General features: G+C 45.1%; 5 protein-coding genes across 34 annotated transcripts; 3 read left to right on the plus strand and 2 right to left on the minus strand.

Annotated features, from left to right (window-relative positions):
• The first annotated feature begins 25096 nt into the window (after positions 1-25096).
• On the plus strand, positions 25097-133277 carry MIB2 (MIB E3 ubiquitin protein ligase 2). 6 transcript variants are annotated; one of them, XM_048825203.2, is made up of 19 exons: positions 25097-25255; positions 59837-60155; positions 64132-64303; positions 91333-91439; positions 100172-100366; positions 101637-101779; positions 103931-104038; positions 107379-107483; positions 108293-108455; positions 109528-109661; positions 113784-113932; positions 114538-114694; positions 115949-116103; positions 118345-118471; positions 119648-119878; positions 123988-124166; positions 127178-127362; positions 128115-128228; positions 130082-133277. In XM_048825203.2, exons 2-19 carry the CDS (start codon positions 59909-59911, stop codon positions 130321-130323), a joined length of 2913 nt encoding a protein of 970 aa, XP_048681160.1. In that variant the 5' UTR covers positions 25097-25255; positions 59837-59908; the 3' UTR covers positions 130324-133277. The 6 variants fall into 6 exon arrangements, with proteins under 6 accessions (XP_048681160.1, XP_048681161.1, XP_074977311.1 ...); XM_048825204.2 differs by having other exon boundaries at positions 128163-128228; XM_075121208.1 differs by lacking the exon at positions 25097-25255 and adding an exon at positions 36175-36192.
• MMP23B (matrix metallopeptidase 23B) lies at positions 128185-170714 on the plus strand. 5 transcript variants are annotated; one of them, XM_048825209.2, is made up of 9 exons: positions 128185-128228; positions 146374-146550; positions 150121-150251; positions 158001-158140; positions 161239-161406; positions 166587-166751; positions 167195-167305; positions 168465-168591; positions 169882-170714. In XM_048825209.2, exons 2-9 carry the CDS (start codon positions 146380-146382, stop codon positions 170054-170056), a joined length of 1188 nt encoding a protein of 395 aa, XP_048681166.2. In that variant the 5' UTR covers positions 128185-128228; positions 146374-146379; the 3' UTR covers positions 170057-170714. The 5 variants fall into 5 exon arrangements, with proteins under 5 accessions (XP_048681166.2, XP_048681167.2, XP_048681165.2 ...); XM_048825210.2 differs by lacking the exon at positions 128185-128228 and adding an exon at positions 134122-134798; XM_048825208.2 differs by lacking the exon at positions 128185-128228 and adding an exon at positions 145567-146203.
• LOC125624484 (cyclin-dependent kinase 11B) lies at positions 161402-205910 on the minus strand. 12 transcript variants are annotated; one of them, XM_075121216.1, is made up of 23 exons: positions 205800-205910; positions 202900-203025; positions 201999-202114; positions 201483-201610; positions 200647-200785; positions 199929-200083; positions 196771-196893; positions 193643-193741; positions 193362-193523; positions 191547-191612; positions 190566-190741; positions 188680-188770; positions 184063-184184; positions 183601-183706; positions 182291-182412; positions 180379-180486; positions 179151-179267; positions 178734-178882; positions 176944-177133; positions 175463-176023; positions 173923-173987; positions 172498-172552; positions 161402-161859 (listed from the first exon to the last, which is right to left on the minus strand). In XM_075121216.1, the coding sequence occupies exons 2-20, from the start codon at positions 203008-203010 to the stop codon at positions 175931-175933; spliced, it is 2373 nt and encodes a 790-aa protein (XP_074977317.1). In that variant the 5' UTR covers positions 203011-203025; positions 205800-205910; the 3' UTR covers positions 161402-161859; positions 172498-172552; positions 173923-173987; positions 175463-175930. The 12 variants fall into 12 exon arrangements, with proteins under 12 accessions (XP_074977317.1, XP_074977318.1, XP_074977314.1 ...); XM_075121217.1 differs by lacking the exon at positions 161402-161859 and adding an exon at positions 167106-168552 and having other exon boundaries at positions 190566-190735; XM_075121213.1 differs by lacking the exon at positions 161402-161859 and adding an exon at positions 167106-168552.
• Positions 205911-210005: 4095 nt separating this feature from the next.
• Positions 210006-244952, minus strand: SLC35E2B (solute carrier family 35 member E2B). 9 transcript variants are annotated; one of them, XM_048824876.2, is made up of 10 exons: positions 235473-235547; positions 233129-233224; positions 228067-228607; positions 227163-227298; positions 226205-226332; positions 222122-222242; positions 219711-219764; positions 218810-218882; positions 216210-216355; positions 210006-215287 (listed from the first exon to the last, which is right to left on the minus strand). In XM_048824876.2, exons 3-10 carry the CDS (start codon positions 228389-228391, stop codon positions 215050-215052), a joined length of 1221 nt encoding a protein of 406 aa, XP_048680833.1. In that variant the 5' UTR covers positions 228392-228607; positions 233129-233224; positions 235473-235547; the 3' UTR covers positions 210006-215049. The 9 variants fall into 9 exon arrangements, with proteins under 9 accessions (XP_048680833.1, XP_074977154.1, XP_074977157.1 ...); XM_075121053.1 differs by lacking the exons at positions 233129-233224; positions 235473-235547 and adding an exon at positions 244740-244952; XM_075121056.1 differs by lacking the exons at positions 233129-233224; positions 235473-235547 and adding an exon at positions 244895-244915.
• Positions 244465-264036, plus strand: LOC125624259 (uncharacterized). 2 transcript variants are annotated; one of them, XM_048824755.2, is made up of 9 exons: positions 244465-244600; positions 245671-245767; positions 247980-248133; positions 252711-252856; positions 254581-254757; positions 255599-255715; positions 258998-259084; positions 262263-262410; positions 263008-264036. In XM_048824755.2, exons 1-9 carry the CDS (start codon positions 244581-244583, stop codon positions 263037-263039), a joined length of 978 nt encoding a protein of 325 aa, XP_048680712.1. In that variant the 5' UTR covers positions 244465-244580; the 3' UTR covers positions 263040-264036. The 2 variants fall into 2 exon arrangements, with proteins under 2 accessions (XP_048680712.1, XP_074977158.1); XM_075121057.1 differs by lacking the exon at positions 255599-255715.
• Positions 264037-266965: the final 2929 nt, after the last annotated feature.

A 266965-nucleotide genomic window follows, 5' to 3' on the forward strand; every position in this document is an offset into this window, starting at 1 on the left:
AGTGGGTGAAATGAGTTTGGCAGGTCTCAGTCAGTTCCTGATTGGCAACTGCCCACATCACATACTCTACCTACATGGCCCAGCCCATCGTAAATCTGAACACCTCGCTAATATGAAGGAATCTAGCCTTGCAGCCGTCCTCAGAAATATTAACACTATCCCCATTTTACTGAGGGGGTGTGGAGTGATGAAGGGGCAAAGGTTCAGAGTTCAGTGCACTGGCCCTAGGCACGCTGCCGGGAACATGTGGCTGAGCTGGGATTGAACGCCGCTCTGCTGAGCCCAGTCCTGTGCATTAACTGCACCCTTCTCGGTCACGATGACAACTGGCACTTTCAGCAGTGAGGGGGTAAGGACTGAATGAGCCACTGAGATTAAACGGGTCTCGCCCTCTTTGAAGTGGCCCCTCCAGATCAGAATCATAGAAGTGAGGTCCTGTCCAGTCCTACAATAGGTCGTCTAGTCCAGGCCCCTGCATGCAAGGCAGGACTCAAGGAGGACACTCCGGGGTAGGGAGAACCTTGCCTTGATACTGTTGATGCAGCTCTAAATACCCCGAGAACCGGAACAGCTGTTAGTGCAGGCAGCAGGCACATGGCACCTGCTTGGAGAAGCGGAGTAGTCCCTAAAGCAGGAAGAGTTGGCCTGGGACAGGAAATGAGCACAGGGCTGAAAGATCAACCAATCATCAGGACCTTCAGTGGCAGCTGGTAGGCAGGTGTTGCGGTTCATTTGCTAGCCAGACTGCTACAGCACTGATGGGATTATCCACAGAAAGAAGGTCACCTGGTATTGTGTCCTCCCCCTGGGGGCCTCTGACCTTCCCAGAAGGTCATTAGATGGGCAAATCAAATACTTGCAATAGTGCCTTGGCTGAAGTCAGCAATGAAAACTCCTCCGAGTGCAAACTGGCTCCCGACGCAGGGAATGACGACTTTGCATCTGTACTGTGCGGAGAGCGACCTACACAGCAAACCACTTCTCTCTTGTTACTAATCCATGCATATGGCACCTTTCATCACACAGGATGCACTTCTCCGACCCAAAGAGTGCCCCGGATGTGCCTGGTCGCAGGAAAGCATTGACATCATAGGCCTGGGTCTCGGGCTCCAGCTCCTGGAGATATTAATGTGTCAGAATCTCAGCTTTTGTTCGAAAGAAAAATTAAGATTCTAGCTCTCATGGTTGTGAAAAAAAATCTGAACATAGGAACTGACTGTGATTTATGCAGTGCTGCCTGCCTGAGTCTGCAGAGAGCCTGAAACGATAGCTCTGAGAGAGAACGGCCCTGTTCACGTCAGCGGTATGTTGATGCCAAAAGCCAGAGCTCTGGGGAGCTTCTCACCACCACCCCAGAAGAGGACTCTGTAGGTATGTCCTGATTAGGAAAAAGAGGTTGAAGCGAACCCCGACCTGACATGGATATTCCCCTGGGGGACATGCACAGGAAAATCTTTCCGCTCGATTTACTTGGTCAAAGTCAAGCCTAGGCTCCATCGACAGTTTATTTTAACTTTTAATTAACAGCCCACAAAGTAGGGCTCTAGCAATCTCAGTGCCCCGGGGACCTCCTACCCTTCCCCCCTCCCCGCCCACCCCCACATCCTGTCCTTTTAATCACCTCACCTCCCAAATCACCCCTCACCTCCCAGCAGGGAAGTTTGGCAAGTTTCAAAGTGGAAGTGGAGCGTGCAGCTGGTGGCTGGTAGGAAAGGGAAGAAAAAAGCAACGTGGGATTTGGGCCACAGCCTGCCTGGCCACGGCATCGCGAGCTGGTGAAGAGCGAACTCCCCTGCAATCAAGGTGCTAAACATCTGGAGCCTCCACTGGAGCTGCTGGGAGTGGAGGGCCCCCAGCGCCTCCCAGGGCATGTTCTGGGGCGGATTCTGCATTGCCCAGCTCCTGGTGTTATTTATCCCAGTGCAAGGTGGGTGTAAAATGCCCCCATTCTGATTGGGCAACTCCTTGCCGTGTGAGCTGGGGAAGCGGCTTCTCTTCCCTGTGCCTTCATCTCGCCACCTTCCCGCTGTCTGTTTAGGATGCAGTCACCTGGGGAAGGTGCTGCACACACAGCTCCTGCCAGATCAGGACCGTGAGCTCTGCTGAGGTCTCCGAGTGCTATAATAATTTGACACCCGCTTTGCATTAGTGTAAGTGTGAGGACACACATGCTGCAGGGGAACAGAATCAGGCCCTCCATGGCTTGCAGGATGGGCCCCCCAGAACCTCAGCCCCTAGCAATACAGAACAAAAAATAACCTGGCATTTATTCCAGTATCCCAAAGCACTCCATTATCCCGCGGTTCTAAGACCCAGTCGTTGCAAACAACTGCACACTTTATTTGTGCATGGTTTCACTGACCAGCATTCCTTGGGCTTAGTTCTGAGCTGGCACCTACCTTCCTGATCTCAGCTTCCAGGTGCATAACTGCAGCCCATTTCCATTCAGAAAGAGACCCACCTACTCTGCGCATGCCACTCTCACTCATAGACATGATTTCTCATGTTATCAATTATTTAGGGCGCAGTCAACTCTTGTGTTTTGCAGCACAACATCACAGCGCTGGCTGCTCAAAGAAAGAAAAAGAGTGGCTGTTAATATTTTCCTGATTAATTAGCTGTTTGCAACACACATGGCAGTGAAGCACTTGTTTAGATGTTACCTGTGCAAACATAATCATTGCTATTAACAAATGTATCTCTGTGTAACAGCAGCTCTGCTTTCCAGCCAGAGCACAAATGAAACAAGGCAACTCTGAACTGGAGGAGAAAAATAAATATCGGATAGTTTGTGTGAGAAACAGCTAGCTAACAAAGGCCATCAATTATTAAAAGCCTGTCACATGTTTTCTCCGTACACAGGGAAGTGAACGAAGGTGACAGGTGGCTGGATTTATGCTGTGGGGATTTAAATGGCACCAAGACAGCTTGGATGAAAGAGTTAGGTAATCCAGCTCTTACAAAGATGGTGGCTGGTGTATTAAATCTATACCAATGGAACTGTTACCCTGAATCAGTCCCTTAGTGGTGAAAGGGCACCAATCATGTACGGTTTCAGAGTAGCAGCCGTGTTAGTTTTTATCAGCAAAAAGAAAAGGAGTACTTGTGGCACCTTAGAGACTAACAAATTTATTTGAGCATAAGCTTTCGGTGTATCATGTATGGGTGACACAAGGAGGCAGTGTGACCTACTGGAAAAAGCTTTTTGACCCAGCTTCAGGAGACCTAGGTTCTATTCCCTGGCCTGCTGGGTGACCTTGGGCAAGACATTTCACCTCTCTGTACCTCAGTTTCCCCATCTGTAAAATGGGGATAATGAGACCACGGTCCTTTGTAAAGTGCTTTGAGATCCGCTGATGAAAAGCGATAGATAAAACTAGGTATTATTATTATTCAAAGCTAAAGGAAAGACGTGTGCCAAGCTGATTCCATGTGTGATCCTTGCTCCTTTGCCCGTAGAGGATGACAGAATTCCCACCAAAGTGAGGGCCAGCGCAGGAGCGTGTGTGTGAAGGGAGAGAGGGAGAAAGAGTTCTGAACATCCAACCCCATTAGTTCAACATAAAACACTGTGACCGTCACCTTCCAACCTAACCTCAGGGAAACTGTTTCACTTTTGTCAACTCGCCAACGTGCAAAAGAGAGAACCACAAACCTTAACCAGTCAGTGCCAGATCTTCCAGTTCTGCTCGAAACCAGGAAATACCCTGTCAGGAGCGGAGGGCGAGCCCAAGAGGAACAGAAACGTGTCCTGACATCTTTATTAAAAGCACTGATTTGGACACTTCAGCTCTGTGCTCAGTGCAAACGTTCCTGCACGGTCTCAGCTTGCTTCAGTGTTCCCAGGACGAGTCAGACCCCACACTGCCCCTCTCAGGAGGCAGGTGCAGAAGTCACAGCTCAGAAGGAGGGATTGAGAGAGGGGCTTTAAGCCCCCTTTCTGCTTCCCAGATGCTGCTGTCCCCAATATGCTGCAGCCCCCCACAGTTGCCCTACCATATGGCAGCCTGCCCAGCGCTGTCTATGAGTTGCACTGCAGCCCAGAGTATCCAGAGAGCAAGCCACTAGGTCTAGTGGGAGCGGGGGCAGCATAGGGCCATGTGTGTCGGCCCTATGCCGTGGGAATTCTCCCCAGGGCTGTTGAAACGACTTTGCTGCCCCAATACGCCAGGGGAGCAGCGTTTAGGGGCCAGTGAAAGGGCTAAAGGGATCACTGCAGGGGGGATGGAGCAGAGGCCGCGAGGAGGGGAGAGCCCCGGGCCGCACCAGCGCCAGAGTTTTCTGGTGTCTGACACAGCAAGTCACTCCCCAGCAGCCCCGGAGGGATGCTCTGTTTTGTCTGAGCAGCACAGCTGGTCCTAGAGCATCCTCGCAGACCAGCTTTGGGGACGGTGCCATCTAAAGGCACAAAGTGATTTCAGACGTGACTCATAGGAGCAGGCGCTGTTTGCCTGTCAACAAGCAGACACGTAAGCCCCGTTGTTGTCTCCCTAGGAAGAGAGAGGCACGTCCCCGCGCTGATGTGCGCAGCGAGGCCGAGAGGCGGGGGTGGGACCCCGAACCTGCCCACAACGCCAACCAGATCTCATCAGGACTGAGACAAACAAGGGTCAAAGCAGCCCAGACGCAGCCTCTACGCGACATTAAACATTCACCTGCTGAGAAGCAGGCTGTGCTGTGGCTCCTCGTGTGCCCGTCTGAAGGGAGCAGACTTCTCGCGAGGGGTCCTGGCTTCCACCACAGCCACCCTCAGTTCTGCTCCTCACATCCATGGAGGCCTGGAGCCTCTTCTGAGCACTTCGGACACCCAGTGACAGACAGGAATTGATGCACTGAACATCTCACGGGCCCACGCGTGGAGGGAACAGGATCTGTGTGCCACAATCATATTGTAGCCAGCCTCTCTGCAACTGTAGGATCGGGCCCACTCCAGTGATATTGTCCCGGATTTAATCACAAAACCCCCAGGATTAGAGCTGTGCTGATGACATCGTCCATGATTTAAGGACCAGGCTTTGTTTCAGTTAGATGCCAAAGCTTGAGAGAAGGTTGGCAGCAGGGTGACAGCAGCGTAGGGTAACACAACCCAGTTTGCATCAGGCCCAGTGGGATGAGCCCATCATCCTTTGCAGGCCAGAGGATCATGGGGGAGAGCAAGTCCTGGCATAATTAGTGGCTGATGCTTCCATAAGCTGTGTGATTATCAAGAGCTGCTGTCCATGAAGCCAGCTAACACATCCTTGCAGCTTTGCTAACACATAGACAAATGAAGCAATTAGAGGAGCATTAGCAGGGAGCTGTAGTAAGGCCATGCTAAGCAGCAGGGCTTTGGTAAGGTCTCACAGAGCGGGCAGCCCCACATCCCCATCAGTATTTCCACTAGCCAAGCTGCCATTCAAACTCTCTGTCTTTCCAAAGAAGGGGAGCCGGCAGCGCTGTTTTACTCCAGGAGGAGCTGAATCGCATAGAGTGGATGTGGTGATTGGCTGTCTGAGCTCGGGTCATGAGCAGAATGTGCTGGGATGCTTGGAAATTCCCACTGACCAGCAAAACGATTCGAGAGGAAAAGGTGCAGCAGATGCTGAATGGCTAGGAGAGTCAGCAAAAATGTCAGCGAAGCGAAGAGGAGATCTTCACTGCACACAGGTGTGTTCTTAGCTCAGGTTACCTAACTCGGGTTAAACTAGAAGTGAAGACATGGCAACTTGGCTTTTAACTCCAGTTAGCAGTTCAAGGGGAGCCTAGGGTTGCACTTGAGCTGCTAGTCAAGGTAACAACACACCCGTTTTTTGCAGTGAAGACATCCCCTAAAAGACAGTGCTAGACCCCAATATCCTAGATCACGTCACAAAGAGATAGTTGCTGCCCTGAAGGGTTTCTACAATAAGAACTGATCAGGTTTCAGTCTCTCACTTCTTGCCATGTCCTAGTTCGCCAGTCCTCCATGGAGTCCTCGAGCAAGAATAGCAGAGAGGAGAGCTCATATTCCTAACGTAAGAACAACCAGGAAAAATCCTTTCAGCCGTTCTTTATCCATCAAAGAGAAGCAAAAAAGGGACATAATCCCAGTTTCTTTTTCTTTTGCAGATCACCTTTAAGGCTGGATTGATTGCAATGGTGTGATCCAGTCAGCGGAGTCTGCTGAAGAGGCGTTCCATACCAACACACACCACGTCCTCTCCTTTGCTGTAGGGCAGAAGCATTATGGCAGCCCACCGATGTTGCAGAATAAACATGTGTGACGGGTTGGACCCCCCTTCTGGGATGCCATCTGATATATTGGGATTTCACTGAGCCCCTCCTGCTCAACCAGCCTGGGTTGAGCCTCTCCCTGCTTTAAAGAATTAGGCTCTCCGGCCTCTTGCAGCACACATACAGGTAGGACCACAGCCGCTGCAGACACAGACTCAAGTCAGCTGTGTGTGAGAGGACTCCCACAGCACTCATGTGCCCACCCCTTTTGGGAGACAAACCCAAAATACTACTGTCTTGCACTGTATAGAAAAATCTGCACAGCGCAAGCTCATAAAAATCCGCCCACTTCCTCAATGTGAAGAGAGATGCGCATGACTTCTTGCCCCCCAACCAGTTAGAAATCACATAAAGTGGGTTTCATAATAAACAAAATAAGTTTATTAACTACAAAAGGTAGATTTTAAGTAGTTAAAGGGATAGCAGACAGAACAAAGCTGATTACCTTAGTAAATAAACAAAAGCCGCAAACTGAGCTTTAATAGACTAGATTGATAGGATACAAATTAGCAAATGCTTACCCTGAGTGATAAACAGGCTGGCAGATTCTTAAGGCACTAACTGCCTTGGCTTTCCCAGGTTTTCTTACACAGGCTAAAAATCCTTCCAGCCTGGGACCATCACTTCCCACAGTTCAGTCTTTGTTCCTCAGGTGATTTCAGGTGGTGGTGTTGTAGGGAGAGTGAGGACACCTCGAATTGTCATTGTCCCTCTTTTATATGTTCCCCCCTCTTCCTGGAAAGCTTTTTTGCTGTGCCCTGAGTCAAACCATGCCCATTGTACAGAGCTCTCTCTGAGAGGTTTCTATTGCACACCGTTCCTAGGGTAATCCTTATGCTCATGTGCATGTCCTCAATAAACCACTAACATTGTTTGTATTTCAAATGGGCTATGTTGGATGAGGCCAGAGACATGGTCAATACTCCCAGCTTCAGATACAAAAATGATACATGCATGCAAATTGGATAAACACATTCGGTAAATTATAACCTTTCCAATGACATCTTACAAGACCCATCTTGCATAAAGTATCTCTTAGTTATGCCATATTCATATCCTAACCATATTTTAATGAAGAATATGGGGTGTAACATCACAGCATGATCTTCCCTAAACCTTCCTCAGTTGCCATGTTGAGGTGAAGGGGAGAACAAAGGGCCTGGAATCAGGCTCCTCTGAAACACAGGGAGGAGATCAGACTGCTGTAAAGGAAGGCTGCCCTCAGGATAAATGTGCATAAAACCTGTTGCTGAAATGCATCAGAAGCAAATCCCTCTTGAAAGACAATGCTTCCCGTGCCAAAATTTATGAGTCATCAGCATGAGCTAGCCTTTAAAGCAGGGCAACAGGAGTCAGAATGCTTGGGTTCCAGGCCTGGCTTTGCTGTGGGCTGTTCTATTTCTGCACCCTCTGTGCCTCCCCATCTATCCAGGTGTAAAGTAGATGCAAAGGTACATACCTACCTGCTTCAGAGGGGGCATTGGGAGAATCAGTGGTTTTAACTTCTCCAAGATCACCAGCTCAAAGGTGCAATGTATATTTGATTGGCAAACTCCTTCCCACCAATTGGCTTTTAGTACTCTCCTCCCAGTGTTACAGAAAGACAATGCAATTCTTTGTAGGCCTATTCTGTCTCATTCTAGCAAGGGCGGAGGATCAATCTGGATTCACAGGTCTTTAAAGTCCCAGCTGTAGCCATCTGGTGAATCAGTGGGTTGTATAAATGCTTGTTTAGTTGCTAAGCATCTGATGAGCAGATGAAATGAGTGGAAAACTAGCTGAGTCGGCAAAAGTACCACTTCACACAAACGAGTGAGCGGACCAGAGAAGAGAGGAATTGGAAGGATGGTAAGTACTGAAGGAGAGGGGCCTTTGCTTTTCTGTGCAGGTTCCAGGACCCCAACACACAGGTGAGTGGATTTGAGACAGTGAATAATGAGCCATCACTTAGGCCCTTTATCTAAGTGGAATCTACATTCTTGGGATTTGAGAATTGGTGGTAGGGTACTAGGGTATCTAGATCACTGTTCTGGATCTACTCTAGGATAGTAGTGAACAAAAGCTGTTGCCTTGCTCTGGTTATTCAGTGGCCCAGGTATAATGAGTTTGGCCGTGTGTGTCTTGGGCTAGTTCCCAGAAATAACATCCACATCAAAAAAACCAACCCAACTGGTCCCTTGTTGGGAGTGTCCATTAATGTGGGTTGAAGGTGAAGCCCCTGTCTTGATCCCAGAGAAGCAGAACAGGTTGGAGGCATGATGATGGGATCATCCATCATGAGGGGATCGTCTCTGGATGCCTGCACAGCCAAGGTGCCCCGGTTCTGGGAGGAGGTGGGTTTCTCAGGCTGGCACAGGGACTGCTGACATGGGCACTTGGATATAACAGGCCTGCCTTGTGTTGCTTTCACCAGGCTTTCGGGGCACGCCAGAGCAATGACACTGGATGAGCTGTCTCAGGGCAACACGATGCAGGCGATTCTGTATGGTGCTCTGGTCCTTCTCTGCCTGCTGAGCAACAGCCTGGTTCTCCTAACGGTCCTTGCCATGACTGTGAAGCATGGTACCATGGCTGCCTCTGACCTTCTCCTGGCCACTCTCTCCACCATCAACCTCCTTCTCACAGCGCTGTGGAACACGCTGATCTTGTAGCTGACCTGGGGCTACAGCTCTCCTTGTCTGCCACTTGGTGTAGGGTCTTCATGTTCACCTGGGTGCTCTTGAGAGCTATGAGCACCTGGGCCACTTCCTGCCTGAGCATCTTCCATTGCCGTATCATAAGGAAGCAGCATCCCCTAGGGGCTAGGGAAGCCAGAGGGGCCGAGGACGCAGCTATCACTGTATCTGCCCTCCAGATAGTGAATGTGTTGTACTCTCTTCCTGCCTTGGTGTATTCCAGCCATGCAGCAGTTGGGAATAGCACTCTCTCCTTGATGCTAGTGAGCAGTACCACCAGGCCTTTGCTGGGCTGCACCTGGGCTTTCCCCTCCCAGCAGAGTGGGTTGGCCTATGCCACGGCTTCCTTAGTCATCCACAAAACTGTGCCCGTAGCCCTGATGCTGGGCGCCAGCGTGTACACCTTACACAGACTGAAGGGGCATGTGAGAGCCATGGAGGCCGAGAACGGAGTGGCCAGGTTTGTCTCTGAGCAGAGAGCTGCCAAGGTCATCCTGGCCTTGGTCGTTCTGTTTGTGGCCTGCTGGGGGACCAACACGCTGGCAGTCAGCTACCACAGCTTCACCAGCAGGCCCCCTGCACCCTTCCTGCTTCAGGCTGCAGATTTCTGTGCCTCGCTCTTCTTGGGGATGAGCACCCTGGTAATCCCGGCAGGGCATAGCCAGCTGCGCAGGATGCTCCGGAGAATGATCTGTGTGTGCTAAGAGGGTTCTGGGCATGGATGCAACAGGGACACAGGAAGTTGTTCTATAAAGGAACATGTGTCCAGCCTCTGGAGGATCTGGAAATGTCAGCTTCCCCCCTGACTGAAGGCTGAATGACCTTTCTATTCACACCCACCTGTCTTAAACTAAGCTTGTCTTTCTATTAGTTGAACCATATCAGTCTAAAGCCTGACAGGAGACAGAAAAAGCCTGCAGAACAGAGTTTTGGCACTTACCGTGCTGTATCCTGGACCTCTCCATCCATACTCACACTTGCTCTTAATAAAATGGGTTGGATGCACTTCACAATAATAAAGAAATAATAATAATAATGATCTTTGCCTTTCTGGGGCACCTTTCAGCTCAGAATCTCAAAGCACTCTGCAAACGTCGACAAGTCAATCCTTCAAAACACCCCTGACTTACACCAGGAAGGAACTTGGCCCAGCATTCTGTGGCGGAAATCCCTCTGGATGTAACTCAGTTGAAGACAAGGAAGTTCCCGCAGGGTGGACATTGGCTCAGCATGTCTGAGGATTACGTCGTCCGTCACAGTTTGCTGCGAGGTTGCTGGTAGTACACTGCCCCCAGCTGACTCAGTGAGCCCATGCTTTGCAACCAGCTCCTATCATGGGGCCAAATACATCACGGTGTTGGCAAAGAAATGGCAGCTCCTTTGTACTGACACTTGAAAATATACACATAAAAGAACAGAGAGTTCTAATGCTAATTAGAACTGTCGATTTTATGAGCTAGATCCTCAGCTAGGGTAGATCAGCTTAGCTCTGTTGAGTTCAATTGCACTTCGCAGATTTATAGCGGCTGGGGATATAACCTGCGGTTTTTTAGAGTAGCACCAGACTCACCAGGTTTGCTTCGCAGGGGCTTGCACGGTTTTTTTTTGTTTGGGGTTTTTTTTTTGCTTTTGAGCTCCATGGGCTCTCTCCCACCTCATCTGCCAATACCACACCCCCAATGAACCAGAAATCTCAGTGAAATCCACTCTCACCTGCTTTTGTGCCAAAAATCATGCAAAACTATCACCTTCCCCATCACCAAAGGAAAAACCAGAAGTCAGAGACGCAAAGTGGACTAATGGATACAGAACTGGACTGGTAGAGCTCAGGGTTCTATGCCTGGCTCTGCCACTGGCCTGCTGGGTGGCCTTGGACCGGTCCCATTGGCGTGCAGGAGGCTCTGGCGGGGAGGGAAGGAGGAGGACCGAGGGCATGGCAGGCACAGAGGAGGGGGCGGGAAGGGGTGGAGTGGGGGCAGGGCCAGGGGTTGTGCAGTGAGCACCCCCTGGCACATTGGAAAGTTCGCACCTGTAGCTCCAGCCCCAGAGTCGGTGCCTAGACAAGGAGCCGCATATTAACTTCTGAAGAGCCAAATGTGGCTCCGGAGCCACAGGTTGGCCACCCCTGGGATAGACTATATGTTGCAACTTGGTATAGTATATAGGACACTGGCCTGGGAGCCAAGACTCCTGGGCTCTAACCCTGGCTCTGCCACTGATGGGCTTTGTGCCCTTGGGCAAATCATTTTGCTTCTCTCTCTTTCCCACCTCTTGGCTGTTTAGTCTGTAAGTTCTCTGGGGCAGGGACTATCTCTTACTAGGGTGACCAGATGTCATTTTATAGGGACAGTCCCGATATTTGGGGCTTTTTCTTATATAGGCACCTATTACCCCCCACCCCGTCCCGATTTTTCACACTTGCTATCTGGCCACCATATCTCTTACTGTGTGTACATACAGCAGTCAGCACAATGGGACCCTGGTCTAATTGCTATTGTAATACAGCTAACGCCCAGGAATTACTTCCACATTTATAGATCTACCGGATGGCTTTGATTTGGCTTCCTCTACCCTGGCTTTCACATCTGTCCCTTTTTGTTTATTTCAGCTTTCTGGTCACTGTCCTGGTTTTCTATTTGCAGCCTGGTTGTTCTTGGCACAGGGACTCTTTGCTTTCGGCGCTATGGAGATTTTGTACCGTTCCCTCAGGGAATCTTTGTCAGGACAGCGCCACGCAAAAGTAATCCGTGATTAATAACCGAGAAAAGGGAAGAGAGTCCCTGGCCCTGTGTGCTGAAAGGTGAGATTGTTTTGGTAAACACAGATTCAGTCAAGCAGTTCCCAGTTTCAGCATCCTAAGGATGCTCCATCACTTTAAGGCTCAAAAGCTTTTAGGCAGTGAGTATTGTCTGAGCTGATCACTGCTGGACGGTTTGGATGCTACCCTTTAAAAGAAATCCAATTTAGTGATTTCCATCTTTATTGCCCAGAGCCCTCTAATTGTCCACAGAACAGACAGCAGTCACGGGGGGCAGGATTTACACACACACATCTGTACGCATCAATCCAGACCTTGAGGGAGTACTTCTAAGAGCCTCCTCCTGCCCAGTTGAGTTTGAATTGGCCGGATAAGGCTCATGCTCAGGACCATGCCTTCTCAGACATGTCACTCCCCACTCACGCCCTGCCCCTTCCTTCACCTTGTAAACATGTGAGCAAGGAAACGGGGAGGAAAGTGGCTTGGGCTTGCTCAGTGCAGAGGGCTCTGATTAGCCCTTACCCTTGTGTCCACGAGGAGACTCTGCTCACACCTTCCGTTCCAGCACAACAGCCTGGTTCATCCTTCCGAGTCCTGAGGGTCCAACAGACGCCCCACACTCCTTCGAGCCACGTTCTCTCTGCTAAGACTGTCAACAAGGGATCCTACTAAAACTGGGACCCACCTCCCCAGCCCGTCTCTTGTAGGCTACCAACTGGCACAGCTCTTCATTCCCTGGGAGGAAATGAGTGATGTAGACACACAGTACGATTGTGTTTACTTCAACGCTCTCAGGTATTGCCTGGACTAGACCCACCCTAGGAATGATGCTGAGAAGGGGATCAATGCTGCTGCTCTCAAGCAGGGGTCAAAACACTGCGAGAGGCCTCTGAATAACAGCTGCCTGGTGCTATCACAGCACAGCAAAGGCACCTGGTACAGCCAAGAAGTGCAACAGGCGCGGCCGCTGGCTCTGCTCACCCGCCCCGTTGCTGCAGCTCAGCAGAGCACGTTTCATTCCAACACACGCGCCGCAACTGAAAGCGCTTCTTCAGCGGGAACTTCCTTCCACGCCTTGTGTTTTCCCTCAACGCTTTTATTGCACGGAGCTGGGATGCAAAAAAATCAACGCCAGCGAGGTACAATCGGGAATGTCAAAAGGGACACTAGGCCGATGAGCAAATAAATACCTTCAGATAGCTCTGGGAATAAGAAGCGAAGTTTAGAGGGGAAGCAAAAGTGAACTAGGTTTGCCCACAAGCCTTGGCAGCTGTACCCACCTTTTGCCTGGCACTTGGCTTTCGGCATGGGTCTAGTGTACTTGGTATATTTCTGCTGTGAAGGCAGGTGTTTGCAGCACACCCAGTTTGGAAGAGCAGTGATGTTTTTAATCCGGTATCATTTTCCAGCGAATAATTTGGTGGTTTACTGAGAAACTGCATAAAAAACCACGTGGGATCAACCTTTCTCCTGCCCAAACTGGTACGGAGGTTGTTAATCCAATCAGAGGCCACTCTCAGTGCTGTTATCACATCAGAGCCAGGCACCTGGGCAGAGACACAACACAATTGGATCAAGTTGGCCAAAAATTAAAGAGGACCTCGACTGCCAGGACAGGAATGGAAACAGCCCTGACAAAAGAGGAGAAACAGTGAATTATAGTAAGAGCTTAAATCAAAAGCAAGGAGAACGTCTCTGCAATGCTGCAGTTTGCAGCCACACATATGAGGCCCAGAGGGGGTGGAAACTTGGCAGGGGAAAGGCTGGCTATTTTCAGTGATCCAGAAAAAACTCCCATCTGACAAACAAAATATCTCCTGATTGTCCTGCCTCTCAGGGAGGTACAGAGATGGGAATTACAGGGGGTGACAGGGAGGAGAAAGGAACTTGGAAGTCAGCAAGTAGGAAAGGGTGAGAGATGGAGCAGGCTAGAGAAAAGATGGTGACGAAAGCGGGCCAGGCCAAGAGAAATCCCCCCCACCCACCTTTTTCCTCCTTTCAAAATCCAGTTCCTGCCTCTTTCCAAACGCTGTCCCCAAAGCTCCAGTGAGGGATCCCCACTCTCCCTACAAAGAGTATATCAGGGATACTCAGCCTGGAAGGTCTGGAGAACCACCTTCCCTGCTTTGGGATGACCAGCTGTGGTTCCTGCTCAGTGCCCATCACAGATATTACACTGCAATTCGCGGTAGCAGCTGGGAATGGATCCCTCTTCGATCGTCGTTCAATCAAAGTGTCCAATGCTGAATCAGCTTGGTGGGTGTCATTCAGGCTCCGAGTGGAACGGGTGCCCAGACACAAAACAGTAACCACAACTGGTTCCTTTGGGCAGTCTCTGGGGCAAGGCCAATGGCTAAGCGGCCCAAAGGGCTGAATACCACTTGCACTCCTAGACATGGTCTTTCCAAGACATGGCTGAGGCCCATTGGCAGATACTTGCCCTGGCAATGCCTGTCCCAGGCTTGATCTGTGAAGAAACAAAGGACAGTCTCTGGAGCTGCCAGGCTGGCCCTACTTCCAGCCCAATACTAAATTCACACTTTAGCATTTACTAAAATGTTTATATATGAACATACATATAATTGTTGATACTCGATCCATCCCTGCTGTTCCTCCACAAACTGTAACAAACTCCGAACAGCACATTCGACGGTGTTTGCCAAACCTGCATTAAAGCCAAATGGGGCCGGGATCACAATCCTGAGGAATTACCAATTAAATTTTTTTTTTTTTTTTAAAGTTCATCATTTGAACTATCCAGCAACACCGGGCAAGGACTGCTTGGCTATTTCTGAAGCCATCCAGCCTCTATGCAGCAGAAACAGGATAAAGCAAACAATCTGCTGATATCTTTTGCAAACTGACCATTGACCCCAAGTCTGGCTTCTGGCTTGTATGTTCAGCCACTACATCTGCAGTGCCTGCGTCTCCCAGAATATTGGTAGTTACATGAGGCTGCAGAGTGAGCGTGCAAGGAGGTTACAGTGAGATTACGGTGTGCAGTGCTGGGGGAGGGAGGCGCTGTTGATGGGAGTTGCTGCGCAAACAGAGCAAAGCTTTGATGGTTTCCAGACATCTCCCACGGCAGACCGGGGAGGGGGCAGTAGCGCAGTGGAAGGTGGCTTTAATTAAGGGCCAGTTCCTTTGAGCCTTGCTCACAAGAGCAGCCCCAGTGACACCCCAGCCATACACGTCCGATGCCGACGCTCATCAGACCCCAGAAAACACATTGGTTGATATAGACAGCAGGGCGGTGGCCATGGAAGTTAGAATCCGCTAAGGATGGGTAACAACTCACCTGCCGAATCAACTAGCCCTGAAAATGGATGGCGCTGGAGCGCTGGGCCCATACCCGGCCGTCGCTGGCAATGAGACCCGCGGGGGCTACGCTGCGACGTGCCATGAAGCCTAGGGCCTGAGCGGAGCCGCCGCAGGTGCAGCTCTTGGTCGTAGTAGCAAATATTTACATGAGAACTTTGAAGGCCGAAGTGGAGAAGGTTCCATGTGAACAGCAGTTGAACATGGGTCAGTCGGTCCTAAGAGATAGGCGAGCGCTGTTCCGAAGGGACGGGCGATGGCCTCCGTTGCCCTCAGCTGATCAAAAGGGAGTCGGGTTCAGATCCCCGAATCCGGAGCGGCGGAGATCCCGGAGAAGCTGGCGGAAGCCCCAGGGAGAGTGCTCTTTTCTTTGTGAAGGGCAGGGCGCCCTGGAATGGGTTCACCCTGAGACAGCAGCCCGAGCCTTGGAAAGCGTCGCGGTTCTGCCGGTGACCGGTGAGCTCTCGCTGGCCCTTGAAAATCCGGGGGAGATGGTGTAAATCTCATGCCGGGCCGTACCCATATCCTCAGCAGGTCTCCAAGGTGACCAGTCTCTGGCATGTTAGAACAATGTAGGTAAGGGAAGTTGGCAAGCCGGATCTGTAACTTTGAGAAAAAGATTGGCTCTAAGAGCTGGGTTGGTCAGGCTGGGGCATGAAGCGGGACTGGGCACGAGGAGTGGCAGCGACTCTGGACGCAAGCTGGGCCCTTCCTGTGGATCGCCCCAGTTTCAGCAGGCGTTGCTCACCTCTCCCGCTCAGCGGGAACGAGGCAGGGAGTGGTGTTCTCGAGAGCCAGATCCTCAACAAGGTAAATCAGCATCACTCTATGGATCTGGCCCTTTATTTCAGGAGGTACCTCATGCCTGTTTTGGAGGGCTGGCCTCTGCAGGAAGAGGGAGATGCACCTAGATCTCAGTCCCACAGTCCACTGAACTTGGATTTGCTAAACACCTGTAAAGCTCCAAACATCTTCATAACACTGCACAAAGAACAGTGATAAAGTTGGGGTTCCTGACTGAGCCTCTGACAACACTTCAGCTCTCCTGCTCTGCCTGCAGAGCGTTACAAAAGAAAATCAAATATCTTACACTACCCCCGTCCTCTTCCTTCCTGTCTCTGGATGAAGTTTTCCCCTGTGCCGAGACCCAGCGCGAGGTCTAGGCACCCCTTAAGTCCACATAATGGGATCTGAGTGGCACCTAGTCCTTGCAATAGCCCTGGGCACAGGGGTGGATTTCCCCCTTTACATCACCACAATGCTGCCCACGTCACCGGCACGCTCGGAGAGACAGGCAGCGCTCGTCAGGAGCGGTGTCAAAGGCTAGGAAGACTTTTCAGAGGCAAGATCAAAACATAAAAGCTTCCCGGAACAGCATGCGAGGGTGGCTTGCTCCCAAGTAGCAGCAGAGCACGGATGGCTCTTTGAGGCACCAGGGGTCAGATGTTGGGAAGAACATACCCCTCTTCCCGAGTGAAGCAGTGTTGCCACAATAACCCTTTTGTGGTCACAATGAAAAGGAGACTGAATCATTCCACCACACACAAGCAGTGCTAGGAAGGCGACACCAGGGACAGAGACGTGCCGTGTGCTGCCATGGCTTGGAGAAATCCCCTCCAAAGAAGAGAACGCGGCTAGGCAAACTACCCCACCAGCATTCATCTCTAAGGACCATTGTTATATAGTTCACCTAATGGCTTTGCCAGGATTCCTGGCTTGTTTGAAACCTAATCTGTTACTTATCTGCTATGACTCACCTAGCAGTTCCCTAATAATGGACAGGGAGGAAATTTGCATTAAAAACCCCAAGTGCTCAGGGATTCAGACATACCCCATACTCATTGAAAGCTGAAAGTCACCAGAGTGTTAACCTGGGATCATACTTTTTCCATAAGGAGATGGGATAAAATCAGTTTCACAGTATTTCAGTGATGGGGGATGGTGTGGGAGTGGAAAGAGACCTGCTTTGGGGCCTGTTTCTATTAGATAAGCCCTGGCTTCAAAGTTGAAATCCAAATGTGGATCCAAACTTCAGGGATCCTGGTTGTGATTCAGGAACAGTTCTAGTTTGTCATGTTCTCCTGTAACTTAAAAGTGGGCTCGGTTTGAAATATTGTTCTGTTTTCAGTACAGAGAGACTGGGAAACCAGCACACACAAGGACACTCTACCAAACTAACCAAGATGAGTGGTATGTGCTGGTCACTGCCTAGGGTGGCAGCAATCTACATTCTGATCACAGCATTTATACACATTTGAAATGTATTAAACATGCAAAGCTACCATTTGCAAGCTTAGCTCTTTTGAAGGAAAAGGGTTCCTAGAACCAGGTTTTCAAATATAACCTGCCATGTTAAACACGGAAAATGTGCATTTGTGGGCACGACTGGGTCGCTGCACATGCAAATATGCACCTGGGTATAAAATACACCTTTTCAGGCATAAACAGATGGCTATTTGTTTGAAATCACAAGCCCATACACTGCGACAATCTCTCGGTGGCTTCCCCAAGCCCAGATCTTTGAAGATCTCTGAAAATGTGTTGGGCCACATCTTCAAACAAAGCCTCCAAATTTGTGCTCCCAGTTTTCTGTCCACAAATATTTGCACCTGCTGACTGAAGAGTTGGACATCTAGCTACTTGGCTTAGTGCAACAATTACTGGTCACAGGGGCAAAGAGGCAGCTATGAATGCTGAGGCTGAGTTGCATCCCCTTTTAAAATGCTGTCTTCTTACAGGGCTACATTCTCTTTCCCGCTACTCCCATACAGCTTCATTGACTCAGAAGTAAGTGCCCTTCCATGCACAAATAGCAGGTGTGCCTATGGAACAGACTGCAGAATTCGGCCTGTCTTGTCTGGGAGCATGATTTCTGGGTAATGGTGACATCCAGTGGTAAAGGCGGGTGATTGCCACCAAAGGTAACAGAGAACCAGAACCTGACCCAATAAGCACAAATAATTATCTCCCATTTATCCAAAATGGCATTCCCCCATCTTCTCCTCCCCACGGCAAAGGTTTTGAATAACCGCCCTGATCTTCCACAAATAGGGCTGTAACCGTCGTTTGCGCGTCAACGTACACAACAGAAATCAGATCAGAGGAGCAAATGTGAGCTGATCCCTTCTCTCTTAGGTCTTGATATGGCCCCTGTTACCTTTTAAAGTATTTACCCTCGCCACTCCCCTGTGAGGGAGGGAAGTTCTATCATCCCATTGTACAGGAGGAGAACTGAGGCACAGAGACAACGTGACCTGCCCAAGGTCCCACAGGAACCTCTGTGGCAGAGCAAAGGATTGAACGTGGGTCTTTTGAGCCCCAGACCAGCCCCGCTAGTAACTAGATCACGGGACTCTCAGTTATAGCTATGTGTGTATCTGAATCCTTCCTGCACCATCAGTGTTCTGCCATCTCTGTTTATCCTGGGCCATTCTTTGCCTGTCCTCTGTGTTGTTAAGTCCCATGAATTTTCCCTCTCTGAAAACTGTGTGGAGGGATTCTTTGGTCGGCCTCACTTGCGGGTTCCTCCAGCTGCCCAGCAGCAGACATGTCCCCGATATTTCCATCATCTTCTTTTCTGGATAACTTTGAAGAGAAAGCACTGCTGAACTCACGGATAAATCCCAGCTTTTATTATAAATTCAGTCACCATAATACCTAGTATTGTCCTGAGGCATTTTCTTTGGAAGGCATGGAGATATCTGTCTGGACCTTTGGGGGATTTCCAGCATTCACATCCATATGTTAAGGTGGAAATAACATTTGAGTTGAAGATTAATAGTTTGGTCTTTAAGCTGTAGATTTTCAATGGCCAAATCTTGTGTAAGCTGGTGAATGCAGTTGTGCCTTGCCAGTTCATGACATTATTTCCTTCTGGATGTCCCTATCGGTATGTTACAGCCCAGGTATGTGAATTGACTCACCTCTTGTATTCCTTTGCCTTCTACATAATGCTTGAGTTGGGGGTTGCTGGGATTCTCATTAGATTTGTTTTTTCATAGCTGGTTATTAACTCCGTCTTTTCTTGCGATGCTGGACAGTCTTTCAGTCTTTGCATGCGTATTAATTGAGCTGTCACTTAGAAGAGCTTTGTCAGCTGCAAAATCTAACCTTCCAGTGGACTACTGTTTAACTATGCAACAATGCCTTTGCTGCACCTGGCTGCACTTTTTCCTCATAATGAAAGCAATGGCAGCAAACAGGAGAGGTGAGCGAATGCACTCTTAACATAGGAAGCTAGTATTTTAAGTAATAGCTAGATGCAAATCTCTAGCCTGATTTTCTCTTGCCCTCTTCATTGTGCAGTCATTTACCTCAGTGCATTGTGGGAGTCAAGTACTAGTACATTCACTTGTCACTGGGGTAACTGACTACACAAGGTGCTGGGCAAGGGGTAATTAGGCTGCAGGTTTTTTTTTCTGCTCAAGACAATCCCATGGCTGTATTTGTTAGAAGATCTACTGCACACCTAAGATGCTCAAAGAGGCATGCAAAACAATCACTGGTAAGCAGAATTAAGGATATGATTGTAACCTCTCTTGGCATCAGTGCAAAGAGGAGTTAGGTCTTGGAGGTGGGAAGGGGAAGCATCATAACACTTAAGACACTGGGCCATTTTCAGGAATGAAGGTACACAAAAGGCTCATCGTAATTCAATTCTGCTGATCTTTGTCCCCTTTGTTAAAAAGATGATGATTGGATAGAATGAACTGTCAGAAACGCAAGAAAGAAGAAGCCCATGACTTGGCTATAAACAATGGGGATGAAATCCTGGCCCCACTGAAGAATATGGGAATTTTGCCAGCGATGTCAATGCGGCCAGGATTTCACCACTGTGATTCTAGTCACCATATGGAGCATCTGTGGGTGCTAACCATAGAGGTTTCACAGCCTAATGTGGCTTGGCACCTGCTTGATTCTGGAGACCAAAGAGTATTTTCGTCCTCAGCTGGGCGTTCTCCATCCTAGTGTTCTCTTACAGCGAGCCAGCCTTACATTTTCAAAGTGCTTTACTAATTTTTACTAGTGAATTCTTCTGCCATCCTATTCATATCCTCAAAATTGTATTTTAGAGAAGGGGAAATTGCACCACAGAAAGATTAGGGCCAATATTTTCCAGTAGCAGTTGCTGATTTTGACTGGCCCAAATTTTGGGTGCCCCGATGTGAAACACCACAAAGCCCTGATTTTCAGACATTTGCAAGTCTGGTGGAAGTCAAAGGGAGCCGAGTGTGCTTGGTGCTTTTAGTGTACGTACAGTGCCTAGCACAATATACCCTGCTCCCCTAGTGGAGTACTAGTGCTACTGCAGTAGCTGATAATAATCTTATGTCTAAAATTTGAGCTGGGCACACAAAATTGAGGCACCAACAATCAGTGGCTACATTTGCATATTTTGGCTTTCGTCAAGGGCATGCTGCAAACCAGAGTTGACCTGAGCATTGAGTTCGCCTTTGGCTGAAGGGGCACACCCACAACAGCCTCTCTTGGAGTCGTTGCCAACACTAAGCTCGCACATAGCAACACCCAAGAGTAACATTTTCTACTGTCTCCGCTTGCCTAGGGGACTCCGTCCCATCCTGGTGGGCGATGACCGGCCTCAGTTATACACACCTTCTCCACCTCCCATCTGGACCCCAACAATGCAATATACCTGGCTAGGAAGACTTCACCGCTTGGGGACACTTCAGCACATCCTCTCAACAACACAGGCTACCGTGAGCACATCAGGCCTGCCCTTCACTATCTGCACCGGCCTCCCACAGAATAGAGAGTCAAGTTCAAGGTCTCAGTCCTTATCTTCAAGGAGCTCACTGCCCTGGGCCTAGGGTACTTAAAATGCCGGGATGAAGATTGCGGTCGACAGCTCCACTCCTTAGGCCCAGGGGAACTTTCTGCCATAAGGGTAAAGCTTGTCTGTATAGAAGACACAGCTTGCTCAGGGGCTGGTCTGAGACCGTGGAATGAATTCCCCCAGGAACTAAGGGTCATCGCAAACCACATCACCTTCTACTCCATGTGCCAGGCACAACTGTCCAACTTGCCTTTCCTAACCTAAACATAGAGCAGCGTGGACATTTAAAAAACACAAACCCCACCACCATCACCACCAAAACCACGCTCCACTGCATACACAATTCTCTCCCTAGGGAGAAACGAGAGAATGAATGGACACGTGGCAGATGTCAGTCACATCCCTAAATGCATGACTGGACAGAGCTCAGGTACTATGGTGACGAAGGCAGAATAAAAATCTAGAGCGAATAGAATAGACAGTTGATCTAACAAACTGTGCACACACACAAAAAGCCATTTGCAGTGCACAAAGTTCTTCTTCTTGATTGCTCCTACATAACTCAGGAACCCTGCTTCATATTTTTGAGACACATCTGCTGGCACCTTATTTGTGAACTATTTGCATACACACAGACATCTCTTGTCATACTTAAAACTCAGGATGTCCTGGCTCCCAGTCCCATGCTTCTCACACCAGATCAGAACCACGTGCGTCTTCTGGGAGAATATATCTAATGGAGGAAAGTCACCCCATGCAGGGGAGCCAGCACATGATCCTAAGCGCCATGGAAGTCCCAATATAGCACCATTTTAAGGAGTTAAGTAGTGTACAGACCTTGTACTGGCTCCTTATCCATGGATGAGCTTCAACCACTGTGCAGTGAGTGGGGAGGGGAAATCAGTGACTCATTCAAATTTCACATGCCTAGTTACAGCCCTGTCCTCCAGTAGCAGAGGAAGCCTGCTGTTATCTAGGGCCCTACACATGGGAGATGTGTATCACGAGTCCGTCCCAGGCCAAACAGACCTATCACAAGACTGTATCATCACTTAGCCCTGCCTCTGTGTAATTCCTCCTCTGCAACTTGAATATGAGGGCATTTCATGTAGAGGCAACGAGGCCGTGTCAACCATCATTCATTTCTCCTTTTATCCTGAGCAGTAAAATATGACCCAATAAACACAATCATGGTTTGGCAAATATTCACACTTCAGCTTGAAAAACAATGCTGTTAATTTTACCACATGACCCAGCAAAAATTTGGCTTTTCCCATTCATTTCCCTCTCACTACAAACTCCCGAAACATTATAATGGTTTAACTCATTATCTCAGGCCCTCCAGCGTTGCTTTAGGCTCACTACCATCTACCACGGAGAGGGAGCTGGCGAATGGCCTTGCACACACAGAGCGAATTGACTTGAAATGATGGTTTGACTTTCTCCAGAATGTAATTCAGCTGTAAATTATTATAACAGTTCATGTTTCTTGACTAGCATTTTGTCTTCCAGGACAAACAAGCAGTCATTTCTACCATGCTCATTCTTCTTTGGATGAGGGGAAATTAGGAAGGGTACAATATTGCCACCACTGAAAGCAACGGGAGATTTGCCATCAGTTTCAATAGGAGCAGCATCTCGCCAATATATTTAAATAAGAATAAGAATACCTTCCTCCCTCCGCTTTCATCAGTAGATCTCTCAAAGCACATCAGTATATATCCTCACAACACCCCCGTGAGGCAGAGCTGTGCTGTTATCCCCATTTTTACAGATGGGGAACTGAGGCACAGAGAGGTTGGTGTCCAGATCCACAAAGATGCTGAGAAACCTAAGTTCACTGCACTCTACAAAACTCCTGCCAAACTCAGTTGGCATCTAAGCTCTCTCGGCACCTAAGTTTTAAGGTAAAAGTTCCCTCAGCACTTACGTTTCTGCCTCTGGGTGCTCATGCTGCTCCCTCCTTCTAGGTGTCTGGATGCCCATCTCCCGCCTAAGCCCCTGATGAGTCACAAACCAGGGAAAGATAGGTGTGCTCAGAGGCCACCTACTGGACTGGGTCCCATTCCAAGGCTGGCCAAAGGAGGGGAAAGTGCAAGTGACTGTATAATTTTTAGCCCAGTGTTAGAGGGCTCACCTGCGAGGTGGGACACCCTGGTTCAATGCCCCCCCCCGACCCCTTCTGCCAGAGTAGGAAAAAGGATTTGAATGGGGGAGGCTGTCTGCTCCTCCTCTAGGAGAGTGCTCTAACCACAGGAGTACAGGAAATTCTGAAAGGAGGGAAGTGCACCCTCCATCTGTCCTATATAAGCTGTTCTACTGTGGATAAATAATGAAATCGTGACTGGAGCAGTGGGACTGGACCTGGGTCTTCCATCTCCCGCCTGGGTGTCCTCACCACTTGGCTACAGACTCTGTATGTTGCTTGTTTCTCTCCTCCTCCCACAATGACTATTGCACTTGCAGTTCAATAGGCACTGAGCCAGATGTAGCCCAGTGGTTAGGGTGCCCACTGAGGATGTGTGCTTTGATGATTGGTTGCAACCTCCCTCCTGGCTTTTTGTTATCTGACCTGTGACGGATGGACAGTTTGGGCCAATCAGTTTCTTCACACATGTAATCATCTTTGCTCTACATTGTTCCAATAGCCCTATCAAGCTGTTAGCAGAAAACAGAGTAAAGGTGCACTGCACACTTCATAAAAGGTAAAGAAAATAGATCAAAGAAACGGTAACATTTCTTCCTACCTTTGAGGTTTGGCATCATGGCTAGTAATTTCACTGTTAAATAAGGCAAAAAGATCACCTTCTCAAAGCTGCTCTATGCAGGTAAAGCTGAATCCAGCATAAGAATCATATCACAACTTCCGAGGGGACAGGAGAATATGGTTTCCACCTGTGGCTGATTTCCTCGTTGGCAGAGATGAGTTGATGGAGCCGCAGGATACTTGATCTTAGTCTAATTTATTTAAAAAGCAATGCCAGAAGGCAAAAGCAAGATTTACTCTAGGTGGCTGAGTATGAACGTAGGTGTGTAGAATGAGGTATTTTTTGATAAACACTTGTGATTGTAAAACCCAGTCCTAGGGATATTCAGGGAACGGGAACATAAGAGAAACTAATTCATATCAAGATCTGAGTATTTATTGACAAATTGATTTTTGCTGCAGTCACCACCTCCGTATCTATGTTACAACAATAACTGTTCCAACCTTTATAGCACCTTTCAGTCAAAGATCCCCATGAGCTTTACAAATTAATCAGAGCTGGTTGAAAAATACCAGTTGGTGTTGTAGCAGATTTAGCGGTTTGTTTGTTTTTTTAATTTCCTCTGAAAATTTTTTGGGTTTTCAATGAAATAGCGAAACAAACAATTTAAAGGTTTCAGAGTAGCAGCCGTGTTAGCTACAAGCTCACAAAAGCTTATGCTCAAATAAATTGGTTAGTCTCTAAGGTGCCACAAGTAAACAATTAAAAAAACCTCCAAAACAACTGCCTCAAACAAGGGCTTTCGGTTGACAAAACAAAATTTCAAATGAAATGAAAAATTTCTGTGAAAATTTCAGTGGCATTTGGGTGGGCTCAGCGACTCTTTAATCTTTTATTTAGATGCCCAAATATGGCGTGAGAGGACCTAACTTTATGTATCCAGATCTGGACACTCGGGCCATCTTATCCTCTGTTTAAGGGAAAGAAACAGGCACGGTGCGGTCAAATTACGGGTAGAAGAAGGTCGGTAGCAGAACTGGAAACAGAAATCAGGATGACTAATCAGCCGCCCCCTTCACACTAGCGAAAGGAACAGAGCGAGCAGCCGAGCCGGGGAGCTGTGAAATGTTCCCAGAAAGCGAGGGACTGATCTATCCCCCAACGTGCAAAATCGCTGTGCTGGGGGTGTGGCAAAAACCCTCCACAAGGGAGAGGAGACATAATGGAAAACAAAGCAAAAATCTGCCCCAAGGTTGGCGCAGCTCACGCGTGCACCGCCTCGCCCCCCCCCGGGCAGGGCGGCCCCCGCCCCCCAGATCCGCATGCTGGAGCTGAGACAAGGGGGCTTTGCAGCAGCGAGACCCCAGAGTTCAGGAAACTCCCGCTCTGGGGGCCCGCTCCGCCGCGGGCTCCGCACCCTGCTGCGTGCCCCGGGGCGGGGCGGGGCGGGGCGGCGCGCGGGGCCCTTTGCGCCCCAGCCTCCGGGGCAGCGGGGCGCTTGGGCCTTGTAGTCCCGGCCCGGCGGCAGGCCCCGTGCGGGGGGGCGGCCGGGAACTACGACTCCCACAATGCTCTGGGCGCCAGGCGGCCCGTCGGCAGAAACCGAAAGCCCGGCGAAGGGAGCCGGCGCCTGGATGGGGAGGAGACGCGGCGGCGGCCGTGGGGCGCAGGCTGCGGGTCGGGGCTGCTCCGGCGTCTCCCGGCGCCAGGCGCTCCCGGGCCGCGGAAACTTTGTAGCAAGTTTGGCCAGGTCAGCGGGCGGGGGCTGGGAGAGCTCCCGCGGGGGGGGGGCAGGAGGAAAAGGGGGGGTGGGAAGGTCGGGGGGGTCAGGAGGAGGAGGAGGAGGAGGAGGAGGAGGAGGGGGGGTGGGAAGGCTGGGGGGGCGACAGGAGGAGGAGGAGGAGGAGGAGGGGGGGTGGGAAGGCCGGGGGGGCGACAGGAGGAGGAGGAGGAGGAGGAGGAGAAGGGGGGGTGGGAAGGCCGGGGGGGCGACAGGAGGAGAAGGGGGGGTGGGAAGGTCAGAGGGGGACAGGAGGAGGAGGAGGAGGAGGAGGGGGGTGGGAAGGCCGGGAGGGGGGACAGGAGGAGGAGGAGGAGGAGGGGGGTGGGAAGGCCGGGGGGGGACAGGAGGAGGAGGAGGAGGGGGGGTGGGAAGGCTGGGGGGGGACAGGAGGAGGAGGAGGAGGAGGAGGGGGATGGGAAGGCCGGGGGGGACAGGAGGAGGAGGAGGAGGAGGAGGGGGGGTGGGAAGGCCGGGGGGGGACAGGAGGAGGAGGAGGAGGAGGGGGGGTGGGAAGGCCGGGGGGGGACAGGAGGAGGAGGAGGAGGAGAAGGGGGGTGGGAAGGCCAGGGGGGGACAGGAGGAGGAGGAGAGAGGGGGTGGGAAGGCCAGGAGGGGGACAGGAGGAGGAGGAGGAGAAGGGGGGGTGGGAAGGCTGGGAGGGGGACAGGAGGAGGAGGAGGAGGAGAAGGGGGGGTGGGAAGGCTGGGAGGGGGACAGGAGGAGGAGGAGAAGGGGGGTGGGAAGGCTGGGAGGGGGACAGGAGGAGGAGGAGGAGAAGGGGGTGGGAAGGCTGGGAGGGGGACAGGAGGAGGAGGAGGAGGAGAAGGGGGGGTGGGAAGGCTGGGAGGGGGACAGGAGGAGGAGGAGAAGGGGGGGTGGGAAGGCTGGGAGGGGGACAGGAGGAGGAGGAGAAGGGGGGGTGGGAAGGCTGGGAGGGGGACAGGAGGAGGAGGAGGAGAAGGGGGGTGGGAAGGCTGGGAGGGGGACAGGAGGAGGAGGAGGAGGAGAAGGGGGGTGGGAAGGCTGGGAGGGGGACAGGAGGAGGAGAAGGGGGGGTGGGAAGGCTGGGAGGGGGACAGGAGGAGGAGGAGGAGAAGGGGGGGTGGGAAGGCTGGGAGGGGGGACAGGAGGAGGAGGTGAGGGGGGGTGGGAAGGCCGGAGGGGCGACAGGAGGAGAAGGAGGAGAAGGGGGGTGGGAAGGCCGGAGGGGGGACGGGAGGAGGAGAAGGGGGGGTGGGAAGGCTGGGAGGGGGAGAGGAGAAGGAGGAGGAGGAGAAGGGGGGGTGGGAAGGCCGGGGGGGACAGGAGGAGGAGGAGGAGGAGAATGGGGGGTTGGGAAGGCCGGTGGGGGGACAGGAGGAGGAGGAGAAGGGGGGTTGGGAAGGCCGGGAGGGGGACAGGAGGAGGAGGAGAAGGGGGGGTGGGAAGGCCGGGAGGGGGACAGGAGGAGGAGGAGAAGGGGGGGTGGGAAGGCCGGGAGGGGGACAGGAGGAGGAGGAGGAGGAGAAGGGGGGGTGGGAAGGCCGGAGGGGGGACAGGAGGAGGAGGAGAAGGGGGGTGGGAAGGCCGGAGGGGGGACAGGAGGAGGAGGAGGAGAAGGGGGGGTGGGAAGGCCGGGAGGGGGACAGGAGGAGGAGGAGGAGAAGGGGGGGTGGGAAGGCCAGGGGGGGACAGGAGGAGGAGGAGGAGAAGGGGGGGTGGGAAGGCCGGGGGGGGGACAGGAGGAGGAGGAGGAGAAGGGGGGGTGGGAAGGCCGGGGGGGGGACAGGAGGAGGAGGAGGAGAAGGGGGGGTGGGAAGGCCGGGGGGGGGACAGGAGGAGGAGGAGGAGAAGGGGGGGTGGGAAGGCCGGGGGGGGGGACAGGAGGAGGAGGAGGAGAAGGGGGGGTGGGAAGGCCGGAGGGGGGACAGGAGGAGGAGGAGGAGAAGGGGGGGTGGGAAGGCCGGAGGGGGGACAGGAGGAGGAGGAGGAGAAGGGGGGGTGGGAAGGCCGGAGGGGGGACAGGAGGAGGAGGAGGAGAAGGGGGGGTGGGAAGGCCGGGGGGTGGGAAACAGGAGGAGGGGGGGAAGGCCGGGGGGGACGGACAGGAGGAGGGGGAAGGCCGGGGGGGACAGGAGGAGGAGGAGGAGAAGGGGGGGTGGGAAGGCCGGGAGGGGGACAGGAGGAGGAGGAGAAGGGGGGGTGGGAAGGCCGGGGGGGGACAGGAGGAGGAGGAGGAGAAGGGGGGGTGGGAAGGCCGGGGGGGGGACAGGAGGAGGAGGAGGAGAAGGGGGGGGTGGGAAGGCCGGGGGGGGGACAGGAGGAGGAGGAGGAGAAGGGGGGGTGGGAAGGCCGGGGGGGGGACAGGAGGAGGAGGAGGAGAAGGGGGGGTGGGAAGGCCGGGGGGTGGGAAACAGGAGGAGGGGGGGAAGGCCGGGGGGGACGGACAGGAGGAGGGGGAAGGCCGGGGGGGACAGGAGGAGAGGGGGTGGCAAAGCAGGGTAGCCTGGCAGCTCATTCATGGCAGCGTCTCTCTGGCTGGCTCTGTATTTGGTCCTGGTCCCTTCCTCCATCAGGGCAGAGCTGTGTTCTGCTCCTGCCTCTCTGTTGCGCGTGAGGCTGGGGGTCTGTGCCTGTGTTCCACAGATGGTGCCATTGCATCACGCTGGCTGAGGGGCCCCAGGGAAATGGATGGCTTGTGGGGGTGTGTGGATTGGGTTAAGGACAATCAGGTGCAATCTGGGAGGAGAAGGAATAATTGTGCGGCTGGCTCTTCAGACTCCCCCATTGTGGAGGGAGCTGGGGGAGTCTCTGGCTGTTAAGAGTGTGTGGGGTGGGAGTACAGGTAAGAGTCAATCTTCGGCTTTCCTTGAAATCCCAGTTTGCTTGTTCTGCCCCAAAGAACCTGACTCCTGTGTGCGTTCTCTGCATCGGCTGGGCTGGTTCCTGTAGAACCCCTCCTGGCAATGTATCTTCTGGATACGGTATTAATTCAGAGCCATGCGCCTGTGGGAGATAGCCTGGGGTGGGCCATCGAGCGTGCTCTGAGCTTATCAAAGCTTGCTGGGCCTGGGCCTGGCCGGGCCTGGGCCTGGCCAGACCCAACGAAGAAACTTTAGAAGTGAGGGAAGAGGAGAGGCTGCTAAAGCAGTCACGCGATGATAGCCAACTGGGGAGACCTGAAAGCTGATCCCCAGGAACTAGGAAGGCTTGATGCTGGTTATCGTTGATTGACGGGCAGGGATAGATGGTGGGATGAAGTGTAGCAGGATGTGTACTGTAGTCAGGATGTTCACAGTCTCACTTCAGCGGTTGTGGGACCGGTTCTGATCTTGCACTGATGTAGATCCAGAGCAACTCTGTTGGAATGAAACCGCTGCCTGACTCAGTGCAAGAGCAGAATTAGGACCAGCAGAACGCTTGGTGTCTTGTTGTTGCTCAGTGTTGTGGGAAGGAGCTGAGTCCCGTTGGTCCCCTAGTGGCACTCATGATGTTCCCAGGGCTGATCAGGTTGCTCCTTGGATTTGTTTCCAACAGACCCTGATGTTTCAGTGACTTCAGAGGGAATGAATGGGCTTGTACAGCATATTAATCTGCTGATCGTAATCCTCCTGGTTGTACTACACACAATCTGCGTAAGAAATGAATGACTGGCTAGACGCTAGGTGGGAATGTGTATCTGAGCTTCTTCTGAGGCCTCTGCTCGGTCTGTAGACCAGCCTGTGATATTCCCACTCAGAGACACCTCAGCAGGAAGAGGAAGAAACAAATCAAGCTTTGTGGTTAATGTTGTGATCCCCAAATGATATACTCGGGGTTGCACTCAGTCCGATATCACTTCCTCTCAGTCCCAGTTCCAAAGGGTGAAGGAGAAAGGGTATGAATACAGCCAGGGCAAGGTGTGTAAATTTCACTCCCTTTCCATGGAGTGGAACGGCTCCATGGCAGGTCTTGCCCAAGGGATGAGCTCCTATCTGTGGCATTGGCTCCCTGTGGCCGTTTCTCCAGGGTCCAGGGCTGCTGGAGTCAGGTGCAGTTTGGTTTTTGTTTCTCTTCTCTCTGGCTTTATTTTTGGTGGGTGGTTTCAGTTGTCCCCTTAGGGGGTGAATTCATGTACTTCGCTGTTAATTAAATGTATATTGCAGATGGGTGAGTGCTCTGAAAAGCTTTGAGCTTCCCAATAGATTTCTCAATCAGTAAAGCACCTGCTGCTCTGTACTGGAAATTGCTCACAAGTGAAACACGTGCTGCTTTCTCTGTCTGGCGCACCAGGGGTCTTATGTTTGTACAGTACTTACAAGCTGTCCAGACCTGGGACAGGAGCAGGGGAATATAGCCTGTCAGTGGTGGTAGGGAGAGGGCCAAATTCAGACCTGGAAAGTCAGCAGCTGCGACTCCATCAAAGGCCCAGCACCAGGTCTGCATTTGGCCTAATAAGAGTAGCCCACATGCACTTAGCCTGCTGTGAATGTCACTGGGTGCCTGACACAGCGGAGTGCTGGTGGCGTTCTCCCTGGAGATGCTTTAGGCCAGACAAAGTCAAAATACACTGTGGGCATGTAGGACTTGCACAGCAAGGGACAGAGTAGCCGAAGCAACGGATGCTTCCCATCTTTAATGTGTATGATTCTAAGAGCCAGGCTCAGTCTTGACACAAGCAGATTCAATTCCAGTGACTTTAGTGGTGCTGAGCCTGAGCTGGATTTGACCCTCCCCCCACCCCCCCGCTGCAGCTCAACACTCGCCCTTCTGGCTAAGAGCTATCACCAGATCCTTTGTGCCTCTCCATCCCTGGAGAAGGGATTTACTTGGCTCAGACTGGGCACCTTTGTTACTTAGAAGACCGAAGAGCTGGTAATTAGATAACGCCTACTCTCATGAAGGGCAATGAAGAGACCATGAGGGAAGAAGCTTTAATCAGTCTAATCCTCACCTGCCCCCCCCCCCCCACACCCCATGCCAAGCAACCAATTACTGTGGTAGCTAAATCACTTGTCTGTGGCTTCAGCTTGTTGGTGAGTGAATAAGGAATTGGGAGGAGAATCCCTGATTTCTGAGGCTTTGTTTTCTGTAAATATTCTGCATTGTTATGGTTGGAGTGCTTCCACACATCACATGTTGATTGGTGTCAGAAAGAGCATGTTTGAGTAACCCTGACAATGAGCTAGCAGAATCGGTGTCCCCTTGTTCCAGTCCATTGCCTTCTGCTCACCATCACTAATGACCTTGTGCTTCTGTGGCAGTTACTTTGAATCAGGAGGTTGAGGATTCATGTCCCTTCACCACCAAAGCTCTCTTTCTTGAGGCAGCATGGTCTTGTGGATAGGACATGGACCTGGGGGTCAGGTGACCTGATTCTATTCCAAGCTCTGCCACTGACCTACTGCGTTACCTTGGGTGAGTCATGTCACTGCTCTTTGTCATCCTACTCTTTCTGCTTGTCTATTTCTGTTGTAGCAGGGACTGTCTCATGTATTTGGAGCCCTGATCTCAGTTAAGGGGCTGCTGCAGAACAACCTAGGTAATAACTTTCCGAGTTGTCATTTGGTACCACCACCTTTGTTTCTTGGGGTAATTTTTGTTTCTGTTTTTATGCAGAACCCCAATACATTTCCCTTTCTAGACCCCCTCCCCAGTGCAGACTCATGGTCTGGGGAATACTTTGTAGAGCTGTTTACATTTGATTTGGGGCAGTCAGTGTTGCCTATATGTTTTCACATGCTTTTTGAGGAGCAGAGTGGGGAGAATCAAGCTTTGGAGAATTTTCCATAACCTGGTGGGTTTCTATTGCTTCTTTGAATAGGCTGTACAGGAGCGTTGGGGACTTTGTACCTCCAAGGTATGGTACCCACTTCTTGCTGCTGCTCCCACATAGAGAGCCCACAGCATATAATCCTAGAACTATAAGGTTAGAAGGGACCTACTCTAACCCCCTGCTATGTCCTACTGTCCTTGTTCAGTCTGCAGTGGCTTTTTATGCTCAGTGAAGTTTGTGACCTTTTGTGGCGCTTGGTAGCATGGTGGCTTTTTTCAGATCAGCATTCACGACTAATTCCCCGGGAGCTGTGATGTCACTGACTGTTCCTTGCTGACGCTCGGCATATGGCAGCGGGAGCAGCAGAGGTAGTATTGGAAATGTCACGTCTCTGTCAGAGCTTCAGCTGATGCCCCAGAAGTCTCAGAGCCTGCGGGAGCGGCACATATGCAGTCGCAGTGGCTGCAACCATCTCTGTTCTCTTTGTTTGGAGAGGGATATATTCATGGGAACCTGAACCATCTTGACTGGTGATTCTGGGAGTAACTGACCATCATAGGCTGTTCTGAGATGGCAGCGCTCTTCTGATGGCTCCTGAAATGTGCCAGTTTCCTTTCTCCTCTGATCTCTGCTCGTTGCATGCAGCAGCCAGCCACACTTGCGGTTGAAGTGGCTTGCTGTGGTGGTAACTTGAAAGGCATTCTCCAACTTGATACGTCCGCAACTACTGGGTCACGTTGCCCTTGCCTGCCTGTTCCTATTTCATCTGTTTTGTTTTTCTCCTCTTCTCAGATATGACTCTTCCCCAGGCCTTGTAGACTTCAGGGTCGTGCTGAATGGAGCCATGCAACTTGTGACAGCTCTGATCTTGCCTTTCTGTTTGAGATTTTGTTTTCGGAGGTGCAGGGGTTGATGGCATGGAATGCAAAGTTCAGTGAGCGGACAGCTTGCAATTCCCCCCCGCAATGCATTCTGATTTGTAGCTCACCAGGGGTGCTTATCGGGGCGCTAGACTGGTGTCATAACACAGGTGGGGGGCGGGGAAGGAGCCTGCTGTGTGACTTGCCTCAGTCCTTTTGTAAACTCAAAATTGAAAGACCTTGAGGACTTGGTTGATTCCAGTTTTATTTCTTCTCCTTGCTCCCTGTCTCAGTTAAGATGTGATCAGACAGAATCTCGTCATCTGCTCCTGTTGATTCAGGAAAGCACCAATTGCCATACTCCTCTAAAGAGGTCAGATTAATGGAGGTTGCTATTAGCAACGAAGAACATCCTCTGTTTTCCTAGCTTCTTGGCGGGTTGTGCTGTCCCTTCAGGATTCAGGGAAGGAACCTTTCTTGGCCAACAGTATCGTCCGCAAGATGGAAAACCTCATTACCCTGTTGGCTTATCCAGCCCCAGCAGGGCTTAAACAAGTAGACTTGTTTGCCAGGTGGGCAGGCCTTGCAAGCAAACATGCCAGTTAGGTAGCATGGCCTCATTTCCAGAGGTGCTGAGCACCCACAGTTCCCATTGACATCACTATGGCTATTGGGTGCTCAACACTCTTGGGGGAGGGACAGAACCAGGTCTCTAACCTTTCGATGTTGCCTGGGTGCTCCAGAGGCCAGCCTGCCTGCCCAGACTCTGCTAGCCTCTGTCTTTTATTTTGGACTTCTGATGCCTCTCCTGTTCTGGCTGCTGCTAAATACTGTAAAAACCCTCTATTTTTCTCTGTCTTGTTGCTTTAGGCTCTGCGTGGAACTATAGTACCCAGGGGGGAAGAGGGGGAATCTCATCAAGCAGAGAGTCTTGTGCATCTGATAAGTGAGGAGAGTTGAGTCTTTATTAAGCATGGGGCAGATAGGATCTGGGCAAGTGAGAGACATTTTTGCGTCTCCAAAGCAGATTACTGCTATTGTGCAAACAAGGGACTTAGATTCATAGATACTAAGGTCAGAAGGGACCATTATAATCATCTGGTCTGACCTCCTGCACAACGCAGGCCACAGAATCTCACCCACCCACTCCTGCGAAAAACCTCACCTATATCTGAGCTATTGAAGTCCTCAAATCATGGTTTAAAGACTTCAAGGAGCAGAGAATCCTCCAGCAAGTGCCCCATGCTACAGAGGAAGGCGAAAAACCTCCAGGGCCTCTTCCAATTTGCCCTGGAGGAAAATTCCTTCCCGACCCCAAATATGGCAATCAGCTAAACTCTGAGCATATGGGCAAGATTCACCAGCCAGATACTACAGAAAATTCTTTCCTGGGTAACTCAGATCCCACCCCATCTAACATCCCATCATGGGCCATTAGGAACAGTCTTAAAATCCCAACTGCTTGGTTAGCAATAAGCACTTTGGATATAGTCCTGACACCTTAGAATTCTTGCCCTGCAGGGTAAATGCCATTGAATAACACGGAGTTCGGTTTTTGTTTTTGCTTTTAAAAAAAAGGGGGGGGGAGAAAATGCCCTCACTTCTCTGTGGGGCAGAGGGGTTTTGAGGATCCAGCCCCCAGTCTGAGAGCTATAGGTGCTCAGCACCTCTCAGGATCAGGCCCAGCTACCTACAGGATTTGGGGCATACAGAATCTTGTAAGTAAATGGTAGCAAAGAGAGGGTTTGGAAGGGTTACATACACTGGAATGCCAGGCTGATGGCAGAATCAAACTTTTGGGTTAACCTGCTGTTTGGACCCATTTTAGGTGTCTGTTTTACTCTATCCTGGCATCAGTGGGGCTTTCCATGTGCCTATTGAATGCAGAAATGTGGTTTGGACAACAAGTTACATCTTCCCCTCAGTCCACCCATGGAACTGTCTTTGTCCTCAGGAGTTGTGCATGAAGATGGAGAGATGGGTTACAGGTTATGGCAGGCATGGTCTGGCAACCAGGGTGCAGGATCAGGAACCATTCCTAGTTTTGCCACCAGTTCACTGTGGAATCTTGGGCAAAGTTGTTCACTTCTGTCTCCCTATATGCAAAGTGCTATCACACTCTTCTTAAAGCACATAGATCACTGGAGGAAGGATGATAAGAATGAGTTTGAAGTAGTTTCTTGATATGGGGGGGAGAGGGGAGAGGAGAGAGAGAGCGTGTGTGTGTGTGTAACTGACTGGAGGGCAGCAGAGCATTTACCGGAGTGACTGACTATTATGCAAATTTTTTTTTAAAAAAGAGTTCAGTATTGAGCTGACTTATGCAAGTACTATGCTCCCTCCTTGCTCCAGATAGACAATGTAACGGCATGGCGCCTGCTGCTCCACTTAATGCTTTGGCAACATTTCCATGATAAAGGTTCATTTTCACAGGCTGTAGGCCTTGTCCATCAAACTGGTCTGGAATGAGCCTGGGCACTTGAGATCTCACTCTGGTAACACTCCCCTCCCCTGCCAATCATCAGGAGCCTGCAGCTGGGATCAGATTAGGTGACAGTTCAGGCTTGACGCTGAATCACAGCTGTGAAATCAGAACCCTGAAATGGCACAAGCTGTCTTCATCTGACTTCACCTCCAAAATGCGGGGAAAACATCTCCTGGGAGCAACTAATCGCCCTTGAGATTTCAGCCACATCCACTCTGGGAAATGGAACTTCTGGCGTTTGGATCTGATCTCTAAGCACAGCCATGAAGTGGAGGTGGTTCAGACCTAGAGATTCAAATGTGACAACCCTGAAATTTGCAGGGGTTCGTACCTGAGGTTCCAGTTCTGGCGCATCTTCTTCATCAGTTTATGCAGTGCTTCATAGCAGTAAAAGGATAAAACATGGAACCAACACTCTGCTGAAAGGGGTGCTTGCTGAACACCCAGCTGTTCTAGGGATGCAGGAAGAACAGAAGATGGGTCTGGACGGCTCTCATGTGTATTATGAGGAGAGCCCTGAATCCCTTGTCACTGAAATGGGAGATTCCATTCAGCACAGAGTGGCTAGTTTCGGTGGACCACTGAGCAAGTTGTACACCAGCTGTTTCTGATGATGTATCATCATTCACCACTGTACTCTTCTGTCTATTCACTTGAGTTCATTCTCTCCCTCTTCGTGAACTTGGCTCAAAAATCAAATGTGTGACTTGAGAGACCTGGTTCAATTTCTGGCACAGCCATCAACTTCTTAGGGCCAGTTGCTTGATCTTCCTTGTGTCTTAGTTTCCCACCTGTAAAATGGAGATTTTAAAAAAAGCTCCCTTTTGCTCACTCTTTGGGTATTTCTATGCTGCAGTCTGTGCACGTGTGTAATTGCAGCATGTGTAGGCACACCTGAGTTATTTTTAATCTAGCTAGCTTGTGGGCCGATAGTAGTCAAGCTGTGGTTTGCTCACACAGCTCTGCTACATGTGTTGCAATCACACACCCTGATTGCAGTGTAGATATACCCCTTTGTCTGATCAGATTGAAATCCCTTTGAGACAGGGACTGTCTCTTACTATGTGTTTGTACAGCACCTGGCACAATAGGCTCTGAACTCGGTTGGAAGTTCTAGGCGCTACCATAACACACACAGACTCCAACTTTTTAAAAAAATTTAGTTGGTGTCTTAACTTTGCCAACTTCTCCCACATTTGGGACCTGCTCAGAGACTATTTGCTGGTTTGGGGGGAACTTCAAAGCAGGGGTCAAATTTCTGAGAGAGGCTTGCATGGTAAGGTTACTGAATAATAGTAAACCTGATAGCACTTAGATAACCCCAGAGCAATGTCTTTATCAAGGTGAAGGGAGGGATGTTAAGTCATTATCTCGTCTTTGCAGCTCCCCTTCCATACATTTGAAGGGTCAGACAAGGTCTCCTTCCCTGCATAATGACAGGTTTCAGAGTAACAGCCGTGTTAGTCTGTATTCGCAAAAAGAAAAGGTTACGAAAGCTTATGCTCAAATAAATTGTTTAGTCTCTAAGGTGCCACAAGTACTCCTTTTCTTCCCTGCATAGCCGCTTTAGACTAGAATAAAGCCAGCGAAAGATGGATGTGAAATTCAATTTAGACAAAGGATCAATGGGATGGCATTTGTCAAGGACAGGTGTTGATCACAACAGTGAGATGCATTCAGCCTGTGCTGCTTTTACACATCGCGCCGGCTGAGTTAATTTTAGCATCTTCTCTCTGAACATTCCAGTATTTCAGGATGTTGCTGCTCTATACAAAACAATTATGCATAATGAAATGGGAAGAGGCTGATCCTTGAGCAAAGGCATGTGAGTAATTCCCTCTTTGTTACTTATAGTTAAATGTGGTCTAAGAGCAGACAAGGTGTAGGGCATGTGAACAAGCCAAAGTGCTTACAAGTGACGTGGAAAAGCTCTGTCCTTGTTCTTTTTTAAGGGAGGCAGCTGTAGCATGTTTAAAAGCTTGCTACTGGGTAGGGTCTGTCATCTGAGACTTGGCTTTGTTCCAAGCTGACTGATATTTAACCTACAGAAACATCATCCTCTCTCTGTCTCGTTTGTTCTGTGCCAGGCTTGAGTCTCTGCAGTTTTCTTGTGGATGCCAATTTGCAAAATTTAAGCCAAACGGAAATTCTAATGGTGTAGGAAAAACATCCCGGTCATTGATGAGGTATAAAGCATAAAGTAATGGTCGGCTTCAGGCTGGAGGTAGGTGGTGTGGGGATTGATGGCTTGGCAATGAGACATGGAACCTTTCACTTCTCGGTTAGTGGTGTTTGTAATGAGCCGACCTCCTCTGCAGGCCCACTGTGTGAGCACTTTGTGTGGTAACAGCTTTGATTTTTATTTAGCTATTAAAGCACCTACCTTGTGCATGAGACACTTTGATGATTTAAAAATACAATTCATTCAAAAACCAGTGGATCAGCAGCAGATCTCACCCTATGTTGAACCAAAAAGAATACAGCAGGGTGGATTTGATTTAAATCAAATTCATTTAAATCACTAGTCAGGAAGACTCGATTTAATCATGGATTTCTACATAAAAGTGGATTCTTGTTGGTTGTTAAAACATATTCTTCACAACCCAGAGATGTAGGTTTCATTTTTAGAAGGTACACACTATACATTTCTAAACAGTGATTTATTTTGAAAACTTTTCAGATTAGTTTTACAGCTATGTCAGCAAATGAATGATTGTTTGGTTATTTCACTTACCAACGGTAATTGGGGCAGATATTTATGAAGTTACTGGGAGGTGACCTATCTCCAATTCAACAGGTTAATCATTAGTATTTGGAGGATTTTCTTGCCATGCTGTATTAGGAGGAGAACATCACCAGACAGACACTTAAATTGTTTTATTTAACTGCAACAACAATGTTACGTATTCTGGATTTTTTTCTTCAACAGCAAACATGTAACATTTTAACAAAACAAGCATCTGAATTTTTGAATTTAAACATTCAAGTTTTTTAAAATCGGGTTTGTTTTTGTTAAAATTTTTTAAAATAGTTAAATGAAATATTTAAAAAAAAAAAAAAACCCACCATTTTTACTGTTAACAAGCATTTTATCTCTGGAGACCTAAATCCACCGTTTGAGAACTGGAAAACTAAACATCTCCGACGGTATCTTCTAGACTGAGCACTGAGTCCCATTGGGTAGATAGAAGGATTAACCTAAATAATCTCTACAGAAGCCCCCGGAACCCCATAAAATTGAATCCCTAATCCTAAATCCATGAACTATTGGAACTCCTTTACAAAACTTTTCTTAAACGTTACATGAATATATTGTCTCATAATCCCTATTCCGTGATGAGATATCTTTGAGCTATAATGCATCTTAATTAAAACTATTTTTAGCTAGGTGTTTTCCCCTCAAAAATCCTATTTAAATAAAATCCATTTATTTATTTATTTATTTAAATCATTATCATTATCCACCCTGGAATATAGTGTCCCCACCTTTCACACACCCGAAGTCTCCTCCTGCCCTGCCCTTCCCCCTGAACAAATAAATGGGGCTTGAGGTATTTTCTGAAGCTCAGTAGATTTGGTCTACTCCAAACCATGACTGTGGAGAAATTGTATTCAGTCGAGTGTCATATCTCCACCTGGGTTTAGCTTAGTGAAGTGCAATGCTTGTGGATTTGATTCATGGATGAGGTTTGGACTCTTGCAGATTCTCGCTGCTGAATCCCAAATATAGTCATGACTATAACACCAGCCTTCGCCCATAAATGGTTCTCATTCAGATGCCAGTTCATATTTTTCGTGGGTGCCTCTTGTGTCCCCTGTGTAAAATAGACAGTCAGGAGGCTGTGCCAGGGCTGCATTTGGATATGAGAGATTGCGAGAGAAGTCCTTGCAAAATCAGTTGTGGTTTGCTTGAGGATTTTTAGATAATTCTGAGTGTAATTTGCTAATTATTGTGTGGCAAACGATTGGCATGTTAATCACAGGCTCCCCCCTCCCGCCCACAGTAAACACATTTAAATCACAATGAATGGTTCTGTTACGTGTGGGTATGATGATTATTTTGGGCACCAGAGATGTGCAAAGTGGTTTTACAACAGGCGACACTAAGCCCCAAAGACTGGTATGGAGCAGCGTGAAAACGTTTGTTCCCTGACGATGTGGCAGAAGAGCTGTGCTGGAGGAGGAACGGGATGGAGGTTGGTTTTGACTGGAAAGCAAGTGGGGGAGATGATAAATGGATCCAGGATTGGAGCCTTTAAGTCAATGGGAGTTCTGGCTACCTTTCAATGGGAGTAGGTGTGAAATCCTAAAAGAGCAGAAGTTTGGATGAAAAGCAGGAACTCTGGGGCGGGAGAGGGGCAGAGATGAAAGTCAAGAGGGGTGGTGTAAAGCTTTGGAGGTGATGAGAAGACCAGACAGCAAGCCCAAAATGCGGAGCCAGCTTGAGGATAAAGGAAGTGGATAAAAGCCAGAGGAGATGGCCCTTCAAGGGGAGCTCATGCCCCATTCATCATGCTAATAGCCTAGAATGTAAAGTCCACCATGCACTAACTGTTAGAGTGACACGTGTTCGTGTTGGGTAGAGAGGTAGCGTTGGGTGCCATGGAAAAGGAAGAGTAAATCTTTAATGTTCAGACCTATTAACCATTGGAAGAACTTTCCAAGGGTAGTGGTGGGTTTTCCATCAAAGACTATTTTTCAATCAAGGCTGGATGGTTTTTTGAACAGATCTGCTTTGGGAATTATTTCGGGGAAGTCCTGTGGCCTTGTGACACAGGACGTCTGATGAGCTGATCACAATGGGCCCTTCTGGCCTTGGAGTCGATGAATTTTCAATGGGATGTAAGCACGTTCTTAGCGCTTTGCTGCTTCAGGGCCTAAATCCTTACTGAAGGCAAGAAAACCAGTGTGTAAACGTGTTACCTGAGTTTAATCTAGAAGTTAATGCTGAGACTTGGTAACGGCTCAACAGCCTGCTTGGGTCAAATAACTTATCTACCTCTGGTAAAGGCCTAACTTTTAGCACTTTTCACCAGAGGATCCCCAGGCAGCTCAGCTATGGGAGTGTTGTCCCCATTTTACAGATGGAGAAGCTGAGGTCTAGAGAGGCCTGCTTGTGTGAACAGGATTAGCCTGAGAGAGGTTAAGTGCCATGATTTCATGATGAGTCCGTGGCTGTATCGGGGAGTGTCATATGACAGTGCTAAAGAATTGCAGAAGAGACATTTTCTTCTAACAAAGAACCTCATGAGAATAGGGAAAACAATGTCTCTGGCTCACCCCCTGGACTGCGTGCACACATGCTCGCTCCCTCATTCACCAGAAATAGAACCCATGACTCCTGCTTCCCACTCTGTCGGCTAGACCCCACTGCTTCCCTCCTTCCTGTCCTGCAGAGATGTTTCTTCAGGAGGTGAAGTTGCATCATTTCCTTCCCTCTGTCTCTGTTTTTTCGTGTCTCACCTCAACCCAAATGTAACTGGGCTGTGGAGCAGCATTTCTGACAAGAGGGCGCCACAGTAGCATAGGAATCCAATTCCTCTCCATGCTCATTGATGTGTGCTTCAGTCCTTTATTGGAGCTTGAGGATCTATTTTAGAGGCCTCCCAAGGCTGGTGTCCCTCCTCATTTTAAAGTGCCATGTAGGGACTTAGCACACAGAGTGCAGCTCTCACGGCCTCTGTGAGGTTTAGCATTGGGGGAAAGGTGCCATTTTGCTAGCCTTGGTGACATCCTTGGGACAAATATAAGATGGTGTGAAATTCCCCATTCCCTGGAAGAAAGGATTTCAGACTCCACACCCTGTCCAGTCAGTAGATCTCTGCTGAAACTGCCAACAAGAGCGCTAATTAGTTCCAGTTGCAGTGCGAATGCTTACAGTGTTGTCAGTTGCATGATTTCAGCATCAATCTTGTGATGACTGGTTTTTCATCAAGCACCAGCTCCTGCTGTCAAGCAATTATGTGAGAATTTTAGCTTTCATCTTCTACAAGTTTTGTTGGGTTTTTTGTTTTTTCCCCCCTAGTGATCTGCAGGAATGGCTAGCTTTTGTTTCTACAGCTTGTCTTATTGAGGCTAGATGGTTGCCCTATAGTTCGACCCCCAACCTGGAAGAAGGGTGCCCTGCTTTTTCATCCCATCAATAATGTCACAAATCGGCAAGGCAGCAGCTGCATTTACCAATTTACACAAGATTTGGTCATCAAAAATCTACAACTTAAAGACCAAACTACAAATCTTCAACTCAAGTGTTATTTCCACCTTTAACGTATGGATATGAAAGCTGGAAATCCCCCAAAGGTACCAATTTACATCTCATCACCTTCTGAAGCAAGTGCTTCAGGAAGGTACAAGGTATCAAATGGAAGCGATTTATAACAAATGCTAAGATTCATCAGAGTTCAACTCCCTATCTGTAAAGTTGTCCAGAAAATAAAATGGAAATATCTGTGTTTAAAAATGAAACCAGATTATCTTCCATGGCACGTTTGCCATCGGGTAGCAGGAGGAACGCCAAAAGGAGCCAACCAAAAGAATCTCTCCGTCGAGTACTACTCAGAAAGGGAAAAGCTGATGGGACTTAACGACATACAGGTTGTGCAAAGAGCGGCTGATGGTAGACAGGAAGGGCGGAGCCTTGTTCATGCCCATAGCAACGTTTGACAGCATGGGAAAGATTCAGATGCAGAAGGTTTTAGCCTCATGTTTGTGGAGAAAGGTTTGAAAATGTGACCTGAATGTCCCCTAAAGGGTCAGAAAAGAGCCTAAAGTGTATTATTTTTCAAAAGTGTCAATTCTGAGGGGACCCAACTAGTTATGGTTTTTTTAATGAATTTTTTTTTAAATACTGCAGGGTTGACGATTCTGTGTTTGTTCACTGGGTCATGAGCTGGAATCGAGCTGGTGACCTAAAGGTTTTAGACCCACTCTAGTTTAAAGAAAACTCTGGCCCCAGTTTGGACATGCTTGAAGAGATGGGCAGCTCTGAAGCTCTCATGACCCACCGGTATGAAAATGTAGAGCCATTCTTTTAAAGTCCCATGACAAGGCTAGTGCTACATTGCAGGGCTGGGTAGACTCTGCTTGTCAAAAGAGGGATAAACCCTGTCAACTGTCCAAAGTGGATAACTAGAAAGTAGCGAGTAGCACACTGAAGGGTCAGCATAGGCTCTTAGCAGCATGACTTCTGGAGGCCACCCACACAGCTGCAGAGAAAGCCCTTAAAGAAATCAGATGTAATGAGTGGAAGATAGCTGTCAGACGGAAGGAACTCAGGCTTCTGCTTGCACCCACAGCAGGAGAACTAGGTAGTAGGCCAATGGGTGTCACTTCACCATAACGATTCTATTATCCGTTTAATGAGCTGTGTGTGTGGTTTTTATACATTTTTTTAGAGATGCTGAGCCCCCAAAACAAACAGAAGGTAGCATTTAAAATTTTGGGTTTTTTGGCAAAGATTAAATATATTTAAAGGTGAGTGGGGATCCATGAGAGCCTTATCGATGAGGAAGTGGCAGGGAAACTCAAGGAACTGATCCTAAATGCCTGAGATGCCTGTATTTGCAGCTGTGCCAGTGATTGGGAACCACTATTGTGTCCTTGTTCCTGGACAGAATCCAGCTGAAGTCAATGGGACACCACCAGGCTCAGCACTAGCCCTTTGTCCTCCCCTTCGCAAGTAAACATGCTGTAATAGTTAGTGGTTTGGCACCTTGCTGCTCTACTGCAGTTCCTAGAGGAGTGGACCTTGATTCAGACATCGCTGGCACTGGTGTGAATCAAGAGTAACCCCACTGAAGGCATTGGAGTTAAGTTGCTCTGAATTTACGCTGACTGATGGGAGAGCAGAACTGTGCCCCAGGCCTGTAAGTCTGAGCAGCCCTGTGCTGTATTCCTAGTTCGCAGTGCTGCATGTTTGTGTACTGAAAATTACTAACCCACTTGTGAATTTGCCTGAGCTACAGCAGGAACAGGAAAGGACAAAGCGAGTGGCATTTGTTTTGAGGGAGCTAATTGGCCTGCAGTCATTTTATGTCAGCGTCTCTGACCACAAGGCTTGGGTAGTGTTTATGTGATAGTGTTGCATGAACAGAGAGATGCTGAGGACCAATGTGAAGCACAAATCCTCTTTTCTTATCTGCTACTAAAATCACAGCTTGAGTAACCACCTCTCTGTTCTGCCTGTTAAGCACTTATCTCTGATCCAAAGGGATCCTTGTCCATTTCAGTGATCCCTTTGGATATCTGCATTCAGTGAATGAGATTACAGCTACTTCCAAATATTGATTTTTTTTTTATTTTTAAAAAATAGGGCCCTTATTCACACTTCATTCTCAAAATCCTTGCAAAGCTTTCTGCTCCTCATCAATGAAAGCATCACAGCCGCATTGGCTTGAATTCTGTGACTGCCACCCTTCTAACTTCCTAATGTGTAACTGGGAGGGAGCACAGTCTATGGTACAGGACTGACAGTGGTAAGATGGGGATTTACATCCCAGTTCTGCCACTGATTTGCTTTGTGAGCTCAGGCAATTGTGTAAACGCTACGGGCCTCAGTTTCCATGTTTATATAGTGGAGGTGACTCTCTTGCTATATTTGTATGGGACCTAGTGAAATGGGGGTGCAGTTCCAGTGGGGGGCCTCAAGGCACTTCTGTAATAAAATTGAACAATAATTTTTACCCGCTTTGCAATGATATGTGAACAAAATGGTTAGAAAATTCCTAAAAAAATAAATAAAACCCAAGCAAACCTCTGAGCAAAAACCAGTGCTAGGAAGATGTGTGCTAAAGTTCCCTGCTCTGTCACTCTGCTGCTTGCTGCATCCTGTTCCCCCAACCTTTTGTTTCTACATCATCTCTTTAGGTTGTAAGCTCTTTGTGGCAGGGATCTTATTTTGTGTTCCTAGAATAATATTGGACACTTAGTGCTCTTCACCCATAGATTTAGAAGCACTTCACAAAGGTGGGGAGGATCATTAACCTCATTATGCAGAGAAACTGAGGCACAGAAGAGTTAAGTGACTTGTTCTGGATGTCTAGCAAGTCAGTGGCAGACATAGGAGTAGAACCCAAGGCTCCTGAGCCCTGTCTGCCATTATGCCCCAGTGGAGTTTCTAGCATGCCGTTGGGTGATGTCAATAATACTGTGTGAGCATACCCAACAGGATTTGGTCCCTAATCTAATGCCTTGCACTTGGCTGGCTGAGTGCCGTACCTAGCGAAGACAATGGCAAATGGATGGCATGTGCCTGCAGTCTGGGCTAGTAAGAACTGTCCCTTTAAGTGCAAGTCACAGCTCTCGGGGGCTGTGCCAGATGACAGCCAGAGAAGAGGGAGGCTTTGTGCTGTATTTTAAGCCCCGTTGAGGGTAAATGAAGAGCAGGGATTTCTCTGCAATCACAGCTTGGATTTTTCTTCCCACCACACCCGATCTCCAGGCTAAGCAGCTCAGGCAGCAAATTTGTGTAAGGAGAAACCCCAAAGGAGTTTGCTGCTCCAGCCGTGGGGAGGCTGGACCTATCTCAAGTCTCCTGCATTCCTGGACCGTTTGGGGAAGCTTGCCACCTGGTTTCATTTAACAAAGTGGGCCAGTTTCTCTGTTCTTGGTGACAGGGAAGGGGCTGTTTTGTACTGACGTGTGGGGCTGCTGGTTTCCAATTCAGCACCAGCGTGTGCCCAGAACAGTGCCATTCTGAGAACTGAAACAAAACTGCAGCAGCTGTTTCTCTCTGTGGGAACCTTTCTCCCACTTCCTCCCCACCTCCACACCATTCAGCTTCTTGACTCTGCTGGTACAAAGAGGAGGCAGACTGCAGGCTTCCAGGGTGCTAAAATAGCAGCAAACAGAAGAACCTGGGATCTTCCGTGCTTAGTTTACCCTCTCCCTGTTGAGTCAAACATGGAGACTTAATGTTGAATCTTTCTGGGAATACAAACCCCTTTTCATGCCTTCCCACCCCTACCCCCCAGCCTGGACTCTCCAGATACCGTCAGTTTCTCCTGTGGCAGCTCTTGAGAGGGCAGATCTATTTTAATAGCTGCCTGTTTAGATATGCCAGCTGTAGCCTTTGAGGGGGTGGGAATACATCTTGGGGGGGGGGGGGGTGGAAGGATGTAGCATGAATCTTAACCTCCCAGCTGCCTGTTCGGACTCGCATTACTGGGTGGCAAGGAAGCTTTTGGATCTTCCTGGCAGACCTTTGGTCTGCTCTGCTGTGCTCCAGAGAAACTGTCTGTACTCGAGCACGTCTGCGGAGATGCACCTGCTTTGCTGCTAACAGGTAACGGCTTTTCCCAAGCTGAGTTGCGTTCGGTGCTGTCTGTGCCGAGGCAGACTGTCTGTTTGAATAGCTTGGGAGGGTCTGATGATGACGCCCCTGTCCTCCAGCCGCAGGGTTGTTCGTAAGAAATGCGCCTCGGTGCGTCAGGTGCACGTGTTTGGCAGTTGCCGTGGCACCCATTTTAAACAGAGGCTGGGACCGAGCGTCTTCGCAGGGTTATTTGTCGAATGCTTGCCTCAGTTCTGCATTGACTTCTAGGGACCCTCCTGCCGATTCTCCCTCTAGGATTCAGGTCGGTTCTAACTCCATAACTTTAGAGTGGGGAAGTGTTGGCACTTGAAACTTGTGGCTCAGATAACTCTGGCCTCAGTCTGATGGGCACCAGCGTAGCTCCACTGACCGCTCTCAGTCCCCGTGAGCCTTGCCCCCACCCCATTACACGCCCTACGTTTGAAAGACCAGGCAGTTGTAACCAGTTTTTGGAAAGGGTTTCTCAGCCTCTATTTCTTTCCACCTTCTTCACACCCACCCCACTACCTCTAAGTAGAGTGAAAATGAAGAGCGGGCACTCTGACCTGCTGGGTAAATGTTAGACACTGCAGGTCTCCATAGAGATGGATCCTGCATAGTTACAGGCTGGTTCATTGACCAATTACAGAAATAAAAGTCTTTCTGGGGGCTGGAGAGAAGGACAGGGACAGCAAATCAGGCTGACTTTTGAGAGAGTGGATTTTTTATTTTCAAAAGTCTTTTGTGTATTAAAGATAGAAGGTTTGGGACTTTTTAAAAACATTAACACAACGGGAAATGCAGATTTTTTTCCCCCCCCTTTCTACAGTTTAGCAACAAACAGAAACCCCCCAAGTGCTTGGCCTAGTATGTCCTAGTAATCATAAAGTTTCATTTCAGCTAACCCATGTGAGCTGGGGGAAGGAGAGTGAGGACTGGGGGGAGAAGTGCAAGTTTGTAGCATTGCTTGGCGTATTGGGGTCGGGGGAAGTGGACTCTGCATTTACTACACAACTGATCCCTTCAAGTGGGCATCTTTAAGGCAGGTAATGTACCCCAAGGACAAGCAAACTTAGTCTGAGGAGACAACCTCATCTGGAAAATACAGCATTGCTTTTAAAAACGCTGTTGGTTGCTATGCTAAAACTGCCCCAGCTGGTCCTTCCTGGCTCCTCCCCTTGCCCCTCTCCACAGCGCAGAAGTAACTTGAGCGCCAGCAAGTTAGCCCAGAAAGCCTGCCTGCTTAGTACAGCTTGTTTTGTTTCCAGTGCCGTAGGATGTTGGAAGGTGCCTGCAGAGGTGAGCAAACAGCCGTGTAGTTGCAATATCGCAGGCTGGCTTTCTAAGGCTAGCTTGACCGAGGAGTTGTGCGCGCCGAGCGAGCAGGCAGTGTTTCCCTATTCCGTTAGCCGAAGTATTTTCTTACCTCTCTAAAACGGGATTGGTAGCTCTCGCTTCTGCACCACAGTAGTGTGAAGCTCTGGAGCATAATCTGGATGCTCTTGATTTACATGAAGCTCTTTTAGGGTCAGGATTCATGGATCCTGTTCTGTCTCTCGGTAAGTTATTTTAAGCCCCAGGCTTGTGGCAATAGAAGGTGGCACTTTTCCCTTGGTCTTCCTGGCATCCCTGCCCCTTGTTCCCCAGAACTATATGACTCAAACATCTTGGGGGGGGGTGGGAAGGGGTGGGGCTCTTCGTTTTAATGAGCCGTGCGTTAGGAGAGGAGTGCTCCCACTTCATCTCCAGTAAAACTCAGGATCCCGACTGCTGCTGACTTGTCAGACGGTGTATGTTGTAACTGCTCTAGTCATCTGGGTGGAAACAAAGAATGTTTTGATTCTCGTCCTTGTCTTACTGTGCTGAGCACATACAGCTCTCCCACAGATTAGGTGAGAAGGCAACATGCTCGGTACCCGCTTGCGTGCGCGTGAAAGGCACACGGCAGAAAGGCAGCATTCTGGGTCAGCAGTCAAGGGACTGCATGAAGGTCGCTGCCGCACAGATAACTTCATTAGCATCACAAGCGTACAATGGAATACGAAACAGCCTGGAAAATGACTTTTGCTACGGACTGGTCTATTGGAACCTCAGATTGTCAGAGCAGAGCTGTGGAGAAGGTTGGGCTGGACCCTTTTGTCTCTTCTTATGAGCCTTATTCACAGGGGCTGGAGACTGTGAGGCCAGACTGAGGCTCGGTACGGGCGTGGCGGGGCAATAAAATGGTCTGGTGGTAGTTGACTTTCAGATCTGTATTCATTACAGTGGCTGTTTGGATTCCTTATAGCTTAAGAGGACTAACTAGCTCAGCGTCCCTTCAGGTCCCTCTGGTATCAACACAGACCTCTGGCAGCTCTGCCGTGCGATGGCCAGTACCGACTCATAAAGCGAGGTCTGCTCTAACACCAGCGACGACCAGCCGAGCGGTGGGGTGGCGGAATCTCTTTCACAAAGTGCCCCTATGCAGGTGTGGGCGTCCCAATGGCCACGGTGCAAGTAAGGCCTGTCGCGAAACCATAATGCAGGGCAGAATGCTGCGAAGGGGGAAGGGATCTCTGGATGCACAGAGAAAACGATGTATCAGCTGCGCTCAGGGTGCAGAGTGACGTAACCCAGGCCCTGCTGAAGTGAGGCCGGTGCTTGGCTATGAGCCCACCCTTCCATGCACCTTTCACAGCACATAGGGGGTGTCAATCCACCTGTGGCTTGAGTAGCCACTGGCTAGCTTGCTCTGCTGTTTAGGTAGCAAGGGAGTGTCCTCAAATCACAGTAACTTTTTCCTTTTGCGGGTTTGAGAGGCAACCGGGTGTGATTACTTTAAAAGCAATAATTAGTTCCCTTTTAAAGACCAAACCCTCTGGAGCCCTGGCTGCATAGCTCACTCTAGGCCTTGGGGGCGGACGAGTAGCATTCAGCTCCTTGCAATGAGGGGGACACAATTCTCCACACTTCTTTGGGCCACATACTGCTCTAATTCCAGGCCTCTCTCACACTTTGTCAGTCACAGATTCCTCTCCCTCTTGTATGCCATGCCTTAACCTACTCAGGTGTGACAGCAAGACTTTGCCCAGGGGAAGCTGTGGGGGAAACTCCATATTAGCCACACTTAGGTCCCCTAGCTTGCTCTCCTCCCCTAGCTTTCTCCATCAGAATAGCTGATTGTAGGCCCCTAGGGAAGTAGTTTGGCTCAAAACAATGCAAGAAGAGCCCATTTACGGAACTGTGATCTGGAACAAGGGGAGAGCAGGCGAATCCACAAACTGATCATGTTTAGGAAATGCTACAAAACCTTCTACTTCAAAAAAGCCTTTCCACCATAAGAATGGCATAGAATGGTACGCTCAACACTGAGATGCCCCTCTCTGTTTCTAAATCCCCTACCACCACAAATTGATTGATTTTTTTCCTTTCTAGAATTTTTTTTAAAAAAAATTAACCCCACAGCCATAGAGTTTTGACTATGCAAGGTTCCAGAGATCCTGTCAAGCCCAACAGGGACATCGCTGTTAATGATTTTTAGGTGGAAAGTGCTCGGATACTAAGGGGATAGAGTTTTCTCCTGCTGCCCAAGAAATAGAGACCAACAGGTGGTCTATTAATAGTGCCACTCTAAAGCAGTGTTATAAAAGGGGATCCTTTCTCTGCCCTTTGTAAGGAAGGAAGTACTCGGTACCCCCATTTTACAGAGTGGCAAGTTGAGGCAGAGGGCTTGAGTGAGTTGGCCCAATTCATGCAGTGAATCAGTGGGAGTTCCTTGCCAATAATTGTGTTTTCAGGCCATGCTTCTCTGTTCTGGTCATTTGACGTATCATTTTTTTCCACTGAAGAAGACTTACAAATAAATCTGATCTTCCCTGGAATGTCCACCTACATTTATATATGTGATGGTCCAGTTATGCCTCAAGTCCATAGGGTGCCACAATAGAAATATGAGTGCTGCATTATAAATTGTTGGATGGAAATATGATTGCATATGCTCATTTCGCTTTGCCCCCGTCCCCAAAAGAGCGAGAACTGGAAAACAGCATAAGAGGAGACAAGGTTATTAGAAGTTCTGTTGTTACCCTGCGAAGACTGAACAGAAATCTAACCATTTTTATTTGCCCAAAATGTTGTATTCTGTTCCTCAGTGGACATTGAAGGTGGTACATGGCCAGGGGAGGAGTTTATTCTTAGGCCTCGCTAATTCTACTGTCATTGTTGGATGTTATTTTTAAACACCACAGTGCCACACAGGGTACCAAGTAGCTCCTGCTCCACTCCATGAACACTAGACATCACACTTGCCTTTCAGTTTTTCCCGTGGCAGAGAGGTGCCCGGCCTGGCTGGAACTGGCCCTGCATCCAGCATTTGCAAAGGGATGTTGTGTTCGTAGTTTCTTGTCAACATCGGCACCTTGGTATCCTGTACTGCTTACTTGTAGAATGTCTTAGGGGCCAAGTGCAGTGGTGGTGTAGCTGTGTTTGGTCCCGGGATATTAGAGAGACAAGGTGGCTGAGGTAATCTCTTTTATTGGACCAACTTCCGTTGGTGAGTGAGACAAGCTCTTGAGCTACGCAGAGCTCTTCTTCAGGGACTAAAGACCGCTGCCGTGGGATCGGGGGAGCCAGGAGATGCACTAGCATGAAAGGATGCTGCTGGGGCAGATTTTCAAAAACACAAATAGCAGTTAGGACTTAACTCCCATTGAAAGCCCATGGGAGAACCTAATTGCCACTTGTGCCTTTGGCAACCTACCCTCTGCCCCCCGCCTTACTGGTGTGAAGAGCCTTTAAAAATGTACACAGGGGCTTTGTGAAGCCGTTGGTTGAAGCACAAAAGCCAAGGTGCTGCATTGTTTTTCCAGTCTTCCAACTTAATCAAGCTCAAAAAACATTGCCATCACCTCTCTTTGGCGGCAGTTCCAAATATCCCCTGGTTTGACATCAAGAGGAGATCATGGGAGTTATGCACCTAATTTCCTGTCTGCCCCTCTGAAATCTTACCCCAGAGCGGTGCATTCAACAGAAGATGTCAGGGTTTTTATGCAACTATAAGTGTGCATTGGAAATGTTCTGGCTAGCTTGCATGTCCTGCCCATCTGTTTTAAAGCCTGGGGTGCGAGGGTCACTGCATTGAATAAAAACCAGCTTAACCTATTCAATCTGCCAGGCTGATTTCATAGCCAGGGTCTGTCAGAATGGAAGCAACAACACAACAAAATCCAGCCCTGCTTTATTTATTTATTGATGGGGTGGATTTGGAATTGTCTGTTTCTGTGCAGAAAAGAGGCTTTCAATTTGCTTGGTAAAGGCAGCTGTCACTTTAAATGCAACAGCTGGGTTGTAATTAAGATTTAATCTAAATGAGAGAGGAGCCTTGTAAAATAAATATATATAATTTTTCCAGCTGTGCACACTGATGACATTGCACATGCAGGAACCAATGACAACACTGATGATGATGTTGTGTTTAAAGGCCTGATGATTCAAATTTTTTCCCCTGCTGCTCGGGCTCTGTAGCTGGTTTGCCAGCCATTGTTTTTCTGAATGAGAAGGATTTGAAAGCATTCGAGTGGATCTGTAAATGGAGACATTTTTGTTCCTTTAATTTTGCCTGCATAAAAATGTTTTTTCATGGTTTCTTTCACAGCTCACCATCCATTTGACCAATTATGCAAAGGGCATTCTGGAGCGCCGGGGGCTGCCATACTGCCAGCATTTCCTTTCCTCTTGGGTTTGCATTCCTGCTGGGTTAATAAGACGAGCACATGTCATACTTTTCTGGGGGGAGCCGGGAGAGGAATAATAAACCACCCCTAAATCGCCTCTCTGGGGATCAGCGTGGGAGCGAGTCATGGCTGATAGGTCGTGAAAGTTGCACTGCCTGCAGTCTGTAATTAGAATGCATCCTCTCCTGCATGTGGCTTGCTGTGATGGATGGTGTGGGCCTCTGGCTGCAAGGGTTGTCCTCGCAAAGGCCACTGTTCCTTAGTGTGGAGATACTCATCCGTCAAGGCCTTACTCTCTCGTGTGAATCTAGTTTGGGCCTTGCAGAAGTCTGTAGAAGGGTCTTGAATGCAGGAAAGGTGAGGGCATGGCAAACAGATGGGAAGGTGTTCGATGGGTAGGTGATAGCATCTGGAGTGGGGGGAGAGACGGATGGAAATGGGGAAAGGAGACTTAACAGGGTGACGGAGGAGGGTGTGTGTGTGTGTGAGAGAGAGAGAGAGACCTAAGAGATGAGAGGGAGACTGGAATGGTATTTTGTGGGGCTTTGTAAAGGTTGGGGTATATGTACAGTGGAAACACAAACCCCACAACAGCAAGTCTCAGACCCTGGGTCCACTGGCTCAGGCACATAGGCTAAAAATAGCAGTGTAGATGTTCAGGAGCGGGCTGAAGCTTCGGTTCTGAGCACCTCCCCCTCTTCTTGGGTTTCAGCCTGAGCCTGGACGTCTACCCAGGTATTTTTAGCCCCTTGGCATAAGCCTCAGGAGCCCGAGTCAGTCGACCTGGGCTCTGAGGCTCGCTGCCTCGGATCTTTTTTTTTTTTCCCCCAGTGTGGACAAACCCATTGAAACACGATGGACAGTCGGTTCCATGTGGACCGATATGTCTCCTTCCCTGCTGCTGTGTATCCCCACCCTGCAGTGAGTTCTTTGTGAGCACCCATATGGTGCTCATCACAGGATCGAGGCCTTTGCTTCCAGGAATTATTTCGGGGCAGTTCTACAGCCTGTGTTTTGCAGGAGATCCGATTCGATGACCGTAGTGGTCCCTGCTGGCCTTAGAGCCTATTGGCCAGAAGAGGGGAGATCATTCCACAGGACTTGCCAAGCAGCTGTGATGCGTGTTTGTGTCTAAAGAGCGTGTGTGATATCAGGGAAAAATTGGTTATACAAACAAATCAAGTGGAATGGGACAGGTAAAATGAGAACATGATGGAAAGGCTGTAGTGTGTCTGAAACCATGAAGTGATGCTGCAGCCACTTGAGCTGCTTGTTTGTATGTTTCCTGTTTAATTTATTTTTTTTCAAACCTCACTTCTGTTTTTACGATTGTGCCAGATGTTCGCTGAATTAGTGCTGCATGTTTAAACAGAGCAGCGACTGGATCATTAAACATGTTTTTGAAATAGTCTGGTGTTGGGGCAGTTATAATTAGGACAGTGTGCAGACAATTTATGTAACTTGATGGAAAAAGCAGAAGGCTCTGTTTTTGGTTTGCAAAGGATTTGATCTAAAGGATGGGAGTCAGGGGGTGGAGGGAGAGGAGGACTCATACTCTGGCATATAGATGCCTACAGCAGCTGTCAGTAGTCCAGAGAGCCCCAAGGTGTTTGTTCTGCTGGTACTGTGTGTTTGGTAACATGGGGAATTGCAGTGGTGATTAGCAAGCAGGACAGCAATATGGATTTTTTTGGCAGGTCTGGGAACCCTGCCACCCCCATGTCAAAGACAACTGAAAAGCCATGGAGCCATCACCTGAATTCTCTTGGGTGGTCTCCATCTCCTCCCTTGCAGCACTGGAGTTGAGAGGCTGCTGCTAATGCGGATGGTGGATTGTGCATCTCATTTATCCATGCTCTGAAGGGGAAGCGGCTATTCCCGCCCCCACCCAAAAGTCTGTCTCCCACCAGAGCCAGGCAGCTGAGAATAAGTTATTTTTAGGGCTGTTGATTAAAAAAAAGTAATTGCAATTAATCGCACTGTTCTACAATAAAATAGCAATTGAAATTGGTTAAATATTTTTGGATGTTTTCTACATTTTCAAATATATGGATTTCAGCACAGGATACAAAGTATACAGTGCTCATTTTATATTATTTTTTATTACGAATATTTGCACTGTAAAAATGATCAACAAAAGAAATAGTATTTGTCAGCTTACCTCATACAAGTACTGTAGTGCAATCTCTTTATCATGAAAGTTGAACTTACAAATTTAGAATTATGTACAAAAAAACCCTGCATTCAAAAATAAAACGATGTCAAACTTTAGAGCCTACAAGTCGAATCAGTCCTACTTCTTGTTCAGCCAATTGTTAAGCGAAACAAGTTTGTTTACACTTACAGGAGACAATGCTGCCCACTTCTTAATTACAGGGTCACCTGAAAGTGAGGACAGGGGTTCGCATGGCACTGTTGTAGCTGGCATTGCAAGATATTTATTTCTTTTGTTGATCATTTTTACAGTGCAAATATTTGTAATAAAAAATAATATAAAGTGAGCACTGTACACATCGTATTCTGTTGTAATTCAATATATTTGAAAATGTAGAAAACATCCAAAAAATGTAAATAAATGTATTCTGTTATTGTTTAGCAGTGTGATTAATTGTGATTAATCGCTTGACAGCCGTAGATTTTTTTTTTTTCCCCCCTAAGCCTCCTCCAGTTCAGATTTCATTGTAAAGGCTAGTAATAGAGGTCTGGATTAAGCTGTGTGTTAGATTAGGTAGCCAGACGTTTAAACTCTGTCAAGTGGAACTGTAAGAGTCCATGATTTAGCAGTCTCTTCCATCTGCAAACTTCTAAGCCACAAGATGGATGGATGCTATAAATATATCTAGCTACTAGGCTCTGATCCTGTCTGACATGTCCCAGGCTTCTAGCCGGACCATGCTTTTGGGATCTTAGTAAACTATATCAGAGGGAACAAATCCAGAAATGTCTCTTAGGAGGAGCGAATGGCCTAGATGACCTATAAGGGCCCTCCATGAAGTGGTGCTCTCCCTCCCTTCTTGTTGTCAGGCATGGCTCTAATGCTGTGTCACCCCCCATTCAGGGGCTGAAACCCTGCATTATGATTTGGGGTCATTACTGCTGAGCTATGCAGGTCTGTGGGTTTAACTGTCTCCAACCAGTGTCTAAAGGGTGTGGGATGTCTCTGGCTGGAGAAGGTCTTGGAGTGAAACTCTAGAAATGGCCAATCTGAGGGAAGAAGCTTAGACGGTTCCTATTTTTCAGTTACTGGTAAGTCTCAAACTTCAATGAGGGGCGAGTTTGGACATTAATGCTGGGATAGTTGATGGGTTATGGACTTGGTCAGTGTATAGAGATGGAATAAGATTTGTATCCTATCTATTTTAATTCTTAAACCAAATCCTCTCACTTCAGAATTTCCAAAGCTGGTTTGATTTCACAGTTCATGCAGTGATGATTATTACAAATCTTCCTGCTAATAGCATTGCACGCTGGAGAGTCCAGGTGTTTCTTTAGCAGAGTTCCTTCACAGTTCAATGGCTGGGCGGCAAAATCAAAACTTGTGCAGGATACATCTGTGTGTGTGTCTGTGTGTGTGTGTGTGTTTTAAATCACTGAATCATCGAAACTTGTCTCTGAGAAGGGAGTTTTGCAAAAACTAAAACTTAATCTCAAATTATCTTTATATACAGCTTCCCTGTCCTGGCCATGCACGCATGTTCTTATGTCGTCTTAAACACGAGGAAGCAAGAAGAACTAAGGCCTCCTCTACCTTCCCTTTTCTCCCCGATCAAAGCAAATATGAGAGAGAGGCTCAGTGGTGTACATGGGGAAACATGTTTGCACTGCCCTCCTGGCCCGCTAGGTTACAAAACAAAAGAGTGGCTGAGATCCAGAGGTGGCTGCTTAGCTGTGGTAGGGGAAGTGAGTGCTGAGTATGTTCACCGATTGTGACCTGCTTTGGGATGCAAAATGGCTGCAAAGAACATGCTCTTTGAACTGTTTGCGCACCATGTTTAGGGAAGGGGAGAAAACACTTCCTCCTCCCAAAGGTTGAACTCTAAACTGAAATTAAGATGTGCCCTGGCCAGTGGGGCCCCTCTTGTAAATAACAAATAGCTTGTAATTTAATGCTGGTATGGTGTGTTCATACTAAATGAGTTAGCAGTTTGTCTCCTACCTAATTATGAAATAATCTTGAGTGGCTGACCAGAACCAACAGACAGACAGTACAGAGCGAAGAAATGTTTTAAAAATCCAGCAGTAAATCACTGCATGGGATGGAGTGTGATCTAGTAGTTACCTCGTCCACACTCAGTTCTGCACCTGATTCAGTATGTAATTATGGACAAGTCATTTCTCTCCTTTGGTTTTCCATTTGTAGTATGGGAAGGGGATGATGATAATAGTGAGCTAGCTCCCCAGGGGCTTAATTCATTAATGTTTGTAAAGCCCATCGAGATCCAGGCTTTGAAAGCGCTGTAGAGCAGCAAAGCACTAATAAACCATCTCCGTGCAAGTGTATGAAACCAGCGGGCATCTAGAGTGTATGTGAATGAACACTGATGTTGCCTCATCTGCCCTTTAATAGCCCTGTGAGTGGGAGGATCTGGATATTTTCTTACCAGACTTTTATTGACAAAATACTGGAGATGATGTTGACATTGGAGAGAGGCCAGGACAGAGCTATATCAACAGGTAGGTTGGTAATCTCTGTGGGGGAGGGCCAGACAGGGAGTGCAGATGCTCGGGGATGAGTCTGTATTGCTGGGTCATGGCAGTTCCCTCTTCTCTGAGCATAATCGACAGTGGCCCTTTAGGTTCAGCCTAGCAGCTTCAGAAGTGGTTTGTTTTCGTATTTGACACATGAACCTTCCTCAGACATTTGTGAAAGAAATGAGCAAGAAACATTTTGATCTAGTGCTAAGAACAGTATGCAGAGAATCCTGAAATGCAGTTAAGATCCTCGGTTTGTTTGTCTGGCTTAGTATATGACTCTTTATTCCCACCACATCTTTAAACTTCCACCATGTAGGACAAAAAAAGAAAAAGAAACTTGAACGCTGAGGGGTGGCTATAGCAGCGGCAGTGTGTGTTGCCTTTGAAGTTTGGTGCTGCACTTTTGTTGTCAGGGTTGGGGCACGATTCCACAAGATGGAAAGCGCCCTCACTTCCCACTGGAATCACCGGAAGATGCTCAGCACCTTGCAGGATTGGACATCCAGATGGAGGGCTGTCATGGGGAGATGGGTCCAGCCTCAGCTGTGACATACTTAGCTCGCCTCCCAAGGTGGAGAAAATGAATAAAGGCAGGTCATGGGGCTATATCAGGCTTCTGGGGTGGAGATAGGACAGAAGCCAGCTGGATAGGAGGTGGACTGCAGGTAGGAAGCCCTGTAGAGTCTCTGCTTGCTGGAGAGAGACTCAAAGGAGCCCAGACTGGGCTACGGTGTGAGAGCAGAAGGTGGATAGACTATCTTGAGAAGATAGACCAGAAGAAGGGGGTGTGTTCATCTTGAGGCTGGTGCCAAAGACTTTATCTTGCGTTTAGTCTGGACTAAGTATCACCTGCAATAAATACTAACTAGCAGAAATTACAAGGAACACGATGGTCAAATGGATGAATGTTTGTGTGATATGCAGTATTGTAACATGTTACTCATCGCGGGAATTCCTCTTTAATATCAGAAATAATACAGAATCCATTTTAATCTCTATTTTTAGTTCACATAAATTGCAATGCAAAAACATTTCCTATCCTTGCAGCCGTTTTTATTCTGGCCCCATCATTCTGCAGCGTATCTCTAACCACCTGCCTCTAAAAGGGCTTAGTTTCAAGTGACAATTCATGGCAAATGTCATTTATGAACATTTAGGGCCGAATGGGAGCTGTTTCAACGGCATCTTAAAGCAGAATTTAGCTCTCTTTAGTACTTCATTCAGAAATACAAAGATCTTTAGGAAGAGACTGAATGACCTATTAGGATTAAAAAAAAAAACATTAAGCTAAAAGCCAAAGAATACAATTTTCACCTCAATGACAACTCTTACGTCACTCTTGAAAAGGAGACTTAAGCACTTGGAAGTCTGTTTCATTGACTTTCTATGGGTCTTAGCTCTTAAGTCATTGAGGTCCTTTTTGAAAACTTTACCCTATATTTTAAATAAAAGTATTTCTTCAAATCACAGAAATGGGGTGGGAGGGAGGGGAGGGGAGGGCTTCCCTGACTTTTCTGATGAAAGACTATTCACTAATCATTTAACCAAGACTGACAAATGTAATCCCCTTTTAAGAGCAGGATTTTTACTCTTGTTTCAGAAGAAAGGTTATTGCTTAAGCAATCTACTGAACTGACTAAAGTTTGAAGTTAGTGAATGGGACAGGGATGTAATTGCAAACTATAATCCCTCATTGTCCTCTAGTTGGAAACCAAAATAGCCATGTTAGTGTTAATAAGTTGCTGTTAAAATTTAAAATCCCAGCAACATCTTTCTCTCTCTCTCTCTGGGTGATTATTTATTTCTGATTTTCATCCATCTCCAGCCCAGGACAAATCTGTCTTACTGGAAAAACACAGTGAATGTCTTAAAGAAAATCAGAGGCTTCGTGGATTCTCAAAAAGGAAAGGAGGACTTGTGGCACCTTAGAGACTAACAAATTTATTTGAGCATAAGCTTTCGTGAGCTACAGCTCACTTCATCGGATGCAAGATTGGATACAGACTAACACAGCTGCTACTCTGAAACCTGTCTTCATGGATCCTGTATGTGCAAAAGATCAGTGAATAATATTAACGCAGTATTTGGGAGGGAATGAGTGCTGCGGTACTGAATGGCTGGGGGAGACCAGGAATAGGCAGGAACTAGATTGATTTGGGGGTAGGCTGGAGATTCCTTCACCTCTGGATCATCAGTTCAAATCTAGCCAGCATCAGTAGCGGCAGGAGGTTGTTACCATCTGATGGTTATTCGACCTGCATGAAATGGGTTTCTTTAATCTCAATTCTGCTCCCAATGGACTGGTATCCTTGCAAAAACAACCATGGCAGTTGAAACTAATTGATGACCTTTGTGGCAGCCTGAAAATAACTTGGCTCCAGACCGCATGACCTCCCTCCCTTAACTTGCTGCATTTTTTTTTTTTTAAATAAATTGTGACCTCAGCATTCTTTTCTGCCATGACAAGCAGCCAGCCCTATCTGTGACATACTTTCCCTCCAGGCTGCCCTGACTTGCTAATGGCTCATCCATCAAAGACGAAGCTTACTTTTTAAATGTTGCTGAGTGTGGCTTTTCAAAGGCTAAGGCTTTGGGTTGTCTTCAACCCCCCCCCCCACCATATTTTAAAATGAAAACTATTTATAGGGGTGCGGGTCTAATCTTAGACCTGTTAACCAAGGCAGGGACTCCGATTTAATGTGTGAAAGCAGTACAGTTCATGTGCACGTTCCCTCTTTAAAATGTTACCAGTGGGGATGATGCTTCTGTGCCTGGTTTCTCGTTTGATCATGACTTGCTGATTGTGTTGAGAGTTGAGCCCTGTGAATTGAACTGTTTAACGCTTGCTGTGGCTATTGACACACCTCCCTGTAACAGGCTATAACTCTTCCCTGTGCTCTTTTTGTTTGGGATTGATCTTATAGATAAGTAGGAATGAAAGCCACATGAATCCTTGCAGTGCGTTCTAGGCTTCCTTCTCAATATATTTTTGCAGTGTTCTGACACACTGTTATTTCCCAGAAACTTTTGCTACAGTCTCCTTTAGTGTTTCCATAGTCTACAGAACTACAGTTTGCTTTCCGGTCTTCTGAAGATGACCTAAATGTAAATGCTTGAATGACTGAATTCTCGACCAATGGAGGAGTGGAGGAAAGATTTTGAAAGGCCTTTATTAGTTTGTAACCATAGTGAAGATAAATAGTTTGAACACCTTTTGGTGAAACCTATATAATACGGAAATGAACTGGGTAGTGTATGGGCACTGCGGCCCTCTAGTGTTGGAATCAGGACTGCTGAACTATGTGTCATGAGACCTATACTGATAGCAACTAAAGGAAGCTTGGTGGTCCAACTTGGTGGTCCCACTGGACCAGCTCCTTCCAACCCCCAAATACATCCCTTCCCCTCCTCTCTCCAGCAGACCTGTTCTACAAAAAGGAATCCTCCATGCAGTGTGACCTTGCATATACGGTGTGTGTGTGCGGTCACGCTGTGCAGGGGACACCATTTTGTAGAGCGCCTATTTCAGTAGGTAGATTGCGGCGGTGCCCTATGATGAGCTTCCGACCCACAGCACTGAAAATGTTGGACCTTGGCGGGGGCCTGTACGTTTGTAGGAAGATGATCTGTGCTCCGTTCATGATGAAAAGCAGGAAGTTCTAAGTTTGCCCTGGCACGCAGCATACCTATAACCATAAAATCTTAGCTGGCTGCAAGTTGGTTACGATGCCAACCAGATCTGGGACACCAGTGCGATAAGGAAAGATTAAAATGATCCTGCAGCTCCTCTAACGAAACACAAGCTGCTGCACAGACGCTATTCCAGATCATGGTGTGTGGAACGGGGGAGCGAAGCACAAATTGGAGTTGGCTTTGTTCATAACCCTGTAGCGATCAGAGCTGTGCAACATGCTCCCAAAGAAGGAACTCCTTTGAATTTCTGGGTTTTATTATACACTCTGAACTGGGCTCGTGGACACTGTTGTGGGCCCAGTTTTCAGGAGAGGTGGGGAAGGAGGCAGTGTTCTGTGAAAGCAGGTGAAATTTGGCTGTTTCAAATGTCTTTTTGGTTTAACCTCAGGCTGAGGCCATAGTGGTAGGGAGCAGAGTTCCTCAAACAGAAGTGTCTGCGCACATCCATGTGATGAAACCTCTGTGGCTGGTCTAACAGTGTGGTGGGAACCAGCATTGGTAACAGGACCCTAGTTGGTGGGGAAGAGAAGCCTTTTTCCTTCCTTTCATTTCCTCCAGCTTCTCACGCCGGGGGAACATTATGGATGGGACAGATGCTCATAACAGAGCACTATGTGAGTAGATGTAGTTTTGTTTGAGGGCCTAAGGAAAGAGCTAAGATTCATACCAACTTAAATGCTGAAATTGTTGTCAGCTTGGGTGAAATCCTGGACCCATTGATGTCTGGGAGATTTTTCCATTCGCTTCGATGGAACCAGGATTTCACACCCTGTCTGCAAGGGAGAGAATTTTATTTGAAGTTCCAGGATGTTCTTCTGTAGTATAACACCTTGCTACCCAAAGCAGTGTTCAACCATTTTGGTGCAGGCGGGGGAGAGGCAGGGGGAATCTGAGTTGACCAAAGATGACCTGTTGGGTTTGACTGACTTGAGCAGAAAATGCAGAATCTAGAAAAACATTAATTCAGTGAGCCCTTGTAGGCCTAGTTTGTTTAGCCAAAATGATTTACACGCGCACCTTGCTGTGAAAGTCTTGTGCCTTGCTGTACAATGTATCTTAACTGTGTGCTTTCTTACTAGGTGTGCTGGGCACACGGCTCCCTCCGTCTTGCCTTTGAGATTCCCTGCTAGTGAGGGCCGCTGTACAGCGTGATGGACTTGGACCCATATGCAAGCATGCAGGTCGGGATGCGGGTGGTCCGCGGAATTGACTGGAAATGGGGCAATCAGGACAACGGCGAAGGGAACGTTGGGACTGTGGTTGAGATTGGCCGGCAAGGCAGCCCAACAACACCGGATAGGACTGTGGTGGTCCAGTGGGATCAAGGGACCAGAACCAATTATCGGACTGGATTCCAAGGAGCCTATGACCTTCTCCTGTACGATAATGCACAAATAGGTAAGGCCAGTGAAATATTAGTTGGACATTGACAAGAGGTGCAGCCATGTATTTCAGTAAAGCTTTCTGTTTTGGCATACACAATGTCTGGCTCAAATGACAGCCATCCTCTCCATCTCCAGGTCTCGGAGTTGCTAGGGAGACTCGGTATGGGTGTAGATTGGTAGCCAGGAATTCTGGCATACGAATTCTGTGACACGGGAGGGGGGGAATCACTAAATATGTGTCTGATTCATTTGTAAAAGGAAGATAATACTTCTCTGCGTGTATTCGTTAGTGTTAGCACTTTCCATTTTCAGAGTGCTGGGCAAGGTACCAGTATCACGGGAGGTTAAATATCATCAGAGACAGCATGTGAACTAGGCTGCCACGGTAGTAGCCATACATGCCCAACAAGTCACCTGGGTCTTCGTCAAACATTCCGTCCACTGCTCTTGGCTCATTGTCTTTTCACGCCTTTAAATATTCTCACATTTAGAATGACAGAGCACAACTGCCCAGCGCTTTCACCTAAACAACAATATCTTTTTTTTTAAGGGGTGGTGGGGAAAAGATAAACCTCAGCTACTTAAAAAGCAGAGGCTGGTCTGAAGCCAAACCCCAGGTCCAAGCAGCCCTAGAACTTTGGGAAAGGTCTGACCCCAGGCCAGATGTAGCTTCTGGATTCAGCGGGTGCACTGTACTAAACTCTGTTGTAAATTCATGGGGGGCAGCCTAAAATCCATAGGTCAGCGTCACCCCCCTTCACCTCCTTGCCGCACTAATCCTGGCCTGGTGTGGAGGGGAGCTGGAGAGTGATCCTGCCCCACACTCACCCGGCAGCAGTGGCTCCTGTCCCATTGGGCTGGGCCCAGCTCCGGGTATTGTGACCTTACACAAGGAGCTGCAGTACCAGTGGTCTTTGCCCTCATAAATATCATTAATATGAACCTGTAGGTACCTATCCATGAAGTATAAAAAAAAAATCCATTGTCTTTGCACCCTCGTTTTTGCTTTCTGTGGGTACTGTTGAAACCATGCTAAAGCTATCCTTGCTGACAGACTCAAACTTTGCAGCTCAGAACCAACTCTTAAGAAAAGCAGTTTAATTTCCATCACCTTCGTGTTTGACTCCAACAGCTTGAAAATTGCACTAGCCCAAAGTCTAGGACTGGCAAAATGCCTACAAAACTTACTGTTAGATCTGAGATACCATTACATGGTTTGATAGATACCTTGTAAGTTTCTGGGGCCAGATGTGGATGCTTTATATCATTTGAATGCCAGGTATCAGCCTAAAATTTCTCTGATTTATTCTACTTTGCAGTTGAATTTTGATGCGACTTTTAGCAGCTATTGTCCTGAGAACCCTGAAGCCAGAAACCAATGCTTTATACTATTGGGAAGCAGAGACTCAAGGCTGCTTTCAGATGTAATATAAACTATTTGGGTCAAATTCTGCCTGCAATGTAAATCCAGAATGTTTTACTCAAAGTTAGAGTTGCTCCGGACTTGCACCAGGAGAGCTGAGCAGAGAAGTTGACCCCCTGATCTCTAATGCAAGCAGTTAGAGAGATGCTGAACATATGTAGGAAACTATTGCAAAGGATTGTGGGAACAACTTTTCAGATATGGATGCCTGAGGTATGTAGGCACCAAAATAAAAATGCCCCTGATTTTCATAGTTGCTGTGTAATGCCAGATCCCTCGGGAGCTATGAAAATCAAGCCTCTCCTGTTTAGAAGACTCACTCTAAGCAGCCAGAAGCGAACATTTTGGCATAGTTTTACCAATGTTGCTGGGTCATGTAAACGATTTCCAGTATTCTTGGGCCAGTGATCAGAAGGATGTAAGGGAGGGATCCACTTGTGACTGCTTTGGGTCCCGGATTTTCAATTGTTCTTAATGAAATCTGAGAGGAGACTGGTGTCTGGAGATGGAGAATTCCTGTTTTAATGAATTACTCCTGGGTTTTGTGTGCATCTGTGATCGGAGAATAAAGGGAAATACATTTTGATAAAGCAATTGATGTATTTAATAAAGATTTTCATTGTTGAGCAGAAAAAACTGCTCTGAAGAAAATCAAAAGTTACTCCCATGTAACATCATTTTAATGAAGCATTTGAGTTCATTTGCTTTATTCTTCTGTCGCAAGAGCATGAAAAAGGCACTGAAAGCAGCCATTAACCGCTAATCCAGAGTAAATGGGAGGTGCTCCCATACAGATGCTCACTGAGCTTCCGAGGCCCCTTTTCTTGTTGAGACTTTGCATCTTAAACCGTTATTAAAACTTCATTTTCAAAGTAACCCTCCCCATGAATGCAGAACAAGCTCCCCAGTACTCTGTGCACTGCTGCTGCTTAGTTATGTTTCAAATTCTCTGAGACACGTGTTCAACATCAGAAGGGCTGAAAAGCGAGAACCGTTCCATAGGAAAGCTTCCCAAGCAATCTCACTGGAGTGGTGCTTGAGCTGGGGCGTGAGTGCTGGGTTGCCAGTGGCTGAGGGAAAGATCATGTATTTTCGTGGGGAGCGCTCTGATCTGAAACCCTTTCTGCTTCGTGCGCCAGGCTGAGCCGTTAGCCTAATCCTCCTCCTGCAGAGGCTGGCGAGGCATGGCTAGGTTCGGTCAGGCAAGCCGATGTGGAGGAAGCAGGAAGAACGGGCTGCTTTATTTTGTTGCCGCTCTTCTTAGGAGCAGCTCTAAGCATGAGCTGGGTAGGCAGCCACCTAGGGCATTAATGGCTAAGGTTTGCCAAAAGGTGAGATTCCCCAAACCCATCGAGTGTCAGTGGGATCAGAGTGCTTAACTCTCCTGGGCGTGTCTGGAAATTCCAGCCCAGTTTTCAAGGCTGGGGGGCACCATGCTGCTTAAACACTGCCGCAGAAAAGCTTTCTACTTCTTCCTCAAGCCTTGAGGGGTGGCTTGTGAAGCCAGCTGGCCAGGAGTCAGTCATGACTGCTAGTGGGGAGAGGAGGGAAGACCGAGGAGAAAGATGGAGGCGACCTGGGAAAAGGAAGAGATGGAGACCTGCTGTCGTGCCTCAGATGAAAGACAGAGGGAGGGAACCAGAGGATTCTTTTCCTGGGGTACCAGGATCCTAAAGCCTGCCTGCCCTTGTCTCGCAACTGATAGCAAATTGTCTGAGGCTAACAAGACATCCCTTGGGCTTCCTATAGATGGAGCCAGAAGAGGACCTCTGCGCTAGAATAGTATAGTCAAGTTTTCAGGAGTGAGGATGAATGCATGGAAAACTGAAGTGCTCAGATACTATTGGAGTGGGGCATAGAAGTACCATAGATATATAAAAGCAGTGTTTAAAGGCTTTGGCAGGAGTTAAAACAAGTAGAGCTGCAGGACGAGTGTGTCAAGCCGATCACCTTTTGCGAGTGGACTCTGCCGGTGTAACATTTCCTAACAATAAACAGTCCAACTTATTCTCTGTGCAGGGTGTGGGTAGGAAGGTGAAATGGGAACTTCAGATCCTCTTGTACAGGAACCTGCTGAAAGTGGTTCACAACAGTACAGCACTCGGAGTACCCTCTTAAGTCAGGGGTTCTCAAACTTCATTGTACTCCGACCCCCTTCTGACAACAACAATTACTACACGACCCCGGGAAGGAGGGCTGAAGACCGAGCCCTTCCACCCCGGGCAGGGGGGCCAAAGCCCGAACCCTGCCCCCTTGGGGAGGGCGAAGCCAAAGTTTGAGGGCTTCAGCCCTGGGCGGGTGGAGGCTGTAACCTGAGCCCCACTGCCCAGGTCTGAAGCCTTCAGGCTTCGGCTTCAGCCCTCGGCGGTGTGGCTTGGACTTCTGGCTTCAGCCTCAGGCCGCAGCAAGTCTAATGCCAGCCCTGACAACCCCACTCAAACAGGGTCACGACGCGCTTTTGGGTCCCAACCCACAGTTTGAGAACTGCGGCTCTAAGTAATGCCATCTGAGCTCTGTCCAGTGCATTCAGCCTCTGATGGGTTGTGTGTGTATTTGGGTTTTTTAGGTGTGCGCCATCCCAACATCATCTGCGATTGTTGCAAGAAGCACGGGATCAGAGGCATGCGGTGGAAGTGCAAGGTGTGCTTTGATTATGACTTGTGTACGCAGTGTTACATGAACAACAAGCACGACACCTCACACGCCTTTGAGCGCTATGAGACTGCCCACTCACGACCGTAAGTCCTTGGCTGCTCGCCAGATGATGAAAGTTAACCATGTTGAGTTGTGAAAGTCCCAGGGAGCTGTTTGGGGAGCTTTGCGGAAGAGTGTGAGGCTTGCGCCTGTATTCTTGTCAGTAGGATTGGTTGGGGAAAAGAAAAGTTTTTGTTTGTTTTAAAAAAATGTAATTTATTGAAACATTTCTGGATTTTGGAAAAAAAACAAACCAGAATTTTCATGAAAAAGTCATGTTAAATGTTCAGTGTTTCTGCCAAAAATTTGCTTGACGTTTTAGACCAAAACAAACTTGAAATATGTAAACTTTCAATCAGCTCTGCTATTCGGGATCTTGCACTGTACTCTTGTCTAACCGCTGAATGTCTATAGGCAGTTCCATTGCCTGCAAGAGTTCCAGAATCAGGCCCACACTCAGTACTGCCTCTTTAACAGCAAAGGGCCCCTGGATTAACTCTGTACTGTGTGCTGGAGCCATCTTTTTAGCATTTACAGAGACGTCTAGTGTTTCTGGAGAAATGTTCACAATTATGTTATTTATCAAGCATCCAAAGGTATACCAGGCTGTTCTCCTTGATGTCCATGACTGTTGCTGTAACTTGTAACAGGCAGACAATGCAAGACCCAACTGCTGGGTGTATGCTGTCATGGGGAACAGACTCCCAGCTCTGTCACAGTTTCTCTGTGCCACCTTGGAAGTGTCACTTAGCCTCTCTGAATCTCTACTATCCAGCTGTGAAAAGGGGATTTTAATACTGACCTATTGCTGTACAGAGGATGTTTTGAGTCTTAATGTTTGCAGAGCCTTGGATGACTTGCCCATGGATGTATGGGTACAGACTGCCAGATTAGGGAGAAGAATGCCGGAGTCCTGGCTCTCTTATCTCCTTCTCCCCTCTCTCCACAACACCCCTTCTTTCTAACCACTAGATCTCATTGTCTATGCAAATCCTCTTCACTTATATAGTGGAATGCAGTTCCTGATTGTCTATAATGCGGCACACAGTGTTTATAAAAACTGTTGCTTTTGGGATTCGGGGTGGGAGGAAAAGCAGTCATTCACAACAGTCCTTCACCACCTCCCAGTTTTCTCTCCAAACTTCAACCTCTCCTCTTCCCTGTCTTGTGGTCCATGAGCCACCCAGCACTTGGGATGAGTCCACTGAGCTTGCAGTAGCTAAGCCTGGAGTTTGAGGTATAATTCTGAGTGTACTTGGATCCTGCCAGTTTGTCCCAGACTCTACCTGGTAGGTCTGTCTACACCAGTGCTAAATTGGAGTAAATCATTTCTATTCTGAGTTGATGGGCTTTCATCCAGACTTCACAGTGATGTAAATGGTTACAGAGGTGGCAGGGCAATGGAGAGAGAATCTGGCCTCTGGTGTGTGAATCGTGTTTGTTTAGTGAGGGAAGTAATGTCAAAGGAATGCAGAGGGCCTGATCATGGGTGAGCTGTAGAGAGGAAGAGTGCAGGGGATGTCCTTCTGTAGGCGTTACGATAATACAAATAGTAAATCCCTAGTGCATCAGTGCCACCGAAGGCCTTTCCATAGCCTTCATTTACACTAGTATCAGAGTTCCTCACAAACTTCAACATAGTTATTCTCGCAACAGTCCTACAGGGCAGGGCTGGTGTCCCCATTATACAGATGGGGAGCTGAGTGATGATGCGACTTACCTGTGGTGTCAAGGAAAGCCTGAGGTGGAGCAAGGACGTGAACCCAGATTATCAGCTAGTGCCCTAACGATTAGGCCATCCTTCCTCTCTGACTGCAAAGCTTTGAGGGGCACAAGACCCCGAGGCTGGCAGTAGGATAGCAGGTGGGGTGCTAGCAGTCTGACCTGTAGCTGAATCCCATAATCGTTTTTGGATGAGTATTTGCCCTGGTGAGCCAGGTACCCTCTCCTCCCTCCCTTGAAAGACACATTTGCAAAATTTTTTCTCCTTCATGTCAGTGCAAACATTTTATTATATTGGGTGTTTTTTTTAAAGATTAAGGCCTCCTGGTATGTTACGCAATCGACACATAGATGACTTACTGTACCCCCTTCCCTTGCGTGGGAGTGACTCCCATTGGAGTTAATGGAAGTTCTGTTTGTGGAATTGAATCAGCATGGACACTGTTCAGAGTTCTAGCAAAATGATGCAAATCATTTGATATTCTGTCAAAGAAGACTGTCTCTCTGAGCCTTGCGGCTTGTGTTATCCATTAAGATTAGAACATTTCTCGCGGTTGCATTAATATGACAATCCAACCAGATAACATTGTGAAATGAGCTTTGGGATTCCTGCAATGCGTTCTCTCTCCACATATAATAATTAGTCTGTTGCAATGCTACAGAGAAGTAACCATTCATCCCATTCAGCAGAGTGGTTTAGAGCTTAGCCGTTAAGTTGCATGATCCCAAGTCCAAAAACAATTACTGTAAATGGCTGTGCTGACCCAAGTCAGCTTCAGCGCTCCAGTTCCCATGGACTTGCAATGATTGCATAGGACACTGCTGTATGTACCGTGCATACCTTTCAATGCCAGCTCTGCCATCCTTTCTGACCCTGATCGGGAACACCCAAGAATAACGCCCTTTTTTTTAAATCAAGGCGGCTGCTGGGCAGCTTTCTCCCCGACTCTCCTGTATACAGAACGTGTGGTCTTTTCTGAGGATGCTATATGGGAAAGGAGGCAGATGGATCAACTTGTCCTCTTAAGGCCACAGCACAATGTGAACTCCTGAGCTGCTGGAATTGGGCAGTGGTGCACAGGGTGCCAATGTGAAGCAAACTGCTGGAAGCTATGCCAGTAAAGCTGTTGGACCTGTTCCTGCCTGGTCTGCTTGGATTTACCAAGACAGCTCAGGGAGGGGGGCAGTTTTACAGTCTAGTGCACAGAGAGTTGCCTGAGCCAACTCTAACAATCACTTTGGACTGGGCACACTGGGTCCTTTTTGGCACCATACTGAGGCAGTCTTCTCCCCAAGAAGTCTCAGAACTTTCTCAGGCTTGAGATGAGAGGGGTTTTTTTGTTTTTTACCCTTTTCCTGCCATTGTCTGTCTTACGTACAATATATTTTTTTTCCTTCGGAAAAGCTTTGCAACAGAGAATGGAGCTAGTGTAATTTTCCTGTTTTTTCACAGGAGTCCTGCCATTGAATGAGAGAGGCCCATTGCATTTTAATTCTGCCAGCAGCTTCCGCTAACTCGTGAAGGTGTAAGATTACCATGAGGTGACTGTGTTTGCTGGTGAACATCCCCAGAATTCAGTTTTTAATCCCAACTTGCCTGTCCATCCCCTGACGCTTGGTTGGAAACGCTCACAGCCAGCCAACAAATGGGGCATTTCAGGCAGCTAGCCGGGGAGTTCCCAGACTTCATATAAATGCATGTTGCTTGTAGTCCTGCTAAATTCATAACTCTTGCAGCCCACACACAACATGTTGACGAAACTCCTGGTGTGTTCCTCTGGCCAGCTAGCAGCATGGTGGGTGGTGGCCATTTTCTCAGTTCTTCAACAAGCTGGCTTAGCTGGCTTGAAAATCTGGCAATTCGTGTGAAAATGGAGGGTTAAACACTCAGTGAGTGAATGTAAAGCAGGGAATTGCTTCCGGTGCATAGGAGGCAAGTGGGAAGCTGGGAGATAGAGGGACCAGAACAGACAGACTCAGGGGATTGTGGGATAGTATTGATGGACTATTTAAATGTGAACTGGCAACATGAGCTTCAGCTGTGACCTCAATGCAGAGGGAACGAGGCTTGATCAAACGCTATACCAGAATGCTGGCTTGTACATATTCCCCTGAGTCAGCCACTGAGCCCAGATTTGGCCAGGGGGTGGTGCATGTTAAGGAGCTTTGTGTGTGGACATTAGGGGTATTTGGGCATAAACATATGACAGACCCCAGGTATACTGTGCAGTGTAGACACACCCAGACTGATTCCTTCCTGTTTATCTTAACTCACTTTGAAAGTGCATTAAACTGAACAGGAACAAGTCACTCTTATTCCAGAACAGGAGTAACTGCACTGCGTTAATCAGGAACAACTCTATGTGTAGACAAGTCCTAACTACAGCATTAAGGACTTGCCTTGTCCTCTGAACTCGGTCTGGTTGGGACTCGTACGTTAAGCAGCAGAATTGCAGGTCACTACCTGTTTTGATTGCTACCTCCATAAAACCTGTTCACTCTGCAGTCCAGCCTTCCATAATACACTCAATTAATCCTATCCTCCTCCTCCCAGTAGTGTGTCAGGCACTTGGATTGCTTTCACAGGATGCGACTGCGTTCAGGGGAATATTTGTTATGGTATCGGAGTTATGATGTGTGTTCGGTGGGATATCGGGATTATGAGGGACTTTTAACACCGATATCTCAGGGGACGAGGGTGTTAATCCTGCTTCTATTGAAACCAAAGACAAAACTCCCATTGATTTCAGTGGGATAGCACCATTTGCAAGCATCTAAGGAACACAGCCAAGGTTGGCTAGCCCAGAATTCAGACACAGTTCTTTTTGCACGTGGCAGTTTGCAAAGACCACCAGAGTCCTATGGTTGCGCTGTTGGTTTTTCAGTTTTTTCAACAAAAATGCTTCAATTTTTTTTGCTTTTTAAAATTGGCACCATCCTCTCATGCCCGCCCTGTATCTGTGCTGTTGCAAGGGCAGAAATTCCTGTCTCTAGCTTCCAAAGAGGACTTTGTTAACCAAAGTGAGAGAGGGGAGGAAAGCCCCTGAAACATTATTGACTAGTTTATTTGACACTGGACTTCAGAAAAGATTCTGGCTTGGATCCTAAGCTTCAGCTCTGGGCCTCTTATTTTATTTTATTTTTATTTCTATTCTGGTCACTCCCAAAAACCCAGCCTGGACGGAGATCTCCATCAAACTAGGTACTGTACAAACACACATGACAGCCCAGTCCCTGCCTTAAAGAGCCTACAGTTGAATGCACCAATCCTGCAGTGAACTCCATGTGGGCAGGCCTCGCTGCAGGGTCTAGACCTAATTTGACATGACTCAACAGATGAGTGTGGCCTGCAGTAGGAAGGATGGAGGCTGGGCATAATCAGACTAATGGCCAGTTCATGCAGCCCTTATTGGCTCAATGTGAGTGACCTTCACCATGGGTATTGGGCCCGCACAAGGCCTGCGCACCGCTTGCGTCCCACGTACAGCTTGACATGCTGGAGGAAAAGTCCCCATTGGCCCCCTCCCATGGTCCTGTCGTCTCTGAAGATGCAGGGAAGAGAATCCAGTAGCCGCTGCCAGGCAGAGCGTAAGGGTGCATGGCACCTGCTGTTCATCTTGCTTGTTTTGAGTTCGAGTTTTACTCAGTCCAGTAGGAAAGGGCTCGTATTTCCATCCATTTCCTTTCCGCGGTGGATTGTTCTGCTGTGGGGTGGGGGAGCATGGCACAGATCGAACGATGGATTTTTAACAGTAGTGGGAGGTGTGTGGGAATGGCTCATGAGCTGTACCTCTCATTGTGTTTAAACCCACAGTAATCCCAAATAAATGGAGCATACGTTAGCTTGAGCTATGTCCCTCCAGGTATGGAATGGATGACAAAACGGGACCCAGCACAAACCTAACAGCGATGTGAGAGAGCTTTCGTGAGTCTAAATAGGGAGAGAAGGAAGCACAATGGTTGTATCTAGGTTGCACACTTGGTTTTTCATGCTGTTTGCTACATTCAGTGTCTCTGTAATTTACTCTGTGAGGTCTGCATGGGTCAGAGAAATTGTAGCTCCAGAAACACAGGGTGGGAGCTTCCTATTGTGGAAGGCTGCAATTTTAAAAATGAATCAGAAATACACACTGGGCTCAAACCACTGGGCTCAGAAGGGAGGCAGGATATCAGAGTGCTTTTTTGTTTGTTACCCTGCAGGATATTGTAATATAACTGTGAGGTACATGTTTTTATGCAACAACCTTCACGCTGGGAATTGCCAAACTACATGAAGCAATTTTATTAAGAGATGCTTTGCAATTTGGGAGTAGGAGAGACTAGGTATAGCTTTGTTTTGGTGCAAGGGGAATTCCATGACTTTTTATGTCTTAGCTGCTGTAGTCTTGTTTCGGGTTAAGAATGGAGTAAAAGCCCTGATGTAAAAAAATGGAATGAAGTAATCAAAAAAAGAGATCCCACATAGATGCTTCCTGGTGTTGTGGGTTTTTTTTAAGTGCCTCTCTTGAACATCTGATATTTGGGCTGCAAAAGCAAATTCCCTAGACGAGGGGGCAGCCTTGCCGAAGAACAAAACTTGCCTACTTATGAATCAGTGAACCCTGAGCAGTGCCAATGGGAAAGCTGCAAAGAGAATGTGGCTTGTATCATTCATTTTAATTTTTTTTCTGTAAAGTAGAAGAGGGAACCTGTGGCAGCTCTCCAGAGACCTGCAAAGCCTGCATGTTAAAAGGAGATTGTAACTGTGGTTTTTTTTTTGTTTGTTTTAAATAGGCTACGATAGACTTAATATTTAGAACCTCTTATCTCCTTTCTCCTTCTGGATGTGGGGATCTTTTGATTATTTAGGATTAGGAAATGAACAGCCCCTAGCGTAGCAACACTTTTTCAAGCCTCGGGCAACATACTACGCTGAGCCCACTTGGGTGTTAATGAGCACAAACATTTAAAGCAAGGAAGCTGCTCGGGGGAGAGCCCACCAGAGTTTGCAGCATCCCATGATCTTGGTTCAGTGGAACCATTTCCAGAAACTGCTGGCTCTGTTACAACATTTTCACCACTTCCACCTCTCTTATTTGTGGCCCCATGGGGTGGATTTGAATGTTGGCGTTTTGGGTGACAAGAGAACACAGTCCCCTCAATGGAACTGCATTGGCCTTCAGGGGGAGGAGGGAGTTAATTTGACATGGGACATCCCCTCTTCCCATGGACCAGTAGCCACCTGTCCGTGTCTCTTCCCATCCTGGCTCCGTTAGCTCTGTGTGCTTGGCCCAGAGACATGGCTGTGTCCTATGAACTGTTTTGCCCCAGTATATCACCATCGTTAGGCTCCCCTGTGACTTTGCAGATGAAAAGTGCTCCATAAATAGCCTGTGGGACATGTTTGTGTAACGAATGGCCATCCGCTTTCCCTCCCTTGCTGGACCCCAAGTGGATGAACTCTGTGGCTAAGCCGAGACAAGACAGGCACTGGAGTGTGTGCGAAGGCTCGGTAAATCCGAGGATTTAAGAGGCCCTAAGCACTGGCAAGCACACTGGGGGGTCCCAAATCAGCTTTGGAAATACCCCAAAAATACCTATTCACCTGAAGGTCCTTTAAAGCCCCCAGGGGACCTTAGTTCAACCCACTGGCAGCAGACAATTCTGATTGTTACTCTTGTAACCTGGCTCTGGTATTGCCTGAATATTGTATGTGCTGGGACTGGTCAGCAAGTTACTAGCTGCTCCAGGAAGGCACAACAGGTCCATTTAAAAATGAAGCTAGAGTTTGCTGGCTCCTGTGCTTCCAGCCAGGCTCTTTGGGGTTCAGCATTTCAGCGCAGGGCATGTCAGAGTGCTTCGCTCATGCAGCATCCCTCGAAGCTTATGGGGTGGCTAGACCTAGGCCTTCTGTTCCAGGGATTTGGCCTGGGTGTAAAAGGTGATTTGCACTAGCGGGACTTCTTACCCCAGTCCAGCACTCTGATGCTCAGGGGTTGCACTAGGACAGCTCGATGGGTGTAGCTAGAGCGGTGCCACGTTCCCAGTGTCAGGAAGCAGGGCACTTGGCTGGTGCTGTTAACAAGTAGGTGGGAGGAATTCTGCTTCCTGCCCTCACCAAGGTTCTAGCTGCCCCACCCATCGCAACTGGTTGTTTAAAGTATTTTGAGTCTGGGAGCTCTCGCCTAATGTGTTCTGTGTTGGCTTCGGTTCAGTATCTGTGTCGTTGATTGCGCTGTGCATCATTTCTCTGGGCTTATGCCACATCTCGGTTAATTGCACTCCAGCTTCCCACCTGGCCCGCCACAGAGAATGGCCACTCTCATCTTGTTGACCTAGACAGCTAACCCAGTACCAGTTTCTTTAGTGATGGGCCTGATGCCTTTGTACAGGAGCAGCAGAAGAGGGTTTTGACAGTCAATGCTTAAACGTTAAGGAGCAGACTCGGATGAGCTATGGTTTTTAATGCTTTCCATGCCAGGACTCTCCTCCCACCTGGCCAGGATCTAGCCTGGGGTGGCTAACCTGAGCTTGAGAAGGAGCCAGAATTTACCAATGTACATTGCCAAAGAGAGACAGTAACATATCAGCAGCCTCCAATCAGCTTCCCACTCCCAGCACCTCCCACCCTGCAGATCAGCGCCTCTCCACACCTCCCGATCAGCTGTTTCATGGCATGCAGGAGGCTCTGGGGAGGAGCAAGAGGAGCGAGGGCAGTGCAGGCTCAGGGAGGGGGCAGGAAGGGGTGGAGTGGGGGCAGGGCCTGTGGCAGAGCCAGGGGCACCCCCCTGAGCAGTGAGCACCCCCCGGCACATTGGAAAGTTGGCACCTGTAGCTCCAGCCCCGGAGTCGGTGCCTAGACAAGGAGCCGCATATTCACTTCTGAAGAGCCGCGTGGGGCTCCGGAGCCTCAGGTTGGCCACCCCTGATCTAGCCAGTTCCCACTTTGCCCCTGTCTAACAATATGGAAAGGGTGAGGTAGTTGTGACCCCTTGTGATGGCTGTTTTTTTGTGACCCCCTCTCCCTGATCCCCAGCCAGCCTGGTGGTCATGTTCCCCGGGTTGATAACCCATGTGAGAGAGTCCCAACCCATGCTGGGAGGTTAGAGACCATAGGAAGGGCATGGTTAGAGAACAAGATTAGGAGTTGGGAAATCTGGGTTTTAACTCCAGCTCTCTGCGACTCCCCGTGTGAACTTGGGGAGGTCACTGCCACTCTCTGCCTTGGTTTCTCCATCTCCAAAATGGGGATAACAACATAGGACTGCTAGGAGGCTAAATCCATGTTTGTAAAGAACGTAGGGATCCCAGGATCAAATGCTGGAGTATTTGCTGTATTACTAGGTCAAGTTCTGAGAAGTTCTTTCCTTGGCCTCTAATCTATCTTGACTTGGGCGAAGCTCCCACGGAGCAAGGAGAGTGTGAGAAGTGGGCGCATTATGAGTTGTACAATGGGAAAGGAAATGCCGGGGGTGATGGCAGACCGTGGGAGGGAAGCCTCAGAGTTCCCGCGTGGACCTGGATGAGGCCTGAGTGCTCTGCCCTCCCTTTCAGACCCAGTTTTGAGCCTGATCCTGCAAACACACACACAGGAAACTCTGCTTCCATTGTCTTCAAAGATAGCTTAATGTTGATGAACTATGGGAATAATAGACAAGGAACTTGCTCTCCTCACTGCTCTTTGATCTCTCCCGTGAACCTTAGTGAGCCTCACATTGGAGGCATGTGCACAGGGAGCTGCGTATTTCTGCAGATATGCGGCTGTTCAAAAATCCACTGAAGTCTCTTCCTCCCGGGTTTGACTGAGAGAACTCTGGAGATTTTGCTGAATTCATAACTAACTGTAGATGAAGTCCTAGCCTACAGGCTGTCAATAATAGCAGTATAACCAGCAGCCCTTTCTGTTCAGTCATTAATGGCTTATCTGGGAGTTGAATTGTAGAGCTAAAAACCTCCAGCTAGTCTAATATAGTTTATCAATAAGAAAATTGGTAGTTTTGTGAGATGGTAACATCTCCCTTATCTTTCATAAGCAGTGTGGAATTGATGACAGTCAACATTGCCCTGAGGAGCCCTTGTCTGCTTGATATGCTTCCTGGCTGAAGGTAGTGGCTAAAACTTTTTTTAAGGTTTGTAAATAGAATCATAGAATCGTAGGACTGGAAGGGACCTTGAGGTCATCTAGTCCAGTCCTCTGCACTCAAGGCAGGACTAAGTATTATCTAGACCATCCCTGACAGGTGTTTGTCTAACCTGCTCTTAAAAATCTCCAGTGACTCAGATTCCACAACTTTCCCTAGGCAATTTATTCCAGTGGTTAACTATCCTGACAGGAAGTTTTTCCTAATGCCCAACCCTTGCTGCAATTTAAGCTCATTCATTGCTTCTTGTCCTATCCACAGAGGTTAAAGAGAACAATTTTTCTTCCTCCTCCTTGTAACAGCCTTTTATGTATTTGAAAACTGTTATCATGTCCGCCTTCAATCTTCTCTTCTCCAGACAAAACAAACCCAATTTTTTCTATCTTTCCCTCATAGGTCATGTTTTCTAGACCTTTAATCATTTTTGTTGCTCTTCTCTGGACTTTCTCCAATTTGTCCACTTCTTTCCTGAAATGTGCCTCTCAGAACTGAGGCCTAATCAGTGGAGTAGAGCGGAAGAATTCCTTCTCGTGTCTTGCTAACAACGCTCCTGCTAATACAGCCCAGAATGATGTTTGCTTTTTTTGCAACAGTGTTACATTGTTGACTCATATTTAGCTTGTGATCCACTATGACCCCCAGATCCCTTTCCATGATACTTCTTCCTAGGCAGTCATTTCCCATTTTGTATGTGTGCAACTGATTGTTCCTTCCTAAGTGGAGTCCTTTGCATTTGTCCTCATTGAATTGCATCCTATTTACTTCAGATCATTTTTTCAGTTTGTCTGGATCATTTTGAATTATAAACTTATCCTTCAAAGCACTTGCAACCCCTCCCAGCTAGGTATCATCCGCAAACATTATAAGTGTACTCTCTATGCTGCTATTTAAATCATGGATGAAGATATTGAACAGAACCGGACCCAGAACTGATCTGTGCAGGACCCCACTTGATATGCCCTTCCAGCTTGACTGTGAACTACTGATAACTACTCTCTGGGAATGGTTTTCCAACCAGTTATGCACCCACCCTATAGTAGCTCCACCTAGGTTGCATTTCCCTAGTTTGTTTATGAGAAGGAACCCTAGCCAGTGGGAGCTGCGGGGGCAGCACCTATGGGTGAAGGCAGTATGCACTGCACAGAGCCGCCTGGCCCCTCCTATGCCTAGGAGCTGAGGGACATGGCACCACTTCCAGGGAGCCCCCTGAGGTAACTGCTGCTGGGAGCCCGCACTCTGAAGCCCCTCTCACACCCAAATTCCCTCCTGGAGCCTGCACATCATGCCCTCTCCCACACCCCAGCCCTGAGCCCGCTACTGCACCCTGAACTTCTCATTTCTGGCCCCAGCCCACATCCCTCCCACACCCAGCCCCATGCCTCAGCTCAAAGCCCTTTCCTGCACCCCAAACCCCTCATCCCCAATCCCAGCCCACAGCCACCTCCCAGACCCTGAATCCCTCATTTCTGGCCTCACCCCAGAGCCTACACCCCCAGCTGGAGCCCTCACCCCCTCCTGTACCCCAATCCCCTGCCCAGTAAAAATAAGTGAGTGAGGGTGGGGGGAGCGAGCGACAGAGGGAGGAGGGGATGAAGTGAGTGGGGGCCAGGGCCTTGGGGTTTGATCCAGGCTATTTCCTATTCTTCATTTGCCAACAATATACATACTTTTAGCAACAGATCTTATCTCCTGGATTGGCGAATTATAGAGGAAGGGTAATAGCAGAGTGCTTGAGAAATGTTTTATATCAGTGGTCCCCAACGTGGTGCCCGCGGGCGCCATGGCCCCCGCCGGGGCATTTATGGGTGTCCGCCATCAGGGCCAGCACCAAGGAACAAAGAGGAGAGGAGCGCATCCGCCAGAGAACCTGTCACCGAAATGCTGCCACCGTGCACTTCCGGCGGAGAAGCATTGCGGCTGAGAAGCGTTACTGCCCGCCACACTCTTCTGAAGGCAGGGATGTGCTCTTGGCCACGGAAAGGTTGGGGACCACTGTTGTATATTACATAATTTCTAATGCTAGATTGCTGTATGTATTTAGCTAGTGTCCTCCTTTAACTGGGGACAAATTTCGTGGCTGCAGTTTTAGCCTCTAGTTAACCGAAAGCACAACTCTCCCCGCAGGATGCATCCAGTGAAATGGGCTGCAGCTCACGAAAGCTTATGCTCAGATAAATTGGTTAGTCTCTAAGGTGCCACAAATCCTCCTTTTCTTTTTGTAGTCAGCTAGGTAGCTGATTGGGTCTCCAAACCAGGTACTTGGACAGCTGAATAATGGAATTGGCGCATATAATTTCTTGATGGCATGTAACAGGCAACTCAAGGCTGTTTTCATAATCAGGCCCACAGCCTGAGTGGTTACAGTGTAGGCCAACTTTAACTCTAATACAGAAGCTGAGTGACAGCTTGCCCATCTGATTACTTGCTATTCCATAAGAGGGAGGCATACTTATTTACCATAGCAACTTCTGCACCGAATGTTACCCTAGACTAGCTCTGAGCTGGTGGCCTAAAATCTACAGCAAGGGGCATTTCAGGCTGACTGCGGAGTCTGTGTAACGTGTTTCGATGAACGGCATGAATTTCCCCAGTTTCACACCCTGACTTCTCCCTCTTCCCCCTCTTTGCATCAACCTTTTCAACGTGGTCATCAAGAACACGTAGCTCTCACTCGCTCTCTATTGACTTGCTGCAAATAGCTTTCACAAATAACATTTCCAATTTATAAAAGGGAAAGGCTTTTATCATCTCATGCACTTTTCACTATGAATTTTTTGTTCACATGGGTCTGGCTCTGCTCCCATTGATTTAGGGTGGTGCAGGATTGGGCCCTTTTTGATTTCCTCTCCGCTTGGTCTTGGCTGCAATAAGATATCTGATCTGTAATTGCCAACAGGTGAAGTTCTCTGTGATGGAAAGCTACAGTGTCAACAGAGTTTGAATATTCTTTTATCTCCATGTTGTCTAGTCTTGCGCTAGGTAGCATGGAGGTGAAAATACCTGGGCCCTCTCAAGGCCCCTCTTTGCTACAGCTCCCAGCAGAGTTATCAGTAATACAGCAGGACCTGTTGGGAATTACTAGTCCAAAAAGATCCAAATGTAGCTAAGGCTTTTCTGATTCTCCTGCATTAGCACAACACAACAATATTTGCATTGCAAAAAATACACTAGAATTACTGCCAGAATGTTTTTTGCCTTTGTAAAAAAATAATAAAATGAAGCCATTTTCGACTTGGGGCCTAATTGTCAAACAGTGCTGTCCATTTAAGAACAATGTAAATTGCAAAGCAATAGGGTATGTCTGAACAAAAGATCTCTGTTTTCAGTTATTGCCATATTTTTTTTTTTTTGGTTTTACATTTGGCTGACAAGTTTGTGTTGGCTAGGAGGAGAGGATTCGATGCGATGCAGGAGTGGAAAGATGAGTGTATGGGACCAGTAAGAAGGTGTATGGGCTATTGTTTGCGGTATGCTTTTTTAAAAACTCTTTCCAAATAATTCTGATCAGATCTTTCAGTTGTTAAGATACTTGGTTCTTTCAAACCTACACCATCAGATTAATTGGGATTTGGATTTTGTTGTGTTTCCTATTGTCTGTCCAAAAGTTTCTTAATTGTTAAGGAAAATGGAGTTTTTCTTTCATTTGTATAATTGATCTTTCTTGGGCTATGTGAGCAAACTGCCAGTAGGAACTGCTCAAAGAACTTCTTAGCCCCTGTTTTGAGCTAATTGTAATGTTAAAGGATGAGTAACAAAATATGTCACTTGGCATTCTCCCCAGGGCCTTTGCATCATTCCCAGCACAGTAATCTGCCATTTAAAAAAGGGCTTCTTATGAACATCATTGTGGGGGGGGGGGCCTGTAGAACATTCAAAAACACTTCCAGTCTAGCATTTTTAATTTACAAATAAATAAATAAACAAACACATAAATGTATATATTTATATATATTTGGAGACACAATGGCAGGTGTGTTTTCTGAACCAGAAAACCAGTTCAGATAAAATAATCTTCCAAGTAGTTGCCTGTTTTCAGAACTAAACTATCTGAGTCAACCGTTTTTAAAGTTTTGAAATATTCCGATATGTCTCCTCTTTTTCCTTTCCTTTCCTTTCCTTTCCTTTCCTTTCCTTTCCTTTCCTTTCCTTTCCTGCCTGTCTGAGTTACAGCATCTAAGGCTGTAAATACCCTGGTAGAGACATCACATAGAGATCTGATATTGGCACTCGGTAATGTCCCTGGGCCTTCTAGAAATTGAACTTAATTTTCATTCAGTGGACAGTGTGGTTTTTGAGGGTTTTTTTTTCCAAGTCACTGGTTGAATGTAAAATGATTTTTCCACTAACAATCAATAACTGTTCCCTGTCTGCGAGAGACATTTTATTTGATGGAAGCTAAAAGGCATAAATTACACTCGTAAAGCTGTTAGCCAAGTGCTGCAACATTTTGCAGGAGCTGATGTTTATTTAGCCAGGGCAGTCCACAGACAGGTTTCCTTTCGTTTGCATATATGAACATATTTATTATGAGGTGATAAAATCCCTGAACTCTGGGTAAATTCAGATCCGCGCAGGGCTCTATGAATGAGTCAGGAATGGGGATCCCATCCCCAACCCTGCATGCTGCTAGGGACCTGCTGGAGCAAGGGAAAGGGAATCTCTTCAGATGTTAAGCTTCTTCATGAAGAAGCTAAAGTCCAACAGATAAGTCACTTTTCAGGCAGTGCAGCCACGTTGAAGGGAAGGCACATTAGGGATTGTTGGCAAACCAGTGGTGTATGGCTATTGTATTGCTGTTTCATGCTATAAATTTGATCGTGTTGATAATCTTTAAAGTCTCCCTCTGGCTGAAACTTGGCAGCTCTGAATGAAGTGTGTTTATCAAAGTCCTGGCGATTGCGATGAATCAGCCAAGCTGAAGCTATCTAGTCTCTTGCTGCATGATTTCATGATTAAATTATTGAGGTTAATGGATGTTATGCAGCCCTCATTTAGAAAAAAAGAAATGGAAGCCATCTAGGTCTCTGTAGCCTTAAACAAGGTTGTGTGGTTGTGAGTAATATTATGTACATAGAGATGTACTAAAAAATCCAGAAGTCTGATGCCATTCGTGCTTGATTTCCATGTTATTTCTTTATCGTATGGAGAGTGCTATCAACGTATGCCTGGGAGTTACCTTGAGAGTATCATTACTTTTTTCAAGGGGGTGTTGTCTGGTATATTTTTAGCATGAACTGGGTATTCCAGGAGACAAAAGGTCAATAGCTGTACCTGGAGCCAGATCTTTTGCAACCTTCTTTCATTTAGCCCTATTGCATCTTAATTTTGACTACAGTAACCTTACCTCCTTCCTGTTCCATTCCATTTGTCTTGGTTTATACCATTGGAATTGGGTTGAACCTGTGAGGTTTTTATATAGCTATATCTCGGTTGCTGGCATGGGGCAAAATCTTCATCCTCATTTTCTCTTGTGACCTAATTTTACCTTTTGACATTATGATCTGCCGAGAGAGAGAGAGGAAAAAATAAAATGTATTTTGGGTTTTAATACATGTGACTGCATTTGGAATCTGTTTCTCATCTCCTGAATTTTTCTTTTTTTCTAAAATAAGCCAAGAGTTTTCTTCCTGCTTCCTGATTTAATGTGACAGTCACTTTCAAAATTCCTCAGTTATAGAAAGGAGGAGCCTACACAAAGGGTAATGGAAATTAAAAACCAAAATTTCCCTTTCTGAAAGTCTGACTTTTGCTTTTCTGACGCAAGCCTTAGCAAAGAGGAGTTCAGAGCTTTCAGCCCCAATAACTGCTGTCAGTGCGAATCCTCCGATATAACTTAGTATTGTTGTATGTTGTGACATTTTCTGAGACATCTGTTCCATAGATTCTGCACTAAGACAACATCCGAGGCACTGGAGAAGCCATTAGCAGGTGTTTGAATTTCTCTTTCCTAGGAATAACAGCATGAAAATAAGCTATGGAAAATTAAGGCATGAATAAGCTCTTGACAGTGAGATCTGTTAGGCAGAGGAATATCTTTGCCAAGGGAGATGGCAGCCAAAGCCCTAGGAAGCCTTAATGTAGGGAGCAGTCTTTCATTGGCATGCACCGGGCTAGACTAAATGACCTAAGGCACTATAATGTGATTGTTTCCTATGTGAGCAATTAAGTGTAAAAGCTGCATCTGCTCTGAGCTGCTGTGGGGCCCTCTGTGAAAGGGGGGACTGCCAGGCTCCTTCTACAACCTAATTGTAGGGCTTTGCATATAATCTCCATATATTTTCTTGTATCTTTTGTTTCACGTTGTCTCTTTTGTCCCCTCCCTTGTGCTGCAGTGCCCAGGGCCATGGTACTGTGGCAACCTCTTTCTCAGCATTCCCTTGTCTTTCATATTCCGTATCTAAAATCTTTGTCTTCCTTTAGTGGATTTGTGTGTCAGCCAGGCTGTTGTTTTGATGCTCAAGTAGTTTCTGAGCTCAAGCTAATTCCATTTTGGCCCCAAACAGTCCAGCGCTTCAGGAATAGTTTTATTTTCATTTACGATGCTCGAAATATTATAGAGCACCCTTGATAAGACAGGGCAGCATCTTTGACATTTCAGGTTTGCATATGTACACTCAGGCCCCCCCCCTCAGCTTATGTTTTCTTCTACCTGTGACTGCAGCTCCCAGAAACAATCTGTTGGAACAGATTTCAAATCATGTGACCTTTTCTGGGTGACATTGTCTCGGCAATCCTGCTCAGAGTCTGATGCACAGTAATTCCCATCACTAATTACGTCTCCAGCCACTAATGATTCAGAACTATTGAGTACTAGCAAGAGACAGGCAAAAGGGCTGCATTTAATAACTGACGTGTGGGATTTGGATGGCTCAGGAGATCGGTAATTGGATATAGATCCTGTTGCATCTAGGTCGCTGGTTTGCATCCTAGTCAGTTTGGTAGTGAAGGGTGTCTGGGTGGCCTGAGTGAAATGAGTTACTCCCAGTTCAGTTCCCAGTGAACTAACGTCCACGTCGCAGAGCCCACCGCCTTGTATATAACCATATAATTACTCTCCTGTTGGTAGTCTGATCAGAGAAAACAAGCCTTGACTGCAATGGGATCAGGATTTCACCCTCTGTGTTGAGTGTTTGTATTGTAATATGACTATTGAAAAGGAACAGAACAACACCCCCCCCCCCCCCCCCCCCCCCCCCGACCCAGTGTTGGAAGAAATCTAACAAAGGCTTCTTGAGTAAACAGGCCATGATTTTTACTTTCTCCAGCCCCCAAGGAGAGGCTACATACTCCTAACCAAATATTTCTCACCTTATTCATTGAGCTTCCTCCATTGCTGTTAAAAATACAGTCCCTTGTAAATCTAAATACAGCCAAAGAAATGACATTTGTGTGGACAAGTTTTTAGCCATTTGCTGTCTTTGGTGATGTCAGTTGCATTTACGTGTGCATGTATTAAACTCACTCCTTCCAGGAAATTCCCCTTTGGTTCATTAAAATACCTGTGTCATCTGCAGGTAGAGGAAGAGTGGAATTTATAAATTCTTTGGTTGAGGCCAATGCAGACACTGAAAGAAGATACTAGATGAGATTGGCAGGTCCAAAGTTTAATGCACGTTTTTAGAAATTCTCTGCAGGTTTTTACTTAGCACACATTTAGTACAGCATTGGCACATGGGCACATATATTTTGTGGTTGCCATTTAGGGGCCTCAGTTAGAAAACTTGCCCTAGGGTGGCTTCATGAACTTTTTGTAACCTCTAAAACCAAAGCATCTGCCCTTGTCTGGGTATGGGGAGGAGGCATGTATGCTGCATCTCCGTAAGGAAGTGGCGGATTAACTCACTGAAATTCTTGGTAGGATCGTCCCCAAAATAGGTTTGCGTGAGTCCTGATCCCTTAGTCACCAGTGTCATCCATCTAAGCCTTGTATTTGGCCGGAGAGCAGCTGTCTGTGCTGCTTACACCTGTTAGAATTTCTTTTATCCCCAGCTGGGAGTGGCCCAATTTAATGCTTTCCTGTGAGAGTAAAGTGAATCCAGAACTGGTTGTGTAGTTGTCTGCTGATATCCAGATCACTCAGAGCTTTACCTAAAGGATTCTTGTTCTTCAGGGTCTTTTTTCCACACTGACTTTGTTTGTCAGAAGCAAATTTTATCACCTTTTAGATCATTAAGTAGCCTCAGAGGAAGTATGGTCTTGCATTTGAGGTGTTGTAGTGACTCACGATCTGGGTACGGTTCCCAACTGCAACAGAGACCGCATGGTCTAGCGGATGGGATGTTACTGGGAGCCCAGGTGTTGGTTCTGTCCCGATCTGCTGTGGCCACACCTCGGCTGTGGCACTTACCTCCTCTGGGCCTCTGGTGGTTGTTTTGTAGTTTACAGGCTCTTTGCGGCAGGTCCATCTGTCACTAGGCGTATGTACAGAGCCGGAGCAATGGACCCTCAGTTGAGGTCTCCGGTTGCCACTGTAATGCAACAGCACCTGTCTGAGCCTGGGTGAATCATAATAGTCTTGTGCCTCAGTTCCCCATCTGTAAAGTGCACAGTGTTACTTCCCTAGCTTTCAGGGGTGTTCAGGGTAAATCTGTTAATGTCAGTGGGGCACACCGATGGGGAGAGCCGTAATAATTCCTAGACAGAAGATGAGCTTAGTCTGAGTACCCTCAGCACTTCGGTTCTCAGCATATTGATTGCAGAAGAATAGCTTCGTTTATGTACAGTGATATGCTCCTAATGTGTCAGGGGGACCTTATAGAAATCTAATACTGCTGGAATTTCCAGGGCAGAAATGGGCCCAGCTGCAAATGGCTGTCTTAATTAAAATTGTTATTAAAGGCAATATTGAAATGATTAAATTTATCCCCAGGGTATTTTTGCAATACGCTCGTAACCTTGCTTGCTGTCCGGTATTTGGAGCAAAGCACCTCAAATTAGATTACAAATCAAGATGTATTGGTTCAGGACATCTGGCCCCTGCATCGTTGTTCTATATGGCTGGTCAGCAGCCTGCTCTAAAGGCAGCGTAGTTGCAGGCAAGGTCACCCCTTATGTGAGGCCAGGAGAACGGGGCGGTTAGAGTGGGTGACCTCCAAAAGTTTGAACAGAACTAAATCTTCATCCTCTTCTCCAAAAGGGAAGTGTCAGTATTATTAGTATTACGGTAGCAGATCCTAGCTGAGATTGCGGCCCTGTTGTGCTAGGCCCTGTGCAAGTATACAGTAAGAAATAGGCCCTGCCCCAAAGAGCTCACAGCCTACCTAGGGGGTGGAGAAAAAGGAAGGTATATTACTCCTGAGATGAGGCGCTGAGGCACACAGGGATGGAGTGACTTGCCCAAGGTCACCCAGGAAGTCTGTGGCAGAGCTGGGAATTGAGTCCCAGTCCAGTGCCTTCTCACCAAAATCATCCATCCCTCTCACTCTCTGCCTTATGTGGGTGTGGGTAAGCGGATAAGTGATCGTGCAAAATATTGATCCCAGAATGGAAGGGGGAAATTGAACCTCTAGATCTTCGGGGCCAAGATTCGGGGTCTGACTGTTTTCCATGTGCTGAGTACTTGGACTTCAGTGGGAGTTGAAGATGCTCAGCACCTTACCAGACTGACCCCTCTGTGGGGGATGAGTACTGGAGGAGACCGTGATAAATTGAACTTTTAATGTCCATATTTCAAATATTGATTTGTAAGAGTGACCCATTCCTGCAAAGGGATACAATGATTGGGGTGTCTGTCAGCTTCATACGTCACTTCTTGATGCCTGTGCCTCCCTCCCAGTGCTTTGTCTTCAGTGCTAAAAATGTACATTTTTTACCTCAGGGTAGCTAACGTGCATAAGCTTATCCTGAGGTTAAAAAGCCACTGAAGGCAAGACATGCTAGTTTTAGCATGAGATAAACAGCTTTATACCCCCTCCAGGGAGTGACTTTGGCGAGTTCACATCATAGTAAAACTAAAATGCCAGGTTTTCAGAGTTATTTTTACCTCAGGATAGGTTAGTTACTCTGAGGTAAAAAATGCACCTTTTTTGTCAGTAAAGACAAGGTCAGCGTCTCCTGTATGGGAATTAGCTGTGCGACCGGTTTCCTCATGCTGCCTATCGGCCCCACTCTCATCTCGCCTCCTTTGGGCTTCAAACAAGCCCATTTGAGTCCTAAATGTAAGTGAAAAAGCAAAAAGCTGTTCTCCTCCATCCCTCCTGAGAGACAGGGTCACTTTCCTTTCACTGTTCTCTGCTGTTTGCTGGGAGGGTGAGGTCTTTTTTGTTCTGCCCATTAATCATCACTAAAATTCATGAGCGACATGCTGGGCATAGTGTTGTCAATTGCAGGGAGAGGACCTGACTCTATCCTACAGAGCTTTGTAAAGAAAGGGCAGCAGAGGGTGAAACTGAACCATACTGGATCTTTGGCTGGGGCATAATGTCTCCAGCAGCGATGTTGGCAAGCTCTGGGCTGCCCTGACCTGTTAATGTTCTGATAGACTTTGCAGTCCCCTTTTCCTTAGAGCATCTTGGTAACTGACCTGAAGATAAAAGTTCAAGCAGGAAATTCACACACTGTCAAAACTAGTTCATTTATACAGAGAAGGAGTAGCTGTGTAATTTATGTGCAATGCCACATCAGTCAATCTTCTTATCTTTTTCTCGAATAGGTCACTTGAAATCTAACATTTGGTGACTTTCCGTTTGCTCATGTTGGGAGTGTTTGTTATAAAATAAACATTCTGCTGTCTGTGTTCTCCATGAATAAATGTTAATGTCCTTTCCTTTCGCATTGTTTTCAATCACTTTGAATGGGAACGTATGAACGTGCACATTGCCAGATGGCTTCAGATCCAGGCCAGCTAGTCCAGTGTCCTATCTCTGACAGTGGCCAACTGCAGAGGCTTCAGAGGAAGGTGCAAGAAACCCTGCAGTGGACAGATATGAAATAATCTGCCCCCCAGGTAGTCCTCCTTTTAATCTTTAGTAGTTAGATTGTGTTAAACCCTGAAGCATGGGATTTTGTATCCTTTCCAAAATTCTGAGTATCTTGTTATCCATATAAATGTCAAAACCTTTTCTGAATGTTGCTAAGTTATTGGTCTTAATGATATCCTGTGGCAAGGAGTTCCACAGTCTCGTGTTTGACGTGAAAAAGTATTTCCGTTTACATCAGTTTTCAATTTACCACCTTTTTAAATTTTGTTGAATGTCCTATTGTTTTTGTTTTAGAGACAGAAGTTCCTGGTCTACCCTGTCTAAACCATACATTACTCTTATCATGTCCTCTCATTTATCTCCTTTCTAAGATAAACAGTCTCAATCTCTTTTCATGGGAGGTGTTCCAGGTCCTTAATAATTCTCATTTTCCTTCTCAGAACCCCTTCTAATTCTGCAATACCCTTTTTGAGATGGGGTGACCAGAACTGCGCACAGTAGATGAGGCTGCTTTATAGAATAGCATTATGCTATATGTATAGATTATGGACACACGTTTTTAAAGATTAGGTTTCCCCACGTTTAACTCCTAAATCTGTATTTAGGCACCTAAATAAAAGTGGCCTCATTTTCAAAGGTGTTGAATACCTGTAGCTCCTTGAAGTCAGCGAAAGATCAAAGTTGCTGAGCAAATGTGTCTTTCAATGTATTCAAGGAGCTACAGGTGTTCAGCACCTTTGAAAATCTGGCCACTTTTATTTAGGTGTCTAAATCTGGATTTAGGAGCTTAACTTTGGGAAACCCAGCTTTGAAAATATTGCCCCATAATCTTTTGTAACCTGAACTTTGACCTTCAGTTTAAAAAAAAAAAAAGTAGGAAGGAAGGAAAGGATCTGACTAATAGTTCATAAGATGGAGTTCACCACACTACAATTGCAGAAAAGTTATGAGTGCCATGAAAGCTTAATTTAGGATTTTTGATTTCACTGCTCGTTTTGATTGTCAAGCCTCAAAAGTTATAAATCGAGATCCTCAGCTGGCCTAAATGGTCATAGATCTATGAGTGGAGCTGTGACAATGTGAACCAGCTGAGGATCCAGCCCATCTACTGGAGAGCCACTTTATATGTCTCCTTATTTTCTCAGTCCTATCTTAGTTCTTGCTCAAATGACAAAAAATTAAAATGGTTTTAAAGTTATTTAATTAAATAGGTGGATTTAGGAGTTGAGCTGAGGGGTTTTTTTATGTGCCTGTGATACAGCAAGCTTGTAATCCTGCTCTGAAAGAGACTTCCTTCAAAACTCATTCAGTTTACAAGCTCCAGAACTATTGTTCTTGTCTAGATCTGAGCCATATGGTTTGTAGGATGCAAGAGTTAAGAGACCACATTTTTCTGAACAAAAAGACAATCAATTTTTCACCACTCCCCCCACACACACCCCCAGCTTTAGATCCTGCATCACAAAGTTGAAGAAAAAAAAATCTGCTCGGTTGAGGTCTGAATTCAGTCAAGTAAATAGTGGCCTTGTGACTGATTAGTTAACTGGAGAAATTGAGAGCAATTCATAGAATATAAGGGTTGGAAGGGACCCCAGAAGGTCATCTAGTCCAACCCCCTGCTCGAAGCAGGACCAATTCCCAGTTAAATCATCCCAGCCAGGGCTTTGTCAAGCCTGACCTTAAAAACCTCTAAGGAAGGAGATTCTACCACCTCCCTAGGTAACGCATTCCAGTGTTTCACCACCCTCTTAGTGAAAAAGTTTTTCCCTAATATCCAATCTAAACCTCCCCCACTGCAACTTGAGACCATTACTCCTCGTTCTGTCATCTGCTACCATTGAGAACAGTCTAGAGCCATCCTCTTTGGAACCCCCTTTCAGGTAGTTGAAAGCAGCTATCAAATCCCCCCTCATTCTTCTCTTCTGCAGGCTAAACAATCCCAGTTCCCTCAGCCTCTCCTCATAACTCATGTGTTCCAGACCCCTAATCATTTTTGTTGCCCTTCGCTGGACTCTCTCCAATTTATCCACATCCTTCTTGAAGTGTGGGGCCCAAAACTGGACACACTACTCCAGATGAGGCCTCACCAATGTCGAATAGAGGGGAACGATCACGTCCCTCGATCTGCTCGCTATGCCCCTACTTATACATCCCAAAATGCCATTGACCTTCTTGGCAACAAGGGCACACTGCTGACTCATATCCAGCTTCTCGTCCACTGTCACCCCTAGGTCCTTTTCCGCAGAACTGCTGCCTAGCCATTCGGTCCCTAGTCTGTAGCTGTGCGTTGGGTTCTTCCGTCCTAAGTGCAGGACCCTGCACTTATCCTTATTGAACCTCATCAGATTTCTTTTGGCCCAATCCTCCAATTTGTCTAGGTCCTTCTGTATCCTATCCCTCCCCTCCAGCGTATCTACCACTCCTCCCAGTTTAGTATCATCCGCAAATTTGCTGAGAGTGCAATCCACACCATCCTCCAGATCATTTATGAAGATATTGAACAAAACCGGCCCCAGGACCGACCCTTGGGGCACTCCACTTGATACCGGCTGCCAACTAGACATGGAGCCATTGATAACTACCCGTTGAGCCCGACAATCTAGCCAGCTTTCTACCCCCCTTATAGTGCATTCTTCCAGCCCATACTTCCTTAACTTGCTGACAAGAATACTGTGGGAGACCGTGTCAAAAGCTTTGCTAAAGTCAAGAAACAATACATCCACTGCTTTCCCTTCATCCACAGAACCAGTAATCTCATCATAAAAGGCGATTAGATTAGTCATCAAGGGGAGAGGAGGGTTAAACGTTTGTTTCAAGACTGAAGCAGCTGAGGATCCTACCTCCCATAGTCCAACTGTTTGACTTAAATGATAATTTTAAAGTTTCTCCATGGTTCCCAATACAATTCTGTGTTTCCTTTTTTTGAAGAACCACCTCCTACCAGGAAAGGAGGTTTTGTTTTTGTTTTTGCTTGACCCTCAAATGGTTGCTTAAGAGAAGTAACTCTAACTTCGGGAAACCCTAAGTTGCATAAATAGAGCAGAGGGAGAAATTAAAGAAACCCGTAAAGAGAGACAGCATAATACATCTTTCTTTCCTTATGGTTGTTCTCCACTTGCTCGTTGTGTCTCCAAATGGTTTGAGCAGTGTGTCTCTGCTGTCTCCTTGCAAATTGCACTTTGGAGTCAAATGAATCTTTAATTGCTAGCACTGAGATCAGCACAGTGATAGTTTAGGATGTGTGAGAGACCATATTTAATTTAAAAATAGACTTGAGCAGGCAAAATGTGACGGTGGGATTTGTATTTATACATAAGACTAACTGAAGACAGTCTCGGGTCTTAAAAACCAAACCTGCTGAGTTTGTCAGCTCTTCTTTTCCTCTTTGTTGGTTAACAGCCTACAAATCCCATTGGAAATGACAGTAGCACATTCAATAGTTACAGATGCAAAATCCCTGTTATAATGTGATCAGACTTCAAGGGAAATCATAGTGAGAAACTCCATGCATGGAGTGAGCTATCTTGCTGTTGGAACAAAACCGTCATCTTGCCTGGATCTAGCTTTCAAGAAGAAAGGACAATTTACTGTTCATTTCTGTATTACAGTAATAGCCAGAATCTGAATTCAGAACCCCATTGTGCGAAGTGATGTACAGACAGATAGTCCCTGCACTGAAGAGTTTACAGTCTAAATAAACAAGACAGACAAAGGGTGGGAGAAGGAAATCTGCTCCTCCTCCTCCCAATTTCACAAATGGGGAGAGTGACACGGGGGTAAAGTGACTTGCCCAAGTCACACACGGAGTCTGTAGCAGAGCCCAGGTCTCCCACGTTGCAGCCGAGTGTCAGAACCATAACCCACTCTGTCCTCCCTCATTCTCGTTTTAAAGCTACAGATGTTGTGTAATAAACACAACTTTTATCAAATACTCTGTGTGCATGACTGATTATAAGGTGCTTCAATGAGAGTAGAAAAGCATTCCACATAATACAGTAGAACAACAGCGCAATGCTACGTTGCATTTTAGCCATGTAGTGCACAGATAAACACTAGCTTTGAGGGCAAATATTAGGTGTATCTTTCAAGGCATGGATATAATATGATGCGATAAAATGATCATTGCTTGGTGTTTCTAATTAGCTGAGCTGTGGGACGCTGCTTCCTGATTATGCTCTGTGATATGAAGCTGATAGCTGTCAGGTTTGCCGTGGCCTTGATGGTATAAAAAAATGTTTATATCTTCCCTCCATCAAGTTACACTCTAGATAATGAAAAGCCCGCAATTAGCAGGATGTGTGTGCAAATATGTCCTTTTTATAAACACGTTAGGATGCTCAGCACATGATGGAAGATCCATCAGCAAGCTAAAGAAGACACAAGATTTAGGATTTCGGTGAGTTGATAAACACCATTTCCAAGAATCAGCGTAAGGAGTTTATCTTCCTGAGTCCCAGTCTCCTGACTCTAGGGGTATTAGAGGGGGAATAAATAAAGCATTCAGAGTTCAGTGCAGTTTCACTATTGTTTTCCTAACCTCCGAGCTGCACCCAGTCACTGTGCAGATATGGATTGCACTACTTTTGTACAAACCAAGAAAAAAGGACCGTTGTCCGTAGACTGAGTAGAACAAACCGATTCTTAAGAACTTGAGCTGCTGAGGATTTTTGTGGAATAGAAGTCTTCTGTAGGGGGAGCAGAGACCGAAGCAGCAAACTCTGGAAGGGCGGAGAAACGGCCTAAACGTTATGGGAATTGGAAGCTGTTTTAACAGGACATCAGAACCCATATTTACCATCATGTAGGTATCGCTTTTAAACCTGGGCTTTCTGTGTTTGACTTGCTGGATTTCTTGGAAAGCTGTGTTTAGCCATTTAATTCCTCAGTGGAGGGAGCAACTGAGTTGCTTTCTTGTTACTAGGTACTTTCTAGAGTTGTGCCCCTGTATAGAAGGCTTTGGGAGCAGTGGGTGCCTGAGGGGCTCCTCAAAGTTCTGTGCCCTTGTGTGATGGAGTGGGGGTGTCAGGTTTGTGGGAGGAGCAATTACATCACCCTCAACCCCCACCCCCTCTTCTTTCATTGATCTGTTTTGAAGGATTCTGCTCAGTGTTTGAGCACGGTAGTTTGGATTGCTGAGTTCTGGTGTTCCGCTTTTGAAACGTGAGTAACCTCGCATGCATTGTACTGAGACTAATATACCCTCATAATATGGTGCAAGACCATTTAATAATGCTCTGAGCATTAGATCTTCCATAGCATTCTGTGAACAGTTAATCAATGAGATTACTTCGGGCCAGATTCTTCGTCTGTTTTACCATGAATAGCACCGTATTCTATAGGTAGTTTGTAGAGTCCTCCTAGAGTAAGGTATTACTAGACATGAGTTAAAAGTATCCAAGTCTGACCCATTAATAAGCTTGTTTCCCTGCTGTGATCTCAGGTTTGCAAATCTCATGAAATCATTTTTACCCAAACTTTCTAAAAACTCTGGTTTCCCCACACAGCAACCTCAAGAATACTGAGCATATTGAAAAAGGGGGACGCTACCTTTTTAGTCCTTGGTCCTGGATGTGCTGAATGGTGTGTGAAACTGCATTAAAACTTTAGATCAACATGAATTCCCCTTTCTCAGTCATCAGAGGGTGTTCTAAAGTCCAGAGCTATGTGAAATAGACCATCTTGAGTGTCTGCTGTTGCCAGCCTCCCTGTCCTTTCCCTCAATGTCAATCCTCCACAACCCTTTCCTTCCTTGTCTTACTCCTCTTCTGTTAACTCATCCCCACCTTGTTCTATGTGCTCTTGGCTCTTATGCTGCAGTCTGATCAGTGTGGGCAGACCTGTGCACTAATATAGTCTGTCTGTCTGCCTATCATTCGTACTTCTGTTGTCCACTTTACCACAGTATGCACCCAGGAATCTGAATGTATTTATCTTCACAATACTCCTGTTATCCCCGTTTAACAGATGGGAAACTGAGGCATGGAGAGGCTAAGTGACGTGCCCAAGATCACAGTCTATGGCAGAGTGTGGAATCAAACCCATCCTTCTGCAGTAATTTGAGCATTGCACAAGTCTAAGGGTCTTCCATAGAGATCAGCCTGCAGGATCAGGGCGTTTGCTTGTATGTTGTATCCTTTCTCCCAGCCCTTTGTCCATTTTGCCTATTTAGATTGTAAGCTCTCCAGAGCAGGGTTTGTGCCTCACTGTGTGGTTGTACAGAACCCAGAGCATTGGGGCCCGAGTCTTAACTGAGTCCTACCCCAATGCCAATAATAATAAATGGGTCTATCTTCTCTGGCTTTTGTCTTTCAGAGTCACAGTGGGTCCACGACAGAACTTGCCTCGTATCACGTTAAAAGGCACTTTCCAGGGGGCCAAAGTTGTCCGTGGCCCAGACTGGGAGTGGGGTAATCAGGATGGTAAGGATTGTAGTTCCACTCCCCCTCCCCTCCCCTACACACAACCCTCCTCCTTACAAAATCTTCTATAAAAACAGTAGATAGCAAGCTGCGAACCGCAAATGCACACTACAGCAGGGACCGTGCTGGAGCTATTCAGATGCTACTGGTTTTCTTTATTAATCGCTCTAATTTAGTATGTGTTTGCTTGTATTCATTCATTTCTGTGGCATCTCTCTCCTATCTGAGGCCTGGTCTACACTACAAACTTAGGTCAACCTTAAGTCGATCTAATAATGTATGTGTCTACTCTACCAAGTCCCTTTCACCCACCTAAGTGAGCCTGTAAAGTTGACTTCTGTACTCCACCTCTGTGAGAGGCGTAGCGCTTGATTCGACACCCACAGGTCGACCTGGGGATAGTGTAGATGCGGCGTTGTGTAATTCAAATGAACTGGCCTCCAGGAGGTGTCCCACAGTGCTCCGCTGTGACCGCTCTGGAGAGCACTTTCAACTGTGTTGCATGTCAGCCAGGTACACAGGAAACAGCTGCCCGCCTGTTAAAGCCCCGGGAACTTTTGAATTTTTATTTCCTGTTTGATCAGTGTGGAGATTGGAGAGCTCATCAGCACAGCTGATCTTGGAGACTCAAGGCCGCAAACGCTCTCCAGCATGGAGTATACAGGAGGTGCTGGATCTTACTGCTGTGTGGGGAGAAGAGTCTGTGCAGGCAGAGCCCCGATCCAGCAGAAGAAATGCTGACGTCTATGCCAAGATTGCACGGGGCATGTGGGAGAAGGGCTACACCAGGCACGTGCAGCAGTGCTGTGTGAAAATAAATGAGCTTCACCAAGCGTACCGGAAGACGAGGGAGGCGAACAGTCTTTCTGGTTCTGCCCCACAGACATGCTACTTTTATGAGGAGCTGCTTGCGATTCTCTGCTGCGACCCCACTGCTACCCCAAAACGCTCCGTGGATACCTCCCAGGAGCCCCGGTAGACCTCTAACAACACCGAGGAGGACATGGTTGAGGAGGAAGAGGCGAATGTGAGGCAGGCAAGCGGAGGATACGTTCCCCCCAACAGCCAAGAATGGCCTTTTTTAAACCCTGGAGCCCATCCCTTCACAGGACCAGTTGGTGGTGGAGCACAATGCTGGGGAAGGCACCTCTGGTGAGTGTACATTTCCAATCAAACGGTAGGGGTTACATGCTGCTATTTATTTTTAATCTGAACGAAAAAGTAGGTGTAGTGGGCATTGGTGGCCACTCCAGCTATGCAGAGGGTGCTCTCCGAAAAAGACTGTTTATGTGCACAGGGGTGGCCTGGGAATCCTCCATGGAGATCTCTAGGAAGCTTTCCTGGAGGTACTCTGCAATCCTTTGCAGAAGGTTTCTGGGAAGGGCTGCCTTATTTTGTCCTCCATGGTAGGACACTTCCCTGCGCCACTCCAGAATTAACTCTGCTGGCATCATTGCAACACACAGCATTGCAGCATAAGGACCAGGTCTGTACCCAGTCGCTTGCAGCATAAGCTCCCTTGCTACCTCTGTTACCCGCAGGAGAGTGATATCGCACAGGGTCACCTAGGGGAAACGGGAAGTTTTCAATGCTAGCCCTTAAACTGCAAACAATTCAACAAGTAATCACCCTCCCATTGGGTGAACTCTGGGTGTCACAACCAGTTTTTCCCAAACGTGGGATAGTTGTGGTTGGAAGGGATAACCATGTATTGCAAGCAGCATTTGAAAAAAAGGGGCAGCGACTTGCTATTTGTCTCCCTTTCCCCCAACCTGGTGCCGCTTTTTTTTTTTTTTTACACAAAACAACTATTTGCGGGGCCTTTACACTGGTGCCTGTCCTCAAGCACCATCCAGGTTGCTAGGGGAAAGGGGGCTTTTCTCAAGTTCCAACCTGTGCTCCCAAGGGTGTCTTCACAAAAGCACAAGGCCTCTTGCCCATGCCTCGTGGCTGGAGCAGCAAACAGACTCTTGCAATAGCCAGCGGTTGTGATTACGTGGTGGCTTGCAGTGAAGTGTATTAAGTTATTCAGATGCTACTGGTTTTCTTTAATAGCTCTAATTTAGTACGTGTTTGCTTGTATTTTGTTTTATTATTTAAAAAAAAAAATTGACCTTGCACCAGAAACCATGTATGCACGGTCAGTGCTACCCTTGTTCTTCGCTTTCCTTGCAGCTGAAACCTTGTCCATTGGCACATCCTCCACATGGGGACAGAGACTTTCCCAGATTAGAAGACAGAAAAAGAAGACTTGGGAGGACATGTTCAATGAGTTAATGCACGTCTCCGAGAGTGACAAGACGGAGCTTAGAGCATGGAGGATTACATGGTCTGAGAACCTGGACGTGGACAGGGAGGACAGGAGAGCATTCAGGGAACAAGAGCGTGCCACACAGGAAGAGATGCTGCAGATTATGAAGAAGCATTCAGACATTTTGAGGCGTCTGAGGTTCAAGAAAGGCAGCTGGATGCTATAGTCCCTCTGCAGTCAGTGCTGAACCTGCTGCCATCATCGCCAAGTTCTACATCCTCCTTCCCCAAACGTCCTATGAGGTGAGGAAGGGGAGAATTTCAGTATCCCTTGCACTCAACACCAGGGGAGGGTATAAGGACCAGAAGGTGCCCATTCTTGCACCTTTGATTGTTGTTGCAGTTCATCTGTAAGCAAGCTTTCCTTGTTTCTCCCATTGCTTATTTTATCTTATGTTTCTTTGCTGTGTCTGTGTTTCTGAGCATAATAAATCTTTTAACATATTGAGAAGAAAAAGCTCTTTATTCATTCAACACATGGTGGTTGGTGGGGTTGGAGTTTACAGGGGAGAAAATGCAATGGAGGGGACAGCTTGGTAAGGAACAACACAGATAAGTGTCACATTGCTCTGCTCTGGCTCATTGCTGAAACTAGTTTTCAAAGCCTCACGGAGACGCACAGCCCCTCGATTTGCTCTTCTTATTGCCCTGGTGTCTGGCTGATCAAAATTGGCTGCCAGGCAATCTGCCTCAACCCTCTACCCTGGCAGAAACTTTTCTCCCTTTTTTATTTCACAGATACTATGAAGCACACAGAAGGTAGCAGTAACAATGGGGATATTGCTTTCACTGAGGTCTAATCTAGTAAGCCAACAATGCCAGTAACCTTTTAAACAACCAAAGGCACATTCCACCACCATTCTGCACTTGCTCAGCCTATGGTTGAACTGGTCCTTAGTGCTGTCCAGGCTGCTGGTGTACAGCTTCATGAGCCATGGGAGCAAGGGGTAGGCTGGGTCTCCCAGGATCACGATTGATCTTTCAACATCACCGATGGTTATTTTGAAGTCTGGAAAGAAAGTCCCTGCTTGCAGCTTTCTGAATAGACCTGTGTTCCTAAAGATGTACACATCATGCCCCTTTCCTGACCATCCCACGTTGATGTCGGGGAAACAGCCCCTGTGATCCACCAGCACTTGCAACACCATTGAGAAGTACCCCTTTCAGTTTATGTACTCTTTGGCAAGGTGGTCTGGTGCCAAGATAGGGCTATGCGTTCTGTCTATCGCCCCACCACAGTTAGGGAACTCCATTGCGGCAAAACCATCCACTATGTCCTACATGTTGCCCAGAGTCACTACCCTTCTTAGCAGAAGTCTGTTAATGACCCTGCAAACTTGGATCACAACAGATCCCACGGTAGGCTTACCCACTCCCAATTGATGCCCCACTGACCGGTAGCAGTCTGGTGTTGCAAGCTTCCACAGAGCTATCACCACTCGCTTCTCTATTGTCAGAGCAGCTCTCATTTTAGTATTGCTGTGCTTCAGGGCTGGGGAAAGTTCTTGGCACAGTTCTTGGAAAGGGGCCTTAAACATTAGCAAGTTCTGCAGCCACTGCTCATCGTCTCATAGCCGCATAACAATGCGGTCTCACCAGTCAGTGCTTGTTTCCCGGGCCCGGAAAAGGTGCTCAGCCGTCTCAAGATACGTGACTGTCACCAGCGACTGCGAATTGTTCCACTCTGTCTTCCAGCAAGGGTGTTTACATGGCATCACTTTGTTCCATGCAGCGGCTCCTGTATCGGCTGTGTAAATACTGAAGGATAAGGCGTGATGACCTTTGTGGTCCCTTCTATCTCTATGGTTCTATGAATTTATACTCTTAATCCGCTGAGAGATAGGGAGATAATACTGTGCCCATTTTACAGAAGAGGAACGCTCTGGTACCCTGGCACAGTTATATCAATCTGCAAATTTACGCAACACTTCACAGAATGTAAAGAGACACTCTGCCCCAAGGAGCTTACCGTCTCAGTGGAAGTTACCATTTCTCCCTGACAATAGTCAGGTTCTCTGTTAACAATGGTCAGTGGTGAATAGCTTCTGCCGCCTTACTGAATTGTAACTGCAGAGTTGAAAACAGGAGAGTGAGGCAAGAGAACACATCTGTGCTGTCTCTGGTCCTGCCCTAAGTATAATCATGATCTCTTATGGGCCTGCTCTGAAGTCCGATGTCAATCCTTCCATTGAAGTCCGTGGGGTTTCATCGGCGCACGATGTGCAGTAGTTAAAGAATCTTTCCTGCACATCCATGTTCCAAAGCCCGAGTATTTACAGCTTGTTTCCCCAGCATGAGTTAGCTGTAAAACTTCCTGGTTGAGAATAACTTTTTTTGGGTGGGGACCAGATCTGGGCCAGATTCTCAGTTGGTGTAACTCAGCATCACCTCATATGACTTGAATGGAGTTGCATACATTTATATCAGCTGAGCTTCTGGCCCTCAGGTTTTAGTTTCCTAGAACCACACCAATTATATATTTTGCTGTTCAGGGCAGGTTAAAAGTGTAAATAAAGGTAATAAATCCTGTAAACACTGTCAGAGGACACTAGTGAGCTGGGCTAACTAATCTCACAGCCCCATGTGTCTTATTAGGGCATTAGCAGCCAAGTGTGAAATTTTCTACTGTTTAACAATCTCACTTTTAATTTTGCTTTGTGGCTTCCATCCCGCCCCCTGCTGCCTGAAACCCTCTAAAGGAAATTAGCATTGACTGCCACAGAATTTGCTGATTAACCAAATGCCCCTCTCATGCTGGACTGAGCTCCTCCGACCTGGTCTGGGCTCTGGCAGCTGTGTTGGCTCTTTGGCCCTTTTATTGATGATATTTCTTTCTACCTCGATCTGAGCCCAAATGTCCCTGAAATGAAATGTGGATAACTGCCACCTCCCTGCTTTATAGTGAAGGATCTGAAAACAGATGGAATAGGGGAAGGAAGGATGGTGACTTTTATCTAGATCCCTACTGACATGAAGAAATGCTGAATGCTGTTTGTCACTTGTAGCTGCATTCACACTGCTCAGGGTCCAGGGCACCTGCTGGGTTTTGTGTGTCTGTAAGTGCCAAGCACACTTGTGGTGCTGTATTCGTGAACAACAAACAGTACAATTAGGGAGCCCTCACCCCACCCCAGCTTGTTGACCCCACGGCGGAGGGGAGGCTTTTACCTTTACCAGCCTTTCGCTCTCCTGTTGATGGTTGTCTTGGTCCAACTGTGGAACTTGCATATTTTTGCTCCCAGTCTCCCTGCCTTCACCTCTCCCACAACTATTTTAACAAGGCTTCATGCCCCACCATCCTCTTGGGCCCATGTCTCTTCCCCTCTAAGCACAATAGAAGTTATGTGGGGAGGTTGAGTCTCTCTCTTGCTCTTCTTGTTTGCTCAATAACGAGCTCTAAGCTACCCCAATGGTGAAGCAAACGTTCCTGTTTCACTTGCCAGCGAACAGCTGGCTTTTTATGTAAATCTTTAAAGCAGGAAGGATCCCACTGCCTGGGCAGAATTCTCCTTCACTGCCCCTTGGAGAGATTTCGTCTTCCCCTCCTCCTTTTCCTCTGTCCTTGCTCCTCAGAGAGCCGAATCCAGCATGCCCAGAAGGAGAGAGCATTCATGCAGATCTCCTGGAAGGTGAACGCACTTAGCATGGACTCCTCACCTCCATGCTCGTCAATAGTGGTCTGCCACTGCCACGCTGTGAAGTCCTGTGTATTTCCTATGGGGCTGCTGCTGATCTAGAGTGGTCACCTTATTGACATTTGTTGTATTGCTATGGGGCTAAGAGACTCCGAGTGAGCTCAAGGACTGTCCTTGTACCAAGGAGCCTAGTCTAACTAGGCCAGACAGACTGGGAGGGGAAGGAAAGTATTGCCTTCCCTATTGTACTGAGGCACAGAGACATGAGGGGACTTGCCCAAGTTCACACAGGGAGTCTGTGGCAGAGCTGGGCATTAACCCCCGAGTTTTAATCAAGTGCTGCGTCCACTTGTTCAATGAGGCCTTTATCCTTAGCCTGCCACTAGTGTGTTTAATTGCCTCTCGTGTGCGTCACTGGCAGCCCAGAATGCTATCCTCCTCCACTGGGTTAGTGCAAACAGCTTGCTCTGCAAGGCGCTGGCCCTGCTCAGCAGAGGGGAATGTGGATTGAATGCCTTGTCCCTTCTGGGCTGACCTTTTGTACTGACTGGAAGAGTCTTTCGGCAGATGAAGATTGTGACTAGCTGCCTTCTAGCTAGGGGCCTTCTCCTAATCTTAAAGGCTCTTTCAGGCTTAACAGTGAAGGTTGCATCCTGCAGACACAGTCGGCAACCGATTATGAATTGCAACTACTGAATACGGACTGCCTGGCTGGTTATCCAGCTCACTGCCTAGGAACGGGTGTAGGTGTGAATCACATGCTGAGCTGTTTGTGTCTGCTATTCCTGGGGGAAGATTTTTCAGAGGCAATGTGGGGGAGTTGGGCAGTCCATTCCCATTGTACGTTGGCAGGAACTGGGAGTCAAATTCTTATTTCTGTCTCGAAAATCTCCCTCTTAATCAGTGATGGAGTGGACTGGGAACGTCTCCTGGGCCAACTGGTCCGCTTTTACATTGCACAGTTGGCTCTTGTTATGGGTGTGTCATAAATGCAGAAGGCAGCACTGCTCATCTGAGGATTTCCGAGAGCCTTGCAAACAATCAGAGCCTCAGAATCGACACTGCGAGTTAGGAAAGTGTTACTGCGCCCATTTTAGAACGTGGTAAACTAGGGCAGGAGATTTGCTCCAGGTCATACAGTGAGGCAGTGGCAGATCTGAGAACAGAACCCATGAGTCGACTCCTTATCCCTTGATAGCCCACACTGCCTTTGAGAGAGAATGTTTCCTGTAAGCAGAGCCACAATGCTCGCCTGATCTGGGGAAGCTTGTTCATACCCTTCAGTCTCCATACCTACAGGGAAGAGGACGGTGAAACAAAGCTTGTCATTGTTTGCTTATCTCACGAATGATAGAGAGCAAGAGAACTAGGTAGGAGTTGAGAGAACAGCCATGTTTCTGCTTGGCCACACTGTGTCGCCTTCGCACCATGCATTGTCTGTCTGGACAGTATTTCTACGGGCCAAGGGAAGTGGCTTTTTAAAGGATCCTCTTGCAGAGTGTGGCTTTTGCCCATCCATGCTTGCGAGCGGAAGGGTTGTCCAGTATTCATAGAGCCTTATGTAATGATTCTCTCTGAGCCAGCAGAGACTGGGGTCTGTAATAGCTCAGTTTCCCCAGTTAAAAATAACTGTGCACTCATACAGTGCCCTTTGCAGCATGAAATGAGGTTGCAAAGCTCAAGATGGAAAAACATAAAGGGGCCAGAATAATTGCAGTGTCTCCTGATTTTTCCCTCTTCCTCTCCCCCGAGAAGGGATAGGTGGTTGGGGGGCTCTGTGCTGTATGCAGCCAGCATGCTGCTTGCCAGCAAAGCGCGCGTTTGCATTGGTTTTGTGGAGTCAGCCTGTGGGCTCCCAGAAAGGGCCCTGCAGAAATCTGACCCAAACGCTCACCTGCAGAAATTTCACTGCCACAGTCTCTCCCTCCTTCCCCATGCCCATCTGGTGGCTTTGTGCCCACTGTTCTGTGGTATTACTTTATTGGAGAGCTGACAAGTGTATTCATTTGCTTTGGCCTCTCTCTCTCTCTCATACATATTTTATTTATTTAAACTTAAAATTCTACAGAGAACATACTTTTTATTTTTTTAAAGATGAGGATAAAAACCAAAACCCTAGTCATCTGGAATCATTTAAAAACATCCCCTGGTGCACTATTTGCATAATTTAGAGGTCTTGGCCCCCATGTCCAGGCTAAATTCTAGTCTAGCTAATTACATTCTGCTAACATAAATCCCTCTACAGATTTGGAACTAAATACAAAACTCACTCTTTAGATGAGCTTTCATGCAATAGCCATCTTAGTCTCGTCACTTTATATAAATTTAAAAAACAACCCAATACTAACTTCCAGTCCATTCTTGCTAGGCTAGAACATGGTGATGGACATTTAAATGGTATTTCATCGTCCCTTCCTGACCTAAACTACTGAATAGGGAGAGATGTGGTCTGAATATGGGACTGGGAGTTAGAAATGTCTAATTATTGCTGTGAAATTGACTCCCTTTGTAGCCTTGAGCAGCTCATAGAAGCTCTTTTTTGCCTGTTTCCTTATCCATAAAATAGAGATAATATTAGCTATTGCCCTTCACAGGGAATCAGTTAATTAACATCTCTGGAGGACCATAGACATGCTAAGCATTATTAGTCAGTGTTGCTCTGGTGTTACAAAGCTGTCTGTCATCCCATTTTCAGGCAATGAACACCTCAGTGGCAGGCCGATGTCTGTGTAGTAAGGCTCTGTGGGAGTGTAAGTTAGTTGGTTCTTATTTCTCTTTTTAAATCAGGTGGTGAAGGTAAAACCGGGAGAGTGGTGGATATTCGTGGCTGGGATGTGGAGACTGGCCGCAGCGTGGCCAGCGTCACGTGGTCTGACGGCACCACAAACGTTTACAGAGTCGGGCACAAGGGAAAGGTGGACCTGAAATGCATTGTGGAAGCATCTGGCGGCTTTTACTACAAAGAGCATCTCCCGAGACTAGGTACGTGGCATGTTGACTTTACAATACGGGACTGTCATAACACTTGGTTGTTGTCAAACATGCCTGAGCATCTATCACTAAAGCCCATCCTGATTTGGCAGAGAAGATTGAATAGCTAGATATATAAAGTTTCCATGTAATACATGCCATTTAAACAATAACCGGAGTCAAAAAACAGGTGTGTCAGGTAGCCTGGTCCTCCAGTGATATGAGAGTAGTTGGCTTTGGACATTTGGTTTGGATATCAAGTCCCATTGGTAGGAAAGGTACGTAGAGGCCAATTAGTTGGTTTTGTAAATGTAGGAAACTCTTTGGGGAGTGTCCATTAGCTGAGCAGAGAGTTCAGCCCAATGGGCATCTTGCTAATCCAAGGCTTCTCATCCATTCAAGCTGTAACGAGGCGGCCAGTGCTCCTGTGTTCGGAGTGTCTGAGCTGTATACTCCTGCTGGACTGGCATGCTGCGGGGACTGTGGCTTGAGGGAGGTTTTGAGAATCCAGCACCCGAATACCTGCCCTACCTGGGAAGATAGGAATGTAGCTGTGGTAATTGGTGATGTCTAGTTCAACACCATGCCTCAGCCGATCTCAGCTTCTAAGGCTCTAGGGAAGTGAATGAGGGAATCAGCACAGAATCCTTTCTGAAGCCTCAAGGTTTTCCGTTAAGGCCCACTGAGGTATATTTAATCCAGGCGTTCAGGGCCCAATCCTGCTCCTCTTGAAGTCAATGGAAGGATTGCCACTGGCTTTTTGTTGGGGGTAGGATCAGGCCCACGCAGGCTGTGGTCCAAGCGTCAGGGAATGGAAGGGTTGGGCAGGAAGTACATCTGGGCAGAGAACACGAGTGAGACCCTCCATAAAGCAAGATCTGCACTTGCTTGTGGAGGGAGCTAGTCTTCAGCAGCGAGCAGGTATTTGCCAAAGAGGGAGATGTTAATTGGTGGAAGCAGATGTAGGAGTTTGGTGTCACCAGGGGGGCAGCTTTCAAATAGATTCCTTTGCATAAGGGACCAAAATGCCTTTGCAAGAGATGCCCCCTTCTTGACTTCTAGTACTATCCAGTTAGGGCCAAATCCAGCTCACAGAAGTAATCCCATAGACTGCTCTCCCACAGTGTGCGTATCCACGACTGCCTGAGGAAAGTGAGCAGGATTTTTGGCCTTAATGCTGTCCCATCTCCCATTTGGGGGATCGTTCATTGTTATGTTAGAAAGGAGCAACAAATACAGATGCTTTACTCTCTGTGTGTGGGGGTGTCTTTCTTCCGTTCAGGAAAGCCTGCTGAACTGCAGAGGAAAGAGAGCACAGAGAGGCATCCCTTCCAGCATGGGGACAAAGTGAAATGCCTGCTGGACATTGACATCTTACGAGAGATGCAAGAGGGGCATGGTGGCTGGAACCCTAAAATGGCTGAGGTACAGTTATTTCCGCTCACTGCTGCCCTTAGAAAAATTACTGGTTACTTTGGCTAAGAAATTTCCAGAAACTGTGTGTGTATAACCTATTACCTTCTGTTCTAAATACATAGCATAGTGCACTCGTATTCTTTAGTGCCAGAACACTGGAGTCAGATTATTATTTCTAGGTGCATATAAATCTGTAGTGCAAGATATTTGCCATACCTAGTCTTGCAGATTCTAAGAGCTTGATCCAAAGCCTGGAAGTCCATGCAAAAACTCCTGTTGATTTTCAGTGAGCATTGGGTCAGGTCCTTGAGGGTTGGACTCCATTCCCTTCTTGGCTCTGCTGTAATGTGCATTAGTGCTAACAGCAGTTACATGCAGTCCTCTACATGAAGAAGTATCCCTATATGTGACTAAGATTTCCCTGTCCATATGTTCCTGCTGGCACTTAGCTGGTTCTTTAAATTTTGTTTTGAAGCAGCAACCCATCTGCTGTCATCTGTTGTGTTCTAAAGAAGTTCAGACAGTAGATCCAGTGCTATAGATGAAAAGTAAATGTAAACAAGGCCTGTTAGTGGAACAATTAGAGTAATTCAAGGGACCATTTCGCCATAGTGGAAGGAACAAAAAAGCTGCAGAAAAGAGCAAATGCTGTGGGAAGTGTTGTTGTCATTGCAGGAGAATGGGGCAGTCATTTAAAAAAAAAAAAAAAGCCTGATCTTGCAAACCCTTGACTCTTATTAGCAATTCCTTTCTCACCTGAGCAGACTGAAAATGACTGGGATTAACTGTGTAAAAACTATTCACATGAATCATGGGTTTACCGGACTGGATCACTGGCCAAAATTTTAAAACCTGCATGCTCAAAGCTACCCACCTGCATTGAACTGTCATGTTCTTCAAAGGTGCGGAGTACCTGTATTTCCCTTTGACTTTAATGGGCTCTGGAGCTGGTGAGCACTGCTGAAAAAGTTCTGGGGGACTCATAATCTGGGACCCAAACGGCTACAACACTGCAGACGTTAAAGTCAATGACATTGATTTTTTGCTGAGTTCGGTGAAAGTTGGATAGAGCCGTTCAGAGTCTAAATGTGGGTTTGGGAGCCCAATATAAGGTACCCTGATTCGCAAGTCACACAGCTGAAAGATCATTCAGCTATTAGCTTTAATATTCAACTCTAAGGCCCTGACACAAATCATAGAATCGTAGGACTGGGAGGGACCTCGAGAGGTCATCTAGTCCAATCCCCTGCATTCATGGCAGGACTAAGTATTATCTAGACCATCCCAGACGTCTGTTCAACCTGCTCTTAAAAAACTCCAATGATGGACGTTTTAATGATGAATGCTAAATTAATTGATTTTAATGGAGAGATCCATCTTTTCCCTGCCCCCACAAATCTATTCACTTGGGATTTAATACGTTGCTGAGGTTGCCAGAAATAGGTAGTCATCCTTCAGTAAATGTACCATCAGACCACAGAGAAGATAATGCAGGTCTCTGAGCAGCGTCACTGTCCCATTGGACTTTTCCAGTGAGGCCATAACACCTTTTGGTGACCTCTGCTGCATACATGAAAAGCACCTGGAGTCCTGACTGCAAGGACACTGCTTCCAGGCACCTATTACAAAACAGACTAAAGATGACTCTGTAGGGGAGGGGCAAGAATCCGCATGAAATAGGCTGCATGCGTACGCGCTCACAATTCTAATATCTGCTCAGCCCGAGTCCGTGAGACTCATTCAATGGAAGCCTGGTGAGAACAGGTGCAATTCCTTTCCAGTTTGAGTCTGAAACAATATTTTGTGTATTTTACGTACTTTTTTTTTTTTTTAAAAAAAGCAAATAAAAGTCACACCCTTGAAATCAGAAGTCTGGGTGAACAATTTTTTTTCGAATGAACACCATCAGATGGCAACTCAAATATGCCTCTGCATCAGCCAGTGCTATGCAGCTCAACAAGATCTGTTGTTTAGCAAACAGTATCTTAGTTTGTACAGCGCCTGCACATTAGGGTCCCGGTCCATGGCTAGAGCTCCTAGGTGCTATGGTAATACAAATAATGATTAAAAATAGGCTAACCAGCAAGCGGCAGATCCTTGGCTGATGAAAATTATCCTAACTCATCAATATTTCTCTCTCTCCTCTTTCCATATTTAAAGTTCATTGGCCAGACAGGCACTGTGCACAGAATCACTGACAGAGGGGATGTCAGAGTTCAATTCAACAGTGAAACCCGCTGGACTTTCCACCCAGGAGCTCTGACTAAGGTAAGTGCTGATGTGGGAAACTGAGCAGAACAACAGCTGTGCGTAGAATGACAATGACTGTGGTCCCTGAGGATGTGACATAATTAGTCTTGGACAAGAGCCAAAGAAAACGCTGCTAGACTAGAGAGAGTGGGGACAGGCTTAATTTCTTTCCAGCCATCAAGGCTTGATTTCTAGCTCTATAAGCTCTTGAGAGAGTCTGCTAAGAAGAGGTTGGGGTTCAAAAGGAGGGTGGTAATCGGAAGGATGTGATTTTTAATGCCCATCTCCTACAGAAGGATGCTAACATGGATGAGGGAGGCATAGGTACTGTAGGGTTGGTTTTCTCTCCTTTGCAGTGCGACTCTTCGAACCACTTGCACAGATTTCTCCAACGAAAAGGTTGTGGGTAAAAGGCAAAAATAATGTGGGGTTTGTATTTACCTAAATAATTTGGACTCTGTCAATAACTAAGCTGAAAAGTTGTTGACAGACAAAATCTCGTAACAGCTAGGGCCTGCTCCTGCTCCTCTAAGAGCTAATGGGAGCTAAACTTCTTTTGACGTCAGTCGTACATGATCAGGCCTTTAATGAATTAAAAGTTGGAGTGCTACATGGAAGTGAAATGCTCTCCCTGTCACATCTGGCAAGCACCTTCTCTTTGCTCCTTCAGGTTTGTCCTTAAAGCTGATCTGCAAAAAATGGGTGGGGAATTGGGTCTGAGCATGGTGGGGTGTATTGTTTCTTTTGTTTGTTTAAAAAGGCCTAGAAGGGTTTTGGTCTGGTTTTGTTCTTGCTTGTGTCAGCATTAGAATTTCAAGCCTTGTTTGCCCTTGGAAGACTCTGGCAACTGGACAATTAGTGAAATAATGTGGAAGAGTGAAAGCTGAGCAAATGGGGGGGAAAGGGAATTTTTAGTTAGAATATTTCAAGCCCTGGGTGGGGGATGCAGTTGTTGGTTTGTAGTTAGTTAATATTTAACTCCAATGCCAGTTAAGTTTTAGAGAGAGTATGTCTCTGCTCCTGGCCCTTTCAGTTTATGGTTTATTGTGAATACACTTTCTCTGAGACAACCAACAGCATCAGGGAAGACCAGATGTGACATGCCTGATACTTGTTAGGTTAAAAAAAATCAAGCAGCAAAGAAATTAGCCCAATTTTTAAGAAATCCTTTTTAGCTCACCTTTAAATCCTACCTCTTCCTATGATCCATCCATTTTCTCATCAGTAATTTCCCCCTCCCCTGTTAATCTCTGCCTTGTGTGTGTGTTGTTTGGGGCCAGTGGCTGATGGATTTAATCCTGTTGGATAACTTCCTACTCTTCGAGTGGCCCTATTGACGCCAACGGGGTTGTTGGTCAAGGACGGGCCGACCCAGTGCTTGTCAGGGGTCTGCTCATTAGGCTGTCGGTTTTGGGACCAGCAGATATTCTTTGTCAACATATGTAAAGGGTAGACGTATGGGGCTATCTGTGTTTATTAGTGATTTCTAATAATGAGATCGGAGGCCCCGATTCAGGAAGGTAATTATTTACATGCTGAAATGCTTTTCTGAATCAAGGTCTGAGTGAGCAGTGCAAAAATATTCCCTGCCGACGTTCGTTCTTGATTTAAAACTGACTTGCTTCCACTGCACTGAGGCCCCTTTCTGCGTCGCTTTCTCTGAGCCTCTTTGTGTTTCACTGGAATAGACGTCTGCCAGAAGCGAGCTTGAGTCACATGCCGGAGAATTCGCACTAATCACATTTTATATTTGCATGCATGCTTGTGCTCGCGCTGCTCCTCCAATCAGGGAACAAGAGCAACACCATGTAGTTTATCTGACCACTTGCACCTAGTCAGTGACTCTATCTGGTATCAGAGTAACAGCCGTGTTAGTCTGTATTCGCAAAAGAAAAGGAGGACTTGTGGCACCTTAGAGACTAACCAATTTATTTGAGCATGAGCTTTCGTGAGCTACAGCTCACTTCATCGGATGCGTAACATTTCTGTCTGGTATGAAAAGCTTGCGTGTCCCCTGGTTTCTAGGGAAAGTACCCCCTTGTCCCCTTCCTGGGCCATACCATTGCCGACGCTGCTGTTATGGCATGCCTGGCCTCTCCTTGTCCACAGTTGTATCCCTGGTGTGAATGAGTTGTAACACAGCAGCTTTACTCATGGGAAAGGGGAGGTGGCCCCTCTAAATTGCATCTCCGTTCCCAGGGGTGCTGCCTGGGGACAGTTATTTAACTCTGTGTTCGTCCCACACAGCACTCTGCTTGTCAGGACTCCGAGGGCCCTTTGTGGGCCTGAGAAGTGAGGAGGTGGCTGTAAGCAGACAAGTCCCAGTGATTATGGTTAGGGAAGCTACTGGGGTTTTTCTTTTTAATTAAAATGAACCCCCTGCCAGACACACAGAGCCCAGGAGAAGCTGATGAGCCTCACCCTCCAAGGCAGGACCTGTATGAACAGTGCAGCCACACTGGTGGCTCCTGCTTCCTTGCACCTGTCTGAATGCCAGTGTAGACATGTTAACCTCTCACTTGTCTGCGGCAATTCCTTCTGGTTATCTCCTTCAGCTGCTTCTCTCTTCCCCACACTTCCGCTGTGCCCGTGTGTCTTGTCTCGGCTGCTGATCTTTAGCTCTTCCAGGCTTCCAGCAATAAACCTAGCCTTTAGCAAGCACCTGTCATCCTCAGAGCACCTGACAAACTAGAACTAACCTTTTCTTTCCTCTTGCTCTCTTGGCTTTGCACGCTTTCTTGCCACATTCTTTGGTCACTTCTGGCTTCCCTTCCCATCTCTGCCTGAGCTCTCTGACAGATACAAGTCTTTTTTTGTCCAACTCCTCCTGTCTTGGGGCCCTGCTTTATAAAGTTGAGGTTACCAGTCTTCCCTAAAGTGATCTGGCTTTTGGAACGTGGATGCATTTAAACATACTTGGTTATGTGGGTGACGGGCATAGACGGGCAAACTGGTCCCTCTCCATAGAGCAGGAACATCTGGCAAAGGAAGGAAATGGATGATCTCTGACTTCCCATATCTGGTGGAAATAGCAAACAAAGTTAACACCAGTACAGAGTTAACTATATTATTGAACCCTGAGTGCTGCATCTGGCATGGAAACGGGGCAGACCTAGGGAAATCCCTGTGCAATCCCAGCTGATATTCATACGCGTAAAATCACGTGTGAGTGGCTGCAAAAGAAAACCATTTGCCCTGCGTAATCCTGCACGTGGCTTTTTTTAAATAACATGACTGATGTTTTTGCAAAGGTTAGTGCTTTATGGAATTGTTTTGTTATGGGTTATCTTTTTTTTTTTTGCCTTGGTTTTTTGTTTGTTTCATCCCATAAAAGCATATGCCTTTCTTTTTCTTTTAGCTCAACACCTTTTGGGTTGATGATGTTGTCCGTGTGATAGATGATATGGAAACAGTGAAGCGATTCCAAGCTGGTCATGGGGAGTGGACAGATGAAATGGCACCTGTGAGTGTGCTCCAGTTCCAAGACAGTCCAGTAACTTGCAATTTCTAATCCATAAAAAAAAAATGTTAGCGGCTGGATATGCTAGCCTCCTTGCTCTTCAGCACCCCCTATTGGTCAGTGCATGGAGACATGTGGGCATGCTAATGGCTTTGAGAAAGAATGTTGCTTAATGTATCTGGTCCTCAGCAATGCGGCCTCCCAGCAGCGTTCAGAAAATAAGGGAAAGGGTGAGTTGGGGAAGGGGAAACACCTGTCAAAGGAGATAGCTACCCATGAGTTTAAAAGGAAATTCTGCTGAAATTTTAAGCAAACAAATTTAATGTCTCCCTCTTTTCTTTTCTTTAATTCTCAAGGTTGAGGGACAAACCATTGCAAATGGAAAACTCTCCTCTGATCAGATTCATGGGGCAAAAGAGCAGAATACAGAGTGCTCCATAAGCAGCAAAATGCACAGCAGAGACCGCCAGCTTTGTCTGCCTCTTAGGGTTCTGTAAACCATGCTTTGTTGATTCACTGGCTTCCTCTCCAGATGTTTGTATTGTACCTTGGCGTCCCTCTTCCCCTAGTATGTGAAAAGACATCCGTTTTGTATACAACCAAATAAGAAACTGTTGAGAACACTTTTGTGTGTTCTTGAAGTGGGAGTTGTCGTCTGCAGCGTCTCAGTGAATGCTTCTCTTCACACGCTGGGAATGCTGTCTGGGAATCCACCCTTAGAAGCGTTACCTTGGTTCTGAAAAGCAGGAAATACGTTGCTTTCCTTTTAAAAAAAACACAAAACAAAAAAACCCCATCTCTTCCCATTGCAGACGCTAGGGCACATTGGCAAGGTGATCAAGGTGTTTGGGGATGGAGACTTGAGAGTGTCTGTCGGAGGGCAGTCCTGGACCTTTAACCCAGCTTGTCTCACGGCCTACCAGAGAGACGAGGATGCAAACCTCATGACAACGGAGAACACCAAGGAATCCAAAAGTGAGAGAGCAGGGAGGGAGATGTGGTCCAGTTCTGGCCAGGGCTGAAAAATAACCACTTCATCTTTCTAGGGTAACAAAAGTATTTCTCTTTAGAACGTGTCAGATGTTAACTGACTAATCGCTACATCACCCTTCTCCAAGCAGAGTCCCAAAAATCGATTTTAACCAAATCAGGGGAGCACCGATAGCCTCAAGGTTAAGCCTCAGGACTAGGATTTAGGACTCCTGGGTTCTTTTCCTGGCTGTTTTGTAGGATTGCTATTTTGGCAGTGGGTAAATGGCATAACCTCATGTGCCTCAGTTTCCCAGTCCATAGCATGAGTATAATGATGCTTCCCTACTTTGCAGTGGGTGGGAAGGTTAGCCCACGCTAGCAGTGAAGCTGGGGTTTGGTTTTGTTGTTTCCTGTTTTGCGAATCTGGTCATGAAAGTTATGGCCGTATGTTTGAGAAAGGGGAAGGCTTGTTGATTTGTCTTGCAGAATAAATTGATCCTACATCACGTACCCCAAGAAAAGTTAGCATAAAAAAAGAGAGAAACTGCTGGGGAACAAAGTTTGTGGCTCCATTCAGGAATTAGTTTAAATCCTGTTGAACTTTGGAGGAAACTAGAGCCAAACTCGATGACTTAGCACTTTCTCTGATGGAAAATAACAAGTGGAACTCCCATCAGACACCAGGGAAGTGTAGTGAGTGCAAACCAAATCTGAAATCCTGTGGTCAGGATTTTCCTTTCTCCTGCAGGATATGAGCCTTTTATTGTCTTCCAACTCCCTCCTTCCCTATAGCTAGGAATTCATGTTATTGCTTGCCCACATATAATGACCGTTAGGGAGGGGTCTTCTGCAGGCATTGAACCTGGGATCTCTGGATTTAGAAGTATCAGCCTCTGTTGCTTGAGCTAAAGGACTATGTCTGTTAGCTGGAGGCAGTAAAGTAACAAGTTCATAAAGCTCTTTATATGGACTAGTCAGTATAGAGGGACAAAGGCCCATACTGGGTCCATGTGGTCACACATACAGCGGCTCGTTGCCACTATGTAACCTGGGGCTGTTTCTCATCCCCACACAGGCACTTTGATCTCCATCCTAGAGAAACTGCTGTGCCAGAAGATGGAATTGGATCATCCAGGGCGCTTGGTCGTTGAGGCGGCGCATGGCAATGCTGTTAAAGTCGAGGACCTGGTTCAAAAATACCCAGACAAGGCAAGTCTCAGAGAAACCCTCCGAGGTCGATGTCTTTTGTCGTCGATGTGTAAAGCAAATGGGGGGCTGCTAAAACCTACTGTAAGGAATTAACAGCAGGTGACTGGTTTTTTGCTTTAACTGACAGTCCTAGAGCTTGCCTCTGCTTCAAGGGGTCCTTTGCTCCCCCTGGCAGGGCTGTGGGACTCTGGCATGCAGAATTTCCCTGTGCCATTGTAGCTCAAGAGGAAGCGTTGTCCAGTGGTTAGAGCGGGGGGGACTAGAAGTCGAGAGCTGAGTTGCTGTGGTATCTTAGACACCTTTTGTGTGCCTAAATTTCCTTTCCTCCCCTCCCAAACGGCGGATCCCAAAACTCACTGCTTTGTAGCACGGGGCGGGAGGCTGAATTCCCTGGTGTGCATAAGTTGCTTTGAGATCCAGTGGAGGGCGTTGAGGCATTATCCCAGGAATTTAGCCGGGATAACTGCCATGTCATAGCAGGGCACTTTTTGCCTGGGTTAGGGCTGGGCAGGAAACCCCACTGATCTAGCCTGGGCAGTCTCCCTTACGCACCAAAGTACATGCAGGCTCTATGCTAACAGACCCACCAGCTTGAACTCTGCCCTCTCCTTTCCTATATCCACTCTTTAGAATTCACATAAGCAGCCTGACATTCCTAGTTTCTAGTGGCAACCAACGCAAGAAATGTGTATTTCAGTGACAGGCCTGCTTTGCTTGAATCCTCCAGGAGCCAGGCAGCATGGCTGGAGGTGCAGCCCCAGGCTACCTGCTATGTTCTGCTGCATCGGGACTGAGTAGAGATGTCTGGTAGGATCAGACCAGTGGAGCCAATCCCAGAATAAATTACATGAACACAGAAACCATTCTACTGAGGCAGCATGGTCTGGTGGTCAGGGCACTCGACTGGGACTCGGAATTCTTGGGTTCTATTCCCACCTCCACCATCGCCTTCCTCTGGGACCTTGGGCAAGTCATTTAGCTTCTCAGTGCCCCATCTCTGTAGAATAGGGATAGTGAGATCTGTTGATGAAGGGTGCTATACAAGAGCTAACCCGTATTACTATGTACCTGTTGTTTGCATTCTCCGTGCACACATACTAGGCACTTGTGATGATGTGGCCCTCATCCTAATGCATTGCCGATAAAGAGAAGAGTTTGTATACAGATGCCTTCGCAGTACAGTTTGGGGGCTGGGTGGTCTCTGTAGCCACCTATTCAAACACTGGAAGATTGCCCAAGATCCTAGCTACCCCCTTAAAAGCTGCAGGTTTGTGCGTGAGTAAATGCATCTGTCACAAGCCAGAGAACTAGAGAGCAGAATGCCTTCGCATGGTGTCCTTGGAAGCAGCTGGGAAAGGAACATAAATCCTCTGGAGGCCCTGGCCATGTGGCAAGCGGGAGCAGATTGATGGGACATTAACAAACACCAGGATCCATTCTGAGAGGACTATAATGAAGCTGAGATCTAAGGTCTGACTTAATGGTTTGCTGCCAGATAATTGTTCCAGTTCATTACATGCAAAGTTAGGAGATACGGGGAGGGAAAGAATATAGCCAGGCACCAGTGATGGGGTCTAATCTGAAATGGGAAAGTGCCACGTGTCAGGATTAGGTCAGGAATAGTCTCGCTGCATCCTGGCCTCGGAGAGGAATTTGTTCTTTCTACTAGACAGTTATAAATAGCGAGAGGCAGGCGGATCCAAGGGCTTGCTCAGCAAAGTGAGATGAATTGCCTGCCAAGGGGCTCCCAATGGGGCAGATACCAATGTTAAGCCCTTTACATAAGGGGGATGCATTGGCATCCAGTGTGTCATTACCAGAATCACCATCCTGTCTAAGCCCAAGAAGGAAACCCTGCACAAACTACTGCTTTGCACAGGATCAGCTGTAGAAAAACTCCCTGTGTTACTTGCCAAGCCATGAAGCCTTTGCCAGATCCCTCACTCTTTCCCTTTAGCCATTCATTGATTTCATTAGTGTCCCTGCCCTCCTGTCTTGGCCTTCTACTTTGATCTTCAACTCTTTGATCCTTAAATCTCACAGCAGCAGGTCAGCACTGTGATTAGCCCTCCAGGCTGCCCGGTATGTAAGTCTGAGTGACTGAGAATACTTGGTGCTTATATCATATTCTCCTCCTTCAAAGCCCAGTGCGAACATCAACTGACCTCTCGCCCCCCTGCCAGGCAGGGAGGTATTGTTGGCTACTGTAGCTTTTGGCAGAGAAGTTAAGAATCAGCCCTGGTCCCTGTGGGATTTGACACAAGATCTGGGATTAGACACCCAGGAGTTCCTGACATAGCATCCAGGTCTGTGCTTGCACCACTCCCTTTTTGGCAGGAAGTGCCCTTTCACCGTTGGGGTCTGGAATGAGTCAATATGTTGGTTGGGGCAGGAAGTGCCTTTTATTTTAGCTTTGTACAGCAGCCAGGGCTGTGCAGTGCCATTTAAAGTGGTGTTGGGGGCATAGATTTCCTGCATACAGTAAACTTCAGTGTGCCACCCCGCTCCTAAACCCTAGAACAGAGGTTCTCAATGGGGGGGGGCATCAGACTTTTGGGGGCACAGCAAGCCTCTGATTCATAGATTCCAAGGCTGGAGGGGACTAATGTGATTATCTAGTCTGATCTCCTGTATCACACAAGCCATGGAACTTCCTAAAATAGTTCCTGGGGCTGAACTTTTAGTAAAACAGCCATCTCGATTTAAAAGCGGTCAGTGATGGAGATGGGAAATTGTTCCAATGGTTAATTATCCTCACTGTCAAAAATTTGTCTTAAATTTTCAGTCTGAATTTGTCTAGATTCAACTTCCAGCCCTTGGAGTGTGTTAGACTTTTCTCTGCTAGATTGAAGAGCCTAAATATTTGTTATCCATGTAGATACTTACAGACTGTAATCCAATCACACCTTAATCTTCTCTTTGTTAAGCTAAATAGATTGAGCTCTTTGACTCTGTCACTGTAAGACCTGTTTTTTAATCCTTTAATCATTCCTGTGGCTCTTCTCTGAACTCTCTCCAATTTTTCAATATCCGTCTTGAATTGTGGGCACCAGAACTGGTCACAGGATTCCAGTCGCAGTTGCACCCGTGCCAACTACAGAGGTGAAATAACCTCTCTGCTCCTACTTGGAATTCCCTCATTTATGCATCCCAGGATCACATTTGCTCTCTTGGCTTTATCATCACACTGAGAGCTCATGTTCTACTGATTATCCACCATGACCCCCAAATCTTTTTCAGAGTCCCTGCTTCCCAGGGTAGAGTCCCACATTCTTTGTTCGTAGATGTATTCGTTTACATTTAGCCATATTAAAATGTGTATTGTTTGCTTGCTCCCAGTGTAACCATTCCAAATCACGCTGTAGCAACAACCTACCTTATTAGTTATTTAGTACACCCCCAATTTATGTAATCTGAAAACTTTTAGTGATGATGGTATGTTTTCTTCCTCGTCATTGATAAAAATGTTAAATAGTGTAGGGCCAAGAACTGGTCCCTGTTGGACCCAACTGGAAACATACCCGCTTGATGACAATTTCCTGTTTACAATTACATTTTGAGACCTATCACTTAGCCAGGTTTTAATCCATTTAATGTGTGCCATTTTAATTTTATATTGTTCTAATTTTTTAATCAAAATGTCATGCAAGTACCAAGTCAAATGCCTTATAGAAGTCCAAGTATATTACATCAACACCATTACCTTTATCAACCAAACTCAGACTCTCATTAAAAAAACAAACAAAACCAAGTATGTTTGACAGTAGTTTTCCATAAATCCATGTTGATTTGCTTTAATTACATTATCCTTATTTAATTCATATTGAGTCCTGTGTCAGCCCAGAATCAATGTCAAACTGACAGGCCTATAATTACCCAGGTCATCTCATTTACCCATTTTAAAGATTGGTACATTAGCTTTCTTCCAATCTTCAGCTCCATAGCCTGTGCCCAGCACAATGGGCCCCAGATCCTGCTTGGACCTTCTGGGTGCTGTAGAATACAAGTAATCATCTCTCTTTCCCATCAAGTTATACAGAGTCTTGGAGCAGGAACAGTGCCTGAGTGCACATTGAGACCTTTCCTAAACAATTATGTGCCTGGATCCTTCCATTATTGCAGGTTGATATAAAGAATCAGGGCAGAACCGCACTGCAAGTCGCTGCCCACCTGGGCCGGGTAGAGGTTGTGAAGATCTTACTGCAGGCAAATGCCAACATCGATCTGAGGGATGAAGAGGGGGACGCGGCTCTCCATTATGCAGCTTTTGGGTAGGAGCTTTTTCTCCCTTCGTACAAGTGTAACCTCAGGGATGCTCTGTGCCAAAGGCCTGATGCTCAGCTGGTGCAAATCAGCATAGCTAGATTTGAACCAGCACCACAGAGAGGGGAAAGGCCTCCAACCATGGAGCTGCACTAATATATGCCAGCTGAGGATGTGGCCCTCAAACTCCAGGGGTTGGTTTGCATGAAGCCCCAATCTCCATGCGAAGGTGAATTCTCCATGGTATGAACACCTTGGTAGAAAACGGGGGTTACTGGGGTTTGGGGTATGTGAAAGGAAGAGAAGGTGACTGAATTTTGAGTTCCTTTTTTGAATGTCTGTGTACAGTCTAGACAGACAGGAGGCTGAATTCTGTTCTCTATTACCCTGGTGTAAATCCAAGGGAAGTCCATCAAAGTCAACAGGGGTTACTCCAGATTTACATTACGCCAACAGAGAGCAAAGCCTGGTGCTCCAGTTAGGATTTTTTTTTTTATGAGACAAGAGAAGGATGCAAGAACCAAGATACTCATGATGTTGCATGTCTAATAGTTGTAGACAGAGAATCTCCATCTTTTGATCATAGTGTCCAATTTTTTTTTTTTTACACCAGGAATCAAGCTGAGGTTGTCCATGTGCTCGTCAGCCAAGGAGCCAATGCAAACCTGCTGAACAATGCCAAGTGCACAGCCTTCTATGTCGCCGTCAACAAAGGATTCACGGAGATCGTGCGGATCCTTTGTGAGCACAACTGTGACGTCAACCTCCCAGTAGGTTATTTTCATGCCTCGTATCATTGAAGATATTTTTGCTGCTTAACGGTTGTGGGTGAAAGTCGATCCTGAGAGCTTGGCAGTGTCCTGTGGTGCTGGGCTGGCTTCTGCCTAGAACTCGCAGCCACCCTGCTAGTCTAGTTCTGGGTCCCTCCCTGCACACCGACACCTCTCTGCCCGCGCTGGAGGACCAGCTGGTGTGGGGTTCTGCTCCGTTTGCTGCTGCCGTTCCTGGGAGAACTGTGGGGCTCTCCCGGGAACCGCAGCAGCGAAAGGAGCAGAATGCGGGGCTGCCGTGCAGCTCCATGCCAGCAGCTGCTCCGGCACGGCTGTAACAGTACTGCCCCCAGGCGGGGCTGCCTACAAACCCCGGACAGGAGACGCTAGACGCAGCTGCATGGAAGGGCTGGGGGCGGTACAGCTGGGCTGGAGGGGGATGGCCCCACGTTCTGCTCCTCCTGTGTCTTTCCAGTGTGGCGGACTGGCTATAAATATCTTACTGGTATGGCGGACCGGACCGACCGCCCTACTTGCACCACTGCCTTAACCCGGTCCAGTAGCACCTTCTGCTATTCCAGCAAAGGGTGACCTGTTAATTGCATTATATCTGAAGGCTCCAACGATGCCTCTTCCTGTTCCCGATATCGGGCGGGTGAGATTTTATTTTTCAATCTGGTATAAAGGAACTTGGGAGAGCAGCAATGAAGTCACTGGGCCTGTCCCGTTTCTAGGGCTACCGGACTGGTCTGTAACTAGTCTTTAGAGACCAGTGAAGTAGTTTTTCTTGTGGGGTGTGTGAAATTAGGGGATTGGCAGCCCAGGAAACTGAAGGCCTCTGTCTGTCCCCCACGATCTAGGTTCTGGCTACACAAGCATGCCCATCTCCCCTGTCCGTGTGCCTCAGCCTCAACTCATAAGGACTCCTCCTAGGAGTGAAAGGAGAGACCCCCACTCTCCAGCAGGCCCGTTCAGACCTTGGCTTCCCTGCTGAGGCTATCATCAAGATTGCCAGCCTCGAGGCTGGCCAGTGGCAGGGGTGGCTCTTTCGGTGATGTGGATGCTTGTCTACTAGGAGCTGAGGCCCAAAAAATTCATTTCATGTAGGCCATCGAACTGCCATCGGGTGGTGGTGACTCATGGTTGTTTGGCCTGCACTTGCTCTGTATCCTTGTCTCAGCCAGCCCCTCAGGGATGGTTTGTTGGAGTGGAGTCTCTCTGATGTCACCTGTGCTTTGCTATGGCTCCCTGTAGGATTCATTTGATGACACCCCCCTGCACTATGCCATCACTGCCGATTTGAAAAACATCATCGAGATCCTCACCGAGGTACCGAACATCGATTTCACAATCCAGAATCGCCAAGGCTTCAACCTGCTGCACCATGCTGCTCTGAAGGGCAACAAGCTGTAAGTGAAAGGGGGAGCTTTTAGCGTGTGACCCTGTTGATCAGGGTGCGGTGTGCGTCGCTGGGAAACCCACAGGGCATGGGAGGCCCCCTGGGACGGGCTGAGGACATGCTGTGTAATCCTGACAGGGAGCGGAGCCTGGGTCTGAGCTAGAAATTCCCTGCTCTGCTGGTGATGAATCGGGGACAGCAACCGCGGTTGGTGAAAGGGGCATTGGGAGACCAGCGGACTCTCTATGAGGCTGGGGAAAGGGGATGAAAAGCCTTTTGAGGAAAGGGCTGAGGCTGAGGACATGGAAATGTACAGAGCAGAAATGACCCTCCCAGCAGAACTTGGCTCCCTGGCTGCCGTTGCTTGTGCCACCCCTCATCCAGACCCCTTCTGCCAATTCCCAGAGGAAATCCCCTTCTCCTTGGGGGGTGAACTAGGTGCTTCTCCATAACCAGTTTGTAGTATCTGATATTGTCCTGTTAGGGGACAGGTGCTTCCCTTGCAAAAGGAGGTGGACTCAGGACCTCTCAGATCCTTTCCCTATCTCTAACCCCATGGTCCTGTATCAGTTTGTTAATTCTCTGCAGAAATGGCTCCTCAGTCAGGGAAGACAAGGCTGAGATCACCACAATCATTACACCAAGGATCGGTGATTGTCGGCAGTGCAAACACAGAGCAGTGTCTTAAGCAGTCACCTTTCTGCCCCTCTCCCACCTTCTCTCCTACAATACGCCCGTGCATTTAGCCTTGCGAAGCACAGCAGAGTCATCTTCTGAGATGGAACCAGAAATAGGTGCTTAATATTCCAAAAGGCGATTTCCTAAGCCTTAGCTGAAAAGAGTCCCGTCCCTCTGCTCCCAGGGAGCAATGAACACATTCCTAAAATCTCATCTCATCTTTCAGGAGAAATGGCAGCAAAGTGCTTCATTCGTTTGTTCATTTCTTCTCTGCTGCCTTGTGAGCAGCCTCTGTTTCTGAGCCCTGGAAAGCGACCCACACACAGATGTGATTTCTGGCAGAGGTCTGAAGCCTTTTCAAGGATTATGAGATCTGTGAAAGTACAAATAGCTCAGTTTCCTGACAGCTACCTGCAGACAGGCTGCACCCCTCGCAAACTTCCCGGCTACACGTCTGAGACCTGTATTTTAAAGCAGTTGGAGAAGTCTTGTGTGTCTAGTTGTGATTGCCTAGGTAAAGCTGCCACTGTAGATCCATTAAAAATCATGGTTCTGTGTGTCTTTTATAAAAACTAAGGCCATGTCTACACTAGAAACTTTTGCCAGTGTAATAGTGTCAGTGTGAGGGGTGGGATTCTTTACAACATTTTTATACCAGGAAAAAGCTCTGGTATAGATGGAAAAAAAAAAACCTTTTGCTGGTGTAGCTTATTTCATTGGAGGAACTGATATAACCCTCCTCTCCACTCTGGGAGTTATCCGAGCAAACCTTCTCTAGTGGAGACAAGGCTACAGATTTCCTGACTTCTCAAAAGACTGAGAGGGTCCAGTGAACCCTGCTGTGTTGGTTAGAGAAGAGGAGAATAATTTTTTTTGACGCCTCAAGTCAAATGGCTAGCACTCAAAGATAGCCAGATATCCATTTCTGTGAGGAGGCAAAAGAACCAGGGGAAAATGCGTGCAATTGCTGACACCAAAAATAAATATAGAACACACAACCAGTTTTCCCTTTTTTGTTGGTTTTGGGGGAGGGGGGGAGTCTTGATGGAAAATTGTCAAGCAGCCCCCTGATTCTTCCTTTGCCCCTCTCCTTTCACTGTGCCTTCACTTGTAGCAGCCTCCTTCTTTCCATGTCTCAGACCTCCCCCACTTCTCCCATGGCTTCCGATCACTGATCTCCTTTGACTGTCTGCCCCAGTCCTGTGCCTGGAGCATTCAGCTGTTAGGGGTGGGACATTGCTGATGATGACTGAAAACACGGGGTCAGATCCGCCCTGTGTGCGTCCTCCATCAGACTGGTCTGGGGATGCATCCAGCTCATTACTAACATTGACATTGTGAATTTATCCCGCTTTATTAAAAGAAAACAGAGGGCTTTTGTTTGACTTTCCTAATCCAATCTGTAAGATGGATGGAGCTTTCTGGATCACTGTCCTTGCTCGTGGCACTGCCTGTTATAACATTAGGAACATTAATCACTGCTCAACAGAGGAGGCAGGCCTGTCTCTTGTGCATCAGTCTCCTGTTGACAAGTAACTCTCTGGGCTCTCCTTTAATCTCGTTAACCTCCCAGAGCCATAAAGAAGATTCTGGCAAGAGCCCGGCAGTTGGTTGATGCTAAAAAGGAAGATGGCTTCACCGCCCTGCATCTTGCTGCCCTCAATAACCACATGGAAGTAGCAGAAATTTTAATCAGAGAGGTAAATAACTTGCATGAGAAGTGGCAAGTTCATGTTTCGGGTCATCGCCAGTTCTAAAAGGAGTGTGAGTCTAAAAGGTGTGAGTCTAAAAGGAAGGGGGCGGTGTCCAGAGCGTAGAGCAGAGGGACTAGGAATCACTAGGGCAACTGCTGCAGGTTCTGGCTAGGAGTGAAGTATCATAGCTTGGATCAAAGGGGACTAGGAGCCCTGATTTCAAGGTGCTACTCCTGCCCCTCAGGACAATATTCTCTAGTGGTGAAAGTAGGGGACCAGAAGTTGGGAAGTAAATTGGAGTTTTGCTGTTGACTTTGGTGGGGCCAGAGTTTCAACCCTGGGATCTAGTTCCAGCTTTGGAGAAAGTGGTGGCTGGAGTTCAGGACTCCTGGGTTTTGTTTCAGACTCTGATTTGTTGTGCTTGGCCTCTGTTTCCCCACCTCTGCAATGGTGGGTACCTCTGCCTCACAGGGATGCAGTAGCTTTATTAATCAATATTTGTTGCCACAGAGATCCCTAGGGGGCACTGTGTAATGCAAAGTATAAAGGTGATTTTATTATGTCTGGTGTAGTCCCCACTGCTAACCCAGCTTCAATTTAAAGTGCATTCTGACTCCTAGCCAGCACTGTCCTCTGCAGACCCAGTGCTGGCAAAATGACTGTTGAGCCTTCTAATAGGGTATCCTTTCAGGAGAGGCTAGCTGCGTGTTTGCTGCATCCTGTATCCTGGCATTAGAGAGATTTTCCTATTACTCCTTCAGCGGTCTGAGTCCTTGAGGGAAACCGAAGCAAAAGAAACAACAAGGAATCAGTCTTGCTTTGTTGAGTTTAGGAGCTGGTCCGTGACTGTCTGGACTTGTTCCAGGCCTTCAGTTTGCAGGTGTCAAGTAATTTACTAGCTGTCACCTCCAGATCATTACCAGCCAGGAGGAAATTCCCATGCACTTGTTCCCTTGCAATAACCTCTGCATCTCCTGACTGTCGAGGCTTTCTGGACCTTGGGGCAAGGATGAAAAGTAGGATCCCTTTGCTGCCCCCTTTTGGATCCCCCCTACACTGCACTTGCATGGGGATGGAATTGATAGTCCAGGTCTTCTCCCTGTGCCATGAAACTAGTGTTCAATGGGGGTGTTCCTGGGACTCTGCCACTATTTCTCCACTTAGTGTTTTTCTCCCTTTAAGGGTCGCTGTGATGTCAACCTCAGGAACAGCCGGAACCAGACTCCCCTGCACCTGGCAGTCACCCAGGGGCACATGGACTTGGTGCAGCTGCTGGTACGCGAAGGCAGCGATGTCAACGCCGAGGACGAGGACGGAGACACAGCCATGCACATTGTCTTAGAACGGCAGCAACTGATGTCAATCATGGCAGAGGAACAGGAAGGTGGGGAGGGACCGTCCCTCTTTTCCAAGGTGAGAGAGAGAGGGAACAGCGCCGCTTCAGGGAAGTGCCTTGTGACGTTGGAAGGGCCATGGACAGTCGGTTAGGGTGGGCGGCAGTCTCCAGTGGGAAATGGTGGAGTCCTTTTAAACCAGGCTGTACTAAGCACTTGGGAATGTGTTTGTAGGGAATGACCCAGCCTTGATCAAGGGGAGAAGGGCTGGATGTGACCGAAGGGGCCTTTTTCTATCTCTGAGTCCTATGATACTTGGCTCTCGGACGTGAACTCCCCCATCGTGCCCCCAAGAGCTGCATCAGTATCCCTTTCTCCATTTTACAGATGGGGCAGAGAGAGGGGAAGTGGCTGGGCCCCAGTAGCAGAGCCAGGAGTCCTGGCCTTAGTTCATAGACGGTGCTGCACTGGCTCACTTTTCCTGTTGGATGGTACTAAGAACATAAGGACAATTGACCTGCACGGTGTGAAAGTAGCTGGGTAGGGAACAAGACACCGTGTGCATGTGGCAGGGGGACTACGTCGTATCCAAGCAAGAGGTAGTTTTCATCTGTCACCTTAGCTCCATCCAGGGGCATGAGAGAGAGTATCACGTACTGCCTGTTGAACTCTATAAAGGGTAAAATCCTGGCCCACTGAAGTCAATGGCAACACACTCATTACTGTCAATGGTGCCAGAATCATGCCTACTCCCCTCTCCCTTCCCCCCCCCCCCCCCCAATCATTGATTTCACTCTGTTTGGGGCAAAAGGTGTGAGAATTTGAGCAGAGGAGTGTGGCTGTTTCACGTCTTTCCCCCATCTCCCGTTCCCCTCTGTGAGGAGGAGCTGGAGACTGAAGTAATTGCTTCCCAGCATTCCACCTCTTGCTATAGTCCTTGTTGGCGCATGCTCTGAAGGCCTGGAGGCTTCCCTTTTACAGTTCCCGCTTGCAAAACAAACACACGCTAGGAGCGGGGAACGTTGCGGGGCACCCCCAACCAGACCTCAGGAGCCGTTATCCTGCAAGGCCACGAGTACAGTGGAAAAGCTGCTTTTCAGCATGCCTGCTCTCTCTCTGGGCCAAACTTGTCCCTGGTGTCACATGGCTGACTTCAGTTGTAATTGCTCCAGGGCTGAATTTCACGTTCAATCTGAACTCAGGAAAACTCAATCCTTAGGCCTCAAATAGAGGGGCCAGGGCACGTCAGCTATTGGAAGCTTAGCCGGGCATGTCAGCATAAAATTAGCCCTTCAAACTACTCCATCACCTGTTTACGTACATCTACACTTGTGTGCCAATTTACAGCGGAAGCTGTGTGGGCAAATACCAAGTGCACGCAATCTGGGTGAGTTGAGAATTATTCCAGTGCAAAGATAATTTGACAAATTAAAAATCTGACATCAAATTCAAACGCAATTTACAATGATTAGAAAACCAACAAATCAGTATAATTCAGTTCTGCACACAGTGCGTCAAACTGCCTGTTCCCCCCCTCCCCCCTGCCCCATCCTACCCATATCTGCTCTGAAAATTCCACCTCTTCCGTTCATTAGCTTGCTGTAAGCCATGGCACCAGCTTTGATTGCAAGAACTGATGATGCCAGTGGGTGGTACAGGAGGCACAAATAGGTCCCCCCAGCAGGGCAGAGGATGATTGCTGATTCGGTAATCAGAGCCCAGCCCCAGCATCCCCACTTTTTGCTAGTCGCAGGCAGTCTGTCAATCATTCCTCACTCTTTATTCTACCAGTCTGGGAACATGAGCAAAGGTGGCTGCAGAACAGGCAGGTTTCTAGTAACTCGCTGAGCTCTTTTTACAGAGGCTGACTAGCTTTTGGGACTGCCATGCTGCAGGCCCTAGGAGTTAATACTGCAGGCAGAGATTTTTCAAAGCTATCTTAATGGTTTTGGATGCCCAGTTCCCATTACTATTAATTGGATTGTGTCCTCCGGGGGCTTTGACAGTCTCAGCCTAAATGTACAACTCCTTCCACTCTTAAGTTTATAGGGCCTGATGTAAAGCCCTTGTCAAATAACATCCTCTGTTTGCAGAATAGGTACGCACCCAGCAGCCCAGGCTAGCCTCCCATATGCACTTCCCCCTAGCTATTAACGTGCCTAGCTCTAGCATGGAGGGGGCACCATCGCCCAGGCATGGGGGGCAATTTAGTCTCAGTGACCCATTCAGTCCTGGCCTCTGTGCTGTGACTGGCAAGTAGGGTGCAAATAGCAGTGGTGGTTTCTGTGCTATGGACGCCTTTCTGCTGGGGCCTGGGCTGAGATCCCTGCATTCATTTCAGGTGGGCTAGCAGATGGCATTACCCGCTGCTAACTGGAGGCTGGAGTGTGCTGAGATTCAGATAGTCCTTTCAGTTCTGCAGCATGCACATGACCTACTGGGCCAACCAGTGGATATTCCCCTGGGATGCAATGGTGCATTCAATAATCTAAGAAGGCAGGGACCTTCCCTGTTCCCCTCCCCCTACATAGCCGCCACTTGGGACTCCATCCACTAACTATTCATCCCTGAAGCTTTAATGTAGTGTCTTTAATGTACCTTGTAATGGAAATATGTTTGTGCTGCCTCTGTGCAATGCAGCTTCGTCACCTGTCTCTGCTCCCAGGAGGCCCAGGCGTCTAATCTCAGGAGGCCTGCAGCTGAGAGCTTGGCCATCAGAGCAGCAGGTGGGAGGGGGAAATCCTGCTTGCCTGCGCTGGGACTAGCTCTGCCAAGAGCCTTAAGATCAAAATACAAAAGGAATTGGTGGCAGAACAAGGGTCAAGTGGAAGAGGTTGGGGTGGAGGATGGGATACAGCACAGACTTCCTCTGTTATCAGGCTGTTCTGATAAGTCTCCAGGCCAAACCCCCAGGGAATCCCCAGAGCTGAATTACATTTCCATATTTTAAGCTTCTCGGTGAAGCAGATCAGACTTGTATCATTGGACTTATCTGCAGCAAACCTTCAAGCTCAACAAACTGACTGATAGCCTGCCAGCCTAATCTGGTGCCACTCAGACATGCTCTGAATTTAGCTCTCTGACTTCAGTGCAGCATAGAAAGGCAAAGCAAAGTTGGGTCTTGCTGGCAGAGTTGTAAAATAGAATGGCTGTTGGGGTGTGTGAAATTGGCACTTCGTGTTTCATTTTTTACAAAACCAGCTAGCATCTTCACAAATTTAACAAATGGAGCCTTCTCTGCATCAGCTATTATCCCCATTTCACAGGTGGGGAAACTGAGGCCCAGTGGGCAGTGGGGAAGCGGTTTTCCCAAGATGAAAAGTGACCTGGTGGCAGAGCCAGGAATACAACCCTGGTGTCCTGAGTCTCAGTCCCATGCCTTAACAACAACACTGTCCTCCCTATACTTTAGTCTCATCTTGACATGGATGGATTTGACCAGGCTGCTTCCTTCCCTTACCCTCATGTCTCATTAGAGTAGTGCAGAGCTTAGGTGCCTTGCTGTGTGTCAGTTTTTATAAGCTATTGCCAAATTAATGAGCCATCTGTTGTGGTTTTCTCCCTGTAACACGCACACTCCTCCTCCTTCTCCTTTATTGTGTTGGAAATTGCAAATACCAACAGTTAGACCCTGCTCTTCAGCCTGGCACTAAATGAGTCACTAGTTTTATGTCTGAAAAATTGTATGTGTAAGTTATGGGCAGGGTAACTGAGAGAGATTGGAAGGCCTTGTGGTTAACACACTGGACTGGGGACTAAGGAGATCAGCGTTCAATTTCCGGACTTCTTGTGTGACCTTGGTTGAGTCACTTTAATTTCTCTGTGCCTCAGGTCCCCACCTCTAACGTGAGGATGATAATCCTTCCTTTCTCGCACCTTTTGTCTGTCTCATCTGTTTAGATCACTCTCTGTGGAGCAGGGAATATCTCTTACTACAAGAATGTACAGCACCTGGCACAATGAGGCCCGGTCGTGGCTGATGCCTCTAGGCACTACTGTAGTAAAAATAAGTATGTGACTTAGATGTCCAAGTATCTGATTGTGTTCACAGATAAGGGGTGCAAAATTACACCCGCAGCTCTTTGCACCTGCAAATTGCAAGCCCGAGAACTGAGGCTGGTTTTCTAGGGTCTGACCCATAGCCAGGTTTCTGAGTGCCTTAACAGAGACTTTCTCCCCCTCTTTTAGCTCCAGGCTTCCGGCTTCCTTGGAAATGTAGAGCTGAACGTTGGTGCTGCGATTGCGTGTTACCTAGCACAGGAAGGAGCAGATATTAATTACGCCAACCACAGGGGAAAGTCTCCCCTGGATCTCATTGCAGATGGAAGGATAGTCCAGATCGTCAAGAACTTTTCCCAGAAATTCAGGTAGGCTACACAGTGTGACCACTTCCTAACCCCAAATGTATAGGTGCTAGCCATGCCAGACCCTCTTAGTCTGCTCTGCAGGGTGTGGGGTACCTTCAGCTGCTATTGACTTCTGTAGAAACTGATCTTATGTGAATGCCTTGCAGAATCGGTGTCTTCTAGGAGAACTGGCTGGTGGTCGGTCCCAGCCTTTGACATCTCTCTGATGCCAGTCTGGGGGCCTGGCCTAAGCTTAAAAGTTTTGCTGGTATAGCTACGTCACTTCCCATGTAGTTATGCTGCCAAAAGCCCTAGTGTAGACACATTTATGCTGGCAAAAAAGCCCTTGTTTGTTTCATTTGGGGAACTGGTATAAGCTAGACCAGCAAAACAGCTCTACGAGGTCTGAGCCTCTCCTGTTTGGGGGCTGCTGGCAATGTGTTTCCAGCTTCTTGCTGGGTTCCAGGATGTCCTCTGCAGCTCATAGAGAAGGATGTAGCCGACTAGCTACACTTGGATAAACTCAGCAGCATGTTAGCCTCCCAGCCTCTTACTGCAGGATGGGATGTCATTTGGCCCTGTAACAGGGCCTGGGCACCGCTTACCTGGGCTCTTTGCACAGAGGTGAATTTCACCCTATTGGTCTCTGAACATCGAATCACTGGAGCTGACCTCTATCTTGCAGTGCAGTTCTGGGATTTGTTTCACTCTTAATCTGCTAATTACAGGATCCAAGCAAAGTACAGAAGGCAGTGAACCCCAAATGCCATGTAAAGGGTGGGTTCTGGAAGCCCCTGTAGCTGGACAATGTCCATCTTTAAATTGATAAGTGAAACAGATGAGCAAATCTGTCTGATACACCCACAGGGAGAACAACATCAAAAATGGCTTGGCCTTTGGTTCCAGTTCTGCAAAACCTCATTGTTTGGGTTTTGGCACGTCAGACCTGAAACTACAGGTGGTTGTCATCAGAATTCTATTTTATTTGTAGGGCCCTACCAAATTCACGGTCTATTTTGGTCAATTTCATGGTCATAGGATTTTTAAAGTACTAAATTTCATGATTTCAGCTATTTAAATCTGAAACTTCACAGTGTTGTAACTGTAGGGGTCCTGACCCAAAAAGGAGTTTGGGGCAAGGGTGGGAGGTCGCAAGGTTGTTGGGGGGGGGGGGGGGTTGCGGTACTCTTACTTCTCCATGGCTGCTGGCGGCGGCGTTGCCTTCGGAGCTGAGTAGCTGAAGAGCAGCAGATGCTGGCCGGGAGCCCAGCTCTGAAGGCAGAGCCGCCCCCAGCAGCAGCACAGAAGGAAGGGTGGCATGGTCTGGTATTGCCACCCTTACTTCTGCACCGCTGCTGGTGGGGTGCTGGGCACCCCGCCAACAGCCGCCGCTCTCCGTGTGCCCAGCTCTAAAGGCAGCGCAGAAGTAAAGGTGGCAATATTGCAACCCCCCTAAAATATCCTTGTGACTCTCCTGCAACTCCCTTTTGGGTCAGGACCCCCAATTTGAGAAAAGCTGGTCTCCCCCATGAAATCCATATAGTACAGGGTAAAAACACACAAAAGACCAGATTTCATGGCAGGAGACCAGATTTCAGGGTCTGACACACATTTTTCGTGGTCGTGAATTTAGTAGGGTCCTACTTATTTGCATCCCCAACCTCTGGAGAGGAGCAAGGGTTCGGTAAATGTTTAGGGTTTGGGATCATTTTCGTATAATCTGTGAAGTTCCTTGGTTTTGTGATTTAGCATGTATCCACTTTCTTCCCTCTGCTCGATTAGCTTGGCTCAATGGAGAACAGGGGAAGCATGTTTGTGTGTAATAAAACCCAATAAGCGGTTAGGGAACATTTCCCCCCATGAAAATGCTTTGAATTTGGTGCATTCAAAAAGGGGGAGGGGGGAATCCTCTTCAGAGGGGGTGACTTAGCAGTATCCCAAGATGGGTAGACTCCATCAGCAACATGATTGTTCCTTCCCTGGCCCCTTCCATTCGCACACTGCTAGATACATACAGGATAACTAGGAAAGAGCATCCATGCCGTTAGTGTCTGCTAGAATGGTAGCTGGCTATTGGAGAAGCACAGAAAGAATCAGACGCCAAGGGGTTAACCGAACAATTCTGCGTCTTCTGCATGGGAACTTGAGTACGATTTAGTGGCTCATCGTGTGACAGATGCCATCTTAGACCTGTCAAGTTTAAATAATGCTGTGTGAAAAAGACAGATGGTGTTTACCAGTTCAGTAACTCCTTTGATTTACGTTACGTCCTTTGTACTCGGCAACTGCTCCAGAATGATGGAGGGGCAGATTTAATTAAGGGCAGGCTTCATCTATACCAAAACCAGCCTGTCTTTGTTTTCTGTGCCAACACAGAGCTGAGGTGGGCGGTATTGGTGGTACTTGCCTCAGGATCTTCCCCAAAGCTCAAGGGTGTCATGATCTAGGCTCCACAAAGTTGCACTGAGATTCCAGACAAGAATCCAAATCTATAGGGGGTCTATGCAGTTTGACTGTGGAGTTGAATCCAGACTTTCCCAAAGTTACGGTGAATGTTGTGGATTCAGGAGTCACACCATTGAGGTCAGGGTCCGGCTCAGAATCCAGACTCTCTGGGGTTCAGATGTAGGCACTGAGGTCAGGCCTGTCCCACGTGCTTACGAGAGCAGTGTAATCAAAGGCCTTTTCTAAATATCCCAGCTCGCTGACTTTGCACTTCTGATGGCTGTACTGGCAGGGGCCCGCTGTCCTCATCCATAAGAAGTGTTACATCCTGCACAAATATCTTTCACTCCCCCTCATGCATTTGGGCTAGATCCTCCGCTGACGTAAACAAAGGGAGCTCTGTCAAGGTCAATGGAGCTTCATAGACTTGCGCCGGCTGTGGATCTGGCCCGTTGTCTGGCTCTGAAGCATTTCCCCATACCCGTCCCTGCCGTGATAAGGCCATTGGGGAGAGCTGCTGAGCTGCCTTCTGTGTGCGGGGTGTTGCTCCAGCCAGCGAGGACGCTAATTCTATGTGGTGGTTGCAGGGATGAGCAGATTTCTTCAGACGGCTCTGTGGTGACCTACCGCCTGCACAGAGTGCACACCACCCCCAACACAATGACCAACCTCAGCGTGGCCAGCATGGCGGCCCCTTCCGAATGCCTGGTTTGTTCTGAGCTGGCTTTGCTCATTCACTTCATCCCATGCCAGCACAGCATCGTGTGTGAAGGTAGGTCGCTCCCGTTGGTTCCTTTGCCAGTGCTCACTCCACCTCCCCATTCTGCTTGTCTGGGGAGCATCTTGGGATGGGACTGTTGGGTGCTCACCAGAGCAACCCCAGGGCAATTCCTGCAATGGCCTTTTAGATGCGACACCCTAGGGTCTGGTCATGGAAGCTCCCACTGTGCTGCTGGATTGGGACCCATTGCAGCTGCCCTGGATGGTTTAGAAGGAAGTGGCGGACGGTCCAGTTCCAGCCAGCAATGTTTTCTCCAGCAAAACCACTTCCAAGGGATTCCCCCACCTTCACCCCTACCCCCTCTGGCTGTCGTCTTCTGTTTCCCTTTGAATCGTATTAACAGATCAGCAAGTCTGTTATCTCAGCCGGGTCCCTCCGTCTGGCCGCAGACTTTGGTTAGGAACAAGTGAGAGAGCCCCATCTGTTCGTGTCAGAATACGGGACCATTTTGCAGCTGCTCTGCAGGGATTTGAGTCTGGGGGGTAGGGGCAGGGTTTATAATGGCCATTGTGGTAACGCAGCTGCTCAAGTGTTGGGCTGTTGCATGTGTAACTCTAGGGAAGGGGCAGCTGAAGCGTGGACCAGCATGTAGCTGAAGCGTAGGACCAGCATGTAACTCAGGGAGAAGTCAGCGTTCTCAGCTCCATGCAGGCAAAGACAGTCTCTTACAGTCCAGGTGATTCTTGGATGGTTTAAAAATGTGATGTCCTTGTGTATCCTCTTTGCTTTTGGGCTCATTCAAGCACCACTGGGGTTAGCTGAAATCTCTCTTCTTCTCCCGCTCCCGGTAGAATGCTCCAGGAGGATGAAGAAGTGCATCAAATGTCAAGTGACAATAACCAAAAAACTCAAGCAAGGTAGGTTTGCTCTTGTTGTCCACGGCTTTGAATAGAAAAGGCCCCGCTGAATGTTTGTTTAGGCTACAGCCCGACAGATGACTGCTTGATCTCGGTGAAATTAGCTTGGGGAAGACATTCTCAGTCTGTCTTGCAGCGCTCTCACAGTAATCACCCCACAGCTAGTCTCAGCAGAGAAGCCACGGGTGAACTGTCTTTCCTCTTTAGAGGCAGTTGTTACAGGCCAGCACAGGGGCCCCGTTGGCAGGGCAGTGTGTGTTTGCCTTGCCACAGCCTGTGCTGTGAATCGATAGCAGACATCTGTCTCCAGGTCCGTCCGTCCAGCTCTTTGCACCAGAAGTGACTTCATGGTGGAAATTTGTGATCCAGGAAAGCTTGTAACATGCAAGAGCCTAGCTTTGCCCTTGTGCTTTAAAGGCATTTTAACCTAAGTCCACTTATGGGAGCCAAGTAAGCGGGGTTGCGGTTAGTCCCAGGGCAGTTAGGTTTGACTGCTTTGATGGAATTCCTCTCCTACCTTAGCCTGGATTGCCGCAGTTTTATACAGAGAGTGCCTTTCATTCCCAGAATTCAATCTCCTGCACAGGGAATAATACTGTAATGAAGGCTGCATGCTGGTTCCATGCCATGGGGCAGCAGACTCCTGCTAGCCATGGTGTTCACCCATGTCGCCTGCTGCAGCACTGGCAAACAGGACATGTGGGAGTGGATGTTTCTGCACCCCTCTGGCAGAGGTCACTGAAGACAAACATGCTGCTGCTCACTTGGGTGGCACCAGGCTGTGATCTTGCAAATGGGCCTGATGCCAGCTGGTTGCCTCAACAGAAGTATAGAGGAGCCAAGAATCTGTCACATGATATAGATGTACAGAGCTGGCCAGGGCAGAAATCCTCCCTAGGAGCATCCATAGGCAGGAGTGCCCTGTTGTTGCTGCATTCTTCAGCCATATAGAATACAGGAAAATATAATGGCTCTGCCCTCCCGAGTTGGAATCTCTGCGAAGATTCCAGTCCATTGCAGCAGTCAGGCTTTTGAGCATATCAGCAGGATGTCAGCCGGCTTGGGCCACACCATCGTCACCATTTATCCCTAACTTCATCCTAAAAATTCCTTACAAACTGAACTGATGTGGTCACTTCACCCACCACTGGAATGCAACCGCCTCTGGGGTGAATCAGGGCATCTGTTTAAAAGCACACAGCAACATGACCTAGTTGTTTAGGAACAGAATGTGAATAGTATTATCTCTAGCTGAAAGCAGATGGAATTTATTTACCCCAGCTGGAATTTGCCTAGTACACGGAGCTCTTTCATCTCATCTGAATTAGAACCAAGTATCTCTACAAGTTCTGCTCTGTTGAACTTTGCACATAAGGAGAATTAAATCACCCTCTTGAATTCTGTGGCTTGTGTTGTGCAGGAGATCACAATGCTCTCTACCAACTTTCACAGCTCTGAATCTATAGCCTGAAAAGCTAGAGCAGAGAGCTGACACAGTACTGCAGACAGGAATTTAAACTCAGCGTAGCGAGGGCATGCAGTGCCATAACACGTCGCAGACCAGTTACTGAGGAGCAGCGTGCCCAGCTCTTTGCTAGCATTGCACTTTTCTCTACTTCCAGGTAGTGGCAGCTGCTTCTGGAATGATGTGGGAGGATGTGCATCTCAGACTACAATTTATATGCCCCTTAACAATTCCGCACAAGCCAAAGGAGAGAGAAGCACTGGCCACCCTTTCACAAAATACTTACCTCTTACTTCTCAAACTGTCTAGACAGGGAGTGCATTGGAAGGTGCTTGCGGAGGAAATAGGCAGAGTCCCCAGCCACTAACTTGCTTCCTGTTCCCCACAGACAGCACAGAGGTGGAGTGCAGCCCCAGCGCCGAGTCCACTGACCAGCGGAAGCTGATGGAGGAGCTGCAGAGCCGCTACCGCCAGATGGAGGAGCGCATCACCTGCCCGATCTGCATCGACAACCAGATCAAACTGGTCTTCCAGTGCGGACATGGCTCCTGCCTTGAGTGCAGCGAGGCCCTGACTGTCTGCCCCATCTGCAGGCAGGCTATCCGGGACAGGATTCAGATCTTCGTCTGAGGATCTGCGCCCTCCCCTCCCGCTCCTACCTTCCTTCTCCCTTTGTGCATCCATTTAGTTGAGAATCATGACCCATCCACTGTGTTTGTCTGACTGTGAAGCCATCCTGAAAGGGGGAACGTAAATCACAAGAGTCAGTCGTGGGGGAAACGCTCTCCCCATAATGAGAGCGAGCCACCAAGCTTGTGGGGAACCAGCCCTCCCGCCCTGTGCTCCTCTCCCAGCATGGATGGCGCCAGGCGGAATGCTGACCGGATGCCACCGTGCTTTATGCTGACGACTGGAGGGGCTACGAAATCAGCGCCTGGAAAGAGTGCTTTCATGTGCAGACATTTCAAAGGCTGTCCCGCTCTTGTCTAGTTCTCTGCAGCGTCTGATTTGCAGCCTTACGCAGCTCTGGCAGGACAGGCTGCGGCCCAGTCCTTCTCATTCCCCGGCAGGCTGTGGCAAAGCAATACTTTCGCACTTCACACAAGGCGCTATCCAGTGGGATCAGGCACTGCCCCGGCTCTCCCGCAGGGTTGTCAGTTGTGGGGGACGCTAGTTAGACAATGTGTTCTCAGAACCAAGCCTTTGGGGCATGACAAGGTACTTGGATTTGGGCAGGTGGGAGGAGTCTGGAACTGACATGTTCCCAGAGAGAGAGAGAGAGCGTGTGCCTTAGAGATAAAGTAGTGAACATTTACTGAAGAAATCATTGTTGCAGCACGTATTTTTGACCTCTAAGTGACATTCTTCTGCCAGCAATCTACCTTTTTTTTGCAGCCATAATTCCAGAGACTCTTGAGCTTTTTACCCATAATGCCAAAGGCAGGTGTCAAATATTCCAACCAAAATGTAAAAATATAAAATAAAATACGACTAAGGCAGAGGAGAGGAAATTTGTTTTTCTCTTTCTGTTTGGCAGAAAAATTTATTAAAATAGGACCCTTATATTCCATAGAACATTAATAGGATTGTGTGAACAATAGTGTAAATCCTGGGGTCAGCTCGATTCCAACTGCATCATGTTTTCCAACCAGTTGATTTGGGAAGAAGCACCATCCTGTGAACTCTCACCCGTACCTGTGACAAGGTTCTCAGGGTGTCTCCCTGAGGAGCTCCCCTGTGTGTGTTGTATGTAGCTTTGTTCTATGCAGTTATGCTGCAGACCAGTATAATCTTTTCTTATACCTAGAAAGCAGTGCATAAAATCAACTGGAACACAGCGTTTCTTTCTTAAATTCGTTCATTACCAAAGGGGTGGCAAAGGATTCAAATTAGTTTTGAATCCTTGTGCGTGTGTAGTGGTTACAGGAATACATATTGCCTAGTAGTAACGCCATAGTGTTCCAGGAAATTCTTATGTCACAGTCCCCACTTGGTACGGATAATATCTCAGAATGCTTTCTCAGTCGAGTTTATTACAATGTCTGTGCTCTTTCCCAGGCAAAGGTACAATCTTGGGTCACATTTAACCCCCAAATGTAGATTATTTGTAAAAATAAGCTTTGACAAAACTAAGACATAGGTTTCAAGAACTATATTTTATTCCCAAGAAAACAGATTTTCTAATAAACAAACACTCCCCTCTTTGTGTTTGCTGCGTCGTTCTAAGTGAAAACGACTATGAATGTCCATCTTCTATTACCCTTTCTCATAGGAAGTGGTACCAGAGACTACCAGTGCCTGCCGATGATGAGAGGTACAGCCGGTTTCAGCAGTGTAACTGAGCATGCTCAGTGCAAGCCAAGCAGAAAATCTGGGCGGGGCCCGTGGTCCCCATGTCCCCCACCCCACCCCCATGCGTTGCCTCTGAGTGGTACTTGATGCCTCAAGTAATCCCATTCAGTGCAATGGGGCTGTTTATGAAGTAAGTTGCTACTCACCGTAAGAGTGATAGAATATGGCCAAATGGGACTCCTCTGTAAAGAAAAGTGACATTGACGAGCCTTGTTTTTATTGTCCAAGCTTGGACAAATGCCGAAAGCAAATAATCCACATGTAACAGCATGAAGTACATTTACAGTTGGATTTTCATAAGGACTTCCTGTTGGCCTGACTCTGCTCCCACTGAATGCAGTGGGAGTTCTGCTGTGGAGTTCAGTGGGAATGGTTAGCCCAGTGCTAAGATCATCTGAAAACTCCACCATGGACTTTCCAAAATTCTTTAATAATCTAAGGTGTGATTAAGATGGGTCAGAACATTTTTCATTTAAAAATAATAATAATAATAATAATAATAATAATAATAATCTGATTTCTTTGAACCTGACGCTGTCCCTATCAGGGCCTGATCCAAAGCCAATTAAAGCCAAGAGGAATTTTTCCATTAATTTTAGTGGATTTTGAATCAGGCCCTAAATCAGAATGCTGGTCCCAAATCAGTCTGAAGAGTTAGGGGAAAAATAACATCAAGAGTGCTAGGCATCTCCTTTGTAATTAAAATAAGCTTTACAGTCCTCAAAGTACAATACTGTCAGAGTCTATCCAATCAGTGACCGCTGCTCTTACTGCTCTCTGCTGTAAATTAATGATTTTACAGGCTGTACTTAAATCCAATATGGTACTAAGCATTAAAAGGACATTTTCAAAAGTATGCCTCTGCTGCAGCAACCACCAATGCATTTGACAAAAGGAAAAACAAACCAATGCACTCTCCTGTATGTCAGACGTCTGTTTGTGCTGCTTGGGGGACTGCATATCGTGCAGCTTCTGTCACACTCATCTTGAAGACTCTGATGCTGGACTTTGTCAGCGTACACAGAAAAGGATGCATCGGATCTCTGACTTCTTGGCTTTTTTAAAAAAAAGTTCTTTGTGCCCGAGGTGAAGGTATCTTGGATCACTGCTGGGCCTGTGAAAATAGGGAGCTGTCTGTAGTGAGAATACAGAGTCTTCAACCTTCAAGGTGCATAGCTGCTGCAGAGAAAATGTCTTTCCATTTTGCAGCAAATAAAATTTTTTTTCCTGTTTTCCCTCTTTTAATTTTTTATTTGTTTCTCCAACTTTAATGGTTTCTCAATGAAAATTTCCTTCCAGGCTCTTCAGATCTTGTGCATAGATCAAGACCCTTTGTGTTGCCAGAGTGGAGGTGGAATTTGGTATGGTCTGTGCTTTAGAGCTATGGGTATCTTTTTATAGGTGGATTCCAGGGAGCAATAAAATTAATTTCCTGCCATTGGTTTAGTCTTCAATAAGAAATCTGAGCAGAGATTTTTACCATTTTCCAGTCTCTTATATTTGGTAGGCTTATACTGAAAGTTTGAACCAGACTGCAGTCAGTACAATTTTCACTCATTCCCCTCTTTCGGCGGTGCTTTAAGATAGGAAGATCTTCTAAGTGGCTTTTCAGAGGGGTTTGAGGAAATCAGTTTATCCAGCCTTTCCTGCCATTTAGGAAAAATAATCAAGTTATTCACAGTTGGCCAGAAATCAAGATTGTTTTTCCATTAGGAAGACCTAAGACTGATTATCAAAGGCCAGGGTTTGACTTGGAAAAGGCAGATTCCCTAAGCGACGTTTGATGGCAGAGGAAGGATTCAGATAGACAAGAGGGTTTGGACCTAGCAATCTAAGCACAGGACTGAAACCAAAGAATCCTTGGGTCTTCTATTCCTAACTCTGATGATGATTCTTTCCAGGACCTTTGGCAAGTCCCTTAACCTCTCTGCCTCCATTTCTCCATCTCTAAAATGCATGATTGGGTTGTGAGAATTGATTAAGGTTTATAAAGCACTCCAGAAGATTGGAAGCGCTACATAAAAGGTATGTGTTCTCAATTCCTGACTACCTGATAGAACCTCTGTCCTCCCCCTGCAGCATGAACATCATTGCATTGGCCCATTAATACCAGACCCCCATCGGTTCACCTGGATGGGGTTGGTAGACAATACTTTTCATATTCAGCTCCGCTGGCAAGCAGGGGGTTAATTCCCCAGCGCAAACTTCTGTTTCTGAAATACTGTTCCAGGCTGCGTGTCAAATGCAGGTTTGCTTTCTGGAATTACTGTCCTGGCTTTTTTATCAGCTCTGAGTCTGAGCTGTCCACCCCCAGAATCCATTTCCTGAGCACACGACCCATTTTAAAGGCCATCGTGCATGTCTGTGGAGCTCCTTGCCATAGCTTGGCGGTTGCAGTGGTGAGATGGTTGACGAGCGTGTGCAGAAGTGTATGGAAGAGCCAGGACTCTAGTGCACTGAGGCAGATACCGCCCTGCCTAAAAGAGCATCAAATGGTTTCTGCTGAAGTGGGGATGGCTCCTTCGACCTCTGCACCTTGGCATCGGCCAGCGACATCCGTGGTGGGCTCTGTGTCTGTGGAACAGTGCAGCTGTTGAATCCCTGCCCTGCGGCAATGCAAGTTGTCATTCTGATGAGAAGTAGGGACAGGGGACATTCTGCATGTGAGGCTCCTTCAGAACATGGAGAAGAAGTAACCATTGGAGCTGGAGGATTGAGGCATTTCTGGGAGGAAAGAGACCGAGATGGACTAGGTAAGGGCTATGGTCTCTCTGCCCCCTTGCCAGGGCTGAACTGAGGGCTTCTGAGGCCCCAGGTAGCTAGGGGGGAGAGGGAATCCAGCACTGATTTGCCTCCGTTGGTGACCCTGCTGACTCGGGGAGACTTGTTGCTGGGTAGGCTAGGTTACCTGGCTGGCCTGGTCATCCGGCTGCCTGCAAGGCTATTTTCTTGCTAGGGGTCCAAGACAGCCCCAGGACAGAGACAGTGGGGGCTGAATCTCTAATGTATGACAAGAGGACTCCTCCCGCTAGGCAGAGATGGGCCAAGAAGTGATGGTGAGATTGGGCTCGGCATTCAGTTTAGCTAGAGATTACCAGGGGGCAGGTCCAAGGCTGAACCCAAGGGTGGGGTCAGGGGCTCAAGAGCACCCAAATCAATCACCCGAGACTTCTGACAACTTGAGCCATGTCTGAAGAAGTTGTTAAGACAGCCAGACCTTTCCAATTAGGGTGGAACTAGGGTAGGGAATTGGAATTCCACTCCACTCCACACACACTCACTCACTCTAAATTCAGTTGGGTTTGATGGGAGGAGCCAGTTTAGGCCCAGAGTGGTATATTCCACTTTGCTGCTGATCATGTAAGTGGTAACAAACCGAGAAGGGTCAATTAAATCGCTTTAGCCAGTGAGCCAGCACCCATTTAAACACAAAAAAACACACAGTGGCCTTTTATTCAGTCAAAGGCTACAGATCCTGATGAACTCTGTGTTAGATACAGTTTATTACCATCTATCTGCCTCAAGACAAGACCTGCAGGCACTCCGATGAACGGGTTAAGGGGTTGCCTGCTTGTTCTCTGAGGCCTCTGCATTTGCCTGTCTTCCCTTGAAATGCTGTTTCGTACCTTCCAGCAATGGCAGCAAAGATTAGATCCCAGACTGGGATCTTTAAGGTATAAGACTTAAAATAAGAGACAGCAGCTGAGACAGATTAATGCTATAGCCTAATGAGATTTATATATAATCCCCTTTAACCAACATTTCAGGTCAGGTTTCCAGTCTCTTCCAGAAAACTAATGTCTTTTGTTGCATTACAGCGGCCCTACTGATTCAAATTTATTCCCACATTTAGAGCTTGGAAAAGCAAGCTCTTACCAAAGCTTAAACCCAGTACCAAAGCTCCCATGGATGTTCTGTCTATATTGGAATTTAAATTATGTTGTAGAAGCCTTTGATCCTGTAGCAATGTTGCAGTGAAATCAACAGTTCTCCTCACATGCGTAGTTACGAATATGCTTGACTTAAGTACTTACATGGCCCCCATCATGGTAGTATCTGAGCATCTCATGATCTTTTCGTCCTCAGTGGGGAAATGCTAGTATCCCCTTTTTAAAGACGAGGAACTAAGGCACAGAGAGACTAAACAACAAGCCCAAGGTCACACAGGGTTTGTGGCAGAACACGGAACTGAACCAAGAGCTCCTGAGTTGCCATCCTTCCTCTTAACCATTGGCAGGATCACCTCCTAAAGGAATCCACGTTTCCCTGCAGTAATTGCCACCCAAATAGGATGGCTCTGAAATCGTGAGCATGAAAATGATTATAAACAAGAATGAAACGGACTTCTTTGATATTTTTTAATTTCATTTGCCCAAGTTGAGATAAACACACGCTGTAGACTAACCGCATGAAGAGGGGAAATAACGGAATTTTTAAAATGGACCATTGTAATGCTCTTAAGGTGTTTTTCTCTACCACAGCTAAAGGAGCATGTTGGCTTACAAAATCCAGGCAAAGATTGTCAGACATGACTAGTGGTTTTGCGTGCCTTGGTTGCCGGATGCTCAGTCTCAGACATCTTTTTCAGACAGTGCAGAGTACTCTGCCTCTGAGAGCTGGGCCCTCTTAAGGTGTCCCAAGTTGGACACCCAAAAATGGCTAGTCACTTGAAAATCTTGGCTGCAATTTATAAGTTGACACTGGTTTCGCATGTTGATTTCTTCCAACTAATCGCTGAATGAGGCGCGGGCCTCCCTTCATTGTCAGTTTGGCTTAGTGGGAGGAAGAGCTGGTCCGTCTTCTCTCCTTGGTTTTTAGGAATCTTTGTTAAGGTTTATGATGGGTAAGGTTGCCAACTGTCTAATCACACAACCCAGACACCCTTGCCCTCCCCCGCTTCTCTGAGGCCCCACCCTCCTCCCTCCGTTGCTCACTCTCCCCCAGCCTCACTCACTTTCACCGGGCTGGGGCTTGGGGTGCAGGAGGGCGTGTGGGGCCCAGGGGCTCAGTGTGTGGGAGGGGGCTACAGGCTGAGCCTGGGGCAGGGGGTGGGGTTCGGGAGGGGATGTGGGGCCCAGGAGTTCAGAGTGTGGGAGGGGGCTCTGGGTTGAGCCTGCAGCAGGGGGTTGTGGTGCAGGAGGGGGTGCAGGGTACAATCTCTGGGAGGGAGTTTGGGTGGGGGGGCTCAGGACTGGGGCAAGGGATTGGGGTGTGGTAGGGGGTGTGGGCTCTGGGAGGGAGTTTGGGTGCAGGAGGGGGCTCTGGGCTGGTGTAGAGGGCTAGAGTGCAGGAGAGGGTGCGGGGTGCAGGCTCCCAGCCTGCCCTGGCCCCACGCTGCTCCAAGCAGCTGGCATGTCCCTGAAGCCCCTGGGTGGGGGGCAGGAGGCTCCATGTGCCGCCCCCACCCGCAAGCACCACCCCTGCAGCTCCCATTGGCCACAATTCCCGGCCAATGGGAGCCATGGAGTCGGGGCATGGGCAGCGCACGGAGACTCCTGGGACCGTCCCAGGGGCCGCAGGGACATGCCAGACACTTCCGGCAGTGGTGTGGGGCCAGGCCGGGTAGGGAGCCTGCCTTAGCTGTTCTGCGCCGCTGGACTTTCAGCACCTAAAATCTCCCAGTTTGGCTTCAGTAGCCTCCAGGAGATAGGGCCTGATTCTGGGAGACTCCTGGGGAAACCTGGGGGGTTGGCAACCCTAGTGATGGAGTGTATCAAAAAAAAGAGTTGAATTAGGCCAGGAGGGCCCAATCAGTCAATTAAGCTGCAAAGGGGGGAGATTTAGGCTGTGTGGAAGGCACTAATTAGAAGAAGGCTCACCTGTGAGGGGACAGGAAGTGTTTCTATAAAGCCAGGAGGCTGGAGACCGTGCGAGGGGCATGGCAGGGAGGAAACCTGCAGTCTCTGTCCCTGAGGAAAGGGAGAAGGAAGGGGAGGTAGGAACCCCTGAGAAAAGGGGATAGGAAGGAACCCAAAGCCCTGGCTGGGATGATTTAACTGGGAATTGGTCCTGCTTTGAGCAGGGGGTTGGACTAGATGACCTTCTGGGGTCCCTTCCAACCCTTATATTCTATGATTCTATGATCTCGTAGGCCTGAGGGAGAAGGGGCTGACTAGGAAGGCTGGGAAAAGAAGCATGGTAGGAAGCAGTCCCCAGGGAAGAGAGCAGTAAGGGTGGTGCAGTCCCAGGCCTTAACTGCTCACAATGGGGCCCTGGACTGGAACCCAGAGTAGACAGTGGGCCTCGGTTCCCCTGCCATCCCCTGCAGAGTGGCATTGCTTGGGGCAGTGAATGGGGCAGCTGCCTGACTCCCTGCTGGAGTGATGTAGTCAGGGCAGTGGGCTGAGGATTGCCCAACTCTGCTGGTGCTGAGAGACTTTGAGAGTCCTGCCCGCCTCCACTCCCGCCCAGCCCAAAGGGGAAATCAAGGTGTGACCTGGCTGGAGGGCCCAAGTCATGAAGCAGCTGTACTGCGACTCCGTGAGCTGGGGGGGAGCTGCAATGGTGGAAGAGAAGAAAGGGGGCGCTGAACCAGGTGGAACTAATCCCTGGAAGCGCCAGAAGGGGGCACCACTGAGCGGTGAGTAGAGTACCCAGTGACAAAACCACAGAAGAGTCCTCAGAACAACCCCTGTCATTGCTCTAGCCCCCGCAACTCTCACTTTGAGGGTAAGTGCCTCAAGAAATCCTGCAGGAGGAAAGTGGCTGAGTTAGTATTTTTGTGCGTGCTCTTCTATTTTTCCTGGCAAATCCTATTCTCATCCAGCTGGGAGCCTGGTATTTGAATTGGCAACTGATTTTGTTTGCAGTTTTTGTGCAGCTGGTCTTGCACGGAAAGTCATTTCTGCAAACCTGCCTCCATTCTGGGCAGCAAGAGGACACAATCTCATTCCGATTCCTCCTGCCTCTTCTAAGGCCTTGTAGACTCAGAGGATTTGCCCCCATTTCAGTGTTGCTGCCCCAGGGCAAACACCTAATGCAGACAAGCAATAATGTTAATTTAAAGGCAGTGGAGGTGCTTCGCAGTGGTCATGGTGTTGTCAAAGAGCCTGTAAGAAATTCCAGTTTTATAGAATGGAAAAACTCTCTGCATGGTCAAGAGATTCCTGCCCTGGAAACACCATTAAAACCTGCAGGAGCATGTGTTAAATAGGGTTGGCTTTATTATATTGATACTTGGAATACCTGATCCTTGGGGCTTGTCTAGAGTAGACTAGGAGAATTCACACCAGCGTGACTACAATTACATCGGTGCGATTCCCTGACATAGACCCCAAGCACCAGTATAAAGCAGGACTGGATGGAATCTCTCTAAACGAGAACAGCCACCTGTGCCTTTGCATTGACCTAGCTCCTGGGCTAACAGCTGGTTCACAAATGTCTGTAAGAGCTCTGTAAATGGCTTTCATTATTTCCAGTGGAGTACAAAGCCTGCTTTATTTCTCAGCCTTTCCCCCTGCCCCGCTCATCAGAAGATGCTGATATCGTGACAGGCAGACATTCTTTAAGCTTTCCTCTGAGAGTGCCCTTCTGGGAATCTCCCCACCACACACAGCCCTCCCTTTGCTCTTAATATGTGAATTTAGTGCTGGTGGGGGGAAAAAGCAGCCCTGGAAGCCTCTCAAGGGCCAGATCCAAAGCTCATTGAAGTTGGTTAATGGGAGGCTTTCCATTGGCCTCATTGTGCTTTGCTCCGACCCTTCGTCCATCAGAGGTACGGTATCCCTGATTGCCAAGCACTTTGTGCCTGCAAAATCAGACCCAGAACACCAGTGTGAATGAAGCAGATACATTTCACTTTTCAGTTGGGGAAAGGGTTGCAAGGTAGTCTCATGCTGTAACCACTGGATCCCATTTCCCCTGATACAACGAGGACACCTGTCCAGTAAAAACTGAAATTAAGAAACACCAAACTCATTCCAGGCTCTGAGCCAGGCATAAGAGGGCAAATGATTCTTGGTGACTAGCATGATGTGTGGAATCAGTCATCCTTAAACAGGGAGCATTTGTTAAAGAAAATGGCCTCATCACACAAACAGGTCCACCACAGAGCTTGAGTTCCAATTTTGTCTCTCTTGTTTACCAGAGACAACACCCTATCTAGAAGTCTGTATGTGGTACACAGACACTTAGTGGCTGACTAATATACAAGAAGTAAATATGATACACAGTTATTACGATGACCCTATCCAGTGACCAGAAGTTGAAAGTCACTACCTAGCCTATTATTGTATCCCCTTAGCCAGATGGCTTAACTGTCCATTGCTTTTATGCTCTGAACAAATGGATGAAATTGTTGAGTAGCTCTTTTGAGGGCAGCTGTTTCATTTTGTTTTTTCTTCTCCATCTGCATTTCCGACTTCTCAGCGGTTATGAGCAATGTTTGTTCTTCTGCCTTTTCAGAATCTTCCACTATCTGGGGAAGAATGTTGTTTCTTTTTATTCTGGTGCAAATTGTCCTACAGTACTCCTCCCTCCCTTCCCCCCGAAAAGAAACAACCCAAGAAAATCCTAGCAATTTGTTGCTGACTGGGATTTTAATGCCTGTTGTCTGTTTGTTTGTATTTTACTTTCCCATTGAGATCTTTGGGCTTTCAACAGCATTTCCTCCCAGCATCGAAGATTCCTTGACTGTTTAGAGGTGTCGGGCATTTTCCTTTGTCCCGTCCCTCCCCTTCCCTCCCCTCCTGCCCCATTCCTATCCCAAATGTGGCAGCGTGTCATTGGGCCAGCATTTCCAAAGTGCTCAATAGCCAGCCATCCCCCTGGGAAATCTGGCCCATTCTCCCTATTTTACAGATGAGCAAAGCTGAGGCCCAGTGAGGTGAAATGACTTGCCCCAAATCACGCAGAGGCAGAACTCAGAACAAAACCCAGGTCTCCTTTATTACCAGGTCTGTGCTCACTGGACCATACTGCTTCCCTCAGTGTGAATGTAACACTGGATTGATACACGGGTAGAATTACAGGTCAAGTACTAATGTAGCTGGCCAAAGTACAGCAGCAATAATATCTGCTACAGGGTGAGTCTGGTGAGCAGTTTTCTGCCCCCTTTTCAACACTGTCCCCTCATGCATTGGTGAATGTTGCTGCGTCCTCTCAGTCCCATAGTGCCGGTCGCTGACCGACCACTGAGCTTCTGGTGTGGCTGAAGCCCTCGTAGGGCCAGGCTATGGTGGATGCTTCTGAGCTGCTGCTCCAAATCCACCCTTTAGCAAAATATTCCATCTCCTTTGCCTGCTAGAGGAAGACCTTGTTTTCAGCTCATGTTCTAAACGGCAGATCTCTCTCTCTTTTGTTTTCCCCTCTAGAAATAACTGTAAGGCTTAAGCAAAAGCTGATGACAAGGAGTAATGTGCTATTGAGAGAGATGAAGCTCTGGGGTGGCAGATATTCTTTGTCTCAGGTTGGACTGTGATGTTTCCCAATGCTGCAGCAGATTAATAATCCTTTATACTGCATAGTCCGTTTACAAGGCAGAAGTTTTTCCTGCCTTTGCCACAGGCAGCAGTGAAGTAGCCAGGCAGGAATGCCTCCAGGGCTACCCAAATGTAAGGGTAGCTTTTGCTCTGCGAACCAAGAGCTCCACTGAGAGTCAACAACCGTTTTCAGATGGGCCATCAAGCAGCCAACGCATGGAAAATACCGTTCAGCTGCCACCACCCTGGGCTGGATTTGAACTGGTGTCCTGGAGGTGAAAGGTCGCTGCCAATGCCCTGAGACATCGAAGGTGACATGAATGGAGGATGAAGACGGACCTATCCTCTGACTTCTAAGGTGGGCCTTCCAGAACAGAGCTGAGGACCGGCGGAGGGGTGACATGAAGGAAGTGTGCCCTGCCACTGCACATGGTCTACTTGTTCTGTAGAGACATAAAAGGAGTTCCAGGCTCCTGATCTGTCACATGGCACTGTTTAGTTTAGGGTGAAATTCACACCTGTGCAGAGGGCCAGTAGTGCTTATAGGTCCCCACCATTATCAGGTTCCCACTGTGTGAGGTGCTGTGCGTACATGAGACCATTCTTAAGCCCTCTGTTGTTGGAACAGGAGTGGTGCATAACCCTTGTGCTAGCCTGTTGCACAGGGGTGAATTCTACCCTTAAAAGTTTGACCCGTGTAGCAAAGCCAGATCTGTGTGGAAACTGTCCAGAGGGAGGCCATGCTATGGTGATGTAACCATTCTAAATGAAGGGAAGAGGGAAATGCAAACAATAATCCATGTGAATGCAAATGTTTATTTTATGAGCTAAAAGCTGGACTTGGGAATGCAGCCACTTACTGTGCATTATACACGGAACAACCACGCAATGCTCCAAGCCAAATACACCAGCAGCTGGGGATGAAAAAAATAGAGCAAATATAGAAACCTTGCTCCTTTAACGAAGGAAATGCAAAAGTAACCCAATTCTTGACATTTTGGGGTCTCTAAGTGATAATTTTAGTTCTTTGGAACAGGTCAGTCTCTTAGGGTATGTCAAAGCCACTTGGAGGCAGCTTTCCCCCATGTGATATTTACCACACAAAGTGTCTTAGGAAATGCATCCCTGATTGTTGGGGAGAACCAGCCTCCTCAAATCAGATCCAGGTCTCAGTCAGCACTGCTAACTGCTGGGAAGAGAACACTGTGTAGTTAGCAGATACATTTAAGTTGGTTATATCCCCGCATCATCCCATATGGCTTCCCTCAACTGTAACATGTTCCACTTCAGTTACAACTGTGTGCGAAGACGCAAGCCAGTGTTGCTAGGAATATTTTCTGTCCAAATGTAGCTGGACTGTCGATTCTGGCATATAATCCAAGCCAAATATCCAGACAGGAGAATTTAAAATCTATATTGGATAGAGCGTTGGATTCATAGCAGCACTCTGCACTTGTCTAATCCCTTTCATCTCAGGATTTCAAAGCACCTGACGAAGCTAGGAAAGTATTTTCATCTCTGCTCTGCAAGTGGGGGTGCAAAATCAGAGGGGCTAAGTGTCTTATCCGAGGTGTTGCAGGGAGCCTTTGGAAGAGCTGGGAATGAAACTCGGGAGTCTTGAAGTCTGCACTGCCCCCCAGAAGGGAATCTTGAGAGCTGGGCAGCAGGATGTGAGAGCAAAGCGCGAGTGGCAGGCTGTGGGGAAGGTACGAGTCCATTGAGGGCTGCATGTGAGAAGCCATTGAGACAGATACACCTTTACTAAGAACTACCACTTTCCGAAGTCCACTAAAGGACCCAGATGTGACGGTGACTTTCTCCGGGATACTAGGTGCTCACTCGGTTAAGATTATGTATCCCTTACAGCTCTGTGAGCATCCAAATAAAACCTGTGAATAGCCCAGCATCAGAACTTTCCTCAGCTGACCCTTCAGGCCCTGCTCTCACTGCCAAAGTAGCTGAGGTTTGTCTTGGCCAGGTTGTTGAGCTGATTTTTCTAAGCAAGTATTTGGTTTAAAAAGTTCTAAAGGATCCTGCAGCCAGCAGCTGGTTGGAATTGCACACAGGGAGGCGAGTTCCTGTGCTGATGGTCGCAGCGCCTACCCACACAGTGAGAAAGGAGAGACGCCTGCTTTCCAAGAACCACTCTGGTTTGAAGATCTTGGTCGCCCACTTCCCATCCAGGAGAACCATTTCCTTCCCTTTCCCCTTCAGAGAGGAGTGTGTGACACTAAACACCCCTGAGCTCCTGTAACTTCTCAGCAGCCAGTTTCCCAGTGACCCGCTTGGGGTCAGACTGGGCGGGGCTAAAAAGTAACAAGATTTCTGCTCATATCCAGAATGTGTCAGATGGTCTCTGTCAACTCAGGTCAAAGGCCTTCGCTGTATTAAACTTCAGTAGCCTCTTGAATAACCGATATAGTGCAGCAATTGGAGCCTCCAGCAGGCTCCTTTATCAGCTGATTCATAGTCCATTCAGAAGAGAAGTGGGTCCAGAATCAGAACCCTCCATCCAAACTTTGCTATTGTTTGGAATCTGAACCCAATCCATATTTTGCAGATAACCCTATAATTTTCTAGAGCAGGCCAAAGCAAGCCTCCAACTCTTCCAGACGTGGCGGGTGTTTGGGTTCTGAATTCAGCTTTTGCAGACTTATACCTATGTGGTCTTGGAACTCAGCCTGGGACTCAGAAGACTGGGGTTCAAGTCCCAGCTGTGCCACAGACTGTGACCTTTGGCATGTCAGAGAGGTTAGTCTCTTTGTGCCTCAGTGTCCCATCAGTAAAATGGGGATGCTGACGCTGCCCGCGCTCACCAGGGTGTGGAGGATAAATACAATAGAGTGTGAGGTACTCAGTATTCCGGTGGTGGGAGCCGCAGATGTACCTGTACAGATGAATATCAAGTTGAGACACTTCTTGCATTGTTGGTGCTTACTGGCCTGACAAAGGGCTGACACGCTGGGCCGTGGTGGTGGCACGCATACGCTAGTGAAGTGAACGTCCCTCCGGCCGTGTTCGCTAGCGGGGTTTTTCATTTGCGTCAGTACTTCTCGGCTGTAGCACAGACAGGACCAGAGGGGTGTAGTTCCCAGCACGGGTAGACGCACCTGGACGAGCTCTGCTCAAGCTGTAGTGCGAGTGGCTGTTGCCGCACGGGTGGTGGCTTGGGCTAGCCCACCGCCCGAGGCGTGTATTCAGGCAGCCACGCTGCTGCTGCTCGCATTGCTCGCTTGACCAGGGATCACAGCCCATGCGGGGAACTGCCCCTCCCAGCTGCTTTGTAGAAATACCCTCGCTGGACAAGCACCACGAGTCCGAGCCCACAGACCAAGTGCCCATTGCAGTTCTAGCTCTTCCTTGCCTTCAAGGCTTTGCCCCGGCTAGGTCTCTGCTCTCACTGCCTGCTCGTCTTCCTCCTCCTTCAATTCTAACCGCCCTTTCCTACCCTACCTTCTCCCGTGCTGCCCCCTGCACTGGCTACTTCCTCCCTATGCGCCATGCAATCTGACCCCCCACCCACCCTTATTCCAGTTCTAGTCCCTCTGTGAAAGGTACTGCTGCCTCAAAGAGGCCATGGCGTAACAGTGAGGGGAAAATGTTTGTAAAATTTCATGCAACCGTTTTTTTAACTTGTTCCAGGACATTTCAAAATCCCAGAAACGTAATTTTTCACTAAATTCCCAGGAAGTGACCAATTCCGCACTGGAAGCATGTGAACTTCCAACCGGTAATAGTTTTGGTTATGAACTAAGGGATTTTTTTTGTCTCAAATGAGATCGTTTGTAAAGACACATCAAAGTGCAGAAATCATCCACTTTCTGAGGCTTTCAAATGTCACTTTGGATTTTTTTTTTTTAAAACACTAGCTGGCAGTGAGCATTTACCCTCTTGGGAAAGCAGGAGAATTGCAAAGTCCTGCGTCTCACATGCCTGGCTGTAACCAGATAGCACAGTGATGTCAGTTCATAGCCTCTTGTTATCAAACATCTAATCCTGAAAGGCTGTGCTGGCCGGAAAGGCCAAAAAATCACAAGCACAAGATGAGAGAATTTCTGGCTAGGACTTTCAGTAGCAACTAGTGATTTTGATTTGGTGCATTAAAGGGGCCTGATTGTTCAGGGCATGCCAAGCCCCCTCCCTCTTAAAACCAGGCCCTTTGGAGTCCCCAGTCGAGACTCTTAAAATAAGTTAAGGCACCCAAAACTGCCACTCGCTTCTGGAAAGCTTGATCTCTGTGTCTCAGTCCCAGATCACTGAGCACTTTACTCCCCAAACCAAAACACAACGGGGTCCTTTAGGACTCTCTTGCCCATTTCCAGTAAGGAGTGAGTTGATGTTTAACTTCATCTAAGCTTTTGTAAACTGACCAAAATCTTCAAAGCAAAAAGGCTTTTGCTGCTTTCAGCCCACAGTTGCATTTTTCATTCTGCTCCTGTCAATGGCCTCTGGCAAATGACCGCTCTTCTACCGTGAAGTATCCCTCATGAACCGTTCCCAAGGCATGATGCTGGCTTCTGGATTCCTTTTTCTTCCCCTCCCCTTTTTTATTACATAAAGCTGACAACTACAGATTTGTCCCATGCTGACACTCAGCCAGTCAAATGAAGGAGTTCATGTTCATCCCAGCTTGCTTCACTTTGCTGGTTCCTCCTCCAGCCCTAACTTTCAGCTCAAGTAACATGATACTTCTTGGCAGGGGCTAATATAATCCCTAGCACATTGGAAAGCGGCTTAATGTAAAGTCTGCATTTTTTTAAATTGCTTTTTGAAAGGCTGGTGGTGGTTCCACACAAATTTTGACTGTAGGGCTCCTCGCAAATGCTCCAGATGCAACTGCGAGCAGGGGGGTCACAAATACAGTCCAGAAATTGATTATTTTCTCCCTCCCCCCTTTTTTTAATTAAAGGCAGACATGGATCAAATGGAAGGACTTTCTGCAGACAGAATCAAGGGCTCTCTTTCATCTGACGAAGAGAAGTGTGGTAGATATAAATACATTGTGGGATTTTTATACCTTTTCCCTCTGGTGGCTTTGTTGGCTACTCTGAAAGATCCAGTTGGAGCTGCAGCTCAGAAATCTCAGGTAGGGATGGGATCAAATTCTCAAATGCTTGGAATGGGATACAAAATATGGAGAGAGAGAGAGAGAGAGAGAGAGTGTGAGTGTGTGTAATGCAACGGTGACCTAAGTTAGCTAGAAACTCCTTTATCGCTGGCTTGTCAACTCCAGTATCTGTTTGTATCTAGTGAGTCCCTTTCTGCAAAAGGATCTGAAAGGGAAGAACCTGAAGATTAGGGTTAGAGGCTGATTCCAGACTTCTATTGATATGACAGACATTTTCTTTGCTATATCCAACCAGTAAATTATCTAAATCTCTTGGTGTTTCTGTCCCACAACTTGGCATGTGGAAAAACTCTTCAATTTGGGAGAGAGAGCAAGTAGCCTGAGAACTCAGCTCTCCCAGCCCAGTGTGATGTGGCTCATGCATATCCCAGCCTTGTAGCAGCTGAATCAGCAGAGCTCTCTCTCTACTGGGAACTCCGCGGAGAGGGCTATTGCGAGATCAGAGGGTCCCCAAAGTAGTGCTGGACCCACAGAACCCAGTAGCTGCTGCTGTGATAAATTATTCTTATTCTAGGGGCATCCATTAGCAAGGTCTTCCGAAGCAAACTGGGATTCCTGGGGAACTAAGGCAAAGATGAGGGGGCTCCCAGTAGCCAATTTGATTTTGCTGCTTATGTCCCATCATGAAAAGTCTCTCTTGCTTCCTCTCCTGTTCGTATGGATCATTGGCTGGCAGTGGTGGTTCTAAGCTATCTAGCTGCACTAGAGCTTCACTCATGGAAATGGGACTCTATGAATCGGACAGAGATAAACGGGAAAGAACTAAAGTCTCTGCAACTCTATGCGGTAAATTAGTTTAGACAAATATGGACAAACAGACTCTGCAATAATTGTAAGAGGGTGGGTGGGTAGTGTGAAATAGGTGTACACATTCATGCTATCTTTGTGTGTCTTGGACTCCATTATAATGAGTAAAGATAGTCCTGAATCAAATGCCTGGATCTGAACACCCTCAAAACCTCTGGGTATTTGAAGGCTTAACTCAGGTGGGCCCCATCTGTACAATGGGCTGAATGGCAGCCCAGGTCAGAACATTCCCAACAGGCTTAAGTTACCTCCGCTGGGTCTGATTCTCCCTTACTCTGTTACGAAGCTAGAGCTGGGGAGGACAACGTGGCTTTAAACCACATTTTTAAACTCCTTTTATCCTGGGTCAGTGCCCAGCCCCTGATGTCAGTCAGAGCAGCTTCAGGGTTGCTTTAATGTACGCTGTGCTTCCCATGAGCCCTGAGAAATAGACAATAGCATCATGTCCCCTTGCTGCACATCCGGTTTGCTCTGACACCCAGGGACTGGGAGCAGGGCAGGGATGGAGTCAAGATACCAGCTCTGCACCAACTGAGGTGGCCCCCTGTTCAGGGTATTCCCAGGGAGCTGTTTCTACCCATTTTTATGGCTGCCTTACATTGCCAGAGCGGCATAAAAGGGCCCTACCGTAACTGAGAATGGGCACCACTAAGGCCAGTGGGATTGCTCCTGCCTTAAGAAAAGCAGCTAAGGCAAAACCCAAGCACGTAGGACTTGCTTAATTCATTGTCATATGTGACCTGCTTTGAAATTCTTGGATCAAAGGTGCTGCAGAAGAGCAAAAAGTACCTGATTAGTTGTTATCCCCCGGTCCACCTGCTCTGGTGTCCTATGCCCAGCACTGACCAATCCCTGGGCACCAAGGCAACCTTGAAGTCCTTACATTTAAAGAATTCAGTTGTTTTCAGTTACTCCCCAGAGAACAGGAATCCATGTCACAAAACTGGGTCAGACCCACAGCTGAGCTGGCGTGAGGCCTGTCTCCCCGGTGAAGACAAGTGGTGCTTCCAGGTTAGGATTCAACCTAAGGTTGGGACAAGGGGGAGAAGCCAGGTAACCTATAGTTGGTGGACCTGGCTGGTGGACACAGAAGAGACTCAGGTTCCCAGCTACAGTGGAGTCTCTTGGCCTTTTGACAGGCAATGTTAGCTAAGGGGCAGGCCGTGCTGTCTGGTAACTAGAGCGTGGGCTGGTAGACAGCATGTTTGGGTTCTATCTTGACGCTGCCCCTAACTTGTTGTGTGACCTTGGGTCTGTTGTTTCACTTCTCTGGGCCTCGGCTCCTTCATGTGTAAAGTGAAGATAATTCTTGCCTTCTACACGGGGGTGTTGTGAGGCTTAATTAAGCCACGTTTGAGAATTATTAGTCGTATTGCTAATATATTGTATTATTATTGTTTTGACATCCTTGGAGCAAAGACATACAGTAAATACACAGTACATTAATCCTGAGCATAGGAGGCAGAGTTAGTAGAAGGTAGCCTTCAGGGATCAGTGTCACACCTCGTCCTTTCCCTGTCTGCCAGGAGAACTCAAAAGAGCCAGGCAGGCCTCTTGCCTAATCCAATAAAGTTGGGGACAGCAGCAAACTAAAGGGATTGCTTTTATTGTTTTTAAAGTGTCTCCAATGCTTCCAGTTTACTTTCAGGGCGTTTCAGGTCCACAATCCAACTTCATAAAGAGCTACCCCGGCACAAATGTGAGCCCGTTTGACTCATTCACCCAGTGTTTCATCTCGCACATGGATGATGCTAGAGAAAGTTGGCAAAATAAAATGAAGTGAGAACTTTCCAGGAACTGCTGCGATCCCTGTGGCCACAGACTCTCAGGCTTTGACTCATTCTGGGCCACCCAGCACAAGTTAGGGCTGTACAGAGGCAGGTCTAGTAACTTACACCACTGACCTAAGGTCCCTTAGACTCCGGAGCAGTGAAACTCTGCTCCCTTTCCTTCCTGCCTGTCCTCTGTCACTAAGAACTCCCCCCAACACACCCCCTTACTCCAGGGTCTGGGGGTATAGTTGTGGGAGCCACCTTTCCCAGTGGGGTTTCCTGGTTAAGAGGAAATTCTCCACTGACTTTCTACTCTATACTGGCATTAGCAGACCAGAGAATCCAGCCAATAGATGTCAGAGACAGAAATGGCTGATGAGCTCCCATCTAGTTCATCTCCTGCCAGGAGAGGACTCCTCTCTTTTGGCCATTCCTGGTGCTTTGCACCCTCTGGTTTCTTGCATAGTAACCTTTAGAGCAGGGGTGGGGGGGAGGGGCCGGGGGCTAGCCTCCCCAGCTGGGAGCTCAGGGGCCGAGCAGGACGGCCAGCCCGTGAGCCATAGTTTGCCCACCTCTGCTTTAGAGCATTCTGAGTAGTCTGTCAAGATAAATTTTGCTGTGTATTTTCTGTGCTAACACAGTGCAGACTCCCACACATGAATGGACTCCCTAAAACACATTCCCAGCCCCAGGCACTAGGAGGGAGTTGGTGGGGGGAAGATGAGGAGGTTGGTTTTCACCAGATCTCCTCACTGGGGGTACAGTTTAGGAAGATTGCAGCATCAGACAGTCAATGCTTTGCAGTCCTACCAGAAGCATTACTGTTTTGGGAGGGACACCCAGGGGCCCACAAGTAGGTACCAACATATGCAAGTGCCCTTAAATGGGCAGGTTTAGACATGCTGCTTGAGCGGCTCCAACTCCTTTAACCTCCTGTTTGTCTTTTAAGGAAGATGCCATATCGCCTGGCTTTTGGGGGGTGAGTGCCCCAGCTCTCCCACACCTACCCCGTACACGGAGAAAACGATACACACTTACACCAGGGCAGCTGAAATGGGACCACTTCAACCTGACGTACAGGTATGAACATGTGTTAACTCTGCCTGTGCCGGGTCTGCAATGTTTGCTTTGTGCCTTCCTGCATTTGACACGTACGTTTTCCAGCTGTGGATCCTTGTGCTAATTGAACTGCTTGTGAGCAGTGGACAGCTGGGAACAATTAGTTATCCAGACACACATTAGAGTAGGCTCTCTTCATACAAATACTGCTAGGTCTCTCCCATGGGTTGCACAGATCATGCTCCGAGCAAGACTCATTATATAAGGAACCAATGCATGGTATGCCATTCATGGTATGATGCTTGCTAACATCTGCAGAAACCTACAGGTTTCTACTGGATTTGGTGCTGATCTGGGATGAATTCCGGGTTGACACCCCTACAATTCCCTTTGACTCCATCGTGTGGTCCATTCACCCCTCCAAGGTAAATATATTTGGTCCTAGTTCACTCTGGGTGGGCTCAGCACTGGCTGAACTGCTCTCCGTGAAGTTGTCTGTAAAATTCTCCGTGTCTTCAATGGGAGCAGAGTTAGTCCAGCACGAAAACTCTGAGCTTGTGGCAGAAGTTGAACGTTATCTTTCAGATTAGATCCTAAAAACCAAGGTTTCATAGGATGGTAGAATTACCTGGCACTTCTCATAAGAATGGAGGGTTCAACTCAATATCAATGGCCAAATTTCCTACCCACAAACATGACTGTCCAGAATATTGTGTGCCAGCTGGCTGCTTCAGAAGTGGCTGTACATTGGTGACACGTTGTAGCTGTAAAGGGAGTGATGATCTGTTCTGGAGGGGGTGGAGCGATATGAATGTACAATGATGATGGCATTTTCCTTTGTGAAATAAGCAGGCTGCTTCTGCCAATAGCTCAAAGACCAAGTATCTGTGGAACCAAAAGATAATAAGGAACCTAATTCACCACTAGTATAAGCTGGTGCAAGTCCTTGAACTTGGTGGTGATGCACCAGGTTGCAACAGAGAAAATGGCCTTGTGTGCGCTGCACAATATGTGTCATATAGACTCCAACAGGAGAGCACACCCCAAACTTGAGTCAAAACAATGCTCTCTGGAATGACACAATCCTAAATCTATAGGCCAGCTCCTCTGCTGGTGTGAGCTGACATAGCTCCAAAGTTGTGCTGAATGACACCACCTGAGGATCTAGCCCTTTTTTGTTACTTTCTGGCCTCACTGCAATAACTGAAATTGCGAAGTGTTCAGCCCTTAGGCAAAACACCCCCTGAAATCACCAATGGATGAATAGCTTCTGGCCTGCCAATGTGTGCCCATCAGTGAGGCAGGCCAACCATGATGGACAATGGCATTGATGTCCTGACGGATGCTTTGCCTCTTTGGGATGCTGAGGAGCAGTAAGCAGACGTGCTGGATGGTGGGGGTCTGTTGAATGTTTCTCACGTACGTTAGCAGGAGTGTAGACACAGCAAGCACAGTGCAGCGAGTGTGCCTGGGGAATCCCTCCAGAGCCAGCTGAGGCCTGGTAGGTGTGACCATGCCATTCTGGTGAACCTCAGGCAGCAGGCCAGGGATCTGGATGTGGTTTGTACCTCAGCCTTGGCAGGAGTCCTCAGGTGTTGCTGAAGAAAGGTCCCTTGTTAACATCCTGGCTGAGAGGGGAGGGCACCCTTCTGGGAACTCCTAAGTCAGTTAAAAGTTTATTCAGTGTAATATGTGGTGACAACCACCCCTTTATGATACACCCCCCCCCCCCCCCCATCTGGCCAGTCCTTTAAAGTACAGCAAGCCCTCTCTGAAGTGATTTGCCAAGGCAGCAGCTGCTTAGCAGATGCAGGTCTAACCAGATTAGTCTCAGAGACCTGAAAGTGGCCTCTGGCAGCAGGGAATGCCTGTCATAGCCTCCACTCTGCATTAGGAGGAGGGTTGTTTTGGGGCAGGGAGAGTCTTGCTCCAGCTGGGAGGCTTCCCAGACCAGGACTGAAATGGATGGGAAAGTCTCTAAACCAATAAACAAGAAAGGAAGGAGGATCCAGTTATATTTGCATTAATTTGATGTAGGCAGCGGAGAGGAGTGGGGCTCTAGCTGCCTGTGGCTCTCAACCAGCCCCTTTCACCTACACAGGAGCTACGGAATGGGAGTTCCTGAGGCACTGAGAAAGGGGTCGAGTGGACATTTCAGTGTGAGCAGCAGGCACAGACTGGCACTCCCTGCTCAGTCTAGTAGTGCCACTCCCTGGTTTCCCTGGGTAGCAGTTCCATCTCGCTCCTTCAGCCACATAGCTGTCTCACTGCAACTTGTCCCATGTTCCCCTTCTCCCCAGCACCCACTGAACCATCCCAGTCAGCACTAGGTCAAATCCCCCAGCAGCCATTGTGGGGTCCTTTTCCCCACAGCCTGGCTCTTGGGGTCGTAGACTGTCCTACGTGCACAATTGTCATTGTCACCTTGTCCAGTCAGTGGTGGTGAGCTGCTGGCCAGTCCTTCCAAATGGACAGCAGAGATCAGTGCCGGCCACCAGCCCAGACAAATAACCAGGGATGCTGCAGAACAGCACAAATGCCCCGGCTCCCTTCAGCCCCTGAGCAGAGCAGTGAAAAGCCAGAGCCTGCTGTAGCATGGGCAAAAATTAAGAGCCATTAACTTGTTGGCTTCATGTTGCCCACTGAGCATTGTGGTATCTCCTCATTACACAGATTAAAGAGTTGATCACCCTAATTAAACTATCTGCTATTCTGCAAATAGGGCCTGCTCTGAACCCATAAAGTCAATGGAAAGGTTTTCACTGATTGCAATGGGCTTTGGACTAGATCAATAGTCTAGTTCAGTGAAACTCTTTAAGAAGGGAACCTTTCCAGGTGAGCAGTACAGGAACCTTCAGTTGATGCAGGAGGATAGTCTGGGATCTGTCTAAAGCCAGTCTGTGCCCTGGTCTACACTAGGACTTTAGGTCGAATTTAGCAGCGTTAAATCGATGTAAACCTGCACCCGTCCACACAATGAAGCCCTTTATTTCGACTTAAAGGGCTCTTAAAATCGATTTCCTTACTCCACCCCTGACAAGTGGATTAGCGCTTAAATCGACGTTGCCGGCTCGAATTTGGGGTACTGTGGACACAATTCGATGGTATTGGCCTCCGGGAGCTATCCCAGAGTGCTCCATTATGACCGCTCTGGACAGCACTCTCAACTCAGATGCACTGGCCAGGTAGACAGGAAAAGAACCGCGAACTTTTGAATCTCATTTCCTGTTTGGCCAGCGTGGAAAGCTGCAGGTGACCAGGCAGAGCTCATCAGCACAGGTGACCATGATGGAGTCCCAGAATCGCAAAAGAGCTCCAGCATGGACCGAACGGGAGGTACGGGATCTGATCGCTGTTTGGGGAGAGGAATCCGTGCTATCAGAACTCCGTTCCAGTTTTCGAAATGCCAAAACCTTTGTGAAAATCTCCCAGGGCATGAAGGACAGAGGCCATAACAGGGACCCGAAGCAGTGCCGCGTGAAACTGAAGGAGCTGAGGCAAGCCTACCAGAAAACCAGAGAGGCGAACAGCCGCTCTGGGTCAGAGCCCCAAACATGCCGCTTCTATGATGAGCTGCATGCCATTTTAGGGGGTTCAGCCACCACTACCCCAGCCGTGTTGTTTGACTCCTTCAATGGAGATGGAGGCAATACGGAAGCAGGTTTTGGGGACAAAGAAGATGAGGAGGAGGAGGAGGAGGTTGTAGATAGCTCACAGCAAGCAAGCGGAGAAACCGGTTTTCCCGACAGCCAGGAACTGTTTCTCACCCTAGACCTGGAGCCAGTACCCCCCGAACCCACCCAAGGCTGCCTCCTGGACCCAGCAGGCGGAGAAGGGACCTCTGGTGAGTGTACCTTTTAAAATACTATACATGGTTTAAAAGCAAGCATGTGAAAGGATTACTTTGCCCTGGCATTTGCGGTTCTCCTAGATGTAGTCCTAAAGCCTTTGCAAAAGGTTTCTGGGGAGGGCAGCCTTATTGCGTCCTTCATGGTAGGACACTTTACCACTCCAGGCCAGTAACACGTACTCGGGAATCATTGTAGAACAAAGCATTGCAGTGTATGTTTGCTGGCATTCAAACAACATCTGTTCTTTATCTCTCTGTCTTATCCTCAGGAGAGAGAGATATAATTCATGGTCACCTGGTTGAAATAGAGTGCTTTTCTTCAGGGGACACTCAGAGGAGCCCATTCCTGCTGGGCTGTTTGCCTGTGGCTAAACAGAAATGTTCCCCGCTGTTAGCCACAGGGAGGGGGGAAGGTTGAGGGGGTAGTCACGCGGTGGGAGGAGGCAAAATGCGACCTTGTAACGAAAGCACATGTGCTATGTATGTAATGTTAACAGCAAGGTTTACCCTGAAAGAGTGTAGCCACTGTTTTATAAAATGTGTCTTTTTAAATACCGCTGTCCCTTTTTTTTCTCCACCAGCTGCATGTGTTTCAATGATCACAGGATCTTCTCCTTCCCAGAGGCTAGTGAAGCTTAGAAAGAAAAAAAAACGCACTCGCGATGAAATGTTCTCCGAGCTCATGCTGTCCTCCCACACTGACAGAGCACAGACGAATGCGTGGAGGCAAATAATGTCAGAGTGCAGGAAAGCACAAAATGACCGGGAGGAGAGGTGGCGGGCTGAAGAGAGTAAGTGGCGGGCTGAAGAGAGTAAGTGGCGGGCTGAAGACAGGGCTGAAGCTCAAATGTGGCGGCAGCGTGATGAGAGGAGGCAGGATTCAATGCTGAGGCTGCTGCAGGACCAAACCAGTATGCTCCAGTGTATGGTTGAGCTGCAGCAAAGGCAGCTGGAGCACAGACTGCCACTGCAGCCCCTCTGTAACCAACCGCCCTCCTCCCCAAGTTCCATAGCCTCCACACCCAGACGCCCAAGAACGCGGTGAGGGGGCCTCCGGCCAACCAGCCACTCCACCACAGAGGATTGCCTAAAAAAAAGAAGGCTGTCATTCAATAAATTTTAAAGTTGTAAACTTTTAAAGTGCTGTGCTTAAAGTGCTGTGTGGCATTTTCCTTCCCTCCTCCACCACCACTCCTGGGCTACCTTGGTAGTCATCCCCCTATTTGTGTGATGAATGAATAAAGAATGCATGAATGTGAAGCAACAATGACTTTATTGCCTCTGCAAGCGGTGATTGAAGGGAGGAGGGGCGGGTGGTTAGCTTACAGGGAAGTAGAGTGAACCAAGGGGCGGGGGGTTTCATCAAGGAGAAACAAACAGAACTTTCACACCGTAGCCTGCCCAATCATGAAACTGGTTTTCAAAGCTTCTCTGATGCATACCGCGCCCTCCTGTGCTCTTCTAACCGCCCTGGTGTCTGGCTGTGCGTAACCAGCGGCCAGGCGATTTGCCTCAACCTCCCACCCCGCCATAAACATCTCCCCCTTACTCTCACAGATATTGTGGAGCACACAGCAAGCAGTAATAACAGTGGGAATATTGGTTTCGCTGAGGTCTAAGCGAGTCAGTAAACTGCGCCAGCGCGCCTTTAAACGTCCAAATGCACATTCTACCACCATTCTGCACTTGCTCAGCCTGTAGTTGAACAGCTCCTGGCTACTGTCCAGGCTGCCTGTGTACGGCTTCATGAGCCATGGCATTAAGGGGTAGGCTGGGTCCCCAAGGATACATATAGGCATTTCAACATCCCCAACAGTTATTTTCTGGTCTGGGAATAAAGTCCCTTCCTGCAGCTTTTGAAACAGACCAGAGTTCCTGAAGATGCGAGCATCATGCACCTTTCCCGGCCATCCCACGTTGATGTTGGTGAAACGTCCCTTGTGATCCACCAGAGCTTGCAGCACTATCGAAAAGTACCCCTTGCGGTTTATGTACTCGGCGGCTTGGTGCTCCGGTGCCAAGATAGGGATATGGGTTCCGTCTATAACCCCACCACAGTTAGGGAATCCCATTGCAGCAAAGCCATCCACTATGACCTGCACATTTCCCAGGGTCACTACCCTTGATATCAGCAGATCTTTGATTGCGTGGGCTACTTGCATCACAGCAGCCCCCACGGTAGATTTGCCCACTCCAAATTGATTCCCAACTGACCGGTAGCTGTCTGGCGTTGCAAGCTTCCACAGGGCTATCGCCACTCGCTTCTCAACTGTGAGGGCTGCTCTCATCTTGGTATTCATGCGCCTCAGGGCAGGGGAAAGCAAGTCACAAAGTTCCATGAAAGTGCCCTTACGCATGCGAAAGTTTCGCAGCCACTGGGAATCGTCCCAGACCTGCAACACTATGCGGTCCCACCAGTCTGTGCTTGTTTCCCGAGCCCAGAATCGGCATTCCACAGCATGAACCTGCCCCATTAGCACCATGATGCATGCATTGGCAGGGCCCATGCTTTCAGAGAAATCTATGTCCATGTCCTGATCGCTCACGTGACCGCGCTGACGTCGCCTCCTCGCCCGGTATCGCTTTGCCAGGTTCTGGTGCTGCATATACTGCTGGATAATGCACGTGGTGTTTAATGTGCTCCTAATTGCCAAAGTGAGCTGAGCGGCCTCCATGCTTGCCTTGGTATGGCGTCCGCACAGAAAAAAGGCGCGGAACGATTGTCTGCCGTTGCTCTGACGGAGGGAGGGGCGACTGACGACACGGCTTACAGGGTTGGCTTCAGGGAGCTAAAATCAACAAAGGGGGTGCCTGTACATCAAGGAGTATTTCAGGCAGGACTTCACGGAGGGTTCCAATAAGAAATGGTGCACCTAAGTTATCGTTCTTATTGGAACAAGGAGGTTAGCCTGGCCTCTGATTGATACATGGCTAGATTTACCTCGCTGCACCTTCTCTGTGAGTGACTGCAGTGTGACCTAGAGGAATGAGTCCCCTAGACAGGGGAGGAGGCAAATGAGTACAAAACAAATCTGGTCTATTTCTTGTTTTGACCCACTCCATCTATCTTTTACATCTTTGGCTGGCAGCAGACGGTGCAGAAGGACTGCATGCCATCCACATCTCATGGCTGCTCGGCAGAAGATGGTACAGTACGACTGCTAGCCATCCTCATCTCTTGCCTGCCTGGCAGAAGATGGTACAGTACGACTGCTAGCAGTCCGTATCGCCTGCCCGCTCACCATAAGACGGTTCAATAGGACTGACTGCAGGACTAAAGAGAATGACCTGGTCAAGTCACTCCAGATTTAGTCCCTGCGCCCATGTCTGCCCAGGCGCTCCCAGCCGACGTGGCCAGGAGCACCTCGGACATGACGATGACGGCTACCAGTCGTACTGTACTGTCTGCTGCCACAAGGCAAGGGGTTGCTGCTACTGTGTAGCAATGCCGTACCGCGTCTGCCAGCACCCAGGAGACATAGGGTGACGGTTACCTGAGCGGGCTCCATGCTTGCAGTGGTATGGCGTCTGCACAGGTAACTCAGGAAAAAAGGCGCGAAATGATTGTCTGCCCTTGCTTTCACGGAGGGAGGGAGGGAACGGGGGCCTGACGATATGTACCCAGAACCACCCGCGACAATGTTTTAGCCCCGTCACGCATTGGGATCTCAACCCAGAATTCCAATGGGCAGCGGAGACTGCGGGAACTGTGGGATAGCTACCCACAGTGCAACGCTCCAGAAGTCGACTCTGGCCTCGGTACTGTGGAAGCGCTCCACCGAGTTAATGCACTTAATGCACTTAGAGCATTTTCTGTGGGGACACACACACTTGAATATATAAAACCGATTTCTAAAAAACCGACTTCTATAAATTCGACCTTATTCCGTAGTGTAGACATACCCTTTGTCTCCCTGCAGAATCGTGTCCTTCCCGAGAAACCTCATTAATGAAAGTGACACACGGAAGGGGGTGGCAGCTGCTTTCCGAATGTGGAGCAACGTTTCACCATTCAACTTCAAGGAGGTGCCACCCAACTTGTCTAGTGACCTGGAAATAGGTAGGTCTGCAAGGACCCTGGGGTCCTGCGCTAAAGAGAGTGGGCTCTGGCACTAGGGGATGTTCTGTCTCCAAAAGGGGGTCTGTGTTCCTTGGAGCATTTGGTTGCAGAACTTTTGGGGTGAGACCCAGGAGTCCTGCAACTGGAATGCTCCTCCCCACAGCACAGGCTGGACCACATCCTCTGGCTGGTATTGGAGATGCAGCCCCAGACCTTCAGTGCACCTGCCTTCCCTCTGGGAGGAATCTAACTCAGTGTATTCGGCAAGAGAAGGGGCTATAGTATTTATCACTTCCCTAGCGCCTGCTATCCAGGGAGCTCAGAGAGTGAAAACTCCCAACACCCTGTGAAGCAGGATTATCCCCATTTCAGAGATGCGAAAACTGAAGTGCAGAGAAGTGAAGTGACTCACCCAGAGTCACAGTGAGTCTGTGGCAGACCCCAGAATAGAGCACAGTTCTCCTGGATCTTAGACGGGTATGCTGACTGGTAGCCATGATGCCTCCTGGTATTTTATTTATAGAGAAATCCTAATAGCACTCCACATGCCCCAGGAGGAAGAACACCTCAGCAGTATTCTCCCTGCTGTTCAGCCTGCTTCCTCTTCCTCATGCAGAGCAAGGTCTACCTGTATATTTATATCACACTTGTCCCCACGGTATCTGAGCTGCTCTTACAGGTACAAACACACTAACTGAAGAGGAAGTTCAATACAGCTTCTCCTTCTCTGGGCTAGCAGTGGTGCCTAGTGCACAGAACACTGGACTGGGACTCAGGTGACCTGGGCTCTATTCCAAGCTCTCCCATTGGCCTGCTGGTGTCCTGGGGCAAGTCACTTCATTTCTCTGTGCCTCAGGTTTGCCATCTGTGAAATGGGGATAATGATACCTCCTTTGTAAAGTGCCTTGAGATTGCCAGATGAAAAGTACTGTACAAAAGCTAGCTATTATTATTCTCTCTCCCCACCCTGCTAGCTCTCCAGGTACTCCAGACCATTCTTTAAATCCGATTAGTTATTCCTTAACTCTGGTTCCTTTCTCACCATCCACTGTGCAATCCCTTGCAAAACCAGGCCTCAGCTTCAACCTCAAGGATTCGGCTGCATGTTGGTAGGTTGCTTCAGCTCCCGTTTCCTTGTTTATCTCCACAGATCTTACTGAGCCATTTCCCTTCTCAGCTGCTATGCAGGTTCACTGGGTGCCTTTCTGAAGCTCTCAGCCCTGGGCAATCACAATGCAGTTTTTAATCCTGGATCATCTGGTTAGTTTCACATTCTAGATGTAAATTCCTTTAAGGATTTATGGCCTATGGGAGACATGATAATTCCTTCCTGTGCAGACTGCGGTGTCTTCAGGATTTCCAGCAAAGTTTCCATTGTTTTGCAACATGTTTCTCGCTCTGCTATTGTGTGACACCACCTGAAAGCAGATGATCCACCTCCCCAGGGGCCTTGCCTAACAGAGCGAAATGCTGCCACGTAGGAGCTCCACAGAGCCCTATTCCAGCAGGCACCTATTAAGAACTGCATGAAATGTAACTAGAGCGCAGGCCTGAGAGCCAGGTTCTGCGCAGTGGCCTGGAGCAAGTCACTTAACCTCTCCATGTCTGTGTTAAATCCAGATTTAAAATGGGGACAACACTTATCTGCCTCCCAGAGGCATTTGTAAAGAGCTTTGGATGGACATTCGTTGCAGGCAAGTGGTTATAACTAAATAACCCTTTATAAGTAGCAGCAGCTCAGCAAAGGAGTTCAAATTATGGCCTGGGCACTATTGTAAAGACTTGGTCCCAGCCCAAGGATCTTTGTATGGTTTTAGATGATCATACCTCGCCCTTCTAGGCATAGGCACTGACTCCATGGGTGCTGCGGGGCTGGAGCACCCAAGGGGAAAAATTGGTTGGTGCTCTGCACCCACCGGCAGCCAGCCCCCCCCTCACCCCCGCTCACCTCTGCCTCCTCCCGAGAGCTCCCCCGTTTCATGTGGCAAGTGCTGGGAGGGAGGGGGAGTAAGGGGAATGCAGCGTGCTCAGGGAGGGAGGCGGGGCTGGGGAGGGGGTCCAATGGGGCAGAGACGGGGGCGGGGGGGGGACACGAGCACCCACTAGCACCAGAAGAAGTTGGCTTCTAGTGCGTATTTCATCTCTAGATCTCAAAGCTCTTCACAAAGTTTCCCCAGTTTACAGATGGGGAAACTGAGGTGCAGCGATGCGAGTTGTTGATCCACCCAGCAGGCCAGTGACAAAGCCGGGAGTAGAACCCAGATTTCCTGAGTATCAGTCCAGTGCCCTAAACGCTAGGCCACCCTTATAGCAGAGTCTCCACCAGCTGTCAGTAGTAGCAGAATTGATAGTCTCCTCCCAGACCTCTAGGCAGTAGCTAGAGAGCCCATTGCAGACATGGGAGGGCTCACTCCTGGGAAAACATGGAGAGATTCTGACACTGCCTCAATCACTAAACTAATTCCCCTGTGGGAAACCTGGATTAAGCAGAGGCTACAGGCTTGTATGCCAGACTGGTGCATGTAGTAGCCCTGTACAAGAGACACACAGTGAAAGGCATTTACAGTTGCAAAGAAAGACCAAAATGATCCAAGCTGCATTAGATGACTTAGAGTAAAAGTTCACATAGCTTCTTGTAGGAGTGCAGAAAGCAGTTGTTGACCAGAATGGGTAGAGATTGGGGAAGTGGTTTCACGTGACGGGAGGTGGGCATGCTGGGCTGTGGTTGCTCGTGTCCATACAGTGCTTAGGCTTAGCATTTGTTGGATTGGGTCACTGCCTCCTCTTCAGTACCCTGATTAAAGAAGAAGGAGTTTCCACTTGGTGTTGAAACAGGAGCTCCTCTCTGAAGGGAAGCTTAACTTGTGTCCTTTGGAGACCACCCTGAATCCAATGTCAGCCCAAACAGTTCAGAGTTGGACCTGGTTTGTATTATTCAACCCTCATTTCTAACTATCTCTTTAAGTTCGGTTTTCCTTCTGTGCATCTGTAGGATGGAAAACTTACATGTTAGAATATGTCCCTGAGACTCTTGTTCATTCAGTCATGCATGTATGAAGTATACTGACTAGTCTCACTCTATGTATTCTCTTTCACAGGCTTCTATTCCATAAACCACACTGATTGCCTGGAGTCACTCATCCATCATTGTTTCGATGGGACAACAGGGGAGCTTGCCCATGCTTTCTTCCCCAAAAATGGAGAAATCCATTTTGATGACCATGAATATTGGATATTGGGAAACACCCGGTTCAGCTGGAAAAAGGGTATGTAACTTGTCTCCACGGGGATCTACATCTCCAACAGACTGATTGCATCTTTCCACAATGATGTTGCTCACTCTTTTCAAATTCCTGAAAGGTTCACAAGACACACATGCCGATGGAGGAGGTTGTTGTTAGGGAGGGACCCGCCATGTTGCAAAGTCTGCTTCCAGACTGAAACTTCCCCAGCACTCAGAGGGATTTTGAACCTATTTTTAGTTGTTATGGAGGCACAGTATCAGTGTCATAATTAAGTCTGCAGGAGCCATTATTTTCTAGATAGATATTACCTTTGATGGACCAACCTGGCGCATGCTACTGACCTATAAAAGGTGTTTCACCCCATCAGTTCAAGCCTTTTGGAAGATGTTTCCAACCATGATCCATTTTTCTCAGTGTGTGTGGAAGGGGGTGATGAACCTGCAGCTAGCTAGATTGCGTTGATATCCATTGTCCCTGCAGAAGGAGAGGCATTACTGACTTCATGAGACTGTGATGGAATGGAATGTATAACTTTATCAGGGGTTTACTGCTGTAGGGGCCAACTTCCTCACGCAAAGTCTCAGCAGCTTGAATAGAACTGCTTGTGTAAGGTGAGCAAGATTTGGCCTTAGGTGTTTATTTAGGTGCAGATTTTCTCACTGTTTAATCAATACTGGGAGAGACAAAAGGAAAGTTTGGTGTGATTTTTGTGGCTGTTGGTATTGCTGTCGTGTGACTGAACTCCAGCCATGGAATATTCTCGTTTTGGTGGCTGTTCCAGCTCTTTCTGAGTAATTCAGTGGGCTCCAACCACATTACAAATAATCAGGACTGGCTTCAGTCCAAGCAGCTGTGCTATCTCTGGGGAGGGCCACGTTATGTTACTTAGATTTCTTGGCATGGTTGTTCACATTTTTGTTGTCCTCTGTAACCAGCTTTCCTGCATACATGGTCATTTTCAAGCTTGTGGGCACCTAAAGTTATCTTGGTGTTTTTTTTTTTTAAACAATGTCTAAAGTAACATTAAATTACAAGCAGATGGTCCCTGACCAGTCAGCAAGCTCATTTCATAAGGCAAATGTTATTTCTTTGAAGTTAAGTTTTTTGTTTGTTACCAAAAAAGCAGGGTAGGAGAAGCTTTAGAAATGTATCCCGTGTGTTCCTGTTTTTTATCATTTTAGCAGAAGGTCTTTTATCTCTTTTGTGTGTGTGTGTGAGAACACATGTTCTGTAAATGTAAGTAATATTACATATATGACATATCTGTGCCTGTGTATGTTTACTAAGATGTTTTTAAGTGACTGGTGATTCTGGGTTTCCAACTTGAGACCTCTTAGAGGGACTTGACTTTTCAGAGAGCCATGCTCTATTCTTCCTGACAATCAGGGTCATTATAGTACTTCCGATTAGGCAACCAAAATCTCTAGTTGCTTTCAAAAATATTGACATTTTATTTATACACACTATTTTCAATTCACAAAAAAGATCATAACATGACCGAACAGTTGACATGTAAGTGAAAGACTGGGAACACCAAGGATGGAGAGGAATTACTTATGGCTTGTCTCTATGGGGACACTTGGGAAAGTCAGGATATGTCTGCACTACAGAGACTATACTGGCATAGCCCCATAGTGTAGACGCAGCCTACACTGACAGAAGGGGTTTTTCTGTTGGTGTAGGTACACAATCTCCCTGAACAAAAAACTTGAACTTTTAGGTCACCATAGCTACAGCTGTAAGGCATATGAAAAATTCAGATTCCTGACCAAGGTAGCTATGCCAATTTAGCTGCATCTACACTGGGGGTTCTTTGATGGAAGAATGCTTTTGTCGATGTAAAAAGAAAAGGAGTACTTGTGGCACCTTAGAGACTAACCAATTTATTTGAGCATGAGCTTTCGTGAGCTATAACTCACTTCATCGGATGCATACCGTGGAAACTGCAGCAGACTTTATATACACACACACACACATATATATATATGCTTTTGTCGATGTAGCTACTGTCAGTCAGGGAGGCGGTGTTCCTATACCATCCATCAGTATGGGCTGTCTTTGCACTTTGGGGTTATGCCAGCATAGCTATAGTTGATAGTCTCCATGGTGTAGATGTACTCAATGTCAGCTGTGTCAATGAAAGCCTTATTTCATTGTCATAGCTGTGTCTACACCTGGTGGTTACATCGCCAAGGGGTGTGTGGTTTTTTCACACCCCTGACCATGTAGCTATGCCAATATAACTCTTGAGGGTAGACCAGGCCTTAATTTGAATTAGCTTCTCAAGTAGATTAGTTAAATCATATTAAAACCCTGTATGTATGCTCTCATTCAGAATTAAAGCAACCTTAGTTTGGTTTAGTTTAATTCACTTTGAAATTAAAGCCGCTTTAATTCTGAATGTGTGTGTTTCCACACGGATTTAATTGGTTTAACTAATCCACTTTAAATGTACAGCGTTTTAGTTAATTCAGATTAATTTTTCCCAGTGTAGATGAGCCCTTAGATAGAAGTAATGGGATACAATTAAGAGAGGGAAAATTTAGGTTTGCTATCAAGGAAAATATCCTGCTGGTGAGAGTTACTGGGCTAGAATAATCTCCAATGGGAAGTAGTGGAAGCACTTGTAACATGTTATAGTTAAACTGGATAAAGCACTAGAAATAGTTCTGCAGTGATGGGGGGAAAGACAAGGGCTGACTTGCACTGCTGTGCACGGGGCCAGCACAGACCTATACACCGTATAATTCCCACTTAGGCCTATAGCAGGCACACAACATCAGAGTGCTTAACCAGTGTGAAATGGGAGGGTCAGATTGGCAGAAAATTGGACAGTTGTTGGACCACTTCTAAAGGTGGAAGTCAGACTGAGTAAAGCAGCAGCAGCATGAGAGTCTCCTAACTCCCTGCCAATATCACCTCTGTTCTGGAGAGGGTAGTTCAGGCTCTGCGGTCAGCCTGGGTCTCTCTTCTGAGGCTGCCTGCCAGGGGTCAGATATGGGTAATAATTTTTTTTTATGTGGACACTGGTCCAGTGGCTTACAGCTCATTACAGTCACTGTGCATCTGAATTGCTGCCTTCAACTAAAAGATCCTGCATCCTACTGCTAAAGTAAGGTAGGAATTAAATGATGTATACAGTCTGGTGCTGGCCCTCTGCACAGGGGTGGATTTCACCCCTAATCCTTTCCCAGCCACTGCAGAATTATTTCAAGTGCTTTTTTACATCTTCAGGACAAGGATTTTTGGATTTTGTTTGACTTTTTAATTTTAACCTGTTGCGAAGTATGTCACATGCTTACAGAGCTATAGAAAAAACAACAAACAGCTCAGACAACAGGGTTATGAAACCAGTTGGGAGAGAGAATTTCAATGATAATCCAAAATGACTTGTAACAACATTTTTTCCCTCAAAGCACAAGGAAATAGAAACTAGACCAAAACAAAACCCCAGACAAACCTTCCAGGGACTAAGGCTGTTTGTAAGGCATTTAAAGCAGGAATGTCAACGTATATTCAAAGAGAGATGGAGCGAGGTCATGTTACAAGATTCTCTAACATTTGTATTGGGGGAGGGGAGAAAAAACCGCACAAACCCTGAGCTGAAGATTAAATGCATTCCATGGCAGTGTGATGGTGATACTAAAAATCCGATGTTCGTATTTTATGGGTGTTGTCTGCTAGCCAGCAAACCATATACTTATCAACTGGTAACTTGTTTTTCTGCAAACAGCTGCTGGTACAACGTTAACCACATTTGGGTTTGCAGTAGTTACAGTGGGTGAGTGTTTGTCGTCCCCACTCCACCAAGAAGGTGGCAGAATCCAGAAAGATATCCGCATAAACCATGAAGCTCCCTAAAAGCTATTTCGAGGAAACGAGGTATCGCAGTAAATTTCTTAGCCACATCAGGAATGATGGGTACCAAGTGAGGAACAGGGTACATCTGTCAAGGGTTCAGAGCACGAGGGGAACTGAAGAGTTCAAGTTCCTAGCTGAGGGCAAGAAGAGCTGTGTGTGTCACAATTCAATTAAAATCGTCATTCCAAAGTCTCAGGGTACAAAGGGTGGTTCTGGGGCTCAGGCCTCGGCCTGGAACAGGAAGTCGGGAGACCGGAATTTTATTCCTGGCTCTGCCACAAACTCCTAGACCTGATTTCCCACTCTCACTGGTTTGGCAGCAATGTAACCCCATTGACTTCAGTAGAGATGCTTCTGAGTTGCAGTGACTTGAATGAGAGGAGATCCAGTCCCTGTAATTGCTTGCCTTCAAAACAGCAATGATGATACTGATGTTGCTGCAAGGCTGACTTCACTAATGTTTGTAAAGCACACGGTGCTCCTCAGATGGACGATTCTTCAGAAGGGCTGCAATATGTGGGGGCACAGATGCAAATTAACATCACAATAGACAGGGACAGAAGATTCTCTCATCCACCATCGAAAAGTGCCTTGAGACACAGCCAAAAACAAAGGTAAACCAGCATTTCCAGAGACTCCCATTTAATGCATTAAGCAAATTTGTAAGATGCGATCTTTCTCTGAGCGCTGCTCTAGTTCAATCACAAATTGACTTGATGCAGAAATTGTTGGGTGAGATTCTCTGGCCTGTCTTATGAGTAGATGATTATCATCATCATCATCCTTCTGTTAAAATCTATCCATCTCTGCTGCTAAGTCTCCAAGAAGTTGCAGTTCAGTTCTACATCTTAAGGGGATGCTAAGTCAGTACAACAAAAATGTAACCTGCCTTGTAGGAGTTTTATCCCCAAGTGTACGCAGAACAATCAAAACAGCGTGCTTTATACATGTAAATGGCTAATGGTTTCATCCTTAAATGATCATGTCCTAGTTAAGCATGATGCTGTAGGAATAACAAGGGAGAATGTTGCCAGAAACACATTGGCCTGGTCATGCTGGGGTTTTGTCCTGATTTCAGGCACAAATGTAGCAGCTCTAATGTAAATTCTTACAGGCAAAGCTGCTGTTTGCACAGTGCATGAAACCAGGGTACGAGCTGCTGGTGCAAATATCCACTGCTGATGCACCAGAGATGGAATTGGGGCAAATCCCCAGACAAAACAATTCCTGAACAAAGTCTGAAATTGCGTCCTGACTGAGCTGAATCCATTGTTATACTTTGAGGTGAGTGAACAGAACCATGCTGTGTAACTTCTGCTGCTGTTCTTTTCCTCTCCCAGGTGTTTGGCTTACAGACCTCGTACATGTAGCAGCTCATGAAATTGGACATGCCCTGGGACTCATGCACTCCCTGAACTCTAATGCCCTGATGCACATCAATGCCACTTTAACTGGGAAAAAGACCATCTCCCAGGATGACATGTGGGGGATTCACAGACTCTATGGTGAGATGAGAGGAAAGGGTTTGTTTCTTGTAGCTGTTAGTGTAAAGAGCACCAGACTAAAGGCCTGATCCTGAGCAGCACTGATTTCCTGATGCCTATCATGGCTTCAAAATGACATTGCTCTGCACAGCTGTCTACTGGCATTAAGGAATAGTGGGTCAGAGCCTCACCTAGTCTCGTAGCTCCATTGAAGTCAATGGGATCAGACCTTCACCTGGGGCAAATTCACAGTTCCACTGAGGGTCCAGCCTAGTGCTGCCCATTGTTAATTAATGTAAATACTGGAAAGTGCACACTACTTATGTTCTTATTTAAGGCTGATTCCTACCCATGGCAGATCAAGCTCACACAATGTGATCCAATGTTGTTTTATTGCACATCACTTTCTTTCACATACAGAAATGGCACTTGTCCCTTTAATGCTTTGTCTCCTTTCATTTCAGGCTGCACAGACAGACTATTCGTATGTCCATCATGGACTCGGAAAGGTTTCTGTGAGACTCGTAGGAAGTTGATGAAAAAGCACTGTCCGTCCAGCTGTGATTTCTGCTATGGTATCAGCTCCTCTTCCAGGGTTAAGGGTCATAAGAGTTGACAGAGGGACAATGTTAAATTGTGTGAGCTATCTGAATGTTAGTGACAAATTACTGAATCCTTTGGTCTGGAAGAGTCTTGTTATCAGTGATGCCCTTAACACCCTTGCTTTGCCTATTGCATTTCAGCCCCAGGGTATGTTGTCTAGAGTATGGAAAAGTCTGCTGTCCTGGTCAGTGTTCCTCCTCTCTGATTTAACTTTATCCCAAGACCCTGAGAGTTTGTGAACACAAGAATTGTTCCATGTGCCTTGTGCTGCTTCCCTATCAGATCCTCTTGAGGGCAAAATTCAGAGGTGAGGTATTTGGTACCATAATTTACATGGCGAGGTGGGAAAGTTGTGAGCTAAAGTTGGTTAGTCTAACTTGCACTTGACCCTCTAGATCTAACCCATCCCTTTGGAAATCTGAAACCTGGTAATTGCTTTGTTAAACAAATTTTAGGCTATTCCCCCATCTTATCAGAGAGGAAAAAGTATGTCATTAACTGCAGTTACTACACTTTGGCTTTGAAGAATGCAAGCCGATAGTGCTGAATTGCAGATTAGGTGTCGTGCCTGCTACAATGCAGTAGGAACATATTTGTGAGCTCTAAGGTGCCACAAGTACTCCTTTTCGTTTTATATTTGTGAGCCTGGACTAAAGGAAAGAGGGCACTGGGGTTGTGTACCTCCATTCAGACTAATAAGTATGTCTTAGAACAGCATTTCAATGACAGTGATTATATTTTATGTAAACTGTTTCCCTGCACAGATTCTCATGTAAATCCAGGACCTAGGATAAACCTTCCTCTACCCCCCCTTCCGAAAAATCAGCAAATATCATGAGACTTGCGCTAAAATCACAAGTGTTGGCAAGGCTGTGGTGATAGAAAAAAGTCAACCAATGTCATCTTGTGCCATGTAAACGCACTGAGAGGATGTTATTTGTCTATGGAAATTATGATAAAGTAATGCCTTTCCAATACTTGCTTATTTAGGAGGAAGCTTTGAAGAACTACTATACAGAAAAGGAAATCTAAAAGGCAGTGTGGTTCCTCAAAAATACTGTTATCTTCAGCAATGCTTTCCAATGGCATAAACTGACTTAGCTATTTTTTTTCCCTCCTTCTGGTGGACAGAATTCCCTTTTCCAACAGTAGCACCAACTCTTCCTCCACTCAGGACGAAAACCAAGATTGTTCCTGAAGGCAGGAATGTCACCTTTCGCTGTGGACAGAAGATTATTCATAAAAAAGGCAAAGTTTAGTAAGTACTCTTCCCCCATTCCAATCATTTGGGACACGCTGCATTTTACAGACAAAAACAATATCAGACATCCAGAAATAATGCTCTGAGATGGGTTTTTCTTTGAATTAGTAGTGATTTCACTGGAGTAAACAGTGTTCAGAACACTTTTCCTCATGGAAGTGACACTACAAAGTAGCAGTTTAGTCTGAGACCCATGGATTTAAGGCTTCTCTTTATAGCCATTAAAATTAGAATGTATCATTTATTATTTGTATTGCAGTAGTATTTAGGAGCCCCTGTCAGAGTGAGATGATGCTGCACAGAACAAAAACACGTTTTACACTTAAATTGTGCGGGACTAAGAACAGGTGGAGGAGCACAACAAACAATGTAGAATTTAACCCACCAGGGAATGCTAGAGCCCCTCCTCTCAATGTGGATGGGATGCTTTACTGAATGCAACAGTTAGTGTCAAGTATTATTAGTTTTAAATTTTTTAAAGAACCCAGAATCTATGTGCAACACTATCAGAATGTCTCTCTTTCACAGTAGCTTATTTACTTCACTTAAATAGTAGGAACAATAACTCTAACCCCTAGGGAAATTTTCTGGTCTATGTTATATTAGAGTAGATCATCACAATGGTCTGTTCTGGCCTTAAATGGATGAATCTATAAAATTAATACTACTTTCAACCTATTGTGGCAAGTAACAAAGATTAGAAAGGGAAGAAAATCCTTATTTTTCACTTGGCTACAATGTGCATGACAGGGCTGTCTCCCTGGGTCTTTCACAGGACAGAGCATGAGAATTGTGTTTTAAACATGATAAAATCACAAATACTGCCAGTAGGACTCAAATGGGGTCCTATTAATAACTCATTTTTAAAATTTTCAGATGTATTTAAAAATGCAGATAAATTGTGAAGTGCCTAACTCCCACTGATTTCAATGGGAATAGAGTACCTAACCTGCTTGGATGTTTTGAGAAGGTCAGTGGCACCTAACTACCTTTGTGGGTCTGGGTCTGGCCCTAACGAACTTCTGAAAATAGAATTTAGGGGCTTAAGTGATTTAGATCCAGATCTTCAAAAGGTATTTAGCTGCCTGTTAGACATGTCTGAAATTGCCACTAGAAGAAACCTAAGTCCCTAGGGAGGTAGAGGCTTTTGAAGTTTAATCTACATTTCAAATTGGTCTTGTCTGTGCTATGATACAACCCCAATACAAATTCTTATTACTGACAAGCCTCTTCAATGCATTTTGATCTATGCTGTGTGTTTAACTCTCACTATTTTCCTTATGACAGCTGGTATAAAGACAAGGAGCTTCTGGAATACTCATATCCAGGTTACTTAGCCTTAAATGATGACCACATGAGCATTATTGCCAATGCAATTAATGAAGGAACCTATACCTGCATTGTGAAGAAAAAGCAAAGAATCCTGACTACCTATTCCTGGAGGATTAGGGTTAGACACTAACAAGGGTCTTGAATGAGGACATCAGTTACGGCTAGTTGTTTCAGACAAAAATCCCATCTTCTTCCGCATTTTATGTTTAACCTCCAGCAGAGCAACCCAGCATAGAACTCAGCTGCTACCCGGGGAGGGGCAAGAAAGTTGGACATTAGAGAAATTTTTCCAATGATCAGGAGTTTACTATCAAGCAAAAGAGGGGAAAAAAATCTTAAAGCCAAGATTACCCAGGTAATTGTAGATCATTTAGAATAAAAATGGGTCACCAGCTTGATGTTGCAATAGCTTTGGATATATATTGGAAACAAAAGGACTGGTTAATGTTCCAGGGTTTGTCAAGCATTTCTTTGTACTTTAACTTTCTAAAATGCCAATATATGGCAGCAGGGCTTGAAACAAGAGACTAATCCCTGGCTATATTCTACATGGATGCTGTTATTTGAGCACTCATTCTAGAGTTAGACCTCCTTCAGTTTTTCCAGGGAAAATTTCTCTAATTCCAAATGTTACATAACTAAAATAGCCAGGGAATGCGTCTTCCCCCTGTAAATGTTTCTGTGATTTGTATTTATCACAATGTGTTGTTTACCTCTGTCTGTAGCTTCCAAGCCTGCATCAGATGTCATTCTTAGATAACAAGTTACAAATAAATCACTAAAATAACTATGGAAGTGCTTTTGTTTCTTGGATCAAGTAAACATCTGATGGATAATGGGACAGCCCCACATCAGACAGCAACAGGGCATTGCTGTTTCTAGACAAAAACTATTACTTGGTTTTAATGCATACATCATTACTGATTATATATTATTCATCTCCTGCAAGTTCTATAGGTCAACTAGAGGACAGAGCCTTAGCTCCACTGCAGTCAAGTTTACAGTGGCTAAGTTGCTTTACATCAAAGTAGGCCCTGTTCATCTTTCTACCACATTCCTTCCCCCCACCAAGACATAGGAACTATTTCTAATACTACTGCACTACCATTTACAGCTGGCTTAGAATAGAATGTTCTCTGCCTGCAAACTCCCTTCTTTTAGAGGGCTTTTCCCTCTCTCTGCTCATGGAGTCCAATGACTGGTTGGTCCCTCCAACAAGTTTATCCTGTCCTGTTTTAAATGACTCAAGAACTAGGCTTTCCACCACTGCCCTTAGCTGTTCTACAGTCAAATAGACCTTACCCTTCAGGTGTCTTTTTTTTCCTGAGCTCAAATTCTAAAGTGTGAATCTCCTTCCATCATTATTTCTGCTCTAAGAATTCTAATTTGTTGATGGTCAGGTAAAGGCCGCCAATAATATTATGGAAGTGCTGAAAACTCCTGTGTCTTTAAGAGGAGTTCCCCTTTTCTCACCCACCACCCGTTTTTTATCTAGGGCTACATAGATGGCTTCTGATGTACCATTTCTGACTATTCAGCCCAGAAGCTCACATTTGCTTTCTCTGCTGCCATACTTCATTGCCAGCTACTATCCTGGCTGTTGTCTATCACCATGTGGACATTGCTGCTTTCCTAGAAGTTTCCCATTGACCATACTTTTCATTTTAAAATAGTTCTAACACCCATCATATTTATTGCCCTGCCCTTATTGATGTTTGTAGTTGCCAAATGTAAAATATTCACATTTAACTAATGTGGAGTTTTACCCCTTTCTTGTAGGTAACCAAGATGGTAAATAAACCTACATCTAACACTAATCCCTGGCTCTGATGCATTTTCTTGCCATAAACTCTAAGAACGACTGTCCTGGTAGTTATATATCGGACCATGCTTGCATGCATTTCAGGAAAGACAACACTATTAATTCAAAGGCTGGATGATAATCTAGTGAAGTTCAGCAGTTAAACCTGGGGCAAGCAATAGGACAGGTGTGCGTGTTGAAAGATGTTTGCACTAGACAGATAGGTACAATTGTAAACTGCCCTATGGACAACTTATTTTGGAGCTGAGTTTAAAGCCTTTCCAAAGTGACATGTACTAAACTATGAAAAGCTGATCTTATTCCAGAAAAAGTGTGTCCACAGAGGGATGTATAATCTCACTTTAAATCCACACCTTTAACAGTATAGCTAACTAACTCTAGGAATACCTTTCTAATTCCACATCTCCTGTCCCACCTCATTGTGCCCAAGTATATCACAGGGACAATTTTCCCACAGCTGCTGAGAGACTCAGTAACTGGCTCAGGCAATTTTTTTTTTTAACATCTCCTATTCAGTTTAAGCATGGTGGAGCACAGGGAAATCATCATGCTTTATGATAAGGTTTTTTGTTTTGCTCCCATTAACTGCTGCTGTAACTATGGTTCTTTCTAAAATTTCACGATTCATTTAACAACCACATGTGATGTTATGTCAATAAAATAGGCATCTTAAAGCTGCAGCAAACTCAAATTACAGAACCAGCTTTCTTCCATCACTGTTACAACCAAAATGTTCTCAGGTTACTTACAGTGCTGTGGGGTTAAAGTGAACTTCCATCTACCCAGACAGAGACAAGAAGAGATCTGAGGAGGGAAAAGGAAAAAAAATAGGTGTTTCTTTTTAGGGTCTGGGGGTCAGTTTACAGCTAAATCTCACTTTCTGAGACTGCAGAGGCCCGACTGCATCAAATGTTCTGCTAAAAGTCCCTGCCTTGTCTCATGTTTGGGATTAATTGTAGCTCTTAGTTTCTCTTCCACCCATCACAGCGTGGATTTCAATCTCTCTATGCCCCAGCTCCCCATCTGTAATAGGTGGATAACATTTCCCCTGCCTAAGAGGGTTGTAAATTTATTAGTGTATGTGAGCTGCTCTGATAGCGTGTTACAGAAAGCCTATCAACAGAAACTCATGACACCCCTCCAGCCTTGCTTGTGGGCTGAGATCTGCTAACAGAGACCCCCTGCTCCCAATGACATTTCACAGGGGTTCTGAGAGAATGGATCCTGAAGGAGTAACAGCTGTGTGGTTTTGTTGTGGAGGGATGAGTATTTTGTTTATAGGCTTCCTGTAGAGCTAAAGTCTTCTGTTCAGCTGTTTTCCCACAGAGCCAGGCTGGCTGTTGCTCAGATGGATGGTGGAGGAGGGAATGCAGGAAGTGGCTTACTTAGCAAAGGAGAGGATCTGCAAACCATCCAGCCCTGCCCTACTATCTAGATGCCATTCATACACCAACTTTAACTAACCATGATGATTTCTCGAAGGGTAGAACAGGACTATGACAACAAACCTACTACATTTCTAGTCTTAGAATCATAGACTATCAGGGTTGGAAGGGACCTCAGGAGGTCATCTAGTCCAATCCCCTGCTGAAAGCAGGACCAATTTTTGCCCCAGATCCCTATATGGCCCCCTCAAGGATTGAACTCATAACCCTGGGTTTAGCAGGCCAATGCTCAAACCACTGAGCTATAGTCATTGATAGAATCTTTCTGGAAAAGCAAGATAAACACAAGCAAAACAAATTTAGAAATATTTCAGGCCTTCGAAGAGCAAACAAGTGCCAATCCCATTTTCCCCACAGTACAGGAAAAATCAGATATTTAAAAGCCTTGTATTCCCATTCCTATCACCCAACTTTGATACTAAAAACACTTCACCATGGTGGAATTATAGTTAAATTTCACGTCTGCTGTTATAACAGTTGATTACTCTATCCTCAAAGCGAACTTTGTTAACAACATTGCAAAATGTGCAAGCATTACAAAAGTCCTTCCATTTCTGCTCATGCTCAGAGTAGAATCTGCACATTGGCCTGTGTTGAAAGCTTATGGAAACACACCAGACTGAATTCAAATGCTTGAAAAGAGTGGTTCTGAACAAACTGTTTTCAAAGTATTTTCTTACCATAGTTCAGTTTTACAGAGCTTAAGATTTAAAAACAAAATTTACCCACCTTAAAGGCTCAGCTTTAATATGGAAAACACTTGGCCAGTCACACCCAAAATGTATATGTAGGGCCTATAAAAAAAAATATCAGATTTACGGCTGGGAAAACATGATTAGCATTTCACTATTATTTCTATTTATTTGTACAAAATGGATTAACATGGGACTTGATTTTATCAAATTAATTTAGCTACTTTCTGAGGGTAGGGGAACAGAAAATAATCTTTTTTGTATGGACATGTCAAGCTAGGATCATACACAGTAAGCACTCCATATGGAAAAACAGACATTTTTGAATTAAAAGATTACGTGTTTTCTTTGCTTGTTTCATTAATCTGAGGCAGACCAACTGGAATGCTGCTCCACAGAGGCAAGTAGCAATATTCCCTTCCCCTGGAACATCTGGAATCACACACTTTTCAAAACCAGACAAAATTCCCATCTTAATCCAGCTAAATTTTACTAAAAAATCCTCTCTTGCTGGGAATCAGACTTTTCTATGTGCAACGTCCATTGGTGGCTATAGCCACTGTTGCCAAGGGAACGATACAAAAGTTATGATGCGCAAAGTTTACAGTGGCATTTGACACACAATATAAAGTCACATTTTTAATCCTTTATCAGCTATTGTGCCGGTCACTGCCAGATGTTCTTCTGCTCTGCAGTCTGAGAGATGTAGTATGGAGTCTGCTTTTCCATACATTAATAACTGCCACATACTCACAATACAGTATGATCTTGCCAAAATTTTTAGTCTTGTTACCTGTCTGCTTCTGAAATAAGCAGACAGGTAACAAGACTAAAAATTTCCTTCCCCTCCCCTCCCCACCCCCATTCACCACAAATTAGAAAATTAGGCCTAAGAGAAAATATTTGATACACTTCTATTTTCCTCCAAGAATATTTTACTTTTAAAATTTATGACAATCTGTATATATAAAAATCCTGTTTCTAAGGCTCTGATCCAGCAAAGCACTTATTATGCTTAACTTTAAGCACATGAATAGTTGCACTGAAATAAATGGGACTACTCATATCATTCAAATTAAGCACTTTACTGGATTGGAGCCTAATTCTAATTGCATGAATGTCCAGCTTTTTATAGTATTCCTTTCTGACATCTCCGCTGAAAAGGATAGATCAGTTATAAATTAGAAACGCAAAAGAGTACAACATTTCAGGACAATTCCTATGGAAGGCTAGTCTATGTAGGTGTTGGAAGGTAGCACTGTAAATTCAGTACACCTACCTTTTCTTTTGGGGAAAAAAGGGGAGACATTAACAAGACTACCTTCAGAAAATAATGATTTAAATCTTTTTGATTTATAAAAAGAATATTGCAGTTCTTGGTCTGCACCACAGCCATTGTGAATATATACATACAGTAGGTCAATCCATCAGAAACCACTTGGGGCTCTCAGAAAAGGTCAGTAAGTATTAAGCGCGGCACAGAATAGGAGAGACATCAGAAATGCCTTTAGGGTTTCTTGCTGAAATAAGCAACTGAATTCAAAGAGATAATAATCTTTACAAAAGAGCTTTTCTACCTGTGCTGACAATATGCTTCAATTGTGTAAGCACAAATGGGGATGATGGAGAGAGAAAAATCTCTCTAAGTTTCCTCTCTAGAAGATTTAGTGCCACCACCATCCAAGTCTGGTGCAGGTGAAGAAAATGAAATCCTTCACACTGTTAAACAATTAAAAATGGATTTTAATTCTACAAATTTACAAGCAAAAAAAAAAAAAAAAAAAAAAACAGTTCCGAGATTGTACTTCAAGTTTTCCTTTTTGAATTTTTGTAATGATCCTTGGCTTTTCGGATTAATTCATTCCAGTCCCCTGAATGAAATGCAGCAGTTATATTCCACACCCAGCAAGATGACATCTGGCTATTTCTGTGTAAAATACAGAGTCTTCCTGATGCGAAGAACAAAACTGGAGCACTTTGAAATCCATTCATCAACAGCATGGTTGAAGTCAAAGCTCTGTCTTTTTCCCCTCCTCATATTAAGTTTAAAACTTGAGGCTGAAGCCAGGTCCTGCTGCAGATGCTCCTTGATTTGTGGTAGTCAGGTGAAAACCTGTATCTTTCAGATCATCATCACCCTGTGAAAATGAATATATAATTCATGTGTTTATAAGTAAGAAATGTATGTCTCACTGTTCTAACACTACAATAAAAGCAAAGTGAACAATATTTATAAGATACAGGAAATACCATGTTAAATTTAATGGCCTCACCATTGAGCTCTAAGTGGAGTTTTATTCATGTTATTTAATCAACACCCCAGGGCTATATTTCCAAAAGGACTTCATTATAATTTCCTATTTTGGATGCTTGTTTTTGAGTGCCTTTATCTCTGAGCATGCAAAAACTATTGTGACTGCACGATCTGCATTGGTAAATCAGCATATTAACCAACTGATCAAATACAGTTTGGGCACATCTGCCATTTGAGATTTTACACCCTCAAAATTATGGACATAGAAACTTACGTCATCTGTTCACAGGTGATCAAAAGTAGCTTGAGCACAACCAATAAAATGTATTGTCTAACATGTGCTGGACTTGGGAAGGGAGAGAAGAAAGCTCTGAATGAGGAGTCTGAAGAGTACAATGAGATTTTGCAGCGGATTCAAATGGCTATGGCTTCTCAAGTCAAGCTTAGCACATAGGAAGCCCAGAAAACGGAAAAGGTACGAGCCTCACTTTTCTGGACTATTCCCCTAGCCCCAATATTGGAGGAAGCAGGGCAGCTTCCCCCTCTGCACAGTGGTGCCTGCAATGTACCAGGCATGGGACTTCAGTCTTCATCCATGATCAAAATGCCACCATACTTGCCACATTCACTTTTTAAGAACAATGAACTTGCTAGTAAGTCTAATGATTTCAAACCCAATACGGTGATACAGTCCAGTCTATCAGTTTTCACAACAATAGCACCAGGAGACACAAGAAGGGACAGTAGGAGATTCTATGCTGGATTACCTCAAAATTTGGCTCTTTACCAATTTGGGAAACTTACCAATTGACTATACCCAAGTCCTCCCTCTGGAGGTCGTGGGCTTGTGCCGCGCTTAACTCTTTGTTGTTCACTTTTTGCTGGCCATGTTGGAAACATGGATGGGTCAATAGGAAGGGGAGTCTCTCGGAAATACTCATGCTTCAAACCATCTTCAGCAGTGATTCTTCTGCCTGGATAGTATGTCAAGAACCTGAAAATTATTCAAAGGGATGGAGTGGGACGGGGTTTAAAAAAAAAAAGCAGAGAAAAGGGGGAAAATTAGCTCAAAGGGGAAAAAAATATGCCGACATCCAGTTTAAGATATTCCCATTTTCTGAAAAAGGATTATTTTTAAAAGTAAATAAAAACTGGAACTTTACATTAAATTATTTTTCAGGGGTACCAACACCATACACACTCAGCACCACTAAAGTAAAAAATAACCCTTTTTGAAGATACATTTGTTGAGTTGCAGAGATCAGGAAAAGCATCTGGATGAATGAGTAGTCAGATATAGCTTAGAAAGGATCTAAAGTGGTTCAATTAACACAATTTTATATGTTGCTTCACTCTGTAGTAAGGATGACTCTTACACAATTCTGTAATATAACCTGACCAGTCAATCTGTGGTCAACTATTTCAAGCACGTAACAGTACAAAAGGTTTGTCTCTATTGTGCCATATACCAAGCTTAGCATAATATGACCATCATACTGCAAACATTTGGAGCGAGAGAGAAAGAGAGATTGGTCCCTCTGACTTCAATAATATGTGTAAAGTTTAGCTTGTGCAGGACCAGGGCCTACATACATGCATCCTGCACTAATGATCTCTTCTAAGAGACAAACCCATCTTAACCTAAGTAATTGTGAGTTATACAGCACTGTACTGACAACCATCTTTACTAGGACAGACTTTGGCAGGTTACTTAAGGGATTCGAAGTAATATTGTTTTACTCATTCCAAAGAAAAATAAGCAACAGCTGATTGGCATGTTTAGTGGCTAAACTGAGAGGACTGAAAATCCTCTTTTACAAAGGATGGACACAGACTTTCCATAGAACCTGGTACCTGAATCTGTCCTTTCCAGGTACATACACATGGCATGAAATCTAGGAGAACTTTTTAGGGGAAAAAATCCCTCAAGCCATTGCCAGCATCCTTTAAAAAAAAAAAAAAAAAAAGAGGAGGAGGAGAAGAAGAAGAAGAAAAAGAAGGGCAGGGAGAGACAGGGAACAGAGGATCAGGGATCTAGGGATAGAACTAATTATGAAGACAACCAGAACAGCTGATTTAACAGAATTGACAAAATACAGATGACTATTTTTTCCCCTAGCTTTCCACTTTCCTCTTATGAATTCTAAGATCTGTTTCCTTTTCCTTCCCACCCCCTCCAGTTTAACTGTAACATTATGACTTCACTGTTGATATCAATGGCCATCAGTAAGCTGCAAGAGGGAAGACTCACAGGACAGGATAATTAAATGCAATATGAATGATCTAAACTACTACTTGGAAAACAAACATTATATTTTAGGACTCCAGTCCTTGACTCTGCCAGCACAGTGGAGTAATAAGAGGTGTTACATGTCAGGATTCAGGTTCACTAGAGGTAGCTATGTGCAGGCCAAGAATAGAATTTAGGGAGTTGATAATTCAAGAGACTTGAGATGCATCAGTCTCACCTTCCTGAGAAATTAAATTAACCAAAAAGAAAGCCATGCCTTGATGCAGGACTGTAGAAATTCTCCATAATTATAGATCTGTAATAAATGGATTCTTCCTCTATTCCAATAGAAATTTACACTTACTTGTTCATGAGATCAAAACCTGGATCAGAAAGGAGTGCCCCAAACCTCTTGCGTAAGTTGTTATAGGGATACTCTGTGAATGTCATCTTCTTTACAGCAGGCAGTTCATTGTACCCAGGCCAGATTTTCTCACTGGGGGTACCCAGGTCCTGCAAATCAAAATATTATCTTAGAAGAACATACACACCGCAGTGCATCTTTCTTGTTCCTTCCACATATATGATTTGATAAATATCAAAACACATAAAATAAAAGCACAATCTTTAACAACATATTGACCACATGTATATGCTGAACAACAGAAGGCTCTGTTATATCTATATCAGAGCTGGGAGGGGGTGTTAATTTGCTTACTATATCCTTCTAGAGCAGTGCTGGGCTACAACAATTATCAGTGACTCCAAGAACATCAGTTACCTTAAAAACTTTGTTAATCTGGTCAATTTCTGATTTTCCTGGAAACAGCGGTTTCTGAGTTAATAATTCTCCAAATATACAACCTACTGACCACATGTCTATTGCAGTGGAGTATTCCTGAAAATAGATAAAATGTACAAATTACAGGTGGAATTACTTTACTAGACATGGTTTGCCAACCAACTTAATGATGATTTGATTACTTTGGTCACTGTACATTATAATTATTTCACTGCATGTGAACCATGCATATTCTCAAGTAGAAGTTACTATGGATGATAAAATAGTTACTTATTATACACAGAAACATCACATACTGAAATGTGACACTCACAAAAATGTTTTTCTCTCACCCCATGTTGAGAATCATTCCCATCACAACTAGCAGAGGGAGTCCTAGCCACTGCCCTATCATACATTAGCACTGTGTTCTGCATTTGACCCCTCTGCCCCAAGAATAGTCTCAGTTTAAGGGGCAAAAATCTGACCACAACAGTAGAACTCTCTTCCTAAACAAAAGTAGTCTTTTCACCTGTAACAGCCTGACATATTGCACAGCCCCTGATTAATAAGATATGGTGAAAATCTTGGACCCAGAGCATAGGTTCTCTCTAACTCTTACACCATCTACTTTTGTGATTCTTGCAATGGTTTTTCTCCCAACCCACATTCTACTAACCAGACCACCAGCTAGAGTTTCATAAAGGCCTCTTCCAAGCCTGCAGTATGGATCAGCTAAACAGCGGGTGGACATCGTGATCGAAGTGGTGCCAAATGCTTTGCTTTGCTGTTTAAAGCTGTGCATCAAGCTTCCACACGTTGTAGAGAATGGGAGTAAGATGCCCCGCCCCCATTGTCCCCTCCCCATCTCCAAAAATCAAGCAATCCAGTTCCCTATATGGCACTGATGAACATCACCAGTCTCTAACAGTAAAACCCTGGTAGTTCGCTCCTATTAATATTCCAAAGAAGAACAGTTACACCCATCCACCTCTCTTCGGAAGCATGTAACCTTTTCCGCTTATGGGAAACCAAGTAAAATTTCCTCCACTAAATTAGCAATTACAGTATGGTTTCGGCTCCATATTTTTCCATCTCTAAATCTACTATGAAAAATCATCCATGCATACTTTGTAGGTCAACTGCAAAATAAATAAGGGGAAAAAAATCAAGGCGCTATTAAGACTAACTGCCATCTTAGTTCACAGATAGACAGAACAAAGCATACCTTGGCGCCAAGTAACAGCTCTGGTGCCCTGTACCATAGTGTCACAACTACTGGTGTGTAAGGCTTCAGAGGTGACCCATACTCTCGGGCCAGTCCAAAATCTCCAACCTGAATGAGAATGGATCATCATTAGCACTAGCCACTAAAAAACGCACAGTAGAAGCTGGTGTCATCTACAATGCCAGTGTGCATTGTGCAGTCATTTTCCTCCACCCTCACTCCCTTAAAAAAAGTTATTCTGCTAATTCCTTGCAAACTTAAACCACTGATTTAAGTTAGTCTTGTAAAATTCTGTTTGCTCCCTCATCCAAGGCGATTACTTTATTTTGATTGGTAAGGCAAATATAATTTGGTTTTTTTCCATTACTGACCATCATGGCAAAGGTCTAGTAGATTTTCTCCCTAGGCTGGTAAATTTTCATGGCAGAAAAAAAATATTAGATGGTGCTAATTGCAATCCCATAACAAATAGCAAAATTTCATATAGTGTGAAAAAGAGCTGTCTTCTTTAGGAAAGGACACAGTATAGGCTACATACTACATTAATACCCTAAGGTTTCTGAATAATAGTTACTTTGTAATTTTGCCTCTGGATATTAGAGCTGTGAAACTGCAGAAGACTGTTATATCCTGATCCTACTTGTTACATACCCTTCCAGTATTTTTTTTTAAATAAATTAAATATGTATAATCTGTCCCCAAGAATGAATACCCACCTTTTAATGTTATTTCCTTCAACAGGAAGAAAAATATTACAATTTAGAACTTATACAAGTACTTTTCAATTAATTTATTAAGTCTTACAATATGCTTGGGAGTTAAAAAAAGTGTTATCCCTATTTTACAGATGGAGAAATTGAGGCACAGAGACTACACAACTTATTTAAGGTCACACATGTAGTAAGAAGAGGGCCTGAAACATAAGGTCTTGTATTAGAGGCCTGATATGAGGCCTGAGGCCTGGGTTAAGGTAGTTAAAACCTTGCTGATATGAAGCAAAGTCAAGTAATGAGCAAGAGGCAGGCCCTACTCACAGAATTTGGCAAGCATAGGGCTGATATTGCAAAAACACATACTCCTAAGAGGTGCTAGGCACAAAACACTCACGTAAACACATTCCAGAAGGGTGGCACCAGAACACCCCAATAACCACACTCCCCAAAGATAACAGGAACATGCGGACCGATCTTAAGGATAGGGTCAGGATGACAGCATGATGAATAGAGATGTTTTGATCGAACCAACAGGTACAAGGCAATGTGTGGCGCCCTAATACATCAGAGGGTGATGCGTAACTTGTTTGTATTGGTGTCTAAAGATGTATCTCAGAGGAAATGTCTTTGTCTGGCCTAGGAGATCGTGGAAAGTCCCACCACTAACTGAGCCAGTCCATTTTCACGAGCATATACGAGTATACCTGTAACCATTGAGCTAGGGCATTAGCACCGTGCTTCGTCAGCAATAAACCTGACCAAGCACCTTTGCTACAAACCAAGTCTGTGGATTTATTGGGTGGTTCACTCAAGGTCTGATGTGCCAGCTGTCTGCGCAAAGCTGGGAGAACACGCACATGGCCAAACATCTGACAACAAACACATATAGTCTATAGCACAGCTGGGAAAAGAACCCTGATCTGGCTCCTAGTTATGTTGTTATAAAAACAAGACAGTATTTCCCTTGACCACTAAACCATGTTTATTTATTAGTCATATCCTAGCATAAATCGTACAACCATGACAGGGCAGTCTTTGTATCGAATGGAAAATTTTATTCTATTTTGCAACAGTAGGTTTTCTTGCATGCTACAGCTGCAAGAATGGAAATGCAACACACTATCCAGATATTAACTGCTATGATGCAATGAAGTTCAAGGCCTTTAAAAAAACAAAACAAACACACACTGGATCCTTACTTTTAAAATGCCTTTATGACTCAGCAGCAAGTTGGAGGTCTTCAAGTCCCGATGAAGTATCCAGTTGTCATGAAGGTGCTTGACTCCACGCAATAACTGAATCATCAAAGTTTTCACTTCACCTGGAAGGATGAAAGAAAGAACCTTGTGTGTTCAGTTGAAAGATGAAGTCTACTAGTACTATGCTTTTTGAAACAGTTAAATCAAGAGCATAGAACAAAACATACATAACCAAAAAAAGTACTAGTTATGCATTTCATTATTAAAAAAGAACCAACTAGTTTACAGGATTAAGGGGAAGAAAGCAGGGGCTTTTATCAATATGGACCAAATCCTGATCCCACTGAAGTCAATTCAAAACTCTCAATGACATAAATGGTATCAAGATTTGGCTACAGAATTTTAGCACAAGATAGTGAATGAACTGTGTTCAATTTAGTGTTTTCAGCACAGCCCATGCAGAACAGGCATTTCTCACAATGCCTAGGTGACTGTCAAACAAATCAGATAACGCTAACATGTGCCTAAGTTAGCAGAGACAATGGAATTGCTTTTCAAGGGTACAGAGTAATTCTTCCAGGAGCATCTGAGGAAGCTCACACTGCAGCACATTCAGATGGGAGGAATATGGTGCAGTTCTGGGTACAATTAGTTAAATCCCCAAATATTTCATTTTTCAGGGACTAATCTTGTTGCATAAAGTTAAGAGAAGGAAGTCTTGAATACCTGTGTTTCCAGCTTTCCCATGACACCTAATATTTGAAGTGAACTAACTAACTAAATCAAGTAAACCTGCAACCCTAATTAATCAATCAAGGAAACTTCCCCATCAGTTTATATATTTGCTTCATCATCATCCATCATCATATATGTTGCAGTAGCATCCAAAGGCCCTGAGCATCATCAAGGCCACATCATGCTAAGGGCTGCATATATAAACAAACATAGGCTGGAATTTTCAAAAGAGCCTAAGATAGTTGACTACCCTATTGAAACTGAATGGGAATTGGGTACCACACTCCGCATAGGCTCTTTGCGAATCCAAACCATAGATTCTTGGGAGACGCTTGTATATTATAGTGATGGTCACTGATCTAAGCTTCTAAATAGAGAGGCTAGACAGACAGGTAGAAAGATGAAACAGTCCCTGTTCCAAAGAGCTTTCAGAAACAGTTCCATCTTAATGATATATTCTGTCACACACTAAGCCAAAAATGTGTCAGTATAATTCAGGGACATATTATATTGATGTTCTTGTAATTCACATGATTTTAGCTTGGAAAGTTAAAGGATGCTAGGAAATACAGTACCTGGTAAAAATGGCTGTTTCATGGTTTCCATCAGACTTTTGAGGTCATGTTCTACATAATTCATTACGATATAGATTTTATCCATATTACTGCCCACAACAATTTCCTAAGAACAAATACAGCACATTATCAAGGAAACCAAGCAATATTTATAAGTGGTTAAGGATGACTGGCAGGAATGTATTAGCAGGTAAAAAAAGGGACATCAAATTTATAAAATTCACAAGAAATGTATGACACTGAAGTGTTTAGACAAGTTCATTTTTTATAGCTTTTAAACAGATTTTATAGAGAAAAATGAGCTATTTGATTATACGAGGCACACAACTGCAAACTGAAAGAAACAAGCTCTAATGAGCAAATACTGTACTTAAATCAGACCATTATAGGGCATTTTAACAGTCAAAGAGTAACACTTCAAGAACAAAATTAATGTTAATATAAAAGTATTGGTGGTCTTACTCTAACAGTGACTATATTTGGGTGCTGTGCTTTCAGAATGGTGTTTATTTCTCTTAGAGAGGTAATGGGAAAGCCTTCTTTTTCCTTTTCCATTTTCAGTCGCTTCAGAGCCACAATTTCATCTACAAAGAAAATAATATCTTAAATACAGAACCCAAATTAAATATCTAATCAAAGACAGGTTAAGAGGACACTTACAGCACAGTAAATATTTTACTATCTTTTTCAAAGGAAGTCCTTATCCAGGCATTATATTAGCTTGTGCGTTAAAGACTGGACTAGACTGAGGTCATGGATAAGAATAAAATCCAAAGCAATTTTTTCCCTCACATCATTTCCTAGGATTGCTGATTATAGGTTTTATTACAGTTCAATAAAATACAAATGGAAAGAGAAAAAACAAAACTACTACTGTACTATATGATTTGCCTCTCATACAAACATTGAGTTAACTTGCTGGAAGGAAAGAAATGCATCTTGGGTTAAATTCACCCCTATGAAGAAGGCCAGCACCACTTAAAGCCTCAGAATATTAGTGTGAATTATCTGCATTGTGCTAGCACTTACGGGTTCAAATCTGGAGTCAGGACCCCATTGTGCTAAGCACTGTAAAACACATACCAAAAAAGGCAGTCTCTGTCCCAAAGAGCTCACAGTGTAAAAGTAATACAGGATTTAAACGAGGAATAGGCTTTATGCTAGTCCCTGCAGAGGTGAATTTTTCCTCTTATGAATTAATTCTATGTGGTAAGAATATAAAATTAACAGTTAAAATGTGAATCATTAGAACCTACTGACCGCTATTCCTACCTGCATGCCTCCAGCTTTCACCCTGACCACACCACACGATCCATCGTCTACAGCCAAGCTCTGCGATACAACCGCATTTGCTCCAACCCCTCAGACAGAGACAAACACCTACAAGATCTCTGTCAAGCTTTCTTACAACTACAATACCCACCTGCAGAAGTAAAGAGACAGATTGATAGAGCCAGAAGAGTTCCCAGAAGTTACCTACTACAGGACAGGCCTAACAAAGAAAATAACAGAACGCCACTAGCGGTCACCTTCAGCCCCCAACTAAAACCCCTCCAACGCATTATTAAGGATCTACAACCTATCCTAAAGGATGACCCAACACTCTCACAAGTCTTGGGAGACAGGCCAGTCCTTGCCTACAGACAGCCCCGCAACCTGAAGCAAATACTCACCAACAACCACATACCACACAACAGAACCACTAACCCAGGAACTTTTCCTTGCAACAAAGCCCGTTGCCAATTGTGCCCACATATCTATTCAGGGGACACCATCACAGGGCCTAATAACATCAGCCACACTATCTGAGGCTCGTTCACCTGCACATCCACCAATGTGATATATGCCATCATGTGCCAGCAATGCCCCTCTGCCATGTACATTGGTCAAACTGGACAGTCTCTACGTAAAAGAATAAATGGACACAAATCAGATGTCAAGAATTATAACATTCATAAACCAGTCGGAGAACACTTCAATCTCTCTGGTCACGCAATCACAGACATGAAGGTTGCTATCTTAAAACAAAAAAACTTCAAATCCAGACTCCAGCGAGAAACTGCTGAATTGGAATTCATTTGCAAATTGGATACTATTAAATTTAGGCTTAAATAGACTGGGAGTGGCTAAGTCATTATGCAAGGTAGCCTGTTTCCTCTTGTTTTTTCCTACCCCCCCCCAGATGTTCTGGTTTAACTTGGATTTAAACTTGGAGAGTGGTCAGTTTAGATGAGCTATTACCAGCAGGAGAGTGAGTTTGTGTGTGTATGGGGGTGGGGGGGATGTGAGAAAACCTTGATCTATGCAGGAAATAGCCCGACTTGATTATGTAAAGAGTTGTCACTTTGGATGGGCTAGCACCAGCAGGAGAGTGAATTTGTGTGGGGGGGGGGAGGGTGAGAAAACCTGGATTTGTGCTGGAAATGGCCCACCTGTTGATCACTTTAGATAAGCTATTACCAGCAGGACAGTGGGGTGGGAGGAGGTATTGTTTCATATTCTCTGTGTGTATATAAAGTCTGCTGCAGTTTCCACGGTATGCATCTGATGAAGTGAGCTGTAGCTCACGAAAGCTCATGCTCAAATAAATTGGTTAGTCTCTAAGGTGCCACAAGTACTCCTTTTCTTTTTATTAGATATTAAAGTACCCCTATTTATTATATATGTCAATTACAGCGATCAAAGATATCTTTGGCGTGTTGCGGTGGTGACTTGCATAGACCCGGAAGTGAGTGAGCACTTACAGTCAAGCAGACAATGGTACCTCTCCTTTTGTAAACCATTTCAGAGAGTAATGTTAATGTCAGCCTCAGAGGAAGGCTACATGCCAGGTAGGCTAGAGAAGGAAGTGGCCACTGTAGCTATATAATACAAGCAATGAATTGAAAGAAAATAATACTTTCCATTTGTATAATTCCTTTTCATAGAGGATTTTAAAACACTTAAAAAAAACAATGAATTCTCACTCTGTAAGGATGGTATTACCCCAAACTTGTAGATGGAGGAATTGAAAGTTTAAGTTACAGCAAGTGAGTGTTAGAACTGGGAACAACCATAAGTCCTGTCTCCAAGTCTTCTGATCTAAATATCAGAGCAAACCTCCTCTTAACAAATCGCTCGTTTTGCTCAACACGATAAAAGTTTACAAATGACAGGGTTTGTTTTTTGTTTTTTACCACCTGTCAGATATATTTTAACACATATAAATTTTAAATTTATATATCTATATATGAGCCTTCTGGTGAAAACAGCCAGCTTGCAGGAAAGCAATGTATTATTTGTGACAGCAGCAATAGGGGGAATCGTATCAGAGATGATAAAACAGTTTGCATCTTGCTGTGTCGGCTGCTGTGCACAATGAAAAGAAGAAGTGACACAGTACTAACACTACATATGTTATTACAGGGTTAAATTAGATCCTTCTTCCAGTTGATAAATCACTAAAAAAAAGGGGGTGTGTGTGCAAATTAGCTTACATTTGGCTTTTGCACTTCTGGTATCAAATGGGATAACTTTTCAGCAGGACAGCTACCACCAGAAGCAAGTTCAAAAACCTGGATTTATTTAGTAAGTTTTCAAATACACACCACAGTTTATACCTGGTGAGAAGTGTTTCTCAGCATGTGAGCTTTTTAACTACTAATTAAAACAACTTTAGTTTCCTTCAAACAAGAATTAAAGATGGACTTCAAAGCAAACAATAAAAGTGAGCTAACCACAAATTTCTGTAAAGAATGCCCACCACACACAAACCACTTCTTTTATAAAACCATTTAAATCATTTTCCACACCTATAATGACACCTATTGGTGTGTCTACATCTAATCAATTGGCAGATCACCCTGCTATGCTCAACTAAATCTAGTAGCTCGGAGGCAGGAAATCTCTACCTATAGGGCTAAAAATCCAACTTTTGTTAACAATTTCTACATGACTATGTCTAATAAAAAGACACAATATCTTCAAAAGAATCTTATTTCAAATGCACACCACACTGAGGGGAAGGAGTCACTCATAATAAAGAGCAATAATAGCTAAAAATAATATTTTAAACAGTCTTTTCTTTTCAGTGGAGGATTTAGAAAATGATTTTGCCTTAGACCATAACTCTACAATGGTTAACATAATCAAATCCAAGAACAGAGTAGGTTAAAGCACACACTTATCCAGCTATTCTCCCACTTCATTATATTAGAACATTTGATACAAGAAGAGATAGATTGGTCTTGTGGTTAAAGATCAGGACTGAGAGCTAAGAAATCTGGGTTATATTTCCAGCTCTACTGCAGACTTCCTGTTATGTTCCTTACAGAGTTATTGTACAGCTTAATTCTTTCACATTTTTTCAACACTTTTAGGTCCTGGGATAAAAGACTCTACAGAAATGCAAAGTATTATTACATTAAGTTTGCACAATGTTTATACTTAACTTCAAATTTACCTTCTACAAAAGACTCAATAACTTTTTTCCTATATTGAATGACACCCTCCTCAGAGTTCAGAGCTTAGTGCAGATCCCATGCCAAGCACTCAGAATATCTAACAGGCCAGCACAAGTTCTTAACATGACAACATGACATCCAACTTTGGACTCCTTCTGTTTAACACTGTATACGGCATTACCCACTGTACAAGTACTGTTGTTACATTTCATTCATATTGTTACCATCGTCTTAATGTTTAAATTGTCCACTGCACTAACACTGGTATGTAACATCATGTTGATAGTAATGGGGAAGGTTAATATTGTTTTGAAGAAAAAAGACTTCCAGAAGAATTTCAGCACCCACAGTACAAAACAGGGAGAGCACGAAGTGCTTAGGTTGCATGCAAGAGAATATTCAAAATAATTAGTAACTTCAAGCACAGGTGTTTGTTTTCCAAACTGCAGATCCCTAAAACATACAGCTTCCCTGTAGATCACCAAGAGGTGTAGCCCTAAGATAGGTCACTTAGGTTTTTTTAATATTACATAACACTTTGCCCTTAATGCTTAATAAGTGTTGTGAAAAAATTATGAGTCCACTTAATGAAACCAACATTTTTAGCACTGTTTTAAACAGGCACACTTGTACCAACCAGTTTTTTTGTCTTTTGCCCTGTATACCACACCATATGTTCCTTCTTCAATCCTGTTCAAACACTGAAATTCCTCCACGCTACGACATCCCTGAGAAAACAAACAGAAAATTAGTCTGTAGGATTTACCTTTTTAAAGACATATAAGACACAGTATGGCTGACTTTATATGAACAGTTTGTTATCCCAGAAGAATATAAAATAGATCTATGCCCAGGAAAACTATATTTTGTTCCAAAGCATTTTTACCTAGTACTCTAAGAAAGTGTCCTCTCAGGAACAAAAACTATGTTTAAAGAAGTATTTAAAATACTCCACCTCAATAGCTCCTAAGCCTCATTCATTTCTACAGATCCTGAAGAAATGAGGATTTCAGTCTCAGCAGCAGAGGAACTAGCTCCACACCTTAGACTGATGTGTCTCAGGCAGGCCAATGAGCTGCATTTGCATTCCCTAAGCATGTGCTGATCCTAGCCATTGACAGCAAAAAGAGATAGGATCACATCAATCTTGACTGTCTAGATCAGTGTTTCTCAACACCCAGCCCGGCACTGATCCCTGAGATCCACCTGACACAGTTTAGGAAGGCAGCAAGCCGGTCCCCGGTATCAAAAAGGCTGAGAAACACGGATATAGATACTTCCTCTTGTTAAAATAAAGGTGGCATAACATACATATTAAATACACAAATTACTTCCCATTTTACTTTAGTGTAAATGTAAAAGTAAAACATACAAAGATTTATCTAGAGCAAACGCTCAGTTATACATAATACACGTGTGTATCTCAGTATTCTGCATCTATATTAGTTCCTATGTTGCTGCCCTAGCACACGACATTGCAATACTGATCTGAGGAGGAGCTCTATCTAGTCCACTATTCTGTGTCTGGAAGTGGCTAGTACAAGTTGCTTCAGAGAAAGGTGCTTACACACACACAAAAAAAAAACACATAAAGAACTGTCCACGGGGAAGTTTTTTCCTGAATCTCAATCAGTTGGAGCTTTTGTTTATGCCCTGAAACATGAGTTTATATTTCTTACACTTTTTTATTCTATCTAATGTACCTGTGGATGTTCTCATTATCCATATAAATGCTCAGTCCTTTTTTTTAATCCTATTAAACTGTTGCCTTTATGGATATCTTCTGGGAATGAGTTCCACTGGCTAAGTAGGTGTTGTGTACAAATATTTCCTTTCATCTGTTTTAAATTTATTGTCTTTCAGTTTCATTGAACATTCTTTTTCTATTATGTGAAAAAAAGCAGGAATGACAACTATTTGTTTTATAAGCTTTTGGGGGCAAGGGCTGTCTTTTTTCTGCACTTGTACGGTGCTGAGCACCTTGGGATTCAGGTCCGTGACTAGGGTTCCTACGTGCTATGATAACAAACAACAACTTATTTTGCTCACCTTCTCAGTTCCCTGCTTATTCATCTCCTCTATAAACTAAAAACTTTTCACTCTCCTCATAGGGACATCTTTCCATTCCAATAAACATTTATATTACTTGTGAACCTGCCTATACCTGCAGTAACTATTTTCAGATGGGGTCACCAGAATATCACAATATCCCAATGTATTATATCCTTTTTAAAAACTAAAAGTTTGAACTTGTTTTCACACACAACTTTTAAAAATATTGTATGTGAATATTTGATTGATGGAATATATGCCTGGGCTCACTTGACACCACAAGATGCTTTTGGTTGACCCCACCACGGTTTATGCACATAATGAATCTGACATTGGGCAAATGCACTGGACAATATGACATAATACTGTTTTATATCCAAGATGCTCTTGAGAGTACATATATCATTTTATGTCACTATTCATGGAAATCCCATCTAAGATATTCTGGAGCACTTGTGAAATGATCCTCACCTGCAGCGCAGGAAGGTACTTGGGTAGCTCTTGTTTCAACTCAGTGGGTGATGAAGCTGGAGAATCAGGAACATAATCTCCTTCTGTCATTGTATTGGAATGTGGGGTCCCCTCCCCCACTTCCTCCTCTTCTCCTTCACTTCCTGCTGAATCTCGATCAAACCTTGACTCTGTAACTTTAAAATTTAGAATCAGTCGTGGAAACAGGCAGCCATTTGGGATGTTTGAATTAGTTTTAGACAAACTTGTGAGGGAATAAAATTGTGATCATAAAATTGAGATACTAAAGAGCGTGGCACGCAATTTGAGTGTCCTGTTAAGAGATGACAAGGAAGGTATTTAAAGAAGCATGATTCTTTTTTCTATGTTTGGGGAGTATTTCATGAGGTTCAAGTATAGTTCCTTGAATACATTTTCAGGGTTAAATATTGCACTTTATAAAAACTAAATCAGTATATGAACAGTATGCAAAGACTGATTCAACTTTAATCTGACACATCATATAGTGCAATTCTGACTACCAAGAGGATGGGCCCGATTCAAAATCACAGCTAGAACATTAGGTAAGTTCAGATCCAAGCTTCTCTGACTCTTACAATAGGCCAACAAAAAGCCCTTGGATCAGAACTCTCACCCAGACTTTGGGGAAGTTCTGATCCAGGATGTGTCTACTCTTGAGTACAGATGACCCACAGTACCAAATGGTGTGGTGGATTATACTACTGATGAAAATCCACTAGCAAGTTGATTTCAAAAAGCCAAGCTCATTTTATGCAAGATTTCAACTTAGACCTGCAGAAGTAATATCCGCCCCCATCCACCAACAGGATTTCTTATACAAGCCTACTTTTCATAATCAAGTCCTGGTAGGCTTGAATATCTTGAAACCCTTTCACATTCTAGACAGTGCATTAAAATCCATAGTTCATGAAACAGAAAAGGAAAAAACTGCTACAGCTAAAGCCAATGTTTGTATCTTACCAACTGGAATGTGATTTCCATTCTCTCGCTCTTCTTCTTCACTCATTTCTTCTTCACTCACCTCTTCTAAAAAACAGAATGCAGTCCAACAGAAAAAGCTTAATATCATTCTGATTTCATGTACATAGATGCTTAATACAGTGAAATAGCAATACAAGTGTTACAGAGTAATGTAGAGGTCCCCAAACTGTGGGATGCGCCCCCCCTAGCGGGACATGGAGTAAAGTTCGAGGGGGGTGCAGCAGACCCAGGCCAGCCCCCATGGGGGATGGGGAGGGAGAGCCACCCAGTCCCACCCCAGCTGTGCTCCGGCCCTGCCCCCAGCCACAGCTCCTGGCCTCACGCCTGGCCATGTTCCCAGCCTGAGCGTGGCTCCGCCCCCAGCTGCAGGCCCGGCTGCAGTGCTGCTCCTGGCCCCGCCCCCAGCCTTGACCCTGGGCACCAGCTCCATTCTTGGCTCGAGGCCAAGACTGGGGGTCAGGGCTGGGAATGGAGCCACACGCAGCCATGGGTGCAGCTGCCAGCCCCCACCGCAGCCCAGCTGCGGCTCTGCTCCTGGTCCCGGACCCACCTGCAGCTGTGGCTCCAGCCTTGGCCCCCTTAATCCTGTCCACATTCCTGCCCTCCCAAGCCATGGCCCTGCCCCCAGTTCAGGGGGCAGGGTGAGGACAGGGGTAAGGGGGGGGGGACACAACCCTCAAAAGTTTGGCGACCACTGGAGTAATGCCATTTCAGCAGTTTTACAGGTCCTGCTCACTATCTACTGTTAGTAACCCAGTACCTCTGTTTCACTTGATAGGCAGAGTTTCTCTGACTGACACAGAGCTGAACTACATTAAGTGAGCCAGGAAACACTAACATTGGTGGCTGCTGTTTCTGCTTATTTTCTTCAATTTTACATTATAAGCTTATAATGTAGCTTTGAAAATAGGTTTTAAAAACCCTTGACTTTTGGTGAAAATGTGGTGCATGAAGAAATTTCATATCTATATATTTGCTATTTGTGCCCTAAAATGGAAGTTTTGGAAACAAATATGCAAGCAAGTTAAAGTGTTACTGACTGTGATTTAGGGCTCTATTGTGAGGACTCCCACAAGAAAATCAATGACACCTGAAACAAATGATTTATAGCCCCATGATTAGTGACAGTCAGAAGTTATGTTGCAGTCACAGGAAGGAAGAAAGTTAGTCCAGTGACATCAGCTTAGCTTAAAAATTTAGAAATTATTGGTGACAGAGAAATTCAAATAACTCTTATAAAACTTCTTAAAATTTGGTGGTTACTTTTCACCGATTTAATAGAAAAACATCCAGCAGTCAGGCCCACATTGTTGTGCTCATTTTTTGTTTACTGATTAATGACACACAGATAGCAATTACTAGATTTGCTTAGTTAATTTCTTTTGTATTATTTCCATTTGTTCTTTCAAAAATGAAAAAAATCTAATAAAATTTCAAGCAGAAAATAATTAGAGATGGTACAGACTTCTCTAGTCCATCCCACAGGCTAGAATAAGACTGTTCCCTATAGAACATTTGCTAGTGTCCAACATGGTTTTAAAAGTAGTCAAATGATGAGGCTTTCAACACCTCTCTTATAAAGACAAAAATATCACCGGAACTGTCCATCTTGGCTTCTTAGATTGATAACTTGAATATGCCCTCATACAGAAAGGCTAATATATTACTTGTCCTCACAAGTTTTAGGTTTCTATCTTATCTGTGACCAAGGAAAAAAAGAAAGTGGGCAACGTAAAACTGTAAGCACAAAAGTGCTTTGGGTGAGCATTTTTGTGGTCATGTTTTACCACTTACCAGCTGACTGTTCAGACACTTCCTCAGAATTGCTTCCTGTCTCCTCTTCCTCCTCCTCCTCCTCCTCCTCCTCTTCTTCCTCCTCCTCTTCTTCCTCCTCCTCCTCTTCCGATTCTCCACTGCTAGATTCCTCCTCCTCTTCCTCTGAACCAGATCCAGATTCTGTCAGGGGATAAGCAGAGAACACAAAAGTAACTAGGTGCACCCTCATGTGAAGGATCTTCTCATAAATATGATTATTTCCTAGGGTAAATTCTATGTATTTGATTGTGTGTAATTACCTCCTGACGAAGACTCTGCTGAGCTAGTTTTTCTCTCACTGTCACTGATGTCTTGCAAATCCGAAAGCAGGTCTCTTTCTTCTGTTTTCTCCTCTTTTACTGAGAAGCAAAAAAACAGACCAGTTTCTAAGCATTACCTCTACTTTATCAAGTGCTGAACACACGAGAACCCTAGATTTTCTTCTTCTTTAAACCCTGGCCAAATATTTCAGTCATGTCCAGCAGAATGTACCTGCTGGGCTATTGAATGTACTTGGTATAGCGTCACATACTGTTGCTTTCAATGATACGTAACTTTAAGAACTGCAGTGCAGCAGGATCAACAGTGGAAGAGTTGGACTTTTTTATTTTTTTTTTTAAAGTGCACCGAGTTATTAATAAACCCCACTACATGAATTGTGAGGAACGCACAATTTGGTAGTTAATTCTGTAAATAAAGTACCCTTAGAGCACAATTTCACAAATACAAACACAAAGATCAGCAGCACTTCTGACTATTCACAGTAACACGTTCAGTGACTACAATCATTTTTCAGGTTTACAACAAAATAAAAACACAACTGAACTTTAACCAGAGGATGTGGTTATTTCAATTCCTGAAAATTTTCCATTAATAATCAGAGTCTCTAAGAATGTGGAAACCCAAAGAGCTATTTTTATGGCTTGGGAGCCAAATTGAACTTTCCAAGCCAGAATATTACCTGAAGTGCTTTCTTTCTTGTACAGGATGAGAATCGTAGTAATATTTAAACTATACTGCAGTTTCTGAAGAGTCGAATTAAGCTTAATAAGCTTAATTATTCAATGGTTAGCTCCTTTCTCCTCTAAGAGTATTCAAGGGGATAATACAAATGGTGGTTTTTTAGTTTGGGAGGGAATTAAGATACAAATGTAAGAAAAAGAGTCAGCGGTCACTCACCAATGTCAAGAGACTAAGGCATTCAAGCATAGGCAACATTGTTATATAGCAGCGGTTCTCAAACTTTTGTACTGGTGACCCCTTTCATATGGAAAGCCTCTGAGTGCGACCCCCCTTAAATATATAAGAAAGTGGTTTTAATTTATAACACTATTATAAATGCTGGAGGCGAAGCGGGGTTTGGGGTGGAGGCTGACAGCTGCCCCAGGTAATAAACCCCAGTTTGAGAACCCCTGTTCTATAGCATAAGTCAAGTTGAAGTATATTTCATAGCACAGACAACATTTTTAACCCTCAAGGTCAAGAACAATCACTGCAGAACTGTATTTATTTTACAGCAGATGTGATGCATGTTTGCTGGGGAGATAAAATCGGCAAAAAAGTGCTCTAATTTGGCACAAACATTGCAATATTTTGGTAGTTGCTACCAGCATAGGTTACAATGCCCTTCAATTCCTGCAGCAACTCTGGAGAGGGAACCATTCTGATGAATACCACGTATGCATATCTGTCTGGTCTGCCCTTATCTTTTTCGAAAAAGGGCCTTCTCTGCTTCTTGGTCACCTCTATCAGCGTAACGTCCTCCAACGTAAGGAATGCCTAAAGAGGTGCAGATGCAGTTACTAACCTGCATCCCCCACCTCTGTCCCCAAAACCCTCTACACCATTTAAGTAATAGCACATACCACCAAACCATGCTGTCCAAACAAGAATAGTCTCCCACTCCTCAAAACATCCTAGAAGCAAAACACAGTTCATTGCAACAAGGTCCGTAGGCACAGGGGAAGTAAGGTGGAAAACAAGTTACCATCACAAGCCTCTCCCGCGACTAGGAAAAAACTAGGAGGATGGCCTTTCAAAATAGAGCGGAAAATATTTTATCATTGCCACCAGAGAGACCGAACTAGGAACCACAACTCTAATTTTATCAGCCCCTCCTCCCCCATCCAGTTCCTTCAAGTGCTTCTCAAGGATAGGACTATTATCAGCATCTGAGTGTCTGGCTAACCTGAGGGGGAAGAAATGCAGGGCAAAAGAGTCAGTGTCCAGAAACTTCTTGAGAGCTTCCTGGAAGAGATACCAGAAGAGGAGATCAAGGAGCTGCTTAGGGATGAACTTTTCTTGGAGCAGCTTCATTCAGTGCAGCACCATTTCTGGCCTCAGGTAAGAAGCATTGTCTAGTGGGAAACATTCTGTAAACCTGGAATGACCAGCAGTAGCTGCTTAATTTTAGGATGACAAAGGCCACTTTCACTAGAGATTTGCACAAAGCTCATCCCAAAGCTGCAGCGCACCAACATGAGAGCTCCCTTAAGTGTTCAGTATTATGTGGTCATTGCCACTTGGACGCTTGCCATCCTTGCTTGCTACCAGCCAATAGCTGAGGTGCAACAGCTGACTTCCAAAGCAAAAGCCACCTGGCAGCAAGATCTCAAATACATCTCCATCTCCTTCTGCATACCTGCTGTTGTCAGCATTGCGATATGGAGCACAGTTCTGTTCATGCTGGCTGACAGCAATCTGAAAATAGGGCTGGCTCACAAAAAAAAATAAAAATAAAAAGATGAATCATGGGATGGCAGGACTGATCATGGGAATTTGTGAGTTTGACTTCATGTCCCAGAATTCCAGTTGCTTCTGCTATGTAACATACAATGAGCTGCGAGGGAAGTCCCAGAATGTAGAAAGCCCAGCAAGGCAAAGCACCATGGGATACCCTCCCACAATGCACACGCTTACTATGAAGAAAAATCCCTGCCATGTGGACATAATGATTTAAATTGACGTAGTAAACAGCTGGATGTATGAATACAATTACGGTGAAATACCTATTACGCAACAGTCAATGCACCAAAGCTCAGTGGAAAATACACCCTCTAGTTAGACAAGGGCATAATAAATGTTTAGTGAAATTAGTGAGCATTTCTCAAGACTTGTTATTACTAAAAAGAAAAGAATGATTGAGTTTAACAGCATATTATATGGGGTCCCTGCAAACATCAGCAAATCATCCAGATAATAGTTTATTTGCCATTCCTCATCCATACTTTGGTACCATGCCACCATTTGTCCCTCAAACTGAATGATACTTTCAAGAAAGTATCATGGAATTCCTTCTAGCAGTCAAAATAAAGCTTCCCCCATCTTTTTCCCCCAGCAAGTCCTTTTGACGGTCATGCAATGGCATATTACCAAGTGCAAACACTACCTGGCTTCCTGCCATCTCCTTGCTCAAGCTTCTCTCTTTGCTGTCGTAATGGGCTGCGACTCCAGGTTCTTATTTTTACTTTGTCTCCATAATCTTCCCTCACTGTTCTATGATGTGCAGAAACTAGTGAAGAAACAAAAACAGAAACCCAAAAGGCGTTACATTTTCCTGCTCCTAATTACAAAGGTTCTCCTCTTCCATGGCAAGCTGTCTCAGGCTCAATTTTTGTTTCTTTTTTAAAAGGAAAAGAACCCTAACTGCACCTCCCAAAAAGAAAAAAAGAAAAGAAAAAGAAAAAAGAGAGAGACTTTGGTGATAGCTAATGATCTGGATAAGGACTCACTGTGCCCTTCTAAAATGGAATGTAGCAGTAAAAAAAAAAAAAAAAATTAATACATATGTGGGCTACATCTACTGAGGCATCATAACTTAGCGGCAGGAGGTGAGAATCCCTGTCTTTACCACTCTCCGAGACCACATCTGCAATACTGCATTCATTTCAGAGCGCTCATTACCACAACAAAGTAGACAAACTGAGGGAGGTGCAGAAAAGAATTAAAAAGTTAAGAGGCAGGAGGGATTGATTCAGGAGGAAACATCAAACACTAAATAAGGTGAAAATGGCTAAGCAATGACTAAGTTGGAAGACTCGATAATTGTCAATGAATACTCAAAAGGTGTAAATATCAAGAAGAGAAAGGAATTGTTTAGCATGATGAAAGAGAGTACAAGTAAAGAGTAAAAGGGATGAAATTAAGAAATATTTTAGGCCAAATATTTGGAAAAAATTTCAGAAAGTGAGACCTACAGGACTATGGAATAGTCTTCCAAAGAGAGTAATGAAAGATACAGAGTATTTTCCCTTCCATTTCCTTTCTACAACATTCATACACCAATATTTGCACAACTATACTATTTTTTTCACCTTTTGGTAAAAAGGTTTATATGTCGATTCCCACATTCTTATAACTCGTTTTTCCATTGATTTGGCCAAACTCCTTTCTGTAACTACATTCTTCCTGTACACATTCCCCCTGAAGTTTCAAGTGACTATGAATATCCTCTTCACTTCATGTCCTGAATTGCTCTGAGCTGTCCAAAAGCTGCCACATTTCACCCTAGTGGTAGCTATGTTTCAGAGGTGGATGACGTGACCCTTGTGCATTGTTTAAGTTTTATAAACAGTGTGTGGACTGGGGACAGAAGGCGCCACATAAATTTAATATATTACTTCATAGGGAAGCCTCATAAGAAACATAAAGAAAAGGAGTACTTGTGGCACCTTAGAGACTAACCAATTTATTTGAGCATGAGCTTTCGTGAGCTACAGCTACTTCATCGGATGCATACCGTGGAAACTGCAGCAGACTTTATATACACACAGAGATGTTCTCTGTGTGTATATAAAGTCTGCTGCAGTTTCCACGGTATGCATCCGATGAAGTAGCTGTAGCTCACAAAAGCTCATGCTCAAATAAATTGGTTAGTCTCTAAGGTGCCACAAGTACTCCTTTTCTTTTTGCGAATACAGACTAACACGGCTGTTACTCTGAAATAAGAAACATAAAAAGTACAGTGCATCAATTGCAACCTCTCGAGAGATGGCTTTAGGTAGATCAATCTTTGACCACCATAGTGGAATCTATATAGGCATTTTAATGCCACAGTCGTCATACTGTCTAGGCAATTCCTAACTTCTAGTTACTAGAGCACCTTATATTATTGAAATTGAAATATTTTGCAAAATTGAATTAACTATTTATTATTTAGTGTTTGCTTTCTGTATTTTATTCAATGTAAACATTTAAGCTAGACTAATTTGTATATAGTAAATTTCATTTACTAGTTCTCATGAAGTTTAAGGGAATGCTTAAATAAATTTTTTTGTTTTTTTTTTCAAAATCTCAAAAACATTTCTATTAATTCGAAGACTCTCCGGTATCCCAGTGATGGGCACAGTATATAAACCTAAAGAGAGAAAGTACCTGACAATACCCTTTTAAGTATATCTGAACCATGCAGAAGTCAAAGCAGGTAAATGTCATTATCCCCATTTTCCAGGTGCGGAAACTGAGGTATAGAGATGAAGTGACCTTTTCCAAGATCAGCTAGTAGCAGACCTAGGAACAGAATCCAGGTTCCCTCAAATTCCGGTCTAGTGCTCTATCCACTATACCACAATGCCTCTCATCATACAGCTACCACACAATTTGGCATACATGGCAGTCAGCCTAAGGTCCAGGACTGAAATAGCAAGGGTGCTGCAGCTGAGGACTGAGATGCAGTGGCAAAGATGCATGTAAGGGACACTTGCATAACGTTTCCCTGCAATTTTCCTGGTTCTAGTCTCACTTTCAGAAGCACCAAATAAAGGGACATCGGAAAACCTATTAAAATGCAAACCTCTATTAAAATGCTTACTCTATACAGTTAACAATGCTGCAATGTTTGTGTGTATGCTAAGCCAGCCATTCTCTCTCACATTGGCAACAGAAAGTTCTATACCATGTTTAATTTCCTCAAGTTCTTAAACGGCTACAGTCCCCCTCAGCTTAGTACAAAGTGCAAATGAGAGACTAACAGCATGAGAACTGATTACAAAACAAGAGTCATAATTAAAGGTAATACTGGCATCCTAGATAAAACACAAATGGGGAGTGTCCTTATTTTCTCTGGTGCCTCGATCTAGGCACAAATCAAAAACACACAAACATCAAAAATCCCTCATTTTAATCGTCACCTAAATGTATGATGCAAGGGACGTAAAATATTCTGCAAACTGGAAACATTTCAGGTCCAGTTTGAACACTGTAAGTGGAAATCAGTGACCAGTAAAACGTTTATCTTGTACGTAAATAAAGAAAAGGTAAGCAAAGGATACCATGTCTACTGAAAACTGACTAATGACCTGCTTCAATACCAATAGGTCTGAGTTCCACAGTACAGAACAAGCTATACAAGCTCAAAGACTTTGCATTCTTTATCCCCCTGTGCGATTTTGTCCTCTTGTCCATGACTAATAAAGAAGCCAGACTCTCTCTCTCTCTTTTTAAATAAAACCCTGGCAATGGCCTATATAAAAGATGTTTGTTTTATCTAAATTCCACTGTTGTTCCATTTAACACACCCCCTTATACTGTTTACACTGAACTAGTTACCTTCTCGTCTGGCCTCCCGTTCCTTGCGCCTTTCTTCAGCTCGCCTTTCCCGTTCTTTTAGTTCCCTTTGCTCTTTTTGTTGCTCTCGCATTTTTCTCTCCCGTTCTCGTTTTCGCTCAAGCTGCTCTAGACGATCCCTGGAAACATTCATTTGCCTATTTTATATAAGTGAAGTCTGGGCTTTTGTTTTTGTAATCTAAAGCTGTTACTATTGCAATAATAGACTACTAAATTATTCAATTTCAGTGCCAACTAGCAACAAAATTGTGATATCATTGTGCATTTGCCCAAGCAGCCCTTTACAGAGGCAGACATTAATCTTTTATAACAGATTTGCTCTAGTCTGCCTTTCTTTATCAGTTGGCACAGAGTGTTGGGACCAACTTAAAATAAGGTTCTGCAGTCTGTCGGAATTTAAATAAAAAATAAGCAGGCTTAAAAAGCTGATTTTTTTAAATGAGCCTTGGAAGCCCACTGTATTCTACAGAACTGACTTGTTCACCAATTATTACGGCACAATAGCAGCAAACAGAGTCTTTAGTGTTAGAAAGATATCCGGTAATGAAATCACTTCAAAAAGTGCTTATATGCAGGTGAGATCCCAGCCTCTTATTACACCGCATGTTCATGGGGGTAATGGCACTGTCATCAGATTGCACTAAATTTTAATCTAATTGAATTTCTTTGGGTGTTGCAGAGTAAGGTTCGTTTTTTTTACCTCTCCCTCCTGGAATGCTCCCTAGCCATTTCCCTCCTCTTCTGCCTTTCCCATTCACGTCGAGCCTTATCCTGCTCTTCTCGATGTCTTTTCCTACGTTCATGCTCACGTTCCTTCTCTTTTACCCTGGCATGCTTCCCTAATAATAAAGATAAAAATAAATGCTGGATTGTTATAGTCAAGATGTTCCTATTCTTCAAAATCAAAAGAACAAACCAGGGTAAAGCACTAATTTCATGGGCTTTGTTGTTCTGGTCTTAGTATGTACTAGCAAAATCCTGACTTAGGACTGTGTTGTAAATAAAATTAAATGATAATAAAAACTTGCATGTACCATACTCAATGTTAAAAATATAAAGTTGACCAATAACAGGAAAGCAAGGTTTATTATTATTTATGACTTTACAGCAACAGCATTTTAGGAGCTTGACGGATAGGTATAAAGACAAAGGGCTCAATCCTGCACCGCTGGAGTCCTTGGAAGTTTTAACATGGACTTCAAAGGCAGCAGGATCAGACTAAAGGTCCCTGTCGAAAAGTGGTGAGTGGGGAACCAAACATACGCACACGAACCGCTTAACAGAAGAAATGAAGGAGTCAGACAAAACTATTAAGCAAGAATTCCTATGAATTTCACATTTCTTTTTCAGAATTTTTTACTCCATTTCCTCCACCCCGGCTCCCTAATCTATCCACCTGTTATATCTTCTCTAACTCTTTGGGGCAAGCAACTGACGTTTACTATGGCTGTACGGTGCCTTACACAATGTGCCCCAGTCAACTTGACCTCAAAGAGCTAGCGCAATATAAATGTTAAGTAATAACAGCTACAATACCTCCTTCTGCTGAATGACTACGATGTCTACGTTTCTCTTTCCTCTTCTCATCTTTCCTGTGATGTGCTTTTTCCTTCCGTGACATCTGCTGTGGTGGTTTGATAGCCAAGGAATCATCCTCCTCTCCTCTAAAATGCAATTTATATGAATAAGCACAGGAAAGTAATAGGTAATTTATAATAAGTATGAATTGTTGCTCCTTTTCCACCCTTTGTGAGAAGGAATAAGTATTTAATCTAACAATATTTAGCACTTCAATAGCACCTTTCATCTGAGGAGTTTGGAGCATGCTACCAACATTACTAATCCCTCACAACCTCTTGTAAGGGAGGTAGGTATTATTAAATTGTTTTTAATAGATGGGTAAACTAAGATATAAGAATCTCAGTGACTCAGGGTAAGTATCAAAAAACCCCCAGCAAACCTGCTTTAACCACAACACACAGAGAACATTTAGATTTTATTGCTTTTAAGGCAATGTCCACATCCAGAAGCATTTTCTTCCTCTATTCTTACCTATCTTCCATAGAATCTTCTCTCCTGTAAGGTGAATTCCTGATTGTTATCTCCATACGGTGATCTCTCAGCTCCCCCTCTTCAAGGGAATCCCGCTTTGAATCCCGATCATCAGACTATGGTGGAAGGGGGAAGGAAGGATAAAAACAAATTGCAGTTAATTTCTCTTGCAGTGAGCTGTATTTTTTTAAACTGATGTTTAACTCCGCTGCTGGCAGTAAAGCGAAATGATCTATAGGATACTCAACACAAATCAGTGGTTTATGTACAGATTTTAATTATAGCTGTCACGCAGTCAAATGTAGTTAATACGTTGTAATATCTGAAACAATATAAATTCAGTCTACTTAAGTAAAACTAACCTGCAAAAACTCAAAGACTTTGCTAATTTATGGTAGTTTTTTAAAGACAAAATCTTTCAACAAATACTACAAACAAGTGGTAATGACACCTGTAACAACCCTTTTGGATTAGAATAAGCAAAAGTTATTTAGGGCCAAAAAAAATTTAATCATTTGACAAAATGGGCCCAACATTTTTTCTGCTGCAGTCAGGAACAGGTTTAAAAACAGGAGCACTATAAAATTTCAAAAAGGCCAAAATAGTCTAATTATACTGCAACTAACACTTCCAATTAACCAGGCTGATTTCTCAGACAGACTTTTCAACAACTGTGAAGCAAAGTAAAAGATCTAGTGTGTTACCAATCAGGTTTTAACAAAGCACAACATTTTGGTAAGCTTTGACACTGAGAGATAGTGCTCACCTGTTAAATATGGAAGTACAAAAGAACTTCATTGATAGTGATAGAGGAAGCCTTGTTCTAATGGAAAAATGAGGGGAAAAAAATTAAACCTCCTCACTTTAATTAGAACTATTTCTTTACAAAGAGACAGCTTACATTTTTAATGCGTTTTATCTCTGCCTTCTCTTCTTGCTCCTTCCTTCGTTTTTTTTCCTGAAGAATTTCATCTAAAGTTTTCACTTTCCAAGAGTCCTTTTCATCACCCATTTGAGTCAGAACAAACTGAAACAGAACACCACATTAATGGAGGTAGATATATTTGAAATATAATGTAACCAATAGCATTGCATATATCAATGTTTTAGGTAAGTTTTAAAGGAACTTTTGATATACAAATAAACATTTAAAAATGATATGATGTGCCAAGTTTCACGGAACCTTATGTAAAGGGAAGTCAGTTCGCATTTGACTTAAGCTATACCAAAATAAGCTTGGTTTCAAATCAGAGTATTCACACTGTTTGTGCAACAGTTTAATTAAATTGGTTTAAAGACCAACTTAAGTTAAATCAGTGCAACTTCTGCAATAGTGCCTCATATTTTGCCAGTCATGATGATCCAAAGACACCTAAATGTACTAGTCTTATGACTTATTACTTTAGCACTGTGAGGATGTGGGAAAAGGTAATTTTCTGTGGTTGCACAATTATTTATGAAGGATCTGTCCTCAAGCTGCTACTGCTCTGTCACCAGCACACAGTCCTTCCACTGCAGTTCATATACCACATTTTCGTTTGGCAAAAAACTCCGCTCTTTCTGCTTTTTTCAAAATTAATTTGATGGTAGTCAAGAAGGCTAGACTGATAATCCTAGTTTTCTATTAATCCAACATTACAGACATAGCAAGGCTATCCCTCAATTACATACCTTGGGTTTGACCAGAAACCATATCCTTAAATTAAAAGGATAATTCTGTCTCTTCAGTCCCATTAAATGCTCAGCCTCTTTGCTAAGACTATCAACAAATATGTCAGTACTAGCAGTGGGCACATACCAAGAGCTGGACTAAGACCCACTAATCAATTTCATTTAGGTAACATAATGGCCATCTAATAGTAGCAACAAATCTTGGCCCTTTTCAACCTGTTTTTATTCCTACTTCATACTATTCTCATTTGCTGCATATACTAAGCCTCAGTTACAAAGTGAACAAGATCCTGTCTGTATCGCAACTTTTGAAATGTACTAAAGTAGTTAGTAAGGACAGCAATCACAGTACAAATTTAAAAAAACCCAAACATTTTATAAGCATGGTCAAATCCTCTTGGCAGGTCATCTTCAGCTAAACATGACTTACTTTAAAAATGATTCAATCACAGTACAAACACATCTTTACATAGTTTTCAAATCTGTATTTCAATTTTCAGAGGCACACACGGGTAGAAGCTAGTTTCATATGTAAAGTCCCACTAGTAGAAGTGGCTGAAATAGTCACAAAAATTCAGAAGTGAGCCTTTTGGGAATTTCTTTCAAAGCTGTGCACATTTTCGCATCCATGTCTGTCACCATAGTATATGCACAAAATATTTTTTTCCCCCAAGTGGGGTGAGTGAAAATGGGCCAGATGAAGCTAGAAAATGTCAAAATATTTTCTGCCTCTTCAAACAGCCCTTGTTAGAAATCCTGGTATATATCCGACCCACAATTAATCCGAATGGGTCACAGATTAAAAAAAAAAAAGAGACTCTCTCTGACAAATGAATGAAGACATCCTGGTTTAGCATGTTGTTTATTAAACTGTATTATATTCAAATACTTTTCAAATGTGGGTCATTTTTGAAGTAAGGCAGCAAGGGCTTCCAAGAAAAAGAAAGAGGATGGGTCTCTGCAGGTTGCCTGGACAGAAATGACTTATACTGTATATAATGACTGCGGAGGTGGTAAGGAACAAGGACAATCTTTTCCTCCTTTGTAAAAGTGTAGTGGAAACAACATTACAACCACTTCATGCTATGATTCTCTTGTGGGCTGAGCTGCTTGAGGCCTTGCCTACATAGGAAAATGTTACTGGTTGTAACACACCTGTTCCTCCACATGAACCCTCCTATTTCGATATAAGAGTGTCTGTTTCGGTTTAGTTTGTCACCGGGGAAGAAGTTTAAGCTATACCAAAGAAGCTGGAATAAGCATGTCCACAAGGGAGGTCATAGCCATACAATTATATTGATTTATATTCACACCTTAGGTTATACCAAAAGACTTTCCCCTATAAATAAAGCCTCAGTGCTTGGCCTTCCATGCATGCTGCCCTCCTGCCATTTGTTGCCTCCCTCTTGAAAACAATGATTTTATACTATGTGTAGCATACTAAATTCACATACAAAAAGCAACAATGTGTAGGCAATGCAAGCCCTATTGCCTTCTAAATCCTCTTGGCCTAACTTCTTCAGTGGCAGGATACTCCCAGGTGTGTCTTATTACGTTCTGCTGGACCCTAGATTCCCTATCAGTGAGGACTAAGACCCACAAGTCAACCAACAGCGACGTTTCAGATACCCCTTCCTGGGGACTTCCCAAGCAATTTCCTAATGCAGAGGGACATGGTTTGACGAATTCTGAGTGCAACACCAGGGTCCCCCGTCTCTCCCCACGCTCCTGTGCGGATTTACCCCAACACACAGCACTCTCAGTCTGTCACCTCATGCTCCCAACAGTCTCACTCGCCGGCTCACCCCCGCCCCCCACACCAGTTCCCTAAGCTCCTCTACCTCACCGCTCCCATCCAGCCTCACCCCGTTAACCGGTCCCCAATCGCTACCTCGCCCCTCTACTGATCCTCGCCTCTCACTGGTCCCCTCGCCCCTCAGACACCCCAACATTAAGACCCCCGGCCTGAGCCCCCAAGACTCCCTTGTCCCCACAGGCTCCCCCTCCACACACCAGTCCCTGGGCGCCCGACACCCAGCCGCCTCCTCCCCTCCGGGCCCCCCGCCCCAGGGCGAGCCCCGCTTCTAACACAGGGGCCCACACGGGGGAAGCGACTCGCACCACACTCACCGCCAGCACCGCCCGCCGCCGGAGACTAAGGAGAGAGGCTGCAGCGCCAGCCAGCGCGGAACAAACGCGTCACTTCCGCTCCCCAGCGCATCCTGATGACGTACTGACGTGACCGCGGTGCAGTTGGCCCGGCCAGCGGCGTAGGCTGCGCGCATGCGGCCAACTGGGGGGGGGGGGCGGTGCGCGGCGGCCCGGCAGCCCCTAGGCCCGGCGGGGTGAGCGATGCCTACGCGTGAGACGGCTGCCGCGGAGCCTACCGGGCCCGGAGACCAAAGGGGCTACGTGCGGACTCCCGGGGCCCGGCCCCTCAAGGAGGCACGGTCCTGTTGGTTACGAGCACTTGGCAGCTGCGCGCAGTGCCGCTGTTCAGTCTCACCCCCCTGGGGAAAGAGGCGCGTTGTCCCGCTCTTCCAAGTGGGGAAACTGAGGCACGGAGTCTCGGCTGGGGCCCTGCAGGGCGAGGAAAAGACAACACCATCCCCGTCCTCTATTTTATAAGCACTAGCCATTCAGCCTCCCTTCTTGCAGTGCCATTAATGAGTTCTTTGCAGATCCTGCTATTGTCGTGAAAATGATTAAACGGTCCATGGGGCTTACTAGTTCCCGGGGCCACTTCTCAGCCACCTCCCTTGGCCTGCAAATCTCGTTCTGAATTCTATCTCCTTACGTTTTAGTTCATTAAATTCTTCGATTGCATTTGCAAAATAAGAATAAAAAACTGACACTACAGTTTATATTTCACAGTTATTTGTTTTGAATATTAGAAGTAGAAATTAGGGCTGTCAAGCAATTAAAATTAATCACAATTAATCGGACTGTTAAGAATAGAATGTCCTTTATTTAAATTTTTTTGATGTTTTCTACATTTTCAAATATATTGATTTCAATTACAACACAGACTACAAAGTGTACAGTCCTCACTTTATTTTTGATTACAAGAATTTGCACTGTTTAAAAGCAAAAGAAATAGTATTTTTTCAATTACCCAGTACTGTAGTGCAATCTCTTTATCAGGAAGGTTGAAGTACAAAAAAAACAGCATTCAAAAATAAACTAAAATTTTAGAGCCTACAAGTCCACTCAGTCCTACTTCTTGTTCAGCCAATTACTCAAACAAGTTTGTTTACATTTGCAGAAGATAATGCTGCCTGATTCTTGTTCACATCACATGAAAGTGAGAATGGGGGTTCTCAAAGCACTGTTGTAGCCAGTGTTGCAAGATATTTACATGCTAGATGCGCTAGAGAGTCATATGTCCCTTCATGCTTTAACCATCATTCCAGGGGACATACATCCATGCTGATGACGGGTTCTGCTTGATAACAATCCAAAGCACTGCAGACTGATGCATGTTCATTTTCATTATCACCAGCAGAAGGCTGATTTTCTTTTTTGGTGGTTCAAGTTCTGTACTTTCCACTTTGGAGTGTTGCTCTTTTAAGACTTCTGAAAGCATGCTCCATACCTCATCCCTCTCAGATTTTGGAAGGCACTTCAGATTCTTAAACCTTAGATTGAGTGCTGTAGCTATCTTTAGAAATCTCACATTGGTACCTTCTTTGCGCTTTGTCAAATCTGTAGTGAAAGTGTTCTTAAAGTGAACATGTGCTGGGTCATCATCCCAAACTGCTATAACATGATATATATGGCAGGATGTGGGTAAAACAGAACAGGGGACATATAATTCTCCCTCAAGGAGTTCAGTCACAAATTTAATTAACACTTTTTTTTAAAATGAGCGTCATCAGCATGGAAGCATATCCTCTGGAATGGTGGCCAAAGAATGAAGGAGCCAACGAATGTTTAGCGTATCTGGCACAAATATCTGGCACTGCCTGCTACAAAAGTGCCATGCCTGTTCTCACTTGCAGGTGATATTTTTGTAATTAAGAAGTGGACAGCATTATCTCCCGTAAATGTAAACAAACTTGTCTGTCTTAGTGATTGGCTGAACAAGAAGTAGGCCTGTGTGGATGTGTAGGCTCTGAAGTTTTACACTGTTTTGTTTTGGAGTGCAGCTATGTAACACGCAGACACAAAAAAAAAAATCTACATTTGTAAATTGAACTGTCACAATAAAGATTGCGCTACAGCACTTGTAGGAGGTGAACTGAAAAATACTATTTCTTTTGTTTATCATTTTTACAGTGCAAATATTTGTAATCAAAAACAACATACACTTTGATTTCAATTACAACACAGAATACTATATGAAATATAGAAGAACATCCAAAATATATAATAAATTTCAATTGGTATTCTACTGTTTAACAGTGCAATTAAAACTGCGATTAATCGCTATTAATTTTTTTTTAAGTTAATCGTGAGAGTTAACTGATTAATCGGCAGCCGTAGTAGAAATTAAGGGTAAAGTCCCCATAAAACTAAATTTTGCTTATTTTCAATAACCTCTATTAAAATAAATTTCTCATATAAAATATTTAATTTTTATTTAACAACTTAAGCCAAAATTTTTCCTTGTGGTTCTGTAATGAACTAGGAGGTACTAATTACCTCCAGTTTACCAGCTAAATCCACACCAGATGCCTTACCTGTTTATTCTGGATTGGAAATTTACAGGAAACTGTGTGTCCCCACAGTGAAAAAAACACCACAACTGGGAGTCTCACTGCAAGTGTCAAGAGAAGCCAGGACAGGTATACTGATACGTTCGTTATAATATGGGTCATTCTGACATTAGAGTGCCTCTGTCTGGTTCAGCTTTTATTGCACATATTCTGTCCATAAATAGGACAACTTCAGGTTTCAGAGCTATCATGCTCTGGTAATCTTTTATCAACATTAAAGATTTTTAGATTTTAAGACCAGAAGGTACCATTATGATTATCTAGTCTGACTTCTGGCATGAAAAAAAGGCACAGAAATTTAACCAAGAATTGCTTGCATTAAGCCCTAATTTCTGTTGAGCTAGAGCAACTTTTGATGAGCTAAAGCATCACTGTTAGAAAGACATTAAATTAACAAAATCAAGACACCCAAGTAACCCAAAAGCTCTGAAGTAAAGCAATAAATGTCATAGATCAAGGACAGGTTTCAGAGTAGCAGCCGTGTTAGTCTGTATTCGCAAAAAGAAAAGGAGAACTAGTGGCACCTTAGAGACTAACCCATTTATTTGAGCATAAGCTTTCGTGAGCTACAGCTCACTTCATCGGATGCATTCAGTGGAAAATACAGCGAGGAGATTTATATACACACAGACCATGAAAAGATCAAGGAATGAATGCACACTAGGAGGCAGCACATTGAAAGAACAAGCATTACAAATTCTGACATAATGGTGCCTAGACCTTGAAAACAGGCACTGTGAAGAACAAACAGCAGATGAAGAAAGCCATATATGGTTATAGCAGATTAAGAAATTAGATGACAAAAACCAATCAAAGTGGAATTCAGTTTAATTATATAATTATAACAAAAATTAGCACTGTCAAACAGAAGGGTTGTTGAAACATTAAACCTCACAAACTCTCACCCCAATGAGATACAAATGTATGAATCTTATTTTGCAGATGGGCAAAATTGCTAGGGTGATTAAGCAACTTGCCAAAGGTCTCAAGGCAGTTCACTAGCAGAAATGAGACTGCAATTCAGATGGCATAATCCCCAGTCCCAGACTCTAATGTTTAGACCACACTCCACTCCTAGAGACAGCATTTAGAATCTAAGGATATGACTACACAGGGATAAAAGACCTGCAGCATGGCTGCAGTTGGCCCAGGTCAGCTGACTTGGGCTGACAGGGCTCGGGCAGTGAGGTTAAAAATTGCTGTGTAGACATTTTGGCTCGGACTCCAGCCTAAGCTCTGGGACCATCAACCCTTGCAGATCCTAGAGTTCGGGATCCAGCCCAAACGAACCTGAACATTTACAGCCCCAAAGCCCAAGCAAGCCCCGTGAGTCAGAAATAGCTGACCGGGCCACCATGGGTTTTTTTTTTTAATCCCTTTGTAGACATACTCTAAAAAAGTCCTGACTTGTTAGCTGCTCTACTCACCACAATACGCTGCTCCCCACTTTCCCCAGAAAGAGATTTACATTGTCTAATAGAAAAAGGCTGGTTTGTTTCCTCATCATCCCCAGTATGCCTGGGGTTTGGGAGTTTCGGCTTCATTACTAAGGTACAGTCACTGATCACTGAAGAAAGTTTTCATATATATTTAAATAACCACATTCACAGATAGAAACTTACATGATGGAATTTTTTATTTTTTTCTTAGAAGAAATAATGAATAAAAACATTATACATTAACTTTCTTCTTTTCAAGAATAAGTAAAAAACGAGGATGTTTAATCATGTCTGTTTGCATCATACACAGGAACAATCACGACTGGTATTCACAGGATCAGATATTTATTACAAACAGAATTAACAGTTATATTTAATTGATTATGCATGAGGGATTTTATTTTTTTTTAATAAAGTACTCAAATGTCCTACCTTACATAAACACTGGAATTGTGACTATACAAAATACCTACAAAATAATATGTATCATGTATTTCAGTCCAACATTCGTAGTTTGGTATCAAATACATAAAGGTTTGGCCCTGACATAGAAGCAGCAATTAGAGTTACTGTGTTTTCAAGTTTCTCAGACGCTAAAGTATCTTCCACTTAAAGGACTGCTGAACGGTGAGCCAATACCCTTATCTAGGGTGACCAGAGATCCTCATATTATTGGGACCATCCTGATATTAGGGGCTCTGTCTTACATACAACTATCTCGTTCCCCCGGGGAAAAAAAGGGTCCCGATTTTTCTCACTTGCTATCTGGTCACCCTACTATTACCCACTTGATAAATTCCTCTCTTCTGTAACATACTTATTTAAATCTTCATTTAGAACCCTTTGCCTGCACTGAAACAGCAATTCACTGATTCTTTCTTCTGATCAATGACTAGTTAGCAAAAACTTGGCTCTGAGGGTGCTGAACCATGGCAGCTTTCTGAGGCTTCCAGGAAGCCTTGCTTTATTGCAGTTCAGGAGCTGAAATTCTCTCCAAGTGGATACTGATGACCATTTCTGGTGTCCTGCTCCTCCTTCTCTTCTCCATCCCTTACCGACAGGATAGAGAAGATGTGATTAGATTCTCTCCTAAAAACAGTTAGAAGAGGAGCTGCCCAACTGGGGTAGTTCGAGTCATATTTTCTTAGATAGGGTTACTAATGTGACTAGCAAAATGTGGTTCGGGAAGCTCCATTAAATTAATAAAATGCTGCTTAAATAGGCATGAAGTGTTCAGCTTTCAAGAAGTGGCTTAAAAGCTAAACATTCACCCCAGTTCTGAGGCATCATGTTGGACTGTGCAAAAACTGGGCTTGGGAGCACTTTCATTCCTTAAGACAAACACAAGAGTGATTATAGAGATCTGCAGTGGCTGGAAAGAGAACAAGAGAAAAGAAAATGTCCGAGTTATTTTCAAGACACCTATCCCTTGCTATTGGTATGAGGGGAAACTTAAAAGCAGCTACACTGGGGATATAAAATATTAAACGGTGAACCAGTAAGCATTAGTCTTACTGGTTAACCCACCCTAACCGTTAACTCCCAACCCTAGGCCAGCTGGCTGAAGCAGCCCCAGTCCCGAGCCAGCTGACCTCAGCCCCAGCCCAACCAACCAACCCCAGCCCCTCTCCCTTTAATCGGTTAACCGATTAAACCATGTAATTTTAATTGTTTAAACAGTTAACTTTTTAAACAATATTTACATCTCTAACCTACACCCACTAAAAGACAAAAACATAGGGGAAATAACCTGCAGAAAAGGGGAGAAACTATGAATAAAAGTCAGGAATAGGCCATGAGCTAAAATTTTTAAAACAAACAAAAAAAATATTAGCTTTGATTCATATTTGAAAAAGAAATTATTCCTTATGACTGCTTAAGTAAGTCACTTGTGCTAAAATCCAGGCAGCAGAGTCAATGTACGATAATGGAGTCTTCACAGTAACTCATTTGTACCACAAATGCTACTCAGATTTTTATAAGAAAGTTAGAGAAAGATCAAATTGCAGGGTGACTAGAACACTGGGATCGCTTAGTCATAAGGGGAGAGAGGGATTCAACATGAAATGGTCACAACCTAATTACAATTAACCCAGCATTTTATATCCATGGGGAGATTAATATATATAATAATCATTGTCCAACAGCAGCTTTATTAACCACATCTTCAGATGGCAGATATGTAGTTTTGAGGATAGTATCATCATCGTTAATGTACATAATGAACTGTTTCCTTATATCTGCAAGTCAGTTGGTCCCGTCAGTCAAGCATCAGTATGCCATACTAGGGGTGAGGGGGATTTTAAAATAAATACCCGCCCTATCCTACTGTGATTTATGTTTACCCTGTGGTTTTCAGTATCACTCTCCTTGCCAAATTAGCTAGGTATTTACACAATGGTTTATTTGAAGGCCCTTTGACATCCCAGAAATCCAAGGCGATATATTTATTCTGATGTAGTAAAATCATGCATGCAAAATAAGGATATGCCCTTTGATTTTCAAATAAACATATTATACACTTTGGCAACAGGAAATCTGTCATGTTTTCCAAAGAGAAAACATTAGAGAACTCTGTTCTTGGACTTCAATGGACCTCAAAGGCCTGACTGTTGAGCCACGTAATAATCCAAATCCAAACAATCTTTGCATGCAGTTCGCATATTTTCTCTTTAACAAAAAGGCATATACAATCAAAAAGAAACTGGCAGTGAAAATAATGCATTGGGTAACTTACATCAGGACAAGCTTAAAAAAAAAAAATCAAATGTTTTCATTAAGCCACTTATATTACATCTTAGAATGGCAGTTCATGGAAGATGTGTACTTTTTATAAAAAATATGCTAGACAGTTAAAATATTGGTTCCGTGCACAATTATTGACAATTATCTACCTTTATGTAAGCCAAGAAGTGATACTGGACTTTGAAAATCTCAGTGAAATTGCGACTGTAAATTCTTGGCAGAACGCTAAGTCAACTATTGGAAGGCAGAACTTAAAAATGAGCTTGATCTCAAATAGTCCACAGCTTTACCTATGACTTTGCATCTAGATGACATTCATCAGAAATTTGGCTGATTCACGTAGTTGATTTGGCTAGATGTTGAGCTGTCACAAGGCAAATGGAGCTACAGATCTGTTTATCCCTTGTGTAGATGAGAAAAAATAGTGCCAGGCTGGAAACATATGCCAATTGGCTATGTGCAGAATGTGTCCAATAAATTCTACTGACTATGCTCAATTTATTTATGGGATAGATGGTGGACTCTTTCATATAGACAGACTCTTCTGAAGCTAGCATCTTGTCAAACAGAACTCCAAGCTTAACTTTTTATTTCCCTAAAGGGATCTAGACATGCAGCAGATTTGCCCAAATAAGTAAACAGGTCTAAAGAGACCACTACAATTGCAAGTTATATCTAACAGCTAAAAGGAAACAGTTTTATATTGCAGCACGTCCACTCTACATTAACTACTGGATTTTTAAACAATGCATAGCTTTGTTTCGGTGTGTTCCCAATATCCCTGACCTTACAGCACAGACCACTCTCCAGATCATGTCAGATGGTCAGACACAAAGCTAGTGCAAACATTAGTGTGTAGGCAGTAAAAAAGGATGAACAATTTGAGAATAATACCTTAGCTTTGTTTTTTATTCCCAATTTTTCACAGCCCAAACTCTTCATGATCCCCAGATTGCATCTTGTTTGGATTTGTTACTTGTAGTTTAATGCTTTGGTTTACTGGAGAAAAGCACTTATTGTTTGCAGTTGGAGGGGCAATTTCTTTTATATTAAAAGCCCTATATGAGTGAGCAAATCCATCACTTTGTTTGAGAGTGAAATCTGGCTGTACCACAGATCAAGTTGCTATATTTTTGTCTGGTAAAAGTTAGACATGCCTATGGCATGATACACTGTGCTTCACGGCACTGATTTGGGTTTCACTAACATTAGGTAAAACCAGGACTACACCGGTTATTGTAGGGAATTTCTAAATCTTGATTGATGACCATGGCTGCCCTATGGAGAGAGAGGCCTATGCTGTAATTCTGACAACAATGAAGAAAGATTTAGCGTTTTTTAAAAGTGAAATAATCAAAATGAAGCTGAAGCTTTCTACCTTCTTTCTCTCAAAGCACTGATTTTTTTTTAACATTATATCATGCAAAATTAAAAAAAAAAACTTAAAAGAAACAGACATCAGAATATTCTCAATTTAAGGTTAAAACTCTATCCATTCTGACTTATCACTGTAACAGGACATACTAAAATATTTGAGCACAAAAGCTAAAGACAGTTGTAACCCCGAATTTCAAGAAGTCTATTGTTTTTTTACTGCTCTCCTATAGATTAAAACAAACAAACTCATTCCCCTCTTGCCTCAAAAATATTTTATGATAAATTACAATGCAAAGGAAACTTTTGTATTTCTAAAATTAAGACAGTACTTACTATAGAAATGCTGATGCCTCATTTATTTCTGAAAATTTCCAGTGGTTTTTGCCTGATAGCAACTATACTTATTTGTGTTGACTCCTAGTTTATAGGCATGTGTGCGTGTTTCATTTTTGCAGAAACATGCATGTGGTCGGTACCCAGGCAAACTGCAATGCTCCAGTTGTTAGAGAATTTCAAAGGAAAGCAAAATTCTCTTTGCTGGCTTTATACTCAAGAGTAGCTGCCTATTTTCATCATTTACACCAACAGCTGTGTAAGCAAAAATTACTGATTTTGTCTTTCAAAGTGCTTTCTCCCAGATCCTCTCCATGCACACAGGCAGTCTAGGATGTTTAAGAAGAGTGGCAACTAGACATTTTTTTCCTCCGCACTAGTTTCATCCTACTGCAAGCATGCAGAAAACAGGGATGGGTCATGTTATCACATTACTTTGGTGGGGCTGGGGCACAAGTTATTTTTCCATCTGACACTGAAGTTTTATCTCCAGTATAGTCTTGTTATTTATTTGCAGAGTCAAGAAAGGAGTATGACGCCAATGTTTACCATATTGGATTACTCTTGGTCTTCTGTTCTACATGTCAGTTTCTAGTAAGCCAGGGCTTATAGGATCTTCTCCTTTTTTCCTTCTCTGCAGTGAAGTCCATTCTTTCACCTGTTGTGAATTCAAAGAAACCAAGCATTGCCAACAGCTAGGGTAGCGTCCATTTAAGAGAGAGTTCCTCTGAGTTATGTCAGGTTGTGGTAGAAGAATTAAGAGCCGTATCACTCATATGGCTTTAAATCCTTGGATATTAGTGGCTTGGTATCTTCAGTTGTGTTCTGTGAGGCTGCCACTGCCAGGCTTTGTATTGTTTCTTGCTGATGTTGCTTTGCCTTGTTATATAGCAAAACGCCAATTGTTACTAGAACTGTCCCAATGGCTGAGAGGCTTGTAATTTTGTTACCAAACACAATAATACTTAGCCAGATTGACAACGCATGCTTCACAGTACTAGCAACACTGAAACAACAAAACACAAATATTAAGGACTGAAAGGCTTTGACACACACAATATATTCAAAAAGAAGAGTACTTGTGGCACCTTAGAGACTAACCAATTTATTTGAGCATGAGCTTTCGTGAGCTACAGCTCACTTAAGTGCTCACGAAAGCTCATGCTCAAATAAATTGGTTAGTCTCTAAGGTGCCACAAGTACTCCTTTTCTTTTTGCAAAGACAGACTAACATGGCTGTTACTCTGAAACCTGACAATATATTCAGTATGCTCTAATCACACTTGGATCTTTCGGTGCTTTATCTTGCAGAAAGTCAGATTCCACTTTTCCTACTTAGGCAAATAAAAAAGTGACTGTGGAATTCTTTAAGTATCAGCAATTACATTTGCATAATATCCCTAAACTGAGAGCTAGTGGGAATAATTAAAGTCACCAAGTAAGAGACATGCTATTTTTTGAAAAGCGTACAATAGAATGTCACTAATTCTCCCTTGGCTAATCCACTTACCTACTCATTCCCACCAGAAAACTGGCAGTATTAGCAAATATTTTAAAATTAGAATCACATACCTAAAACTTCATTCAGCAATTTGTAAGTGTATCCCTATGTAGTTGCTTATTTATGTGAAATGAGGCCAAGAACTGTGCGTATCTGTCCCACAAGCATAATGCCAAGGGTCAAATCCTGTTTTCCTTACACACAAAAGCAGTAGTCCCTTTGCAACCAATGGTACTACTCATACAAGGAAAGTACAAGGATTTGGCCCTATGTTTGCTTTTAGGATTTGGAAAACATCCTTATTAATTTGGACTACATATAGAATTTATTTTATTTATTCCACCATATAGCATTTTCAATCAGTTACCTGTATGAGATGGTCTAAGGACGGAAAGAACAATAATTTTGACACAATCTATAATTTTACCTGAAAGTTACAGGAGAAATCTTTCCCATCAAGGCATATGCTGTAACACTCTGCAAATGGAACAAGACTCCATCTATTAGGAGCAGTACAATGACATCTTGGTTGTAACTGAAACGCCTTCCACTTTTCCCAATCACTGGCACATCCTAAAGCCAAAGAATGGAACAGGATTTTAAGAGTCTAGCTGTGTCCTGTTTTCTTTTACAAGCAAACATAGGCTAGGCAACTTAAATTTTACTCCTAGGCCTAAGGGAGACACTTCTTTATACTGGAAATAAAGACAGGAATATTTAATCTAATTTTCAGAAGTAGGAGATGGAATGTTTATACCCTTCATGTTTTATCTTCTCTGCAGGAGAGCCTAAGCCCTATCTATCTGAACTTTTCATTATTTGTCACTTATCCTGTGTGATATTTCCTCCTTTGAATATTAACATGTTACAACAAAAAGCTTCTCTATTAACCCTCCACCAACCCTGACACCTAGCCTCACGTGAAGTTATTATGACAGATTTAATTTTGTAACTGTTGATGTAATTTGATTGTCATGATGACTTGGTCCATTCACAATGAGATGAGTTCGTAACCCACCCTAAACAGAGCACACTGACCCTGAGTTAGTGTCCAAACTCATCCCCTCTCAGTATCTACCCTGAATTCATGTTGAGGTCTTAACCAGCTATTATAACACTACTAATGAAAGGTTTTAGCACCAAAATCTCAGGTGATTCAGCAGAAGAACTCTCTATTCCTGTAAAGAGCCTAAAGTCTGCCAATCTGTTGTAGTCATCTAGCACAGGAATTTATGGTAATCAGAATTAGAGGCATACGTTCTCTCACTATTGCTGCTCTCTTCCTCCCTTTGTATATGAAATGGTGATCACACAAGAGGATTTTAAAGAGAACCAAGAACCATGCATCTTCTGAATTAAACACTGATGTGTGCAAGCACCGCATGGGGATATTTTTGAAGACATCTTTAATCTAGCTAGCATGGTTACAATAATTGCTTTTGTGACAGATATTGTAACTGCCTACAGGATCTTTGGTGGAACATATCATATTAAGTTTATATATCACTGTGGTCCAGGGATTGTATGCAGGATTGTGATCTACTGCATGATGGAGGATTATCACAGCTCTTCCAGGAACCAAAACCAGTAGGGGGTTATTAAGATGACTCACATAGGATTTAAACACATCCAGAGGGGTACCACCCTTTGGTATCCACGCATATGCTGGTTCAAACTGGATTTTCCAGAGACCAAGTAACAAACAAAGAAAGGGTTCTGGCAAAGAAGGACTGCAGTTAAAATGACTCAAGGCCTTCTTTCTGATCCAGCAAACAGGATCTTCTCTCCAAGGGGGGACAACCCTTGTTGAAGCGTTGGAAGGACTTTGTCCTCTTAGGGCCCCAATACACTGACGTGTGACCTTTAATAAGCTTTCAGCATGCATATAGGAACTTCCATTGTTTTGTATAGGTTTTCTCAGTAAAGCTTTTGCTTTAAGAATGAATGTGCTTGATTAGAAGGAACCGTGAAGTAATTTGTAGCTGCTGGCAATACACTGTTCATAGCCATTGGGAGAAAACAAAGCACAGGTGCTCACATGTAGGCAGACTGGCTTGCTGGGGACCTTACAGTGCAAGGCAGGGAGCTGTGCAGCCTTCAAACCCCAGTCACGGGGTAGAGAAACGCAAGTCTCCACCCCAAGAGAGGTGATGGCTAGGGAGCCAGACACCTTAAGTAAGTGCCTTCAAGGGACCATGGAGGGGAATATGGGTGCAGTTACTCTGAAACTATGATTGCATTTATCTCCTCTGTTGTCATACATAAGGTAATAGGACAGGTTTATCTATCATTATTTTTGCTATTCTATCACTATCTTACCACAGCATATCATACTTTCATGTACTGTTAATTAAGTCAACTTTTTTCTGCTGCATTTGGTTAATGCAGTTTAATGGTTGGAACACAGAAATGGGAGCTAGGAACCACACAGTTCTACCCAGCCTCTAACAAATTGTATCTACTATGCCTCAATTTCTTCTTTTATAATTAAGGTTACAAGTACCATGTGAATACAAAGTGCTATTATCCAAGAAGCCTACAAACATTAGGATTTATTTTTTAAGTCTTCAAGTGTCTGCCTCTTTGGGTATTACCTCATCCACCTTGCCCCTTTGGAGGCATTTATTCAGACTAAATTACTTGCTCCCTAAACTCCTGAAACAAACTTTCTCTTTCTGGTTTACTTGTCATGTCATATCTATATGAAACTGCTTCTTAAAACATAATTTTCTGGATCTCTTGCTTAAACACCACAAGTAAACAGGGATGCATGCCAGCATGATTGTACGGAAGGGGAAAAGAAAACTGAAAGTTAGCCATTTGGACAAATCAAACAGCAACATTAATAAGAAAAGGAGTACTTGTGGCACCTTAGAGACTAACCAATTTATTTGAGCAGCTCATGCTCAAATAAATTGGTTAGTCTCTAAGGTGCCACAAGTACTCCTTTTCTTTTTGTGAATACAGACTAACACGGCTGTTCCTCTGAAGCAACATTAATCTTTGTTAACAAATAAAAATTCTTACCATGAAAAATATCCAAGCTGGAATGAGCATAATAACTGCAGCAGCACTTGTGTAAAACTGAAGTTCTGGAGCACTATAAATGGAAATCAAATAATACAAAAATAAATATTTTAAAAGCTTTTCCTTAACTGTAACAGAAAGAAAGCTGTATTACATTTAAATAGAAATCTCTACACTGACACTTTACAGTGGTCAAAAAACCTTTTAAAAGCTTCATGGAAGATAAATTCAAAGTTTCTGAAAGAACTAACAAAGTTTGCTTTCCATGCTGGCTGAGATGGTCTTGAATTTAATAGGCAAGCTGTTTTTAAAAAACAAATTCAGTTTAAAAAAAATTGTGTTTATGGAATTGCTTCTGAACAACACACTGTAGTGTTCATTTAACATTCTGTATCGTTTGTTTTTAAAGGTGTTGTAATTGTGGATAGGCAGAATTTGCTGCAATAATTGATTACTGATTCATGCGTTCTGTATTGTTCATGCCTTCGTGTACTGTTCATGAGTTTTAAACTGTGGAATGGAAATTAAGGGCCTGTTTCTGCAAGCCTACTGATTTCAGTGGGAGTTCTATGCAGATGGAGGGCTTCCAGGTTTGGGCCCCAAGGAGTTATTTTTGTGTTTGGGAGTAAGTGACTGTCATTTTAGGTATCCTGAGGGAATTTCTGGTTGATCATGATTTCATCTCCCCAGCAAATGCTTATGGGTATTTTGGATACAAAAGTTTTTCCTCCCACTCCTGACACACAATCATTTAAAGTATATAGGATACCTGTCATCAGCAAACTACATAGAGAAGACAGAAAGTCTTGTCCCAGTCCCACATGACTATAAACAAGTAGTTCCCAGATGTTTCCTGGGACCGTTCTGTACGCTGTATATTTGAAATATTATAGATACTTACGAAAACCTATATTTGTCTCCACTGAGCAGCTTTTTGGAAAAAACATTTTGCAAACTGGGGAAATAAAAATAAAAAAAATTGTCTGTAGGTGCCATTTATAATGAACAGATGAAGCAATGAACTTAACGGTAATTTCCATAAGACACAAAATGAGGTTTTCGATAAAATACTTGCTGACAGTCACATACAACTTCAGATTTACACTGGGTTTTCTTCTATTTCATGCATTTAAACAGATCACAACAAAGATGTATTCAGAAAGAAGTCCTTTAGTAAGCAATTTAACTTCTTTTGCTGTGTGTGTGTGTGTGTGTATATATATATATATAAAATAAATGCATATCCTATAACATACTGTAAAAAGTTTTTATATCCTGTTTTAAATTTAATTAATTTGCTTTAAAATTCACATTTTATAAATAGCACACGATTCACTATTAAGTAATACACTTTTTAAAAAGAAATGAAAGCAAGATCAGAGAATTACAGAAGGCACCATAACACAATTACTGTATTGAACAAAATCTTCCCAGACTTATAAAGTTACCACAATACAACAATATTAAAATGATATATGGTATAACAACTGCACTACTTTTTTCTTTTAACCAGTTAAGTCTCAGATTCATATATTACTGTCTTTGGAATATATACAAAACACCAATCTACTCCACACATTCTATATAAATATTGACATACTGCAAGTGAAGATGCTAATTTACATTTTTGCATTGCCTTATTAACTTTTAACATTCAGAAGCAGCATAAGGTTCCTTTGCAGTTAACATTGTAAATATAAATGATTTAGACTTTAAATTTTCAAGTGCTTCACAGAGAACTGAACTAAAATACTCTTTATTTTTCTTTTACTGTTCAGCTGTGCTCTAGGAAACAGTGATAAAAATTAAAACAAGACAAGAATATCCAGCCTGTGATGGTGTAGTGCACTGACATGGGCATTTAGAACAAATGAGTACGTAGGTTATTCAGTATTCAGACTAATCTACAACACTGCAATTAACCAAAAGCAGAAGCACACACCTGATTTGCAGGTACATAATTTTAAAAATAAAAAATGCACACACTCTCTCATGCCTGTACTTGCATCTGCCTTGAGATATAGACACAAATTATTTGAAATATAGGCTGGAGGCATCACTGTCTTGCACCTTGTATATTTATTTATACTTGTGCTAAGTGAATACAAATGAACATGTGTGGAGAATCAGGCCTACTATCATCTTATCTGCCTATTTTGTTTTAACACAGGGATGGATATCTGGACTCCAATTAGATCTAAAAGGCAAAACTTTTAAAGGAAATGACAGACGCTGGACATGAATACTAATCCAAATACAACCATGGCAAGAACCAGTGTCCCCTGTAAACAATTCTGGACCACAGAATTTGACATTTCGTAAACAAACATTCCCAGCAGTCTATTACACTGATTATTTTTGAATTGCTCACCATTTAATGGAGACATGCAACTGAAGAGTTTTGTAGACAATCTCGACTGCCTTAAACATATTTAAGAATCAGAAAGTTCTCCGCATTTTAGTTTATTTATTTTACCTTGCAATCAGATACGAAAAGGCTTTCTTTACAGAGAGAAAAGTGTTCTTATAAATAGAAATTTATTAGAAAACTGTCATGGCTTTCTGATTACTTTTTTAACTACAGTCAATGATTTACCATGCCTGAAGTTTTCCATTTTCTTGTGTTATCTGAACTCATTGTTAACCTAGCATATTAAAATATTACCCCAATAACCTAACTTAGGAGTATTTCAATTATCTTATTAGCAACATTAAAAATATATATCTGCTCAACCTGAAGTTTAGAGGTGCTAGTGCTCTTCCATACTATATTAGTTGCAACTTATTTGTGCATTACTAGTTTTACGCATTTGGCAATTCTTCCATAACATGGTCACATATTTTATTAAAAAAAAACATAAGCAACTTATATTAACCCTTTGTGTTCACCAGCAATAAGAACCTGCAGTTGACTGGCTCTGTCCCACCCTCCGCCTCGTAGTTAAAAGACAAAGCTACCACCGGCTACAAACCAGGACACTACTAGTCACAAATGACAAAATGGTTGCATGCTGGTAATCCCTTGTAAATAGACTTTGTCAAGAATCATGAACGGAGATAATTCAATTGTACACGACTTTGTAGCATAGGAGTTGTTCTATTCTTTATCCACTGTGTTCTGACAGGTATGGCATTCTCACCTCTAAGAGCACTATGTTTTCTATTAAGAAATAGATATCTGAATACCAAGAATTAAAATACTGTATGGGAAACACCAGCTGAACTGTACAGCCTGGGACAAGATATGGCTTAGTTTACAAATAAACTAACAATTCCTTCTCTGCTCCACATGCAACCTTCATCAGGCCTCACCAGTCCATGATGTTAGTAGACAAAGCTGCCGAAAAACCCAGAATGTTGAAACTGATTTCAGTGGCTGTACATAGAGCTAATCCTCCCATGACAGGAATGAGAGACAGATTCACCAGCAATCCTGTAAGTAAAAAAATAAATAAATAAAAATTGGCTTTAAACCAGAGCTGAGTGAGTAATGGATTTTTCTGTTTGCTAGCAGTTCCAATTTAAAAAAAAAAAATCAATAATTTTGGGTCACACAAAAACTAATTTTTGGGGAATTTCAGCAAAAGGAAAAAATTGAAAAATATCTGTTTCAAGTTGAACAAAATGTTCTGTTCTACATAAAACTTTTGTTTCTATTTTGAGTGCTTAATGTTTTTGCATCTTTTAAAATAAAATTGAAGGTAATTTCAAAATGAAAACATCAAAATGTTTCATTTCAAAAATGTCAAAATGAATCATTGTATGCAGTACTGAGCCCTGTCAGTCCCAGGAAATTAGTGAGACAATGTGGGTGAGAACTTTTATTGGACCAGCGTCTGTTGGTGAAAGCGACAAGCTTCAAAGCTTACACAGAGCTCTTTTTCGGGTCTGGTTTTTCCAGAATATATCCTAGTTATGATATACTTTGTACCACGTATGCCTTGTGAGGTATCACTGGAAAAGTCATAATCTGTTGAACATTACTGTCCTGTTGAAATGTGTGTGTCACTACATATGAAGTTATGAGATTTTGCTATATGTTTGTTACTGAAACGTGTTGAGAGTCTGGGAAATGCCCACAGACCAGCTCCTTAGAAATAACAAAGGAACTGTGAACACAAATCTTACATGTCAAGCCTCATGTACACAAAAGCAAGAAATTACAATTCATATGAAGGACTGAATGCTGGGCAAGTAGGCAATGGGGCTGCCCAGGACTGGATTTACCATGAAACTAACCATCCGGTGGCACGGAGCCCCCAGTGACGGGAGGGCGGGGGGAAGGGGGGGCAAAAATGCAGGACAAATCTCATCTCACAACCTGTACCTGAGTCCTGGCCGGCAGCATAGCAGGGCTCAGGCAGGCTGCATGCATGCTATGGCCGGTGGCCCCATGCTGCTCCTGTAAGCATCCAGCTACTGGCATGTCTCTGTGCGCCCCCGGTGGGGGGGGAGGTGCCCGCCCTGGGTAGCTCACGGAGACCCACTGCCCCCTTCACCCCAAGGGGTGCACATAGACGTGCCAGCAGCAGGGCTAAGGTGGCTCCCTGCCTGTTCTGCCTCTCTCCCTCCATGCAGTGCCGCTCCTGGAAGTGGCTGGCATGTCCCTGCAGCTGCTGGGGGGGTCTCTGTGGGCTGCTCCCGCCCCGAGCGCCGACACTGCAGCTCCCATTGGCCAGGAACTGCAGCCAATGAGAGCTGCAGGGGCAGCACTTGTGGGCAGCGGCGCGCAGAGACTCCTTGGCCCCCCGCCTAGGAGCTGCTGCCAAAGGGGTGTGTGCGCCGGTGGCTTTGGGAGCTGCATCTCCTGAGGTAAGCGCTGCTCCCCTGCCCTCCTCCCACACTCCAACCCCCTGCCCCAGCCCAGAGCCTGCACCCCAACTTCCTCCCAGAGCCCAACCCCCACACTCTCTCCTTCACCCCAACCCCCTGCCGCAATCAAGGTACCTCACTTTATTTTAAAATACTTCCCATTACTTATAATATAGGGGGAGGATGAAGAAAAAAAGAATGAAAAATGGGGGCGGGGGGGAGGAAGATGTAAGAGAATGATCTTTTTCTTGGCTGGGTCCCAAGGGAGGGGCCCTGAAAATGAAGCTGTGCACAGGGCCCCACTAACTCTATATCCGCCATTGGGGCTGCCTAACCCCAGGACATAGTAAAGATTTTTCCAGCACCTGGAGGAGAGTATAAAATAAGGGACAGTGACATCATCAGGCCCCCTCTCTTCCCCAACCTTTACTGAAGGCAAGAAGATCACTTGGAAGACAAAGACACATTTGAACTGGGAGAAGTGGTCCTAACTGGAAGAGGTTTCCAGTTAGCACAGACTGTTGTAGGCTTTTGGGTCAGAGAAACCTTCAAATCTGACTTAACTTGATAAACTTTAGGAATTAGACTGAGATTTTATCTTTACTTTCTTTTTGTAACCAATTCTGATCTTCAAGATTATGTCATTTATAATTACTTGAAATCTATTTTTCTGTAGCTAATAACTTATTTTTATGTTTTATCTAAGCCAGTGTGTTTTTGACTGCAGTTTGGGGAATCTACTCAGGTTACAAAGGCTGGAGCATATTCATACCCTTTGATGGAACAACAAACTAATTAATGAGTTTACCCTGATCAAAGCGGTTTTAAGCAGTTTAAAATGGACATTTCTGGGGTGCAAGTCTGGACTAGGAATATGCGGGTGTTGCCCTGTATGTAATTCAAGAGTGGTTGTGCACAGCACTCTGGTATATGTCTGTGGGTGACTTGCATACTAGAGGGCTGGGGTGGGCGGGCAGAGCGGCCGCTCACATAACAAAGCAGGGCATAGTGCATTCCAGACTGTAGAGTTAAGAGGGCACAACGATCCAACAATCCAGATTGTACTCTGGGGCATGTCACAATTACTTCACGCACCCTGTCTTTCTAAAATGAATAATTACGACAGAGTTTTTTTTCCCTGAACAATTCACCTAACCAGAAAGGAAATCATGAATTGTTTCAGTGTTGCTGAATCTGCCTTTTTTCAGTGAAAAAATTCTGGCCAAAAAAATTCATCCAGCTCTACTTTACATTACTGTACTTACAAAAATGCAAGGTAGCCTGTTTCCTCTTGTTTTTTCCTCCCCCCCCCGATGTTCTGGTTTAACTTGGATTTAAACTTGGAGAGTGGTCAGTTTAGATGAGCTATTACCAGCAGGAGAGTGAGTTTGTGTGTGTATGGGGGTGGGGGGGATGTGAGAAAACCTGGATCTATGCAGGAAATAGCCCGACTTGATTATGTAAAGAGTTGTCACTTTGGATGGGCTAGCACCAGCAGGAGAGTGAATTTGTGTGGGGGGGGGGAGGGTGAGAAAACCTGGATTTGTGCTGGAAATGGCCCACCTGTTGATCACTTTAGATAAGCTATTACCAGCAGGACAGTGGGGTGGGAGGAGGTATTGTTTCATATTCTCTGTGTGTGTATAAAGTCTGCTGCAGTTTCCACGGTATGCATCTGATGAAGTGAGCTGTAGCTCACGAAAGCTCATGCTCAAATAAATTGGTTAGTCTCTAAGGTGCCACAAGTACTCCTTTTCTTTTTACAAAACTACATGCGTCAGATAATACAAATTTAGAAAAACTTAATGAGCTCCATCTTAACTTGTTTAGTAATGACTCCTCTCATTTCAAAACTAATGGATATTTTAGTTTCAATCAAAGGAGATTTCAGACAAGCTGTTGACCTGCACTTAAAGATATTATAGGTGTACTGAGTTACCAGCACATCTGCCCTGCAGAGGTAAATTAAAATTGACCTTCTCCAGCCTTGGTTTTCTTGTCAGTGTCCTCAAATGGCAGAAGAAATTAATATTTGCCCTCCATCCCTGCAATGGTGCTAATCCTCCTTCCTCTGGCTTCATTCAGTCCTCAACCCCTCAGACTTCATGTCAGGAAGAATTCACATTGCTGATTAGGGCAAGGTCCCTCAAAGACGAGAAGATTGGAATGCAATTGCAATTCAGTGGTGATTATGAAAAAGCATTTAAGAGGCCAGTTTTATTTTTTAGCCTCAGGCTGGACACAGTGAAGACACTCAAGATTTTTAAAATGCTCGTCAGATCAGCAGCTTTCCACACGGGAAGAACATACACATAAACATCATTTTTAAAAAAATGTATCTAAAATATTGTAACAGTATTTTTTTTTTTGGATCAGAAAAGCAAATTTCCAACCAACACTGTCCTTTGACAAATTACTTTTTATACGGTCCTTGCCTGCTCAATTTATAGTTGAGACTCTGTTCAATAAGGACAACTTTTCCAGCTGCATTAATCACTAAACAACTCAGATGGAATCTCTTTATCAATCGCCAAATAGCCCACATTACATTGCAAAATGATAACATTCCAACAAACTACTTACCAGTGTATTCCCCTAAAATCATCCGGGACATAATGACAGTAAAAATAGGTGCAGAGCTTTTAACTGTTTCAGCAAATGAAACAGCCACATTTTTCAAGCTTACTAGACCTAAAACCACTGTTGCAAACCTGAAAGAGAGACATACAAAGTCAAGCAGAGACAGTAAAACAACGCTTAAAAGGCACATTTTAGCTTTAGATGCTTAACATAATTTAGTTACCGTGCCACAATTTTTAAATATACACATTTGTGGTATAGTAACTAAATTATGTATGCTACATTTAAGCTTCCTATTTCATCAGAATGAAAGGTCACTTCCATTCAGTTTCCTTTTAAATCATAAAACACAACAGTGCTGAAAGACTCTGTTCAATAGCTGCTACCAGTTTAGTAAAAAACAGTTTAGACTTGAAGCGAAGGTGAGCCCAAACAATGTTTTAATAGCCTCTCATCAGGCATGATATATAGTCTTGCTCTGTCCAAGGCTATAGCAAATACTTTCTTTTAAAGGTGTAGGTTTAAAAACAAAATGTAATTTTATAAATATTTTAAATAACTTCTGATACAAATTGCTGGGAAAGGATAATAGGAGGACACAGCAACACCACAATAAGTAGTAATAATCAGAACGAGAACAAAGTACTAGTCTTACAGAGAAGAGAAACATCACATCACCAAAAGAAAACATTGAGAGAGAGAGATTTTTTTTAGATGGCAGATTAAAACCGATGGAGTGCAAAGAGTTTCAAAGACTTGTTTTTCAGAAGAAAAGAGGTGTTTAGAAAGAGCAACTAAAGGATGGATGGATCATTGTGAGATTTCTGAGAAAAAGTTTTGTATGAACAATGCCCTCTGCCCTTCTCATGAAGGAAGAAGAGATGTGAAAGTGGGTCTCCTGCAAGGCAATACACAGTGCTACCACGTATACTGCCCGCCCTGGAAATATTCAGCCATTTACCTCATCAGTCCAACAAACAACATTGTCATGATGAAATTGGGAGGGTAAGAGATACGTGTTTTGTGCTGGTACAAACAGCATGGAACAAACATTTTTATACAGCCAATGAAAGTGGTTGAAAGCATCTGAACAGCACCTAAGAAAAAATGAGAAACCAAGAGGGGTCAGAAGATGAATACAGCATTAAGTACCAAGCTATTAATTAGATTAATTTAGTTTCAGAGATCCTTGGTAGGTGTCAACAAATATGGATGCTTATCTCTAAGCTTCATAAAATTCTAGTAAAAGCCCTTTCCCTCTGAAACGACCAGCAGGATAAGAGACAAAGATGGAGGATTAACTGTGTGCCTATGCAAATTAGTTCACAGTTACCATGTCCCCCTACTCCTTAAAAAACAGATATGTTAACATGGTCATATGAAGATCAAACCTTTGCAATTCAGTGAGACCTTAGATACATGTAGGTCTCTGGAGATAAGAATACAAATAATTTATTTAAAATTAGACTTTAAGTTATTAAAAAAACCCCTAAAACACAATTTTACCACTCAATAGACTACAAGGTTTCATTGTATACAAAAATTATATAGCACTCCTCTTTAAAGCGCTTTACAAACATTACCTTACAAATCGTCACAGAATCTCTATGAAATAGTTTTATCCCACCTTACAGAGGGGGAAACTGAGGCACAGAAATTTAGCAGATTCACTAAAAGCCAGACGGAGTCCATGTCAAGTCCAAAATTACAACTTAGGCATTCCTAGATCCCAGTCCTGTGCTTAGACCACTTGACCATGCTGCTCTCACTCTGAACAAACCGCTCGTCAATTTAAGTCTATCACACAGAATCTGACACTCAAATATTTTAATGGAACCGAAGCTTATAATGAAAATCATAATTACCTAGCATGCTGGGTTCTCCTTCCAGTAGTGAAAGAATGTATTTGTTAAGAAAAAGGGTACAAAAGCTAAAGAAAAACCACAATGTGAGGTAGATCAGAGCATGATAATTCCAGATGCCCAAGTCCGACTCAATGACTGTAGTCTCAGTGATGGTTATTTTCAGTACATTTTCTTCTGGTACACTGTCACTCCTGGCAATTACAATTTTCTCACTCCTGTTAGCAAAGAAGGGGCCCAACTGAAATAATGATTTCCCCTTTGACTTTTCCTCAGGGACAGGAGGATCAAAGTCCGCTAGAGTCTGAGTGTTTGTTACAGACGACATGTTGATGTCAGGAGACTACTGTTTGGTCTTAACATAAAGCAACATTGACTTGGTACAGAACTGCACAGTGAAGAGACAAAAATAATGTCATGTAACTAATCTTTCGGCTCCAATGGTCCATAAAAGTTTATTTGGTCCTCCAGACAACATCTTGTTTAGAAATAAACTTCACATACTGGTGAACTTCACATTCCTTCTGGTGGTCAACTGCTTTTTCTGAAGATTTAAAAAAAGAAGAAAAGTTCACAGTTATCTGAGTACACTTCCATTTTCTGAATATTTCACATCACAGAAATGCCATGTTTCATCTACAGCTTATGAAGAGGATAAAGATTTGTATTTGTTTTAAAAACTGATTTCTCCCTGCTAGCATGATCAAGATATCAAGTCCTAGAAGAAAATCTTGCCTAAACATAGCTTTTGAAGTGCTCAAGATAGCACTGGCAAAATGAAACCCCAAAGGTCTGTTTTTTCCTCTCCATCAAAATATATTAAGTGAATACCTTCACTTTCAATTAGAGAATCTATTCTTATTCAATGTGCTGTTCTCTGTTCTGCTTATTCATAGATTCAAAGGCCAGAAAGGACCATTGTGATCATCTGTCTGTCTCACCTCCTGTATAACACAGGCCATAAAACATCTCCAAAATAATTCCTAGAGCAGAGCTTTTAGAAAAGCATCCAATCTTGACAACCAATTGGTGGAAAAATCTCCATGTAAGAGTCAATCACTGCTTTACAACTCAGTTATCGGCAACAGAGCATGTCTCTTCCTTTCTATTCTCTTATGAGTTACACAAAGTCTGGTGAACCACAGAAGAATTTAGTGAGTAACAGAACAAGGAACAACACTCTATGCTGTCTGTTCTTCCACATAAACTAGGTGACATAATCACAGTAAGGCAACTGATCTGTTTTCACAAATAGGGTCCAAAGTTTGCAACAAGGACTAAATTGTTCTACAGTAACTTTTTACCATCAGCATAAAAAGCCACCAACAGATTTACTTTTTTAGTTTTTAGTCCATATTTTGGGAGTGGGGGAGAGTGAAGACAAGAGAACAGCTCAGGTAGAAAGGAAATGAATTATAGGTGGGGCTTTTCATGGTTCCAAACAAGTAGTTCCTACACGAATGAGCAAGTTGGAAAGGTATATTTAGAGCAATGACACAGACTGAGGCTCGAGAGCCACAAAAGTGGCTCTTTACTTTGTCTCCTGCGGCTCTCTGCAGCACGTGATGTTAAAACACTGTATGATTTAATTATTAATAAACTAAATTATAAATGGAACAGGATGCATTTACTATGTTATTAACCAATTGTAGTAGATAAAATAATAATACTTGGTCAGTCATTTTGCTATGAGAATACATACACACACAAAATGGTAAATGAAACAATAAATTCACATTACTGCGGCTCTTTTGAATAACGTTGATCGCTAAGTTGACTCCTGAACCACCGAGGTCTTAGTATCACTGATTTAGAGTATCAGTGGCTCTGAGGACACTCAACTGATCGAAGAGTTTAAAAAATGCCACTATTTGGTGGCAGGTTACCATGGCCATTTTGGAAACAATGTCTGCAATGAGGTCGTTACACAACAGTGCATCTGAACAATGGCAGCACAGCAAACACTACACAGCAAGTATAAAACCCACAGGAGTTAGCAAGAGCTAATGCACTGGTTTTATGAGAAAATGTTTATTCAGTAAATTGGCCAGGATACATATTTGCTTTCTTCACTTTTTTTTTTTTAAGCCAGACTTGACAGGGGCATTACAAAACCTTTGATAAATGAGACTGAAAAGTTAATAAGTTTTCACCATATCACACCTCTTGTATTCCCCCTGAACTTCAACTATTTTGTATTGAAAGTTTCTACTTTGCAGATATGACTTTTATTCTGTAGCAAAATGGACCTCCGCCTACCCACCCCTGGCCCTTTTTCTTCTACCAGCAGCAGAACACCCATTGTTATGAAGTGATGCTAGGGCACTGGCTCTTCCTATACTGATTCCAGTACATAATATATTCATGTTGATCCAAAAATGCTTTTATGGTGGTTAATTTCACCCATGAGCTAAATACATTCAGTATTATTTCTTTTAAACAGACAAATTGCTTAAGAGTGCTGCAGCACAAATTCTGGGCAAAGTCCTTTCTTCTCTAAGTCTGACACTTTGAAGCACTGAGTTTTACATAATTGTAAATTCTATAGTAATACAGAAAGCCCCCTTGCCCTCTGATCCAACTAGTTCAGCCTGGATTCGCCCACATGCACCCTCAAACATTCATGCAGAACAAGGCCATGAAATTGTAGGATCTCATGATCTGAGGATGACCAATTTCTGAACCTGTCAGTGAACCAGAACTGCTAACATTTAACATTTCCCTGGGAAAAAATGAACATTTTCTTCTGTTGCACAGGGATAGATTTAGGCTCGGTACTGCTCTCTCTCAGGTACTTATAAGTTACCACACTACCGCAGTATCTGAGAACTTAATCTGATGACTTGGCCTGACCAAAGGAAATGAATGGTAGCAATCTCATTAAAAAATATGTCCAATTCTAAAGCTCGCTAGCAGGAACACCGTTCATATCAGCTCTAGTCATTATCTGCTGATTATAAATTTATTAAGAATAGTGTTAATTTTCCAAAGGTTTCAGGGAGACAGCTAAAATATTTGGGAAAAATAAGAGATTCATAAAAGTCAGGTTTGAACCCAGCCAGTCAACCAGCTTCCCAAAACACCCGTCAGCATAGTGAAAGACACGTCCCTGTTCCACAGTGATCCAGGATTGGGGGAACCTACAACAGTGTCTCTGAGGAGAGGCACATGAAATCCTAGAGGTGGGGATGGGAGGTAAGCTGCTTCAACTGCTGACTGGTTCTCAGTAAATCTGTGTTTTATTATACCTGTCCATAAGTTTTGAGAAGTATTTCAACCAATGTATCCTTTCTCACAGAATTCCCTTGATTAAATTTACATTGTACACTGCTGAATCAGTAAAGAATAGGCGTTCAATGAACCATAATGTAGTGAAAAATTTAGTTCCAGTACTAATCGCATTGACTTCAAAAGCATTATCTTCCTTGAGCATAGTTACGAATGTGGAAGTGTTCACAGGATGGGACCCTAAATATATTTACAACATGACAACCAATGAAACATGTACGGGAAACTACATTAATGCCATGATGAACAAACTAAAATAGACTACTGCAGCTGCTAGCCAAGAGAGATATTAAATGTCATAAAATATTTATCTTTATCATTCATAGCCATTTAATGTACAGCAGAATTGGACTGAGTCTTCTGTCTTAAGATCAGTGCTCTGTTTATTGAACTGTTAATGAAGATAGGGAATCCAAGATTGAGTTCTTTGCCACATATACAGTAACTGTGTCCTCCCTTCAAGAACTTGGTTTTAAAGGGGGAAAAAAGGTACAAGGACACAAACCATGGAGATTACACAGCAAAACATCTTCCTAGGGCAATATGCTGGTCTCTGATCAGGAAAGAATTCACTTGTTGAATTCCTACTACAGCAAAATAGACCTATTTTCATATAAATGCAATTTTTTAAAAAAAATATAAATCAATGGAATAAAAGGGAATGATGCAGAGTGGGGGAAAGCAATGTGTCAGTTACTCACTATAAAGCAATTATACTGTAGTAATACTCAGCTATTTCTGCACAAGCATTACATTTGCAGGGGATTAACATAAACTGAAAAAAATCACTCTCTGGCCTGGAGGTGGGCTTCAACTGTCTTCAGAGCAATCCACTACCTGGAGATATAAGACAATAGTGGCAAACTTCAGGGAGGACTCTCCATCTCTGGAGAACTTGATGGGATAGTACAATGTTTTTCTGATTCCTTCCAGCATAAGAATTAAGACTTCACAATTCCCACACTCAAGAAACGAAACTCCCAACTGTAAAAATTGTTTATAGTGCAAAGTAACTCCACGCAATAATGAAAGACAGGAAGTGAAGAATATATCCACTTGAAACTGCAGTGAGAGCTTTGGTTGGTGCAATGTAATTACACAAGTTGGAATTTAGCCAAGTCACTTGGGCTTTTTAGTGACAAATGGTCAAAAAATATCAAGATGGCAGCAGTTTTAGCAACACTGTGTCCCCTACTTCCATTCTATTATTTTTGTTCAGTAATGAAACAAAGGAAAGACTGCTACCTACTGAATCAGCATTACTATTTCTTATAGCCCCTGGTACACCTTGGGAGTATTGCATCAAACCAATGACTTGCCATCCCCTTCTGAGATATGAAAGGATCACAACATATGGTGGCTTGGCTTTGCCCCTTGGGTACAGATGTAGTGAATCCAAAACAGTGGCTAATATTTTGTGGCTCCCTTGCGCCCGGTACAATCCTGCTGAAATATTCATAATTTGTAGAGAGAATAGCTACACTTTTTTTCCTTTTTTTATTTGGGTAGAAACATTGTTCCTGGTTTCCTACTTTTTAGCTCAGAGAAAATACCCTGAATATTTAAGATGAAAGTGCCATCGCAGCCTTGAGATGGTGCCACTGGTGCTATAGTAACAAGGGCAACAAAATATAATAATGAGGTTCCCAACCCCCGCACCATTGTTATATCATATTTGGTATCATTTTGTTAAACAGCATGACATTCAGTAAAAGTTAACACTCTAGCAATGAAAGGATTTTAAGAGAAAACAAACACACACACCCAAATTACTGACCTGCTACCTTAAATTAACTGGAAAGTCTGACACTGGCTGAAATAGGTCCCCATCTGGGATTAATTTGGTCGTCTTCCCCTGATACCAACAGTCATGCTGTTTACAGATAGATGAAAACGTGGCAGTAGTTGGGAGACTGGGTTGGATTACACACAGAAATTGAATCTTCTGGCATGTTAGAACAAGCAGCAGGCAGTGTACTTTATAGAGCTTCCCTAGTTCACTCCCAACACCAAAAGTGCATTAAAAATAAAGCATGCTACATTAAAAATTAGAAAATTAATATACAATAAAACCTTTGAGTGACTCAAATCAATGCTGGAGTATAAAAGAAGAAACTAGATAAGAATCCAGAGACTGCTACCTCTTAGTTAGGCATGAAAACATCACATTTGAGAAGCTATTTGAAGGATATCCTGCACTTGTAGACTCATAGGATACATCTATACTGCAAAAAAACCACCCACAGCAGTGAATCTCAGAGCCCAGGTCCACTGACTTGGACTCATGGAGGCTGCACTATGGGGCTAAAAATACCAGTGTAGATGTTCCCACTCGTGCTGGAGCCTGGGCTCGGAGACGCTCCCCGGATTCCAGAGCCTGGGCACATGCCCAAGCCCAAATGTCTACACTTCTATTTTTAGCCCCATAGCACAAGCCCAAGTCTGCTGACCTGGCCTCTGAAACTTGCTGCCACGGGATTGATTTTTTTTTTTTTTTTTTTTTGACGTGTAGATGTACCCAAAGATTCCAAGGCCAGTGAGGACCATCATATAACAGGCCAAAAAACTACCCCCAAAATAATGATTTTTGAACTACAGCGTATCTTTTAAAAAAAATCCCATTCCCCCTTCCTCTCCATTTCTAAAAGTTCACAGTTTGACCATAAATACTCTAAACTGAAACTGACAGCTCACTGAAGCAGCAATATTTTCTTAAGGAATTTGATAAGAAAAGTGTTAGACAACAAATAAGTGGCCTTTGTCATAAATATACTCGTACTGATGGCAGCAGCCAGTTTGCACAACTATAGGAACAACATCAAGGTGACAGTCTGTAGGATACTGTGTAATGGATAAGCCTGTCTTATCTAGACATTTTCTTCAAGACAACCAGTCATCATAACAGTTCTGCAGAGTATAAGGCAATTGTTCTTCTCCAAGTACTCACAAAGAAAACATACTTCTGAAGAAAGATTTTTTTTCTTTCTAGAAAATATGAAAGAAAGGACCAGTGTCCTTTTAAATCAACATATACCTGCCTCTGGAAATTTCCACTACATGCATCCGACAAAGTGGGTATTCACCCACGAAAGTTTATGCTCCAATACGTCTGTTAGTCTATAAGGTGCCACAGGACTCTTTGCTGCTAAATCAACATTGATCAGTAAGATTACTGATAATTACATTCTGCTATCTATCTACAGTTCTTTAGTCAACACAGATTTGTTCATACTAAAGCATAACATTCCAAACTAATGTAACTGAGTATGGTGGACAAGTTAATACATAGGTCTCAATTAAAGCTTATGTAGCAAGATAATCAATTCCAACTAGAACTGGGAGAATAACTGATTTTTCAGTTTGGTGGCAGTTTGAAATTTAAAAATAAAAAAACTGGTTTGGGTCTGTTCTAGAGTAGGGATTCAAACTTGGATCTCCAACACAGGGCCAAATATTATAAGGCAGGGAGAGGTTGGCACTACCTCTTCCTTCTCCTTTTTTGTGAATGGCCAAAACTTTGTGTGTCAATTTTGCAAATATTTTCAGGTCAAACAATACTATTCATCCAAAAATTTTCCTCCAGCTTTACTTACAACAATTTTAAAAATAGGCAAAAGTTTTTACCTCTAGGAATGCATCAGAGATGCCAAGGAAACAAGAGGCAGCTGGTGAAAATCCAGTTGGAGACACTGAGCAGAAATTGAGTACTTGTGGCACCTTCGAAACTAACCAATTTATTTGAGCATGAGCTTTCGTGAGCTACAGCTCACTTCATCGGATGCATACCGTGGAAACTGCAGAAGACATTATATACACAGAGACCATGAAACAATACCTCCTCCCACCCCACTCTCCTGCTGGTAATAGCTATTACAGACCCTAATAGCTATTACCAGCAGGAGAGTGGGGTGGGAGGAGGTATTGTTTCATGGTCTCTGTGTATATAATGTCTTCTGCAGTTTCCACGGTATGCATCCGATGAAGTGAGCTGTAGCTCACGAAAGCTCATGCTCAAATAAATTGGTTAGTCTCGAAGGTGCCACAAGTACTCCTTTTCTTTTTGCAAATACAGACTAACACGGCTGTTACTCTGAAACCTGAGCAGAAATTATAACACTGACCTGAATTTTCCTTGCACAATCCTTTTGAGAACTTCTGTGGCAGAGCTACAGATGATTGGACTGTTTCCATCCAACTCTGCCTAAGAACACCCAGTAATCTTGTTTACAAAGTGAAAAAGCCAAGAGCCTTTCAGAGCCAGGTTCTCATTAACAACAAAAGACCAGGAAAGATAAAAGTAACTGCAGATTCAAAACCAACTTGGGTATCAAACCTTGTTCTATATAAGACTGCCTCACTATCTAACACAGGATCAAAATCCTCACAACAGTTATTTAAACTAACTTTTTGGAGGCAAATGTAATTATGACCCTCATTTAGAAGTGTGTGTTATTATATATAATATGCAGAAGTTGCATAAGACTAAAATCCAGATACACAGGATTTATGTCATAGATAAAATATGCGTGCACACACATTTACTGTTTTAAATTGACCAAAAGAAATACATTAAATACATGAAAGATAGCACGTCAAGAAAAACAATACAAAGAACATAAAAGAATCACATTATAAAAGAAAGCATGTATGCTAACAAGAAATACGATATACAATAGAGTAGAAATAAAAAATATTATTCCCAATACACTTGGTATCTTATTTGTTAAATGCATATTGCAGCTCAATATTTTGAGTACACTGCATAACCTTATAACAATCTATCATGGCAGTTCCAATAAGCATCCTGAGTATTTCTATATTTGAAGAATTTTAATTGGAGGGTGCTGAGAATTTCTTGTGTCTGCGATGTGTGGTCTAATAGTTTCTTCTGGACACTTCAATTTCTCAGCTCATGTCATTTTCAGGTATTTCACTGAATCTTTAGTACAAAATTCTGCCCTTGTACCCAACTGATTGGCTTCATATCAGATACCCTGAGCACCTGACCTAGGTGTGTCTGCCATTAAGGAAGCAGACTCTAAAGATCAAGATCTGCCCTGTGCACCTGAGAGGAGAATTTTCCTCTTAGTCCACTTATTTTTCAGAGACTGGAAATTCAATAAGCAATTTGAAGAGACTTCTTGTGATGACTGGGACAACAAATTTACCCTAATTGTGAGTTCAAGTGTAAAAAGTATATTAATGTTCATAAGATATTACAATAACCTATAACAACAAATGATAATGAAAGTAGGTCAAGTTGTTTTTAATAGTGAATGTTATAAACAGGTGCAAGAGAACCAGACAGAGAGACTAAATTAGTCCAAACAAAAAGCCAAGTTGATATGATTCCAGGACTATGTTGGAATCATGTTTGGTAAAAATAGATTGTACTGGAAATTAAGGAACCAAAACTGATGTGTTGGATATTAGGCCTACCTGGTGGACAAAATAACAAGAGGATGGGCTATTCCACCCATCACTCCCTTTTTGGGTCCTTCAAAGAAAGAGACTTTGGAGTGAAAGAACAGATGGAGGCTACTGAAGCAAGCTTCACTATCATGGCTGCCAGCCACACAACCTGCTGGGACTCTTGGCCTTTGTCATCCTAATTTTGAGAGGTGTCCTGACGAGACCAGGCCAAAGACAGGGACACAGATAACACTGCCACCTCTACCAGCTCCAGTTGAAACCCATACACCACCCTGGATGAAACGGGATCAGACTTCAACAAGAGCAGCAGCAGCTCCAGCAAATCTCAACTAACTTTTTCTCTTTTACCCAAAAGAACAGTTACCACCATCTTTGATACCATCTAAGAGACTGTCAGACAAGGGTGATTTTCCTTCTTAAACTCTCTCCAGATAAAGGGAAAGGGAACAAGAAATGTTGCTAAAATTAAAGCCTTACTTAAATGCTTTAACTGTTTTTCCTCCTTTTCTGTATCTCTCCTAAAAGGTTAAAAAGGATTCGTCATGGTACTAAGCAGAAAGGGCGATGGAACAATTTGTATAGTGGAGGTGCTGAGAGCCATTGAACCAAACTGTAAACCCTGTATATGATGGAAACCACTTCAAGCCAGGGGGTGCGTCAGCACCACTAGTTCCACCACCTGTGCTAAGCAGACTGAGGTCTCTGCATACCAAACCCTGAACACTGTTCAAAACTGTTTAATGTTGCACAGTGAGAGTTTATAACACTGTTAACACTTTTGATTAATACAATGCACCTCAAGAGGAACGCAACCTAGCAAAGAAAACAAAGAAAATCTGTGCTATGTTCTCTCTACATACAACACCTATATCTCTTATACGAAACAGGATATTCTCCATGGGCAATTTCTGCAAAGTATACTGTAAACAAACTCTTTTTCATCTCAAAACACCAGAGGAAGATGGTTGCAAACTATTTAAAGTAGTGAATAAAGCTAATCTACTGGGAAAGACAAATCCCAGCCCCCTTCCTCTGCCAAGCATAGTACCCTGCAGACAAAAGCTCTGTGTGCACATCTCTCATTTTAATCTAGTATGAGATATGGGTCACTTAAACATTGCCTACAGAGTGACAAACATGCATAAAATATAATTCTAAACATTTACAAACATACATTTCATTATACAGAGATCAGAACACTCAAGACACTTATGAGCAAGTATTTAAGATGTGGCTGCTAAGCAAAGACCACACAACACTCGCTTTTGAGAAATGTCAGCATTTGAACACTAAGAGCAAGACTGAAGTTGTTTGATACTTCATTGGGCCCAATAGGTGAAGCATCTAAAACGGAAGTAACTCAGTGAGAGAATATTCAGCCCTAAGCACCACCCCTCCCTGACCTGATGTCACCAAACAGGGTTTTATTTTAAAACAGCACTTGGAACTAGTGTGTAGATAGGTGCCACAAAAGTGTCTCTGCGCCCACAACAGCTTTGCCAGTGCATCTCAAACCCAGTGCTACCATTCCATGCCTCCATTCTACTGACACTCTGGGCTTGTCTATACTTGAAATGCAACAGCGGCACAACTGCACCACTATAGAGCTTCAGTGTAGACACTGCCTATGCCAACAGGAAGGATTCTCCCATCAGCGTAGTTAATCCACCTCCCTCCCCGAGAAGTGGTACCTAGGTCGACAGAAAAATTATTCTAGTGACCTAGCACCATCTACAGCAGGGGTTAGGTTAGTTTAACTATGCGGGGATGTGGATTTTTCACACCTCTGAGCGACGCAGTTGGGTCAACCTAACTTTTTAGTTTAGACCAGGCTTAAGATCTGCTAGTGCACCACAATCTTGGAGCATCTTTACTATTCCAGTTCAGGGAATCCCACACAGCACAGCAAATGCATCTAAATCAATCCTGACCGAAAATCCAGTGCAAGGCCTCTCTAGAACTCAACTGTAAATCATACAGCAGCTTTGCAATGCAGACATCTCTCTCCTGAAGACTAGACTGAGCTGATCAAACAAATGAATACACGTGTTTTTTTAAAAAGTAATATTTTCACTCATGAACTACTCCAGGCTTTGAACCTTCATCTCCAGAGGTGAGAAGCTGGTGTATTAAGCCAATTATTAATTAGCCTCCAAAATGGAAACATTAAGAATTCTAAGGCATAAAAATAAGAGCTGTAGTTCAGAATTGATACTCTTATCTGGAAGGGTCCACCTTGAACAGAAGTGTAACTCAGCACACACATTTCATGCCACATTCCTGACACCTGCACTTTCTGGACTGCAACAAGCTGCTCCACACAGGCAGAGCCCTGCACTCACATTGAGCCCTGGGTTTAAATACTTATAATAGAATGATACCACCGCCTAGTAGCTGAATTCCTGATAGTCTTATGCAAGGAACTTTGCAGGAGGGAGAAGGGGAGGCCTACAAACTTGCATTTATTTCAAAACCTTTTTTTGTTGCTAGATCACCACTGGTTATGCTATGAAACAAGCCTTAGTTGTTTCAAATTCCGCAAACTGTCAGCCATAAAAGTGTTTTTAGTTATTTTACTTCAGAGGTCAGAAAAGTAAACACTCAAAACTACTGTCTCAGGGAGAAGCAAAACTCATAGTCAAAGATGATCAAATCAACACCTACATAGCACCTCGATCACAGATCCCCAATCATTCTACAAAGCAATGCAGGTGTTATTATGCCCATTTTACCGAGAGAGAAACAGACACACAGACTTGCCTAAAGTCAGTTTGTAGCAGTCAGGATTAGACCCCCACAAGCTCCCAACTCCCAGTCCAGGGACCCCACCCCAGATTATACCTGCCATTGTGATACTGCACCTACCCACTACCCCCAACAAAGACCACCTCCTCCAACAGAGACCCACCAAATAAACTGCCTACCCCCTCCTCCAGCAAACACCGCCCCCAAATAACCACCTGCCCCTCCCCAGCACAGACCCCCCCCAATAAACCGCCTGCCCCTCCCCCAGCACAGACCACCCCAATAAACCGCCTGCCCCCAGCAAAGACCCCCCCAATAAACCACCTGCCCCTCCCCCAGCACAGACCACCCCAATAAACCGCCTCCCCCCAGCAAAGACCCCCCCCAATAAACCGCCTGCCCCTCCCCCAGCACAGACCACCCCAATAAACCGCCTCCCCCCAGCAAAGACCCCCCCAATAAACCGCCTGCCCCTCCCCCAGCACAGACCCCCCCAATAAACCGCCTCACGCCAGCAAAGACCCCCCCAAATAACCACCTGCCCCTCCCCCAGCACAGACCCCCCCCCGAATAAACCGCCTGCTCCTCCCCAGCACAGACCGCCCCCAATAAACCGCCTCCCCTCAGCAACGCCCTACCCAAATAACCGCCTGCCCCTCCCCCAGCACAGACCCCCCCCCAAAAATAACCGCCTGCCCCTCCCCCAGCACAGACCCCCCCAAAATAACCGCCTGCCCCTGCAGGGGGCCGCCCCGCCCCACCTGCCTCTCGCCGGACCTCAGCCCGGGCCCTCCCCGCCGTTGCCACCACCTGCCGCAGTCCCGGCGCGAGCCATTCCGCCACTCGGCTCCCCCCGCCCGGGCCGACCAAAGCTCTGTCCCCGCCCGCTGCCGGCAGGGCCAACCGGCCTCCACCGCGGCGTTGGGAGCGGGGCCGGCGCTGCGGGCTGGCCAGGAACGCCCCACCCGGCTCCACCGGCAGCCTCCGGGGCGGGGGCCCGAGCCCCGCACCCCCGCGGGTGGGGTAACACCCCCCGTCCCCCAGGGGCCCGAGCCCCGCACCTCCCAGGAGGGGTACCTCCCCCCTCCCCCAGGGGCCTGAGTCCTGCACCCCCAGGAGGGGTAACACCCCCATGTGCCAAAGGCCTGACCCCGCACCCTCCAGGAGGGGTAACACCCCCATCCCTGGGGATCCTGAGCCCTGCATAATTCCAGGAGGGGTAATGCCCCAACCCTGGGTGGCCTGAGCCCTGCACACCCCCAGGAGGGATAACCCCCCAACCACCTGTGGGGACTGAGCCCCCCCATTGCCCCCACAGAAAGGTTAACCCCTCAATCCTGGGGGGCGAGAAGCTGAGCCCTGCATACCCTCCCAGAAAGGGTACCCCTCCAAATCCTTGGAGGGCCTGAGTGCCTTTTGCCCCCCTCCAGCACCTAGGGAGAGGCCCTCCCACAGGGTGTAGTTACACCCGCTCTTCAGACATGGTCCCTTTCACAGCCTCTCCAAAGAAAAACAAGAAGCAATTTTCTGGCAGGGAGCAGAATGCTTCTGAAGAGACAGCCCACCACCACCATTCCAGGGATGGGGAACCTGGGTGGGGTGGCAGGGTGACGGGGGACAGCCCCCTAATGGGGGAAACAAACAAAGGCTGTGAACCCATCCTGTTTAGGAGTGCTAGTTGGGCAGTGCTGAGGTTGCCATTTTTGAGACATGTTGCCACCTCATGATGTGGCGCTGTCCACAAAGACACTTTGGGGCTGCTTGGACTCTGGAGGTTCAGGATGTGGCCATGAAAACCAGGCTTGTCTCTTGCATAGGCAGCAACCTGTGCAATTGTGTGAAATGAGGACAAGACCTCACAAAACCCACCCACACGACTAGCCCCCCTTGGTGGCAGGCTCAGCAGTGCGGCCAAGCAGTAATGAGCTTTGGGGCCAAAATCCCCTCACATTGCTGGAGAGATTTCAGAAACAATACCTACAATTCTGGAGTAAACAGCATTTAATGAATAAACACACATAAAAATGTAATGGACTAAATGAAGGAAGCCCTGGAGTTATTTGTCTCAGTCCAAAACTCTGCTGACTGTAGACTAAATCTACCCAGCTACACTGCAGAAAATCCAGAATAACTCTACTGAAGTCAATGAATCTGGTCCAGTCTCATTATGATAGATGCAGGCTTGTAATACTGATAGATACATGGGTAATACTGCCCTCTACTGTTACATATGTGTTTCAAACCTCCCCATGTTTAAACATACAAAGTTTAAACTCCCCCCACCACTGCCAGAAAGGAGGCTCAACTTTCATAAACGCACTGAGTCCAAAAGTAAAAGAGAAAACTATGTGTCAAAAGTAAGGTCTGAAGACTCTACACTTCAACCTTTATTATCCAAACTTTCAATATCAGCAATTCCTAATTATCCGCTACAGGATCATATTTTCCAACATCTATTAATCACATTGAAATTTTTCTAAAACCTGGTTTATCTGAAATTATTCATTGTCCTCCTTTACCTTTCAATAACTGAGCTTCATGTGATACTCCACAATATAAACCCACTAGGGCAGGGACCATGCATGAAATTCTGGCCCCATTGAAGAAGACAAGGACAAAACACTCCCATTCACTTCAATGAGCCCAGAGTTTCACTCCATATTCTCTAGAGGTCGGAGGCTATTCTGGAGCCTTAATCATAATAAATGTGCACTGACTTGGTTTTTACTGGTAGTCCTGTAAAATGTCAAGAGTATCTTCGATCACAACTGCAGTCAGGAAAGAATGTTATACTTTACAGGTCTGAGTGGGCAAATAATCTACTCAAGTCTTCTCAGTGATGATCAACATCTACAGAAGTGAAAACTAGAGGGTATTATTATTTCAATTTTTCACATTTAAAATGTCAATATAGACAATTTAGTAGTGTGGTTCAGAAAATAATTGGGTATGGTACAGCAACTGAAAAACACAATCATGCACCCTTTAATCTAAGTATATGTACATTGGTGATTCCAGGAGAAACAGACAAATGCTCAACATACAATTTTATGACAAACATTCAACAAAATGGGAAAAACAAATAGGAATTTCTAAAATTGCTAGTTCATTCTGAGAGCCAAAATTGGGGAGGCTACTAGAATCTGGCTAGTTTGTGACTGTGGAGAGGGGATAGTTGGTGTATTGTCTATTACTGGGTAGACAACATGTTCAAAGGAAGAAGATTTAGATTAGAGATAAACAGGAACTACATGTACACGAAACAGAAATATCAAGTCAGAAGTGGATATTTGGGTGCAAAACTCATTCAATTTGTTCTTCAGAGATTGAGAGTTCACTGCTCAGATTTTGGTCTAAACTATTTGACAAGACAAGTTTATTAATGAGAACAAAGAAGATAAGACTAAGGTGAACTGATTTAAATAACTGATTTTAATCACTATTTAAACCAGGAAGCAGGAAATCTTGATTTAAATGACCTAGATCAGTTCATGGAGAATAGGTCCATCAATGGCTATTAGTCACAATGGCAGGGTTGGTGTCCCTAGCTTCTGTTAGGTCACTTGATGATTACCTGTTCTGTTCATTCTCTCTGGGGCACCTGGCACTGGCCACTGTTGGAAGACAGGATACTGGGCTACTTTGGTCTGATCCAGTATGGCCATTCTTATGTTCTTATCAGTCTTAACCTTGTTTTGCATTTGTACTTTTAGTTATTTTCCTAAAGGAAGGTCGATTCTCATTGATTGGTTACCATTAAAACATCTGTGACTAAATATAGCCTTTACACTACATTTGCTGCTTTTTTTTGGCTAATCAGGAGGATAAACTATATATACACATTTATTTAAGCAATTACAGCATATACATCATAAGCAACATTTCAAGACTCCAGTAATAAATATAAGACTTCTGATAAAAATAGCAAAAATTGGCAACCTGCGCCATAAGGAAGGCTGAGGCTGAAGGACCAAGCTCTGGATTCCAGCCTTGCTGCGGAAAAGATCAAAAAATGCCTGAGAACGGGATATTATTGGTACCTGGGTAAAAAACACTGGCTTCCCTGCTCTGCAGAAAGATGGAGCACTTGATCTAACAGCTCTTTTCTCTCTATCTTCTGTTAATTTATCTCAGTATTATTCTGCAGCAAAGACATGCTCAGAGAAGACATGGTTTGAAAGCTTCTTGATCTTGGTACATCACCAGCCAGAACTGTAACCAGCTCCTTTCAGGTCAGTGGAAATACATAATTTAATAAGCAGAAGCAAGTACTAATACAGCTGCCTGCACGGACAGAGGAGGTTACAGCAACATACTTAGTATACTCATGTCACTGAGCCTAGGCCAAAGGGTGTTTCTGCCCCCAGCACAGTCAAGCACTCCAGTTTTAATGCTCCAGCGGGCACTAGATCAGATCCTCATGGGGAAGATACCTGCATGTGACCACTTAATTATATTTATGTCACAATATATGGGGGGCAGGTTCACCCTCCAGGGACCCCTCTCCAGCACCAGCTTGGGTTGGGCTGTTCAGCCTCCAGGAGCCTCTCTCCAGCTGTTGCAGGGTCATCCTCCAGGGGCCCCTCTCCAGCACTAGCTTCGGGGTGGGGGGGTTCAGCCTCCGGGGGCCCCTCTCCAGCACTAGCTTCGGGATGGGGGGGGGGGGGTTCAGCCTCCGGGGGCCCCTCTCCAGCACTAGCTTCGGGGTGGGGGGGGTTCAGCCTCCGGGGGCCCCTCTCCAGCACTACCTTGGGGGTGGGGGGGTTCAGCCTCCGGGGGCCCCTCTCCAGGTGTGGGGGGGGGTCAGCCTCCAGGGGTCACTCTCGAGCTGCGGGGGGGGAGGGGAGAATTCAGCCCCTCTCCAGCTGTATGAAGGAGGGAGAGGAAAATTCAACGGCAGCCCAGCTACGGGTCGCGGGCGGGGGAAGTGACGTCTAGCCGGTTGCCAGGCCCCGCCCGGAAGCGCGCCGCGGACCCGGATGCCGAGCCCAGCCGCTGCAGCCATGTAGCCACCGTTACCGGCGCGAGGGGGGCGGTGTGTCGGCGCTGCCATGGAGCCGCTAGACAACAGGTAGGGGAGGGGCGGGGCCTGGTCCCAGCGGGGACCCACCCCCGGGCTGCACCTTCGGGGGAGGGGAGTCGGGGACACCCCCCTCCCTCCCGTTGTTGCCTTGGGGGGGGGGAAGGAGGAGTTCAGCCTCCCCCTCTACCTGTCACTGGTTGGTACAGTCCAGCCAGGAGGGCAGGAAGGGCTCCCTCCGGCCCACACCGTAAGTCGTCACTTCGGTCCGCTTGTGAACGGGGGCGGGGGGATGACATCATTGTGTCAGTGTGCAGCGCCCCCCCTTCCCCACCGTCGACTCACGGCACTGTCCGGTGAGCTCATCCCACAGCGCTGGCTTCACCACCCGGCCCAGTGACGTCATGCATCTCTGCGCTGCCCTGCGATGAGGTTGCCTCGCTGCACGGCAACGTCACAGGCTCACTGCCCTGTGACATCATTGGAGCCCGGCCCTGACCTGTGACGTCGTTGCATCATCCCACTTGTCCCATGACATCACAGAGGCAACACGGACGATGACGCACATTGTCGATGACCGCCTGCTGCCCAGGTTCAGCGGTAGCCTAGACGCACTGCATCACGCCACTGAAGATGCCATCGCTTGGCCAGACGGCTGTGCACACACTAAATAAAGAACAGAGGCATTGTGGCACTACACTGCTCTGTCACATCAGCGCACTACCAGCATCACATCCAGCCTTTCCCGTAACACATCGCTCCTGCCCCAACCTCATGCTAGGCCAGAACGTGCCTGAGGATGTTGCATGAGGAAGGTGCTATGATGCAGCAGCACAAATGCACCCTGACCTCACGTTTTGCACGAAGATGTCACGGTGTGATGCATACCTCCAGTGGCATCCCCCTGCTAAAACTGGGCCATCCTGGAAAAATTGGGAGAGATGGCAACTGAACATCTGCAGCCACATCTCTTAAATAGGTACAGCTTGGCAACCTCATGAGGAGGTTGTAAGACCATGTTTACTAAATGCTTTGAGATGGTTGTACTCCTGTCTTTCCTTCCTGCAGAATATTGCTAATAAAACATATCTTAGTTCCACTCTTTTTTATTATCATTTAAGGGATCCTCTTTTTCCTCCACCTAATGAGACTGCAGATCTTCCACTGCCAAATTTAACACCAAGGCATCAAGAACTTATTCCTACTCCCTGTGGCCCTGTAAGTACCTGTACTATGTAATCTTGATTTAGAATATGTCATTTTAGTAATTTTACAGCAGAAAAGGGTCCATAACCCATCAAGGAAAATCTCTTACAAACCATCTATAATATGTAATACTTTGGCTCTCTAAGAGGCCAGATGGGCTAGGTGTGTTAGCAGCATATTTAGCTCTTTTAAAGATGGACATGCAGCTGTAAATCATTGTTAGAGGTGAGGGCAGCATGAAAATGCAGATCTAAAATGCGCACAATGGTATCATCTTTAGTGCCATTAATTACAGACACTATCAGGTTAAAATCACATTTTTAAAAACCCACACATTGCCTTTCATAGGTTACAAAAACAACTTAGATTATTAAAAAGGAAGGCATTTTTTAATGCTCAGTAATAAAAATAACTAGTCATTCCCTCTTTAATTTCTAGTCAGTTTCAGAGTTTTGTACTTGTATAACATTGGGTTGCAAGCACAGCAAGAGAATGTGTGTTTAAGACTTCTTCCTACTGGAATTTTAAAAGAAGCAAATGGGAAAAAAAATTAGAAAATGAACCAGATTTGATCTGGAATTGCTCCCTTAAAAAAAGAAAAAAACAAAAACGAAACAGTAAAAGGTAGGGAGCGTTGAAAACAATGTCCACATTGTCAGTTGATTCTTTACTAGCCCAAAAGCAAAGTACCAGAAATGCCACAGTCCAATAGTTTAAACAGCTTGAACTGTATTACGTATGCCTGCATAGCTTTTGTTGTAAAAATCCAGAAGACAATAGACACAAATGGTTACTTTATATGTGGTCTCATTAGAAATTTTTAACTAATTACTTGTGTTCATAACTGGCAGAGTATTTATGCTGTGAGGTTTTTGTATTTGCTGTTGCTGTGATCTATAAAGTGAAATCTATTATTACATATCACCCACTGTGAAGCAAATTCCATTATTTAACTCCAGTGGGTATGTCCAGATGGAGATAAAAGCCCTGCAGCATGGCCGTGGCTGGCCCAGGTCACCCGACTCAGGCCACAGGGCTAAAAATTGCTATGTAGACGTTTGAGCTTGGGCTAGGGCCCAAGCTCTAGGACCCTCCACCTTTGCGGGGTCTCAGACCCTGATCCCAAACATCTACACAGGAATTTTTCAGCCCCGGAATCCAAACCCTGCAAACCCAAATTAGCTGACCCAGGTCAGCTGCAGGTTTTTTATCCCCATATAGACATACCCACTGTGGCCAGTGTATTGCCAATGTACTTATGTACGTGCTTAATTTTAAGTATGTGCTGAAGTCCCATTGATGTCAGTGAGACTTGCACATGCTTACATGCTTTCCTGAATAGTGGTGATCTTAAGCATGTGCTTATGTGCTTTCCTGCACTGGGGGGTCTGTGTGAATAAATCCTAATATTTTAATGGAGAAATGTTACTGGTCTATACAATAGATATTGTACAAAGGGAAAATGTAATAAATACAACCCTATCATATGCAGTAAACTAATATGTAGTAACCTCTTACTGTCATCAGTAAGGGAAAGTTACAAAATGAAACTATGTGGCAACAATAATGTTCTGCTAAACCCTGTCTCCAGATGACTCATCCGCTCTATGTGCCTGTTAATATTTAAGTCTTTTTCGTGTTGCTAATGGCACAGAAAAATGAAGAACTTTGTATCTGTATGGCATAGTTTCTCAGTAACTCAGCTGGATCTGAGGTTTTGGCTGTCCTGGGGAAAAGAGAAAATATGGCTCATTTACATTCTCTGGACACGGCTGAGGAATCTGAAGGATTCAGTTAATTTTCTAACAAAAGTTCGATAGCTAAAAACACTTTTTTGTGTCAATGGGGAAAATATCACTTGATATGTTTTAGTATGTGTATTTGTATGGGTCAAAACCTTGGATTTCAGAGGGTGGAGGGTAACAGCATTCTGGCCTTCTATTCAGGGCTACTAAGAGCAGAATTTGGCCCCTCTGGATAAACTTGAAAATTAATGATCAGGTCTAAGGATAGGAACTACTACACAACAAACTGGCCATCTCTGGTCCTGCATAGTTTTGGAGTAATTTCTTCCGTTCCATAGAGTTTCCCTTCATCTTTGTAAGTAATGCCCTGTAGTTAGAAAAGTATCATTTAAATAATTTAGTGTCATGCATTTTTTTTAGAAGTGTTAATGTTCTGATTTTAAAGAGACCTGTCTGAGTTTAAATATTTTCTATTCCAGATAAAACCTTGGTCAGAATTATCCTCTCCTGTCAAGATCTACTTCTGTGTAACTATCCTCTCTCTGTTGAGCGTAATAGGACTAACCACAGAGACCCTCTTTCGACAGACTCATGAAGATTTCACCATTTCTCTTATACAGTTAATTGGAGTTGGTAAGAAATGACCAGTTTCTGCACTTCAAAAATAGATGCACTAATTCATTATTTACTAATTTGGTAAAGAACACTCAGATTTTGGATTTTATTCTAGTTGATATAATATACACATTGAACCTCAATACCTGCAGAGGCAGCATTACACAAGTTGAGGAGTGTACATGCTAGATACTTCTGTGGCAGTTGTTTTTTGGTGTTATTGTAGAAGGAAGATCGAGTGTCATGTAGAAAGCAGTTCTCTGAATAGCATAAAATAAACACTCTGGTTTTAGGATGTTTTGGCTTAGGACTGTTTTGCTGCTTCTGTTATTATTTGGTTAGTATAGTAGTTTCCCACTGAGCAACTGTACCAATGATTTCGGTTTTGGACAACTATCATTTTACTAGACCAAGTCCTCATCTGTGCCAGAGTGTACCTGTCAGCTCCGGTTTAAATTTCTTATGCTCTAACCCATCACGGAATTTGGGCAGGTCAACGTGCATAGTATTTCTGGTCATCCCTGGTCTCCTTTGAGTGATATCTGGTTCCAAAAGTGCCTTCTTCCACTGCAGGAAAACAAGCAGAGGCAGTTTGGTTCTTAAACATCAGAAAGTGCAGACCATCTCTCTGTGCCAACCCTTGAATAGTTCTTGTCCTTTTAGTTTAAATTGCTGCTCTATAGGAAGCATGAAATCTATAGAGCCCCACAGATAAAATATTTCCAATTATCATAACTTCAATAGAAACCATACCTCACCTTTTGAGATACTCCCTAATTAAATCAAAATGAAGCTTCATTTGAAAATAAATAAAACAAAGGTGTGTGAGGAGGCCCTGGCATGTGGTACTAGCAGGTTTTGGCTGTTAGCTGGCCAACATAAGCCTAGGAAGAACTGCTCGTCTGTGTGGGAATCACACCTGGAGACTGAGAAGGGCAGCAGGTCTTCACGCTGGGTGTAAGCAATTGCTGCCAGCCGGCTTTGGTGTTGTCACCAAAACACAACGAAGGCCGTTGATGATGTTCCATATTCTCTAATTAACACACGCAGAAACACATTAATTCATTCGGGAAAACTCTGCTCTGATTAGCAGCTTTTCACACAGGAATCATCAGTACAAGATAGAATTTTGGACACTAGTGCAGAGCACTAGTCCAGCCAATCAAGCATCCTGCCTCTGTTAGTGATAGAGTCTGAGTCTTCAGAGAAAGATGAAGAATCCCATAACATCCCAACCCAACTATGCAGTGTTACAGATGGGGATAGCGAGAGCATTCCTGACTCCAACCTGTTTTTTTCCTACCTCTTATGGTTGAGCCCAGAATACTAAGTTTTCTACTCTCCAGCCAGTAGGTGGAGACAGGAAATCTATCTATCTATGCATCTCTACCACCATGTTCACAACAAGAAAAAGAGGTGTACGTTAACACAGGTGACCGAATAGGATTTTAACACATTACTTAAGACTCAACGTAGATAAGCCAAATTGCAGTTTTAACACATGAGCTGGTTGAGGTAATGGGAGAATGGGACTGGGACCAGGAACCAAAGGTGGGGAAGAGACGGGGCTGGAACAGGGACAGGTTGGAGGGGATGGGGCAGAAGAGGCCAAGCTTGGGTGGGGAATGGACAGAAGAGACTATCCCCACTAGAGCACACTCTCTTTCAGAGGCTGGAAGGTAACCCAGGATTCCTTGAGTCTCACCACCTCTCAGCTGTCAGCAAATATCTGTAAAATCCACTGGCTAGATTTTTTTTTCTTTTCAAAATCAGTCTCCTGCCCCCCTCCCCTTTTTAAAAAAAAAAATTAAGATGAGAATCATCATATTTGTTCTTCCTGGTTTTGCTGGAGGACCTCTTGGAGGGCTCAGACATATGATCAGTGAGCTCTCACACTTCACCTTAATTGAAGGGGCCGATGTCTTGAATCTCTAACAAAGATGTCCTCTCAAATGTGCATGAAGCTTTGGAATTTAACATGTGCTAACAAGAAATGAGTTTTAAAAAGAGTCGGATTAAAATCCCTTTCCCTTTTAATTGGTCAGCTTTCATCTCTCACGGTAGCATAGTTTCATTAGTTCTACTATCACTATACAGTCTTCCACGGTGGACAAGAACTGAAGTTCTAATATAAACAAAAATATCAAGCAGAAACCACTTTTCTTTTTGACAAAAACATTTCACATAAACAAACATACAAACAAAAAATTCACAAGGCTAATTTTTCAGTTTTGCCACTTATTGTTAGTGGCCTTATTTACCATCAGCAAGAGTGAAAGAGGAACAGTCCATTGTTCATTTCCTGGGGTGGTTTGTCTGGGGAAGAACACGTACCTATAAAATTATGGTTACATTAGCTGGGAAACTCTGATGATGCTCCATCCACATGTCCCAAAGAGTCAGACCCACTCACATCCCACTGGTACTTGCTCACTCGATGTGGAGGGAAGGAGAGTTGGGCAGAAAGTCAGATGAGTGAAATAGAGTGGGATCAGAGAAGCAAGTAGAACAGAGAACTGATTCTGATTCTCACAAAGGGAAGGTTTGTTCCTTTGTTCCAGTTTGGGCAGAAGATGATGCAGAGATGAACAGAGACTATTGACTAAAAATCTTGGTGTTCTTTGGGGTGCCTCACCACAATTTCACCCTCAGGTATCTATCCTAGGGTGGTTCTTACCTGTTTTAGGGATTACTATAACATCGTTTTTCAAACTGGGGTGAGGTGCGATGAAGTTATCATGGGGGTGCCAGGACCCAAGGTGAAGGAGAACATCCCTGCATCCTTGCTACTTTCTGAGGAACAGGAACCAGCACCTCTCTGCTGGCAGGTGTGGCAGGAGCAGCCAGCACACAACGGGAGGCCTGGAGGGAAGGGTTGGAGAGTAACCTACCCTCACAGTGTTTATTGCTGCCCCCCACACCCCCACCCCACTCAGCACATGCCTCAGATGCTAGGTTGGTGGCAGCAGGCAGTGGCATGAGGAGCCAGGGTTCAGGATCCGCAGGAGATCAGGATTGTACTTGAAGAGGGAAGAAAGGATTTAATTTCCCAGAAACAATATTGTTTTGTATGGTGTGTCTGGGCCAACTGTTATTTTGGGGGACTCTGCACACCTACTCCTAATGTGGTTTATGAAACCGTTCCCCAGCAGTCATATTGCAATGCTTTTGTCTTCACTAGTCACATTTGCTTACAAATCTCATCTGGGAGCACTCCATCTCTCTCAAGGACTTTATCAACATTTGCCTGGGAGGTGGGGGATGAAGCCATTCTTTTTTTAACTGTTCATTGTCAGCCGTGCTAACTGTACTTCGCAGCTGTAATAGAGCACTAAGCCCTACTATGGTTGAAACCGGTCAAGGTTTGGGAGAGTGGACAGCAGGTGCTGTCATTGCCTGCATTGTTAGTTAACTGCATTGTGCTCCAGTTAGTTTTCTGCTTGTGAACGAACCATAAAGAAATACCTACCCCTTTTCTGTGTGGTGGAATTCTGCTGCATTGAAAACTAAAGAGCTTTGTGTAAGCACATATCACTAACTGCATTTTCCCCATTCCTCGCCTGTGTCCTTGGGACTGGGGATATTTCTGAACGTGGGGATGGGGGAGAGATAGAAAAATGTGTGGTGTATGACGGCACCAGGCAGTCACCATATTCCATTTCCATGGGGTGTGAATCATGGATATGAGTCAGGAAGAAAAGGGCTCAGTGTATTTTGGGAATGGGGGTAGAGGACTATTGAAACTTGGGACCTGATACACACCCCTTACCCTAGCCATGCTACAGACTGGCACGGGTACAGGGCCATACCACAGCTTGAGGCATGTACTTACCCATACCCCTCAGCTATAAGTAGAGTTGCCAATTTGTTTGGATGTATACCTGGAGGTTTCATCACATCACATCATCTTTCATTAAAGATTAATCTTTAATTCCTAGAGACACCAGGACAATCCTGTAGGGTTGGCAACCCTAGGTATAAACTAGCTTATTTGTCCTCTACTTGCCTTCAGACACTTGCTTCTGTGACCAATAGGGGGGTTATTTATGACACAATCATGCACATAGACGTGTGTACAGTTGCTAGTATAGATGTACCCTAATGTTTCAACCCAGCACAGAAGTTGACATTAGACTGCTGTCAAATCTGTTTGTCTACCTTTCGCAATAGTCTATCCATTAAGGCTTGAGAGCTATCCCATAATGTACTTAGCCAGTTGAACAGTGCTGTAAACGTGTGTGTGTGAGCGTGTGTGGTTAATTCCTTGCCATCCATAGAATTATTGCTCTCTCATTAATTACTTCCACTAGGAAGGTTAAATGATTTCCCTTGCTTTTCTTTAACACACACACACACACACACACACACACACACACACACACACACATCAAATACTATTTCATAGAAGCTGCTAATTGGTTGAGGGAGTTGATAAGGTAATATTTTTCAGATGGAGTATGAAAGGCAAGCCAAAAAATGGATCTCATAAGTTGTGTGTTAAACACATTGTGTCATCTGCATCAGGGGTCAAGAACATATGCCCCTTGTGTGTTCTCAGTCCGAGGTGGTTACTGACCTGCCTTTCTCCTTCTCAGTGTTCTGCGTCTACTATGTAACCAGAGGGATCCTGCAGGAGAATCGCCAAGAGCTCATTGTCTTCGTTCTCTCCATCTTGCTGGTGATGTTTCGATCCATTGTCAACTTCACACTTGTCTCTGCTCAACAAAAGCCAAATGTCCTGGTCAGCATCTCAGTTTCATTCTCTTTGCTTTTCTCTAAATACTGACTTTGAAGATCTTAGGAAAGTAAAGAATCCTGCGAATGTGGTAAGACAGCTGACATGGGGAAAGTCAGGCATCTTATTCCATAGAGTTTTCGGTGTTCTTATAGAAGTTGTGGAAGTTTGATTATCAGAGATGGCAAATTTCTTTCTCTCTATTCAAGTAGTTTTGTGGTTCTCATCATGGGAGTATCTGAGTGCAGCACAAACATCAATGGATTTTACCTCACAACACTCCCTCTGAAGTAGGGAACTACTATCTTCACGTTACAGATGGGTACTGGCACAGAGCAGGTTAAGTGAGTTGCCTAAGATAGGAAGTCTGAGCTAGGAATTGAATGCAGGTCTCCTGAGCCCCTAGCCAACAGCCCAAACATTCCTACCATTATGTTCAGTGGGAAAAGCAATAATTTTGCCATGCTGGAAAGTTGCAGCGTCTGTTGGAAAACAAATGGCTGGTGGGGCTTGTAGTTTTGTTCTAATGGCTTGTTTACACAGCAATTTACTGCACTGCAAGCCAGGGTTACAGCAAATCCACCCTCACTGCACTGTAGCAGTGTCCACACAGGATATTAGTGTGTGGCAAACTGGTGCGCTGTAGATTCACAGCCTGGCTTGCAGCGCAGTACCTTGACATGTAGACAAAGCCCTATGTTATTATAAGCAAATAGGGTGCAGGATTTGGAGCTAAGCTGCATCCTTCACACACCTGTCACACCCAGACTGTCCTTCTAGGTACTCCTTCCCCCTTATTTGCATGCTATCCTCCGGGATGGGAAAGAGGTTCCTTCCTCCAGAGTGACACTGAAATATGAACTCTAGCAGGGAGGAACACTGCAGAAAATAAGCTAACAAGATTAAAACAGCATAGGATTGGCCTGCTCAGTTTACATAGCAATGGCTCATTCAATTCCTGTTACTTATTGGCAGTGAACAGAATCTTGGGGCTTACCAGGGGAAAGGCATCAAGGAAATGCTGATTAATTTAATGTACAAACCCCAGCTATCTGCCTGTATGGTAAACAAGAACCAGGAAGGAGATGAAAACAAAGCTATGTTTATTGATTCCAGCCAAAAAGAAGTTTCAGACTCAGGTGAAAAAACCATGGTATTAAAATGAAACTGCTTTTCCCATAGAAACCAGTAGGAAAGATTCTCTCCATCTCAGCCAATTAGACATCTTACTTGGTAACTCCCATGAAGTAAACTCAAAGCCAGCCACTGCCAAAGAAAGGTTGGCCCTTTACAGCTATTTCTTTGATATGTAAATTAAAAATCAAGCATACCATTGCAATGATGTTATGTTTGAATATCCAAGTTAGGGAATGCAAAGGTTAAGGTATAAATCTCCCACACTGAAGGTAGTGTATGATAAGTTGCACCTTAAACATCATAATTACATTAATGTACAGTAATCCATTACATCAAATGGCCAGAATTTTAGCTTTATGAGGGCATAATCAATGCCAGCTTCTATTCTAGCAGTACATCTTATGTGAAGTTAACTGCTATGTTAGAACTTTTGCATTTGCATGGAACCTGATTTCCTTGTTCCTGGTCCCTGCGATTTTCAGCAACAACAAATGAATATTAAATGTTGTCCCCATTTTTTGAAGATTAACCCGACTGTAGTGTGGTCAGTCCAGGTGTGCCATTGTAACTCTCTTGCTTTCCTTTCTCATCAGGCCCGCTTTATTCTGATCCTCTTGGTTGGATCCTTTGACGTGATCTGCGCCATCATCCTCATTCAGAGTCAAAGCATGATGGCCTTCCGAGTGGGCGGGGCTCTGGAAAGCCTCCAGTCTCAGTATTTTATGCTGAATCTCTGTTTTTCCATGTTGACCTTTGATCTTCAGGCGCAGGTATTAATACATTCTACATTGCTTCTCTCTCCCACTAATATTGACCACAACTTGGAATTGGACTAGTGTATGTAAGAGGCAACTGCAAGCCAGGTCTCCCAGGATCTCACCAATTGACTTACTGTGTGATCATCTCTAAAATTTTCCTAGTAATGCTTACCTCCCCTAAGTATCCTTCATAGGGAAAAATGGCTAAACCCCATAAAAATAGACCTAAAAAATATTTTCTCATTGTCCTGCCAGACAAAACAGAAGCGGAATCTTATTAGGAAGTCAGTTTGCCTGGAAGACCAGTGATTTCCAGAAGTACTGAAACTCGACTGTTTCAGTTTCCTAACATAGGAAAGGGATGATAACACAATAACTTTACAGAGTCAAGCTTCCTGCTTCTGTAGCATCCCAACTGCTACCTACACTTGGGAACAGGACACTGAGGTATGAGAGAATCACATTTTGATAAAGAACTTGATGTAGCAGAGCAGTCAGGTCAAGATGCCAACCTGAAACTACAGATATGTAAAGTGAACCACAGAGGCCTATTTGGAGAGAGATTGTACTTCAATACCTGAGCTACTTTGTTACCTATACTTTCACCTGGGAACACCTATTGCTGCCCTCCCTGTTCTTTTGCTGGGTTGATACATTGGTAGGGTATAGTATATGCCCTTGTCTTCTCTGTTTGGTGCTGGCTCAGTTTTCCTAAGAGAGAAATCTTGCCTTTTAAACTCTGCCCTTCTGTCGTTGCTGAGAGTTTGTGCCATCTCTTTGGACGCTGCTTGTTTGTGGGCATACACAGTTTAAAACCTGAAATTTCACTCAACTTCTACCTCTCACTTCTCAGCTCTGCCTTTGTGCTCTGCTGCTAAGGAGTCTGCATGTAATCACCCTCTTGCATAGCATCATCCTAGCAATTGGCGTCTTCTGGGCTTGCCTGAAAGTAACAGTTGGCATCATCGCAGTGAGTGTGAACCTCAGAGTGACTCCATGAACTTTGTAATGGGATGTGAACTCCTTGGAGAATGGGTTATCAATCTGGGTTGCAAATACATGAGAGGAGGTCACTACCACTCCACCCTTCCCATACTGCTGAATCGGAGGTGGGGTCCTGGCTGGGCAGGAGGGAGACCCGGGGGAAGGGGACTGGGGCGAGTCCCAGTATGGAGACAGAAAAGAAGCATTAGAGGGCCCTGTTTAAACGTAAATGACTATATTAAGATTGAAAATAAGGGCTTGTGAATTTAAAATTTTGTATTTGATCTTACTCAGGCAAAACTTCCATTGAAATCTTTGGGTGCTCAAGTAGGGAGTGCAGGATTAGAAGCAAAGTAGGTTAACCTCCTTTTGTCTGATACCCCAGGGAAGCATTAGGTGCGATTCAGATGCATTGAGTGTTTTCAGTTTGCTTCAACACTCATGGAAATTCTTAACAGCTGAAGGATAGTTTTATTCTGATATTAAATATATGCTCCTGGATGCCTGCAGTTGGTTTGTTTCCTTGCCCAGCTACACAGAACTAGCCAGAAGCAGGGGACTTTTACAATACTACTTCCTTCTAGATAATATGTCACATGAAATCAACCCTCACTGGTAACCTAGTTGTAACAGTCGTAGCCTCCTCTTCCTCCTATTGCTGGGAAATAATAGTACAAGCCACCTTAAGTGTTGAGGCCGGGAAGTCAGGTAGTGCGACTCCTGTCTGCACTCCCACTAGCAGCTCCCCACATACCTTTGTAAAGTGTTAGATCTCTGACCCCCATTAGATCCCTGTAGACAGACAGCTGGGGAAGTGGGAGAGGCAGCAAGATAGCATCACTTTTCCTCAGTGACCGGAAGTGCACAGCCACCGATTTGTTTTTCCACCACCACCTGCCAGCCAGTCCTCAGAAACCACCTGGCCTCAGCAAGTAGCCTGCAGAAATCTCTTGGGCCTCTGAGTCACCCGGAGAGAGTGAGCATTAGGACAGTCACTCCCTAATTAGATGGAAAGCTCTGTCCTCACACACACACAGGCCCTACACTGAGGCAGTGCAAGGCTGGGTATCTGTACATTAGTAACAGCAAATGCTCTAGTGGACCATCTGTCTTCTTAGCCTGCTCGGAGCCCTGTCTACACTACAGCTACCTCTGGTGGCACGGCACTGCAGGGGTAACAGTGCTGAATGCCAGCCCCATTGTCCCCCAGTGCAGACACAGCCTTGCACTGCTCAGGAATAAGAGAGTCAGTACTCATGGTGTAACTAAACACCTGGTATATTTAAAGGAATAAAAGGGCAATATCTCAGTGCTGCATCTTGCCAGCCTGTGGCACATACTGCTGCAGAGGTCAAAGACAGGGCAGCTAGATTTTAGAAGGGCTAGAGTGTTTCCCAATCAGATCCTTGTAGTTCTGCATTCCAAGGTAGGGGCACAATTCCATCTTGGGCTTTGGGGCATAGGTTCATTGCTACAGGGTCAGGAAGGGGACTCCCTCCCAGCCCCACAAGCTTCACACAGTCAGCTCACAGCAGAGTACATAGCGCTTTCTCACCTCCCTTTGTAGCAATGGGTCTTAACCTCCTTTGCTTGGAGCCCTCGGCCTGCAAGATGTCATAGATAAGCACCTGCTCTCAGGTTATTGGGAGGCAGAAACACAGAGGCACACGAATCTACAACAGGTGTAAAAGCTTTAACAACAATAACCTGGAAGTGCCCCACACAACATGGTCCTGTCTAGAACCTGAGGGACCTCAATTCCACTCCAGCCCTTCCAAAACACCCCCCTGCCTCCATTCCTTTACTGACAGTTACCCCCATCTCACCAGGTTTGGACCTTTATCCTGCTCTTATTTATTCATCTCATCTCCCTTTTCCTCTCCTGATATTTCTTTCTAGTTCCATGGTTTAGTCTGTTGTCCACCCCCATCTCTTTTTCTCCCCCCTTGTCATTTTCTAGTCTCTCTGTTTCCAGTTCTGTTCTTCCTGTTATGCTTCCCAATCTCCCCCATCCTCTTTCTACAGCCCTCGTTCATTGCTACTGCCATAGACAGTGCAGGGAGCATAGCACCACCCAGCGGAGGGGAGAGAACACAGGGCCAGAAGTAGGTGCCACAGCGAATCAGGCATATCCCCCATGAAGGGTTTGGCACCCCCAACTTTTGAATCCTTGCTGTAGAGTTTCAGGTACTGACCACTGCTGGAGGCAAGATCCTGGGCTTGATGGACCTGTGGTCTGGTCTGTCCAAACGTGGTAAATCCTGTGGGGACAGTTGTTCCAGACAGGTGCATGGGTCCTCTGTGACTCAGCACTTTCTCCTCTCTTTGGTCAGAGCTACTGTTCTGGTTGAGGAGGGCCAGAGGCCAGTCCTGGGTAGGGTGCTCACTCAGGTGTGATGTGCATTGCACCCTTCCTCTTTCCCTAACCCTGCGCCTGAGCAGAGACAGAAATCACTTTGTCCAAGTTAGACTTTTTTGCCACTCTCTCAGCTCCCTGAATTTAGTCTTCAGTGACTTTCTTTCCCTCCAGGGAGAAAAAGATTGTCCACACCCTGCACTTTTCAGTCTGCAAGCTAGGTAAACATTAATGTTGTTGGAGCAACTCAGGGTGTTGAGAGGAGAGAATGATTTTGAGGCACGTTAAGCAAACACCAGCTTCAAGGGAATTGTCCTCTAGTGAAAAGCTGGTGGCTTCTCCATTTAAACTAGCTGTCAGCCCCACGGGGAGCTTTACAAGGCTGAATGAATTGAAATTCAGGGCAGTGGAGGGTGAGTAGACTGGCTCAAACCAGACAATAGTCAGAACTACACTTTCCTCATACAGCCGGGCAAACATGCTTCAGTTCTGACCTGCACTATCACCGGTCACACTAGTCCCTGTTCCCTCTCAAACAGAGAGCCTCCATCTGTGTGTGGTGAGGAAGGCGAGCAGAGACTAGAGGGCAACAAGTGAGACTTGCCCCTAGGGGTACAGCAATGAAAGACCAATACATTAAACATTCTGACTCACTGAGCCCCTCTAACTCTGGGCAAGGGCAGGGGGCTGGTTTTGTGCAGAAGTCTTAATTAATCTAGACAGTTTGATGTTGGGTGGAGGCGAGGGGACAATTAAGGCATATGTCCATTCCTGCTAAGGTGCAGCCCTGAGTGAGGGGCAGGAGGGGACTCCCAGAGCTGAGTTAAACCACAGATTGGAACCAGCCATATGCCTCTTCGAAGTCGTCAGCATCCAGTTTTAAAGCTGCTTATATCTGATTTTATCTTACAGATTTTAAAAGAGTTAAAACCTCTGGTCTGGATTTTTCTGAGTCAGAACATACCAGAAGTGGCTAATCTCATCTACCTGCTCTACATGGTAACTCGTCAAGTGTTTGTTGATCTAAAATAAGTCTGGGGACAAATTTTTGCATATTGCTGGGTCCTTGTGACAAAGCTCTACCCCCACACATGCACAATCCGACTCCTGGTAAGGCAGCAGGAGTTGTGCATGTAGCCACAGCTCCCACTGAAATGATTGAGAGCTGCAGGCATGCCGTACCCTTCAGAATCAGGACCAGAATATTTATCTGCTAGCCAGAGAAAACACCCAGTGTGATGTTGCTCTTGAGTTGATTGCATACAGGGAGTGGCACTGGCAGTCTCTCCCACCGTCACAGGATCAGGAACAATTAGGGAAAGGAGGCAGAAATCCCCTAGCACAAGATATGCAGCTGTTGATAACACCACCCATCCTCCCTCAAGAGGTCTCTCAGCATACAAGCAGCTTCTAGCCCAGCTGCAGGCCCTCAGGGTCAGAGTGTGCTGAAGATTTCCCTAGGCAGCGCAACCGCCACCCTTTCTTCCAGACACAGCTAAGACAGCATAGACACAGCAAACTGAAATGCTCTGCATCTCACATACGTTTCCAAGGTGCTTATCACTAAGCTGTCTCCGCCCGTCCGCACCATTTGTGCGAGGAGAGAGGAGGTAGAGGATGAGCAAAAGTCATTTCCAGAGAATCAAAAATGAAGGATTTTATTCGATATCCGTTCCCGCATCTGGCAGCTTCACTCCTGATACACAAGTGACAACAGCTCAGGGAAAGTCAAATCCACTTGCACTTCTGCGTTGCCATGGTCAACCTGCAACAATCTTATCTTAGCAAGAGAGCCCGCCAGTGGAAAGCATTAACAAACAACAAGTCTCCAGATAGGAAAGTTAGAGGGAACAGAAGTTACCTCAAAATAATTCTGGCCATCTCTAGCACCTTTCATCTGAAGACCTCAGAGTGCTTCACAAACATCAGTGACCCTAGGAAATCCCTACTAGCAATCAGAAAAGGAGTACTTGTGGCACCTTAGAGACTAACAAATTTATTTGAGCATGAAATGCAGCCACCTTCCTTTCTCCCCCCCCCCCTCCCCGCCCCATAACAGTTTGACAGAAAGTGAAGAATGCAGCATAATCAACTGAAACCACCAGGGAATTTTTATACACAGAATTGAATCACTTGAGTTGGAATTTGGTCAGAATCTTGCTTGTACATCTCAGCTGGGCAACCCCTAGCACCGTGCTGGGACACTAATTCACTTCGGACTCAAAGCGAAGAGTGCACCAGCATCCCTAAAACCACTTCCTGCACCCCTCAATTTTGGTAGAGGGTATTAACCCTCCTGGTTATTAATCTCCTGGTATTAACATGCCCAGTCCTATGCAGCATGAGAGCTGAGTAGCTTACAGCCCCCAACTGGGACAGCTACACGACATGATAAAAAAATGTTTTTAATTGAAAATAACCATTCTGCCTTCACTCTGTGCTCCAGTCCCATTCAAACAAGGCAGTGACAGAATTTCACTCAAAATCATAAATCCTCACAGCAAGCAAAGTGGAGGGAGGAGAGGGAGGAGAGAGAAAGCTTGTTATAACTTGTTAAATCACTAACAAAAATCCAACTACACCAACATACTGCTTTGTAAGTGCCTAACCTTGGATGCTACGTACAAAGCTTGTCCAAGGAAAGCATGGCAGAGGGTGCATTTGGGCTGTGTGATTCTTGCACTATTTGGACTTTTCTGCTAAGTCATTATTGAGTCTGCAATATCAGAGCCAGATTAGCTAATGAGATAAGGAATGTTTGCTTGAAAAATTCACAGCAGTGCCCTGCCCAAGAAAGGGTTTGAGATGATGTGTTGGGACGCTATAGTAAGAACATAAGAATGGTCATACTGGGTCAGACTAAAGATCCATCTAGCCCAGTATCCTGTCTTCCGACAATGGCCAGTGCCAGGTGCCCAGAGGGAATGAACAGAACAGGTAATCATCAAGTGATCCATCCCCTGTCGCCCATTCCCAGCTTCTGGCAAACAAAGTAAAGGTGAATAACTAAGAAAATTGGTTGTGTAGGAGCCCAGAGATTTTAGGGTTTTGAGGGATTCGGTGTGTGACCAAAGCTGTTTCTTAATAGTTCTAAGTAGGTTAATGCTGGAAAGGCAGCAGGGACTACTGCGCATGGAACCATTTCATAGGCAATGGTTGGAAGACCCCATTGCTGATTTAAGTAGAAGCACTGGGGAAACAGAAGCTAGAAAGGGAAAGTGATTCCTGAAATAAGCTGTTTATGTAGGCAGATGCTAATAAAAACCTGCAAGGCTAAAGAAAGATCTGTCAGCCTACTATGAGAGTCATAAAGAGAGCGTCCTTACCATTCATGGCAACATCAGTGTAGTGAAAGCCATGTAAAATCAGCTTTATCCCCAAACCCACAATGGAGAGAGGTAACTGGACGAGAGGGTCCTGGGTGTCTTGTGCCTGATCTGGCTAATCTTTCAGTTTAGGGAGATCTTGTTTTCACATAGCTTTAATAATGCTATTAGTACCAGGCATAAGGCAGTTTGGTTGCCATTCTGTATCAGATCAGTGTGTGGTTTTGTGTGATGGGATCAGGCTGGAACAAGGCAAGGATAAAGAGATGAGTGGGGGAACGTGTTGGCGTTAAAGGACACGTCAAGGGGAGGGAACAGATTCCAAGCTGGAATGTTCAGGGGCCTGAATAAGACGGGTGCAGCAGAACTTGAGAAAAGGGAAATGTTTGTTTCTCCTTCATTTTTTAATATAGTACCAGTGAAAGGGGCAATAGTGTTAGCCATGGAGACTGAAGCACTGCCTATTTACAAAACAGGTACAGCACAGGAAGCAATATGGAAAATTTCCTACCACTATTCCTCCGCCCTGCCCTACAGGGATCACTGCTGTAGCAAAAAGTCTCCCTAGCCCATTAACTCTAGTCATTCTTCACAGACTACTAACAAGCTGCTGGTTGGGATAGTTTTTGTGATCTCTTGGGGTTGGATTAGGGAATCATTGTGTAACCAACACAAAACCAGAAGAAGAAACCCAACCACATGTCATAAATTCAGCTCCCTCCTTGGCATCCACATGGCTGCCTCTCCACATCCCTGTTTTGGCGGATTGACGGCTCATTACATTCTATGGCAGCAGGTTTCTGTCAATGCTTTAAGTGCTGATTGTTTGGTCTCTCTCCATTTTTCCTCAGGTTTTAAGTGACTGGGGCCAGGGAACGTCCTACGCCCTGGAAGCTGCCGTCTTCATTGGCTCCTGCATCTCCGTGGCAATAAAATCTGTTCTGTTCTGGGCACTGCTCCATGTCTATCGCAGCTTTGGGCAGGGGCTGAGAGAGAGAAGTGAGTTTCTAAGAGTATAAACTGGCCCATGCAAGATGACTGCCGTCTGTAGCATTTCAGCCACAATCAAGCAGGGAGTTTGGCAGGCAGGAAAGGAGATTTGGAACAACTGAGTTTTATGACAATAGACAGACCCTTAACTACAGCAGATGCTTCTGTAGCCTCTAAATTTTCTGACCTGGCCATAGGCTCCTCAGCTCCTGCAGGGCAGTGCGTGACACGTCCTCTTCATAAAAGTAACGTCAGTCAAAGTTGTCTCTTAGCCTAGGCTGCAGTGGGCACCCGCGTGGAGAGCAGCTTTATGTAAGATTTAATTCATGCATCTAGACTAAACAATCAGGCACTTTTTATCTTCATAGTGCTTTCCAAACCTGCTGAACCTCACAGCACCTCAAGAGGGGCAGCTTAACAGCAGGAAAAACGGAGGCACAGAATGAAGGGACTTACTGGAGTAATTGGCGCTGCTGGGATTTGAACTCGCATACTTCCATGGCCCACTCTTGTGCTTAACCACCCAGCCCCTCTCATACATCTTTTCTATGACAGTACTAGAAGGTGTCTCTGACAATGACCTTCCTTTTCCTTTTTCCTCCACAGTGTTTTCTTCCTATGGAAGGATTGACTCCTGAGGGGCAGCAACCCTGTTCGGTCCCATTTGGTGCTCTTATAAGTGAAACCACAGTGGGAAGGATCCCATCCTTCACCCTACAAAGCATGAGACGGGGTCCATTTCACTGGGGGTTTATTCAGAAAACTCAGCCCAACATGGGGAATTCAAGCACCTTGCTGCTTTGGTCCTACCATTTCACAGTTTGGTCTCTACACGTTCTGTAGTTTGCGTTGTGCTTTCTCAGGTCCATATGTCCAAGCAGTTGTGGCTGTGCAGCGAACTCTTTCCAGAGCCCCCTCTGCTTTCCAGACCAACGCCACCCCTTCCATTCCACCCTTGCTCCTGCTGACAGGATAGCACATCTGGCATTTTATTTCAAATGGCTGCAAGGACCACCACTTTGTGACCAAAGGCCAATAAGACGTGCATGTGAGTGGAGGTTTTACTTATTTACCACCATAGTGGAGATTAATTGCAGAGAGTTTAAAAGCAGAGCAGCAGACTGCTGTCTTCTGGCTCTCACATAGACCACCGAGACTCGGGTTTTGTGACTGAGCAGTGAGGCATAAGCGTGGATTGGCCTGCCATAGTTTCCCAGTGTGGTGTGCAGCATTGTCGCCAGTAGGACCACTGTGCATGAACCATCCTCCATGCACTACTGCAGATAGTAAATTGTTGTTTTTTTTTAAAAAACAAGATGTTTATATAATTGTTACACATCCCCTGGCTTCTGATATAGCTGTGGAATTGCTTGTACCATAACAGCATGGGTAGGCCTCTTGCTCCTCAACTGTTTTCTTAAATTGGAATATTTATTTTTTTAAATCCAACTAAAAAGTAGTTTGCAAAACAAACTCAGATTAACTAAATCTGACTGTGTGAGCGTCTAATAAATGTGCCCTATCATAACTGAGATTGATGGTTACATTAAGCCTTTAATACTGTAAAAAAGTTTGATATATTAATTGGAAGCTTTTGTTACTGGCTTTGTATTTTTCAATAAAGCGTAAACACAGTTTGGGGGTGGAGAGTGGTTTTACTAAGGTTGTCAGCATGGTAACTTGCAGGGGAATCCATCATATGGACTATGGATTGGAGCTACAACTGCAGTTTTTGTGTTGTGGGCAGAGATTCAGTTGGGGGGTTGATATTAGAAATCATGGATTAAGTGCTGAGAGTAAGTAGCTAGTGTAATATTTTGCATTTTTATGTATCATTTCTTACATCAGATGCTTTCAAAACATTTGAAAAATTAATCCTCTCTGTACTCCTGTGAGGTGGAAGTACATCCACTTCAGAGCTGAAGAAATGGAAGCAGATAAGTCAAATGATTTGTCTGAGGTCACACAGCACTTAAGTGGCAGCTCCAGGAGCGAACAAGGGAGTTCTGTCTCTGCCCCAAGCCATTGGACAAATACACTGGCTTCACTTCACTAAGACAAAATATTTTTACTTTTATGAATTGTTGCAGAAATGCAGAAGGTCAATGAGATTTGCTCAATATATTTTTTGAAATAAGCAAACTTGCCCTGGCTCTGTCCTCAGCAGACACCGTATGGTATTTGCAATACTTCTGCTGTGCAGCTGAGCTCTGCCAGAATGTTGTTTCAGTTAAAAAAAATGGACACCTTGCGAATATGTCCTTATTATTTACTATTCCTCTCTCACATCATCCTCCTAACAATGTGATAGCAGAAATGGTTTTATAACTAGAAGTAACAGCTGTGACCACACACAAGCATTAATCTAGAAAGCAAAAGTATGTTATATCTCAGGGAATTAACCTTCACCATTTAAGAAAAAAAGGTTCTTATCCCTGACTGAGGTCTTGTTGAGCTCCTCTGGCAGTCTCTGTTACATTTCACATTGAACTCATTTAAAAACAAACTTACTTAAGAGCAACAAGCTACCTATTGAGTTCATTTTAAAAGCACATTAACAGCCCCATGGATGTTTAATTCTTTAGTTACCAGCTCAGCATAACTGTCAACAGTAATATCTGAGCAATAAGAGGTTCTGTTAAAGCTAAGTTTGCTAGTGAATTCAGTGCATGTGCAAGTGAGGGACAAGTAGGGTTGGCTGAATCATGCAAGTTTCCCCACATACAGTTACGCCAGTGCATTGGAGTCATGATCTGCAGCACACCCAGTTATACCAATCCTGCGCACCTCTCACCAGCTCAGCCAACACCCTCCAAGCCTGACCTGCAACACTTTCCATCACGTCCCAAATATTCCAGATTGAATCATTATAGACTAGGGTGAGACAAACAAAATCACTTTCACCAATAACTAAGGCAAGAGCTGAATCTAGCTCTCAAGCTGAAAATCCAGCCTTACTCCACCAGCAACCAGAATATAAAATCATTGATACGGCAAGGATGGGATCATTTGTTCCCAACAAATGAATCCCAGCTATTTTATACAGAATCTAATGGGGCTACAGCTATCAACAAGCTTCACCTTGGGCAGCATGGATTTAGGATTGTAGCGCCTTTCACCTTCAGATCACACAAGTTCAAATCTGCACCGTGTCAGCTGTTACTGAGTGAAGCTGGCTGAAGACTTCACTCACACTGTCAACCCAGCCCCTGTCATCAGCACTCAAAGTTTCCCTTAATAGGATTTGAAAAGGCTAATGATTCACAACCATGAAAATTGTAAGTGCACATAATAGAAGGAAGATACAGTTGCTTTTTTTTTTTTGGTATGATCATCTGACCCATGGCTCTTTTCTCAGAACTGTTTCTAACCACAGATATCTAGAACAATTGCTCAACATGCTGACTTCGCCAGCCCATCTGTCAAAGTTCTTGGCAGTATTTACTTCCATTTCCCTAGTTTCAGACTCTAATTTTAATTCAGAAAAAGAACCCACAGGGACTTGGCCCAACAGTCCTTGCTCAGGCAGATCTCCTATTGAGGTCAGTGTGAGCTCTGCTTGAGCAAGGACCACTGCTTGAGGGCCAAGATTATCCATTTTATTTTTACTACTGTCTTCTCTCCTTACTGACTACAAGCCCCCCTTTGAGATGTTTGAATTTGCAATGGATTATTATACCTGCTGGCAGCAGACACTGATTTGGCTTTAGGGGAAAAAAAATATCAAAACATTTGATTTAGAATACACCCCGCAGAGAAGCACATGAATTGGAAAACAAATACAGAAGAAAAGACAACATTTTAGGCCTTCCAACTTTGCAAGTGCTCTAATATACCAATAAGGCATTAATTGTTATTGTGGATATAAATGCCAGTAAAAGCATTTTAACAGTGGTGTTTATTGTGAGACAATCCAGTTCAAGAATGCACTTGCAATTGCACTATATATTCCCTCCTCCCCCTTTTTTAGTATATGTTGATCTTTGAAAAAGTGTTACACAACAGCAGGACAACATCAGAAAGATAGTTCTTACTGTTGTCTTCTTCGGGCCAAATTCTCCTAATTTGCACCCTTTAAATCTCATTAACATTGGAGCTGCACAAAAGCAGAATTTGGCCCTATTTCTTTTAAATGAACTGGATGACATGGTGGGGAGGGGAGAGAGGTCAGGCCCCGATCAGTGAACCAAATTCTCCCCTCAGATATATACATGCAGTTCCCACTGGTTTAAATGGGAGTGATCCAGGTAGCCAAATGGCCCCGATTTTATTGCTACTTTAAATACAAACTGGAAAGAGAAAAGGAGTACTAGTGGCTGTAGCTCACAAAAGCTTATGCTCAAATAAATTGGTTAGTCTTTAAGGTGCCACTTTTAAGTCCTCCTTTTCTTTTTGCGAATACAGACTAACACGGCTGCTACTCTGAAACTGGAAAGGTTTCTGAAGATTACAGGCATTCCTGTAAAGCAGCTTTTTATGAATATAAGTGGTCCCCTTTTGTGCTTCTTCCTCCTCAACCTATAAGAAAAATTACAGGACCTATTTGTTTTTGACTGGGATAAAT

This window comes from Caretta caretta, chromosome 18 (assembly GCF_965140235.1).
Source record: "Caretta caretta isolate rCarCar2 chromosome 18, rCarCar1.hap1, whole genome shotgun sequence".
Lineage (NCBI taxonomy): Eukaryota > Metazoa > Chordata > Testudines > Cheloniidae > Caretta > Caretta caretta.

What these genes read in the sequence shown, in the direction of transcription:
- LOC125624484 (XM_075121216.1), bottom strand. Translation starts at nt 203,010, where the DNA reads ATGGGTGATGAAAAGGACTCTTGGAAAGTGAAAACTTTAGATGAAATT. An exon ending in AGTGTCTGAACAGTCAGCTG is followed by an intron (nt 191,613 to 193,361) that starts GTAAGTGGTAAA and finishes TCTGTTTTTTAG; the next exon opens with AAGAGGTGAGTGAAGAAGAA. An exon ending in GGTTTTGATCTCATGAACAA is followed by an intron (nt 177,134 to 178,733) that starts GTAAGTGTAAAT and finishes AATAATTTTCAG; the next exon opens with GTTCTTGACATACTATCCAG.
- SLC35E2B (XM_075121053.1), bottom strand. Translation starts at nt 228,391, where the DNA reads ATGTCGTCTGTAACAAACACTCAGACTCTAGCGGACTTTGATCCTCCT. An exon ending in TCTACTAACATCATGGACTG is followed by an intron (nt 219,765 to 222,121) that starts GTGAGGCCTGAT and finishes TTATTTCCCCAG; the next exon opens with TTTGCAAAATGTTTTTTCCA. An exon ending in ATTTCTCCTGTAACTTTCAG is followed by an intron (nt 215,288 to 216,209) that starts GTAAAATTATAG and finishes TTGTTGTTTCAG; the next exon opens with TGTTGCTAGTACTGTGAAGC.
- LOC125624259 (XM_048824755.2), top strand. Translation starts at nt 244,581, where the DNA reads ATGGAGCCGCTAGACAACAG. An exon ending in ATGGAGCCGCTAGACAACAG is followed by an intron (nt 244,601 to 245,670) that starts GTAGGGGAGGGG and finishes TTATCATTTAAG; the next exon opens with GGATCCTCTTTTTCCTCCAC. An exon ending in CCTTTGATCTTCAGGCGCAG is followed by an intron (nt 254,758 to 255,598) that starts GTATTAATACAT and finishes CTCACTTCTCAG; the next exon opens with CTCTGCCTTTGTGCTCTGCT.
- MMP23B (XM_048825209.2), top strand. Translation starts at nt 146,380, where the DNA reads ATGGATCAAATGGAAGGACTTTCTGCAGACAGAATCAAGGGCTCTCTT. An exon ending in CTGCAGCTCAGAAATCTCAG is followed by an intron (nt 146,551 to 150,120) that starts GTAGGGATGGGA and finishes TTGTCTTTTAAG; the next exon opens with GAAGATGCCATATCGCCTGG. An exon ending in GGGGATTCACAGACTCTATG is followed by an intron (nt 166,752 to 167,194) that starts GTGAGATGAGAG and finishes CTTTCATTTCAG; the next exon opens with GCTGCACAGACAGACTATTC.
- MIB2 (XM_048825203.2), top strand. Translation starts at nt 59,909, where the DNA reads ATGGACTTGGACCCATATGCAAGCATGCAGGTCGGGATGCGGGTGGTC. An exon ending in CTCCATTATGCAGCTTTTGG is followed by an intron (nt 113,933 to 114,537) that starts GTAGGAGCTTTT and finishes TTTTTACACCAG; the next exon opens with GAATCAAGCTGAGGTTGTCC. An exon ending in AACTTTTCCCAGAAATTCAG is followed by an intron (nt 124,167 to 127,177) that starts GTAGGCTACACA and finishes TGGTGGTTGCAG; the next exon opens with GGATGAGCAGATTTCTTCAG.